The sequence below is a fragment of the Ammodytes marinus genome (genome assembly GCF_949987685.1).
Source record: "Ammodytes marinus genome assembly, chromosome: 15".
In the NCBI taxonomy this organism is placed as follows: Eukaryota; Metazoa; Chordata; class Actinopteri; order Uranoscopiformes; family Ammodytidae; genus Ammodytes; species Ammodytes marinus.
Genome location: NC_137219.1, coordinates 7,562,165 through 7,793,187, shown reverse-complemented (window position 1 = coordinate 7,793,187; position 231,023 = coordinate 7,562,165). Strand labels below are relative to the sequence as shown.

General features: G+C 41.6%; 9 protein-coding genes across 13 annotated transcripts; 3 read left to right on the top strand and 6 right to left on the bottom strand.

The window, feature by feature from the left end:
- The first annotated feature begins 9,707 nt into the window (after positions 1-9,707).
- On the top strand, positions 9,708-24,544 carry snap23.1 (synaptosome associated protein 23.1). Of its 2 annotated transcripts, none has more exons than XM_080041908.1 (8): positions 9,708-9,837; positions 15,343-15,457; positions 19,491-19,532; positions 20,025-20,073; positions 21,110-21,227; positions 22,730-22,903; positions 23,313-23,457; positions 24,344-24,544. In XM_080041908.1, exons 2-8 carry the CDS (start codon positions 15,401-15,403, stop codon positions 24,404-24,406), a joined length of 648 nt encoding a protein of 215 aa, XP_079898034.1. In that variant the 5' UTR covers positions 9,708-9,837; positions 15,343-15,400; the 3' UTR covers positions 24,407-24,544. The 2 variants fall into 2 exon arrangements, with proteins under 2 accessions (XP_079898034.1, XP_079898033.1); XM_080041907.1 differs by lacking the exon at positions 9,708-9,837 and adding an exon at positions 9,898-10,042.
- A 5,702-nt stretch (positions 24,545-30,246) lies between these two features.
- On the bottom strand, positions 30,247-66,796 carry sptb (spectrin, beta, erythrocytic; the record flags this gene model as incomplete). The annotated part of the gene is made up of 36 exons (XM_080042883.1): positions 30,247-30,435; positions 30,829-30,871; positions 31,313-31,486; positions 32,466-32,728; positions 32,943-33,006; positions 33,754-33,836; positions 34,417-34,613; positions 35,254-35,338; positions 35,715-35,853; positions 36,601-36,845; positions 37,282-37,432; positions 37,738-37,961; positions 38,917-39,117; positions 39,675-39,809; positions 40,453-40,743; positions 43,492-43,581; positions 44,433-44,657; positions 45,096-45,362; positions 45,897-46,043; positions 46,463-46,553; positions 47,411-47,613; positions 49,153-49,912; positions 50,513-50,650; positions 51,063-51,933; positions 52,049-52,199; positions 52,284-52,586; positions 53,156-53,314; positions 54,622-54,739; positions 55,191-55,378; positions 55,465-55,577; positions 55,709-55,824; positions 55,998-56,078; positions 56,699-56,796; positions 58,122-58,295; positions 58,731-58,882; positions 66,202-66,796. The coding sequence occupies 36 exons, from the start codon at positions 66,794-66,796 to the stop codon at positions 30,247-30,249; spliced, it is 7,524 nt and encodes a 2,507-aa protein (XP_079899009.1).
- An 8,733-nt stretch (positions 66,797-75,529) lies between these two features.
- Positions 75,530-116,146, bottom strand: stard9 (StAR-related lipid transfer (START) domain containing 9). 3 transcript variants are annotated; one of them, XM_080042620.1, is made up of 32 exons: positions 116,043-116,146; positions 112,895-112,964; positions 110,024-110,140; positions 99,959-100,075; positions 99,683-99,715; positions 99,522-99,583; positions 98,836-98,948; positions 96,742-96,884; positions 96,453-96,520; positions 96,139-96,236; positions 95,760-95,975; positions 95,451-95,548; positions 95,281-95,358; positions 94,926-95,003; positions 94,337-94,516; positions 93,101-93,152; positions 92,671-92,796; positions 92,035-92,117; positions 91,779-91,840; positions 90,864-91,057; positions 90,228-90,711; positions 83,116-89,898; positions 82,401-82,577; positions 82,119-82,302; positions 81,675-81,821; positions 81,399-81,498; positions 81,098-81,264; positions 80,859-80,923; positions 80,542-80,747; positions 78,979-79,058; positions 77,324-77,482; positions 75,530-76,983 (listed from the first exon to the last, which is right to left on the bottom strand). In XM_080042620.1, exons 1-32 carry the CDS (start codon positions 116,087-116,089, stop codon positions 76,882-76,884), a joined length of 10,689 nt encoding a protein of 3,562 aa, XP_079898746.1. In that variant the 5' UTR covers positions 116,090-116,146; the 3' UTR covers positions 75,530-76,881. The 3 variants fall into 3 exon arrangements, 2 of the variants coding, with proteins under 2 accessions (XP_079898746.1, XP_079898747.1); XM_080042621.1 differs by having other exon boundaries at positions 94,926-95,000; XR_013845230.1 differs by lacking the exons at positions 75,530-76,983; positions 77,324-77,482 and having other exon boundaries at positions 79,011-79,058; positions 80,542-80,740.
- A 738-nt stretch (positions 116,147-116,884) lies between these two features.
- Positions 116,885-128,331, bottom strand: cdan1 (codanin 1; the record flags this gene model as incomplete). Its single annotated transcript, XM_080042096.1, has 28 exons — positions 116,885-117,827; positions 117,954-118,061; positions 118,562-118,767; positions 118,958-119,021; positions 119,246-119,353; positions 119,802-120,016; positions 120,581-120,659; positions 120,794-120,857; positions 120,951-121,100; positions 121,454-121,557; positions 121,652-121,788; positions 122,263-122,317; positions 122,413-122,502; positions 122,634-122,715; positions 122,904-123,070; positions 123,200-123,343; positions 123,519-123,657; positions 123,899-124,104; positions 124,250-124,325; positions 124,433-124,522; positions 124,713-124,822; positions 125,027-125,147; positions 125,258-125,336; positions 125,440-125,556; positions 125,791-125,981; positions 126,553-126,756; positions 127,042-127,781; positions 128,254-128,331. 28 exons carry the CDS (start codon positions 128,329-128,331, stop codon positions 117,705-117,707), a joined length of 4,047 nt encoding a protein of 1,348 aa, XP_079898222.1. The 3' UTR covers positions 116,885-117,704.
- Positions 128,332-133,076: 4,745 nt separating this feature from the next.
- ttbk2a (tau tubulin kinase 2a) lies at positions 133,077-145,561 on the bottom strand (the record flags this gene model as incomplete). The annotated part of the gene is made up of 15 exons (XM_080042978.1): positions 145,441-145,561; positions 144,089-144,236; positions 142,480-142,553; positions 141,284-141,424; positions 140,759-140,863; positions 140,011-140,076; positions 139,424-139,516; positions 139,169-139,294; positions 138,813-138,970; positions 138,456-138,669; positions 137,874-138,094; positions 137,228-137,777; positions 136,026-136,337; positions 134,241-135,199; positions 133,077-133,578 (listed from the first exon to the last, which is right to left on the bottom strand). Exons 1-15 carry the CDS (start codon positions 145,507-145,509, stop codon positions 133,077-133,079), a joined length of 3,738 nt encoding a protein of 1,245 aa, XP_079899104.1. The 5' UTR covers positions 145,510-145,561.
- A 6,620-nt stretch (positions 145,562-152,181) lies between these two features.
- On the top strand, positions 152,182-161,595 carry tmem62 (transmembrane protein 62; the record flags this gene model as incomplete). The annotated part of the gene is made up of 14 exons (XM_080042231.1): positions 152,182-152,222; positions 152,385-152,589; positions 153,793-153,904; positions 154,028-154,165; positions 154,638-154,683; positions 155,428-155,569; positions 155,962-156,086; positions 156,550-156,672; positions 157,524-157,679; positions 158,309-158,468; positions 159,084-159,282; positions 159,817-159,912; positions 160,147-160,265; positions 161,269-161,595. 14 exons carry the CDS (start codon positions 152,182-152,184, stop codon positions 161,593-161,595), a joined length of 1,989 nt encoding a protein of 662 aa, XP_079898357.1.
- A 3,502-nt stretch (positions 161,596-165,097) lies between these two features.
- On the bottom strand, positions 165,098-168,061 carry ptgr2 (prostaglandin reductase 2). Its single transcript, XM_080042785.1, has 8 exons — positions 167,816-168,061; positions 167,568-167,686; positions 167,037-167,228; positions 166,719-166,889; positions 166,257-166,466; positions 165,590-165,799; positions 165,421-165,460; positions 165,098-165,319 (listed from the first exon to the last, which is right to left on the bottom strand). The coding sequence occupies exons 1-8, from the start codon at positions 167,850-167,852 to the stop codon at positions 165,255-165,257; spliced, it is 1,044 nt and encodes a 347-aa protein (XP_079898911.1). The 5' UTR covers positions 167,853-168,061; the 3' UTR covers positions 165,098-165,254.
- A 1,026-nt stretch (positions 168,062-169,087) lies between these two features.
- On the top strand, positions 169,088-194,484 carry mideasb (mitotic deacetylase associated SANT domain protein b). Of its 2 annotated transcripts, none has more exons than XM_080042419.1 (13): positions 169,088-169,119; positions 173,597-175,414; positions 177,270-177,542; positions 177,997-178,336; positions 179,120-179,186; positions 181,316-181,458; positions 182,029-182,132; positions 184,386-184,461; positions 185,177-185,265; positions 185,838-185,981; positions 186,562-186,684; positions 188,470-188,672; positions 190,966-194,484. In XM_080042419.1, exons 2-13 carry the CDS (start codon positions 173,864-173,866, stop codon positions 191,204-191,206), a joined length of 3,354 nt encoding a protein of 1,117 aa, XP_079898545.1. In that variant the 5' UTR covers positions 169,088-169,119; positions 173,597-173,863; the 3' UTR covers positions 191,207-194,484. The 2 variants fall into 2 exon arrangements, with proteins under 2 accessions (XP_079898545.1, XP_079898544.1); XM_080042418.1 differs by lacking the exon at positions 169,088-169,119 and adding an exon at positions 171,044-171,385.
- Positions 194,485-203,262: 8,778 nt separating this feature from the next.
- Positions 203,263-209,181, bottom strand: crip1 (cysteine-rich protein 1). The gene is made up of 5 exons (XM_080042314.1): positions 209,005-209,181; positions 205,296-205,390; positions 204,391-204,448; positions 203,672-203,720; positions 203,263-203,521 (listed from the first exon to the last, which is right to left on the bottom strand). The coding sequence occupies exons 1-4, from the start codon at positions 209,042-209,044 to the stop codon at positions 203,680-203,682; spliced, it is 234 nt and encodes a 77-aa protein (XP_079898440.1). The 5' UTR covers positions 209,045-209,181; the 3' UTR covers positions 203,263-203,521; positions 203,672-203,679.
- Positions 209,182-231,023: the final 21,842 nt, after the last annotated feature.

Sequence of the window (231,023 nt, the reverse complement as noted above, 5' to 3'; positions counted from 1 at the left end):
AACAAAATGTGCGAAAAATAAGAATAAGTCAAATTTACATCAAATATTTATGCACGGTTTATGAGAACAGTTGATGTCTAGTTAAAAGGAAAATGCAACAATGTGCGACTTACATGAAGCATGTGATTTTAGAGTATATGTCCCTTCTGTTCGACTGAAGAGATGAAAATTGGCAACAGACGAAAATGATGATGAGACGCTAACATTGCTCAAATGAATATGTAATGGGAAAATTAAGCAACAGTGATACGTTAATAGTAGCAATAGGTTTTATTCAATCATACAGCAAGGATCTCCGCGGAGAGGTCACAAACACAGGTTAGTATGCTTGTGAGAGTGACGCCTTCTTCCTTAAAACGCCATGCATTTAAGGAACATTTGCCCCCCCAGGGGGGAGGCGTCTAACAATGGTTCCAAGGGGAGACAGGTAGAGAGGCAGACAGTTCTAATGTACCTACTTAACCATGGGAGGAGTTTGGGCATAGGACAATAGGAGTAATTGTGAATAAGTTAAACATAGGCGTGGCTGTCCGAGTGGTCGTTGGGCAATCTACATCTCAGTTTCAGTCACAAACAAACATGCAGTATATCCAATTACACTTATAAGTCTATATAAAACAATGGCTAAGTAAGCATTCCAATATCTGAGTCCAGATATATATTATATGCAAAATCTCCCACTACACTCCACTCTTTTTATCATACATGATAACATAAAAGATAGCAAACCAGTAAGGCAAAACATACACAAGGGGAGAAAAAAATAAACCCCAAAACAGTCGAAAGGTAAGGCAAAAGGAATAACAGGGAATAATAAAAAAAAAAAAAACCTCGCAAGGAAAAAATATAAAACCCAGGTCAGGCCAAAATTAACACAAAATGAGAAAATTTGAGCAATGGGAAAAAACCTCAATAGGCGTTATAGAGGAAAACATTAAACCAAATCTCTCTGTAAAAGAAACAAAACAAAAGTGTAAGGCCAAAGAAACAATGAAAGGCAAAATAGTCCTAGAATGCCAGTAAAGTTCAAAGAGCCCCAAGGGCAGCAGACAGGCATGGACATGCAGCAAAAGCCACCACTGGAGGCGAAAATCAAGTTCATCGCCATCCGACAAAGGATAAACCTTTGCATAAGGTCATCAAATCACGGGCAGCCCAAACTGCCAGGTTGTAGGGAATAGGGGAGCTGTGGAGGAAGTGGGGAGCTGATGGGAAATCCAGCCATCAGGGTGATGGCTGCATAGTCGGAGGAGTGGGAGGGGTTGGGGATGTTGGTAGGGAGGGGGGGGTTGTGGAGCGGGGAGGAGGAGGGGGGGGGGGGGGGCAGACATTTCCATCAGGTCTGAAAGCATGGAGGGCGCACACAAGTGTGAGTGAAACCGGGGAGGGGGGCATCTGTGGTGCAGGTTAGGCGGCCATTGCTGGGGGAGGTGGGGGTCGTCTGGCTCTCCTTGCGTCATCTTCCTCGTCGCTGCTGGTGTAGGTCCAGCTGATGTCATCTGGTCCATGCTGGTGGGCTGTAGTCCTGTAGGTGTCTCTCGATCCGTTCGCTGTGACTGGCATGGATCCAGGTGGTCCGATTCTGCAACCTTCACGGCCGTCATGGAGGAGAGGAGGAGTTGAAAAGGTCCTGCCATCGCTTGCTTCGCCAGAATCTCCGTCTGGGAGCCATGACCACAAACCGATCCTCGGGTGGTGGCTGGTCGTGGTAGTGCATCCTTCACCAGTCTGTGGAGAGCAGAAAGAGAAGACAGGGGAATGACACAGTGATAGAAATGAACACATATAGGAGAAAGTCAAAGCCATAAAAAAACAACAATGTTGACTTGTTAAATAAACAAAGTGATCTTACCTTTTGGATGCAGTCATCAAGCAAAATGTAACCATAATAAACTTACCGATAGGACCTGCAAGGCCAACAATGTAAACTGTGGTGAAACATCAACAAGTTTGCAGCAAAATGTTAGTTATATTAGTTGTGTTAGGACTTAGGAAAACCACAGAATGTGAGAAACAGTAAAACGAAACATAAAAGAAAACAGGTATGGGAATAGAATGAGATAAGCATATTTCCAGGGAAATATCCAGCACCTAAAAGAGTCTGGAAGCAAAGATGAAGTTAGTAGCAAAACAAGAAACAAGTTTAAGTAAAACTTAAACGATCGCTGCGCGCAATGAATCAACTGAAATGCACAGCCAAGTGCACAGAGTTAAATCCAAACAAAATCAAAAATCAAGCATTCAAAAATGCTGGCAACAAGGTGACCAAGTGGTCAAGCAGATGCCAGAGATTCCACACAAAGCACAGAGAGAGAAAAACAAGCCAACTGACTGATTTTGGCAAAACCAGAGATCAGAACTCTGTGCTCTGACACATAAAACACACCTCAAACTCAACCAAACTATAACAACAACAACCCTCTCACTGTCTCACATGTGCTGTGAAGCACACAACATCCTGCAACAAAGAAAACTAAAATCTCTCTCTCTCTCTCTTTTTTTTTTTTTTTTTTTTAAACACAGAACTCCCCACAGTCAACAAAAACAACCAAAATAGAGGGCCAACTCTGCCCTGGTGCTTTGTTCACAAGAAAGGAAAAGTTTTAGAGGAGTTAAACCTGCTGGAGAAAAGAAAAATTAGTACAATAGAATGCAATGTAGGAAAAGCTTGGAGGGAATTTGCTATAGTAAGTGGGCGATCAGTGGGCAATAGCTTGAGTGCTATGCTAAAGGTGTCGATGCATCTGGGAAACAAAGCCAAAGCCAAAGAGGTGCCTGGAGGGAGGGAGGGAGGGGGGGGGGCACTTACATCAAACTGTGGCTGAAATGGTCAGTAGGCTAAGAAATGTAAAAACATAGGTGACTGTGCTTTTGAGAAGGAAAAGGGGCATGGTGGCTGAGCCTAGAAAAGGTGGATTCAAAAAGAAATTAGCAATCAAGAAAACAATGCAACATCTTTAAGAGTGGCTGTGCATGTCAAGGTTGGGACACTCGCGCTGCCAGTGGCCGGGCATGTGACAATGGAAACAAAGATCGCGGTCGACATTGTTATAACGAGATCTGTAGTTGTTCGAATTATAATTCTTACTGTGATAATTTTGCCTGAAACGGTCATTTTGTACCCGCCCTCTCTCGTTCTGCGTGCCCTGAAACATCGCGAGGGACAAAGTTTGTTTTTGTTGTTCCCCTGCTATCACCGCGAGGGTTGAAGTCATCTCGAGGTTAGCTTTGTGCTGTGCTGTTGCTTTCTCTTCCAACGCCTCCTGATCCTGCTGTTCTAGCAGCTTTTCCACATGGGCTGCATGGTCCTCGATCAGCTGCATCTTGGCAGAATCCCATGAAACACACAACTTTTTAATCATATCAGCATTTCTTTTGTGCATACCGTTATAATATGCGTTACGTAGGTGAGCTTCATACGCTGTAACCGGTCCTTCATTTAGATTTTTTGGGGTCGGCAGTCCACTATAATCATTGTGAACGATCGTAAGGCGAGCGAGATAAGAAGCAGTAGACTCGAAACCGGTCTGTTTACATAGGGAAATCTTCCCCATGTCAATTTTGGGAGGAAAAGCAGAATTGCAACGCTCGGCTAATGTGATAATAACGTTTCTGTATAGCGCGTTGGAATCGTGCTCGAAATTAAAGTGTGTCAGTCTGATCTCATGCTCAGGGTATGTGTTGGAGAGCTTGGCCCAATCACTACCAATTTTCTTCATCATTAGACGCCGTAGCTCGGTGGTAGTGGGCTTAAATTCTTGGCAGAATTCCAAAATTGCATCAGCGAAACGTTTTCCTCCCGCGTCTTTTAAGACGGGGAGGTGGACCATCGCGTTTTCAATATCAGCCATATGCCATGTCCTGTGAACTAACATCGGACCCTCAGGTCCTGCGACCTCGACCATAGGCAAAGCATATTCAGTGTTATTGGTGCGAGTATGAAAATGTGGCTCTAAAGGTAATCCAGACAAGGGACCCTGTGTGTCTGGTTGAGCTAAAGCAGTGAAATTTGCGGAAGAATGATCGCTACTTACCTGTTTGCGCGGTGGATGGAAAGACAAACCTGAGCGTGTTGTGTGTTCCTCTGCCGCGGTCTCAGCATCGTCCAAGTTGTGTTTCTGGGCCCGTGGGTACAGGGGCAGGGCGTTTTCGTAAGGCGGGGGTCTTTGGTTGGTAAGGCTGAATGTAGCGGTCGGCTCTGCGATTTCTGCTGAGGGAAGCACTGTGACCGGGGCCGCCACTTGGATGGCGGGGGCAGTGGCTGTGGGAGAAGTGTGGACCGGCGCCACAATGCTTGCTACAGACGGCTCCGCGGTCACAGGAATGGAGCCAGTGGGTCTAGCCTCCGCTGTCCGCCGGAGCGGACCAGGGCTCCTGACATCGTTTAAGTCGTCCTGTAATTTCAAACACTGGGAGACACAGTTAATCTTATCCTCCACGGCTGGCTGACATTTTGCCCGACGGTGTGTCTCTTCCGACCAATGGGTAAAAGCAAACCAGTCCGCACGGAACCGTTTTGATTTCTTTTTTGTTAGCAGTCCGTTGTTCTTCCGCCTGCAACTGTGCCTTAAGTTTGCTAAGTTGAACGATACTAAAACTGCCCCCATGAGGAAACCCAAGCTCATGCCAAGCACGCATCTGTGTAACAGCCGAAGGCCCATAATTTGTTATCATGAATTGTATGCTTGGCGAAGTTGGAGCGACAAAATCGGCCTGTCTACTGGAAAAACTTCCCATTTTTGTAACGTTGACAAAACACAACAATAACCCACACAATTATCACTTACCTTTTCTCGCGTCTTTCCGACTCGGTGCCTAGTGACCACAAAGCACAGCAAAATGAAAAAGGATAGTTGCAACAAAGACAAAACAATAAAAGACAAGACAAATAAATACTTATGAGATCTCAAAGTCCTTGCCTTATGATTAAAATGAAAAACCCCGCTAAAATCAACAGTATCTTGGTCTGTCAAAGATAAACAATTCTGAAGGTCCTCCCACGGCGATATCTATATAACTGAAAGCCCCCTCTGGCCGAATTCTTGTCCCAAAATCCGTCGATTTAGACCCTTACAAGAAACATTATACGACAGCCTACCTTACCGATGGGCTCTGTTTGTCCGTCAAACTTTAAGACTGCTTCGTCAAAACAGTCGCGTGCCACTTAACAATCGAAAGGAATCTCAAATGTGTTAAACCCGTCCCCCACACAACATACAGAATCAAAACAAACTAGTCAATGTTAACTCTGGAAAGAAACACAACGGAGTGCTTCACCCTGGCATGCTGTATGTGACTTTTCCCACAGAGAAAACTTCAGAATTCAAATCTTTTAACCCAATCGTTTTTGCTTTTTAAATAAAATCAAACCCTTACTTACTGGTTCTTTTCAGGAGGAGACGGCAGAGTGTTCACGGGACGAGCAACAGAATTCCTCTCTTTCCCGAGTTTTAAAAGGGAAGTTTTGTGCGAGATGAGTTCAAAGAATCAGGTGATCAACCAAGAAAACTGTTGTCGGCCCCGTGTTGCTCCGGTCGTCTCTCCGTCCAACTAGCTCGCCAACTGTAATGGGAAAATTAAGCAACAGTGATACGTTAATAGTAGCAATAGGTTTTATTCAATCATACAGCAAGGATCTCCGCGGAGAGGTCACAAACACAGACACAGGTTAGTATGCTTGTGAGAGTGACGCCTTCTTCCTTAAAACGCCATGCATTTAAGGAACATTTGCCCCCCCAGGGGGGAGGCGTCTAACAATGGTTCCAAGGGGAGACAGGTAGAGAGGCAGACAGTTCTAATGTACCTACTTAACCATGGGAGGAGTTTGGGCATAGGACAATAGGAGTAATTGTGAATAAGTTAAACATAGGCGTGGCTGTCCGAGTGGTCGTTGGGCAATCTACATCTCAGTTTCAGTCACAAACAAACATGCAGTATATCCAATTACACTTATAAGTCTATATAAAACAATGGCTAAGTAAGCATTCCAATATCTGAGTCCAGATATATATTATATGCAAAATCTCCCACTACAAATACATAAGACAAAATGTTTCTATTATGTTTTTCAAACCATTTTCCACAAAAAAGAGATATTTTCAATTACATAAACTTATCACATTGTCTCTCTCCGCAGGGGTTTAATGGCACCCGGCTGGATATCTACTGACACCAGCTGTTTATCTTGATAACCCCAACTCTGAATATTTACCCAACGGCAGTGAATGGAATTGTGCATTTATACATATTTTCTTTGGCTGTTTGTTCTTCTTTTGACATTTTTGCTACATTTGGATGACAACTTGGTTTATGATTATGCTTTTAAGATTTCCAACAAATAGTGATTTCCCTTCTAAACTTTTTTGGTAAAAACTAAGGTAAAATGATGCATTAGATCATTTTTCAACAACCAAAAAAGATTTCTGAAAAGTCCTAAACAATCATACAATTTAATGTTGCATAACCTCGTTTTTTTTCTCTTTCTTCCCTCATTTGTCATCTCACGACTACACAAATTTATCTTGTGACCCTTTGGAGTGGGTCCGACCCACGTTTTTGACCCAATGGTCTGTAAACAATGAAATTCATGTTAAGTTTATTCATTTTTACATAGTAAAGGAGCTGAATGGGTCTTCCACCATTGTGGCCTATTGGTTAAAATTTGGCTCTAAACCAAAATAACTCATATTTCTATTACACCAAGTGTCCTTGAGCAAAACATGAAGTCATGACATGCTGATGATGCCTAAGTGGTACATGTCTTAAAAGTGAATATGATAGTTTTCCTCTCCTCTTTAAGCTGAATAGGTTTTCTCCACATGCGTCATGTATAAACAGACCATGGCAATTCCGCCCACTGGGGCTTGTAAGGGTCAGTGCTAGCTTGAAACATTTATCACCCCTGTTTCAAAAGCGTCATATGAAACCCACGGATTAGTCTCTTTTGGCAGCGAGAAGCCAAAAGAATATCAGAAACCTTGTTTTCAGGGGAAAACTGAAATCCATGTATAATAGATGAGACTTGGCTCACCATGTTTGGCCTCCTGCACAAAAAAAAACGGTTTAATGGCCGCCGATGTCTCTGGTTTCCATCAAATTGCTTCACATGAGAGCTCAATACGAACGGAGGAAGAGTATATTCCATGCAGTGGAAAGGGGGCGAGGGAATAAAATTATCGCTGAATATTGAGACGCACGCTCGGTCAGCCATTTATTTTGTCCCAACAAGTATCCGGTACCAGCGGAAATGGCCTGACGTAAAAAAAGAAAAAAAAATGAAGCCCGATCGAGCAAGTCCTGGAAAACCTTCCCATGCCTCAATCCTTGGGAGAGGGAAAGATGGATTGTGTTGATACGACTGGAACGGTGCCAGCAACGAACAGATGTGTGCTCCTTTAGAATTCATGAGAAAAACTAGTGATCTGGGCTTTGTCGCTGACACGCCTGTGAAGTGCATGTATACGCACAAACTATTATATCCATTTTGTATTCTCCTCCGGATTTAATTAATCACTCGATTATTGGGGATATTTTCATTGGCTGCCGTTCATGTGGGGACAGTAATTGGCGGGGAGAAAATCTTGGCCTATAGCTAGGCCTATGTGATGTTGATTTTGCCGACGATCGAAAAAGAAGAATGGCCAGAAAAAAGCAGATGGCAACCCCTCTCTCCAGTCTGTTCATCTTTTCCTCTGTGGATTTCATGCTCTTACAGACACATTATTAGGCTATAGGCTAATCCATTCTATTCTCACCCCTTACACTTCTGTCTCCTCGTATTCAACTAACCGGCGTGAATTAGGAATTATGGAATTAGGGCAGCGCTTCCCATCTCTATTAATGAGGAAGGGCATGATGAAAGAGCTTGATCCTGAACGTGCCATATAGTCACTATTACACATTCACTTAATATACCTCTTTTTCTTTCACTACTTTCTCTTGAACAGCCTTTTTTCCCCACTTGCTCTCTCTCACTCACACACACACACACACACACACACACACACACACACACACACACACCCTCCGTCACATTAAACCTAAGTTGTAATTACAGAGGAAATACTAATTCTTAGCTCTTCAAGCACTGTTGGATGTGGCGTGAAATGGTGAAATGGCACGGCAGGAAACTTAACTAAGGACCACACATCACACCACACCACACTACACACACACACACACACTAAGGAGCCCAGATGGGCCGTGTGTTATTGCTGAATAATGCATACTATGTAGACTCCATGAAAGATACATGGGGCAGAGGGAGCTGGCCAGGCACCATTCAGGGCACTGTAGGCAGTTTGGTTAGGGGGCATCATCCCTCATGCACATTTTTGGAGCTGTCACAAAAAGTTCAGTGTGTAGGTATTTAGCTGTAGGTGACCCAAAAGGGACGGATATTTAGCTGCAGTTAGGGAGAGAGAAAAAACCACATGCCTTTTAGACATTGTCAGTTGATATGTTTGTTGGCTCCAAGCCCGGTGTCTTTGCAGTCACCTTGAACTGGCTTTTGTGGTTTAAACCATAAAGACCGGGGAATTACACAGCAGATTCAGTGCTAGAGGCTCACATTTCAGAGCATCTCTACAAAAACACTGAAAAATACCCAGCAGTCTGACTCACTTGATGTAAAATACCCATGAGTGAGTGTGTGAGTGGGGGGGAGGTGGGGGCGATAGGGGGAGGTCCGGGTGAAGGGTAAATGCTGCACTCATGTGGGGGAAACGAGCAGCGCCTCTCCTTCCTCTGGAGTCATATGACAGGACATGCGCGCCGTCATGTGCTGCGTTCAAGTGCTCTTCGAAAGATTCTTCCTCGGAGGATAACATACTGAAATGTTATGTAGGCTTCTGTTCACACAAGATCTCAAGTTTAATTAAATAAAACGTTTGGTATAGCCTAATGGCCCCTTTACTGTAGCAGATTAGGAGGAGGCAGAGTCATTTAAGGTTTTCCTAATTATGAATTTTACTAAAAAATTAAGAAAAAGTTATTATCATGACAATTGTTGACTCAAAGAAAAATAATGACATTTTCCTTCACCTGCATCATGGGTCCCACTCTTTCTGCAAAGATGGAAAGTAATACGGTACATTTAATAGCCTACTATAGTCGTATAGCCTACCTATAGCCTAATTATAATAATTATAATAATAACTTTGACGTAGGCTATACTTTACTTGTTTATTTCCTTTCCCCCCTGGTAGGCCTAATTATTCTTCACTCTACTGTATGTCAGATTGAACTATTATAGCCTAGCCTACTTATCTGCATTTATCTGTCACTTGTTATCTTACAGGTAAAGATTTTACATAGGCTACATATGTGAAAATTTTATAAAAATAATAATAATAAACAGGATATCTATCTATCTATCTATCTATCTATCTATCTATCTATCTATCTATCTATCTATCTATCTATCTATCTATCTATCTATCTATCTATCTATCTATCTATCTATCTAGCCTATCTATCTATCTATCTAATCAGCCTATAATTGACAATCTTAAAGGGGCCACAGATGGTTACATGACTTTAACTCAATACATTTTGAATGCAGGACTTTTACCTGTAAGAGGATATTTCGCCATCGTTAAAGTAGTGTGAAGCATCTATTACAGTATTGCATCTGAGCGAGGGCCACTTCCGCATTCATAAAACTAGCTCCGCTTTGGAGTCATCATATTTCCGACATCACGTAAAGGCACCAGCCGACACACTTCTCTTCGGACGGTGAACTGAAGGAATCCAGAAGTTACTAGTTGTGCCAAGTTCAAACAAAGTGAAGAAGGAGGAGTAACGAGGTCTCTTTCTTCAACACAAGGAGGGTGTACTGTAAGTATTGACTCCCTTACATAAATACCTGTCCAGCCTTTGCGTCTGGACATAGTTTAGTTGTTTTCAGTGGTGGCGTTGAGTTGGTGACAGGAAAGCGGAACTGGCTAACCACTAGCGAGCTAGCTTTACATTTAGCTGGGTTTACGAGTTGCCCCCGGATCCTGAGCCCTGTTTACGAGCCTCCAGAAACTTTTCAGACAATGTAAGAAAACTTTAATATGCTCCGACAGACTTTTCGACACTTTCCCCTGTCTTTCCCTACTCTATAATTCAGTTTAAAAGTGTTATTGTGGGGACTTAACTGCCACAACGTTGGTGTCATGGGCGTGGGTGACAGTTTTTTTTTTCCTCCTCTCATTTCAGCATAACGTCACCTGTTTGTCAAGTGACCCTCGTAATGTATTTGCTCAGCCTTCACTTTTTTCCCCTTATTTAAGATAACGTAGGTCAGGTGTGTGGGTAGGCTACAGCATTGCAGCTATGTACAGTAACAGACATTTTTAACAATATGTCGCATTATTTCTTATGTTTTGGATTTTAATTGGCATCTGTGAAGATAACATCCTCGTGTCTATATCTAGAACTCCTGCAGTGAAAGAAACAGCAGGTCTCGGTTCATGTTACAGCTCTATTAGGATTCCTGATTGTCTCTTAATCAATCACTCAAAAAGTCTTTAAAAATGCTAAGCAAAGGGATGTAGGATTTCATATGAATTGCTTTAATCTGCAATTTAAATGAAAAATAATCAAAGTAATTGGTAGCATCCATTTTTGAAATAATTTACAAATGCATGGGGAATGATGTGTTTACGTTGAGACATGTGACATTATTATTTGTATTGGCTTTTTAGTTGTGTATTTTGAATCACCGGAAAGCAAAAGCAAATTTAAAAACAAACTATTTTTGCAACATATGTTCACTAGTCAACAACATGTTTATGTTACAATAACAATTTTGACTAAATTGACCCCAACTGTGAATTTTTTTTAAAAAAAAAGTTTTCAAAGTGGCATTAAAAAAAATCTTAAAAAGTCTTAAATTTAACTTTCCTTAGGCTATGAACTCTGACCATGTCACTTGCGCTTCTTGTTGTGTTATTTTTGCTCTACAGATCACCATTAACAGTCAACCACCCCACCCAACACAGCTTTATAGTCAACTAAAACAAACATGCTCTGAATATTGAGGACAGATATAAAATCTTTGTTTGAATGTGAAAGAGATGAAGTAGGAGGATACGAAGGCGATGTGATAAGAGGAAAAAGACAAGACGTCACTTTGTGCTGGACTCGGATGTGGAGGAACAGGTTTGGGGAGGAGAACCAGAAATGTGTTTCCTTGTAGACAGCTATATCACGTGACAGTCACTTTGCTGCTGCTGCTGTGACAAACATATAACATGAGCGTGTATGGCTTTAATGCTTTTTACGTCAGTGTGAACATGTGTCTCTGTCATAGTTAGTTTTATCGCGTTATTGAGTGTGTGAGGCGTGAAAATTAAGTCCTTACTCGCTGTTATGTGATGATAGGCTCAAATTGTACAGTAGAATACAACTGCATCTAGTTTTTTACCCATGTTTGCCTTAAGTGCAACTTTCTCATCACAGGATAAATGAATTGCCCAGCTGCTGGCATAACTGGCACATGTAATTGATCTTAAGAGTGTTGACATGTTCATCTGTTCTTGTTATGGCTTGGTATTTCCAGAGAGTGTGATACTGTAGTGTGTGTGTGTGTGTGTGTGTGTGTGTGTGTGTGTGTGTGTGTGTGTGTGTGTGTGTGTGTGTGTGTGTGTGTGTGTGTGTGTGTGTGTGTGTGTGTGTGTGTGTGTGTGTGTGTGTGTGTGTGTGTGTGTGTGTGTGTGTGTGTGTGTGTGTGTGTGTGTGTGTGTGTGTGTGTGTGTGTGTGTGTGTGTGTGTGTGTGTGTGTGTGTGTGTGTGTGTGTGTGCGCTAAAGTCTTGAGCGCTCCTTCTGCGTTACAGTTGTTAACCCACGTCAGTATCTTGCCAAGTCCAATAATCGGTTGGAAAAAGCAGTCAAGCCTATGTGAACTAAATGCCCTCTGTCAAGAAACAAAACATGCAGAGTCAACAACATTAAACCCTCTGAGCTGAACCGTCTGCCAAGTAGACTATCCATTTTCCCTGTCTCTCTCTCTTTCCTCTCAGGATGTTTGGCTGCTGCCAGTTTTAAAGGGGAGCTCGAAGTTCACGGGTTATGTGGACAGAAATATGTAAACAATAAAAGTCACCTGAACTCCAAAGGTAAAGGCCATTACAGGAGAGGAGGAAAGGGAATAAAGCTGTTTCCTGTGTCCATAGCGAACAGACTGTCATGTGCAGTGTTACTGTATTACAGAAACACAAGCTTAAAGGTGCAGTCAGCGATTCTGGAGAATGCTTGTTTTCAGAATGACTTTCTGTCAAAATGAGTGAATATTTCCAAACGATCCGCTACCTGTCCGTACTGTATGTGTGTTGAAAATAAATGCAGTGTTGTTACACAGCCTAGGCTCTGTATACGCCCGCCGGGCATGTTGCTAGTTACGGTGGGCCCCCTTTGTTTACATATCCTTTACTTACATGTTTACAGGGCCTAAGCTGTGTACAAACACTGGATTTGTTTTCAGAACACACACACACACACACACACACACACACACACACACACAGTATGGACCGGTAGCGGATCGTAAGGAGATTTTCTTCTGATCTTGATAAAAATATATATATATTTTGACCACAAGCTTTCTCTAGAATCGCTGACGTCTTTGCTTTATGATGATCTTGATCTCATCTTACCTTTTGCACCAAAGGCCTTCGCTCGATGCAGAAATCAGTCTTAGTCGAGTTTGGATTTGTTTCTGCAAGGAAACCTATATAACGTTGTCGTCAGAGTGTATTGGCTGAATACACACAGTAAGAACCAACCACACCTATTACTCAAGTTCCCTCTGCTTCCGCCTGTCTGTGTAAAGGGTATTAATGAGAAACCGGCATCAGTTACAACAACGTCTGCTGTGGAAAGTGCTATCGAGGTTTCTCCTTTTTTGTTGTTGCTATATATCTTGTGTAGTCCTGCTGCTCTCACCTTCCTCTATCACACAGGGACATTTACATTCTGATCCACTTCTCTTTGGGCATGGTGTGTCTGAACTCTCATAAAGTCCATTTCTCCTTTTTGAAATGTTAAAAAGATAAACTGAAAGCATAGAAAAATGTCCCAATTTCTCAACGAGTGGTATACTATAGGTTCACACAATAAAATACCTCACAGCGACACAGCCTCGCCTCATTCCCTTTTCTGCTGTTATACATTGTACAACAAGATCAGGAAATCTGAATTTCAATCTCAACACACAGCTTGCATGGAGCTATAGCTATCCAATGTGTGGACGCGCCTCGGTGTGTCCTGATGTGATCAGCTGTGGGAGTTAATTTCCTGCCAGTCACATAAGATCAGTAGAGCGCAGTCCCCCGTGCCTTTAACACTGACGCTGTAAGGGTTTGTTTCTATTCAGTATATGACACAACCAAAGTTAAACTTCTATATGCTGTTTAACATTTTTTTTGTTTGGATGGCCAAAGTGTATTTGTTAACCTGCCACTGTGTTACAGTCGTTAAGTAGAGGTATAGTGTTACTCCCCACTGTAAAATGATCCTTGTTGTATTGTATCCAGTCCATAAAGACACTAGTGAGCATGCAAGCTCTATCATTGTGGTTGCATTATCACATATGGTGATATATCCTGTTGGTTACGATGGTAAATTACCCATTGTTTTAATTGTATACGATTATGATTATGGCATGAGAAGCAAAACGCTTCCAAAAACATCTTGTATCTTTGTTTAGGCCATTCAGGGTTAATGGTTTACATTTTTGCCCTTTTTATAATGAAAAAAGAACCGTATTCCTTTTTATAGATATATTGTTTGTCAGCTAGTAGCTACACTGCAGCTGAGCTTTACACCAACATGGAACTGCTCTCTAGACTCTCTAAACAATAGTTTTTGCTTCATCGTTAATATACCATTTACCTGTTTCCTTTTATCAGCAAGCAGCATGTTGTATATGCTCAGACTACTAACGCTCTTCCAGAGGCAGGAAAAGAGCCTGATTTGTTTAGGGTTTTGCATCTCCCACTTCCCTTTTCCAGACGAGTGACACATACATACGTTGATGTTCATATGCATGTAAATGTTAGGGTCTATATATAAAGTTACTTTGTATAAATGGTGTACACGACTGAGCCCTGACTGTGCCATAATAATGTGTTTGCATGGAGACACTAAACCCTAATGTACATTTCCATTGGGGAATTTGAATTAGGGCTGCTGGTTATTTTCATCGTACCAAAGCCAGTAATTGTATGTTTAATTGCTTTGTCTGATTAATATAAGAAACATTATAATTCCCTTTATCACTTATCGGAGCCTATTTGCTTATTTTGTTGGACCAGCAGCGGTCAAAGAAAAGTATTAAATGAATCATTACTCCAGACAGAAAATCAAAGAAACCTCACTGTTATGAATATGTTATCAGCAAGTGCTTGGTAGCCTCAGCTGGTAAATATAATATAAGTGTCTATAGGGTATTTGATATTTCCGATAACAATGTTGTGGTGTTTTCTGTGCAGCCATACTTTAACTGTTTGGGTTCACTCTCACTGCTCTAAAAGGAAAGTTTTTGGCTTCAGCTGTTTTGAGTTGAAAGTGAAAGCACTTAAAAACCTACTGTTGTTTACTACCTGAAGGATACGGATAGCAACAAGCTGGTGAACATATTGGAGTATTAAGCTGCTAAAATGCCAGATATTTCCCTCTTGAGTTGTCACTTGTCAGAAGAAAGAATCTTGTGAACATTAGAGTTGCGTTTGCCAGGTGGCCAGTAACTTGTCTCAAAATAATGTGCAACTGTTTGCTATCAGGCTCAATGTATAAACTATGTTTCTCTACTGCTCCTAAGAGGGCAAAACAAAATGTGTAAAAGGTATTGCAGGTTTAACAATTAATCGATTTTTAAAATATATTTCTACCCATATTATTTTCATGATACTTGTACCAGCATGCTGTTTGTCAGTGTATATCTAAGAAGAAATGGCTGTACTGACATACCAAATATAAATGAGTTTTGAGATTTAGAAACAAGTCTCTTCCAGTGTGTTGACCAGAGACACAGTGCTGACAAATTTATATAATCTGTAAAATCTCTAATTCAGTGAAAGTCTGGTTCACATCTTTTAAATAACCAAACCTTCTAGGAAGCTTGTTAATGTGTTGTTTTTATATTCATTCATTCACATTTGTGTTTTTATTGCTAATTGGAATCAATATGATGGAATGTTCCCTCAATAAATCACTTCACTTTTCATCCTACAGTCAATTTTCATTTTATAGTAGGCTACAGTAAAGCCAGGTCTCTGATTTGTTTGCATCACTGAGCTTTATGATAATTGGCGCCCTCTGAGTGACTTCAAAATATTTGACCCTTTTTTTTCCAGGCCGCAAAATATCGAGCTCGGTGCCAAGGGGGGAGCCTCTAAAAAGGACGACAGCAACATGGACAACATGACTGTGGAAGAGATGACCATGAAGGCCAACCAAGTGACCGATGAGGTAATGACTCACTCACTCACACATAAAGTCACTCACTCACTCACTCACTCACTCACTCACTCACTCACTCACTCACTCACTCACTCACTCACTCACTCACTCACTCACTCACTCACACACACAGTCAGTCACTCACTCACTCACACAGTCACTCACTCACTCACTCACTCACTCACTCACTCACTCACACAGTCACTCACTCACTCACTCACTCACTCACTCACTCACTCATACAGTCACTCACTCACTCCCTTTCCCTCACTGTCTGAATCTCTCTGAGTGAGTATTAAATGTCCTTCAAGCGATTTTCCACACAATAATGTTATAATATGAAATGCCAAAACCGTGTAAGCTACAGACGGAAGCCATGAGTGTGTTTGGAACAGAATGAGGATACAGATGGACAGTGGATAATGTAGCAGGAGAACTTTCTGGATGCTTTGATTAATTTTTTTCTTTATTTTTTTTGTTACAAACACAGCGTCATTAATGTCTGACTAATTTCCTATACATATTGTCTGACTGAATTGTGTATTTTGCTGCGAAACGATACACATCTAAGTTATCAATTCAAATGAATTGTTTGCATTAAGTAGCCTTTAATTGAACACAAAGGTGAACTGAACTCTGAACAGTATGAAATGTGTCTACGGATAAAGTAAAACGCATATTCACTGGGTTTTAGATTGAGCTTTTCTTTAAAGGAAAAAATCCTTCTTGAAACCTAATTTTGAACCACAGCTGTTCTTATTTGTGAAGGATGAAACTGCATTAAAATATAATAATAATATAATAATTAGCTTTTGCTTATTATCCACAAACTAGCAATCAGAACGATGGATTTTGTCTGCCGGTCGCTCAAACAAATGCACCAAAGTTTTAAAGAACCGTTTGAAATTTCACTTGTTTGCTTTCTTGCGGAAAAGCAAGCTGGGAGAATCAACCCACCAGCACCTCCTAAAGCTCTCTAATTAAGACGTCATAATTAATTGTTTACTAAAACAGAAGCCAAGCTAAGCTAGCCGCCTGCTGCTTTTAATTTGATGTATTATACAAATACAAGAGTTGTATGAATGTAATCTAACTCTCAGCAAGAACGCAAACGAGCTTAGTTCCCAAAATGTCAATTTATTCCTTGACTGTCCAAAGTGCAAACACTCAGATGCAAAAACCTACAAAGCTGCAACAGTGCAGATAATCAAATGTATGTTCAGTTTCACCATGGAACTTTTGCATTAGAATGATTGAAATATTTAATTTAATAATTCCCACAGACACTTTATGTAATCCAGATTTATCATCGCTGTGTGGAAATAATCATTTTAGCCATGATGACCATGTTGAGGAAAGCACATTTTGGCTTAGTTGGACAACCATCTGTAGGGGAGAAGAAATAACACAGCCTGGGGCCGCTTCAATCCAGCATTGAAAGGACAGAATGTGGGTAATTATATTCATTGCATTCACAGCTGATTATTAAGTATAAATAGGAGGTGTGAGGCTTCACGCCTAATTTAGCCCGATGGCTCCCTTACCCCTCTGTCACTTTGACGGTGTGGATGTTGTCAACTTTGTCTCAGCGTTTTATTATTGGGGAGATAATTGTTTAATTAGTGCACTCCAGGGCATCGTATGATCAGCCATCTGATTCAAATAGAGGCAAATTAACTTACTCTAGCTGTGCACTTCACCTTCCTGTAATTTTGACTGTGCTAATTGTCCGTGTGTGGGTGTGGGGGGGGGGGGGGGCAACTTTCTCTCTCTTCTGTTCGCTGCTGCTTGGCTGACTTAGCAGATCAAAGACGGTGCAATATCCTTCAACTAAGGCTACTTACGTGTCATACCTGAAACACTCAGAGCATGGATGATAATGACTCATCGGAATTTGCTAGCTATGATAAGAAAAGATTGTTTTTAAAGAACAGAGGTTGTCTTTTTCAAGGCCATCTCCAATGTCCAATGTTTAGGGTCCAGTAGTAAAATGTGACTTCCACACACACTTCAGCATTGTTGGTATATCATGGTTATTGTGCTAATACCTAATCCTCCTGGTTCATTGTAGCCAATGAATACCTGTACTGCCTAACTCTATTTTGTTTAAAAGCCTTACATTTATTTTTGTTGGAACCAGTGCGTTCGTTGCATATCTATCCCTTCCATTGAAGCCATCCCAAACAAATGATAATAATAACGCCATTGTCTATATCTCAAAGATTTGTCACACCACCGCCAATCTGGAAAATTTGGCGACGAGGACGATTTTGTGCTTAATTAGACCAAGTTCAAGGATTTTTCAGGAGGCATAATGTAATGATTGTCCACCCAAGTAATGTTCTGGCTAAGCCAACAGAAACCTGGCTGAGCTCAACACATCCCTATTGCCAATTCCATGTTTGTCTGTTTCTCTACTCGCTAATGAATTTATTCAGAGCAAATGTAACACAGAGGGGAAAAATTGAGGCATGGTTTCCAGTCTCCCTTGTTAACAGTTCATTAGCGACAGTAACAATGGTGTCATGCCCCGAGTCGCTTCCCGTGCTTCACTTGTGTAGATGCTCTGTTCTCTGCACAGCACCTGCTATTAATAGAGACAGTGAGGCGTAACTCACCTGAACTGACTGCATTTCACTCCACCGTCAACTGTGTGTGTGTGTGTGTGTGTGTGCGTGTGTGCGTGTGTGCGTGTGTGCGTGTGCGTGTGTGTGTGTGTGTGTGTGTGTGTGTGTGTGTGTGTGTGTGTGTGTGTGTGTGTGTGTGTGTGTGTGTGTGTGTGTGTGTGTGTGTGTGTGTGTGTGTGTGTGTGTGTGTGTGTGTGTGTGTGTGTGTGTGTGTGTGGGGCCTGTGTCTTGCTCTAGATTGTTAACTTGTGTGTCTGCCCTAACGATGTCTCATGATAGGGAAGCTGTGTCACAGATACACAGCACATATTAAAACCTCTTTAAAAGTAGTGTGTTCACACTGGAGAAGTGACTAAATGAAGTTTTGCAAACTTAACACTTAAACAAAGGGTTATGTCAGAAAATGACAACTGAAAAATATCCAGTTTATTTTCACATAAAGCAAGGAAATTCCTTAAATGAGTCAGCATGAACTGGGAATACTTTTCTGTTATAAAATATAAAGATTATCTGAATAGTTGACGATTCATCTTTGGTCGATCTTTTAGGTGACGTAATAGATTCAGCTTTAGCAGTAAAATGGTGTAAAGTTGGGCCATCAAAATTCTTTATTTTTAATCAGTTGTTGAAGTATGTCAATATGATTTTAATAATTTATAAAAGCCTCAACAATCATAGAAGTAGAACGTCCGAAAACGTATTTTAAAATGTTTTATCATATATCTAGGAAAATGCCAAGAGTTATCTATCTACCAAAAAGCCAATGAAAATAATTGGTAGATTGATCGTAAAAAAAAAAATCTCAGAAATGTTTATTGCTTCACTGTACTGCAACCTCCAAGACCAGGAAAACAAGGTTAACCTGAATTAATATTTTAAAATAATATAAATATGTAATCTGGGATGATATGTAGTGTGCTGTTGCAGTATGCATGTTGTTTTGATGTATCATCCCTGCTCTAAAAGAACGGGCAGAGGGAGCAGGGAAAGTATAATTCAGACACTCAATCAAATGCCGGAGAAGATATTGTATATTAGATACATTTTTTAAGCCAAGTGTAGAAATGCAGTGACAGGATCTTGTATAGCTTCACACTCGCATAGAACTGGTTATAGATTTGCCGCCATCTACTTTCATGGCTTTATAAATATTAATGGTGTGGCTTCCTCCATGCTTTTCTTATCATGTGTATCTTTCCATTTGCCTTATCCCTCCCTTGTGTTGTTCTGTTCCTCCCTGCTCTGTCCCTTAAGGCCACATTCACACCTATCTGTTAAATGACCTAGAAACAGATACTAGATGTAAAGGAAAAAAATAATAATTCTCAAAAATATTCCCTCAGAATATGAATTACTAATATTCTTATAATAAAATGTAAAAGAAATTGACTGACACCCCCTGTTTTCCTCCACAGTCACTGGAAAGCACACGGAGGATGCTGCAGATGGCAGAGGAGGTGAGACTTTTTAACCATTCCCTGCTCTTGCTGTAACAAAAACACAGCATTGTGTTACATGTAGCTGTGTTTTGATCATCAAAGTGGGTCCATGTTGGTTTATAATTTGGGCTCCTACTAGGATCACATGAGACAAGATTCTTACTTTAATGGAATTAAAAAAAAAAAAAAAATCTTAAGTGAAATGCAAAGTGTATTTCCCCCTTTAACGATGTTGTTTGGTTTTAAGGCCACTGATAAAAAATTATGACTTCTTGTTTTTCAGAATATATATCCATTTTAGTATAGTATCATGAGAAACACATTGCTTCAATTATGAATTATTTAACATTTTTCTTATTACTTGTATTAGCCTTTCTGAACAAAGCATATATCCTAATTAAATCTTAATTGTGTCCAGCACTGATTATTTCCTATTTCTATAACCCATACACGTCTCTCGTGTGTTTGTTTTTTTATTGCTTCTGAATTTGTGTGACATGTGTTTTTCAGAGCAAACAGACCGGCATCAACACCATGGTGATGTTGGACGAGCAAGGAGGTAAATGATACAACATGAACAATGCTGATATGATTAAAATATGTTGTAGTAATACCATTCTATGCTAATGCTATTAAAATGTTAAATATTTTTACACTATATTTTATTTTATACACTTATGCATCCGATTGCTTTTATTTATTTCTCAGTTTTTCTTGCAGTTCAAATCAAGTGTCATTGTGCTACTATACAAACTGTAATGCAAATATCATTATTTCAATACCTTTGCATTTTTAGAGAAGTTTTGAGCTGATTCAAAGGGTCCTTTGCTGTTTTATTTTATGAACGTTTTCACATGAGTGCACAGGAATTTGCTCAAGGAGGATGTGTCTGCTATAGAAACATGGCAAAGACAAAGATGTGTGACATTGTTATGCCTAAAGAAATTAACATATTTTCTAACTCACAATTTGGTTAATGTGCGCTAACCTCCCTGTGTGACTGTAAGCACATATGAAGTTAATATAATGTTAATTTATACAACAATACAGGTCCTAATAAGGTTTTTTTTTTAACCATCACAGTCGCAGTATAACAGCGACACATACCGGAAGGAGGTGGTATTTAAATGTAATAAGAATATATGTATTAATATTTGGGTATGGTTCAGTATTGGCTACACATTGATCAAGACACTCATTTGTTATTGTCAGTTATTTCTGTTTGTGCATCTCGTAATATTGTTCCTCCAAACCAGAGTTATTTCATGAATGTTTTGTTTTACAGTTTGTTAAAAAGACAAGTAAATTGTCTATTTGTTTTGGCTGTAACTTTTTTTGAGAAAGTGCTGTCCCTTGTGTGTTAATTTTAAAAAATATATACATTTTTTTTTTGCTGCTTCTGTGACCCAGTTTATCACTAAATTTAGGAATCCTCACAGGGATCATTAAAGTTGAATTTAGTCCAATCCCAACTTGAAAAAAAAAAAAAAAAGTGGTAAACCTAAATTAATAGTAAAACCGATTTCTAGGGATAAAATGTAGCTCTATACAGGAAAGCAGAGTGTGACATGGTGTGCCGCCTGTCTGTGTCTCAGAGCAGCTGAAGCGTGTGGACGTGGGCATGGACCAGATCAACCAGGACATGAAGCTGGCAGAGAAGAACCTGACCGACCTCTCCAAGTGCTGCGGCCTGTGTGTCTGCCCCTGTGACAGGTACACTGCACACACCGAGATGCTCAAGCCTCAAAATCACTGCTGTGTTGTCTGGCTTTGTCCTACTTATTTGAGTGCTGTGCTTGTATCTATTATGATCCTTTTTGCAGAAGGTTTTATATATATATATAGAGAGAGAGAGGTCCACAGTAGTATGAATATATTTTCAGGCAAGTAAAGATTCACCTTAGTTTTCTCCATAGGCAATATTAGGTGACTGACAGTTTGATTGGCATACAATGTGTCTTTGGTAACATGTCTCCTGAGCAGCTTCTTGCTTAAAAGTCACACAAAAATGCTGCTTAATGCTATTGCAAGTTAAAAATGATGGTGCTGGTGAAATTTCTCTGTATCTTAAATGAATTCCCTTCTCGATTGTGGTTCCATTTTGGTTGAATTCTGCAACAATGGCGAACAGGCTTGTTCCCAGCTGTGCTACAGCTTTTTATAAAGTCTACCGCTCTGATTTGCTCCCCTGCCTGGCTCCTTCTCCATGGCAACAGCAGCCGAATATTTTGGAGATTGTGGCATTTAGAGCCTTCTGCCACGCCAAACTCACGGGCAAAGCAGGATTTCTAAATCATTTAAATTGGTAGCCTTTCCTCAAAGCTATGAAAGGGAGGACTGGGAGGGTCCTGTATTTCTACGTTAAGTAAAATTGAGGATATGATTAAGAGAACACTGTGAAATGGGAATTCAGAGCTGGGAAAACGTTTCTAGATACCTTTGCCCCTCTCCCTTTTTACAACTCTATGAAAATGGGATTGACTGCCTCCATAGCACCATTTGATACCAAATATGCACCAGGCCTGTGTGATTTCACATTCACTCAGCATGCACTGCAGCCACATTCACAAATGTGGGCCGTGTGCCATGAAGAGGAGTAAATCCAAATCTGCATGTCAAATGTGCATTTTATGGTCAAAAGATTGCGGATACAATTTTGTGAGCATTCCCTGCTGGTTTATGAATGGTAATCAAATGCGTCAGAGTTCCAACCCAGTTCTTTAACCCGATGGGGCACTGCTGTGTGCAGAGCAAACCTCAAAGTCTCTCCTCCAAAACCGTGTGTGTGTGTGTGTGTGTGTGTGTGTGTGTGTGTGTGTGTGTGTGTGTGTGTGTGTGTGTGTGTGTGTGTGTGTGTGTGTGTGTGTGTGTGTGTGTGTGTGTGTGTGTGTGTGTGTGTGTGTGTGTGTGTGTGTGTGTGTGTGTGTGTGTGTGTGTGTGTGTGTGTGTGTGTGTGTGTGTGTGTGTGTGTGTGTGTGTGTGTGGAAATCATATCCCGTTCTAAACATGTAACAAAATCTCTCCAAAATGCTTTCACTTTGGAGAAGAGGATTCTTTGATGAGTACACTAAGATAAGGTAGGGAATCTTATGAACTTCATAACGATTGTGTGACTTAAGAGGTACTTGTAGCTTTATAAATCTGCTTCTGTATAGAGGGTCATAAGTTAACCTTTTTTTAAATTTTAAACACCTCTGAATTTTTTTCCCCTCCAGGGTGTCGTCGATCGAGCACGACAACAAATACAAGCGTACCTGGGGTATTCGAGGAGCGGAGGGAGAGAGTGAAGGCGGTGATTCCAACGTGGTCTCAAGGCAGCCCTCTGGGGTCCGCAATGGCCAGGCTGGGCAGACCAGCAACTCTGCACCCTCAGGCCCGTACATCAAGAGGTAGGGGTCATGCTCATTTTGCTTCCTTAAAGGTGCTATGAGGAACTTTTTTAAATATTTCTGAAACAGTCACATTTTTCCTCTGATGATCATAAATGTAACAGCAAACTAGACCATCAGTGCAGAGAAAATGTTTGTCTCTATGACTTTGTTTGGGTACGTTCACCCAGGAACTACAGCTGTCATCATAAAAACACTACCGCTTTTGTCCTAAGGGGCCGCTAGAATGAACACAAACTGAAAGTTCCTCATAGCCACTTTAAGAATCGTTCACCATAAAGTTGTATGTATTATGTATTCAATTTAGAAATGACACATAGTCTTCAACTATACTCCACACAAATGACCTACTGAGATGTATTTGAAAGTGCCTGAGAGAAACTCGACTCATTTTTTATCTTTGGTACAGGGTCACTAACGACGCACGCGAGGATGAGATGGAGGAGAATCTGGACGCAGTGGGCGGCATCATCGGCAACCTGAAAACAATGGCTATGGACATGGGCAACGAGATAGACAGTCAGAACAAACAGATCGACAACATCACTTCCAAGGTAAAAGAGTCCCACATGAATAATGATTCAGTTGTTTTACACTTCTTCAGCCGGCTTCTGTCACCTTAACTTAGTGATCCCCTCCAAAATGGCACGTCCTAAAATTGTTAGGAAATATCCGCTTTCCTATTTTGTTCTTTTTTGGACTGAGTTGTCAAATTTTATTTTATTTTGAAGTATTTTTTGCTTTTCATCATATTAAGCTTGATGGGTAAATTAAGTGCACACAGTACTTTGCAAAAAAAATAAAAAAATCTGCGTTTTGAGGAAGGAAATGCATTAAATATGTTTTGTCAGGCCTTAAAGATAACATTGCTTTACTGTGAAAAGTAATGAAAGTAAACACAGCTGTTTCAAAGAATTAGGTATTGAGTTAGAGCACAATAGGTGGTTCTGCATATTTTGTGACTTCCACTTCCACTTTTACTTAGTAAATGCAATCAGGTGCATACAAGACCTGTGGAGTTCTCCTGTAGACAAACCAAAGTTGCTCAACTCGGTGTTATTTACCAAAACTCCCTGAGGTCCAAAAAAACTGAACATTTGCTAATCCAATTTTTCTATTCCTTTCCAGCATTGTTTATATTCATTTGTTTATTTAATAGCGGTCGTCTTCTTCCTCCGTGCCTTTTGTTGATACATAGCTGCACATCTTGGCGCATTACTGACACCTGTGTATAAGTGGAATAGTGTGAAACCATTGATTGTGTATTCCATCAACTAAAGACAAAGAAAACAGTACCCTCTCGTTAAAAAAACTGCTCTAAAGGACGAGAATTTAAAACCTCTACAGGGTTGTTTTTTATGCATTTGTAGTCTGTGCATAGGAAAAGGAGTGAATATTGAAACCCCTTTTAACCTACCGTATTTGTTTTCTTTCTTTCAGGCGGAAATGAACAAAGTTCGTATTGATGAAGCAAACATGAGAGCCAACAAGCTCATCAAATAGACAAGGACCCCTGCTTCTGCCGCTATTATCCATCAACCTTGAGCCTCTGTCGCCACACACACACACACACACACACACACACACACACACACACACACACACACACACACACACACACACACACACACACACACACAATGCATACTTATGCACATCCACAAACACACTCTTTGATAAAAAAAAATATATATTTTTAATTCAGTCTGGAAAAATATTTTTGTGTGCTAGTCTTTACTGCACTAAGTGCACTAATCGAAGTATACAGTGATACAATGTATACATTTTATATATTGACCACCAATATACACATTTTCCTCACATACTCATAGTCTGTACTGTGAGATGAAGCATGGGCATCAGAAACTGCACCGAAGAGGAAGTGACTGAGTGCCTATCACTGCCGTGCCTTTTGAAAACCAAATATGCACCTGGCCTGTTGTATCATATCTTTACATTCACAGGAAGGGAAGTAGCACAGGTCAGCTGCCTTTCTTTCTTATATTTTCTTCTCTGTTTTGCCTTTCTCTTAAAGTCAAGAACTATCTCTTTTTCGTCTGTGTGTTTCTGGTTTTGTGGATGGGGTCGCAGATCCAAACTCATGAGCTGTCTTTTAGCAGAGCCTTTTTTTCAGTCCTATAAGGTTACACTCACATTTAGTTTAATTCATAATTTAATTTGGTCTAAAACTATTTTTTCTCTTTCAAATCCTTCTTGGTTGAATGTGTAATTATGTGTAATGTATCATGTATTGTTTAGAGATGACATGCTTATTTAATTCTTCATCCAGCAGAAATGACTTGTGAATAAAGTTGTTTGTTTGTAAACACTTTGTTCTCATGTCATTTATGCCATTTCAAAAGCTATTTCAAAAAAGTATCAAATGTTGTGTTTTAGAGTGAGTCTCTGCATATCCTCATGCTGGAATTCAAAGTACCTACCCCTGAATGAAAGCAATGGTATGTGTTTTTTTTTTTCCTTTTTTTTTTTCTCACGACCTTTGAGAAGTCAAGGTTGATGTAACTATTTGCAATAAAAAAATTATAGGCGCTGACCTGGGGGTTAGAAATATTTTAATATATAGCAATCACTTGTCCTTCAGTGTGAAGGAGGGTCAGTAAACATCATGAGGAATGCTCATCATTACCTCATCCAAGGAATCTAGTTTACTTTATACTAAAAGTGAACATGTGAAACCTGTAAAACAGCGGTTGACTAACAGTAGATGTGTCACCAGTGTGGATGGACTGCTGTACTTCCTACTTCTCAAAGTCTTTCCAGCGTTGATGTACATTTTTGTAACCGAGTCGACTATAGCAATTACAAAGCTAATCTAATTCTATTCTTTTTTTCGTTTCATCCTAGTTAACAGAGATGTATAGAACCCACGAGGAGGTTTAACAGCCCCGTGCAGGGTTCCTAACAGTAGTCTGGTAATGTGCTGAAAATGAATCCCCTCAGCTTCGAAAATTGCCTGTCTTTTTAAAAGTACAAAAACAAATGTTCAGTTCTGTAAAACACAGGGCTGAACATATTTGAATCCCCTAACATTTCTCATATTAGCTCACTGGGTCATTGTCATTATGCCATATACAGCAGTTTCTTTTTCATTATGAATACGAGATAGAATCTTGAATGAATGAAAAGACTTGAGTTTAGAAAATGTTGGATAATATGCAGGAACCCCCATCGATGCCTTAATAGATGGTCTGTGTGGTTGTGTTGTAACAGCCATTGTATCACTTACTGCTCTCTCTCCCCTCTTTGCATCTCCTCTGTAAATAGCCCGTTTCCACAGCAGAGCTTCAGTAAGATGATAGTGTCTGATGATGGAAAGCATAATTTGTTTTTGTTGTAGCCCATTGCCAGGCTGGGAAATTACCGCTGGCAGCGAGATGCAAACGTATACATGTAAATGAATGATGTTAAAGGGGTAAAATGTAGAAGCGGAGCATGTCCCGGCGGGGCCCGGTTAAGGCCCTCGCTGTGGAAAATTGGCTAATGATAAAGTAATACAATATGCTGAAAGTATCTCTGCTATGCATCTTCTGGCTTATTTGTTTGGAAGAAAAATGATATATGCTCCGCTTCGGGCAAACGCACCTATTGAGTTTGTAAAGATTGAAAATGAACTGTTATTCAGGGCTTTGTGTTTGCTATAAAATGATCATCCTCAGACTGTGACTTGTCAGCTGAGATCTAATTAGTCTAGCCTAAGGCGGTCTCACTTTCTTCTGGCTGTTTATTCATTGTTGCACCATCAACCACTGGAATGTAAAATCCAACCTTTCTTTTTGTCTATTTTGAATATGTTCATATGCAGCTTGGTCTTATCTGAAATTAGCTCGGTGAACGGAAGACTGTTCAACACGGAGAAGAAGAAAAAATGCCTTTTGTTTAACGCCTGCCTTTGTATAATTGTTTGTACTCAATAAACCTTTTCGGAAATTCATTTAATTGCATTTATTTATTTATTTATTTATTTATTTTGAATCAGTACTCCTTAAAGCTTGGCAGTGGGACCGCTGTGTAGATGTTGTCAATAAACCAAACATTCTAGTTTCAGGAGTTTATTTTTAAAGTTTATTCTCTCAAAATGTATTTGATATTTCTGGTCAACATTGTTTTGGATATTTTACATAGCTAGGAGAGTACAAAATGCAGATTTTAAAAACCACTGAACAGAAAAGGCAGTTAGGGTGGAGTGGAGGCATAGACAAAGTGGATGGAGGTGGCAGAGAAGGAAGTGTCCAAATCATGAGTTACTGTAGATATAGTGAGTGACCAATACAAAACAAGACTGGATACATGTCTTCCATTCTAAAAACCTTGGACTACCTGTACTTGTAGCACATGCATGATGTTCTTCATAACACAGAGACATCTGTATTCCTTCCATTGTAGATGTAATATCTTTAGTGCCTTTTGTAAATGTACTAAACGCTCTCGTTTTATCTTTCCACATCCGGCTTCCATCCCTTTCAATGAGGTCACTTGAGTTGGGTTGTAGTTCAGGGACAAAGCCCACAGTACAAGGCAAGACGGCAGTCAGGGGGTGTAGGTGTATTTGTGTGTGTGAGAATAACATCTATAAGTGCAGTTCCATACTCTGTACATACTTTATAATTCCCTGTATGCGTATATTGATTAGACTGTATTATTTTATAATGGCTTCGATGTTAAAACTCTCAATTTCTCATTTCCCTTACATTCATATTAAAGACCCATTCCCCCTCAGCTCCATACAGCTACTGTATCTGATCCTTTGCCTTTACATAAAGAGCATGCCTGGTCCTCTTGTGTGGTTTTGGAAAAGCAGTCAAGATTCATCCGACCCACAGCTTGTCCTAGACTTTGGCTGGTACCATAAAACGTCTATTTGGCTTTCATTTTGACACTCAACACTTTAGTAAGTAAATAAAAAACTAGTTCATGAGAAGTGAGGGGTGTTTTATTAAAACAAATGACCAGTTAAACGGTCTTATTATTTAAGTCATATTTTGAGTATGAATACAACTTTTAACACATTTTATTGTGGTCTGCAAGTTTTTGCCAACTTAACATTTTTTATCCAACTTTTTTCAGACTTTATTCCAGTCCATATATATATATATATATTAGGGCTGTCAAATTAACGCATTCATTTCGATTAATTAATCACAGAAAAATTAACGCGATTAAAAAAATTAACGCAGATTAATCGCACTTCTATAATGCCCTTTGACCCGGTGCAAAAGTGGTGCGCAGCTGCACCTGAAGCTTGCATACACAGCCCGCACGGGTGAAAGGGAGAAAAGTAAAGAGAGAAGCAGGGGAAAGGGGCTGAGGGCTCTATGGATGGTTTATGGGATGCTTCGGGAAAATAAGCATGAAGGTAGGAAGACATCTTACTTTATTCTCCTCAGTGTCTGTGATTTAGTGGGTGCAACAATGTATAGGTTCAAAACAGTATCTCTCAATCTTCCTCCGTGTGTCTCAATTTTGTTTGCTAGCTGTCTTGTCTCCCGCGTAAACGGACACCCGCCCCGTGTGTGTGTGTGTGTGTCAATATTTTTGCCTATGAGTACGACGATGGTGAATGAATCGGCATAGGCATCTGTGGCAGTGCAGCGCTGTCTGTTGTGGAGACAGAAGTTACGAGAGAGAGAGAGAGAGAGAAACAAACTGTAGCAGGCTATACAGCCGTTTATAAACGGGTATAAAAGTGTCATAAAAGTATGCGATTAATTTAGATTAATTAATCACAGAGCCTGTAATTAATTAGATAAAAAAATGTAATCGCTTGACAGCCCTAATATATATCCTTTTTTTAATTGTACTGCAATTAAAATAAAGACAAAAAACAACTTTGACCCTTGGACCCGTTGCCTGTGGCCACATATGCCCAGAAATCTTTCCATTAAAAATATAAAAACCAGGCTGCAAATTTAAAACGATGAACACAGTATTCTCACCATATGGTGGCTGTTATTTCACTTGTCCAAGTTCCAAAGAAAAATCATGATGGAGAAGGAAACTTTCTAAAAATGCTAATTATCCAACTGTCGTGCTATAACATAAATAACCTGGCTTGGATCCAATGTATACTACTATTTTAAATTTGTCAAAATTTGTCAACATTTTAGACTGTCTATTATGTTTAATATGTGCCACAGTTCTGTCTTTAAATATATTTTTTTCTTCAGTATTTGAATACATTTGATCAGTGCTTCATGGCTCTAGGTCTCTGTTTCAAAATAAACCGACTTAACTTTAGGAAAGCGATCAATCCTGATTTGTTTTTTTGGGACTTTTTCACAATAAGAGCTGTTTTTTCTGAGCCACCTTTTATAAAAACACCCCTCTGTGTACGCTAACACTACCAGGATACCTTTTCACCCGTGTGTCACTACAAGCCAAAGTTGAAGACAAATAAGGCAGGTCAAGTTGGTCTTGCTTGAAGGTTCAAGAATATCACAATAGCACCATATCAAACTAAAATAAAACATACCTCATGCATCTCTAGATATATAAACTGTATATGTATATATGTTAATGAATGGATATGAAATTCTAGGGGTCCAATACACAAGTGCTGAATATATTTCAAGATTCACAGAAATAACTAATGCCACAGTTCAGCTGAAGATGCAGCGTGAACTGGTGTCCCATGACTGCTAGTATGTCATCGGGTACCCATTTTAAAATCTCAACAGTCAAACCCTTCACAGTGCATAGAGCATTTAGTTTGCAACATCACTTTACACTGCATTTACAAAGCCTTTTTTCTTTCTTTTAAAGCCTGTTAAATTCACCCTGGTGCTATAAAGTAGCATGTAGCGCTCCAAATTCAAACAGCACAGTATTACAGTTCACAACCATTGTATAAGGCAGGTTAATAAAAGTACTCCTCGGTACTCTTTGAGTCACCCTATATGTTCATTACAGGCCTTCATATTGTACATAGCTATATCAAAGCATGCCATAATTTACTCAAGGGAGGGGGGGGGGGAAACTGCAGCAAAAGTAACAAAAGAAAAGTTTTACGAACATTCTTTGGTTGAGTGTGAAAGGAGCATTCCTGTGCTTTTAATTTAATGCTTTTGAATTTGGCATTTGTTAAAAAGAAGAAAAACAAAAGTGGAACTTTGCATTGATACACTGGCTTTAAATACAGGCAAAAGAGTGATGGCTTTAAACCTAGTCTACAATATATTTATTTTTAAATTCTCGCAAAATAATATAAAAAAATCTAGTGATAAAAAGCCCCGACTGATTGTACACAAATACTACTTTCTCTTCCCAGGTTGTCAAGGCAACCCCCCCCCCCCCCCCCTCCTCCCGATGGCCTCCACTGTCCCCTTTCACTTCTTCTTGGTAAAGACACTGAACTTCTTCTCCTTGTCTTTCTTGGCCGGCTCCGGGGGGGCAGTGGAGGAGGAGGAGGGAGCAGGCAGAGTGTGTGCTTTGGCCCCTGAGGGCCCCGAAACCTCCTCTGCTGCCAGGGGCTGAACGGCCTTCACCATGGCCTGGCTCCAACGCTGAAGCTCCTCCTGCAATCACACACACACACACACACACACACACACACACACACAGCGGCTTACAAAGGGATGTCGGCATGCATTAAATAAGGCTAAATCAGGGCAATATAGTTGAATATAACCCCGCTGTGAATTATTTTACTTTATAAAATTTAATGATCCCTGTAGGGTAAATCCTTTGCCGGCTGGTGGTGAAATGGAAGGAAATATGAATAACAGCTTGATGTCAGCTGCTTACATAAATAAACCTTGCCAGATAACTTAGACATGGGCAGCAGACATGTCAGACTGAAACAGCTCATGAAATAAGATATATGTAAAGTAGGCCTATGTAGTGTAATACATTCAGTCTCATATGATTCACGTTAGTCAGTGTTTATTTTTCTGCGCTTAAAAACTCACCTCGTCTTTACATTGGAACAAAAATTCACTGCCGTCTGCAAGACTGTTAGATGGAAAAGGAAAAGGATGTTAGAATGTATTGTGTGGAGAAACACAAGAGGAACAAGCGGTTGTTTTATGCTTATAAAATCAATAACAAAAAAAGTGTTATATTTCATTTATTTTATCTATACAAAAAACCAACAGGTTTTGGTTTTACAGGGGATGTTATGTGCGGGACTATTTCTTGGCAGGGAGCAGTGACTTCCTTGAGTCTCCGCTGGATTCTTGGAAATCTTCCCAGCGATGACAACATTTCAGGAATCAACTGCACCCACTAATAAGGATGACCAAGCAATAAATATTCCGGCACATAATCCACCATAAAATCAAACCTAATATCTTATCAAACTCTTAGCAACAAATCCATAGGCATGTATCCCTAAAAAGCTGAACATTTACTTTAATAGTGAAAAAGTTATAAACATATGAATAGGATTCTCACTGTAGTTTGAAGACGTGCTTCTTCTTCTTGTAGTTGGTGAGGATCTCCCAGCTGGCGTTAACGAGGGACGAGGGGTCCTCTCCGTTATTTGTCGTCCCACGTCCAAAGCTCTTGGCATCTTTATAGACCGAGAGCTGACCGGGTTTTAGCACGCAGTACAAGTTGTTCCAAGACCTGAGGGAAACAGGAAGGGTTTAATATCGATCATTTTAGGTAAGATCAATTCTGGCAATGATGTAGAATCAATTCAATTTAATCCCAATTACAAGAGCAACATCACCACTCCATTACGACTTAATTCAGTTCATTGGACATAAGGAGTGCAGCTGGCACAGCTCACTGCTGTGTGACTGACAAGTATAAATAGTTTTTTGAACCCAGCCAGATCCTCTGAGAGACAGACTTTTTATGCTGCTTGCGTATCAAAAAACTGAAATGATATCAGCTGCATAATCATTTTAAAATCCCAAAGGTGGCTTTATTCATGCTTAAGAATCCCTTTTTACTCATATTCTTATTTTCTGTGTGTGTATCTCCTTATAAATCATATTATTCTGTAACCTATGTCGTTTTGATTGAAAAAAAATTAATTGGAAACTCGTCGTTTCATCCACTACAAAGATAATGTACTCAGGAAATATTTTTTTTTTAAGAAAAGCTTTGAAAAGATGCAGACTCGAGTTCCACTGTGAAGGATGGAATTTGTTAAAGGTGTTTTGATAGATTGTCCGAACAAACAGAAATGAATAGAAGCAAATGAATGTCTAGATGGGGCAGTGGGGTAATGCAAAGACTACATTACATGGGTTAAATGGGCTCAAGGGTGGAGTAAGCCATACAAGAGATCTCTTGTTGATATTTGAACTGACCACCAAAAACGAATACACCCACAGACGTGCCTCGCCTTGGCAACAGCAGTCAGCACTAAACTACCTGTCCAATAGGCTTGTTGTTACTAAGGTCAAAACACGCTTGCCTTCAGCTGATTGGTTGGAGAAGTGTTGACAGGCTCGGAACAACTCTCTTTGTATACATACACACATACACACACAGTTCTGACTAGTAGTGAGGAAATATTCACTGATTTTGACGAAAAGGGGTTTGGATTAGAATTGGCTGAGTCCACTCTTAGATAGGCAAAGACAACAGTTACCTATTTGAGGTCTTCTTTCCCACGCCAGCCACGTCGTGTTTGCGACTCAGCATGCCCTCCTGCAGCACGGTCTGGGCCCTGGCGGCCTCAGTGGGCATGGTGGCAGCCCGCTCTGGTTCTTTGGGGGTCACCACCGCTACTGACACAGAGGGCTCCAAGTCCAGAGAAGCACTCTCTCTCATCTCTGACACTATGGGCACCGTGGAGTCTCCGGCTGTCCCATCCAGCATACTTGAACTGGGCTCAATTGCACCAGAACCAGACTGCAAGAAAAAAAAATGAATGGAGATAGAAACAGATTGAGAAAAGCAATAAATCCAACCATCAACCCGCACCTTTCAGAGGGGACAACAGAGCACAGTGTGTCCTTCCATATGCATCCGTGATTATTTCTATAATTGCTCAAAGAAGTATTTCAACAGTCAGATTTAGTTTTTAGGAGTGAGAGATGTGTGGTGTGTGAGTGTAGCTACTGACCAGAGTCTGTTCCTCAATAGTGTAGAGTTGTGAAGATTCCTCTACAAAGCCGGTGTCTTCTCTCCTGCGGGAAAGAGGGGCAGCATGGGGTCTGCATGAGACACTTTCAAGAGCAGCGGGTGAAAGACAATGTGTTTGTGTGTGTGTGTGTGTGTGTGTGTGTGTGTGTGTGTGTGTGTGTGTGTGTGTGTGTGTGTGTGTGTGTGTGTGTGTGTGTGTGTGTGTGTGTGTGTGTGTGTGTGTGTGTGTGTGTGTGTGTGTGTGTGTGTGTGTGTGTGTGTGTGTGTGTGTGTAGAGAGAGAGAGAGAGGGAGAGACTGTGTCCACATTGGAATTTAAATGATAAGGCTCACAGGGTTTATTTTAAAAATCATTGCAGTTCTCCATCTTTCAATACTTTCTGTTATTAAATTGGCTAGATAAATTCCGAAAAACAGCTGGGCGCCATAGTATTTAGCCAACTTAACCCAAAAAGGAGAGAATAGTGTTACATTGTTTGTGCTAATGAGTATTTCTGACAGCGGGAAGCGTTATGTGGGATTGACTGTGAGTAAACTACTGTGCATGTGCATTGTAATGAAGGAACGTGTCGCCAAATGCAACAGTGTGTATCCTTTAGGTCTTGAGCCATGTGGCATAAAGGAAGCCACATCAGGCTTTAAATACAAAGACAATACATTACATTTCATTTAGCCTTACTGCTTATTGCCTAGGATCAATTCATGGTTGGACAGTGAGAAATTGTCACCAGACTTCTGTGTATTATGACCTTCTAATGGTGCATGTGGTACTGTATATGTCTGCCTGCTTACCTGCTTTGTTTGTCTGAGAGTTGCTCTTCTTTAATGAACTGCTCCATCTCCTGTTGCTGCTTCCTCAGCTCCAACAACTCCAGCTGCAACACAGCAGTGAATTGGAAAATCAGTGACTTCATATTGTTGCTCAAGAGAAGAGAAGATGTGAAAGATTTTTCACACTTTTTATTGTTATGAGTCCGCATTGTTTTATTCCCTGTTTTTCAGCAGTTATAATGATTTGTTTTTTTGTTTTTCTGATAATTTACCCATTCATTCCTGAGTCGGTTAGTCGACCTAAAAAAACTTCCTCTGAAATCCAAGCATTGTTATTAAACAACCTCCCCAAAACCTGAGGGTTTGCACAGACAACGTTTACACAATTTTTTATATCTCAGCCTTTGTAGCAGATGGAGAAATTAAAAAAATAAATACATTTAAAGGTTAAACCCTTGGCTTTACCGGCACATAATTGCCTTTGTCTATTAGCATTAACATTAACATTAACATTAACATTAACATTAACATACATTTTTATTTTATTTTTTAAATCATGAAAAATGCCTTCTACACTTTTGCCTATCATCGGTCATGATGACATCATCCAAAATGTACAAACGTTGCATCCAGTCATGCATGGGTTAAATGACTGTGTACACCATCTTTCAGACGTGTGCGTACCGTAGTGAGGCGCTCCAGTGCACAGAAGCGCTCCTCCCAGGTGGCGGTGGACTTCTCAAAGGCCTCGTGCCTCTTGAGGAGTTTCTCCACCTCGTCCACAGTCAGGCCCACGTCTCTGCTGGTCACATAGGGCTCCTGAGCAATCAGCCACGCCTCCGCCACAGAGGCATCCCGCGCAAACTGACACACCTCCAGCACTGCAGGCGCATTGACAGGCAAGACAGAGGTCATTATGAGAGGTTATATAATGTAGCTTCCCTATCTTTACAATAACACCATATAACAGAACCTTCAATTGCATTAAGATTAATGCTGGATATTATGTTCGCTAGCGAATAAATGTTAAGAGTCAAACTTGGTCTTATTGTTACAATGAGCTTTAGGTTATTTTAAAATGTGGATAACATTTTGGAAAATCAAGAAATTTTTACAAAAAAATCTAAAAATTTGAAATGGAAGAATGGAAGAATGGACTTTTTTAGTTTTGCAAAGTAATGACATTATAAATAATGTGTGGTTGTCCTTCTTCTACCAGGAGGTCCTGTAGACCTAAATCGGAATAGGCCGAAAACATTTAAAAGAGAATATTTAATTTGAAAATTAGTTGGAGAAGCTTTTTGTTTTGCTGTTGTACAGAAACGTTATCATAGAACATCGCTGCTTTTGTCTGAGACTCATTTGAAAACTTATGATAAAAAGATTTGTGGTGCGGTGCTCTTTCATGTGAAACATTTTGTATACATAACCTTTTACATCAGGTAGCCACAACAAGTCCTTTATGAAAGAAATCCTATATGAACAGTATTTGACTTGGAGATCAGTGTGGGTTTCACTCACATAGTCTGAGCCAGTCCCATCGGTCGTCCCACTTGAACATCATCTCCTTCCTTTTCTCCGTCAGCTGCACCAGCTTCTCCTTGATCTGACACGGGCAGTCACACAATCCCACGGTTACATTTCAGCAATATTAAACATCTCAGCACCGAGACTGGCTATTATCTGGCTAAGAATTAGTATTGTGGAGTAATTAACCGCATATTAAATTCAGGCCAGGGTCAATTGCTCATATAAATTTGTTTGGCTTTTCCATTTCTAATTAGTGCTTGCTTTATAAGTCTCCCCCCGATGAGTGTAAGATGAGTGAAGTGGATTTTTTTTTTTTTTGCGATCCAATCGGCTCTATTGTGCCAGACAAGAACAATCGCTCCCAGAAAAGTAATTAAATCTAATGAAAGCAGCGTTTTAAAGCCCATCTGAGGATTTAAAAAAAGAAGCCTAGTCTGCCACTGAGGCCTTACCTCAGCAGAGTCTCTGTGTTTGCGTGTCAGCAGGGCCTTTCCCAGTTCCACGCAGTCAGTGAATTTGGCTCCCCTGGTCTCGATCTCCGAGCGGATCCCCTGGTGGTACTTCTGCAGCAGCTCCACAGATGAGACATCCCTATTATAGAAGAGGGAGGGAGAAGTGAAGACAGGTAATGTCTGACATTAATCTACCCTCTGTTGGTAGGGACTGGAACTGCAGTAGTATGGCAAAAGGCTCTGGCACCCTCAACAATATCCTTTATCCAATAAAAATACACTGTAGGGTACTTTATAGATTGATGATTAATAAAAATGTCCTGAACACATTCTGTATTGGAACTCAAAATATAGTGTGTAATTATAGTCACTATTTTGGAATGGGTCAATTAAAAAATCTTTTACAGCCTTAAATTAACTGAATGTTCCTTATTGAGGTTATTATGAGCCTCATGTCACATTGAAGTACTGTTTAACACAAGCAAGCCAATTTGGGCCCCGCTGGGAGCAGCAGTAATGTGAAAGCTAGTTTTGTATTAATTCATTTGTGCTCACATCTGCACAAGACTTTCTGTTTTACAACTATCATCAACGCATTTAAAATATTGTATAGTGTCTAAACATACAAAAGTACTCCTTGTAAAAATAATGATCTATGCTCCGTCTTCACCAACGATAGAAAAATAATATCCACATTTTTGTTGCCAACTGAAATGGAATGAAAAATGAAACTCAAAAAATCAAGGAGCACAGTTAGTTTTTCAGCTGTCTGAATCAGATGCCCCTTTTAGGTAAAAAATAAATGCATCAGTAATCTTTTCATTAAGTTGAATTTTACATTATAAACCATTCAATCTTGTGTCAGATGTGTGCCCTGCTCACTCACTTGGGTTTCTCCTGTGTCTCTATCTGTTGGATGATGCTCTCCATCCAGGCCAGCAGGTCTCTCACCATGGTGAAGAATCTGAACTTCTCCGCTGTCTCCTCCAGTCTGGCTCTGCGGCCGTCGCAGGCGTCCAGCAGACCCTTCCAGGCCTCCAGCACCTCTCGCTCTGAGGCCTGGATGCTGTCCGCTTTGCTGCCCGCGTACTGGGCATGAAGACGGGCTGCCATCTCCTGGTACTGTTGAACCTGGGAGGCGGGAGAGTAGACAGTCAAATCATTAAAGGAAATTATTTAAAAAATCAAGGTCGCCCTCCATTCCAAAATTTGTTTTGATTACCTTCACTTTTAAATGGGTATTTGAACTTTACTATGTCTGTGGGGGATCTTAAATGGTCATGTCATGAGATCATAAGATCAACTTTATTAAGAGGGGGAAAACATTGTTTATTTTGAGCATTTCTTTCACTTACAAGTCATTTTTATGACAAGGGAATGTTGATGTTTTTACCACTAGGGGTTAGCAGATCAAGCTGTAAACACAATTTAAAGGGATAGGGTCCATCGTTCCCTATGATTTTAGCTCTACTTTGGTCTCCACCAACTCACGGAAGAAACATCTAGCTGGTAAATGATCAAATTGGTGCTGGGCAGAATCAGATATTTACAATAGAGTTCTTCCTACCTGTTTGCCCAGAGCGGTGATGTCTCTCTCGTAGGCGGCGTGCATTCTGTGGAAGGACTCGGCTTTGCTGAAGTCTTCTCCCACATCATCAGGAAGCTCCTTCTGCTTCTCATGGATCTGAGTCACCAGCTCCTTCCCGTCATCAAAGTACCTGAAGAAGAAGAAGAAGAAGAAGAAGAAGAAGAAGAAGAAGAAGAAGAAGAAGAAGAAGAAGAAGAAGAAGAAGAAGAAGAAGAAGAAGAAGAAAAATCAGTCTGTCTTTCTCTTTCGCTGTGTGTGTATTATCTCACGTCTATCATCCTACCAAAAAGCTATCAATATCATTCTCATTATCTCATTACATCCTCCGAATCAAAGAACATTTTAAATAATAAAAAAAAAAAGTCTTTTAATTGAAAAAAAACAAGAATAGGAAAGAAAAAAAATAATAGTAAAAAAGAAATATATTTTCCTTACTTGAGCAGTTCATAAGATGCGGTGAGGAGCTGAGCGCGAGTGTCGATGAGCTCCAGAAGATCAGCCCAGCTGTCGTTGATGGTGTCCTTCCACTCTGCCATGGCTGCTGCCTCTGTGTGTCCGGCCTCAATCAGCTCGTCTATAGTCTCGTTCACCATGTCCACTCTCTCCTGACCCACCATACCAGTGTCCCGAGCAAACTCTCGGAACTTGTCCCTCAGAAGCTGTCGGGAAAAGATAAATGTGTAGGGTTCTCTTTATACGAGACAACATTGAACATCTAAATTTCCTTTTGATTTAAAGCTGCACTGGGCAATGTGTAAGATAAAAGCCCATATGCTGTGAGAAAAATTTTATTCTTAGGGAGATTGCTCATGAAGGCTCAGGTGTTTATTAAGACAGATGGTCTATGATCACGTTACACCAAAAGAAGCAAAAGCATATTATAGGCAAAGTATCATATGGTTATCTTCTTCTTTTTTTATGAAACTCTTTAATTTGAAGACTTCAGACAGTGTTCATACCTATCTCATCTTATCTTCAATGAGATAAGCCTCTCTCAGTATTGAGGAAGGAGTTTTGATTGAATTTCTTCTTTATAATGTTTTTGCATTTTCTGAATATGTCTCTAAAGCCTGGGAAAGGTGGAGAAAAGTAACTCCTGAGCAAAAAGGTCCTCAGACTCTTGAGGATATATGGAATATATCCTGGAGTGTGTTACTGTTGGATAGTCTCTGTTCTTGTTTAGATGATGCATCTGTTTTATATGTATTTGTGGTTGATGTGGATGTATTGTGTTGTCGGATGAGGATGAGAGGACACACCGGACGGAATGTTAAGGTTTTCTTGTTAGTTAATGTGTCTGTACAATTCCATGTGGGACGTAAATAAAAAATTATTTCGTTCCTTCTCTATAATGTAATTTTTATTTGATTTAAATGTTTTATTTCTATTCCTGTTTGGTAAATACAGTGGGTTAGAGCCCCACGGAAATAGAAAGTCCTGTTTCATATTTTTCATTCGCTTTTCTAATGTCTATTCCATACTATTTTAATCTTTATGTTTGATATCATAAACTTGCCTTGCCTTGCCTATACTGGCTATTACAGTATAATGCGTTTTTATTATAAGGCATGATGGCAGTGAGTGTGTGCATGTTTTTTGGTGTGTCTATATTACCGTGACTTGGTCCAGGTCTTGTCCCATCTCCTGTGAGGAGGCCACCACGTCTCTCTCAGCGATCCAGTGCTCCAGGTACTCCACCTCTCGGCTCAGCAGGAAGTGATGGAAGGTGTGATCCAGCTTCTTCCTGCGCTCCTCGGCCAGCTCCCTCAGCCCCGCGTACTGTTTGTCCACCTGGCCCTGACGCCGGAGGATCTCCTCACTGACAGACAAATATATAAAGGAGGAAAGGCAATGAGATGTGGGGAGGATGGAGAAAGTTTGAAAAAGGTGGCAGAGAGATTGGATTTAGATTTAGATGAAGAAGTGTGCGATTAGGATACAAGAATGATCAAACTTAAAGATGGCGTCAGCGATTGTTGTCAAAAATGATTTTTTTTTTTTGGTCAAAATCAGTGAATATCTTCTCATGTTCTGCTACCTTCCCGTAGTGTGTGTGTTGTGTGCTGGAAAAAAAACAGCGTCAAAACACAGCCTATGCTCCATAAACAGGCCCCCTTTGTTTACATAACCGTTTTTACAGGGCCTAGGCTGTGTATTAACACCAGATATTTTTTCAGCGCACACAGGTAGTGGATTGTGAGGAGAAATTCACTGATTTTGAACAAGCATTCTCCGGAAACGCTGACTCCACTTTTAACATCCTTGTCTCTCTTAATACTCTATACCACAACTGGGACTATGTGAGTGAATCAGCATCCGAAAAAGTTTGGATGTACGTTTTTGTCAGTGAGTGCATTGAATTATTAAAGCACAGACCCATCAGGATGGTCCTCGGCAAACATGTTTTGGGCGCGGTCAGACAGCCTCTGAATGGAGTCGGCGTAATCGTCCACAGCTTGCTTGAGGATCGTGTGACGCTTGAACGCCAGCATGGCACTCTGCTCATCCTGGAGAGACGGGAGAAAAAGACAATGGGGAAGAGGCCAGATGAAGAACAGCTCCGAAAATAATGCAAAGAGGGGAGAGTAGACTACACATCAAAGCCAAACAAAATGCTCCAAATGAGCTCTCAGAAGAGGGCGCCACTTATAAAAAAGCGTGTCCACTTAATAGAAGAACAACCCCTCACCATGTCATCATGTTAATGCATGCAGTGCCACTTGTTATTTGCACAACACGATACGCCTTGTATCGAGATAATCAGATCAGTGTTTCAGACATCTGCGGCCACTGAAGTTACAGTTTATACATGGAGACACATGAAGTGAAATTAATCTAGAATAAACATTTTCAGAAGGTGGACATTTCTGTATTATAAATACTCATTTTGACTGGATTTATGTAATATTCTAATAATATTCTTTTGAGATGCTGGATTTTTTTGATTCCATGAGATGTTCACCCTAATCATCAAAATTAAAACACATTTCACTTTGTGTAAATATAGAATATATGAAAGTTTCACATTTTGAATGAACTTTTCAATGATATTCAAAAAAAATTGAGACGCAAGTATGAATAAGCACTTCAAAAATAAAACACACATCTGCGTCCACTTCCCCAAGCTAATCAGCCTGCACAGCTCCTCACCTTGGCCTTTTCATCAGCGATCATGTACAGCTCCTGCTCTCCTATCCATGCCTCTGCCTCGTCTGCGTCGTTGTAGTACTGCTGTGCCAGGTGTGATCCGTTGAGCCTGTCCCTGCGTTTGGCCTGTTCGTCCTGTAGCTTGGCCCAGGCCTCCTCCAGCTCCTTCACCTGCTCCCCTATCCTCTCTGCCTCCGCTGGGCTCTCTGAGCTGGCCGCACCCGCCATCCTCCGCCCGCGCTCCAACACTTCATCCACACGCGGCTGGTGGCCCTCAACCTCCCTCTGTAGAGTCTGGGGGACGGAGTAAAAGACAGTGTAAGTGTGGAGTGTCAACCTGAGATAACATGATGTGGCTTTGCTATTTAAGTTTAACCTCATATACAGTAATACAGTATATACTCACACCACTTTGATTGTTTAGTAACAGATTTAAAGGTGCTCCGAGGACCTTTCAGTTTGTGTTCATTCTTGCGCCCCCCTTTGGACAAAAGCAGTAGTGTTTTTCCTACACCAGCTTTTGTTCCTGGGTGAGCGTACCCATGACAAAGGCATTAAGAAAAACTATATAAAAATAGCATTCTTTGCACTGATGGTGCCCTTTGCTTTGACATGTAATTTAGAAATATTTCAAAGTGTCACCTTTAAACAGATTTATTTAACTGTTTTGTATTTCTTTGTTGATTGTTCTGCATTGCTTTTCTGTTTATATACTGCATTTATTCTATTTATTGTGTTGAAATCTCATATTCAAATATTTATGTTTTATCACTGTGTTTTTTCTATTGTTTGTATGTGAAATCAAACTAAACTAAACTCAAAGTAAGCCGTGAACTCCCTTTGCTACGGCTATTTGTAAAAACAAGATCATGTTGTTTCTAAAGACAAACTTGTATGAATGATTTATTTGTTAATTTTTCAAGGGAATTCAAGTTTCCTCCACCATTCGCACATATTTTAATTTGTAAAACACTGGAACATTTAGTGTCCAAACAAAATGTTCTTTTCTTTGCTTTTACAAACACATGGAAATCAGTTTGCTGCACAGTGTACGACTTTCTCCACTGAGACAAAGAAGTAACTACATCTGAATAAGTCCATCAATTGACAAGGGAAATCTGCAACTTTTCAAATATTCATAATTTTTTCAAGCAAGATGGTGGAAAAATACCAAACACTCTCTTGCCAGATATGTGGTTTTTTGTTGTTATAAATAATTCTAAACTGAATCTCATTGGGGTTTTGGACTGTTGCTGGCACAAAATCAACAATGTTAAGAAGACACCTCGGGCTGAGGGCTCTAGGAAATCGTGAGGGGAATTTTTCCACTATTTTCTGTTATTTTGTAGTCCTTTAGCAGAACTAAATAAAAAAAAAATTAAGTGTTAGAGGCAGCTAGGGTTGCAAAATTCCGGGAATTTTCAAAGTTGGAAACTTTCCATGGGAATTAACGGGAATTTATGGGAATTAATGGGAATTTTGGGAATTAACGGGAATAAACGGGAATTTACTAAATTTAAAGCAACCCAATGCACTAAATTCACCCAACTATGTTATTTCAGTCCAGACAAACGTTCTAGACTGTAAAAACAGTTTTTTACACAAAGTTTTAATATATTTATGAACATTTCATTTCAAATCAGATTGTTTTTAAAGTTTATTGAGACACCCAACTTGATATCATAAATTTGTTTTTGCTAGACCAGGTTTACAGAGGCTTAAACTGTGATTTTAAATATAGTTGGGGATAATATATTTTAGCATTATCTTGACTAAAACAACCAGATGTTATGCAAGTACACTAGGCAAATTGCACATAGCACACATCCTACTGCAGGGGTACTGAGGCCACGCCCCTTACATGCACTGTGCATTCCTCCATCACATGGGGGGCATTTGACTTTATTCATTGAATGGGTGGAGTCAGACCCCATGGGTCAGACAGATGAGTAAAATTTTACTCAACATGCATCTTTTTGTTGTTCAGGGAAATTATTGATTGTTCATAAAATAATCAAAACTTGATAAAGCTCTTCTTACAAATAGAGGAGAGTGGTCTAAGTTGTGCCAGTGGGCAACTTGTGCCACCCATTGTTTCTAGATAACCATAGAAGACTCATCCTGTAAAGAAGGGAGAAACATGGAATAAGCACATTTAAGCTCAAAAAACTGTGTTTTTCCTTTCAAAGTAAAATTTCCATGATCAATGTTTTTTGATTATTGTGTCTGAACAATTATAGAGAAGTTTGAAAACATTTGACACATGTTTTAGTGCTTTAGTATGCTACACTTTGTGTCTATATAATTAGGACGATGTCAGCCCTAAACTGCTGCATCATGCTTATTATCCAAAATTCTGGGGTTGAGGTGATTTGTGCCAAAGAGCCTAGGTGAGTTTTAAGTAAGTGGAGTAAGTAATGGATTTGTCTTGCAATACAGTTTATGAGATATATATCAATGGCACAATTTACCCCATGGTATTTTCTCCAATGGCACAACTTACACCACACCGGGGGCAAGTTGTGCCACAAGACAACTTTTTTCCGAAAGCTATATTTCGTCAACAGTTTATTCCAGATCCAAAGTTTTTATTGTCGGGGATACACAACACCCTGAAATATATGTATATATTTGAGTTGGAGACTTTACTGTCAAGGCCTCACTTTAAAGTCACTTTGAGTAAAAAGTGGCACAACTTAGGCCACTCTCCCCTAAATTTGTTCAAATGTAATGTTTTTTAATTGTATTATTTTGCATGGATGTCTGCCTATGACCAAACATAGTGTTTAAATGTTTAGATTTATGTTTGTATGAAAAAAAAAATCATTTAAGTTACCGCCATTTAGTTAATTCCTATAATTTCCAATTTTGAATATTCCCAAAATTCCCGAGCGAAAGTTCCCGTGGAAAGTTTCCGGAAACTTTCCGGTAATTTACCGGAAACTTTCCACCCCTTTGCAACCCTAGAGGCAGCCCTAACACTACATTTAAAGTACATTGACAGTTTTTATAGTACTCTTTTTCTAGACACAAATCCCTCACCTGGTTCTTTTTCTGCAGCATTTGCACGGTTTGTAGATTGTGTCCGTGCTCTTGTGACGTTGCCAGGGGCATCCTCTCCTCGATCCAGAGCTGAGACACAAGATGAAGAATTATGACAATTAAAAAAGTTAAAACAGACTGGGCTGGTTTCTGTTATATCTTTACTGATCTCAGATACACACAAAGAATAATAAAAAAAATGTTAAGACCAATTTCACCCCTTTACAAAATGTCTCCAACTGTAAAAATACTTCTTTAAGCTGTCTCCTCCGCCTGATTAAAGTGAATTTAGGCCGTGAAACCAATAAGGGATTAAAGCTTTTTTACTCAGATTCACCTCGAGAGTCAATTTCATGGAGAGAGCTGGTGTGCACACACGGTAACTGAAGGCTTCATTTCCATATTAATAAGTTATCCTTTTGGGTAATAAAATAAATAAAAATCCTCGAGTTCAGACTTCAGTATTTCTTAAACTATAATTCCCAAAAGGTGCTATCATGCTGTCAAAAAAAAGGCAGTAAAAAAAAAAAAAAAACATTCATCTTGCTCCTTTAAAAATCACATTACTTTCTTTCATTCTAATTTTGTGCTGGGGATCATTTTGAGAGAGCAGGGAGTTAAGTTCATTTTAGTCAATTGTACACAGGGCACATTGAAATGTGTCTTTTCACACATCCCCTCTCAAGTTTTCCACTTCGGAGGGGGTCAGAGCACAGGTACAGCCATACTACAGCACCCCTGTAGCGGTTTGGGGTTAAGTGCCTTGCTAAAGTAGATGTTATCAGCCTTCACTAATGTTACAAATAACACCCTTCTGTCCGGTGCCAGGGATCGAACCAGCGATCCCCATGGTTACTGGTCGGCCACCTTTCCTCTGGGCCACACTAACACCCACATTCAACACTTTCCTTTTTTGCTGTCTAATGGGATCTTTTGCTTACAAGCTCATCGGCCAGGTCTCTGTAGAACTGATGGACAGCCTTGGCGGCCTCCAGCTTGCCCTTGCGTTGGGCCAGTGGTGTGAGGAGCTGTTGGAAGGAGCCCTGTAGAGCCTGCTGCTCTGCCTCTAGCTCAGGCTCCTCCTCCCTGCCTCCTCCATGTCTCCTGGCTGCCTCCTGGAGCTCCTCAAGCTCCCGCGCACGGTCACGCACCTGGTTCTCTGTCATCTGGAGAGAGAGAGAGAGAGAGAGAGAAGGCGGGGGAGATACAATTAAGAAAGAAAGATGAATATCCTTTCAAGAGCCCTAATCAGGATGTAGTGGAGGGTGAACTCACCAACAAAAGTTTGTTTTGCGGTTGTGTGTGAAAGTGAACTTTTACTAACGCAACACCAACTGTCATTTAATTTAAACGGACTTATGTCGCTTTTTGTATTCTTTCCCAAAAATATAATAGCTTTCATGAGATTTCTGTTTGTTTTATTCAAATGCCAAACAGTGAACACAAATACACATCCGACACAGATGCTCACTCAATCAAAGTTAATCCTAAAAAAGCACATAATCTAAAATCGTAATGTAATCATTCCCATGGCGAGGTTTAACAATCCAAAGATGCACACTATGCATACAAATAGAATGAGAATGCTAGAAATAGACACATGCCTGGTGCTTCTTGAGCAGGATGTTGGCGTTGGTGAGGTCTTTGACGTCCTCGTCTCCGCTCTGCAGCTGCTGCTGAAGCTCTCCCAGCCACTTCTTCATGTCGGTCAGGCTCTGGTCGAACAGCTCGGAGCGGTTAGCGTCAAACAGCAGCCGCTCTTTCACCTGGGCCGTGGACTCCAGCTTGTCCCACAGCTCGTGGAGTTTGGCCAGACGCTCCGTCACGATGGGCTCGAACTCAGGCTTGGAATCCATGAGCTCCTGACCCTCCTTTAATAACAGACAACAAAAACACAAATAGAGAAAATGTTTCCAAAAAGGTATTATTGACAAAGGACAAAATAAATACAGTAGATACTGTAGCTCTTCAGATATGATGCATTGTAATTGTTATACAGACACTCCTATACCCCTCTGAAACATAATACCACTTTCATTTCCAATGTTGGCTTGGCATTTCATTGTAAATGTAAAATGTCATGTTAGTTAACACTGGTGCTCAATCATGAGCAGTGAGACAATGATGGAATAGTTGTGAGCCTTACTGCATTATATTTCATTATATACTGTATGTCACCGGGTACCTGAATGTTGTCTTTTCCTTTACATAGATAAAGACATTTCCACCATAAATTGATGCAGAAAAGGCACAAATAGGTGTGAATAAATTCACCAGAATGCAGGGATTTAAGTGTTTGATGCTTCAAATGTTATAGGGGGAGGACCCCCACACTTCCCACTAGATGTGTCCATCACAATGTTGAAACAAAACCTACTCCCAGAGGGGTATATACAGTAGCCCACCTGGTCCACTTTGTTGAGCCAGTCCTTGTTGGAGGCCAGCTCAGCCATGAAGGCCTGGTGCTTCAGCCACTTGCTGTGGAGGTTCCTGGCCTCATCGTACGACGTGTCCTGAGCCGTCAGCATCTTCTCGTTGATCCACACAGTCAGCTGAAGCGTGCAGAGGAGCAGTGAGTGTTAGGGATTAGCAAAACAAACAAGAAATAAATAAACAACTAAGGCTGAATGCACACAGTTACAAAACTTTGGAAAGTCACAGAAACATCAGCATTTTAAATTTGGGCAGAGGTGACTTTCTCAGAGCAGGAATTATTTCTTTATCTTTTCAGAGCAGAGCATTCACCAATTAGCCAAATGGGACCCCTATTCCAAAATAGCATGATATAAATTAATTCCAAAAGAAGTGTGCCACTGTGTTATAGTAAACAAAGCAAAGTGTGTATGTGTGGCAAATTGATGACAATCATCAAGAAATACAAAGAAGTAAAGACATTGTGAAGTCTCAGGGAATAATTGTACTAAATGAAGCTAGAAAAGCGATTACAGTGAACAGTGAAATGACAACTCACATCCTGAGTGTTTTGCAGGAAGTGCTGCAGGTCACGGTTGTCCCGGAGCTTTTCTGACACCTCCTCGGCTCTCCTTTTATTCTTGTTATGCCTGTTGTGCAAAAAAAAAAGAAAAAAAAGAAAAATACATTCAAAACATAACATCCCTGCACCTTTTCTTTGCACACCTCCAAAAGTGACATAACAGGATGCGTCACTGAACGGCCAAGAGAGAGTTTTTTGATACAAGTGCTTCCTCCACACACACAACAAAAAGGCCTGACACAGTAACCCAAAACAGTCATCTGTTTCTCTGCTATGCCGGGGAAGAAAGGCCCTTGCTTAAAGATCAATATCCATTATAGCGAGCGCCTGTCTAACGAGCTGAATGGTGGGAGCTAACGGGAAATGCTCCCTTGCCCTCTCTACTGCCTCTTGTTGACACTAATGATACAGTGATAGGAAAGCTGTTTCTCCTTGCTGAGGCGATGAAACTCTGGAGAAGAATGAAAAATATCTATTTTTCTATATCAGATCAGATCAGGGCCTGTGCAGTATTTATTGCGTAAAAGTCAGTTTTTGGACTCAAGTGATGTTAGAGGTGTCTCTTAAGATCAACTCATTTAAGCAGTTGAGAGTTGCTCTTAAATGTTGCTGTTAAATGTAGTAGCTGGATGAATGGGTTAGCTAACACTCAGCAAGAAATATTTAACTCCTATGTTTGCTCTTTGGAGTGTAATTCTGAATTGCAGATTCTCAGAATAGAAGTTTTCCCCTGACTTATATTTTAATAAACTAGTTTGAAAAATTATTGTGATTGTGGGAAAGAAAACGCTCTAACCTCTAGACCTCCCTAAAAATGTGTTCATAATCGATGCCAAATATGGTTGAAATTGTTTCCAAGAAGATTTCTCAGAAGAACTACAACATCCCTTTTGACAACACTTCATTGAACTCATTATGACCCACCTGTCTTTGATTGAGTCCATTTTGTCCTGAACCTTCCCAGCGTACAGGTTGTTGCCGTCCACCAGCCGCTGTCCGCCCTGCAGAGCGCCGGCGATCTTGTCCTCGTTGGCCTCCATGGTGCTCACAAAGTCCTCATGCTTCTTCAAAGCTTTCTCTGCCCCGGCCAAGTTGTCGGGCTTGTCTATGTGGGCCAGAGTGTATTCCTGTGACAGAGAAGTAAAGCAAACAATTACCAAAGAGAAGAAGGAACATTCTCAAGACACACAATCAGCTGACCTCACAACCAGCTGACCTCAATATATGTCAAACATGCAGTGTGGTAACTGCATTCTTACATACCACATTCTTCTACCTGGAGTATCTCTAAGCCACTCATTAAAAACCTTTATAACCTTTATGGAAGCTTAAGCCTCTTCTGTGTGTAATAAATGTGTATGTTGGTGTCATGGTATCATCCACTAATCATATTATATCCCATATCTACCAAGTATGTTCTGCAAAAATTCCCTTTACACTCTGCACCTTTAACATAGGCTTACTCAACATAGGGTAGAACGGGGGAATGTGAGCCATCGGGTAATGTGAGACACCCCCTGTATCTAGGCAATGGAACACATTTTTGGTCACGTGAGATAAATGTTTTCAAGCCCCTCTCATTTCCCCTTGGCCATGAAAGAGAGGACCTCATGGTGTAAGCATGTTTTTTTCACAAAAATGTCTTTTTTGCATGTAAAAGTAAATTTTCTTGCTGTCAACTTAATCGATTGTTGTGCCAAAGCAAATTGATTCAGGTAGAAGAACTTCTATCATACATGTTTATGTCATGTCATGTCATGTTGATGAACTACCAACATATGAAACCATGTGATGATGATAACTGAAGATTAGCCTGATTTGCTGAGAGAGGTAGTTTTATCTCAAATTGTGGCAGTGGGGTAAAGTGAGACAAATACAGTGGGGTAAAGTGAGACAGTGTCTGTGCCCTCTTTTAATGAATCCATTATATTTGAGGTAGCAAGGAGACTAGTTTGAATAAGACAAAAGACAATTTGGCCTGTAGGTGGGGGTTGATGGTTGAAGGGGTGTCATCAAGGGCATGGTTTGGCACGTATGTATGTGGGGGGGCAGGAGGGTGACCTTTAACATCAATAGACTCTAAGTAATATGTCTTTATTCAATGAATGATCCCAATAAAACAAATGCAGAAAAATATTAATCAAAGACTCAAAAGATGAAAAATGACAGCTGGGTCTAGTCTTGTGTTCTGAGTCCCAGGCTGTTCTAGCTGGTTCTGATTGTTCTTTGCTCTGACCCCCAGACACTAGCTGGCTATAAGGGTCCTGTGTTCTGACCCCCAGACTGTGTTTTAATCTAACTGGTTCTATCTGTCATTTGAATGTTAATTATTGAATATGAATTATATGGTGTATTTGATCAGAGTTACTTTCAAGTGTTTAGAAAATGTTTTTCTTAATTGACCAAACCCCATGATTCTGTTACTAGTCCGACATTAGTTTTGGAATATTTGGTTTTCAATCTAGTTGTCAGGATTCTAACTGTTACAACATAGTTGTTATGGTAGTTTCAGAGTGGAAAAAGTAAGTGGATCAGTTTACCCCATTGATTTCTCTGGTCCGTCTCAGTTTACCCCACAGCTGGGGTAAACTGAGACACAAGACAACTTTTTTTTAAAACAATCATATTTTCACTGCCCTTTGTCATGAATAAATTGCCAACAGTACCTGGTTGTTGAGGATGGCCTCTACTGCCTTGCAGTCCCTCATGAACTGCTGGAAGCCCAGACCCTGGTCCAGGAAGTTCTTGCGGCTGTCCCACATCTTCTGCAGCTCATGCCAGCCGCGGTCCAGCCCGTTCAGCCTCTGCTCCAGCTGCTGGTACTGGGGATCGTGCTCTTGACCCTGGGTGACCTGAGCCCCGGTGTCCCTCACGCGGATAAAGTCTTCCTCGTGGTTCTTTATATCTTCTCTGACTGCGTCGTGAAGGCTGAGCTGCTCCTCGGCCTCTGGCAGTGTGGCGGGCACTTCCTCTGACGCCACGGCCTTCTGGGTCTTGAAAAGCCAGGACTGGAAGTCATCCATGTCCTGGAGGAAGGTCTGCAGCTTACTGACCTCACCCAAAGAGTCCTCTCTGTCCTTCAGGGTCCTTCTCAGAGTGTCCCAGGCCTCCTCCAGCTCCCCTCTGCGGGCTAAGATGTCATCCGCGTTCTCCGGGTGATCTATAGCCAACTGGTCGGCTTCAGATCTCAGGAAGGTGAGCTTGGTTTCGATGGCGGCCAGATCTCTCTCCATGCCAAAGAGTTTCCTCTGGATGGTGATGACAGCTGCCAGGTCATTGCCCAGGTCCTGTGTGGACTCGATCACCCGTGTCTTGTCTTTGATCCACGTCCCCGTCTCGTCACACTCCAGCCCGTAGCTGTGCAGACTGACGGCAGAATCCACTTTCCTCTTCTTGTCCTCAACCATGGCCTTAAAGGCCTCCCATCTGAAACACAAGTTTAAATCACTTATGGTCATCTTAGCGTGTGTTTTATATCCTACCATGAGCAAACTAAATATACTTTTCAGACTGTGGTCACACTTTATTTTACAGGTTTGTTACTTCCTAAGAACCATATTACTTCATTCTAATTATAGGTGAAATTATCATATCCATGGAATAACTGCTTTATTTACTGTAAACTCAAGAACTTTGTTATGATTTATTTATTATTCTATCATAATTGGAAACATTATTCTCCACATAGTATGCTTCCCAGCAGACATATTTCACATTCCTACATGTCCAGCTGACCTGCTGTGCGCTGACTCAAAGAGCTTGCTAGCAATTCACTGAACAAAATGTCTACACCAAATGAACACTGTCTCTATTCTATTCTATTCTACTCTATTCTATTCTATTCTATTCTATTCTAAGTGCTAAATTACTTATTTAAGGAAATTAAAGACCTGTAAAAGAAAGTGTTGTGTAATATTTGCCATGTATCTCAGGTGCAACAATGAAGGATGTGTTAGAAATATTGATGCACTAATAAACATTAACATTTATGACAGGTACAATGAACAGATAATAAAGTTAAAGCACCTCTTATTCAGTCGCGCCTGACATTCTTTGACCTCCTTGGTGCGAGGGTGTCTGCTGTCCTCCAGCTGTTTCACGGCTTTGTTGACGTCATCCACCCTCGACTGCATATTCGCCATATCTTGAGCCAGAATGCTCAACCTAAAAGACGAGTGCGGGTTAAAATTAAAACTGTTCATGAGGCATAAATACACGGAAACTACACCTGGAACGAAATAAAAGCTACAGAGACCCAGAGAGCTATGACCAAACAAAGTCATAAATAATCCAAGTCCAGACACTCAATGTTTGTTACATAAATACGTATAAAAAGGCTTTTTATTCATATGGCTAGACACATTAAAAGTATGCCAACGTGTGGAGGCTTGAGCCTTCTTCAGGATGTAATAAAATTAAAGATAATTCCGGGAGAATCAAGTTAGTTTTTTGTAACTTAACATCGATTTGTTAGAAGTATCATTTCCAGATCTTGGTGAAATACAAATACAATATTAAATCTAGACATGCACAATATCAATTCAGAGTGCATGATATCATCATTTGTTCTGCGTACCTATTCTGTACCACTTCCAGATCCTCCAGCTTCTCAGGCACCTCCAAGCCTACCAACCACGTCTCCTTCTGGCCCATCCACAGCTCGCAGGCGTCCGTCTCGCTGAAGATGGTGTACAGGGCCATGGCGTCATCCAGCTTCTTCTGCCTCAGGTCGGCCAGAGCCATGAGCTCCATGTACAGGTCCTTGATGTCCTTCAGACGTCTCTGGATATCCGGGGTGTTCTGCAGCTCCTCCGGCAGTGCATTGGCCTGTTTGGACAGAGCGTCTATGGTGACTCCGTTCTTGATTGTCTCGTTCCTCAGGTTTCCATGCTTTTTACATAGCCTCTGTGTGGTGTACTCGTCATGGCCCACATCATCGCTGCTCATCTGCCTCTTGGCCTCCAACAGCCAGGCCTTGAGGTCATCGGCGTCTCCCTGGAACTGGAAGAACCTCTGGGTGTCCTGGAGGTTCTGCTTCCTAAACGCGGCCAGCTCCTCCAGCTGCTGCCACTGTCGCCTGATGTCGTCCATGCGTTCCTGGACCTTCGGGGAGCCAAAGTGCCCGGCTTGGATCATATTGTCTCCTTCAGTCAGGATCTGTTCAAGGTTGGCGCGTCGTGCCCCGAGTTCGTCCTCGAAGGCACTGTGTTTTGTTTGGAGCACCAGCACCGAGGTCAGGTCCTTGCCGTAGTCCAGCGAGGAGAAGATGTGTTCCTTCTCCCGGACCCAGCTCTCCAGCTCCGCCGTCTCCCACAGGAAGTACCAGAAACGACGCGACTGCTCCAGGCGAGCTCTCCGCTGGGCCGCCAGGGCACACAGCTCCTTGTAGCACATGTCCAGGTGCTGCACCCGGTCACGGATCACCTGGGGATCGCATGGCTTGTAGTCTAGGGGGGGGGGGAATGGGAGAATTTTATCATTAAAAATATAAAATCGATCTATTTAGAGTTGTCATCCCTAATAAAATCAGGAGCAAAGGGCCTGAAAAGCCACTGCACTTACTATCTCCATTGGCAAACTTGAGAGCAGCTGCACTTGCGTTCTGTACTCTGTCTGCCTGCAGAGCGATGTCGTTCTCTAACAGAGCGTGTTTCTGCAACAAGTCTTCCACTTCCAACAGGTGTTTCCCAAAGTCAGGAGACAGAAGGCGAGCCTAAAGAAAGGATACAAACAATCTGATTAGTTTAGCGTCTAGAAAAAGTATCCTAACAGTTGATGACCATTGCCCGTGCTGTACCTTCATTTCGTCCATCCAGCCGATGATGTACAGCATCTCCTGGAAGATCCTCTGCAGAGTGAGGTTCTTGTCCAGACGTCCTCTACGAGCCTTCAGCAGCTCCTGCAGGTAATCCCACAGACGCAGCACGTTGTCTTTCCGCACGTCGATGCGTTTGGCGTCGTGGTAACGCTCAGATTCCAGCTCCTTGGAGATGTCCACCAAGGCCTGGACGCGCTCCTCGTACGCAGCGATGTCCGTCTCTATGGCGTCGTGCTTCTTCTTCGCCGCCTCCACCGCCGACAGGTCGTAGCCAAAGTTATCCTAAGGAGAGGAGAGGGGATTAAATAGATTTTTATTTTTTATTTTTTTCACCTTTATTCTTCTAGGCTAGTCAGTCATTACGAACAAGGTCTTATTTAAAATGGCAGCCTGACAAAGATAAATGAAGTGGCAAAATTCAAGTGAGCACTTTTACTTTTTTATAATTGAATAAAATAGGAACATTTCGATACTAATACTTCTGGTCTTTTTCGATGCACTTTGACTTTCACTTGAAGGTGAAATAACAATAATTGCTCTGAATTTTAAAATCTACCTTGTTTTTCCCCTTCTTACTTTCTGAGCAAAGAAATGTGCTATTTTTGTTCTTGCATCTGACACCTTTCAGTGAGTGTCATCTCTCCCCTTTTTCATCTCTCATCATGACTAATTGGGTGTGTGCAAACCACCTGCCGTGTCAATTAATTCATGAAAATACTGTAACAATCTGCTATGTTAAACAGCGCTTGTCATTGGAGTGACATTTTGTAGTCTAATTGAGGCCGAGACACTTAATCAAATATCCTAAAATAACATCCTATAATGTGTATAATAGTTTATTCGTTTTTTACCTGAGCCACTAGTCTCTGGTTCTCCAGTAGCCAGGTCTCCCTCATGGCAGCCTTCCTGTCAAACCTCCTGGCCATCTGCTCCAGCTTCTCCTGTCTGATCAGCTCGTCTCTGAGGACACGCTCCCGCTCGTGCTCCGCCCGCTCCAGACGCTCCCAGCCCTGCACACACACACATACACACACACACGCACACGCACACACACACACACACACACACACACACACACACACACACACACACATAATGAGACGCATCATGAGGGGGGTTGGTTAGTTTTCACATGGGGGGGTTAATAATAGCCATGTGATACTTCTCTCAATTTACAATTTACAAAGCTCTTTGCTTGAACGCGTCAACAAATACAGGTCAAAGTCAGCTAGAGAACAAGTAAAATTGCCAGGTATGAAGTGGTGTGTTGAAAGACGCGGCAAGTTTTTAGTTAAAAATGATGGGATGCTGTATTCACTCACTGCATTGCCTTTATCTGAAGGACTGTACAATGAGGGTTGAACTAGCACTTATTTTCGTTATCAAGTCATGTGTCAAAATTTAAAATGAAAAAAATTGTCGAAAATGCATCACATCTTCAGAAAGCCCAATATGACTCAAATGACTTTTTGTGTCCAACTCATTGTGCAAAACTCCCAGGTAATACATTTTATTTCAAAGATTTTGAAACATCAAAATTGTTGCAGGTTTACCCACTAAATGATTGATTACATTTTTTTTCTTAGAGAGACTTACAATACCGGTGAATATAATTCTTATTTTGACATCCCACTCCTCTCTTGAGCTGATAATGACGTGTAATTATTGGCATTTTTATTTTCTTGCCCCAGCAGTAACTGTCAGACCTTAATTTTCCTCAAGGGATGGCTGTTATCGTACAATTTACTGAATTGCACTAAAGTGTCTCCAGTAATAGTTCAATTTATTTGTGGTTTAACTGTTGCCTCTGGATTGTGCTCTGCAAATGAATGCAATTTGTCTATCTAACTGAACTGAAAGCCTGGGCTTAAATAGGATTAAATAAGTGTATACTTCTTCCTGCTCCTTTTCAGGCATATCTCAGAAATACAGATAATTTGTTTTCTTTTTTTTTTTTTTTTTTTTTTTTTGTGAAAACATAATTTGTTTATTGTATTTCCATGCTTTTCATTTTGTTTTGTATGTTTGATATGTCTGAAATAAATTGAATCAAATCAAATCAAATCAAATCAAAACCACAGTCTGTTAGCATGCTGGTCAAAAAGAGTGAAAATCTTTATATGGAAAGCCAAAAAATGTTCTATGGCTGAAGTAGTTGATTGTTCAGGTGTTGATTATTTTGCAAAAATACCAAACACTCCTTAGTAACAAGCTAACAGTTGAGATTGCTTTTTTTTAGCTTTTGTTTGTCTTATGACTTAATAATTCATCAATCAATCGAGGAAATATTTGGCATAAACATGATTTCCCATCTCACCCTGTTGATGTCTGCGACCAGGGCTCCCTCTTTAGGCGTAAAGACCCTCTGGTTGTTGGCCCTCATTCGACTCTGGATGGTGAAGAGCAGTACCTCCAAGTTTCCCTTCTCCCCAAACCTGAAATAAAACACATACAAAGTCACATAAAAAGGTTTTACTTTAACATAGTAGCTTAAGTAAATCACTTATAGGGATGGGCGGACATAAGATTTTAGCGAAATCTTGAGGAAAAAACAAACAAAAAAACAGTAATAACCTGTTGATTGTGGTGAATTTCCATTGTTGGGATAACCATAAATATTGACATGAGTGGCTTTAAAAAGCTGTCTAGCTCACTTATATACAGCCTTACAGTACATTAATATTCAGATTTATTTTGAATAGCCTCAGGAGGGCGCTGCATTTAATGAAATTTCCTTTGTATCAATCACTGAAAAGGTTGTGTCACGAGTTTTCTTTCTCTCTTGAAGATAAAAAAAACACAGAACTAAGACAAACTAATCTGAACAGCAATAGGCACAGTGTAGTTTCAGCATAATGGGGGAGGGTGTGTCTTGGCTCCACTCACTTGGGCGGCTTCTCTACAGTGCGGTAGGTGTTGAAGGCCTGAAGCTGCTGCTGTACTCCACTCAGCGAGTTGGCGAGTTTCCGGTTGTTCAGCACAATGATGGTCTGCTCAATCCACGTCAGCAGATCTGAGGCCAGCGTCTCGTACTTATCGATCATCTTCTCCGTCTCAATGGCATGATCCAGAACCTGTAGGACAGTTTACAAAGACAATGTGGCTCAACAAACCCAATACACAATAGTGACATATGTGTGGCGCCATCTCTCCACCTCACCTTTCCAACTCTCTTGCCCTCGACAGCGAGTTGCTTCATCTTCGAGAAGTAGTGGTAGAATGCAACAACGTATGTGATGATGGACTTCTCATCGGGGTTCTCTGTGAACACATCTATACAAAAGAGAACAGCAGACACAAGTCAGCCACGGCCAAAAAGCCAGACACAAACACAATGCTTTTAAAGGCTCATAAACATTTATATTTTCTAAATGAAGAGGCACAGTCTCCATCAGTCCACTCGCCTTCGGGGTCTAACAGTTTGGTGACGCCAAGCTTTTGCTCTGCTACGTTGAAGGCATTCTGGAGGTTGTGGGTCGGGTTGGACTTTTTCAGTGTGCCATAGTCCAACAAATCTGGCCTAACAGAGAAAAAAAGATGGAGAGGGTAAAAATTAAAAAAGAAAGAAGCAACAAGACAGCGATATATAGTGAAAGAGATAGAGGAGGAGAGACACTGTGCAGACGGGTTTTCCTGTGTTGTTTACATTTCGGAGCCCGGTGAGAGTGGATTTGGCCATTCATCTTTCCTTACCGGTGTTTGTGTATGAGAGCGTTGAAGGCCATGCCGTCCTTCCAGCAGGTGGTGAAGTTTGTGATGTTGACATTGGGATACCTGCAAAACAAAGCAGCCAAGGTGACGTCAATGACTGAACATGAGAACAAGAGAGACAACGCTGCTGAGGAGCTTCTGGTTTAAATCACTGTCTCGGTTCTGTTCTGCTTCTGGACTGCGTGTAATGAAGAGCCACTTACAGCGTTTCTGCAGCTTAAAAGCTTGCATTGATCTTCTCATCCAACCCTCAGCCAGATAGCAAATAACCGTGTTTTCCAAAAATATCAAACTATCTACGAACTACGCTCTAACCTACCCGATTACATTTCTTATTGATTTGTATGGAAAAATGGTCTCGCTTTTAGTTCAATGAAACATTTTAAATGAATCACTATGATGAAATGAAAAACAATGGTGATCGTGATCATAAAAAATAAAGAACTCAAAACATCAAATTGAACATGTAAAGAATGAATAAATCACAGCACAGAGTAGCATTGGACAATATATCAAAAAATGTACGCAGTTTTTAAGCGGTGTGTTCTTAAATCAGACACGAAATAAAATGCATTATTAAAGAATAAAAGCTGTGCACAATAGTTAATTCTCACACTACAGCCATTCCCAACGGAAGTATTCACAACAGCTTGGTGATGCTAAAGGTCGCGCCTCCCACTTACCCTGCCGTTTTCATCTGACACCACAGAAGGAGAGCGTCTTTGGCTGAGCGTGTCTGCTTCTGGTCTGCCTGGCCTGTTTCCACAATGATGTCCTGGATCTGATGAAGATGATGAAAAAAAAACACACATCAACAACAACAACAACAACAACACACACAGCTGGATGGTTAATAATGCAACTTGACTAATGACTGTGAGGTTCGCAATCAAACACGGACAATTCACAGAAGAGAACAAATAGCAACGTGTCGCTAACAAGAAGTGGCACAAATGCATCATTGATTACAGCTAACAGAAATAATTTGGGGGGGGGGGGGGGGGTTGTGATGTGGACAACAAAACGGATCACAAGTGATATAGCATCAGTCTCATTAGCCTTAGTGGATTATAACAAATCTAAACCTAGTGTCCAGCTGATAGAGAAGGAGGGCTGGTAATCATTGAAGTTCTTATTCTCCCACACGGTGAGCCAGTAATTAGAGCAGTGATGAGATCTGAGAGACAGGCCCAGAGAGAGAGAGAGAGCTAAATTTAGCCAGCTTTGGTTCTCCTTGCTTTATGCAGAGTGAAAGGATACAGACACGACCAAGTCAACTCCTTTCTTTCCTGCTTCCTTTTATTTTTATTTTTTTTCTTAAAGGCTGAATAATGCAGGAGGCCATATTGTTTGAACAAACGTGTCTAAAAATAACAGTGTGGCTGTCAAATTAAAAATAAATATGTGCCCCCTCCAAGAAAGATGAAAAAGTCATACAGACATGTTCTGATGTTCACGATGTGATTCTAACAGCAGATAATAATGTCTGAAACCTGGAGGCGTCTCGTTCGAGGAAAAAAGAAGGGGGAAAAAAGTCAAAAACAGCCCCAAGGCTGCGAGTTGAGACTGTTTCTGTGAGACTAGCACTGAATAATCCCAGATTCGTCTGTCAATCACAGCATTTTGTTGACTTTGCAATGTAGTCACGTTGTACTAATATACTAGCAAGTGGTAGAATAATCATATAGACATGTACTAAAAGTCATTGCACTTCCATATTTGAGCTTTGGTCGGGCTGCACCTATGACCATTATCAAATCATTATCACGTGTTTCTAATCATAGCATTAGAAAATAACTGCAAACATGACTCTTCTCGGCTTCCGTACTTAAGAATGTAATTTACCTTTCGTTCTTTTAGGTATACAGTATATATTTATTTTTAAATATCTCAGAATAATTTCCTTCTCTGTTTGTATTGTTCGTTGAAGTGCTTTAACATGTAAAATTCCTCTCAAGGGATCAATACATCAAGTCCTACCGTACTTTGATGTATATTGGAAAATAAAATATTTTTGTAGGACGAGAGAACAGAGTGAAGTCCAACGTATTGTATTGAGGCAGTCATTAAAGTGTGCAGCAAATAGAAAAGGTGGTCTAAGTTTACCTGGAAGCGAAGGATGATGGTCCAGATGAGGCCGAGGATGAGGCGATGGTTGCCGTCAACGATGTCGTGGGAGCCCATGTTCTCCAGGTGAACCCTCTGCTCTTTGAGGAACTGCAGAGCCTTGTCCACGTTCTCCAGACAGTGGATACGCATTCGGCCCTTTGTGGGTTTTGGCTAAAGACGCAAATTAGAAAAACATAAAAATGGAGAATAAGATTAAATCAAAGGTGACCACAGTAAGACAGAGGGATAACACTAAGCTTATTAAAGGAGAAGTAGGTGATATTTCTTTGTTAATATACGTGTTAAATCACTCTATATTCATACAGCAATCCTTTAGACAGTATGCACAGTTCATAACTAGTTCAGAATAACTAGTTCATAGCTTTGCAGTAATTGCCAGATACAATTTTGAGTATCCATCGATGACTGGCTGCTCGCCATCGCAGCACTATCTGATTAAGACGGCTGCACGTTCATGTTGCGGTGAAGTAGGGACGAGGGAGGGGACTGCTAACTGCAGTCACTGACAGGAAGTTAGCTAAAGGGACCGTAACACTTACTTCTCCTTTAAAAAGAATAGAAAAATAAAAACGTGGAGCCCCTTACCAGTCTTTCACCGGACAGCACCTCCAGCAGTTTGATGAGCATGCGTCCGTCCCGTAGGTCCAGGTAGAGGTCGGAGATGCGGCAGCCGACCCGGGACAGGATGGAGTTGACCCATTTTGTGAAAGTCTTCTTCTGAACAGCCTCGCGCTCATCTGATGGGAGGACAACGTTGAGAAAGAGCAATTGAGTTTGGTGAGTAATGAAAGAACTAACAATGAAAGAAAGGCATGACTGGAGCTGGTGGGGATTAAATGTCCTGCTAAAGGGCACTTGGAAGAATCTGATCAGTAGAGGAATAGGTTTATTGGTTAAGTAGGATTTCACATAACAAGTAATCTGCCGTGGTACTTGCAAAGCCATGAGTAAGAGAAAGAAAAAAGAGAGTGCAACAGTCAAGAATTATAACGACATGGAAATTTCCATATCGTACCATGAGCAAACAAATCAAAACTAAATTTACCAGGATATCTGCCATTGTTACTGAGCTCAGTTTTCCAAGAAGACATGTTAACTTCAAACAGTTGCTCTGGCCTATGGTCATCCATGTAATCCATCCATGTCCAGAACTAAAACTTCAATCCACTAAATCTAATGGTCAACCACATCCCTTTGTGACAGTGGTATGGAATAGGGACACGTTAAAATGACAAAAGCAGGAGGGAGCCATTATTTGTCACTCCTGCGTTGACACACTTGACGATAACTCAAATGGACAGACTTTGAGCTGACAGGCCTGCTTGCAAGTTTGTTACACACACCAAAGAAAAAAGACTCCCTAAAGAAAAGCTCCACTATAACTATCTGTCACCCTCCTAGCAGAGTAGATAGAGAAGTGGTGCTGCATTATACACAAACATGGTCCCTGCATAGTTTGACACTCTGAATGTAGACAGTGTATACAGAAATTCTTCGACTGCAATTTTTCCTGAAAAACTCAGAAGTGACGGGGCAGAGAGATGCACAGAGTGTGAGCGTCGGGCTTGGAGGATTTGTTTTTTAGGGAGAGGGAGGCTGAGCGCTGCCTACGTGGTGACACATCTTATTTAAAATCATCTCTCAATGCGTGGCTGATGTGCCTCCCACTCAGCAGTGAAAAATAAAGCCTATTTTAATGGGACCATATGTCAGCATGACCCAATGTTCTGTACAGCCAATGTTTGTTTTGTTTGTGAAAGGTAGGAAAGAGGGAGGTCGGAGTGGGTGTGTGTTTGTGACCAAGGGGTTGTTGTATGTGCATTTAGTATTACCTGCTCACAATCTACCTGAATAAGAATTGATACGTGCTGAGCAGGACACTTTGCAGTTATTCCAACTCATCAGTGCTTCCTTATGAACACACTATTTTGCAGCATCACTCCTTATAAATGATCTCAGACATATTGCTGGCATTTCTCTACTCCATGCACACTCCTAACGATATATAGAGCGGTCGATTTAATGATCTAGGCTCCAGAGGCAACAACATCCCAGAGGAGGGAATGGAAAAAACATCACGGAAAAGTGCCAATTTAGCTCATACGCTAAAAAGATGTTTTAAAAATATTTCTACTAAAGACTAAATCCCCCATCACTATATTGAGAAGCTTATATGTTTTATTTACAGAGTATTCAGATGCTTAAGTATCATTAAAATCAATGTCAAAATTGGAAAAACAAATAATAGTAATGTAAGGTAATTTTTTCATAAACATGGCAACATTTCACTGGTTCCAGCTTTTAAAATGTGAATATTTTGGGGATTTCTGATTTCTATTTGTAAAAAAAAAAATATTTCCAATATTTGCTTACATTTTGTAGACCAAACTATTAATCTGATTGATCCGATCTGAAATAATAAAATTAAATAGTTTAAACATGTAATTTTTAATTGAAGCTTTAAGTCCTACTAAGAGTGTATTAGCATAATCTGGAGAAAAGGATGAGAGAAGGTCAATGCAAGTTGGCCACAGTTAAAGCTGGGGTATATGATTTCTGATTGGTCGAAGTTAACATGAGCTGTACACTTGACCAATCAGAGCGAGGCTCCGATTCTCTGTTCTTATTGGCTGTTGGGACTGTCCATTCACTTTGGCATAACTTTGTTGATGTAGAGCGTGTCAGGGAGGGACCATAGGGGAGGGACCAAAGAGAGCAAGTGGAGCGGTTGAGGTATCTGGATTCGAATCTCTATCCCAACTGCCATTTTCTCCCCAAATCCTCCACCCCAGCTTTAACTTGAATGCACCTTCAACTCTCAGTACACACACACACACACACACACACACACACACACACACAGCTACTACTTAAAGTTTATCAGGTCAGCCTCGGGTGATAAGACATATGAGACATTTCCCCCTCAGTCAACCCATCTTGGGATAAACGTGACTTCCCCTTGGTCCGCCGGCTCTGTTTATTTCTGAACCCAAAATGTGACTGCAAACTATGGAGTGCAAAGGACTGCATCCTTAATGACTGGTGTAATAAATGATTCAGGCCCAGAGGCTGTGTGGGAAAACAAGCAGGGAACAGCTAGAGAGAAGGAACAGAGGAAAAAGAGGGAAGACAGAAGAGAGAGTATGTTAAAGATATTGCCTTAGAGGTTAAGAAGGACACAATAAAAACGACGGCAAGTTACAGAGGGAGACAGAGAGACTGGAGCAAAGGTGAACCTGGGTAAGAAGAGAAGTTGAAAAAGAGGGCAGGTGAATGGAGAGTGACTGGGATGGTTCATTCTACAGGGAACATAGAACAAGATACATTCCCTTACAGTTTCTCCCTGACTGCTTAAAAAAAAAAGAGCCAGTAAGCACCAGCAGCTCCATGTTTGAGCATCATCACTGAGAAAGGAATCAGGATTCTATTGTGTGTAAAACACATGGCGCAGAATACAGTAAATAAATCATGCCTCACTCTTGATGCTCTCAGCAGAACAGCAGCACGCTCCGTCGACGTGGATGAAACCGCCGCATGAAAAAGTAATGGCCAATTAAAGACATGCAAATAAACTCAGAGCTCCAACAGGAATGTCAGCGCACATCTCATCACACCAAAACATTTTTTTTAAAAAGACGTCAACAAGGTGCGATGAAACTATTTGGGCAGCTGTCTCCAGAGGGGTTTTTAACAGTGACAGGTACAATTACAGAACATCCCTAAAATGTGTGCACGATTTCCTCCCGTATCACCACACTTATCACAAGACTTGGAGAGGAGACAGAGTGCACATACATGTATATGCTCCTGGGCCATTTACTTGGGAAGGAGGAGCGGGGAATGTTTCTCACAATGCACCACCGTCTCCAGATGAGTAGTTCGACAAACTTGATATGACACACAGCCCTCAGCGCCAGACTGGAGACTAAGTTCTGTTTTAGTTTTCAGTTCAGGTCCTTTAGAAAGAAATGTTGCACAGCTGAGCAGACAATCTATATAATATATTCACATTACACATCTCCTAAAGCCATCCCCAACATTATACCCTCTCATATTGTCTGCTGCCAAACAGTGGCAACAAGCAGCAAATACAGGACTATGACCCATTTTCCATTCACATATGAAGATTCTATTTTCTTTTCTTTAGAGACATTGAAAATATAGCAACCTGGTTTCTACATCTCTTGGCTGCTAAAATGTTGTGGACCACTAACCCAGCTAACTATCTTAAGCCACCATAGGCAAGTAAAACTGTAGCGAAAAGCTACATTTGTAATTTATTTACTGACTGATAGTGATAACACTACAATCATTTAGCTAAAAGAGAGGTTTGGCTTTTTTTCAACACAACACATTGAGGTACAGTTCATAAATAGGAAAGTAGCCGTGGTAGTTCATACGACAGGCTGACCATACTGTATGGGGAATGTTTGGTTGTACTCAGTGATCCATTGTCATACTGTCTTTCCACATGAATTAAATATCTCCGAGCAAGTGCAGCAGTCAGATACAGCATTCAACTTTTTTTTTCTCTTTGTGACACAGTCTTGTCACTACTTTTTATTTTTTCCCAACTTCCCCGGCTTCTTCCTCCTGCATATCAGTACAAGCTTTACTAAACATTCCTCTGTTTCACATGCTTTCACTCTGTACTGTCTCATCCACTCCAGTGAAAGCCCCATGACTTATTCATGCTGATGGATTTTCCCTGTTTACAGCCCAGGGGCCTCATTTATCAACAGTGCGTAGAAAAGGTTCTAAATTCACTCTTACGAATGAAATTTAGTATGTGCTTAAGTACAAAAAAATCGGTATTTATCAAACGTGCGCTGGCCTATCGTACGCACACCAGTAAGTCATCAATCTTGATAAATCCCACTTGTTCTTAAGTGTCATGCTCGTTCACGCTCAGCCCATTTGCATTCAGAAACGCCTCCAATTAACCATATATGGTCACAACACATCCCTTTATCAACCATCTGAATGTGTTTTACCCCTCTCCGCCACAATGGTAAAGAGCCGAGGGTAACGAAAAGAAACTTCTCCAACACAGAAATGGAAACCCTTGTAAACGAGGTTGAATCGAAGCAAAACATATTTTGTTGGCGCACTTAGCAGGCATTAAAACAAAAGAAAGCTTGCTGCATGGGAAAATGTGATATTTTCGAGCAAGTTGTAAGGCAACGGCATTGTTTGCCGCGATCTGACAACTTTACGTGCAGTCATTCATAAACTCTTTCAATAAAAAAGAGATGAAGATAAGCTCCTAACAACAATAGAGTTAGCCTACTAAGTGAAATGAGTGATTGGCGAGTCTGGCGAGTCACTGCGGCTCGTCCAGCTCACAGCTGAGTGCTGAGACGCACAGAGAGCATCGGAGGGATCCTCCGCTTCAAAACATGTAAACGTGACACATTTAATGAATAATCAATTAGAGCTTACCTAAAAATAAGTGTGCCATATAACTATTTATTGCATTTAGGATGTTAGCTCATTTGGACGCTGTTTTGACCGTCTGTTTTCATTGATGTATTGGCGATATTATATCTACTTCAGTTTCATTACTGAGTCGTGATCAGTGTTCTTAAAGAAACTTAGATTATAAAACAAGAGGTCCAAAACACAGATGATGATTAAACAAACAAATGTATGACTTTATATTACCCTAGAAATGCACGGGTGGATTTGACGCGTGGCGATTATAGATATAAAGAGAACGCTGGCGGTTCTAGTGTTAATGCAGACGTTGAAACTCTTAAATGCTTTGCTTTGTGCTTGTAATATCGCTATTCTACCACTAGATTATGTTCGTAAGCATGGTCAGAGTTGTGCTTACATTTACACAGATTCATAAGTCTAAGTACATTTTGGTAAATGCCATACTTTGCGTGGCAATCTTCTTACGCCCTACTTACGCACAGATTTGTGCGTAAGTACGGTTGATAAATGAGGCCCCTGGTTTGTCTTTTTATCCCAGAGTCAGCTCTCACTGGATGTGACCCGGTGTTGGTCATACATGCCTGAGTCATGGCATCTCCACGGCTACCTGTCCTGAAGGCATGAGAACCATGTTGTCATAAAACAGGACAGAGTTTGGACAAAACATCTGCCCTGTCTGCTTTGTTTACACGCTACATGTTTTCAGCTTTTGCTAAATGGACTCACATTCTGCAAGAGCTAAATATCAGATTATTGCACATTAGAAGGTTGTCAAGGTTTATTGATGCTGGGAAGAGCGAGACATGCAGTAGCCTACCAGTATTTTGACTTGAAGGATTAAAGGGGAACTGTAAAAAAGTTTTATAGTCAGAGAGAGCTGGGCAAAAATCCAATAATCCATCTCTTGAGTCAATATCGTTTAGGACAGAAGACTACAAGTTTGAAAATTACAAAAATCCTGGTTTGTTTTGTTAATGTTCGGTTTGAAAGCTTCTCACCTCTGTTGATGCTAGCGACTCAAGGCTACATTAGCTGCTACTAGCATAGCTCTCTTATATCTCTCACCAAACTGTTGGTGGTTGAGTTGAATTTTGGGTATTGTAGGGGGCACATTTTGAGGCGAATGCATGGAATAAAAAAGGGAGCTCTTTGCTTCTGCTATTGATTTTGATACCTTGCCAACAATGCTACATTAGTGGAGCAGTGGAGAAGGCTTTTATAGGAAGATGCATAAGGATATGGGAACTGCAAAACATGACAAGGCCCAAGCATGAATTCACAAATTTGAGGGTCAAAACTGGAGGGCAATTTTACAAAAAAAGAAAACAGGAGAAGAAGAAGGAATCAAAGACTTGAAGGGAAAGGTGTGCAGACTGAGCAACAGCTAAAAAGGTTAAAGGTCACGGTGTCACAAAAGACAAATAGACAATGTGGGAAAAGCACTTTCTAGGCCACCAGGGCAGCAGAAATACTCCACACCTAATGATTGTATCAAATTCCAAGAAAGAGAAAAAAGAAAACAGTTAAAATCGATAAATGCCAAACACAAGTTTTTCCCTCTCTTGCTCTATTAATAACTTTGTGTTATTGTTTGGCCGTCCAACTTGATTCTACTGCAGTCTTCACTGGATCTTCCTAACACCGGGTGCATAAGAAAAGTTAATAAAATATCCTGAAATGCAATTGGTGGATCAATAATACACTTGGCTCAGAACAACCGCTCTGATTTAGGGAAAGCTTCAGAGGTTGAGTTTAGTATCAGTTGCCTTTTGCAGTCTTCAGGATCCGTCGATACTTGACATCTAAGCAGAGGCAAGGAGAAGAAATAAAAGCACGTTTCCCTCTGTGTTCCTACATGGTTTCCTCCATTTTCTTCCTCTCACTAATGCACTCCTGTCATCAGGGAGTTGGATAGCATAGTGCAAGCTAACAAAAATCCACAGTGACGGCAAACCTCCCTCTTAAAACCTTAGTAGCCTGAGTTTTTTTCTTTTCTTTTTTTTTTAAAGAACGCCAACGCAATCATTCAGGAAAATGAGGTTGGAATCAAAACACACAAACATTTTGTCATTTGGAACAGTTTGCCAAGGGTAAGGGTCATTTGGGGAAGAGGTGAAGAGGTATCATTATGAATATGTTTGTCATCTTAAAGAAAATGATGCCCATAGGCGTGCATAACACTAGCCTAGCAATGAATGCCTTTGGAGGGAAGAAAACATTCCAACCTTTTTAAGGGTTCGTCTTTTGAATTATTCAGAGGCAAGTCAGTGAACAATTGGGGCAGAGCCACGGCTTCCTGAAAATAAATAAATTACATCACTATACGTTTAATAAAGGGCCCACCACGGCTATAGAACGCTTAGACTTTAGTTTTTGACGCCGGCAACTCACACTTGCTCCCATCATCGCGATCCCGTCCGGGGCCCGAACACACACTGTTGTTTGTGAAGGGAGGGGGCAAGTAGATTGGAAAAGTGCTCAAAGTGCTACCTCTCTTATCTGTGAGGCAGGAGAGGATGGACAAACACGCAAACACAAACACACACACACACACACACACACACACACACACACACACACACACACACACTGCTCTGCCCATCAGGACCCTCTGTACCTTGCAGCTGCCTGAAGCGTCCGTCCAGGATGGAGTTGAAACAGATGTTGGAGGTGCTGAAACTGAGCCAGCGTGCCCGCTTCATACTTTTGGAGGAAGAGGTGGTGGAGGAGGAAGAGGAGAGGACTTTGGCGGGGGGAGGGGGGTGGTGGGGAGGAGGGTGAGGGGCCCGCTGACGTCTGGGGGTAACGGAGGAGGACGAGGAGGAGGACGAAGAGGGGAAGGTGGAGACTCCCTGGGGTGACACAGCCAGCGGGACGTGCAGGAGGGTACCATTCCTTTCTGGTTCTTGCTGCTGCTTCCCTCCACCACCACTGCTGCTACTTCCTCTTGTCTTCTTCCTGCTTTCTTGTCTGTGGGCCCGGTGAACCGGCGGCGTGCTCCTACTCCGGCTACTGCTCATGCTGACCCTAACCGGGGCTTCTTTGTCTTTTTCCACATTTGCCCGGCTGGCGGCCTCCTTGGTTCCTCCAGTGCTGCTGCTGCCCCGGATGGCTGTGGCTGTCTCCCTGTTGCTGGCCTTCACGCTGAGCTTGACCTCTCTGAGCCGGGGTTGACTCATAGGGGCGGCGCGGAGCAGGCAGGGGCTGCTCATCTTCACCCCCCCACAATGACGCCGACAACAACAACAACAACAAAACGCAGCCCCGAAGCCAGGCAGAGGAGCTTGGCACTCCGCGTCTCTCCTCTCCTCCGTCTCTTGGCTCTCTGTCCTCTTTTCCAGAACCCACTTCTTGTGCTCACTCCCTCCCTACCTACCTCTCTTCCTCCCTCCCCTCCCCTCCCTCCCTTCTTTTTCTTCTTCCTCTTCCTTTCTCACTCTCTCCTCACCGCTGCCGTGACGCTGCCATGCCTCCACTCTCGGGCAGCACAAGGGCTCAGGCTCAGAGTGGTTTCTCTAGCCCCAGCCATGCATACAATATGTTTTCAATGTGTCCACGTGCTCCACTCCTCTGTATACAGCAGCACAGCAGCAGCACCCCCCCACGCAGTCGTGACATCACCCAGTGTGAAGAGCATGCATGAGCCCCACAGTTGTGATTTCCTGTGCCAATAATACGACATATTTTTTGGGTGTAATGTAAGCGGTGGGGGCAAGTGGCTGGGTATTCGAGCCGCTGTGTGCTCGCTTTCTGAAGGCACGCCGGGTGCATGTTTGGGAGTTCACAAGCTGTAAATTAAGCAGCGGGCGTCATTCAGAGCTTCTCTCATCTCTTGGCTCTCTCTTTACTTTCCTCCTCTCTCTCTCTTTCTCTTTCTCTCTCTCTTTCTCTCTCTCTCTTTCACTCTGACAGGAAGCGCTGATTGCATTACAGAAACATCAGCGCAGCAGCACTCTAACACAATATCACAAACACCCACACAGAAGCCTCCAAAAACTTAAAGAGACAGATAGAGACAGAGTCAGGAAAGTGGTGGGAGCGCTGCCTGATGAAAGATCCGGTCATGACTTTAAACATTTGGGCCAAACAGACGTACGGGTTTGATATGATGGACCGCTGGACTTTTTAGGTACAGACATTTTTGCCCCGTATACAGTGCTGAAAGCTGGCATTGAATGTTGACATTCATTTTCATTATATCAAACCCCATTTCTTTTGATACTATTCATGATCATCTTTTTCAGAAACAGCCATTCAGTGTATTTGCCTCTCTATTTCAGTCAGGCACACTTGCATAAAGGCATTGGAGTCTTTATAGCAAATGATTATGAGGAAACAAATAGAAGAACAAAATATCTTGGTAAAGTAAAGGACATTTAAAGATTAGCATGTAAGGATAAAGTTAAGCATAGGAGTTACAAAAGCTGCCTCGTACAACTGTACGATGTATGGATGGTACTGGTCACAGGAGAATATGTCATATCAGGTTTGGCTAAACAAGAGATTGTTGTTGGTGGGATCTATGCGCTGTTGTTTTTTATGATTAGTAAACAAAGGAAAAATATGGAATATAACCACCCTTATCATGTCGGTTCAAATCAGAAGCTTACCCTTTTTAATATTGGTAACATTCTTGTATAGCTGTGTGTGTTCAGACATTCAACATGTGCATTAAAAAGAGTGTGTAGAAGAAGTGAAACTCAGGCATCCTTTCCACTACCCAGAAGCCCCCTCTCCACATGGCCGTATTCATGTCATGTTACCACCTTGTGGCTGACCTCTCTTGTGTCTGCGGCTTTAACCGAAAATAATCACGGCCTGACCCTCAACTCCCCTTTTTTCTGTTGCACCTCCTTCCACCACAGAAACACTGCTATTTTAAAAAGCCCAAGCATGCGCCTCACAGGTGTGTCACAGCTTACCAACATAGCCAGAAATGTCAGAGATCTTTGCTATGGGAGACAGGCAGGGCAGCTGTCCAGATCGGTCATATGGTGGACATTCAGGGAATGTGCAAGCGATCTCAGTTACTTGCACAGGGTGCGGAGCGGTGTCAAGGCTCAGCTGCTGGGACACCACCAGAAACACACACACACACACACATACACAACAACACCGGCAGAGCTCTAGCTGAGGGGCTTTTGGAGTAAAATCGAGGATCACATGGAGGGTGATTTTGTCAATTTCCTTGACTAAATCCAAGTGAAGGTCAACTACACATTCAAGCCCATTCATACCTGCCAAGAGTTTAATATAGGCCAATTATAGCTCATCCTCTCTGCCCTTCCCACCCTCTTATAGAAGAGACTGTCATCTCAACAACCCGTCATAGACACACACACACACACACACACACACACACACACACACACACACACACACACAAGCCCCAGAGAGAGTACAAAAGCCTGTTTACTATGCGCACACTCACCTGCGAGGGCCTTGATGCGGGAGCGTTCAAACAGCCTGGCAGAGCAGTTGTCATTGTCGAGATCGTCGTCGGTGAGGTCAAAGCGTGTGTTGATGCGGCTGTACTGCTGCGTGATCTCCGCGTTGTCAAAGTCCGTGGTGGAAGTCATGGCTGCAGCCAGCGTGGCGAGCGGGGGCGAGGGGGCGGCGGCCGGCCTCCTCTGCTGGTGGTGGTCTGGGTGTGTATGGCACGAAATGGCAGGAAAGACTTCTAATACTGGAGGTAGTCTGAAAGAGAGGGGACAGAGGCAGACAGCAGAGGTGTTATCATGATTGATTAGGATGCTTAACAGGGGGTTCAGCAGATACAAAATTGAAACTGAGAAGATATTAAAGGTCCACTATGAAACATTTTCAAAACTATTTGCTTTATATATTGCATATGGGTGATTTGGTAGTCATGTGATTTTTGATATGAGACTTTCCCTGACTTACTCCGTTGCCCTTAAACATGTAGTACACTTATTTCTATGAAACGGAATCGGGTCGGATTTGTCCTGCGGAAATCCAATGGATGTGACGTCTCTGCGCCTACTCGGGCATAGCCGCATACAAACAGGCAACAAAGAAGTTCAACCAACTAGCCACAACAGCCAGAGAAGTTAAGGCAGAATCATAACGTTAGTCAAACTAAAATAAAACAAACAGTTCAACAAAACTTGCATTTTTCAAGTCTATTTATAGGTGTATTGAGGCAGTATTTAAGTATTAAAGCCAGACATTTGATTACATAACCTTGGCCTCAAGGAGTTTTCTGATCCTTTATAGACCAAACAATCAATCCAAATGATCAGCAGATTCATCTTTAATAAATAGAATCAAACATATCGGCCCTGCTGTAGGGACATAACAGGACTATATGATGCAGACTTTTGAATCCAGCTTTCTCTATAAGAATAATTGTCTCACTGCAGTCTAGTTTGTCATTTGGTGTTGAGTTTCAATGTATCCTTCCCAGTGGGGAGGGGCTGTACCTATACCTGGCATGATAATGTCATTTTGTCAATTTGAAGAAATCTATGTGACGTCCCAGATGTAGGACACTATTTTTACACGGAAATCTGGCCTATTGTAGCTTTTTCACATTGGCTCCACAGGCTCCTGCGCCCCTCATAATCTCCATTTTGTGAGTGTCACTTTGCTCAACTGTCAGCCTGCAGCGTGCCTGTGTACTCTTTGTGTGGAATGGCGGGTTGAAGGGTAACCGCTCAGATAGCTCTATCTGGGTGCAGCATAGCTGTCTTATCATGCCTCACAGGGGGAGGGCAATCCCTATGTACTGTGGAACATGACGAATAACCACCTTCCTTTGAATAATGCAGCTCACGTAGTTCGAAGTGCTGGTTTTGTTAGTGTGTTTGGGTGTTTGGGTGTGTTGTGTGTGTGTGTGTGTGTGTGTGTGTGTGTGTGTGTGTGTGTGTGTGTGTGTGTGTGTGTGTGTGTGTGTGTGTGTGTGTGTGTGTGTGGTTGTGTGTGAGAATAAGGCCATGAGGTTATGTTAGGCGCGGGAATCCAACCTGTGTGGATGCTGTAGTAGACAAAGATTACAGGAAAGGGAAATAATAATAATAATTTTCATATCATTTTAAAGTAATGACCTTGAAACTAAAATAAGAATTAAGACAAACAATCTGCATGTATTCTACTGGAAGTCTATGCTTTTCACAGTGCCTGAAAGTAACTAAGTAAATGTATTAAATGTATATTATTGTATTAATCAATATTTGAATGATATGAAACTTCATATTTCTACTCCCCTACATTTCAGAGGAGAATATAATGCAGGGGAAAATAAAAAAAACTTAAAGTGGAGGTTCCTCAAAATTGTACTTAAGTACATAATATACTTAATTACTTTCCATCTCTGACAACATGACTTCACAATGGGACCAGAGAGAGAGAGAGAGAGAGAGAGAGAGAGAGAGAGAGAGAGAGAGAGAGAGAGAGAGCATTTGTCCAGTGCATTCGGAGTCAAGGCACTTGGTGATGCACAATGATGGCATCCTACAGGTCTCCCTCAGTATCAGACCTCTGCAGACGGCTGTTATCAGCCTGGGGTTGCTCCACCCACCGCTGGGGATCCCCTTATCACCTCACACACGACCTGCACGGGCCTACTGCACCGCACAGTCAAACAGCACAAAACCCTCCTTACACACCGCACAGACCTGTATCTCTCCAAACTGTCCGCTGTATTTACAAAACCCCTAAGACTCTTGTTCGTGTTAAAGGACCAAAGTGACGGCTTGACTTAGCGGTAGGACAACAATCCGCAGCAAATTGAGCTGAGACTTGAGCCTGAGTGATAGTGTGTACCTCATCTCCATTTAGAGCTGTATAATAGACAAGCTGGCCACCTGCTTATAGACGGCCAGGCTGTGACAGGGAGTTCACTGCCAGCCTGCCACAGCAAGAGTGACTCTGTCAATAGATGAGTGTCCTCTAGTTCTGTCCTTGAGTGTCTGGCTCACTCACTGTAGGTCATCCTGTCAGCTATAAGTTCCTGCTATGCAGAATAAAAGTCTAAAGTCCCCCTCAGCAAGACTATCAAAGGGTAAAACAGTGCTTCATAGAAATGCTTGATGTTTGGGTTTTTAGTGTCACTGAATGCTTGACACAGAAAAAACTACATTGTTTTTCCAATAGAGCTGCAACTCTCAACTGTTTTCCTTATCCATACACTTTTTATTTGTGCAATTACCTTACTAATTTAATTTTTAAATTGCTAAATAATGATATACAAGACATAAAAATAAGAGTCTGCAGACATGCTAGGTCTTTGGGGCCCTACTTGGGCTTCTTAATGCTAAATCGAATGAACATGCTCACAATGGCAGTGCTAGCATGGATGTGTGAAGCAGGTGTAATGCTAAACGTGTTAATCATCTAGCATGTTAGCATGTTAACATATTCACACAAAGTGCAGTCAAGGCTGATCGTAATGTCACTACATAATATGAACCAATATGAAGTATTGGACTCATTGAAAGTGTGATCTGCTGGTGGCGCTGAATGAAAAGTCAGGAGATCACCAAAGTCAGTAGGATTCATCCTCTGTGGATCATGATTAATAGTTGTTGAGATATTTCAGGCAGGACCAAAGTAGTGGACAAACCAACCCACCAAAAGGCCAATTGAAAGTTCCCTGAGCCCAAGTTCTTGAAACTGCATCCAAATAACTGTCAGTTTACAATGATATAAAACATACACAACTTCATAAATGACTTGAGTCTGTAATCCAAATAGTTGATGATTGATTTTCAGTAATTTCAGTAGAATCGTGTTTCAGCACTCGTCTAGACATGTCTGACTTGTTTACATCACTGACACATAGGCTACATAATGCAGGTCTTTTTAATAGTGTTACCACTGTCAGGTATTTGGCATGAGTTTGATATGAGGTTGAAACAGATACCCTGTATGTTTTGCTTTTGTTGGCCTCTACTGATAAACCAAGTGATGTAATACTTTGGCACCTCCTGTGTTTCTTTCCAAAACCTTTCGTAGATTAAGTCCTCAGCACATGGTGTGGTAAGTAAAACATTTTCCGTATCTGCACATTGTTAGCCGATGAGTCAAGGGTAAGTTCTTAAAAATCGTAGAATTGTCAAATAGAGTTGATTAAAATGTCGTCTGGAATTTCTCGAGATGAATGCTGCTTGTAAAAAAAATATATAAATATATTGCATTTCTTCTTTTGTGGATGCAGTTGAGCAAAGATTATTTATTCTTAAAATTGAATATAAGCAAAACAATTCAGTTTCTGAGGTGCAGACAAACATTTCCTTTCATAACCTTTGTGATTCAAATTGACTGCACCTATTTCCCTCTTTTGCTGTTACTGCAAAACGACATTGTAAAATAAATAATGTAGGCTACAATCTCAGCAACCTGAGATGAATAATTGCTTCTGAAACCTTGCTCCCACCTGCAAGTAAACTACACACACATTGATGGCCTGCACGCCGCGGAGCAAGCAACACATTAGCTTGCCAGCACATTATTCTGAAATGGAGAGGAATGAAATAAGAGACGTGTGTGTGTGGTGTGTGTGTGTGTGTGTGTGTGTGTGTGTGTGTGTGTGTGTGTGTGTGTGTGTGTGTGTGTGTGTGTGTGTGTGTGTGTGTGTGTGTGTGTGTGTGTGTGTGTGTGTGTGTGTGGCAGAGACTGGACTGAGGAGAGGGAGGCCTGTGGTCCCGCACAGTGAGTAAATCTGAGCTCTAAAACACAGAGTGGACAGAGATCAATATGGAAGAAGTGGAAAGGAGGGGAAGTGGATGAGGGAGAGGGGGGAGGTATGGCTACTGGATTGAGTGACCACCGAAGTCTGCAACTGTAGCCCACTCCTCCAAATACTAACATCAACATGAAACGTACTGCTATACTATTCATGCACTCTAACAAGATACAATGGAAAGAAAACAAGCTGGAAATTGAGCGGATAAGAAAAAAACAGTTTTAGCATAATCCATACTGTGCATTGATTATGTATACACACGCCATGAGAAAAAAAAGTGTTTCTTTGTTGTGGTCAATGTTGTTTTGATTGTAACAATATACTAGCCTGGTCTCCAGAGAGGTTATAAAGAATCGATAGTAAACTATTCCTGAAGTGTGTTTACACAAAAAAAAAATCCCCCTTCTTGTGCCAGACACGGCGACACACTCACACACTTGTCCTTTTAAGGGGAATGAGAGGGAACATCTCAGGAAACATTCTATGTATTTTGTTATTTAAGAGGCCACCACACTGTTTTTTGCTTTAGGAAAGATGTGCAGCTGTGGAAAATGACTTGGGCTCAGGACAACCTCAATGATGATAGTCAAGTACCGTAGGCTAGTTAAGTAGCCTACACATTTTTTAGGCATGCACTTGAGTATTTCTATTTCATGTTGCTTTTCTCCTACATCTCTCTTTTGAGTCCACTACATAAAGGCTTTTTAACTATTTTCGGTTACAAGCTATTTAACAGACTAAACTTATAGATAGAAACTATTCCAAAAGTTTTTAAAAGTCCTTAACATAGGCTATATAAATAACCTCCACATTCACCCACTGCACAGTAAAATTCTACTTAGACACGACAATAATGTAATCATAAACTGCAATGCTTCCACTTGCACTTTAGGGTCTGAATGCTTTCTCCTAACACTACTAAACTTTAGATAACAACTTTTTGGACGGTGCTCCACGCGCAAACATGCGCACTGACGTCATTGTGCGCACTTTCTGCGGTCTCTTCACAGCGGATAGATCACACACACCGATAACTAAATAATGTACTTATATAGGGCTCATTTGAAAATAAAACTGACTTTTTATTAACGGATGCGCAGTCATTTAATATGAATAATTAGTCTATGGGATTTTTTTAAAACGACGTCATTAAGTAAGATGGCAGACTGCTCCAACAGGTGGTTTGGAGGACACTTGTATCTCCACCACAAACAACGGTAGTCTAAACGGAAAGAGCAGCATTAAGTGACCGGTGACAGAAACTATTTGGCCAATGATCAATAACTCCACTTAACAATGGCACGACTAGCTCTCCCTTCAATTTCCACTTACTTGCTTCTGGATGTTGTCCTGTCCGAAAGTGTTTATCTTGAGCCTTCTCCCTGCCAATAAAGCAATTATAATCCCATTGAAGCTGCGGGGTGCCTGGTCAGAGCGGACGGAGGTTTCGGGCACCGGGGACAAGGGAAAGGGGCTGTAGGCGCCGCACGCTCCACGGTCATTCCCGAAAGCCAGAGACTGACCCACCCTGCCGGGTTAAAAATAAAGTGGGCGCATCCAGTAGCCTACACGATCTTTGCGCGCAGGGGACGGACATTCCTGACTAGAGCTGGTGACTCTAAATGGCAGAGACACTTGTGATCTCCTGTGCCCCCTCCACCACTACCACCACCCCTCCACCCCGCCCCGACCGGGCTCTAATCGCACACACAACACCCACCCACCCTTCCATCGAGACCCCTTTCACAAATGTCACCTCGGCGTGCCACTTACACGCAGCACTGACAGAAGACAGGTCTGGACATGGAGACAAGTCCTGGAGACTTTCAAAGGATGTCCAACACCTGTCAATGTGACACCACCAGAGCCAGAAAGTAACTAAGAACTTCTACTTAAGTATTATTACCACTACATTTTAAAGGGACATATTGTACTTTTTAGTGCAGTAAAATGAACTGAGTAATATAGTCAGATTTAAGATTTGACATAGTGCATATGTAGGCAATGTGCATTTTTCTGATCATTATTTTGAAGTTCACTTAAGTAGGAGTTTTAATGGAGAATTATTTTACTTGTATATATACAGTAGGTAAAAGAAGTGAGAAAGACTTTGAACCTTAGACTTGTGACTGGCAATACAAGTTTGGTAAATGATAAAATTAAGGAAATTAGGACAAAAAAAACAATGAAAAACAGTGAGACTCTTTACTTAAAATATGCATTGTATTCATAAAAAAATGCCAAATAACTTCTTATTAGTGGCAGGAAACCAGGTGTTTATAATAAAATATATTTACAACACATCGTGAAAAACATAAATAATGCTTTTTAGAAAATTAAATGAGCAATTAAAAATATATAGATAAACACACACACAAACAAAGAATTCAGTACAAAAAGTTACTATGTCACTATGTTCCTTCAGCGTTTGCCTTCAGTATTTTTGTCTCCTTCTCTTTGGTTCCACTGGGAACATCTTTAGTCACAAAGTGCCAAAACAGTCCTAAACCTTCAACTAGAGTATATAATATGGCTTCATCTGGATAGAGCTGACCCAGGTCTGACTGACAACAGTCCAGCCTTTGATCAGCTTCTGCATAGTTTCAACACTTTACAAAAAAAAGCTAAATCACTTTTTAATACGTAACATCAATTAACATGTTTTGTGCAAGCAGCTGAAAACACAGCACCATGCTTTGCGCATTAAAAAATAAAAACCATCACAACTATAAAACACATTCAACAGCATCTCAAAAAAGGAACGAAATAAATAGGACAGAAAAACAGGTCGGAACAAATGGCCTTAAAACTCAGCTTATTCAGATTCGGGGTACCATTTATGTGTCCATATCTTAATAAAAAGGAAGGTCAGAGGTTGTGGGATCTTCAGTATCTTGCTCATGGACTCTTCAGCAGTGTCCACTGTTTTTCTACAAAACAGTTTTTTGGGGCATAGTGCTGCTAAGTGGTTTTAAATGTGCCTACACACACATATATATATATATAAAAACATACATTACAAAATCCTTCAATACACCACATTACTATCCAACACACAAAATAACTTAGGGACTGAACCTTATATTACACATCGCCAAGGACCGTCCAGGGTTATGTTTTCTTTACATTTAAAATGTGTATTCTGCTAGCATTAAAGACCCTTCCCCACCATCCCAAAAAACTACCCTCCCTTGAGCCAAGGACATTTGAAGTGAGTTATTATTATTTTTTTTGCAGAAATAAGGCGATTGAGTGGTTAAAATACACAGTGCCTAAAGAAGAAAATGTGTAATTTCCTTACACTTCTAATTAATCTTTGGTACAATAGGATTCGGATTGTTACAAGCATTAATGTCGCAAATATCAAAATACAGTTTCAGTATTATATAAAAAAAATACCTTCATACAAAAAAAGCTGCTTCCGACTTTGTCACAGAGGATCAATATAACAGTGCTCGTAGAATAAAAAAATAAAGTCAAGTAAAAACATCTCGGGTGCAAATAAAAATAATAATAAAAATGACTCTAATGATAGAGAGTTTTTGTTCTACTGTAAGTGCTCACTGCTAATGCATCTTCATCCGGTGGGTCTTACGAAGCGAGGAAGACGTCAAGATCAGAGATGACAGCTGCCTGTCTCCTGGCAACAGTGTTCAACAGTCGGGGAGGAAAGGACGGAGTTCCTAGGTCCACCTGGAGGAGAACAAAATGAGAAAGACAAATACACTATTCACATATACTGGAGCATTGCCTGACAACCATCATTTTATTTTACAACCACTTTTGACAAAAAATATATATTCAGGAGATCCTGTGAAGTGAGTTGCACATAAAAATACTATTAAAATATAGGTATTAATCTTCAACCTTTCAGGAAAAAAATATTAAGAGTTTTGATAGACTGCAAGACGTAATTTAACATGCAAATCTAAAAATGCTGGGTTCCGCTGTTATCTGATAGTGTAACAATAAACTTCAACTTTAGAGAAGAAACGATAGGTTGGATTAGTTTATAGCAACATGAACAACTGACCTGTAGCATGTAGATGACCCTGGTGACTTCCTCTCCACCTCGTCTAACCGGCTGGAGGAGCCAGCAGCTGGGCATCATCTCTCCTCTGACAGCATCCACACTGGGACGAGGCAGAGACTGCTCAAACACTGACTGCATTGCCAGCACGCACAGCCCACCCTGAGGCAGAGAGGAATGAATATGTATATAAAGAAAGGCATCAATAAAACAGGCAGTGCAGCGTTTTGATCAGCTAAGAGACATCTGTAAACTGACAGTGATAACTAACAGCTGACGCGGAGTCTTCTGCACCCACTGCCTCTGGCTCTGTGTTGCTCCTGTGAGCATAAGTCATATCTAAACAACTTCTCAAATTATTGATGAAAAAACTTTCTATCATATAACCACACTCTTTATCATAAATGTGTCTTAATTTCATAGACAGCACTGTCTATCCTGCCACACTAAAATGATGAGATGGAATTTTGTCATTCCCAAAAACAAAGAAAAAAAAAGTTGTTTTGATGTATAACTAAGGCCCTGTTTCCACCTGGGATTATGATGTGATTTTCGTAATCCGATCAAAGGTGGCAGGCTCTCAGTCACACTTGTCTTTTTACGTGACTTCTTTGTCTACTTGTGATCGGATTGCATTTACCAGCTCTGTATGTAAATCAACACGTACATCATTTCCGTTTGCATCTGTGTTTTTAACCGGTGGAGTTCAAACAAGTAAACATACAGGGCTGTACAGTGCCACCGTTTTAATCGCATTTGCTATTAAAATGCATTACGTGCGAAGATAATTACAAGTGTAGGTTGACGAGATAGGCTACTGTCTCATTTAGACAAGGAGGCGCGAAGCACAACACTGCTTAGAGGGCTCTACATTAACACTCGGCAAATGCGGGTAAATATCATAGATAGTAGGCTATAGAAAAGTAAAAACTCTTAGGCGAGTAAGTTATTACGCCACTTTGGCTGGTGAAAGATGTGTGCTCGCCGGGCGGCTTTTCTAACGTCTGCTACACTCTTGTCACCACCACCAGTACACGGCTTTCTGTATGCAGTTAAGTTACTGCATGTGCGAACATAATATTTCCTGTGCGCCTTCACATTAAAAGCCTCTTACTAGCCAAATGCGAGTTGACTTTTATTTTTAAGCAGATAAGAACAGGAAATTGTTGCCTTGCAGCACACCAGTCAATAGCAGCGATTTCCGTGTTTTGAGATATACGCAGTGAAAAGAAAACAGAGGACGCAGCTTATCATTTGCAATACTGGCGGATGCAACTAACGTTCATGAGGCTTCTATAAAAGCTGCATGAACGCCAGTGATGCATTTTCAACGTATTTCCGCTCAGGCAGGGGGCAGCAGTTGAGTAGGAGGTACCTAATGTGGACAAAAGTCACATTGGTGTTTCCACTACCATTTGAATGCGGACACAAGCGACGTAAACCACCCCTGAATGTGGTTTTTGTGATCCGATCTCAATGCGTCTTGAGAGTGTTTTCACCTGTAGTTAGAGCTGTATTCATGTGATCAGATCACAAAAACCAGACGTTAAAGACAAGTGGAAACGGGGTCTAAGCTTCAAATGCTCAGTGGCCCTTATAGGAGGAGGACTGACAGTAATCTTCTGGATAGGCTGGAGGATTCTTGCAGCTGTGCTTACCTGTTTAGACTCAGTGCTGATGCAGCAGAAGTCCCGCGGCTGGCTGAGGTTGCAGGTGGACGGATCTGTTAGTATGTAAACTAAATAAAAATACAGGAAAAATAAATAATAATGTTACATAGGGAAACATTTCTGATTAAAACCTAGAAATTACAGTAATTTAAAACGTAAAATAACCGGGGACTGCTAAACAACACTGGAAAGCTGTTCATTTTGCAACCTTTAGAAAAAAAGGGAAAAAGTTAGAAAAATTCATATTGAGAGATAATGAACATTAATCGCTACATGAACGTGCAAAGACAAATGAACAATGTAAAATGTCTGATAAAAGCGGCGTACATAAAGTAAAATAGGCCCAATTATGATGCAAATGTATTAGATGCGGCATAGTGCAGGTGTGAGAATGGAGTTGGTCATGCGATACAATAAAATAGTCAGTGATGAATGGAACAGTGTGCTGTGCTGTACTATACTTAACTAATGGATGCAGACGCATCACTTCAAGCGAACACACTTGCAGCAGGGACCATAAATGCCTTGCAAAAATATAAATAGTTTTGCAGCAAAGACAAATTTAAAAATACTATTTCTATATTTATATTGTTGCATAATACACACATTATTTGTAGAGTAAACTCTTCCATCACATGAAGCTTACTTTGCAAATAACTTTTTTTTTTTTTTTATCAGACTACAACTATTAGCTGGGATATCATCCAAATAGGCATCAACCCTGTATTAACAGGATGGTGGGGTCAAATTTTAAGGGGATTAATTAAATTAAGGGGATTAATTAAGTCGTAATACCACAATGATAATACCACAATACTCTTTTACAATTAACATTACATCTAAAATGTCAAGTCAAGTGTTGTCAGAAAAATGTACCAAAAGTAAAAAGGCTTAATTCAGAACTGGTATAGTTGCCAAGATGGAGCTAATTTTAACTATTGTATATACTGTTTAATTTAAAAATTTGACTAAATCCACAAACATAATTTATATATTTTATAGGAGAGTTAGATGCTTTTATGTATATTACATTTTAGTTTCTATAAGATAAATGTGTTGGAGTTCCCTTTGAATTGGCTAAAATCACTGGCATCACTCAGACCCAGCTCTCAGAAATGAACAGTCGTGCAGAAGAAAGGAAAGCAGTTAGGGTAACCCTTCAGACAGCTGCTTCAGAGTACCTTTGGCTAATAAAAGAACTTACCAGAACTCTTTCATTCCCACTGCAATATACGCTTTAAACCGGGCCAAATAGACGCTTCTTTATAATGCAGCTTTGTTTTCCACAATTTTTTTTACAAATTTGTTGAACTGTGCGATTTTAAGTGAGTCTTATGTTGTCTTTATGTTGTTTGAGCCGCAAACTGAAGGCAATTTTCTGTCACTATGTGATAGACAATAACGTTTTTATAATTTGATTGAATTCAATCAAATGGAAATACTGTACATCCAAACCAAATTTGCACTTCAGTAAAATGCAACTATTGACTATGTCTGCTTTGTTGCTTTAAACCTATGGTATTGTAATGTAAAGCAGTGACATTAGCTCACCCAGCTGAGTGCTGTCATCTAGTGGTCGTGTCCAGACAGAACGGACTGACTGGTTGTACATGTGGCTCTTGGACAGCTGGCAGATGATGTTCCACAGGCTGTCTATGGGTCTGTGCAGCTCCCCGGCCCCCAGGAAGCTATGGACAGACGGGCTGGAGGAGGAGGGCTTGTAGTAAGCCTGGATACCTCGTTCTTCTCCCTGGTACCTAAATAAACCAAAGATTAATACATTGGCAAATGGATAATATTTGGGATTTTGAGGGATTTAAGCAAGATGATTCTTAGTAGAGTGTATTAAAGAGTATAGCTGAGCTCACCTCCAGCCTGCTGTGGCCTTGCCCATTAGCAGGTTGCTCAAATCCCCAGAACAAGCAAGTCGCACCTGTAGAGAAGGACGTTTACAATTCAACTTGATACAAATATCTGAAATAGTACCACGGACAATGATTATAATGTAAATTTAAAAGGGTGGGTGTTGGCTGTTTTTACAGAAAAACAAAAGCAGTACACTGAATTTAATTATTAAATTAATTTCTAAACTTGGATCTGTATTTACCTCAGCCAGAGCTCGACTGAGGAGACCAGATGTGATGTCCTGATAGGTTGTTGATATGGAAGAGGAGGAGCCGAATGAGGTGGCGCGTTGACGTGTACGAGTTTGAGGCGACGGAGATGAAGCCATCAGCGGATCAAACCCGTTGACAGGAAGCTCAAGACGAACATCTAGCAAAATACACAGATGTGAACATGGACATTCAGTACAAACGTGTAGAGGGGGAGAAAGTGCCACACCAGGTACAGATGTGGGCAAAGCTACTTCATTTTGACTGTTCTGTGCATCACAGCGCTGTGTTTACCGTGGGCAGACAGCCAGCCTCTCTGTGTCTTCACGCTTTGAGGACCACATGTAGGAGGACGTGTCCTGACCTTCATGCCTTCATCCTGGAAGCCTGTGATCTGAACAAAGAAGTAAAAACAATACCCTCTGTTACCTTCTGTAGTGGTTGATTCAAAGACAAAAAGTCCCAAAACACAAAGACAAAAATGATCAAAATCATGGCTTTCAAATTCTTGGATTTTCAGCTTATTTTTTCCCCCAAATCTACTGTATTTTGTAAGATCAGTGTACAAACCTGTCCATTCAGAAGAGGTCTGTTGCCAGGCAGCAGCTGTGCAGTGTTGCCGCTGTTGTACCCCGACGTTGGCCCAGAGGAAAGGCTCAGGCTGGATCCTGTGCACAACGTGCTGTTACTGATTTTTGTCCGATGCCTCAGGTCGTCCTGCGCCACACACAGAGATGAAGATACCAGTGAATTATTTGCAATACTGTGGTGCTGTGGATTAAAGCTGAGTCCCTTAAAACCCACTGATACATCTAGTATTAACCAGATTTATTTATTTGGTTCTAATAAGCAAACGGGTTTGATTATTTCATTTTTTTTACAATATCAGAGGAAATATAATTATATTTGTACCCAGAGATGTATTTTTCTTCTGATGAAAAACTTAATGTTTTCAATTTTCATACTTTTTATTATAATTTTTTAATTTAATATTGCAATGGCTCGAAAACCAACCTTTACATCCTGAGACTGGGCCTGCTGCTGAAGCCTCCTCTTCTCCTGTTCAGTCCTCTCTCTCAGTCGTTCTCGTGCCTTGGCTATCTCCGTCCTGGCCTCCTCCCGAGCTCGACTGTAGTCCCTCAACAGCTGCTCAATGTCAGACGGACACTGGCCCCCTCCCCGTGGGGCCTCTGGTATTCTGTCATTTAGAGAATTCAGAGAAATCATTCAAACCTGAGAACATTTAATGTATTCAATTTAAGACTAATATTGTTTTATTATTTTGTTTGGACTTACCTTGTTCCTTGTATCTCCTCTTGGTGGAGCTGTTGCAGGTAGTCTTTGCGCCGACTGGGAGTAGCAGCAGGAGCCGATGATGGAGGGTGTTTGCTGGGACTCAGGCTACGAGCTCTCCGGTAAGTGTGGAGACGTTCTTCCCTCTCCTGCCTCAAACCCTCAATACTCCTGCGGTGGCTGAGAGGAAAGATTGACAGAAATAGAAAAATTAAGGACATGAAACTAGCCATAAAAAACAAATGAATTAAAAAGGAATTTAGGTCAGTTCGCCTCATTTAAGTTTAAGGCCCGAGCAAAGGACCTCAACACCTTTTCATTTACAACCCCCACAAGGGTCTCTAATAATGTCTGGAATGGATGATGTTCAATATTTTTTTCCTAAATGTGATAGTCTATGATCAAATATTTCATTGTCTGAATTGGGAAATTTTCCCTAAAAAAACGAAAATTGTCAAAATTCTTGTTAGGCTGCTTGCCTTAACACGCTAATGAGTGATCTAGAAGTTCAGACTTTTTTGTTAAATGAAAAAAGGTTGGTAAAAATGTAATTTTTTTTACTCATTTATTAATTATCTTTCTCAAACAGAGTTCTTGATCAACTCAAGCATTGTACTGGCATCAGTATTGACATTATTAGAACTAAACCGAGCTCTAATCAGCTAAAGACAATTCTATGATATTAAAATGAACAATGTTTTGTAATTTCTACCCTTACCTATCATACAAGTCCTGTTTGGTAGGAGCAGAGGTTGCTGGGTCTTCCCTGGACCTCGGCGACAGCATCTTCAACAGTGTGTCCGTCTCTCCGAGTCCGTAGTGCAGCTTGGCCTCTGTCAGCTCCACAGTCAGCTGCTTTGGGTTCATGTTAAGGTTGACAGTCGCCATCACCTGCTCTCTCTCCTGTCGCAGCCTCTCTATCTCTCTCGCCCTTCTGTTGGTATGTGCCACCGACTCCACATTTGAGCCGTAACTCTCCGACTCGCCCCACTCTGCACCGTTTCTGCTCTCGTCGTGGTCTTTGGTAAGAAACGTGGCCTGTTTTGATTGTTGTAGGCTAATGCCCGACCAATTGGTGAACTTATTGTGCATGGGCAGGTCCTCAGGGACTATCTCGTGATCCCGATAAGGGCGCACGCTGGTGACAGGTGTAATATTCAAGAGGATGTCCGTGTTGCACTCACTAGGTGCCAGTGACGCCAAGTCGTCTTCTTGAGGTTGATCAGTCCTGTTGCTGAACGGGGAAGGATTGTAGGAATCAACACATAAATCTACAGAATCGATTGCAGGTCTTGCGAAGCTTGATGTTTTTTTATGAGTTACTTTGGGCTGCTGGTCGCTCAGATCATTTGCTCTTTGTATAGGAGAGATTTGGTTCCGTAAAGCTAAACCTTGTAATGAAGAAGTCCTCCACTCCTTGTCTTTAGATGTGACATTTCTCCTATCAGTGTCTGTATATCTATCCAGTGATGAACTATGGCTCACGGAGCATTTATCAGATTCTTTAGGACTAGAGCTCATTTCACTCACTTTCTCAAGTGATACGGATTCTGATTGGCAAGAGGAAACTTCTGAACCCTGACAGAGCATTTGATCATACTCAGAAACAGTCGTGCATTCAGAATTTTGGGTAGAATGCACAGTAGGGGAGCCTTTCCCAGAATTACGGTCTTTGTGTCTGTCCTGTTCTTTTGGTAGACATAGTGTTGATTGGTTTACTTTATGCTTCATACGTAATCTTGTTTCCACAGTCAGTATGGGAGACGATGCACGATCTATGAATGTTGCTTTTTTCTTTGAAGAAAGTGATCTGTCGTTTCTTACAGAGGGACTGAGATTTTCTTGGTTTGGAGGGCACAGGGCTTCAGGCGTGTTTTGCTTTGAGCCTCTAGAAGGAGCAGATCTTACACGCCTTTGACATTCACCTGTCATCTTTCCAAGAGTTGTTTTAAGAGGGGGGGCAGACCTTTGTGCTGAAGCACAGGTGTTCAAACTCAGGTCAGACATGCACTGCACCTTTTCCTCTCCATTAGCCTTACTCTTCACCATGCAATGCACGGTCTTGTCTTGAGACACACCGACAACCTCAGAACCAATCACTTTGACTATCACATTGACTTCATGAGATTTGGGGCTTTCGCTGGATAATTCGTGAACAGCGAACTCCTTCTTTGCCGATGATGAAGGCCTCTCTGTTTGGATCCCAACATCTACAGCTGTTTGAGTAGAACAGTTTCTCTGTATGCAGTCACTAGACTCAGTGTTAGAGTTGCTGATATTTGACGAGTTGAAACTCCTCCTAGGACTGGACTTGCAGGATTCGCCTGCTCTCATTCCCTGGACATCCCCAAGCAGGTCTGCGGTGCTGTCGATCAGCTTAGAGAGGTGAGCAGACATGCTTTCCATACTGGCCCAAGTTGGAGATCCTTTAACGTCCACTTTGGTTTTCTGTGTTGCAGGTGAATCAGTGTTACTCCTTTTGTGTCGCTCTTTCCTCTTCGGAGCGCTACCACTGTTACAAATAATCACCGTCTGAAGGCCACCTTCGGTTTGAGTGCCGTGTTCACTGGTCCTTCTTCTTTGGTTATGTGTTTTGATTGCCTGGGACTCTTGCTCAGACGAGTAAACTAACATAATTTCATCCACCTGACCTGAATTGTCAGTAAAACTACCAGTAGCATCGTTACTTGTAGAACTGCTGTTCACTGTCAGGTTGGCAAGATGATTGTGGATATCGACAGATCCCTGTTGACGGGTTGGAGCTGTTTTGTTCACTTGTTCCTTATAATCCTCCATACTGCTAAGTGTACTGGAGAGCCGCTTGTTGTTGACATATGTGCTCAGATGGGAATTGAAAGGAGAATTCTGCCCGTTCAAACCATTGTCGACACTGCAGCATCTTGCTATAGGTTTCTCAGCGCTGTTCAACAGTGGAGATTTACAGGATAAGTCAGCAGCACTTCCGAATGCCGGGTTCTTTAAACAATGTTGGTTGGAGTCATCACCTTGCCATTGGTGAACAAAAGGGTTGATGTCACTGGAGGCAAAATGCATAGGGGAGTCTCGAGACTGGGGATCACCTTTTCTTGTACATGGCGGGGTTGTTTCTACATTTGTCTTGAGTGACAATGCTTGAGGGGATAAAGAGTGTCTTTTTTGAGCGTAGTCTCGTCTAACATCACTTTTATCTGGGGTTCCAGCAAAACAAGTTTTAGTTCTAGTTTTACACACTGGCACTGTAGTAGAAATATCAGAATCTGTACTTCTAGCTGATCTGGCTTCTGGTTTGCCACTGGTCTGAGTGGCAAGCTTTGTCCATTTGGATGAGAGGCGGCTGTACAGCACTCTGTTGGTTTGGTCGTCATCCTCGTCCTCATCTGATGACTTCAGAGAGGACTCTGAAGAAGAGGTGGGATGAGTCTGGGTCTTGGACCTTCTGAACCTCTTAGACTTGGTCTTTTTAGGCACTAGGGCAGAATTTGCTGGTTTAACACCAGATGTGTTTAACCTTAACTCTTTAGCCATCCCAGATCCATAGCAACTTGTATTTCTGATGGCATCTCCCCATGGTGTTTTGGCTTGTGGCTGCAAAGAACCAGAAATACTTGCTTCATATTTGGATTGTGTGAAGGTCTTTGGAACATGCGTTTCAAATTGTTGGGTGGATGTCCCTTTTTCCTTTTTCATTACAGAGTCTTGTTTGCTTTCAATCTTCCCATCCTTATCAAATGTGCACTTTGAATGTAATACATTTTGGCATTTGTTGTTGTAATTCATATTGACCACACTAGTCTGAGCCAAGTCATTTGAATGAGTCTGTGGACAGCTGAGGTGCTCCTGTGCTGTAATACAAGGTTTAACTCCTTCTGCGTTGGCTGCTTCTCCATTTCCATCGCAACCAGGACACACATCACACCTTATCATAGAGTCGTTCTTATCAGTGGTTTTGTTTTGGTTGCTGTGACATCCGTGCTGATTTAATTGAAGATTTCCTCCACATGATAATAATTTTAAAGATGTGTCAGGAATATTTTGGAAAACTTGGGAAATTGTCCTTGACGAGTTTTGTTTGTACACATATCTATCTTCAACACTGGAGGTGGCTTCCATACTGACGTCCATTACATGATTAGAGCCAGCGTTTTCTTTTGGATCACCCATGGTGGAAGGGGTTTCATGGGGTATTTGGCTCGTTTCTTGGAAATCAGGATTGACAACAGAGGCATCCAAACAGCTCTGGATGCCCACTTCTTTAAAACATGTAACACTGATGAAGGGATTGAGATGAGATGTTGACTCAGTCAGTTCTTTAAATAAAGCATCGTTCTCCACTGTGGTTCCTTGAGAATCAATGGATTTTCTTGCTGAAGAGGAATCACTCGTTGAGGACAATGCGACTGGTTGCAAAGTGGGGTTGCTTGAGCGCCCATATGCTCCATTGCTGTTAAGCTTCAGATTTGATTGGATGGAATTTTGGAAAGTATAATGGTCGTTTACTTGACGTTTGTTTGATGCAACGTCAGAAACATTATGAGCAAAGTCAATCTTCTGTGTTACTTCTTTGGACTTGCCCTGGTTGCTAGACCTCAATTCAGCTAGCAGATCTAATGCCATGTGCTCACTTTTGTCGCCTGTGTTTTCACTAGTCAACCTTTCTAGTGATAGGTGTTCACGATGGATTGCTCCTTTCACTTGAGCATTCATTTCATCTTTCAGCTCTCTTTCCGCCCATTTACTTTTAACACTATTACAGACAACATGATGCGCAGATGATGACAATGCAATCATGCTTTGGCTCTTGCCCGTCCCCTCACTATTGCTGCCAGTCAATGATAATTTCACATGCTCTTTCACCATCTCTGAGATTCTCAGGTCAATGGCGCTACAGATAGCGTCCGACTTGCATTTGTGCTTTCTAACTTCCTGAGGTTTGACATTATCTATTTGAGATTCAACCCATTTTGTTGCTGCAGCTTCTGTTTTCATTATTACATCCACCTTTTCAATTACTTTCTTCTCTCCTTCAGAGGAACCAATCTGAGAGTTATTGACACCACATTCGGAGATCCCAAAGATCTGGCAACTCAGGACAAGTTTCCTGCGCATGGGATCAGAAACGGCCGATGCCACTGAAACCACAGCATCTTTTCTTATAGTGCCATCAACACAAACTGAATCAAATACAGGGCTGTCAGCTTCCACAGAAGACTGTTCCCCTTTGGAGTCACTGCTGTTATTATTGTCATCAGGCCAAATATCTTCCTGGCTGCCAACTGGTTCAGAGTAGGAGGTTACCGACTCCCTGCTGTTGCTCCTTTTTGGAATTTTCAGGCTGCCAATGAAAGCATCCTGTCGGTCTTTGTTCCGCTTCCTGGAATTTTTACAAGGTGATTTAACAAGCTCTTGCTGTAGTGCAATGCACTGCTCAGTCAAACCTTTGGTTTCAACCTCATCTAAATATTTGGTATTGCCAAACTCATACTGCTGTAGTTCTTTGAACTTTTCTGTTACACCTTGCGTATTGCATAGCACTTCATTTGCGTTGGAAGGTTCAAACACACTTGCAGCATCAGACATATTGTTCGATACCTGACCTAAGTTAGCATTGCTTGTAGAGAAATGCATCACTGATTGACATCCTGAAGTACAGATTACCGTGTTAGAGGACATTGTCACGTCAGCGGCCGCCATCTCAGGTACATCTGTGAACGCTGGAAGCAGTTTTACTTGTTGTTTAGCGCTTGGGATTTCAGTAGGTGACACACAAGTGGTTTGATCTAAGGTCGGTAAGGATTCTGGACTTTTCTTGCTGCTGTAGTTTGGATTATCTACAGTTACTTTTCCCTTATTTTCCATGTGTCCCCCTGATTGCTCTACACAGCATTCTACAACATTTAAGGCTTCATCTTGTGTTAGAATCTGAGAGTCTTGACAATCTGGTTCCAATGTGTCCCATGAAATTTCACCACTGTGTCGTTGCACCGTCACATCTACGCCTTCAGTGCTGGTTGATGTTGAACTATGTCTTCTAGATGTACTCTGACATTCTGAGAGGTTCATACTGGCTAGACTGGGGCTGCTACTCTCTAAACCTCTTAAAATGTTTCTTTGGAAAGCTAGAGAATCCCTGTGAATCCTGGGACTCTCTGCTGCATCGGTGGAGGACCAGGCATCGGTGAGCGCCAGCGTGTTTTCCGACTCCCACACACTGCAGCTGCTCAGGGTGCGTGGGCTGCTGGTGGAAGCAGTCTGCATGTTCCCAAAGTCCTCAATCAATTTGTGTACAGTGTCTCTGCCACTTGGATCTCCTTCTGGCTTGAGTGAAGGAGGCTTCCTTGTTGATATTGGGGAACCCTGCTGGATCCGATTCGCCTCTTCTGGGATTACCTGAGGTTTCGGACAGCCGTTCCCGTCCGAATAGATCTCTGATGCTCTATTCTGTTGCACGGACGAATGTGAGCAATCCGTTACCAACGAATATGTCGGAACCAGTGTTCGGCTAAGCCTCTCCACCGTTGAGCTTTTGCCACTGCTCCCCACAGCCAATGAATCTTTGGACATAAGACTCTCTTCGCTCTCTGATTCGCTCTGAGCTGCTTCCTCACGTCTCAGCTGCTCCGCTAGGGCCGTCACATAAGCAGATGATAGGGAATCAAGAGAGAAGAGGCTGTCGCAGTCTGACATTCCTTCGTCGCCATCTTCTTGCTCTTCCTCCCATACCATCAATCCCTGCTGCCTCTTGACCCATCTGCTGGTTTTATTCATCAGAGCTCCTGTACTATGCCGTCGCCTCTGTCTAACGTCCTCAAACAAAGTCCTTTGGTCAAGCTCCTCACATGAGACAGCGGTTTTAACGTTACATTTACTTCGGCTCATCTTGGTTTCTTTAAGGCTTCTGTCTCTCCTTCGTCTCCAGTTGAATTTGCTCGCTATCCTCCCAAGAGGTTTGGGGCCTCGTCCTCCGTTCACACCTGACGGTTGTTTCCTGAACACTTTGGATAGCGCTGTCTTCAACTTGGGACCCACAGAATGAGAGAGCGTCTTCCTGATGGTTTCGAGTCTTTTGGTACCTGAATGAGGTTGAGTTATCTCATTAATGTCAGGAACAATCTGAGAACTGAGTTTGGTTGTTGTAGGTTCTTGTGTATTTTCTTTGCTGACTGGTTTCAAAGTCGTTCCAACTGGCGACTTAAGCATTGAGTTCTGATCAGATCTGTTCTTAAAAGACAGGTCTCGGTTTGGAAGCAGAGGTTTTCTTTCCGGTCGCACCCGACACGGCTGAGCTTGTTGCTCCTCTCTGACGGTTTGCCTGATGTTTTCAGAGGAGCTTGCTCGACTCCGGCAGGCTTGACTTTTTCCTGAGAAGAACGTACCAGAACAACTCTGGGTTCTTTCTCGAGGAAGACACTCGTCGGAAACCCACTTCCTGCTGTCAATAGACTCCGAGGTTGCCGACAAATTTGACGTCAGTTCTGTGGATCGGTTTCTCGTGAGGAAGTGTCTGTCGAGGAGAGAAGAAGACTATTTTAAGATCACATATTTGGAAAATATTACACCACAAAGGTAAAAGCAGCCACAACAAAGTTAGATAAAATAAAAATCAGCTGATGATTAATATTTTTTTATTTTTTTATTAGCCTCTGTTAATTAAAGGGATAGTTCAGTATATTTGAAGTGGGGTTGTATGAGGTACTTGTGCATAGTTCTGCTGGCCCCCTCTGCAACCAGTACAAGGCTGACTTCCACTACAGCGACCTTTCCCCCCCAAACTCCTCGCGTCCTTCCCACCATCAAATTTACTCAATGGACTAATTGTCTTAATGTGCTCACCTGAAGATAGGGGTGTTCTGTGGGTAAAGCCGGGACAGAAGATCTGCTGAGAATGAGTGTCTACGAGAAACAAAATGTCTTCCTCTGAGCTTTGAAGGTGACTCCCGCTCAGGAGACTCGGGGCTCTCTGGTCCTGGAGGCAGAGCCCTCTCCAGCCGCTGCAATTCCCTCTTAGCTTCCAAGAGATGCCGCTTGCGGGCGATTCTCTCCAGCTGGTAGTGCAACCTCTTCCGATGGATGCGGCTCTCGGCGCGGCAAAGGCTGTGATGTTTTAGTAGCTCCTCCTGCACCACCTTCTTCCTGGCCCTTATTATGTTTGACGGGAGAGCCACTGTCTGGACTTCCTGGTCATCAGGCGGTGGAGTTATCAACCGCTCCAGGGGGGGTGCAGGGTCAAGATCTGTTTGAACTCCTGACTCTTGATGGCTGATTCCCTCCTCTACAGCTGTAAGGCGCTGTTTCTCCAGCAAAATCCACTTCTGGACTGTTGGGTAAAGATTGACAGAGGACAATCAAAAGAGCGCCTACTTATCATTTATAAATGAACAAAATTTTATGTGGTGATACATTTTGCTTCGAGGCTATCAAATATTTTGGCTTAGATTTTGAATGCGAGTGTGTGAAAAGACTACTTACCGTCACTGTGCTGCTGCCGAAGGAGGGCCTGCTCCCTCTCCAGCTCTCTCTCAGCCCGTCTTTGTTCAGAATGAATATCCTGTCGCAAACTCTCCACATAGCGCTGCTGCACCTCCACCCGCTGCCTAGAGGTAGGCTCCTCACCAGGGGAGAGACAGGCACCCAGCTGTCCTTGGAGCTTCACATCTCCAACACTATAAAACAGACACAAAGAAGAAATACAGACTGAGAAACTGTGATGGAAAAGAGCCAGACAAAGTTAAATAAAATCTTTTAAGCTCACCAAGGTGCATTTTCGTGTCTAGAATGTAGTAGTTTGGCGGTGGCAGTTTTAAAGTAAAAGCTAATGTTGTTGGTTTTTCAGTTCAGCGTCTCAGCAGTAACCAAGCAACGGTTGAGGCTGTCCTGTGAACAGCTAACTGGGATTGCTCACGAGGGTGGGGGCTAATGGAACCACATGCCATCTCCACCAACTGAATTAAAAAATACATGAAGCATTGTCCTATTTCTACAGCATGAACACTGGTACAGCACATGTACCTCTATGGCTATCTAGCTATCTATTTTAACATTTAATCACCTTAACCTTTTTTGAAATCTAGAAATTATATTATTAGTTATACATTTAATTGTAGACAGACTATTTAGAATTGAATTTCAGATATCTAGAATACCATTTATGACATCTGTATTGTAAAAACCTTTTTAGTTACCGTTATCTAGGATTAACATTTTGACATGTGAGTAATAAATTGTAGATATTTGTAATTAAAATAGCTACCAGTCGAAATCACATTATGGACATGTTGACTTGGCATTCTTATGCAATTTTTTATATCTACAATAACCACAAAGATGATGAAGTGATGAATATTGTGTGTTGTTCTTGAATTTCATAGTGGATGCACTATTTACCTGTGGTCAGGGGTCGAGGGGCAAAGGTCAATATAGGTGCAGGTCATGCCACCTTCACTGGTCTGAGAACATTGAAGAAAATATATTTACATACATAATTATAAACAATCACAACTGTCACTTTTTGCATATTTTGTAGAAAATGATCAGACAGAATTTTGTGCATCACAAGTATACTTGGCATATATTTATAACATGACTGCCATCATAACAAAACCAAAAGCTTAATTTTTATTTTCAGCAGAGAAGCACCTACCCGCCTGCGTTCCCGGAGGACGGCTGCTTCCGCTGGGTGGTTGAAACGAAACTTGTGCACTCCTCCCAAGGTGATTACCATCCCTGGAGACAGAGAGACACATCTCTCATCACAAGCTGTGCTCATCATGTAGCACAGTGTTGTACAGTAGGTGTGTGTGCTGTAGTGTATGAGTGGGGCAGGCTGCGTGTGTCTATATGTTCATCCTTGAGGACAATCTATCCGTGCGTTCATATATAATACTACATTAACCCATAAATGCTATCATATCTTACCAGTGCATCTTTAAGCGGGGGTGTGTATATAATGGTACATTAACCTATATGTGATATCCAGCATAGTGCAGTACATTTTTACTTAGCAGTAACCTCTTTATCTTGTGATTTGCTTTGTCAGGAGAATCCACTATTGCCACGCAGTGACAGATAAACAAGGGACTTCATATTAAGATATTCTTAGTGTCTTCATGGATCTTTATTCTTTTTTCTAACTTTGTCTTTCTACTCTCTCACAAGTGTACCTAAGATATACTTTTAAGGGCATGACAGTGATAGTAATTGCCACTTAAATTGCCAAATAAGAAAATAAAAAATAAATCCCGTTGGAAAAATGCAGTGTGAATAAACTGTTGCTGACCTTGAGCCAGTCTGCAAGGCTCAGTGACCTGTCTGTCGTTGAGCAGGCAGACGCAGCCCGGCCGCGGTCTGAGGGTTACAACACCTTCATGGTTTTCAATCTGACAGCTGTCATTGCCCTGCAGGACTAGAAACAGTAAGCAGAAACACAATAACACATAGTGACTTAGAAATATGTGCTGATGCAACTGCTGTACTGCTGAATATATTCAGTGCTAAGCATTTTAATGAGAAGTTAACAGTCCATTTTAGGGAATTTTTTACTCATCCTCATGTAATAGTTACATTTTCTGACATGTTTCATGTTTTATGCTGCATGTTTTTTGTCTGAAAACCAGTTTTCTGTATTTCTGCTCTGTAAAATGCTGAACATTATACAGTGTAAAAAGAGTCTGATGAGGAAACATGGAGACCAAATGAATAAATAATACCTATTTGTGGTTCTTCAAGCTGATCCTGAGGTCCTATGTGGGTAACTCCGTCCTGTAAGAAAAAAAAGCATTGTGAACATGGCTGCTATATTAAGAGTCTACATTAACAAAAACAACAAATCAACCATTGTGCTAACTCTAACATTAGCTGTTTGTGGTCAAAACACAAGCAATGGACGATATAACGACAAAGTGTTTGTAAAGTTTATCTTCAGAAAACTATTGGCATTTAACTTCTAATCTCCCACCTTGCTGCCAGAGGAAATATAATTTGTTTACTATTACGTCTTATCTAATGGAATTAAAAGGTTTTCTGATATGGTGTCAAGACCACATGGGCTCCTAGGTGGCCTTGGCTCTTCACATGCTGGAAACAGTGTAATTGTCAGGCCTAAGGGTATGCTTGTCATTGTCAGAATCAGGGCAGCTTAAGCTCCTGGGAGTCCTAGCCTCAGAACTAAGAGCCTCTTATCCAACCAAGCTTTATGAAGGCACACACACACAAAGACATGCACACACACACACACACACACACACACGGATGGGAGATCGACAGGACAGTTGGAGGGGTAGAATGAAAAGAAAAGCAGTAGTTGAAACGCACCTTTTCTCAAGAGTTTTTCTAGCAGAACAGAGAGAATAAAGTGAGGAGGAGGAGGAGGAGGAAGAATCTATTCGGAAAAAGAGATGTTTCAGTTGAGAGAAAAGTTGAGGGAAAAGTAGAGCAAATGCAAAGAACATCAGTTTGTGGGAGATTGCATCATGTTGTTAGTGCAAATGTTTATTTTTAGTCGAACAGTGATGTGTCTCTGTGGTGATAAAAAGAAACATACAAAGAAAGAGGCGGAGAAAAAGTATATGCTTAAGACAGTGAGTAGTCAGTGAATATCTCCGATCTGCTACCTGTCCGTACTTCGTGAGCTGAAAACAACAATTCCTGCTTTACAGAACCTAGGTTGTGTATTAACACTGGATTTTTTTTCTCCAGTGCGCACACAGTACGGACAGGTAGCAGATCCTTAGAAGATATTCACTGATTTCAACAAAAAGGTGACTTGTACTTTGTGACAACAAAGCATTCTCCAGAATCGCTGACTCCACCTTTAACTCATACACTTAGACTAGTTAAGACTCAGAATAAAGCAAAGTAAAGAATACCTCAGCAAGTTAAATGACGCCAAAAATGCAATTCCATAACTGGACGCAACATGTCAGTTTGCCTTTTTGTCTTCATACCCTGAGGTTGTAGAAGACGACCCCGGTGCTCAGAACGTCTCTATGCAGAGTGACCAGGTGTGGTTGGAGGGAGTTGATGAGGAATCCCGCCCGGTCTTGGTTGATGTCCACACTGTATTGCTCCAGCAGCTCCTTCTTGTCTGTCCAGCCTTCAGTCCAGTCCTTTGTCAACTGCTCCACCTGGAAAGAGACAAGGAGGAAGACAATGAAAAGAGGTCATTGAGAGAGGGGAATGTAACCAGAATAGTAAATATACTGTATGTGGTAAGGGAGATAATGGTGATATAGCCACCAATAAGTGTACCTTTTCTCAATTTGTGTGATCTGCCTCAAGTGTAAAGTTTCAACAATACTTGGCTGTATAAAATGCATATTTGATGATGGACCCATTAAAAGGTTAATGAGGTTAAAGATGACAAATTGAGTGTTTTTTGCAGGGTGAGGCTTTATGTTTGGCCTAAGCCTCCTGATTATGTGTTGCCCTGTGGTTCTATGTAGTTACATATGTGGTAAACTGATGAAAACATTCAACAGAATATGTAAGCACGCTGTCTGGCAGCCGTAACCATCTGTATGGACCCAGTGTTACCTTCAGTTCGTTCTGTAGCACGATGTCAGACAGATTTCCATCCCTCTCGTCGCTCAGGGACGGACTAGGATTACGCTGCTGTCAATCAAGAGGATAAAAATGATTAGTCATACTGTGTGCAAAAAGACTATGTCACATTTCTAACAATGCTTTTCAATCTTTACCTCACTTGATTGAAAATGCCACAAAAACTCAAAGCACAGTATTAGGCATTTGCAACAAAAACCTCTGATATGGGAATTTCTGTTATTCAAGGCTCTACTTTGAGGATTTTTTTATGGGGGTAAATCCAGTGGGGATGTAACCTCGGGAGAGTAAGTGCCGGCTACGTTCCAACAATAAAAGGTCACTGTACCATTTCAAAGCTGAGCAGCATGCTCTTCAGCCTGTCAATCTCCTCTCTCAGTTCCCTGATCAGCCTCACATGGGCGTCCTGCACAGAAACCAAAGCACACATTCATCCGGTAAAAAAACATTTAGTTCAAACTATTACATCTTGTCATGCGACACTGAGCAGCCACTGACCTCATTAACACGAGGCTTGTTGACAATGTTTCTGGCATGGGCCGCGTAGCGCAGGGTGCTGAGGGTCTCGTTGTAGCTGTTGGCGGAGGGTGAGACGGCTGCAACACAAACACAACAATTAGCAGTCGCATTAAAAAACGTATGGTTTTGCCATTGTGGTCACATCACTGCAAACCATTTTCTAAAGCATAACCATCACTCTTTGAATGTCATTTCCGAAATAATATATATTACAATTTTTATTTTGACTATAAATTATTGTTTCACTTTTCCATGTGTGTCGCCAAATTGTGAAATTGAAAGACTTACTTGCAATCATGATGGTTTTGGAGTTGCCGCCGAGGCTGTCTTTCAGCAGCCAGGTCAGGACTGAGTCTCTGTAGGGGATGAAGCAGTGTCTCCTGGAACCACCACCACCTCCTCCTCCAGACAGGGAGCTGCTGTGGCTGCCCACCGTGCTGCTGTCACCCTCAGAGGCCATGCTGTTGATACTCTGACAGCTGCTCGACATCTGGGAGTTCTGGGCTGTTGGAGGCATGGAGAGAACAGGCACAAAAGTTAATGGATTAATGGAGAGTGTTACGGACCAAAGGAAATAGGCAAACATATGTAATTTGTGGAAGTCCTTGCTAGATGTATCTCCAAATAAACACTGCATTACTGAATCACACACAGTATGTTCATTTACCAAGAGCAGAGATGACGATGCCCAATGTGACCAGCGACTTGTTTATGTTAGAGCCCTCTGTCAGTCTGTCCCTGCAGTAGTGGGGGTCCGCTCGCTCACTGTCAAACACAACATAAAGAAACTAATTGAGGTAAATGTAATTCACAATCATTTAAAGATACGGATACACCACTAACAACGTTGGGATAGGGGATTAAAAAAATCTCAGGGCAGCAGCAAAGATCCACTAGGGGGCAGTTGTGTCAATGACTGACTTCAAAGCTGCTGAGGGGAAAGACACACACACACAAAACAGAATGAAATAACAGTTTCACCTTCCAGCCAAATCCACCAGGTTAATCTTGCTGACAGTTTCTGATGGAAGATTATTTTCGAGGATTGCCTACGGAGAAAAGACAAGAATAATCAGTATGGAATCTCCAGATAATGATGAATTCTGCACCTGGAAATAGATGCCAACAATTTAAAAAGAAGGTTTAATAACATATTGATGTGTGTGTGTGTGTGTGTGTGTGTGTGTGTGTGTGTGTGTGTGTGTGTGTGTGTGTGTGTGTGTGTGTGTGTGTGTGTGTAGCTGTATACAAGTTGACTGGAGATGATGACCTGTGTGTACTGGATGGTGAAGATTGCATGGGATCTGCTACTGGCATCATGGTTGTGGGTTGCTGCAGTGATGCGGTTGGCGATACCTTCCTCTAAAAGGTCCAGGGCTTGTTTGCAGTCTGAGACCACGTGCTGCGACAGGTCTGATAGGAGAGAAAAAAACAAGCAAATTACAAATGCTGGGAAAACTGAGCAAATTTTACAGAGAGAGTTAGGGCTTTGTATGACCATCAATATGTTGATTAGTTGACCTCATTCCCACAGTGGGAAGTAGTTAATGTGAGACTTGTGTTGGGGGAAACTCCCTGGAAGAGTACATTCTCTTGTTGTGTATCGAAATGCACATTACAGAATTGAAAATAATAACAGACACGTGTCATTTAAGAATACACATGTTCAAAATGTTAGATGTACAGTAGGTTTACATTTTGAGGTTAAGGTCGTGTCTGGCTGCCCTACGAACAAGTTAACTGATAAATTTAGTCAAAGTTAATTCATTTGTTCAACAGTAATAAAGCAGAGGTATTAGAAGTGTAAAAAAGCTGAAAATAGGAAATATATCAGATAAATACTTTGCTCATGCTTGATGTGTCATATATCCCTACAGGATTTAGCAACAATGAAAGCTAACAGTTCTTCAGTTCTGGGTGTGAATCACTTCATCTCTTCAGAAGCTGTGAAACACATTAACACGCACATTGCCACAAACTCTCACGGTGCTATACCACGCGGTTACCTATTCCGTGTTCTAAATATGAATATTTCACACAAATATTTAAATTATTCAAAAATAAGAATATCGAAAGACTTTTAAATGCACATGTGTTGATGGAGAAGAAGTAAGAAGCTGGCTGGGAGTCTTAAATGTGCTCTGTGTGTGTGTGTGTTGTGAAGCATTTTTTTCTGGAACCACAAGGAAATGACTTCACTTCCTCTGGTCTACTGGGACTTCTTCTCCTGATACAGACAATGAGTGGATGCGGGGCTTTAAACACAGAGAGACTGGCGGATTAAAGGGGAAGAGAGAGAGAGAGAGAGGAAAGGATGAAGAGATGGAGAGAGAAATAGAAAGAGAAAAAATAAAGTAAGACAAGCTAAAAGAGGCGTCTGGATTAGAGCCAGGACAGCCAATTCTGGAACTGATCAAAAGCTTAACGGAACAAAATTCCAGCACTGACAACAGGGACTTATAAAGTAAACATATAAGACAAGAGTATTACTCAAAACACTGCTGACCCTGTTACATATCCAAGTCCATCATTTGATAAAAAGTGTGTGTGAAGTGTGTATGAAAGTGTAGAAATACTTCTGGTATCAACTTTCATCTTCCCTCTCTTCATGCCAAGAGTTTCACACAGATTCTTTTCGGATACACTTGGTGTTTGTATACATTGTACAAATGGTCATGGGACACTTCTTACATCTCATACCTGGTGAAAACACCTGATCATTGAATGCCATAATGTAAATATTCAAAGTTCTACTGTAAGTTTGCCGCAAGTTTATATAAAAGAAGGTTTTTTTTTTTTTTACCTGTGAATAGATTTCCTAATTTCTTTTCAATCTAGTGTTTTCCTCGGGTAATGAGAATTTTTGACCTCTAAACCTTTAGTTAAATATTTAATCAGCAATACAAGCATATAGAAAAAGCTAAAAAAAAATTGGAAATTATCTGTTGATTTATGAGCTCAACATTTGGTGCAATTACACCTGGAAGGGTGGGGTCATGTTTGAATATAGTATTTCAATTATAATTAATTGAATTTGTTTTACTTTCTCTGTACTTTTAGGATACTTTCGTAATCATATGTGTGCATGTGTACAGGTTGGTAGGTGTACATACATATGTGTTTGTGCATTTATGATTGTCTTCATGTATGTATCTCTTTTCCACTGCAAACACATGAAGTAAATAAAAAGAAAAACATCAGATGCTGTTGGACGCTGAAAGATTGCAATGTTAAAAACCAGAATCTTGTGCATTCTATTTTTGCTGAAATGGAAAAGAAAATATTCTTCCCGAAAAACAGTCTTTTCTGTCCATCACTTTGGTTATACAGACAGAGTATAGATACAGGTGCTTCAAACACTCACCTTGCACATAGGGCCCTTTGTCAGGGTGTTCTCTGACTCTCAGGGAGGCTCTCTTCTTCTGCTCTCCTCCTCTCAGCAGGTCTCTCACACGCTCATTGTAGATCTCCAGGAAGCTGCAGGGACAGAGGGAGAAAAAAACATCTTAATATGAAGACACACTTGATATAGTGTCAAAGAACTGGATAATTTAATGTCTGTTTTATCCATAGTATCACTGAGAAGCTTATCAATCTAAACATTGACCTTTTAGGCATTTGGAAAATGGAAAATACAGATACAAAGTAGGGGGTTGACATGTAACAATGGCTGTATTGGAAGGGGGTCGTAGTCATGGTTACATGGGTCTGCGTTTTATACTGCTGGTCCAAACCAAATGACCCAGAAACACAGTCTACACTGTGAAAATGATCATCTTTGAATTGTAAGAAACACATTTTTTTTTTTCTTTTGAATGAATGGCAGGGAGAGACCATAAAGCATACAGTCTGATTTGTCACATTCATATTACTTTTAAGAGGTTGTTCTGAGGATTACCTCCAACACATACTGGAACATCCAGTTTTGTGATTTGCATTGTACTGCCTGCAGCTATGCAGTATAATTATTCTGTAAGTGATTTGAATTTCGACTTGAGGAGGAGGCCCCCGAATGCACCGTTTAAACAGGGAAATAGTCACACACAGTACCTGATCTCCACTCTGCTTGAGTTTTGCCCATCAGGAAAAGTGTCTTCAGACCTGAAGAGACCCTGTGTGGAAAGGAGATATGCAATTTGTTGTGATTAACACAAACTACTAGTAGTTGAATTACTAGGGTGCTCACATATCATTTAAAACAATTAACATACCTGGCAGATCCGAGGAGTCAAGCCAATGGAGTCCTGACATCATATAAAGAAGAAAAAGAAGGTGCAATAGCGTTATTTTTAGAGTTTCAATGTAGAACTGGTTCACAGCTAAATGCTTTTCTGAACATAGTGTTTGCCTTTGCTTATTTTTAGTGCAGCCTGGTTTTTGGTTTATAGTACTTTGTGTAACAATTGAATTGACTCCATTGTGCAGGAAAAACCGGGAAAAAATATATATCTATTGCCATGCAGTGATTCAAGCATCCTCCTCCTCACCGGTGCCCCCATCATGGTGTACGTCTTTCCAGATCCTGTTTGGCCATAAGCAAACAGACACACATTGTAGCCTTCGGAAGCTCCGGACAGCACAGACACACCCAGGTCCTGGAACACCTGAAAAAAACACATACACACACCTTAAATCGCAAATACAAACAGAATGGCCGACTAAGAGATGTTGATACATAACTGGGTGAAGTCAGATACCTTGAGTTATCTCCCCATTTGATCAACATTCTATTTAATTAAGCAGGGTGCTGATAAGGGATGAAAATCAGTTCAAATGTAAACCTTACGTAAGATGCTCACAAATGCATCTGAAAGCTTGTTTGACTAAAAGAAAGTAGTTGCACTTTTGGGCTGATGAAGTGTTTACAATGTAAGCCAATGTCCTTGATCTTAACTGTGTTGTGTTTTAACTCGAGAGTAGCTTAACACCAAGGTTTCACGATCACAATGCAGTGGCAGTGGGCCAGTGGTGGGGAGGTAGCGTTGCTTTCCTGCTGAAGTGTTTTGGTAAGTAGCAGGGAGGTCAGCTAATACTCTGGGTAAACAACTTTGCAGAGAGTGTATGTGAAAGAGACAAACGCGAGGCTAAAAAGGCTTGGGTCAGGAAAATAAACCCCGGCCTAGTAACAGTGCTGTGGTGAGACGGGGGGATCTGGGAGAGTCCTACTCAAAACAATCAACTGAAGACTCTTGTTTTGCTTCACTGTGTCTGCATCTGGGGGTCTGGAGATTATTAGCAGCAGGGACATCTATCAACCACTAAGTGTTGTGGACTGAAGTTTGCTTAGAAAATTACTTAAAAGATTATTTGTTTATCAAAATGTGGCACCAGTGGTTAACAGTAGCCACTGTAGCTATAGCTGCTAACATAATGCCTGTTTACAGAGCCCAGGCTGTGTATTAAGACTGGATTTTTTTTTAAGCAGGCAAACAGTGCATACAGGTGGTGGATCGTGAGGAAATATTCATTGTTTTGACATAAAGTGATTCCCCAGAATCGCTCACTCCACCTTTAATTCCTTGTTCAAAAGTGGCAGCAAACCTGTTCTTCCATGGCACCACAGAGGCACGGAAGTAGCAGATACTTATCTTTGTATGGGTGTCAAAGTCAAATATCTTACCTTTTGATAAGAACAAATAATTAATGTGTGTGCAATGTGGGTGGTTTCCCATTTGAATATGAATTATTATAGTTTAGAAATAGGGCCTATAGGGTTGCTGAAAAAGGGACAAATGATCAGCCCTCTCTATTGTTAATCTTTCTTTTGTTTATGACTGATAAGCGAAAAATGTATTTCATCCAAGCCGGTTCCTGAGGACGTGTGGCCTCGTCAGCAACCCAAGTCTAAGTCCAAAGGCAACACACCTTGGGGCCAGCAACCTGATCTAGGACCAGACCTGAGACGCAGCACATTCCCCCCCAAAGAACCATAACACAGCCCTGAGATCAGTGAGGGGTCCCCTTTCCCCTGGCCCCCGAGCTAAGGGCCTGATACTGGTGGGTAAGTACACAGAGAGGAGAGGGGAGGTATGCTCTCGACGCTACCGCAAATCGCCCAACGATCAAACACAAGGATCATTTCACCACACCTACCTCCCCATGTGTGTGAGTGTGTGAGACTTTACCAACCCCATGTCAGGAGGAGAAGTGAGAACCTGGAGCTAAGCCTGTGTATACTCTAGGCTTACAAAACGGTGGGAACAGGTTTGGCTTGGATGTGGTTGAAAGCTCTTGTGAAAGGGCCCGGGCCTTGTGAAAGGATTCAGTGGTCATCTGGTTGTTCTTAGGAGTGTGTGAATCTCTCTGTGTTAATATTCAAAAGCCTTGAGATTTCTCTGGGAAAAAGTAAAACATTTTCAACACTGTTACAGTGGAGTGACGCTCACACACGCAGAGACCAACGTCTTATCTAAACACAGCCACCGACTGATAAAGCAAAAACCCAGTAAACCGACACCCAAGGTCAGGACACAGTCTTTGCAAAATGTTAAATACAGAATACTGATTACCGACTTGAAATGTGAATTCAGCAGTTTATCTATTTTAGAGCAATGGCATAGTATATTTTAAATGATTGATTCATCTGCAGACGATTGATTGGTTGTTTAGTCTATAAAGTGTTATAGAATACTGACAAAGGCTTTTTTTTACAACTTTTGTCCATTTACAGACCATTTCTATCATTATAATTGAATATATATTTGTCTTTATTGGCTGACCAATAGACAAATCAAGACAATAGGATATGCAGTTCAGGCTTTGGAAACTTGTTGCGCTGTGCTCTGGCATTTTCACTGTTTTCTGACAGTTTACAGTCTTAACCATCCATCAAAAATAAGTATAGAGATGAATCAATGAAGAAAAAACTACTGTAAGCTGCAGACCAAAACACTAAAAACACCACTTTTCATCTTAAAAGTATTACCCTGTAACCTAGCCAACCATGTGTAGACAGCAGCCACGTGTGACTAGTAAAAGTGCAGCCACAACGGCTGTTTTACTCAATGACCTTATAAATCACCCAACAGGCCATAGGCATCTCACACATCATTATTCCTGTGCTCTGGAATCCATTTAACTTGTGAGTAAAGCAACGTTTTTGAGCAAGAGCTGAACGTTTTTCACTATGGATTATTTTCTGTTTCCATCATTTTGTTCATGATTTATCGTTTTGTTTTGCCAAAAAAAAAAGAATGAAAATATAAAATAAAAAGTGAATCAATTATCAATATAGTTGGTCCATTTCTGTAATTTTACCAATCAGTTAATATAGTAATCCCCTCAACCTTAAGACAAACTAACTGAGCTGAAAACAACTTTGCAGTAAAATAAATCAGAAAAGGTTTATTGCCAGGTTCGTTCACACATGCAAGGAATCTTTTGCTAAAAAAGAAGCTTTTTTGCGCGGTACATAAACCTGGACGGAGTAAAAAGTTTGAGAAAAAAGAAAATTTTAAATGAGTTCCTTATGTAACTGTTGCCCAACAAACAGCAATAGTAGCAGTAAGTGTGCAGTCCCCTGGTGTGCAGACCACCGAGTGTTGCCCCCTGCCTCTTGGCTGAATGGAGGCTTAAAGATGAAAACAAAAAGCAGCGCCGCCCCTGTCTTGTCTTCATCCCACAGACCCACACACACCCTCTCCTCCCTCAAACACAGAGAATCAATACGGCCCTTGTTAAAGTTTGACCCTCTTAAATTCACTCTATGGGGGCTTCACCAGGGCTGAGGGTCCCTCCAGGCGTCGCACAAAGGGGCAGGAACTTCACTTCAACTGTGCGTTCAGCCTTTGAACTTGACTCTTGCTCACTCTTTTCACTATTCCTTTAGTTTTTACTTTCGTTTCTACCTTCCACGTTATGCCTGTTTCTTATTAATAAACGCCTCAAAAATATTTAAAAAGAAACTATGATTAAAACCACAAGAGGAAACATCAACTTATTCCAAGCTCTTAAAAGAACTGAAACTAAGGTTGCGTTCCGAATCGCATACTCTTTCTTTTTTCTATTCTACATACTACATCCGACGATAAAAAGAATCTATTTAGGATGCAGTAGGCATACTATTGGGACATACTTTACTCTCTTATTTCATCATAACATTGCGCTTTTATCTTGCCTCTTGCTTTTATATCCGTCGCATCCCTGCTTGTTTTCATATGGAAGCTTTGTCGATGTGACGTCACTTCACGTGCGCACTGGATTGTGGGTCAGAATCGCCCAAATAGGATGCACTTTTCAACACTAACAATCTTGGCCGCATGAAGTAGGACATCCGGGTACTTCTAACCATCCTAAATCTAGCCACAAGAATCGGGACATCCTAAATCTTTTTTCTACATACTATATAGTAGAAAGTATGCGATTCGGAACGCAACCTAAGTATGAGTTTGTCTAGACAGGCCATGTCAGCTAACATAACAACAATCGTCACTGTCACAACAAATCAAAATCACTAGTTTGTCATGTACTCTTGCTGCTTACATTGACATAATGGCCCTGTGCCACAACCTAGTTTTCACAGTTTTCACAACACCCTGCAGCATTGGGAGGTATTTTTGGACGAACAAAGCAGTTGAGGTAAGAGGCAGGTTGCATTGTGGGAATGGAAATGTACTCCAGGATCAAATTAAGCAGGAGAAAAAAAAACAGCCTGGAGATAAAGTGACTGGACCAGAGCCATGGTAAGCGTGCAGGCCGGTTGGTCGCCGCAAAACACACAGGGGCCAGACTAAATACATCCATTAACAGGAAGACAGTTGTCATCAGCGGACTGCCGCACGTGTGTGTGTGTGTGTGTGTGTGTGTGTGTGTGTGTGTGTGTGTGTGTGTGTGTGTGTGTGTGTGTGTGTGTGCGTGCGTCAGTTTTGAGGAAACAGCATCCACAACAAAGACAAAAGCCTTAGAGTATACTTCCCTCAACGAGAAAAAAGCGTGCAAACAATCCAACAATGAAAGAGGAAAAGCAAAATATAGACGTCATTCTGGTGCAGGAAATGCAGGTCAAAATGAATTGGGTCAAAACAGAGAGTAAGGAAGGGAGATGAAAACCAGACTTTTGGGTTATACAAGGTGGAAAAAGGCTCCAGATTTAGCTGATGGTAAAGAAAAGTACGAGTCGGATTTGGCTGAGATTACATAGAATAAAGTACATAAAAAAAGTTTTCCGAAAGTAATCCCCTTCCTCCCAGTGTTGCCTTGCACCCGGACGAACAAGTCAAGTAACAAAAGGTAGGAAATCAGCCTTCAGAGAAATACAATTGTCACTTTATTGCATGTAGCAGGCATCCAATTTTAAAGCAATACCATGTCATGAGATGGAAAAAGAGGGCAGGTTAAATGTACACAGAGCTTGAGATACTGTAATAGCGCATAGCAACAAAGCACATTATACGCATTACAGCCATTCTTAAAATTGAGTGACAGTGGTGATGTATGGAGAGATGTTATCTGGTAAAATCCTCCTTTTGCAACGGATCTCACACACACGGAAAGTTGAAATGTCACATGTGATTCTAACTCAGTTGTAGCAGGACCCCTCTGAGGAAAATGAGGTCTACTGAAAGAAAGGCAAGGGACCAGCTGGGTTTGATGCCAGAGATCCAGACCATGATACAAAACTTTGTTCCATGTTGGTTTTTAAACATGGAAAACACTTTGTTATTGTAAAAAGACAGCCTAGTTGTTAGCCTAGGGGAAGGCAGCGTAGTGGATGAGAGAAGTGTTGGTAGAGAGTTCAAGAGCAATACAAAATGAGAAAGACAGGCTAATAAAAGTGAAAATGTATTAACGTAATGCCCCTGTAATGAGTTAAGACCTGTAATGACTGGCTGCGCAAAACGCCAATTGCTGGTCTGGTTTTATGTGGCTAGGCCCAGCTCTACACTAAATCCTGGAGAAGTATTTATGTGTAGTGTGGCTGTGGCTGTGTGTGTGTGTGTGTGTGTGTGTGTGTGTGTGTGTGTGTGTGTGTGTGTGTGTGTGTGTGTGTGTGTGTGTGTGTGTGTGTGTCGTCAAGGGTGATGGCAACAGGCCAGACAGGCAGAGTTAAAAGCACTGCGCCACATTTAAAATCTTCTGCTTCTCATTGCTTTTGACGCAACCATGCGTACCCACTACCCAGATGATTTTGGTTTTCTTTCTCCACAACTAGGAGGACGTTTCTGAGCCAAACACATGACTGTAAGCAGAAAAATAAGTGCAAAAGGAGATGCAACTTTCTACCAAACTCTCCATGTCTAAGACAGGGACAGCTGCAGTAGAGTCGAGGAGGGGTCCCTCGGTTCAAGTCCCACGCTTTCCAACTGGGTTACAAAAACACAACAGCTGGGCCCTGAGCTAAAGCTAAAATGCCTTTGTTTAGTTACAGGGGGAAAAAAGATGTCACTGGAGATACATGTATTGGACTTCCTGCTTGAAATGTGAGTGAGGGAATCGGAGGTGAAGAGAGAGAGACTACGGTGAGGGAGAGGGAGGACACAGACTGAGGGAGACAGAGAGGAAGCTGTTTGGCCAGAGTTCAACAACGCTCTCGTTTGTCACACTTGGACAGAATTTGTAGGTCGAATTAGCATGGAAGGGCAGGGCAGACAGGCTGTGAGAGAGAGAGAGGGAGGGAGAGAGAGAAGGGGAGGAGGGAGAGACAGAGATGTGCAGGCCAAGCAGATAGCCTGCTCTTCATTACTCGGGCCTCCCCTACACATGGTAACGAAGGACAGAGTGGAAAAAGAGGAACATGGGACAGGAAAGAGAAAAACAAAATGAAGGCAGGGGGGAGGGCACTCTGTGTGTATATACGCTACACAACGGACACCAGGGCAAAGGCTGGACCTGAAACATAAACATGAAGCCATATCTGGAGAGAGTTTGGGGATTTGCTGCTCCTCCCCTGATCCAAAGCACAACGCTGTACTGTAGAGTGGAGCTGCATGTCATGGTCTTTATTGCAGGCTGTGAAATGACTTCTCCAGCTTTAGACTGATGGGAGCCTTGTGTGATATCCAGAGGGTACAGTTGAACAGTACAGTAGGTTCCTTCACAAAACTGGTGCAATGGTGCTACTAGCCTGACATGTCACTCACTACTCTTATACATACAAAAACTGTTTCTGGATGTGCATCAAAATACACAAAAATAGGGGTTCACATACCAAATGTATTTATGTCTGTGCAGCTATGAGGGAAGACAATTCACAAATCTTTAAAATACCCCAATGATTAGAATCCATCCACTTTCAGTCTCTCTTGTAAAAGCTCATCTCTTATTTCCGCCGTAAGCTGATAGAAAGCAGTGAGTCTGGGCATAAATCACACAGGTGCTTTTGCTGTATCCATATGGCTTAGATATCATATTTCTTTGTTGACGGCATGTGGTTTAAATGGTCTCCTGTCTGTAGTTAATTCAAACCAGGCCAAACTGGACCGGACAGTGTTGAGTGGGGGAGTAAAATAGTTACGTGTGTGCGGAGGACTCTCTGTCGTACACAGAGAAGCTATTCTTTCCCTCCCCATGTCTGCAGCGCCACTGACACACAGACCTAGAAACACTGCGCGCATAATCAAATCACAAACTACATCGACAGAGGGACAGAGAGAGGAGGAGGAGGAGGAGAGGGGGAAAAACCCCGGCAAGCCGACTCCTTTTGGCAATAAAAAAACTGCATTGTGCTCTGAGACCAATCCTCCAGTCGGTAGTGACGTCCTTAGCCTGAAATTTAACTGTGAAAAGTTACTTAGCGAGGCAGCTGTGAGTTTGGCAGGCGAGAGCCGGGGGCTGCAGAAGAAAAGCCCCCCCCCCCTCCCCCCCACGTCCTCTCATAACAATGGCATTTAAATTCCCACTTTCTCTTCTACCCTCATCAGCTTCTATTACCATTCCCTGTCTGTCAGAGGCTAAATAACAACCTAGGGGGGTTTCATGTTATTAAACTATTAATTAACTCAATATGCAGGCACCAAACAAAGGCAGCATTTAGACAAATAGCCTCAGTTCTCTCCTGCATTAACTAAACAGATGGCTTCCATTATGGATTGTTTTTCTTTTTTCAAAACATCTTGTCACCTGGCAGAGCACAACTCTTTCCTTACAGCTCAATCTTCTCAGAATAAAATATATTTTGCCCAAAGATACAACTGTAAGACAAGTAAGACAACCTCAGCGACAAGAATGCAACCACGTCTGCACCCTAGCATATAGTTTAAGATACCACAGTTCTGTCTACTCTGTCCACTCCCTCCGTATGAGGGATGGAAACCTCCAGGAGGATGTGGTGTAAAGTATCAGTGATGCATGGACAGTGTGTGTGAGTGGGGCAGGGAGGTGCAGGGGGCTGGGCAGGCCTGGGTGTGGTGGGATAGCACTGCACTGGAAAAAATAAAATCAGAAGTTAAGATTCTCTTTCTCCTTGTCTCTTTCCACCACTGGCACAGATTTTTCTCAGTCTCATGGGGACTATGCATCGCTGGAGGAATTTAGAGCAAGTCCCCCCTTCCTGCTCTAAAAAAACAAACAAAAAACATGCTAAAATACATTTCCAAAAAACCATGAGAAAAATACATCGCTGGCAAAAAAAAAAAAAAAAAAGACAGGTCATTAGTTTCTTAAAAATATATGTGTGTTGGATACCAGATCAGAGAGAAAACTCGACCCATACCCTTAATAGAGAGCTATCACCTTAATGTTATGCCGCTAAGTGAAATGGGGCGACACAATAATAAGATTAACACCAAGTCCCCACTTTGTAGTAAAAATGTGGGTAACAAATCTACCGACTACAGCCAGCCACTTAAACAGGCCAATAGCCTTTTAAAATGGTTAGAATGGCTCTTGAATCATAGAGTCCACCTGCCCCTGTGCTCCATTATTCTGGCTTGCTGCAATGCAACACACACACACACAGTATTTTTTGCTTTTTACATCATGACTGATCATCTTAAGAGCCACCAGAGAATTGCCACATTCAAATACTCTAAACTGTGATGCGATCAGTAAACGGCTGACGTCGTCATCTACAAGAGTCTTTGTTAAAGGGTCAATTCTTTGGATTCTGGCGCAGGGAAATAGGGTCAGATTTAAATTCCCTTCCCTTGTGTCCCTTTCACCCACCAAAGGTCAACAGAGGAATGTCTTGTAGCGACTGGGTACACTGTGACTGGACACAATTCTGATGAGGAGAGCAGCAGCCAAGGCCAGAAGCAGAGAGAGAGACAGAGAGAGAGAGAGACACAGAGAAAAAAAGGGGGAAAAGGAGAGAGGAAGAAGTGCTGTGTTGTCTGTTGCACTGCAAAGTGTGTAGGCCGTCACTACAGCCATGTCTTTCTCAAACACACACAAAGGCAGCACTGACACGAGGAGAGGGAGTGGCAGAGGGGAGAGCCCCATGGAAAAAGGATAGAAAATTCAACTGGTAAAACTCTAAAGTCTAATCAAATCTTGTGCAAAACAATGAAAACAATACAAATTCATAACAAGACAAATGATTAAAAAATAAGAACTCTATATGTAGTGGTTTAGATTTCCTGTAATGGAATTAGGAAACAACTTCCTCTTGATCTGGAGTGCGTCTCAGGTTCCAGCACCACCCTCCAATCAAAACAACACAAAGATATCTAATCGGCCAATCAAAGACTGGGACATGAAAAGCAAGCTGACTCTAGCCACGCCATGTCTGAGGCAAAAGGGCCGACGTGTTGGCAACAGATGGAGGCGATATCGTATCCTTCGAGTGGCCATCTGTGTAACAACATACAAACCGACACAACACGCACACAAACACACACACACATACACACGCCCCTCTTGTTGTGATTTGTCTGCGAGGACAGTGTTTCCGCTAAGGTCTTTTCTTTGTGGGGAGGTTGTGTATGCATAGTGTCATGTTCTCGGTATAGACTTACACGAGGGCATTTAACATGGCACCAAAACAAAACAGAAACATTTAGGTAGCGGTGCACAAACATCAAAGCAGATCCTTTGACATAAAGAGTTGACTTATATATCACTTACTTTACAGATACAGACTAATATTCCAATATTCAACACTTGTGATGAGTAAGAAATAACCCTTTATGAAAAAGAAATTATCTGAGAGAAAAAAAAAAAAAAAGAAACAACCATTCAAACTGAAAAAATGCACTGATAATTTGTTTCCCCCAGGAGAACCCTCTTCATGCTAGCTCTTTCATAATCTACCCTTGTGTAGATCTGAGAGATACGTACATCAGTGAGAGCACTGTTTATTTTTCCATATTTCCACTAAGATAACCACGATGATGAACCACAGTAACAACATCAGAGGAAAAAATTGGGTTGGAGGCTGAATGCTGGATGTAAACTTTGATGTGGATAACATACAGTTGATGGGCCTTCAAGAGTCATTATCCGGGGTTATGCCCCAATACATGATGTAGATGAGTGAATTATGGGATTTTTTCATAGTCAGTCAGTGAGCGACCCAGTGTTAAAAAAAAGCTATCACTAGAATCCAAACCTTATTTGGAGTAAAGGTCGATAGCTGGACATTCCAGTTTATCTAAACACAGGCGTCAGGTCATTACCTCCTCCTGCGAGGCGTAGTGAGGGTCTGCAGGGTCCACCGACCAGTAGCAGTAATCAAAACAAAACTCCAGAAGCTTCTCCCTGGAATCCACAGCTCCGTCCGTACGTCCGTCCAGCTAAAGAGAAGAGAACAGAAGAGGAAAGGACAATAGGATTAGTTTTACACTCACTTTCTTTTATTTAAATGTGGAGTCAGCCATTTTCGAGAATGCTTGTTGTCAAAATCAGTTAATATCTCCTCACGATCCACCTGTCTGTACTGTGTGAGCGCTGAAAAGAAAAATCTGGTGTTATTATACAGCCTAGGCTCTGTAAACGGGCATGTTGCTAGCTACAGTGGGCCCCTTTGTTTACATACCCTTTGTTTACATACCAGTTTACAGAGCCTAGGTTGTGTATTAACACCATATGTTTTGTCAGCGCATACACAGTATGGATAGGTAGCGAATCATGAAGAGATATTCACATTTTGACAAAAAGCGATTTTGACAACAGGCGTTCTACCGAATCGCTGACTCCACCTTTAATATGAACCAATAACCAGTCAACATCATATAATAACAAGGTATAAAGGTATAAAGACATCACAACATGCGTACATTTAATAACATGAGAAGTTGGGCAAAAAGAAATAGGAGCTATACAAAAGAACCCCCCACTAATAAAAGAAAGGTACTAGATCTTTCTGTTTACGAGGCTGATGTGGTGTGGAATACCAAGGGAGCTGTTTCCATTCATTAGCAAAGCATTCTCTGCTGCTCCTCCAGTATTTTCTTTTTTTTTTTTTTATTAGTCGCCTCACTGCATTAACACTAAACACCTTTTCTGCTTACTGTGAGTGAATCCTGAACTGTGGAAAGACAGCACAGCAGCAATTGGACTTGCCAAGGCACCAACAGTCGCACTGGAAAACAATATAGCCTTTGAACCTTTCTTCTAAAATCACTGCATCAACTGAGAGCACCTGCCTTTGAGGGAAAAAAAACGCTCATTCCAATACCTACCCTGTTATCGTCAATTTAAAACATTCAATGTGTTTTATACAGGGGTAGATATCTCTCCAGGTCTAACCACTTTACCTCGCATTTTATTTTGGGTAGACAATACATTTGTGAGTGTTTATCTTGCTCAAGGGCACTTCAGTGGTAGATTCTTGCAGAGAAGAGACAGGCTGGGAAGAGGGTCCTTTGGTCACTGTTCTACTTCAAACTAAGCAGGGTCAATTATCCAAATCATTAATTAAAAGATGAATCAACTCAACAATCTATGGAAATAGCTTTCCCTATCTATCTGTAACGGCAGCAGTAGGCAACACTAAGCTCTGGGTATCAATTTTGTTCACAGCAATTGGTCAGCCTGAAAGCATGGTTGTTTAACCCTTTAGGTGTTCAACAATGGCCTTGTAGTGTAAGGGATTAACCAAGGGCAACACCAGCCACATGCAAGCTCAACAACTCAAACCATCTGATAGAGGCTCTTGTTTTAAACAGGGGGATCTGACTACTTGTAAAACATTTACCTTTATCTTTTTTTTTATTTAAGACTTTTTCATTTAGTTCAGTTGGTCTTTAAAGCTTGTTTTACTTGGTGTGGGTTAGTCAGATGTTTATTGTCCTTTAAAATCCACTCTTTTATCCTTCCTATCTTAGATCCTCAAAAAAACGTTCCATAAATAATGATTGCCATGAGACTTGAAGAGAGTCCTGGCGTCTTGGTCCTTTTCCACGGCAGAGGGAGGCCACATGTGCTTTGTTTCTGTCAGATGATTTGTAACAGATTCTCTCCTCATACTACCAAGTTTTTTATTTTCCATACGTCAGCATTTTAAAATCTAAATGTAAACAAACGTCCGAAGTACCAATTTGATCAGCAGCAGTCTTTATATACTGTGTGACTATAGATTAAATGTGATTTTTGAAATCAGTTCTAAGCTGAATTTACCTTCTGGATGATTGCATCATTTGTCCACTTTGAGGAGGACATTTTGATATTTGATCCTCAACACTGCTTTTGCATCTACAAGCTGCTACACCCTTCAAATACACAAAGTCTAATCATCTCAATAATAATAGCGCAAACATTCACTATGAAAAACACTGGTGTACCACATTCCCCATTGAAACAGTGGAAAATAGCATTAAGCTGACTGCAAGCAATGCAGCCCAACCCACCAGACCGGTCTACTCAGCCATCTCAGCCACAGCAGGTTGGTAACATTGGTGAAAGTGTCAGCTTACAAGACTGTGAACCTCACATACTACCGGTAATCATTTCCAAATGTGCAGCACCTCCTTGAAACCTAAACTAACAATTGCAAAGCACACAAACACAAAGCAAATAAAAACAAAAACCCTTTCTCTGCCAAGACACATTATAAAACAACATTGGAATCAGTACTTCTTGTCTCGCAAATAGGACTATCAAAAAAAAGGCATGGAGCCAGATTCCCTGTAAAAATAATTAACTTAACTTTTGTACAATGTATTTTGTTGACTATAGTTCATATTTAGGACGTTTTTTCAAATTTCCTTCTAAAATGATTTAAGGCGAGTCAGCCTCTTGAATTATTTGAAGTATGCAGTAGTTATGTTGCTGTTTGTTTTTGTGTCAGTCAGTGCATGTGTGCTTCACAGAAACAGGTCTCTTAATCTGTGTGCATGTGTGAGCTCAACACATATGATAAACAACAGCGACATCAAGCAGGAAAAGACTGATCCGAGGCTGTAAACATCCTGTTGCTGCCCTCTAAATGCTACTCCCAGTTCACCCAGTCATACCAACAACAACAACAGACACACACAAAGATAAGACTAACTATATTGGATAAAAGTGTGCAGCACTTTGGGACGTTTTCCAGCTAAAATACTCACCTTTACATTTCGAATCTTCACAAACTTGTCCTCCACCTGTACTGCCAGCCTCCCTCCATCCGCACTCTCCCTGTGAGCGAGAAGAGAGATAGATTGCTTTAGAGATAGAGAGATAGAATCCGTAAACATCCATATTTCAAAGTGTAAAAACTGTCAGAGAGTGTGTACAGTATAAGCAGTGAGAGAGAAACTGGTTAGAAGAATACATTAACACATGCTTCCAAAAGAGAAGAGAAGATGAGGTAAAGGGACGCCATCAGTATTGAATCGGTGTCTTCCACTCCTGATGCAAACTGGGGAGAGATTTAACAAAGGCTTCACTTTGGATTCAACGCCCTACAGGCACATTCAATAGGTTTAAAACTCTCTTTTTGCTGATGCAGATACTGGATAATTGAAAGGGTGTCCCGATACATTAAGGCTAGTTCCACATGACTCGAGGCCATCGCACGACAGTTTACACAATGAATCTATGTGTATGTGTGTGTGTGTGTGTGTGTGTGTGTGTGTGTGTGTGTGTGTGCATGTGATCCATGACAATTGCCACCATTGACCGGTTTCAGATTCAAATGAAAACATACTCTCTCAAACACTGCAGCTGACGTTCAGCTTGGGCTTTCTCCAAAAAGTTGGGAGCATGCACAAGAGAGCATGTGCATGTGCATGTGCATGTGCGTGTGCGTGTGCGTGTGTGTGTGTGTGTGTGTGTGAGAGAGAGGGAGAGAGAGAGAGATCAGGACCAATGTGCGTCCTCGCAGCTGGATCGCGCACATCTGATGCAACACATGTGAAAATAGAGGCAATCACAAACTTGGAGCTGAGAGAAGTTTGGTCTCCAGGAGCGATAATGACGGAGAAGGATTCCTTTAGAGCAAATTCTCGGTGTGTGTGTGTGTGTGTGTGTGTGTGTGTGTGTGTGTGTGTGGTGGGTAAGGGGCACACGAGGAGGCTGTTGTAATCGGCAGCTCTCTCCCTGTTCTTCACTCAACACGCTGCTGGACACATTTTGCCAACCCCAGCAGCGGCCCATCCCAAAACCACCAACACCAACCTTCAATCTCAGGCTTAAACTAGCACAGAGGCAGGGGGGGGGGTTCATCGGGGAAAATAGAACACCTCATAAAAAATGTCTTTTAAAGCTACAGTGCGTAACTATTCCATATAAATGAATGTTGCTTACATTCAAGCCATTGCCAAATGAGTTGACACAAAATTGATTAAGCATATCGTATCATAGCTCTATAAAACTCTATGCGGGATGGCAGCGTTTACCAACTGGTGCCGCTCCCTGACACTGGCACAGGAGCTCAAGAAGTGCCCATGAAATGTTTTGCTTTGTTTATTCCACTGCTAGAAAAAATCTGAATGTACAGCAGAAGGAATAAAATCCATCAGTGATCACAGAAGGCTTACCTCATGTGGATGCACCGACAGTGTTGTTGTACTTACTCAGAATTACTCATGGGGGAACAGGAGTTATGCACTATAGCTTTAATACAAAACCTAACAAGTGAGATGCTGCTTGCATTGTAAGGGAAGGAGGGGGCAATAGGATCCTGTTGGTCATCTATAACAAAGAGCAACACACTTCTATACTCTGGGCCGAATGAGGAATGTAGCTAACCAGGCTGATGTTAATGTTATCTCTTTCTCACAGCAGGCCCTCATTCAAATAGGTAATACATTATCACTATAAAAAATATAAAAAGGGAAGAGGACCGTAGGAGTGTCAGAACCAGAAATCAGGAAGCACAGATTTCCATAACACTGATCGTTACATATAAGAAACTCTTTTGTTATGCAAAATACCAGGAAGACAGGAAGAAAGAATCATTGTCCGGCCCTTCATAGCCTGAATAATGCTTTGTTATGGTACTGTAGAAGCCTTCGGATGAATCAGCACCCCCAGCAAAACCTCCTGCAGGAGTTGGATGTACCATATATCTCCAGACCCAAAAGACCTGCTATTTAACATGTTGGAGCAATTTACCAGTTAATGTAAGGGGGGGCTCCGGTGGTGCAAAGTAACTTTACAACCTCCCAGTGTTACTTTGCTGCATCAACAGCAGCACATTTAACAGCATAGTAAACCTAGGGGGGAATAAACTTTTTTCCATACATGCCTTTCACTAATGGAATGCAAGAAGTTAAATAGAAATGAGAATTGGACTGTTTTGAATATAAAACGTGTGTAGTTTTGACTTAATAGAAGTAGGGCTGACACTAAATTATTTGATCAACAAAAAGGCCAAAACACATTTAACCCCAGTTACACTTGTGAGCTAGTCATCGTTAAAAGTGTTTCTGTAATGTAGATGTGAATCGAAATTTGGTGAAAGTGCAGCCATTAATAATGGAGTCTTGGCATGAACACATGAGTAAACATATAGCTTCGGGAACAAACTAACTCAATGTGGAATAAAAGATGGCTTGTAGGGCTGTAGCTAACGTGGATTTTTAATATTGATAAACAGTTTGTTAAAGGGTGAATACTTTGGGTTTACGTCTTGAGATACAACTTTAAGCTCTGGTGAGTGTAGGTCCTAGTAGCTGTCAAACATAAAGAGACAGCAAGGGTGTTGAAACATGTATTAGTATACAAACAACGCATTATGCCAATGGTTGTAAATGGCTGCAGTTGGATACTTTAAACCAAACATAGCTCCAATATTTTGTACATTAGTCAACACTGAACACACACATACACATACACACACACACACGCATACACACACACACACGCGCACACACACACACACACACACACACGCACACACACTTGTGCTGCACAACAGAAGCTCAGTCAGCCAACACTACTGACAGCCACAGTTGTCATCATTGCCCATGTGCACCACCGCACTTTAAAACACATGTTTAAGATAGCTAACCAGCTAGCTTATGTTTTGTTGTTGCAAAGCAAAATGGCAAATGGGCATCAGAGCTATTACAAAAAAAATGTTATCATGAGAGGAATAATGTTTAGTATGAAACTAGCTTTAGACAACAGCCGAAGCCCTGTGGATGGCAACAAGTAGGTCAGATATAAAGTGAGATAATAGAAGTGGAAGAGCAAAAAAAAGTGTCTCTAATATTAATTCCTTAATAATTAGCGTTAAATTAGCCAAGATACGCTAACGTTGGAACTTACCTTGCGTTAGGAGGACGGACTCGGATGGCAACTTTGACGTTTGCCATGATGCCTTTACGATTTACACACAGCTTGGCGGTTCACTAAACTGGTGTAAAAATAGTAATAGTGTAGTCCATTGGTAGGATATTGAGTCTTCTTTCATTGTTGTTTCACTCCAGTTAAACTTCTAGCGGGAGGAGACGGCCCAGTTACCCGCTGTTCGGAGTCATCTCTAGCGGCTGGTCGCGGGTTCAACCGCCCGCCGAGTGGCTCCACAACTGCGAGCGGAGGAGCTGAAACTTCCTGCCGGACAGAGGGAGGGGAGGAGGGGGGGATGCTGCTGGATGGATGCTCCTCCTACTGACTGAGCCATATTCAAATCTTTTCTTTTTCTTTTTTGCATATCCGTTATTATTTAAATCCCAAACTGTTGTGTTAAAGTGTTCTCAATCTATTTGATATAGATCTATGTTTTTCTGATTTGGCTTGGTCACATTATTTTCCTTTTTTCCATGTAATCAATTTAATATTTCCATATCATGGGAGTGCAGCCATATAAAACATGTGAGTAAGCATATCATGAAAGAGCAGCTGGAACAAGCCGATAAAGAATATACTTTGTATGACAGACAATGTGGAGTAAGACAATATGTAGGGATGCAGCTAACTCTTTTTATTAGTATTATTGCTGAACATTTTGTCTATGTACAAATGGCTCGTGGCTTGACTGTTTCAGTGTAACTTTTCTATCCCTAAAAAAAAAACAACATTGTACAACAATGTTGACCAAAAACACAACTCAACCCTTTAAACTAGAATACATCTTTATTGTCATTACATTTAAAAAAATTTGTGGCAACATAAAAATATTTCAATATTAAAAGCAGCAGGTAATACAGCGCTTGTTCAACATGAACAAAAACAAAACAATCACAAACACAGTCTTTGCATTCATGGAATAAACATGCAATCACTAGTAGTGTCGGTCAAAGGCAGCGTGTGAAAGTGCTGTAACATTAAAATTAAGACATTTATTCTGTAGAAATACAACATTTTCAGTTCATTTTTAGTAGCTGTCTGAAGTGTTTCATGACAAACTATGGCTTGTACTGGAACATCACATCTAAAAATTCGGCACATACGTGTATGTTTAATAAACCTGGGTCCAAAGATTAACATTGTTTTTCAGTTTGACTCCCTGGCTTCAAAAACATATGACAGCTAATCTAATGGCCAACTTTCTCCATACATTTTCTTTTATGGTTTTGCCTGTTTGAAATGGTTGCCCTACTATTATTTCCCCTCTGATACCATCATCAACCAGGTTTGTCTGCAGGAAGGTTCAACAGATCTAATAAAAAAAGGTATAAAATGGTGGGGTCCCTCGCTACTTTTAACTGTCAGGGCTGTTCTGGTTCGCACAGTGGCCTTAGCAAAAAGAGCAGAGAGTTTGATGAAAGGCGGCTGACACTTCACAGGTGGAGAGAAAAAAGTTTGAAGCTTGCAAAGTGTGTGCAGAGGCTGTCTGTGGAACACTTTTGATGGGGCAGGGTTAAACTGTGGCAACTCAGAAAAGTTGTCCACCACAAGAAGAGCTGTCTTCTCTCTGACAGATATGACACAAAATCTGTGGTTATCCCAGAAAATATGCTGTGGAATCCAGTGGAAGCATTACTGTTGTCATGTAGTGCCCTCTACTGTCTGTTGAGAGACCGCCAGGATGTCCATGTGGTTTTGCAACTCCGCCAGAGGCAAGGAGGGTTTCATACTCTGTGACTGCAGCTGAAAATTTTCTATCAGCTCCTGAAAATTACACAGAAAGGGAAAAAAAACAGAATGAGAAAGAGAGAGATGAAAAGAGTGAAAAAACGGTCAAAAGAAATGATTTGCAAAGGAATATTTTATGACAAGAATGCAGTGAACCCTCACCGCTGGCAAAGCCAAGTTTGTGAGCTTCTTCCAATGAGATATGACTTCTCCCTCGCTCAGGACTCCTCTGTCAACCATGTTTCTAACCAGGAACAGGTAGTTGTTCCACTAAAACCAGACAAGGGAATGCATTACAAAAAGGACAGAGACTACAGCGACAAACTCATTTTTAAGAGATGTTCAGGTTCATTGAGGTGAAAATAACTGCTAAAAAAGCGTTATTTATGAATAATTTATAATTGCTGCAAAATAATCAATCAAATGCAACAACAACAAAAAACACTTGTAATCATAAATCAACGTAAAACATACTGGAAAATATATATAAATTAAAAAAGAAAAAAAACTGTCAGATCACTTTTCAAAGAGCGCCAAACATCTATGTAAAAGAAGTGTTCAAGATTCATACATACATTCATTGCATTTGCACACCTGTTGCTCTAAATCCTTGATCTAATAATATCTACAGTGTCCATAGAGGGTTGTGCACATACAGTATGTGAAGAGGTTCTTCAAAAGGAATATCTTATAAACATAAAAGGTAGTTTGTAGTAGTAGCATCATTAATACTTGTGTGTCAGTCTAAACAGCAGCTGTGATAGACCTACCTCGGTGTCGCTGGCCTTCAGCACAGCAGTGACAGTGAGTGGGGCGAAGAGCAGGTGGAGGGGGGCAGAGGAACAGCAGTCTGCCTCCCACAGCTCAGCAAGCTGCTCCAGCAGCGCTCTGACAGGAGGCTCCAACCCCGAACACACAACCACCCCATCACCTCCACTGCACACTGGGGGAGGCAGCACCGGCAGCTCTGCAGACACTGAACACATACACACAAAAAGGCATTACTCAGGTCTGTTACACATCCAATGGCTTCCAGTATTAAAAACAACAAATATCACTGTTTACAAAGCAGTGGCACTTGTGAGTATTAATCAGTTTACAGTTAGCTCATAGCCTGTCAGTAAAGACATAGTTTAACTGTAATTAAGCATGTTTTATTCCTTTACCTAATTTGCAGGCCAGTAGGACGGTAGAGTTTAGTAGCATCTGCTCCGACAGCACGGTAGAAAACTAAGCAAAGAGATGAGAAGAACAGAGCAAAATGAGTACTGGCAAAAATCAGCAAATCCACCAAAAAATGCAGTGTTGTTGTTTTGCACTTGTGTGTGTGTGTGTGTGTGTGTGTGTGTGTGTGTGTGTGTGTGTGTGTGTGTGTGTGTGTGTGTGTGTGTGTGTGTGTGTGTGTGTGTGTGTGTGTGTGTGTGTGTGTGTGTGTGTGTTTGTTTCTTGTGTACCTTTCTGCAGGCCAGAGTCTCTCCCACTCTCTCCAGCAGCGTTTTGATGTGTGAGCCCGTCGGCAGCTCCTCTTCAGTCCTGGGGCCCACTGCAATACTCAGCAACTCCTACAGTCAATTCAAGAAGAGGTTCAGCCATTATTTAGTTTCAGTGAAAAGTTAAGTTTACTCTCTTAAAAAGTAGAGTCAGCGATTCTGGAGAACGGTTGTTGTCAAAATCACTTATCGTCCAAATCGGTGTATATCTCCTCATGATCCACAACCTGTTTACAGAGCCTAGGTTGTGTATTAACATTGGATTTTTTCCCCCTAGTATACACACTGTACGACACAAGTAGCAGATAGTGAGGAGAAATTCGATGATTTTGACAATAAGCATTCTCCAGAATCACTGACTCCACCGCTAAGTAACAAGTTGTTATTTTTTCATTTATTTCCCCTAATATCAAGACACAGAAAACTCTGAAAAAGGCAAATCAAACCAAAAGGGATATTTTTGCATGATAAGAAAGGTTCTGCAAGTGTATGTAAATGTATATAATGTTTCCTCTTATACCTTCATCTCAATGATGATGTCAGAGGGCAGTGCAGCGCTGTGCTTGCAGAGTGGAGGGCAGCATGTCACCCTGTCACTCCCTTGTTTCCTCTTGGGAGTGGTGGACTGATCCTGGGTGACCAGCTCTATCAGATCCCCCGAGTCTGGAAGCGCTTGGCTTGCCACAGCCTTCATCACACGATCGTACCTGCTCTTCCACTCTCGTCTGATCAGAGCTGATGGTGAGAAAACGGGGGAAAAAGGGACATTTTAGATGGATGCCCTAAGGGAACCTCAAATCAGAGCACTTTTTTATCTTCTTCTACAAAAGCAATGATGTTCTTTTACACGATCCCAGCAGCACTGAGAGCTTTAAGGTTCAGTCCTTTAAAGGATCAAAGAGTTTTTTTTTTGCACGTTTTATTGCGTTCACTAGTCCCTGCTAAATTTCATTAATCCAGTGCTATAGGATTGCAAAAAATTTTACAGTTAAAAATTTGATATATAAACGTTCATATTGGGAATGAGGCATGTAACAGGGTTTTAACTTTTACTAAGTGGATGCTTTTTACTCCCTTTATAGAAGTAAATAGCCAAAATCTGTTGCTACATGAAAATCAACTTGCAGCAACATTTAAATTTAGTGATTTGATACGCCAGATGCTTATGGGCCAAAACACATACCTCAAATAACAGGCAGTACACAAAAATTGAAAATCGATTTTCTGTACTGTACATGATCTGTATTCAACACAGTGCAAAAACACAAGTGTGGTGGCGGTGCAATATCTAGCTACTACCTGTGATGTTGGCAGACAGCCAGCTGCAGGCTTTCTCTGTTGCAAGACGTTTGGTGATGTTTTCAGATGTGCTCAGGACCTGCAGATAAAGAAGTGAGTACAAACGCATTGATCTTTAGTCTTGAAAGTTATCTGTGCCAAACTGTGTATGAAGTGCTTTGGAATTTAAATTTTTTTACATAAATTCGATTTCTGTTTTTTTACAAGACTTACAGCAGGGGAAGTCTCATCAGGGAGCAGAATTCGTATGGCCTCAGGACTCTTCTCACAGCAAAATCTGCAAAACCACATGAAACGGAGATTAGAATAAAAAGAAGAGGTTACCAAAGTGCTTAGTTTTGCTGGCTGCTTGTGAGAGAAGCTGTTGTACCTAGTGGCTCTTGCCAGCGCGTCCAATCCTGCGACACACAGCTGAGCACAGATGGTGTCATTCAGTTTGGAAGGATTTGAGTTTGGCGCCTCCATTCCATCTTTCAGCATCTTCTCCCCTCGCTGCACCAACTCACTCACTAATGTGGCCCTGTGGAGGATCCCCGGAAGAGATGTGAGCGCACAAACACATTCAAACAATCCCATAAATAAATGTAGCGTTCTGTTTTAAATACATTTAAAATAGATTTGTTTTAATAAAGTCCATCTACGTCCATGCAGGAGGTGAATTCACACTAGCAACCACGTAAATGCCGTTGAACACTCACTTAGGTAGGCAACCAACCAAAGCTACAGGCTGATTAACCGCTGTTCTGAAAGTCCTTTTCAATACTAAAACGTAATTTAGTGGAGAGTAAAATAAATGTATGTGAATGGGTTGATTTAAAAACGTATGCGCAGCTCACAGACCCTAACAACCACCCTAAGCTCTGTGATACTTACTTCATATGCTTGACCGCGTTGGATCCAACTCTCTCGGCAACAAACTCCACAGTGCGCCGCATCGACGGAGGCTGGTTGTGAAAGAAGGCTTGCTCCAGGTCCACCTGTCACAGTTAAGAGATTGCTTTGAATACTTTCGCACACAGATGGCAATTCAGTGATGTCATTATATTTCAACTGCTTCTCCTGCTGACTCACATGTAGTTTCTGCTGCAACCTGTTGGCTGTCGGTGTATCCTTGAGCTCGGCAGAAGTGGGAGTGATCTTGCGGATGATTCCTCCGCTCTTGGCCGTGCTACCGGACACAAAGGCAGCCAGGAGCTTACGGAACTCACCTGGAACCCATAAGAAACCAAGGCTTAATATCAATCCATTAGTGCAGGTTACTTTCTGGACCATTTTTGGTTAACATGTACAGGTGCATCTCAAAACATTTGAATATCAATGAGAAGTTAATTTTTTTCCGTAATTTAATTCAAAAAGTTAAACTTTCATATGTTCTAGATTCATAACATGAAGTGAATGAATGATCTATAATTAACATACTTTTTCAGAAGTAATATCGATCCTTTTTTAAGATACTGGATTTATCATCAAAATTAAAACAAAAGATAGAACGGACATATTTCACTTTGTGTAATGAATCTAGAATATATAAAAGTTTCCCTTCTGGAATGAACTTTTCGATGACATTCAAAAAATAGAGAAGAGTGTAACTAAACTACTACAAAATATACACAGAAGACAATTCAATATGTGGCCTTTATTCAAGACAGGACATAAAATATGTTTTTCAATGTTCTACTCACCAAGAAATGGACAACATGTATAGAGAAGTGGCTGATCCACCAGGGGAATGCAGTCCTACAAAATAACAAGAGAAACCTCAGCATAAATGAAAAATCACCCGACGACATTTTATGGACAAAAAGCTTAATGTGTGTCAAAATCTCACTCACAAGCCCTGAAGCACTGGTGATGCTGTTATCCAGCTTGGCCGCATCAGTGAACTCATTAGTGAAGAAAATGTCCTCAGGGATCACCGGGATCTACGCAAGTTAAACAGAGCAAATAAAATAACGAACAACTGTTAGGTCAAAATGACACAAGACAAAACACAAAAGGGATAGCTCTTTAGCTTTCTCTATACACAAATAAAACCCAGAAGTCTGTGTCTCACCTGGAAAAGCCAGCCCAACACAGACACCATCAGCAGCTTGTTCAGGTAGCAAATTTCTCCAGATCTGCCAAGAATGATTCTCCTACAAGCAAAGAGAGATAAATTACATTTAACCCAAACTCTGAAAAAAATAACAAAATTCACACATTAATTATTATAAAAACAAGGGAATATTAACTATCAGGGAATCTTTATTCTTACAATTCCGTATGTTTGACAATTTACAATGTACATTTTTTATGGAATAGATACGAAAACATTGTGACAGACCTGTATAGGAGAAGCAGTGTGCCTAGTACAGTCCTATAGCAGAGCAGCAGAGGACTGACAAAGTCCAGCATGGAGAGGAACTCCACCAGCCAGGGCACGGTCAGGATGGTGCGCCTCCGTCTCATACTGTTCCTCAGCACAGCACACACATCCAGCACCGGAACACTCTGAGGGCACCAAGAGATATTTATTTATGATATTAAATATGTAGTTTTATCTGTAACCACTGCTGGCCTGCACTAAAAACAGGAACATTTTAGAGTTTAGTTCAGAAGCATTATTTATTCCCCCCTCACCTTACTGCGCAGGACTAAAGAGGTCTCCTGTATCTCCCTGGACGGTCTGTCAGATGTTTGGTAAGGCAGAAAGGCAATGAATCCCAGGAACTTGGCCAGAAGACGAGCGTGGAGCAGCACTGATGTGAACCGCTGCTTCTCATCCTGACGGAGAGACAGAAGTATTTTAAAATCAATATTATGAATCTAGGATGTTTTATAGACTATCCATGCTGAGGTCTCTTGCCTACTGTATAAAAAAACAGGAAAAGTAAACAGGAAAAAAAATAAAAAGTTCAACAACCCCAAACCAATCTGACAGGACTTTCATAGTATATACCTGCTGTTCCATGTCCCCATCTCCCTCTTCCTCCTCCTCTAACTCCCCGACAGAAGCAGGAGGGCTCAGGATAGACACCTCGTCTAGCTGCAGGAGCTGCTGACACAGGCTGTCCTGCAAGTGCTGGTTCAGCTGGCAGCTGGAACACAATATGTAACATGTGAGATCACTGGAAAAACACTTCAATAAAATTAAAACATTTTCCTTTCAAAGTAAAGTAGGGAACACAACTTTCTGAGCAACATCAATGCTGTTATGAAAATGCCATAATGGTATTGGACACTAACTGACTTGTCAGATTAGGTAGCTCTGAAATATTTGTAATGTTTTTGATATGATAAAGTGTAATTGGTGATATGTGCTTGGACTGATATTCTCACCAGCTAGCTGTCTGCAGGAAGTCCCTGAAGAACTCCTGATGTCCAGGGAAGGACGGGGGAGGACAGGGCCCAACCACTCCCTGAGGCTGAATGAGACGCTCCTCCAGACGCTTCAGACGGCCCAGGCTGTCAGCTCCCAGCATGCCGAGCAGGTCGGCATCAGGAGTGTCTCCAGGAGAGCTGTTCACACGGGGGCCTTTACACATCTGAGGGAGGGAGGGGTGGGAGACAAAGTCAGGAAGCTGATGAGGTAATCTTCTTTGACTAAATATTTTACTAATGTAGGTAAAAGTGCAGTTTGGATTAATTAAAAAGTATTTGTTTAGATGTGAGTGAGGTGCCACAGTTCACCTGAACAAGCTGCTTCAAGAACAGACGGGAAAAATGGGAATGGTTTCCTGCAGCGGTCAGTTGACTCATCATTCCTCTATAAGAAGACAATAGGATTAGATTAGAGTTTTTTTTTTCTATATTCTTAAATTTCATCTGGTCCATATAAATAAAAAATCAAACAAGACTTAAAACTGGACTTGCCTTATTCGACTCCCGAGAGCAGCGTCAAAGTTCCAACCCGGTTCCTTGTGATAGTCCTCCCATTCTCGTAGCACCTCGTAAAAAATATCTCTGAGGAAAGGAACAAAAATGTCAGATGCAGAAGTGTAACTGATGATAAAAGTCGAACTCAGCAGTTTCTTGAAGTGCGCAGCCTGAAGTTTTACTTTGCACATCTCGACTGTACTTTCTACTGTACTTTCTACTGTACAAGTTACAAGCGGACAGCTTTTCAAAGAGAACAAAAGAAAATGTGCTGTACCTCTGTTTCTTAAAGGTGTGGAAAGCCTTGTCACTGCAAAAGTTGGACCGGTTGTCAGTAGCCGGCTGGAACGAGACTGAGTGGATGAAAGTGGAAGCCGAAGGAGAGAGCTGGAACAGATGAGGAGGAAGAAAATTATATCAGATGAAAACAACTGTAGAGACGACCAGTTTAAGACTGATTAAGGATGATCAATTGTGGCTGTCGTAAAAATGAATGATATTCTAATAAAATATATAAACTTATTTTGTTTTGTTTTTACATGTCTTAATAATAAGCATTTACAGCTGTACACTACAGTCTGAGTGTGTTACCTTGGCTGAGCTTCTGTCCTGAGCCTGAGTCAGACGGTCCCTGAGAAGTGGAGAGAAAGAAGCCATCCGTTCGTTCTCTGCCAGCATACGCAGGGTGCACTTATCCAAATGAGCGACCAGCCTGGCAGGAATACATGGTTAGGGGGATTCAACACAGATGGATTGGAGTAGGAGGATAACTTGGGGAAAAGTGTAGTGTGCAGATGCATTGTAAAGCGATTAAAAACTCACTGAAACTGATTCTCCAGAACCTTCACTGCAAAATACACACAGTTGTGTACTTGTCTCAGGTAACATCTCTCCAGAACATCTAAAAATATGAAAAAAAAAGAGGTTCAATCTCAATTTCAAATAAAATCGGAATATTTTGATATTTTAGGACTAAGGTGGCACTTCAAAAAATAATAACACACCTGTATTCACTGCACACAAACTATCCTGTTCCTCGTCATCATGACTGTGAGGAGAACGAGACGTAAGCAACTGCATCACAAAGAAAAGCTCCAGGAAAATGTTTGGCACTAGGTTTTCTGGAAGACATGAAAACACAAACATACTCATAATGTTTCATATTCAGAGATGTTAAAAGTCACTTATTAAAATGATTCTGTTGCCAGGTATTTACATAGATTTAAATATTTTGTTTCATTTCTGTAAAAGATCTTTAGAATTATCTTAAGAAATTACATAAAATTCATAATAAAGACATTTCTTCTCTCCACTTTGTTTACTTGGCACAATATCGCCACCTTGTGGTCATTTACCAGAGATGCAGGTACAGTACAGCTCTGCCAGGAGATCCAGTTCCAAAGAGAAGGTGACTTTGGATGGTTCGGGACAGGCTGTCTGCAGATCCGGTGTAACTTTAGATCCCGCCCTGAGGCACAACTTGGTCGGGGTGCACGGGTCCAGAGAGGAGGGCAGAGGAGAGCAGACCTGCTGGGCACGCTTCGTCCTGAAAAAAGAAAAACATTTCAGAATGTGAAACAGCAGACACTTCATAATAATGAGAAAATTAAAGAAATGAGAAAGTGTGACATATTTAAAAAACATAGTATTATCAAGTCTAATCTAAATGTATACAAAATCATTTGGAACACAGTAAACGCACCCCTCTATCTATACTACATGTGCAATGGCAGAAGATATAAAGCACTAGTCGGAACAAAATGTAAAAACCAATGCATTTGTGTCACTTAATCTTCCAGTGAAAGGTTTAAGGTGGAGTCAGCGATTCTGCAGAACGCTTGTCATTAATATCAGTGAATATGCGTGCGCTGAAAAAAGTCCTGTGTTGTTACTCAGCCAAGGCTTTGTAAACAGGTATGTTGCTATAGCTATGGTGGGCCCCCTTTGTTTACATACCAGTTTAGAGAGCCTAGGCTGTGTATTCACACCTGACTTATTTCATCGTACACACAGTACGGAGTAACAACTCGTGAAGAGATGTTAACTGATTTTAACACAAAATTATTTTGACAAGCGTTCTCCAGAAGTGCTGACTCCGCCTTTAAGTGTGCACTTACTTTTCCCTCTTCAGTAGCTCCCTCTCTTCCTGCAGGCTCAGTGGACTGCCCACCATCACTGACCCCTCCAGCGTCTCACCAGCTGACGGGGGAGTAGTAGAAGGTTCACTGAATGGGGTGGAGGTAAAGCAGGTCTTTGGTTTGGAGTGTGGACGCTCTGCGCTGACTGGTGTTGGGTTTATCCTTCTGGATGGTTTGGATGCCCTGCAGGATAACAGAAATTGTAATTAATATTAATAATTATAATATTAATAAAAAACTATTTGCATAGCACCGTCCATAAAAGAAATGCAGCTCAAAGTACTTTACAGTCATAAAATGACATGCATTACAAGCCTCACATTAAAATAGACAGAAAATCAAGTCAACAAACATGAAAACAATAGTCATGTTTGTTTTAATAAGATAAAATAGAATAAGACTAATCTGAACATGAATGAACAAGTTAGTGTTGACATTTGTTTAACTTAAAGAGTTGCGTGGACTCACACAGGGGTTATGGGCGACGACCCAACGGGCGGGAAGTCTTCCAAGTTGCTGAAGTTGAGCTGCTCCACAGTCAGAGGTGAAACCTGCTCGTTCTTCCTACTGTACCCTCCTCCTCCTCCTCCTCCTCCTCCTCCTCCTCCTCTACCTTGCCTCCTCCCTCCACTCTCATCCCCCTGATATCCTCCACGACCCCCTCGTCCCACCGAGGCCGCGCTGCCACCGCTCCTCCTTCGGCCCTTCTGTGACTGGAAGTTTGGGCTGTTCTGTTCAGGAGGAGAAACCACGTAATCCCCCAGACTGATCCTCTGGCTGGACCGCCGATCGTTCCCCGAAGGCCTGGATGCCGGGCTCCATGCTGTATTGAAGGAAGGGCTGTTGAAGGCGTTGACCCCACTCAAGCTGTGGAGACCAGACTTACCAACAGCAGCAGCATCCCACTCAGTTCCAGGGGACACAGAGGAGGCGGGAGAAAACAGCTGGACCCGGCTGGCACTCCGAGAAGAACCAGTTCCACCACCGCCACCACCACCACCAGCAGACCGGCAACCCCTGGTCTTGTCGGTGAAGCTCCCCTGTGTCTGTGCTGGAGGTCTGGGGCGGCTTGGGGTCTTGGCTGGTGTAGCAGGGCCATGGGTTAGAGCTTGCCTGCTTTGGTCTCTTAGGAAGTTTAGAAGAAATGGGACAAATTCGTGTTTGTGAACTGTCACCCCAGGTTCCCTAAATGCAAGGCTATCACTCTCCTGTTGAAAAACAAAGATAGACAGATAGTAAGAATTGGGCAATAGACAAAAACAACGTTTATAAAAGGTGAGATGATCAACGCTATTTAATCCACAATGAACCCAAGATGGAGAGGTAAATAAATGTGTTGCTGCACACAGCTTCAGGACATTTCTGTAGTAAATAGCCAGTTAACATAGCTAACAACGCGCCGTCTCACACCTGCTCAAATGCACAGCACATTTCAGATAATTATATTAATAACAGCAATCGCTATGGTAAGTTATGGTCCGTTTTTAACGCTAATTTCCCTCTTGACTGGCAGGGAAGTTGACATCGCAGCGTCTCGTCTGCTAACCTAGCTCGCTAGCTCCAGCTAAAAGTTTTGTTTACAATCAGTTGTGAGCTATGTCATCTCCCAAAATAGGCCACGCAAGGGCTGGCGCGTGTAAGACGTCTCGCTCAGGTGTCTCTCAATCATTCTGTACCAACCTTGTCACTCTTTAGCCAGACCAACACCGTTTTAATGTCCGCTTTCTTCAGCAGGAGAGATTCCAAAAGAGCCGCCATTCTTGTCCGAGCGTAGAGCGGCTAAAGCGCGGAGGGGAGGGGGCGGGGTCAGCGTGTACGCAGCAGACGTGCGTAATGACGTAGGTCGTATCCTGCCAATCACAGTGTGCATGGGTGACAGTGGCATACTATAAGAAGTTATTAATGCCTTATGTGATGTTTACATTTTGTATTAAAATATGTAAGTAGCCTATATTCTCTTAATACATCTTATGTACTTAGTTTGTATTATCCTTTAATGAAGGAAGGGAATTTAGTGTATAGCACTGCATGCACTATAATGATTATACATATTTTCTGCTTGCAACTGAAAATTACATACTGTTCCACTGCATACTAATCCCTTTCTGAACAATAACCATCTAACGGTAAAATGAGCTCTGACATTTATTTTATCTAGTTCAAATGTTTGTTAATTTTTGAATTATTTCATAGGTATCCAAAAGCAGAAACAAGAAAGGTCAAACACATACTAAAAATTATAGTAACAAAATAGTATCTGTAGAATTTTGTTTTAATTTACGCAGTGATTTATTTGCCATGGTTCTTGGTATCTTACCACATCCTATTTATATCTTGTACTTTAATTTAATTCCCTTCCTTATGTTCAGTCTGTGATGTCTGATTGTTACAGAGCTGCGTTTCTTAACACAGATGTTAAAAAATAACAGGCTGACAGTCGAGTGAAAACATTTCTTAACCACACAATTGCCTATTTTAACCTGTGTCCAACATTTCAGTATAAAAAAAACCAGAAGCCTTTCACCAGATTATGTCTGCATGCGGAATGAGTATTTTATTTATAACCAGTTTATAAAAATAAAATACAAAATAATTTTAAAACAAAAAAAAGAAAAGAAACACTGTACAAGGCATTGATATATGATACAAATGATAGAATCAACATAAATAATTACAGTTATATACAATGCAAACCTCCCATGTGTTACATTCTTTCCTTTGAGACTGTACATTTACATTTCTGAAAAACCATGACGTACATTACAACACAAAAATATCAACCATTAAGAAATCCCAACAATTGAAGTCAAAACGATGAATGGACAAATTAGCAAATGTCACAATAAATAATTTCCTGTCAAGTATTTATAAGTTATTAACAAGTAATCTGATGTTATGACATGATGAGTGTACCAGTGTACAAAAAAAAAAGATTTCATTAGTTTCCCTCTGACCTTTCAAAATAAAACACAAAACCGCTGGGTTTGCTCCGTTGGTCTATGCATATCTGTATCTACTATAAATATGACACCTTTTTTCTATGAGCAGGCCACTTTAAAAAGTGACAAAGACAATCTCATCTACAACTACACACCACTTATGTGCAATAATAATAATTTAAAAAATAATTAAAAAAGAAACATGAGAAAAGATCTGATTATCTTTTGAAACCAGCAGCACTGTTTAAAGAGTCTGTTCCTCCCGTTCACTGAAGCCTGTTTAGCACATTATAAGTTATGGTTTGTTTACAATAATAATTATTTTGATTTAAATAATTACTTTGAATATTTTACAGGTGTGTATAATAAAAGTCTGCACAATAGCGTTCTGAACTTTGAAAGCTTGAAATAGAGAGAGTTGAAATAGGGGGAATTCAGGGTTCGATTGCTGGCTGGGAAGGGGGGCGCACGCTGTCTGTTCCAGAGCCCACAGTTATGACACTCACAAGCACACCTTCAATACTGCACCCGGAAACATTAACACCTGTCCGATCAATAAAGGGTCCACTATGCATCCTCACGGAAAAAATAACACAGGGAGCACCCTCCCTTTGTAAGCACATAAGAGTCTGTCACACAGCACTGATTGTGAGTGGCCATATATATTTCGACCACACTGACAGGTATGGCATTCACGGACAGGAGATGAGTGACCAGGGGGAAGGCTTGGCTTGGCTTGGCTAGGACCCTAACAGTGGAATGATCTCCAACACAGACAAGGCTCAGTCATCCCTCGCTACACACAGAGGGGGCAGAGAAGAAGACATTAAGGCGGCTGACTGACTGAACGCTGTCTGCCTTTCAGGATGAGTCATCATAGCTGCTCTGTGCGGCAAGCAAGAGCTGCAACCCAATCAGCACAATTTTACATCAACAAAGCAATATCTATCTCATTCCATAGTCATCACATCTCAAGACGAACCACATTTATCAAAGTATTTGGCAACGTGATTTTTTTCGAGTGCAGCCGTGATTTAAAGAGGCTTCGGCCGCTGCTAATCTTCAACTCGTTGTGTATTTTCCCTTTTTCCTACAATAACGATTCCTAAGTGCTTAAAACACTGCAAAGTCTTTTTTCCTTTTTTCCAATTTTCGGGAAGTTATTTGTGCATCGTGTCAGCTATAGTCAGCGCTGATTTAAAAAACACAGTCCGTCACATTCCAGCAGCACAATTATATAATCCTAAATCAGTGCAGGAAGTGCTGAAAACTAGTCACACATCAGATGGGAAGAGGAAAGAGGGAAAAAATATTGAGATGTGGGTCAGAAGGAAAATATGCAGATTCACAGAAATGAAAATGGCTCAAGCCAGCAGTGAGTGAAGTCACCACTGGGGGTATTTAGATCTTCACAAGATCTTCTGGTGTGTAAAGTGTTATGCAGCTATTTTGTTTCCTAGTACCTATGTCTGATTTATTTTCTCTGTGTATAGCATGCAAAGTGTAGCGCTGGTAGGGTAAGCTTGAGTTAATTTTTATTTTATTTTATTTATTTATTTTAACAGTATCTTACAAGCAGAGGATTGGGAGGAGGTTTTGCAGGAGAGATTCAGTGAGGAATCCTAACTAAAATGAAAAGACAAACAAATACTCTTGAGTCCTTTGCCTTGCACACAAACACACTGTGTGTTGTTATATAAAAAGGACATTCTCCGCAGGCGCAGGAGGAACAACAAAAAAAAAGTATAATATTAGATTCTTGCACATGGAAGCAAGGAACATCATTTTGGTGTGAGTATTATATATGTACATATGGCCTCGGTTTTCAATAACATTTGATAAAAAGGTGGTTTGAGGTCGGAAATTCACATTGTTTCAAAGTGTTGTCTGCTAAACTGACCTGGTATACATATTTATAAATATGTATATACATATACACAGGTCGAGTTCCACTTGAAATATTTAATTTTTGTCGTTACAAACAATAACTACTCGGACCTCAAGTAAAATGCTGCTCAAATTCTGTTTGATTTACAAACAGTTGTGTTGCTACCTTTTCTACATATAAGAATACTGGTGAAAAGGGTTGTCTTATATCCTCTGGCACAAGTCTGTTTTTTGGCTCCATTTTTTTGTGTTTTTCAATACACAAACAAACCAAAAGAGAATCCTCTAGCTGCCCAAAGTGCCAAGGCACACGCTGAGACAAACAGCTGTGTCTGAACATTACTCATCAGTAATGGACCTTGTGTTGTTTAAGCCTACTCCTAATGCTACTGCTAATACAGCTACCTCTACTGGAAACGCACGTTCCCCTTGATGCCTTCGGATCTTACAAAAAAAGTAGTCTCACAAATTCTAACTTGTAGTCCCTTCAATCAGTGTGACACTTTGATTCCCTCTTAGCAACACGGTAGGCACAAAAAGGTGTGTGTGTCCTCACGCACGTCACATGATTGATTGTATGAAAGGGGGTCGCTTTCGGCGCGGTCCCCCTTTCGATTAGACATTGAAAACTAATGTGAGTGACACGAAACCACACATCAACCATCACACAGAAGAGGGCTAGAGTCGCTAAGCATCAAAATAAATATCTCAATAAATACAACTGTACACAAATTCTGGCTTTATGCGTTCCCATGTAGCATAAAGTAAATATATCATTACCCTGCCTGCAATCTCCAAAAACAAAAGGAGATAAATGTGTCATCCCCAGGCCAATATTTAATTAAGTAGTGATAAGCTATACTGATATTCCATCAGTATAATCCAAGTGCATTAATACTGGGGATAAATAAGTTACATTGTGGTGCAGGGTGGATCGGGATGAATAAACAGGAAGCTGATTTATTTATGTGCCCACCGGCCTAACTAAGTATTGGTTAATGTATCCTAGTACTGCATTGGGAAGTCACTGTTTAACTGTGCAACTATATCTACTACATGATAATACAAATAAAGTGAGGGCCGTGACGTGTCAAAATCACTTGTCTGACAAGTTATTATGAAGGGGCACTCCACCGATTTTACACATGAAGCTCAGGTTACAAGTCATGAGGAGAAATATTCAGTCTGTGACTGTGGAGGGAGCTTTTCAAAGTTCGGAAAATAACTGATGGTCTCAGATTGGGCTTGAGACTTTTTAACATTCATTTAAAAAAAAAAAATAGGAAGCAGGATTCGAAAGAAGGTGGTTATGGGAAATTAATTAAACCAGCATTTCCAGCACTAAGAGCCAGAAAACCTTGGTTTCTGCCACACAGATTCATTTTCAAACCTGTCTCTCATGCCGCTAACAACTTTATGGAAGTGCAATACTTAATCGCCGGAGTGCTCCTTTGAAGCTGGGCACATAAATGAATGACAGACCCTGTGGTGTGCAAATAGAAGTGAAAAAGAACAGCGGGAGGGGGGAAGACGATACAAGTGCAAGGTTCAGACTAGACAGCGAAAAAGGGAAAGAAGATTTTCTAATTATAGAGGAAGAATCAGGCTTTTATCCTGTCTGCCGTCTACCCTTTCATAATTTGTAGTCTCCCCATCCTCTACAACCTGGTGGGCAAACTATCTGCTCAGCTTGCCGGAGGAGCACTTGTCTCGGCTACAGCCTTTTGCCTTGGACAGGTGGAAGGGTGTGGTGCGAGCCTGGCGGCTGCAGCAGGTCTCCTGGTGGTGGGGGTAGAAGCGTCGTGCGGGCGGGGAGCCAGAGAAGCTGGGTGGCGAGCGGCTTCGGCCCAGGCAACCCCCACCTCCTCCTCCTCCCCCTCCACCCCCTCCACCCCCACTGCCTCCACGGTGCTCGTGGCGGGAGGGCGAGGAACTGACCGAGCGCTGCAGGGAGGAGGCGCTCCGGGGGGAGGCGCTGGAGCTGCGGTGGTGGTGATGGTGTGGGGAGCTGGTCAGGCTGCACATGCCCCCCGCCCTGGAGCCCCCGTGGTGGTGGTGCTGAGCCGAGGAGCGGTGGTGGTGGAGCGGGGAGCCTCGGGAGCCGTGCATCAGCTGAGCCAGGCACGACAGCAGGTCAGAGTCGCTGGTGCTGCCGGCTCGGATGCGGTAACGCCTCAGCCTGGAGTGGATAGAAAAGCAGGGCTAGGTTAGGAATAGGAGATTTTCATTTTCATTTAACTTTTATTTATCCTCGAGAGACCAATTGAGGGGTAGATAAGATAGATAGGGTAGATAGGATAAAGGGTGAAGGAAACGTGTTAAAGATGGTCTCAGCAAATCTAGAGAATGCTTGTTATCAAAAATGTTTTTTTGTCAAAATCAGTGAATATCTCTTCAGCATTGGCTCTGTTAACAGGTTTGTAAACAAAGGTTATTTAAACAAAAAAGGAACACACCACAACATCCCTGTTTTTGACAACAAGCGTTGAGTTGCTGACTCCACCTTTAATTACTCAATTGAAGAGGTGCTGGTGGAAGGACATATTTTAGCTTTGTACAGAGTTGGTGTAGAGTATCACATACACATTTGGTGTAGAGTATCACATACACATTTTCTGGCTTTGAGACACAAGCATGGTACCAATCCTCTCATCTTGCTATTGTCAAAAGAGCGAATGTGCAAGTTTCCCAAAATGTCCCAAACACTCCTATAATCATACGAATCAATCGGCAAAGCCGTTTATGTATTTTGTTACTTTTTTCATACTTCTATCACGCTAAAATGCTTTTGAAATCAAAAATGATTTCGTTAAGCAATAAAGGTGCACGTCAACAAATTACCTGCCCTCCGCTGTGGTGCGGCCCGGAGGCTTCCCGGGGGGCGGACGGGGTGTGTACTGGGCAGCCAGCTGCTCGGCCGAGGAAGAGGAAGCCGAGTGGACGGGCCGAGGGATCCTGCTCTTGCGGGACAGAGGGCTGGAGGAAGAGGAGAGGGAAGCACCGTCGTCCCCTTGCCGGTCCGAGCGCGAGCCCATGAGAGAGTCCTCGTCCTGGGAGCGGTCGGAGGCGGAGGACAGCGGGTCCCGGCCGGCCAGGGAGGCCACCATGTGCCCACGCCGGTCGGACAGGGACGGTGAGGCGGTAGGGGAGGGCACCGGGCCGTGCTGGTGGTGGCTGGCTCTCTTCTGCAGCAGTTTCTCCTTGGCAGAGCCCGGAGGAGGGAGCTCCAGGAGGCTGGAGGGCTCCGGGACCGGGATGCGACTTTGCCTCCGTCGAGGGGCAGGGGCGGCGGGGGAGGAGGTGGTCTGATGATTTGCCTGGTTCACTTCTATGCTCTCCTGAAGCTCTGTGGCACAGGGTAGAGGGCCGTCAAGATCACTTTCGGGGTCGTTCAGCTTGGGGAACGCTCCGTCGCTAAAATCCCTTTGGCTGTTGACGGGAGGGGAGAGGTGGCCGTTGGCGAACACAGTTGGGCTGCGAGGGGAGTGAGGGGAGCGCGGGGAGGAAGGCGAGTGCGGGGAACGGGGGGAGTGGTGCGGGGATGACACGCGGCTCGGTAATGGGCTTTTGGCTTTGGTGTGGTGGTGGTTCCCGTTGAGCGGCCCGTCGGCCAGGGGGTCTGTGGGAGTCTCTGGCTGGGTGGGCGCCTGGTCCTGGGGGGAGCTGAGCTCCGCCGTGCGCTCCTGGCCCTGCTGCTGAGTTTCGCCTTCAGCATCTCCGCGCCTCTCCAGCAGGAGGCACTGCGGCGCACTGTCCGATCCCGACTGGGAGGACAGCCCAGAGGGACGCTGAGCCGTCAACTGTAGGGGTAAGAGGGGGAGGTGGAGACATGGGAAGGGAAATAAGCACACACATGTGTTATTTCAAACAATAAAACACTAGAAATGGGAATAATATTCTAATAGTTCAAAGGCCTGTTGCTGATAGACTACAACATGTCGAGTTGTGCTGTAGTTCTGTAGCAAGAGCCTGATGCAGATTGTGTGAAAAAAAGGGGGAGAATTTTTAGAATATGGGGTAAATAAATGTTGATTAGTTTTGGCAACGGGCATGCAAAAATACCATAGCTACCATTTATGATCAGACCGAAACACAGAAAGTGCTATGGCAGTGTAAGTCAAGCTGTGAGTACTAAACCAGCAAGTAGGACAGGAAAGGTTCACGCAACTTCGCAGGGGGCTTCAGCGAAGAGAGGGTGAGGAACAAATACAGGGAGAGAGAGAGAAAGAGAAAGATAGAGAGGACAAAGACGATCTGAAACAAAAGAGACCATGCAAGCTGTGGTCATGAGTCGACATTCCAAACACACATGCCACAATCAGACAAACACATACACAACCCCCTATTCAGATCACAAGAACACATGTCCAGGAGACAAGGACACATCTGATCTGATCAGACCCATGCTCTCTGCCTGGCCTGCACAATGCCCCCATCATGGTTTCTGGAGAGAGCTGCCTGATTGACAACACCAACACAAAAGAAAGCAAGCCAACTGAACAAAAGGAGCCAAAAATAAGCAACGTAAACAAAAAAACTAAAGAAAGAACAAAAAAGTGATGAGGAAGCTGAATGGAGTGCTGTTTTTTTTTTTTACGAGACCGTTCGTGATGGGCTCATCGTCACCTGCTGAAGCTGGGCGCGGGTGATGCGAATGACAGAGGGGAACTTGGCGTTGGCAGCGCCCGCCGGGATGGCCGGCAGTTTCCTGCGAGCCGGCGAGCGGGGGTTGGCGGGGGCAGGGTTTGGTGGCAGTGGTAGGGAGGAGGGCTGGTCCGCGGACTGGCTGCGCCTCATGCTGGCTGGCTGCCGCAGCTGGTGCAGCAGCGGGTCCGAATAGGTGGCCAGGAGGGTGTGAGGGCTGGGAGAGCGCAGGGGGACGGGGCTGGACGTCCGCATGGCAACCTCCTCGGGCAGGGACGGAGGAGAGGTGGGGAGCTATAGAGAAGAGGAAGAGGAGGAGAAGTGGGGGAGGTGGGGAATGAGGGAAGTGGTGAGATCGGTGAGGGAGTGAGGCAGGAGGAGATGGAGAGGAGGAGGACGTAATGGTAGACGGACTGCACTGTGTGAGGTGGGACAAGCAGGCTGCAGCGGTGGAGGTTGCGTTAAAGCGACGAGAGGGTTTTTTTTAAAGATAAGGAGGAGCGGTGGTCTTAGGCTAGGGAAGGAAGAAAGAGGCAAAATAGGTAGATTTTGGGAAGGCAGCGTACATTTTCAACTTGGAGGCAGTTGTTCTGGTTGTAGAGAGAGAGTGAAGAGACAGTTATTCCTCTTGTCCTGCTACTACTATTTGAGTAAAAAGTGGTTCATGTTGAACTCGCAGATCGAGCAGTAATTTTGGAATTTAACTCAGTGAGCTGGTTGAAGGTTATGAATAGCAAAGGAGCAAAAAAGTAATTTAAATTAAACTAAGCAAAGCAAAGCATATATTAGAAATTAACAATTAAAAATGTAAACTAAATAAAAACCAACCAAACACATTGAAAATGTCTGCAAATAAGATAAAAGTATGCGTTATATCTCACGCAAATCAAAGTGCATTTCAAAGCCATGAACTGTCTTTTTCCCCATGCTGTGATCTGACAAAAAGCTCTGCAGTTGTGACACATATATAACTATTTCTAACAAATAAACACAAGCAATGAAGCCAGAAAACACAAAGCAGTAACATTTAGCTTCACACTAAAGCAAGATGCGGCTGGTGGAAATCTGACTGTTGTATGACATTAGCATTGAGGTTCTATAGCTAGAACTCTGTAAAATGCTGACTAACAGTCAGTATCATGTTTGCTATGTTGTACGATGGCCTTCAAATGAAAGGGGCTTACCTGGGTGAGGACTCCTTCAGCTAGAGCTCCAGGGCTGGTTGGTGTGATGGGGGGCAGAGCCCCTGCAGGGCCCATACTGAGCTCCAACTTGTCTGCTTTTGCACTTCCCTTGGAGGAGGCCGTGCTTTCTTGTTTGGCTTTGCCAGAGCAAGGGCTTGGGTTTCCCCTTCCCCATCCAGGAGACTGCTCCCCTGGCTGGAGCACCTCTGGCTCCTCATCCTCCTCTGAGGGGCTGGTGGTAGCCTTGGCCCCTGGAGAGGCCCCAGGCCGCTCCACTATCACCCAATCCCTAGAGTCAATGTCCTGCCTCCCAGAACTCAGATTGAGGGCCACAAAGCCCCCGCTGCTGACTGCCCCCTCCCCCTGCTCCACAGAACCACAGGATGCTGGCTTAGGAGAACCAGCACCAGACCGGAACTCCTCATCATAGTGCCAGACCCTGTCTGGACGCTCCCCGGATGCTACAGCTTGACCCTGAGTCACTGGGATGATTGCAGCGCCATCAACCTCCGTCTCCTGGTGCTGGGGGCCAAGCTGCTGCTTCCCTGAGCTGAGAAGACACAAGACAGATGCAACAACAATTAAATCTCTACTCTATGTCTATCCCAAGGAAATATTTGAAACAAACTGATGTAGATAGACATACCAAGCCTCCAGGAAGCGATCTGGACTGGGCTTGGACTCCAGGCCGAGCATCCTGTCCAGCTCAAAACTGTGAATGTTGCGGAGCTTCCTGAGCAGGAGGCCATCACGGTCTGAAGCCACCATGTCAGAGCTCAGTTTGACTGGAGAGCCCAGGCTGGGCCCGGCATAGGGGCTCTGGTGTCCTTGGTTACCCTGGTTGTTGCTTTGTTCCTCGTCCGCTGCCTATGGAAACCAGTAAAAAACATTGTGCTTTGAACCACCTGACCATGGCATTAATAATCTGAAAGGGCTTAAAGGTGCAGTTAGTGATTCTGTAGAACGCATGTTATCAAAATAACTTTGTCAAAATCAATCTCCTCATGATCCAGTGTTAATGCACAGCATAGGCTCTGTTAATAGGAATTGTGCTGGCTTGGGTGGGCTCCATTTGTTTACATACCAGTTTCAGCGCACACGCGGTGCGGACAGGTAGTGCGGTCGTAAGGAGACAGTCACTGATTTTGACAACAATGTTTCTCCAGAATCGCTGACTGCACCTTTAGGGGGGGGGGGGGGGGGGGGTATAAACTGCATTAGAGTCTACCTTCCAGACTGCTGTCCTGATGCTGATGCGGTTGCGGTTGCGGTCCAGCTCCTCCCAGACGTCGGCCTCCTGGTTGCGGTGTTGGTGGAGGGGAGAACCAGGCAGACGCTCCGGGCCCGGGTTATTCTCCCCGTCACTCAGCTGCTCATCCTGCAGAACCTCCTCCGTGTTTTCCCTCATCAGGTCTCCAGGGATCAGGGAGGCATTCGCCATACTGGGTCAACAAAAAGGCACAAACATTTATTTCATGTTGGAAGCCATAAAAAGACAGGTGCAGATTTTTTAACCACAGCTGCAGTCTAGTCATTACATATATAAGCTATAAAAACAATCATGGTGTGTTTCAATCAAACCTACCCCATGTGGGCCGGAGTGAGGCGGGTGTGATGTTGCGGCGTCGTAGCAGTGGCGCTGATCGTCAAGGTGCCATCTGTTCCGGTGCGCTCCCAGTCGTAAGGGTCATTCTCTACGACGTTGTAGGTTTTCATACTGTTGTCAAACACCGACATCAGCAGCTGTCGCAGCAACACAAAAATGAATTATTAAATCTTTTTGTGAGTTTTTATTCGGTGAGATTCCACATAACACATTTTTAAGTCTGGTGTTTTTGAACAGGAAAAGTAAGTCATTTAATGTTGCTGAAACCAGTGCTTCCAATGCAGTCAGAACAACCTTCACTCTTTATTAATTCCTTATTATATCCCATTTCTCACCTCATAGTCTGGCTTGGTGAAGTAGTCGAGGGTGGCGACGTGCTCCAAGAACACACCGAACTCTGCCGGCAGGTGTTTGAGCATCAGACGATGGTCGTACGTGTCCTTCAGCTTCCCCACGTGTTCCTGGAATGAACAAAGACACACACACACACACACATACATGCCTGTCACAACTCATCATTTTACAACCACCATGACAGGGCCCGTTGAGTTTCCCCCGGGAAGGACAAAAAGTCATTGGTTCCTCCTTACTTTGTCCTTGATCTTCCTCCAAGGCAACTGACCCACCAGAAACTCAACAAGCATGTAGAAGAGAGACCACAGGTCATCATGACGACCCATTTCCTGAAGAAATACACCAGGGTTGAGTTAACATTAAAGCACTATGTCACTTTGGGTGTGTCAGAGAAGTGCATTTTTTTTTAAAGGGATGTTCTCATAACTGAATAATCAAACTTTACAAACGGGGAAATTGGATCCCTGGAACACTGTTTGAAGTTAAAAGCTACCTGAAAAGTTACTGTTTCACTGTAGTTGTTTACAGCAGCAGGGCTCACAGTTTGGTGCACATACATATGTTAGTCATATGTTTGGTTCCAGGTGCCTCAAAATAATTTTCAATTATTATTATTATAATTCAATACTAAGAATTACATGTAGAGAATACGTTTTCTGTAAACTAACCGCAGGGTCTGCATGTTAAACCAAATCCCCCTACCCCGAAACTGCATAGCGCACATTTAAATAAATAATATCTGATAAACGACAAATTATGACAACAACAAAAAGAGCATCACAGATTACACAAGAGCTGTCGCACAGGGTCAATGGATACTGACCTTGTTCTTGTGTGCATTGACGGATGCGTAGCGGACAGTTCCCCTGAACCCTGCCACTGGACGGGGCTGACAAACACACACAGAAGCAGACATTATAATGCCAATATAAATTCAAAATCAGATTTGTTTGCCAAAAATAACACAAGGCAATGAATTTATCCAATTATATTGTCACTATTTTCATCCTACTAATCTTTTAATCGAAGCTCTAACCCTTTCCCATTATTGCCATTTCTAAAATTGGATCACATTAAACATGTATTAATTCCTTCTTTGGCAACAATTTTGACGTATTATCACATTACACAGTTGTTACGATGACGTACGTGTTGAGCAATCATTTGCCTTTGTACACATCAAGAACAAACAAGGAGTGAAAAACAGGGTTATGTAAGCAGTGAGACTCAAATCAAAACAGCAACGTTCTGGGCTGTAAAACCAAAAACAATGAGCTGAAAGACTTTGAGTTAGGTTAGACTTATTTTTGAATTCATCATCTCTCAAATGCAATTTTTTCTTATGTCTTATTTGTTCATGTATTAATACGCCCCAGTAAAGCACTTTGTAATGCCTTGTGTCTGAATTGTGCTATATAAATAAACGTGCCTTGCCTTGCCTTGCCTTGCCTTACCTACGATTGACACTATTTACTATACACATATTCATTTGATCCATTGTTAGTATAAAAATACTTAAAAGGGCAGCTTTAAGCTCAGTATATACTCAGTAACAGAGGAGGGGCACTTACGGGTCGGACCTCCTGGCAAGAGTTGGTGAACTGGCGAGCTAAACCAAAGTCCAGCATGTAGCAGGTTCGACAGGTACTCGGGAAACGGCCCATCGCGAAATTAGACTAAAGTAGAAACACAGGAGGAAATGGTTAAAATAATAATAAAATAATAAAATCCCTTTTGTGTGAATGATATGAGATTTTATGTCTATTAAAATGAACGACGCCCTTGGGGGATGTATGTGTTCCTATGGTGGGATATGATTTAATACAGCAGCAGCTCAGAAGACACAGAATATAAAGTGACATCATGCTACATTTTGGGCATTTAGCCAAGATGTGCAACAGTAAAAAAAAAATAAAATACTGAATCAGCAACAATACTAATAGCCGATAATAAATGATGCAAGAGTCAGAAACACAACCGATATATAATAAAAAAAATCCCTTTAGTCAGTAATGTATAGGAGGAACAGAAGTGCGAGGTAATGAACAGCCAAGCAGAAAACATCCCTCTGCTGCACCCATCCCTCTGTGACTCACCGGCTTGATGTCACGATGCAGGAAGCCCACAGAGTGGATGCTCTCGATGGCTTCCAGGATCTGACGGCCCAGACGCAGCGTGGTGCTGATGCTGAAGGTTCCCCGCGTCATGCTCCTCCTCAGGTCGGCAAGGTTACGGCCCTGAGAGAACACACAAGTACCAGTTCAGTCGGCAAATAGGGAAAGTAACTAAAATGCCTACTTCAAGACAACACAGCATGGCCTCATGTCTGTATTAATAAACATGTTGAAAAATACCAGAAATACAAACATTTGCCTTAATATCACTATTTAAGGTTGTACTGCATCAAGTGTTTTACAGGGATGAAAGCTAAATATGTCGAGTGGATGGGAATAAGCAGATGATGTGGGAGAATACAGTATAGAAATTCAGCTGTGACGACTTGATGTTGAACACATGTTGCGGTCAGGAGTTGGTGTGGTGCATGGGGATGTACCATTCCTCTAGGTGTGCTTGTATAAATCTTAACCAGAGTACACATTTCACAAGCATTCATCTATCATCAAACTCAGAGAATGTATTTATTTGTAAAAAGTGATGATCCTGATTTAGGTATGACAACCTTTAATGTGCTCGATACAGTACATTGATCAAAAACTAATTAGATTCCTCTGTAGATACACAGCAGGTGACACAACAGTATGTGTCCACAACGCCACTGGCGAGTATTGTGTTATGAATACTGTAAATCATTGATAGCAGCATGGTAGTGCCATGTTAGTTCACCACTTTAGGCCAGGCTGAAATATCTCAACAACAGTTATGGTCGCGAGGTAATGAATCCTATTGACATTTCCTCTAACACCACAATGAGGATGACATTTGCGGTTTTAGGTGAACTATCTGAAAACAGCTATTCGATTGGAGTTACATGACATTTGGATCAGAAATTCATGTTTGCCTTTATTGCCATCATCAGGTCAAATCATTATTTGGTTGTTCAGTAACACCAACAGTGTAAACCTGAAAAATATTCATTTCCAATTGTCTAAAACAGAGAAAAAGCAGGAAATCTTAATTATACAAAGTGGAAACAGAACATTTTGGCATTGTTGCTTAACAAATGACTATCTTTCATTCCAATCAGCATGTTTTAACTGTGACAATGGGGCAGAAAACACAGCTTAAAATGTGTGCATGTGAGCCATTAAATCTTCTGCATATTTGGACCAACCTGGAGCTCCATCACCACGTAGTTAAAGCGGTCATTGCGGCCGCATCCCACAAAGCGACACACGTGGTCTTTACCTGAGGAAAAAAAAGATAAAAAGGAGGACAAGAGAGTTTCAGGTTCCTTTCCAAGGAGAAGCCGAGGTCACTTCACAGTCACCACCTGACGTCAGCTGTGTGGTTTCACCGTGAGATGTCGCATGCTGTGTGGATCATAATGATGTGTGTGTCTGTGTATTCCCTGCCCCGCAACAACCCGCTGCCCTGCCGTCCCCAGCTTCCACCATGCTGATTTATAGGCTACGGTGCACTACACAGAGTCTACACATGTGCATGAAGGCCTTGTGTGTGTGTGTGTGCATTTGTGCATGTGTGAGTGCGTGCTCCGGTCTCAAAGGACATTGCTGCACCGGCAGCCTGACTACGGACACACCCTAAGCCCCTGAGCATGCTGTGAATACAAAAAAATGCTCTATTGACAAAACCTCCACATTAAAAACAATACTTTTGTCTGATAGCTGTTATAGTAAGAAATGTTCACATATTTTTTCTTATTATTATATTTTATTATAATATATTATTTTATTATTTTTCTTCTTTCTAAAAAAAAAGAAATGTATGTTTATCCTACATGTTGAGCTGATATTTTGATCCCAATAAAACATTTTAAAATCCCAAAAAATAAACAATATTTATTTTTTCTTTTGCCTACTTTTACACGACAAATACAAATTATCTCATTAAAAAGGACATGATTCAAAACCCAAAACAAGCTATTAGCTAAGTATGAGCCATTGGTCTTCTAATAAGGCAGCAGGGTCGATGTTTACTCTTTTACAGCCGGGCTGGTCAGCATTTGTTTTAGAGGGGGGAGCTGTTCAGTTCAGCCCATCTCAAGTTACATACTGGTTCCCTCAGGAAGCAAAAGACCTATGATGCCCAAGGCCACAGCCATTAGACAAGCAAACATGATCCCAGACCATTGATTTTCCTCTCAGAAAGGACCACGGAGAAAAAAAAGGCATAGTGGTTAAAAAGGTAGGAAGGAGGACAGGAGGGAAAAGACACGGTTAAAATCTCACTTATGTTGGTCCTGGGATTCTGCGTTGAGTGTCCCGCCACGCAAACATATACTTCGTCTTGTACTAGTACTCACTGTCACTGTCATTTCAAACTTTTGACATTGAACGTCCCAAAGATGTTCTTGCTCAACCCTGGGTCAAATTGTGTTTTTCAGAATGATTTTTATCTGGTCTCAGAGGGAGAGATTATTACTCCTTCCTTGATATCGATGCATTTCCTGGATTTGTCTGCTTCTTTCAATGATTTTGACAATGATTCCAAGAAAAAAGTATTGACCAAAAAGATTTCACAAAAACAAACAAAAGACAGATGCTTGTGATTGACACAGTATCATCTATAAAAAAAAAATGTTTGAGGCGACTCAATAGGTCAGGGTAGAGAGAGGATCAATCAATGTTTCCAGAGTTGTAACCGAACCCACTGGAGCCATTTTCCCACTCACTCACTCACTCACTCACTCACTCACTCACTCACTCACTCACTCACTCACTCACTCACTCACTCACTCACTCACTCACTCACTCACTCACCCTGGAGCTTCTTGAGCACGGCCACCTCCATCTTGAGCACCTGTTTGGGCTGCTGGGCCGACTCCACCTTCAGAGCCACGCTGACCCGCGTCAGCAGGTCCAGCGCCTCGTAGATCTCCCCGAACCCTCCACCCCCGATCTTCTTTGCCTGGAGGATAGAGGGCCAAACGTTGCATAAGAGATTTGTATGGAAAAATACAACATATACAGCCTGTACAGTTAAATGTAAAAGAAAAGAAAAAATGTAAAGGGGGAGAATGACAAAAGGTCTGCAACAGAACATCCTCCATAATGTGTGCTTGCTCAAAGGCACTTAAGCAGGGGAGAAAAGCATGTCAAGTAAAAGATTGGATCTGTCCTTAAGCCACAGTTAGGTTGAAAGATGACTTAAAAGATAAATGATTAAATAAATGAAGCGAAGTGCATGTGAAAATGTAGTAGTAGTGGTTTTATTTAGTAAAATAAATAAAAACACATATACACATTCAAGAACAAATAGTGACAAAAAAAGCGTATTAGTGCCGATCCTAAAATGGATGAACGGACTGATTACTTCATTTCTACCTGACAGGAATAAAGGTGATGAGTTCACCTGCAAATAATAGTTCCTGCACGTGGCAAGACACAAATAGCTGTACACTTTTTTCCTCAATTACATGACACCAAGAAGTGTGTGTGATTCCTTCTACCTCTAAGTAAGAGCAGAGCTTTTAAGTTCCCACGTGTGTCCCTCACTGTCCTCCATGCATGCACGCACACACACACACACACACACACACACACACACACACACACACACACACACACACACACACACACACACACACACACACACACACACACACACACACACACACACACACACACACACACAGACAGAGATCCTCGTGTCGCACTAGGAGCTCAAGTCGTGGGATTAGCTGCAGCGTTCTTATGTAACTCCTGAGAAGACAGGAGGATGTGCCAGGATAGCACAGTGAGGAATAACCGCCTCACATGGCACCCAGCCTGGCACAGCAGTGTGAGAGACAAGGGCCCTCAGGGATCGCTGCTATCACCGCCTATAGCACGCTGCACTGCCACTAATAGCTGCACGGGGCTATTTTGGGATCTCCCTGTACGGCAGCCCGCCCTACTGTACCTGGACAGGGGGAGAGACACAACCCCAAACTGTACAAGCCACAGGTGAAATGCTATTGAGGAACGCAGACGGGCTCGTAGGCAGAGGGAAAAAAGCACTGATTGATGAACAAAGAGGTGTTGTTTATAGGGGGACAGAGCCGGGGACAGTCAGCGATGGGGTCTGGACACACAAGTTGACTATTGTGGCGGTAGAGTAACACGTCACCTACCACTTTCCATCGTTCCTTGACCAGGGAGAGCACGCTTAGGATGTCAGCTTGCTCCACTCCCCCGCTCATATCCCGTCTGTGTGTGGACCCGGGACGCTGTCCTCCTCACTGCTTCCCCCCAAGACAGGTGGACTCAGACTGGGCCGGGCATTTGGGTTAGATATACCTACGAAAGACCAAGAGACACAAAACTATCAGAAACAGAGGGATATTATATGAAGGAAATTTTTTTCGAAATTCTGGTTATTCAGGTTGTCATGGTCGCCATCTGATAACATTATTACAGTGTTTTATGTTAAAGGTGGAGTTAACGATTTTGGAGAACGATTGTTATCAAAATCACTTTTTGTCAAAATCAGTGAATAACTCCTCACGATCAGCTATCTGTCCGTACCGTGTACGCTGAAAAAAATCTGGTGTTAACTTACAGTGATGCTCTGTAAATTGGTACGGTTTGTAAAGAAAGGGGGGCCACCGTAGCTAGCACCATGCCCGTTTACTGAGACTAGGCTGCTCATTAACTCTGGATTTTTGTTCAGCACACACTCCCAGTACAGTAGACGATCGTGAGGAGATATTCATTGACTTTGACAAAAAGTGATTTTGACAACAAGCGTTCTCCAGAATCGCTGACTCCGCCTTTAAAGATTGACATGCATGTGAAAGGTTGACAGTTGAGAGACAGAGTTAAACCCCTGGCTTAATGGCTGGAGCGTTCTGATACACGACCACCACTGCAGCTGCCAGCAACTGCTGCCAGCAGCTGTCCTTCCAGACAAACTCTCCCCAACAACGAGCAAGGCAAAAGTCTACCGTCTTAAATTGCAAACAGCATTAATCTTAGGCTCATTTATCTTCTGTGTGTGTGTGACAGCAAAGGAAAAGTACCACAAGTCTTGTCAGACATAATGAGAATGTTTAATCTGCCTAATTTTGCATTAAGAACATCAGCTCTGGTTGTGTAACATGGCAGATACACTTTGCATCACGATAATCCTAAGTACATCCTCCTAAGAACAATCTTAAAATAAAATGTAACAAAAATTATATTGAATGTTCCAGATAGATAGATAGATAGATAGATAGATAGATAGATAGATAGATAGATAGATAGATAGATAGATAGATAGATAGATAGATAGATAGATAGATAGATAGATAGATAGATAGATAGATAGATAGATAGATAGATAGATAGATAGATAGATAGATAGATAGATAGATAGATAGATAGATAGATAGATAGATAGATAGATAGATAGATAGATAGATAGATAGATAGATAGATAGATAGATAGATAGATAGATAGATGGATGGCCCTATGTATAGGTAGTGCAGTTTGGAATGTAACACCATTGCCCGAAAATCATTTGGGTCTAGTTTCTCAGCAGGTTTATTTCTACAAGGTGAATGAATTAAAGAGGTATTGGAGGATTGTTTGTGCTACCTGGCAACCCAGGTAGCAGCGCTATTCTTGTTTATGTCTTATGCAGTAACTGATTTACAAAATATTGGTAAAGTACCATAGTTTCCATGTAGAACAAGCTTCCTGTACATTAAGAACTGTCTGTCCATACAGTAAGCATCAAATGGTACAAATATTCTGTGGGAAACACTGTATTTCCCCTTGACAAAACCTGTGTTTACCCTCGTGTGTTATACAACATCCTTGTCACAGATAAGCATTCCTCTGGAGAGGAGACGCTGGTAACTTCCTTTAGTCTGACTTCAAACACTCATAGCAAACCCAAGCAAAAAAATACGACTTTGATTCATCATTCTGCACATGGTGTGCAGGCAGGCAGGCATCTGCGCTTATGCAACGAACCTTCAAAAAACACTATTTAGTTACAGAGCATGATCCAGACATCAAGGGGGGAAATCAATCCCATCATGCACCAGGCTGGGGTTGGAGGAGGTGGAGGAGGGCAGAAGCGTGGTTAGACTAGATAACAGTGAAACTACAGGAAGGTAATGTGACCCGAGGTTAAGACTCCAGACTCAAAGGTGGAGCAGCATAAGATGACACGAGCAGACGAGACGTCTCAGGATCATAAATGTCTCCTTAAGACAGACCCTACCTCAAACAGCCTTTGAACTACATCGTTTAAGGATGTGGTTACTATTTACTACCATTGCCAACCCTAATGTCAGTCAACACGGCTTGCTCGACATAATTACATTTTAGCACAATTTTAATATATTTACAGAGTAGTAACAACAGTATCTATTTATAGTTTCCGATGAGACTTGAGAGCAGTAGTACACTTTATTAACCAGTTATTCCTTATCTAATGAAGATTTGTATGCTTAAAAAAGGAACAATGCTAAGGGTCTACACAGCCATGCAACATGATTAGTAGATAACATTTTATCAGGATTGGACACCGTTACGTGTTTTAGCATGCTCGCATTTGCATTTCCTCCTGGGGATCACGAATGACTGTAGAAGAAAAACCATTGTCACAGCAAACCATCACATTAGTTGTTGTGATACAGCTTTTCTATCTGGAACAAAGTGGTGGACTGGTCAAGTATTTATAAACGTCTCTTTTTTCGGGTTAGTAGTAGTAGTAGAACATCAGAATTGGTGGAATTCTTGAGTTTTTTGTCAAAATCTGTGATGATTCAAACACAGATCTCACCGTCAAAAGCCACAGAGGGACACATGCTCTACAAAAACCCTTTCTAACTCTGGGGGGGGGGGGGGGGGGGGGTGCGAGGAGCTCACTGTAAACTCTGATTAAAACCCCTCGGCTGTGAGCGCTGTGCCACAACTTCAAGGTCACCCCATGCCTTCATTCTAGTCTTTTCTTTCTTTGATGGGAAAGAAATACTTTTTTTTCCCCTACTTTCACATCTGAGCCATCGCGCACCCCAAAAGATATCCTTTCTAGAGCCAGTCATCTCAGAAACAACACACAAGCTTCTGATAGAATACTGCCAGGTTATAATGAAAAGGAATGGGTGTTCTACGACGGTATGTGTTAACCTGACTTAAGCTGCAGGTTTTGGGTCAAGAGTCTGTAGGAACATGGGCCATCTTGCAGCTTTTTTTAATGCCTCGAAAACAGCCAGAGTTAGTCAGAACCAGAACAGCCGGAAAGATGATATTGGGTTACTACCAGCCAGCAAAGCCAACAGACAATGTACAACACTTCTCCAGCACACGTGCACTCAAACGCAACCTTGTCCACATATTATAAATGCACACTCCTATGCAGGAGTCTGCCGACCACACACTGTGACTAATCTCACACCTCCCAGAGAGGCACAGCACACTAGCACACATTCTATTCTTTTCTCTGTATAGGAACCAGCATCAATGAAGGAAAAAAAACTTGGAGCAAAACAAATATTACACCAATCTATGACAGACAGCTCCCATTTCTCATCATGAATCAAGCTGACCCCCCTCCCCCCCCCCCCCATTCCCTGTGCATCTCCATAGCGACGATGGTGCAGTGCCATTTTTTTCATTTGCTGCGGCTTGTCATCTCCTCTGCCCTTTCGGTCTGCTGGCTGGAAGTTTAAGAGCTATACGCAAAGCTGCTCATGAAGCGTCAATGAGTTATGCCACCCCGGAGGAATTCCTCCTGCATCTCAATCCATGACACTTAACTCTGATGGCAGATGTTTTGGTCAAGTAAATATTGACCAAAAACACAAAACACTTAAGCTCTGAGAACTTTAAAGCTATCTATGTAATGCATGCACATGGCTCAAGGGAAAATGACTAAGATTTGTGTAGCTTTTCAAGACTCAACAATTGCTGGGTATATAAACCAGGGCTGCATGATCAAGAAATAATTTCTATTTTCGATTATTGTGACTGATATCGCAATTGCGATATGATTTGCGATATTAGACAGAATGATCACTTTAACATCGTTATTCTCACTTTCATTGAATCACATAATAAAAAGACTATGGAGTAAGTGTGTGGGCATCTGCCAAAACAAAGATGCTTTTTCAAGTCTGCAGAATATGATGTGTAAGTTGGAAAATCGCTGCAGCGTGCCAATTATTTAATCAACATTTATCTTTGAACACACAAATAATGCACCTTCCTATTGTGCTTTTGATTACATTTTAATTAATTGTGCAGCCCTAATGTCAACATTAATTGTCTGTATAATCTGAGTGGGGCCTGCCTCTGCTGCTGAGGAATGTAGCATAAGGATTGACAACTTAGTTTGCCGGACAGGGCAGGACAGGAAGGGAAGGGAGGCCCTCTAGTCCCAGCATGGATGCCCAGTCTGAAACTGTAAAGGATGAGGCACAAGATAGTGTGATATTGTGTTTGTATGTGGCTCAACTGAAGCCTTTAACATCAAGGATGCAATCACATAGAAATAGAATGCAATACTAAGTTTGGGAGATAACTTTAAAATAAATGTGTCCATAATCCTTCCATTTTAAGAGTCATTTGTATAAAAGAAGACAAACATAAATACCACTAGATTGTTTTCAGTGGGATGTGACAGGCTGGAAGCAGCTGCAATGTCACAATGCATTTCTCCCAAGCTATCATGCTGGTCTGCAGGATTGAGGGAGCTATAGCTCTCCTCCCTTCCCTTCCTGCAGTGCCTTTGCTGTGGTGGAGAACTGTTGCATAGCGAGTTTGGTTGCCACAGCAGATTTACTCAGGCGCGTCCACGCACACTGGCCGTCCACACAGGCCACACACGCAACCTCATCTCTGCCTGGCATGTAGGGGGTTATTAAGCCCTGACAACATGCAGGATGACAGAGAGAGTGAATGCGTGCAGTTTGCATGGTTACAAAGACGAGGGGAATTAAAAAAGCGGATGGGGGGGCGACACCAAACCGAAACGGACCGGGGTTGACACATAGCATTACACGGCCTTTCGGCTTGTGAATCCTTACCTCGGGTCTTTGCTGCCGATCCTTGATCCAATGAAGAGCCGGGTGTGGTTACGAAAGATCCTCTACCTTTAGAGGCGGTGGGGACGACATGGAAATAAATCCCATAGCGAGTGGACTATCCATAGGAAGCGTAAGCGATGGTTAGAAAATAAACGAGCGGAGGTGAAAATATGTCCGAGTGTGGTCGTCCCTTTTCTCCTTCTGCCTGTCACCTCAGCATCTCTCTATCGCTCGCTGCGGATCCGTGACGCGAGGACTCTGTTGATGATCGCCAGCCTTCGTGCCGCCTGCGCGCGCGGCCCCGCTTCCATCGCCCCTCGCAACAGCAGCTCGGGAGCGAGCAGCAGGGTCCTTTAAAAAGCTCGTTCATTCGACGCGCGTGCTCCGTACACAATCACCTAATCAATGTTTTTCTTTCTGTCAGAATACTGTAATTTAAACTAGTAGTGTAGCGGAAAACGAAAATTGTTAGATGTCAAATTAAGTTGATAATTGAATAATCTCAGAATAGAGTTTGAAGACACAGTTTGATTCGTTTGGAAAGCGGCCACTGAAAAGAAATCTCGCTAAGGCCACTGGGAGGCGACATTTAGCCATAGATGGTGTATGAGACTGATGGCGCACACGACCATAAAACAATAATCTATTTTCTAGTTTTCAGTTTATATAAAATGTACCAAATATTAATCTTGTTTATGATATTGGATTGTAAATGTACCATAGTATTTCCTTGACATGCTTTTACTTATGTTCTCTATGTGAATGTTTAGTGTGTGCTTGCACCAACTGACCAAAGCAAATTCCTTGTGTGTTTGTACCTGGCAATAAACCTGATTCTGATTTTGTTAACAAAACATTTTGAAAGTTGCCTTAAAAATAGTTTTACAAAAAATAGGATATTTTATCTTTGTGTTCACATGTTTGTTTTATTCTTATTTGTTGTTGTGCTTTTGAAAACTTTAAGAGTAGAAAGTAATATCCACCCAGTCTCAAAAGTTTCCAATCAATGGAAGCATTTATACATTGATGTTTATAAAATATACATTTATTTATTTAACAAGTCAGTGGTTTACTTAATGTCCATGAGCTAAACTACATTATGGTTATCATGTTCATTGTCAGAAATTGGTTAAAAAAGATGCAGAATGATAACAAAATGTATCCCACATTAAATGGAATGTTTGTTTTAGTTGGTTTATTAAACAAACACAGTGCATATTACTACAAACTTTTTTTTAAATCTGTAGTCCCTGGACAAGGAACAAGACCAACAACGTACAATGTCTTTACAAATCAAGTGGTCTGTAGTTTGTAAACAATTACAAATAGTGCAGAGAAACAATTGTTGAATTACTAGATTACTTCACATGAATGAAAAAAACACATAAATTAATATATAAATAAATATATAAGAAACAATATGTTGTAATATCAGAGCAATTAATCAAAAAAGAGAAGAAAAAAAATCTAATTATAAAAATTAATTACTGAGATTACTTCCTGTTTCGTTATTCCCGAAACCTCTCGCGATAGCAAGTGCGGCGTGATTGCATTGCGGTAACAGCAAAACGCAGTCAGAGTGGGACCTCTTCTTCCACCTGACATACACAGTAGGATACTCACAGACCTATGACAGAGACTCACACAATCTCTCTTTTTTTTCAGACTCACACACACACCCACACACACACCACACTCTCTCACTTCCTCTCATCTGGCGATGGTGACGTTTCCCGATCCAGCCGGTCTGTGTGTCTCTCCCTGCTGGAAGCTAGCTGCTATGTAGCCCGCTGCTCAGCTAACCCTCCTCCGCCTCCTCCGGGCAGCTGAACCGGAGACACCGCTCTTCGATGCACCGCAACCTGTGGCCGCGATGGCAGCGACAGAAATGGTCTGAGTGTGACATCTTAAAGCCATGTAGCGAAATGGTTCTTTGTACCTGTAGTTTAATGTTAGTGTGATTCGTGCCGTTAGCTATTTCTTCCAACAGTAGCTAGCCTTTTTTTTTTTTTTTTTTTTTTTTTTGATCTGTCCGGGACACTCGCCACTACAGGAGGATGCTGAAGCTGTTTGGAGCGCTGGTTCTCCTCGGGCTGGCTCTGGCGTGCATCACCTCCTGGGTGCTTGACAGCTATGACACGGCTTGGCACCCTAAACGGAGCGTCCAGCATCCCACAGCCGGCGATGGAGACGAATCTACCGGGGCTTCTCCACCATTTCCCGGCGGCGACTTGAGCAATATATTCTGGTTTATACAGGTGGGCACTCATTCATACATTCATGACATTTTTTTTAATATCTTGCCAGTCATTTAACAGAATAATCCTGACTAAATGTATCCATCATTTCCATTTCTATAATCGTATCCTCTTACTTGAATAGACGATCTACCTTTGACTTTGCAGTGCTGTCAAAAGAAGGTAGCTAGATTAGTTCACCCTCTCAATGATTGACAGAAAGGGGTCATTGTCAGGTATTAAAGGTGGTTCAGCAACACAGTAAGTTGTAGTTAGACTTTGCATCTTTTTTGTTTGAACAACCCTTATACATCTGTGTATAAAAAGCCACATCTAAGACCAGTTTCAATAATATTTTTCTTTAGGCTATAATCCTGCAGATCCTTTAAAACCCCAAAGTCTAAACCTTAAAATATCTTAAAAGATCATTAAATAGGATTTTGGTTAATGACGTTAAAGGTGCTGTAAGCGGAATGGTTCTTTTAGCTATAACTTCCTGTCAGTTACTGCAGTTAGCAGTCCCCTCGCTCGTCCCTACGTTACACCACATTAATGCACTGCGGTCTTCAAGCAGCAAGTTATCTAGCATAATCTCAGATCCATAAGTGTGATAAAACATGATAAAAACCATCAAAACAGACATTGGGAAGGATTTTTACCTGCTCCGCCATTGTAGGCGCATACACAGTCACCCATCTGTTGCTCTGGCGTGCACAGGCAGTGTGAGACCATGAAGTGTATACTATGAGTGAGACGAGTTTCTGTTTGTAGCATTCTCTCTTCTGATTGTATAAACATTTCGGGACACTCCAATAAGTTTATTTGCCGATTACATGCAAAGCAGCTGACTGAGAGATCGGCTTTATGAAACGTGCACATTATGTAAGTGATCACTGTATGAATAAAGAGCGATATTACACTTATATTAACATAAATAAACCGCTTACTTCACCTTTAATGCTACTTTTATAACATTGCTTTATATTCATTCAGGCTTTTTGGGGAAATCACGCTGAATAAATTCATTAACTATGCAAAGTAGCTCAGGGACTGCAATTTTCTAACATATCCGTACACATTTTGCCAGTATATGAGTGAAATACGTCTTTAATTTGATTCATAATAATGGGATTAAAAAGTATTTCACCTTTAATTTGTTGAAACCTGCAGAAACCCCATATATGAATACATCGCTAATTGTGCTCTTTCTGTCCGGTTTTCAAGGTGTCTGACATTCACATTAGCCGATTTCACGATCCGAGACGCATCCCGGATTTTGAAAAGTTCTGCACCGACACAATTGAAGTGATCAAGCCGGATCTAGTGCTAGCAACAGGTACAGTCAGTAACCCCCTGAAGTCTGTGATGTGATTTGGATGTGGACCTCATGGTTATACGATGCAAAAATATCAACAATAAAAAAAGTAATATTTCTTGGATGCATCCCTCTGCTCCACAGGGGATCTTACGGATGCTAAGACTGAGAGTAAAGTGGGCTCCCTCCAGCACGAGGTGGAGTGGCAGGCCTACCACAACATCCTGAAGAGGTCCCGCGTCATGGAGCGCACTAAATGGATAGACATCCGTGGAAATCATGGTGACTGACCGCAGCGCTTTTTTTTCCGCCATTGTAAATGTTCTCTCTCTGAAATCACTGATAATTGTAGGAGGGAGTGCGCAATTAAGAATTTCTCCAGAATCCATTAACTGTATGTGGCATCGCCCAGGAAGCCTTGCCCATCTCCTCTCCCTCTCTTTCGTTATTGGATCGCAAAGCTATTAGGTGTGAAACCAGATATGCCCACTTTGTAGCAGTCAAATGCAAATCAAAAGCCAGTTACTGGATCTTGAGTCTCTCTTGACAGCTCAGTCTGCTGTTTGTGTGTGTTTGTGTATCCTTGACGGTAACAACCGATTTTGTTCGATTTCTTCATATTATCTTGCTGTAACATGAGGAAATCCGATTGATTGTGTCTCACTGATTCTAGTCCTTTGTCATAAATCTGAAATTGTATCTTTTATTTTGAAATTTTGCTGAATCTCACCATCATTTCATTTTTTTCTGACAGATGCCTTCAATATTATGTCATTGGAAAGCACCAACAATTACTACCGGTCAGTATGAAAATGGTCAATACTACAATACAGTGCATGCCTGATTTGCATTCAGTCAGTGAGAGTGTACTCCTCCTGCATGTCACGCTGTGTGTGTGTGTGTGAAGTGGATCTGGAGCACGCAGTCACTTCAGCGCCCTTTGAAACACGAGTAGCTGCAGACCTATTTATTGACAATAATCCAAGCTGTGTGTGTGTGTGTGTGTGTGTGTGTGTGTGTGTGTGTGTGTGTGTGTGTGTGTGTGTGTGTGTGTGTGTGTGTGTGTGTGTGTGTGTGTGTGTGTGTGTGTGTGTGTGTGTGTGTGTGTGTGTGTGTGTGTGTGTGTGTGTGTGTGTGTGTGTGTGTGTGTGTGTGTGTGTGTGTGTGTGTGTGTGTGTGTGTGTGTGTGTGTGTGTGTGTGTGTGTGTGTGTGTGTGTGTGTGTGTGTGAACTTCCTGAGGACCAAAATAGAAGCAGAATCTAACACCCATCAGACCGACTCTCTTGTCTTTAGACTATTATTATTTTATGGAAGGTGACATATCGCTGCTTCTGTTTAATGCTGATTGATTTTTGTCCTTCTCCCTATAATATCTTTAACATCACGGTACTCGTTCTCCGTTAGAGCGTGTCTTGTCTTCTGCGCAAGATTGATTTATGGATTTAAAATGCATTAAATCATCTCATGGCTGTATTAGGATTGGAGTGGCTGGCTCCATCCCAGACCACAGCACAATGACCTTTTATTTTTTTTCCTTTCCTAGTAAATACTCTGCTAATCAGAAAGTGGGCTCCTTCCACTACGTTCACAATACTCCCTTCGGCAACTACTCCTTTGTGTGCGCCGATGCCACTCTGACTCCAGGACCCAAGAGGCCGTACAACTTCTTTGGTATTCTCAACCAGGTACGGGGCTGCCTTCAAGCACCTTCTCAACACAAACATTCACTTAATGAGAAATGTTGAAAAGTAGTTATTTTATTACACTTGGATTTGTTAAAAATGTAATTATAGAAGACCATAGTTCTCTATGAAGAAATATAGCCACTGAATACAAAAAAAAATAAAAGAAAAAAAGGTTTTGTTTAAAGAATAAGCAAATCAAAGAACACTTATGCGACGAATACATCCCAAAATGTTTGGATTTCTCACATTTAAAATGGAAAATTAATTTGTATGATTTGTCCTCAAAGGAATAAAAGAAGCTCTTATACACTGTATATAATAATGAACATGATGAAATGTGTAGTTATTACAATGCATTCATTATTATTGTTTTTTTTTTCAATGTTTGATAGACTCAAATGGACCTGCTGGACACGTTCAGAGCTGAGAGTCTGAGAAGTAACCAGTCCATCTGGTTTGGCCACTACACCACATCCACCGTCGTCTCCCCTTCTCCGGGAGTCCGGGACGTGATGAGGTAACACACACATACACTGGGTGGCTGACTGTTAGAAGCTAAACCAGTTTTAAAACTGGGTGTGTAAATGCCATAGACTGTATATAAAAAATAAGGTAAATGCCTTTTTCTTCCATCAAGTCCTAGCACAAACATTCAATACATTGTGCCTTTTGAACTGCTCCCCCTGACACTGGAGCGGGAGCTCAAGACGCACCCCACAAAATGTTTCAGTTGTTGATTCTACTGCTAAGAAAAAACCTTGACGTACAGCGAAAGGAATTGAATTAATGTGCGATCACCGAAGGCTTACCTCATGCAGATGCACCGACAGTATTGTTGTAATACTTCAGAATTCCTCATGGTTACACACTATAGCTTTAAATGTAGGAATATCGTACATATTTCCAAGCTAGTTATTGGCATATTTTTAAGATAAAGAAGACATTTTAGACATGTTATTTGGAAATTTCTTGTGCCTTAGATCTGCAGTTGTGTATCTGTGTGGCCACCTGCACACACTGGGCGGCCTCATGCCCGTCCTTCACAGCAGACATCCCCAAGGCACCCTGGAGCTGGAGCTGGGAGACTGGATGGACAACCGCAGGTAGGGAAAACAACACAATGACATACAATAGACTGAAAAAGCATTCAATTCACTTTCCTCAATATAGGGGATTAAAAGGCTGTTCATTTAATTGATGCCCGCTGTAGGCTTTTGGGGAGACGTTTTATACCTTTTAAACTCAACGTTGGATTGTTTCAAGATGGTATTATGCATGCAAAAGGCTGTTTAGTCCATTCTGGAGGAGTTTCACTCAGCATCATCAGGGCTGTAGCAAACACTTGTCCCTTGTATCAGCTCCAGTAACTATGCATCTCATTGACTCACAATGGATACATGTCAATTTTAGCAAAAATGCATACTCACTTAAATTAATTGATTGTTTTTTATTGTGTCACCCACAAGGATTTTACCCATCTTGTTATTACTTGGGTTTAACCCCCCCACCTCCCCCATTAGAAATATACACAGCTGTCCAGTAATCTACTAGAGTATCGGCAGGACTTAATAATAAAAAGGGTATTAAAAGGTCTTGAATTTGATTGACTCAAATATTTTCTCTTGCCTGTCGTAGGAAGGTAATGCTAGTCATAGACATCCCGTTGCAGGCTGTCAGGAGACATTATACAGCTTTTAAACTAAAAGTTTTTTGACTGTGGGTTATGCATGCAGAAGGCTTTTTTCATCCTTTTCTGAGGAGTTTCAGTCAGCCCCTTCCACGTTGTAGCAAACACTGTCACTTGTTCCAGCTACAGAAGCTATTCAGAATCTTATTGACTCTAGAAAAAGTCCACATGCATACTTGTGTCACCTATCCTTGTGTTATTGTAATAATGAATCATTCTAGCCCATATCGTCCCCATTCAAATGTTGTTGAATCACCTTGTCTCTAGGTACAGAGTTCTGGCCATTGACCATGACCTTCTGAGTTTCTCTGACCTGAGGTTTGAACAATGGCCTGCTGTGCTCATCACCAACCCCAAGGACGCCCAGTACCTTCACCCAGGAGTGGAGCCTCTTGGTCGGATACGGAAATCCACACACATCAGGTGTGTGTTGTTGAGTGTTTGTATGAAATATAAACACACTGGCTTTACTGTACTAGCTTCACCAGCAGAGCCTGGTTTGAATCTGACCCAGATCATTTATTACACCTCTGTTCAGTAAACTGTAGTTACCGCTGCATTTTTAATGACTTGTTAATATTGGATGACAAGGGATCTCTAAACATGTTGGCCATATAGCACGCGCTAGTGAACTTATTGAAATGTAAATAACAAGCATTATGTATCATGATGCAAATCTGGAGCCAGAATTTTTAAACATTTTCATTTGAGGTGAGAAAATGCAGTTGAATAGGGTAATAGTTTTAACTCCTATATATCATTATGAAACTTATAGGAGACATATACAGACGCAAACAGACAAGGTTCAGAAATGTAAACACCTAAATGTACATTTTGGACAGTTTATTTATACTAGTATGAAAGAAGACATGTTATGGAAGCAAAACAGCCCAAAAAATCCCTATAATGACCAGTGGTTGAAAAAAAACAATGTTTTTGCCCGCAGCATCTCGCCTTACATAACAGATGCTTGCAACCTTGGCAGATGTCAGCGCTGCCTTTGTCTTAGTTTTTCAGCATTAAAAGGAACACATTTTCTTGTGTCTGGACAGGGTCTTGGCCTTCTCGGAGGCTCCGATCACAGCGGTGCACGTGAGCGTAGACGGGGAGCCACTGGGGAAATGCCGCCCGGCTGGAGGTCCTTTATACGTTCTGCTGTGGGATCCCACTCTCTACCTCACAGGACTGCACATCATCACAGTTAAAGTGGAGGTCAGTGTGCAGATTCATTCATCTCCCACTTAAAGGGAAAAGACTGGTGAATATTTCAATGGGCTTGATACATTTGGTAGGTATCTATGATGTTGGATTTGCTAGTCTAGTGCACCGTGGCTTTAATACACTTTCTTAGGTATATTTTTTTTTAAATTGACCAAATCCTTTGAACTATGGAGTTTGGGGAGTTAGTTGCATGATAGTAAGCATCTGAAAAGAGTTAGGCATATTTGTCAAGAAAATGAAAGATATTGTGAATTTTTGTTTGATAAACTGTACAGAAATTCGGTTTAGATAAGACGGGCTATGCTCTTATGACACAATAGGTATTTTGAACCAATCACGTCTATAAAAACAATGAATGTTGCCATGGAGACAGTTTGATACGGCTACGCCCACATAGTCCTGTCAAACGACAGTAAAAAAAGCTTCTTTCTTTTTTTTTTACCAAGTTATAAAATATTTATAAGCATTTCTTTTCAATCAGATTTTTGTATAAGCTTATTAAGAGACCCAAGTTTTATATCATATATTCATAATTTTTTCTATTTTAGACCAGGTTTCCAGAGGCTTTAACATGTTTTCTCTCTCTCTCTCTCTCTGTGCGGTCAGGACGCGTCAGGACGATCGTCTGTGCGGGAGCAGCACTTTACCCTGGAGGGAGACCTGACTCCCAGCTTTGGCTTCTTTCAGTCCTTCATCCTCCTGACAGATCACTACATCCTGGCCCGGGCCGCCTTCATACTCGCCATCCTGCTGAACGTGGGTCTGCTGCTGGCCTTCAGGTTCATACGTGTTCCCTCGGGCAGAGGTGAGCCGCCACTGGACCGCCCTTCACATCGATACATGGTCGTCATTTCATTTGGTTTACAAGTGCAATTAACTGAGATCGCTGATGTACTATCTGCAGAACTTTTAAATGTTTATGAAACAGTAAAAATGTTCCTCTGATAATCATAAATGACCCACAACAGCAGACGAGACAATCAGTGAAAACAATGTCATTTTTATAAGGTTATTGCTTAGGTCTATACATTGGTCCGATCTCGTTCGGGAAATTAAACAAAATGATTTATGGCAGGCAGACCGGAACGTTCTTTATTTTTCTGAACGATACCGATCAAAGTTTACCTTACCATAGTCACAAAAAAAATACATTACCTTGACGCGTTGCATCTTGCGGTCTCTTTCTCACACGCTTACTAAACAAATGCAGGTAGCCCCCGGCATGAGCTTGGGTGCCTGAGTCATTGATACACTACCGCTTTTGTCTAACGGTGCGGTAACAGTCTTTGTTCCTTTTTTCTTCAAATGTACAATTTCTCCTTCTGTCCGTCACCTACAGGATTGACCTCTCAGGCGTGTATGTCGCTGCACCACGTCAGTACAATGGACACCTTCTTCTACTCCCTGCTGCTGTTCAACCTGTGTACAGCCTTTGGTGGGTCAACTACTGCTGTCCTTGTTTTCCTCTCTAGTCTTGTGGTACAGGCTATACAAAAAAATGCCCTTGCTTTAAAACAAACAAAAAAACATTAACAGTAAAATAAACACAGATCAAAAAATAAGATCTCTTCTTCTCTCTGCGCTAGAGGATGCTAGTAATCTGGCATCTGTTCCCTTCTTTATAAATAACTCCTCTCGTCTGTGTTGTTTCCGCCTCTCCTCTCTTCAGGGCCGTGGTTCGTGGGAGAGCTGATCGATGGACACATGGGCGCCTGCTTCTCCTTCGGGGTGTTCATAGACGGACACTTCCTGGAGGGCAGCCTCACTTACGTTGTCGGAGTGGTTCAAGTGAGGAAAAATTGAATTTGTTCAACAACATCTCATAATGTCTATACATGACCTTCTGCAGATATGCTGTGTGTGTGTGTGTGTGTGTGTGTGTGTGTGTTTCAAAGGGGTAGTGACACAGACAGTTATTACCTAACTCAGTTGCCCCCTTCTTGGCTCTTTCAGCTACAGCTCTTAGCAAATTTTATGCTCATAGTTTTCCTGTTTTTTTAGGTTCATTCTCACTGCTCTAATAGCTGTATTTGGCCACAGCAGGCAGCTGTTTTCATCACATAAAAAGCACAATGCACACACTACCTGCTCAGCACCAAATGGCAGACTAACAGGGTTGGGGTAGAGGAGGTGAACATAATGGAGCATTTGAGCAGCTGAAGAGACGGATATTTCCCTCAGGAGCTGGAAGAGACAAATATATCAGGCAGCCAGAAGCACAAAATGAGTGATAATATCTCCATATCTGTAATTATTAGGAAACTGTTTGCTTACAAGAGTATATCACATTTAAGTTGTTAATATTCAAGTGTTGTGTTTGAACAGGTCAGGTCTTCCTCTCGAGCTTGTTTCCACTAGTGGGCAAAAATAGTTTTCACTTTTTTCAGTTTTTGGCCTATTTAATATAGTTTATTTCGCCTATTTTCCACTGACTGCACAACATCTATACCTTTGATTATAGCCTATATACCTTATAGCATATTAAAAAATCCTTCAAAATAAACTACCTGACAAGGAAAGATAATGTTCAGTTTGAGCTGCTCACAAGTCATGTTCACTCTAATCGGTGATGGCGGGTGATAAGTATTCATGTAAACACGAGCCAATACAGTTTACGAACCACCGCACTGCCTTATATTTCCATTGACAGATTTGCTCTATAACCCTTTTAACTATACTTTGATGTTCCATTACCCTCTAGCTATGTTTTTTTCCACCATTATTAAGGCTTCATCTTAATTGACGGGACTAATCCCATTGAACCATTTGACTCATTGTCTCCTCTTTCCAGCTGCTGTTCTTCAACATGCCTCTCACCGCGTACCTCTGCTGGAGCCTGCACCACCGTTGCCGCGGCAACACCTTCCGCTCCCACCTGGTGCGTCCGGGCTGCCGCTGGCGGGCTCTGGGGCTGCACGTGCTCATGCTGCTGCTGCTCACCTGGCAGGCCCACTCCTGCTACTTCCTCCTGGAGACCTACGGCCTCGTGGCCTTCTTCCTGTCCCCCGTCCGACTGTGGGCACTGGGGCTCAGCCTGCTATTGGTCTACCGCGCCTGGACTGGTCCCGCCCCTCCGGTCGTCCACCACAACAATAGCAAGAGAGTCTCGTCCTCTTGACAGTGCTCGCACCACGGTACCACCACCAACAGGGACGTCCCCCCCTCCCACCCCCCCTGCCCCCTCTCGAGCCTGACTCAGAGATATTTTGCTGTCTCTCTCTCTCTCTCTACAACTTCTCATTCTTTCTTTCTTTCTTTCTTTCTTTCTTTCTTTCTTTCTTTCTTTCTTTCTTTCTTTCTTTCTTTCTTTCTTTCTTTCTTTCTTTCTTTCTTTTCTCCTTCCAAAGCCAGTTCACAGTACAACACTCACTATCCTGTTTCTTGATAGTATTGTTTCCTTAATATGCATGTTATTGTAAATCACCGGTGAGCGCATTTTCTGGCCATACTCATAGGAATGTGTACAGTCACAGTGTAAAAAGAAATTGTACATTGAAGGTAAAAAGGACTATTTGAAGACAGGTGCCACAGTTACAGTTGACACTGAATAAGGTGTCGGTTTAGAGCTGACTCATTTACTTGAGCTTTAGTACTTTTCGTTGTTGGGAGTGTTGCCTTGGCCGGGGACGCCACTTCACCTCTGCCAAAGGATGAACATGAAAAGATCTCCTCCTTTTTATTTTCTTCCCTCGAGACGATCATTGTCATACACTAGCTAAGGCTGGAACGTGCCAAACCCACCTTGTGTTTACCTCCCGACTCTTAAATCATGTGGATGACAAAAGGTGCACGCTTAATTTTGTAAACCGTAAGTTTTATTTCCTTACTTCCCATTAGGTGGACGGGGCACATTAGCATTTATTGTACCTTTTTGGTTGAAGGTAAATCTTAAACTTAAACTTTTTAGTCAATCACGTTTTCGAGTTTATTCCACATGTGATTACAGGAAATCAAAGGAATGATACGGTAGTTGATCTGTGAACAAGTAGACAATGATTTGAAAGTGTTTCTTTTTTAATATATTAAAAATAATTCCATTGCACAGGACTGCCACTTTAGAGAAAAAACGTCTCTACTGAGAAGTCGCATCGTAAAAACCTCAATGCCAGTTTTTACCGAAACACAGACACACACAAAAACACACACAAAAACAAAGCCGGCCCGACTCTTAGTTTGTGCTCCTTCAAACGTGACTCCAGAAAGCAGCTGTTTTGATTCTCAGGAATGTGAGCACTTGAACAATAGACTGGTCCCAGTAGTGTTTCAGGACAACGTTTTTTATACTCTATCGTAGCTCAGTGACCTAAAAAAAAAAAAGAATATGTCGAACAGTCCAGAAGTGTGGTGGCTTTAAAAAACAACAAGAACGAATAACAAAATGAATGTGTTTATAGATGTGGTGAAATGAGATGAAACAGTACTATGATGTTTTTATTTATTTATTATTCCTTCTGATTGTATTGAGTGATTTTTCTTTTTTCCTTCATGTTATACAGTATATCTGCACTGGTAAAAAAAATGGGCCTTTCTTCGCCTTCACTCAAGGGCGGTGGGGTTAAAAGTGCTCCGAGGAACTTTCAGTTTTTGTTCATTCTTGCGCCCCCCTTTGGACAAAAGCGGTAGTGTTTTTACTACGCCGTCCCCATGACAAAGGTATTAAGAAAAACGATATGAAAATAGGATTCTTTGCACGGATGGTCTCGTTTGCTCTTACATGTCTTTTATGATCATCGGAGGAAAAATTTGACTATTTCAGAAATATTTTTAAAAGAAGTTCCTCATAGCACCTTTTTAGGAAGACAAAAGAAGCAGGAGTTAATTGAAAGCTTGGTGTATTTTGTCTGTAATGTTGAGAATGTTAATTTCTTATATTCTGTGAAGGTGTGAGAGCAGCTACCTGTGTGTCTGTTGCACCCTATAATTCAACCCCTCGAAGCAGGTGCTGGATCCCGAAGGAGATAACTAATCAAAAAAGAAAGAAAGAAGTGAAGACCACATTTATCAAGTATTTTAATAGAAGCAATGATCCAGCTGAGTTTTTTTAATTTATTTATTTTTTCCCAAACTTCACCCAGCGTGAGCGCAGAATAATTGCTCAGCGCTGTTTAATATTGGAACAGCTGCTAGCCACTGAGAGAATGTAATTATGTGCACTCTTAATTTAATAACTACCCCCCCTCTCTCTCTGCATAGACAAGTCTTTTCCATTTGCACAGGAGCATAATCAAGTATTATAATTCCACTATATACTATATTTAAAACATGGATTTTTTTTTCTACTGGAGATGCTCTCACAAGCTGTGTGATCTGTCCACAAGGAGGCAGTGTTGAATAGATTGAAAGGATGACGGCATTTTAACTTCCACTTTCCAAATAATGCATGGGACTGTTTTTTTGGTTTTGTTATGTAAGTCATTATGACTCAGTTCATTCTTGCTCACTGATCATGTTAAACTATGAATCTGGTTGTGATTGTTCTTGTACTGTAGCTACACTGATTTGACCATCCACAAGAAAAGAAAAACCAAGACTTTACCACCACCCAGAAATATAGTATGTAAGTGATGTACTATATTCTGCATCCCCCCCCCCATCCTATGTTCAAACACTGAAGTATATGAATGAATTGATGATGATTTTACACATATGCCACATATTTTTCTTGTGACAACTGAAAATGAGAGCCAATCACTATTTTATTTTATAAATGGTTTATAGTGCTGTGGAATAAAAATGTTCATTACAGTAAATCATGTACTTTGTGTTTATCTTCACCTCATTGTTATTGCCAGGTGAGTAATATATATATATATAATGGATCATGCTTATTAAATTAAATGACTTAAGTTGAGTGTAAAAAGGAATGTGAAGCTTATAAACTCCAATCTACGGAGGCCCAAAAGTGCCAAAAGGTGATCTTTTTCTATCTTGTGCACTCAAGATTACTATCTTGTTTGCAAAATATATTATCTTTTGGTATTCCAACTGACGACAATCCCATTATTACGTGCAAGATCGACAATAATTTCTTTGTATGATATTCAAAGGTGAAAATAAAACTTGATTAACTTAGTATGGTGGCTGTATGTTTTTAAAGTTGTGAAAGACACATATACATCTGTATTACATTATCTTGTGTGATAAGATAAGCTAATTGTCTAGTGGGAAGTCTGTAGTTGTCTTATTTGTTTGGGGTACTTTATACAAACAGTATTTTGTACGCATACGCCCTTTTTGGTAAACTTGTATTGCCTTTTGTAAATTTTGGGGTTCCATTAAAAAATAATAGATATCTTAATAAAATGCTAAATAAAGTGTGAAAGTAAAATCATAAGGGTATTAATACAAAGGTAACACATACATGTCCCTTTCATAATTTATTCAACTGTTATTTTTGGTGCGTTTAATTCATTTATTGAGTCATTTATTTATTTTTAAAAATGTCAGTTACAGTGTTAACGTGTTAAAATGAGTCACTACTGCAATACCCTACATTTGTTTCACTGCTGAACCAAAGTCAAAATCATTAAGAATTAACATTCCAGACTTTAAGATGTCATTTTATTTTTCTAAAGATCACAATTTCAAACAACATTGTATTATTTTCTTCATTTGTCACTTGATAGCTGTAATCAACTTGGATCAGCATAACAATGCAATATCTTAATAGAATTTGTTAAGTTAGTGTTAATGGCAGAGATAAAAAGGCAACTGTAGGTTAATTTCCCAAGACGTCTGGTGGAGATTGGTCTCCAATGGCAGCCACGCCGATTTTCTTCACTCTGATACCTTTATAACCTGCTTGCCGATGTTTCCCCCTTTCATCATAGAGCAAAATGCATCTGCAAGAATATTAAAGAATTATTCACCTCCTGCCAAGTTAACCGGGGGGGAAAAAAGTTGTACAATAAATAGAAAATGCTAGAATTAAAAATCCACATACCTCCCATATGCTCGATGCCGTTCACCACAGTTTCCAGCACCTGCAGAGTCAAGAGTGGAAGAGGCTAAATTACATCAAAACTATGCAAAGATACAGACCAGGAAAGACGCATGCATTCTGCAAATGAACAACCACAGTTCAACCACACATTGCACCATTTCCTCCTCACCTTGATTTGGCCTGATTTAACCCATTGGCTGAGCTCAACGAGGCCCGCTTCTACTTGACTCATGTAGTTGAGCACCATAAATCGGTCCCGGGTGATGTTCTTACTGCGCATGGCTTCCTGTATGTCCTCGCTCAGGGGCGGAGGATACGGCACGTCTTTGTTGTACTGTGAGATCTGACCACACAGGATCACATGGCCTCCGTTGTTCATCTAGACGGGTTAGTAGAGGGTTGGAGGTCAATGCGTGAGATCAAGCTTATAAGACAATAAACACTCAAACTGTATAAAAACTGTGTGTAAACTTAAGAGCAATACTTTATCGTTGTTCTTAAAGTTGGACTGTATTCTCCTTGCCCAGCCCTTGTGTGATGTCTCTTGACATACTCCTGTCTGCTATGTGTATATGTTTGTATGGTCTGTACTCTTTAGACAGTTGAAACTGAATTGCCCTTTGGAAATAAATAAAGTTGTGTGAAATTGAACTCACTGTTGAAGATCAGGATAAAACACAACCTCTGCGGAAATGCTAACTAACACATCAGGATTCAAATATTTGCTAGCCAAATAACAAACTGACTAAAGTAAAACGTGCACTGGGTTATGCCCCCCCCCCCCACACACACACAGACACACACACAAACACAATAACACACAAATCAAACAGTACCTGTGTAATTACAGCGTCACTGATGGCACCTCCAACGTTGTCAAAGTAAACATCGATCCCCTCAGGGCAGCACTCCTTGAGCTTCTCAGGGACGTCTTCTTGGCGATAGTTGATGGCTGCAGTAAAGCCCAGGTCTTCCACTACAGATCTGCACTTCTCATCAGAACCGCAGATCCCAACCACTCTCACACAACCATCCAGCCGGCCGATCTGGAAAAATAATTCAATCAGGTTTTCACTTTGTTTTCTTTGCAAATCTAATCTGATGTATCTAAATTATCTTATGTCAGCGCCTGTGGTTAGCTAGATCATATCTGCTGAGTGTGGTTTCTGAAACATGACAGTTAGAATCTCTGACAACCATCTTCCTTTTTTGTAATTTTTTGTACATTTTGCCATTTTCTTTGATACATAAGAAACCAAAGTATTTTAGGACACAACTCTGAAATGTGCTGTATTTACCTGTCCAGCTATGGAGCCACAGGCTCCAGCAGCGCCACTCACCACCATGGTCTGATTGGCCCCTTTGGTCACATTACCCTTCTCTCTTATGCCAAACAGTGCAGTGAGGCCTGTCATGCCAATTGCACCCAAAAAGTAGGATAAGTGCCCTTCAGACAACTGTTGAACAACCTGTAATAGACAAAAGGTAATATCACAACTTTTGAAAATGTTTGAAAACAATTTTAAAGTCGTTCTCCTATCTGCAAGAGGAAATACAACTTAATCCACCTATCACCATGGACTACGTCCCAATGTCAACACAGTAATATGCTGTACCTTCTGTAAGACGCTTCCTGCCATAACAGCCTTGGTCTGCCAAGGCCACAAGAAGCTTGTGACCACGTCTCCCACGGCGAATGTGCTGCAGCAGCTGGACTCAACCACTCCTACACCTCCGCCATCCACAGACTCAGACAGCTGCCATGGAGTCAGGTAATCAGCACCGGTGATTTCATTCATTCTGCACCGCTGTGAAGCAAAGACAGACAGATAAGCAGCAGGAGTGATTGAGTTTTTACATGTTGCTGCATCAGCCTAACCTCTCTATAAATAACAATGGTGGACTAGTTGGCTTGGCTGTATATGATACAACTTTGGTTATCTAATGTCATGGAGACAAAGCAGCTGGAGTTTGTTCACTGAACTAAAACTTGAAGGCATATTATGAACTGAAATAATCTGTTTTGTACAATGGTATGTTGCAAAACACTTTACTTATGCAAGAATAGGCTGGAATCGTCATAAGATGATAAATAAGCACATGAAATAACTTTAAATGTATGTCCATAATAACAACTATATCAGAACCATGTAGGGGTCGACGGAGAGATAAAGCGTCCGAACAAGGACTTCCCCATCTTTCAGGTCAGGTGTTAGAGTTGTGTCCTCCAAACGGAAATTTTCAGGAACTGGCGTCCCGTTTTTGCCTTTAAATAAAAAAGTAGTCGCAATAAATGATAGCCACACCAGTGTAGCAATGTTACAGCACAGCACGCAAGGAAATATAAAAACAATGAATATGTTATATACTGTTACAAAATAAATCAGTTTCATACCTGGTCGCGAGTTAAGAACGACTCTTTGCACCTGCATCCTTGCAAAGTAAAGTTAGCCTTGATTAGGTTGTACCTGCAGTGATGACCAGACCTGGCAACAAACGTCAGCCTTTCACGTGCGCTAAGGTCACTGTGTTAAAAGTCCTGAGTGCTTTGACTTAAGTAGCAACACAAGAAAACGGCCAAACTATGTACATAACCTATTGTAAACAGTATGTTTACATAGCCTAGCAGCACTAACAGAAATTCAACAGACTGCTGGCAAAGTCGCATTCAGCGCAGGTAGAGATGCCTAACTGTCACCAACTTCCGTGTTCGGTTAAATCGCGTGAGGGTCAGGACCTTTTATATACAATCTATGGTCAGGACCGGTCTTTGCTCCAATTTAAGAATATAAACTAATATAATAAAATATAAATATGTTAAAATAATATGTACCTTATAATACGATATGAAACCTAACAAATAAAAAGTATAATTAGTAATATAAGAATAATAAAGGTTAATTAAGTGTATTAATAGCCTATAGGCCTAAATTGTACTGCAATATTTACACAATACAAGCACTAGACGTAACAAAAAGAGTTGCAATAATACAATAACAGCAATGTAATTTGTCAACAGTAATGTAGGCCTAATACTGTTGAACATAGATAGTAACTCTTGAACTATTTTCTAAAGTTTAGCAGATACATTTTAAAGTATGCTTGACATGATATAAATCTAATTTACCTAAACGTTAACGTTAGACAACTATGTGACTCTTTTGATAATGTTATAAATGCTAAAGTAAAGTAGTCATACCAAAGTCCAATATTAAATCCCGAACATTCCGGTGTTGCAGCAGATTACTATCTTGCCTGTCATCACTGATCTTTTTTCCCTAGATGCCGTTAGCCGTTGAGGCTGCTACTGCAAATATGAAACGGTACGCGCCCCCCTTAAACAAATTGAATAATTCCAGTTCATTAGAATTGCAACTATTCATATCATATACAGCAGTGAATTAAACTACATTATGATCGATGTTGCCAATGCAATCCGTTTATCATCTTAAGGGTAGGTCCCTTACATAGAAAGGCAGTATGTAACGCTAGCTAGCTAAAAGTGCTTCAAAGTGGAACTGGGAAGTGACGCCTTGTGAAGGAATTTTGAAAGAATAAAAGAAAAAAGTTGATTTATTTTTTCGCTGCCGTTACATAAGCTTACCGTCTAGTTTAAACTTTTTGGCAACTGCAGCAAGTGGGTGCCGTCAACGCAGGGAAATGAAGACTTATATGTGCCATGGAGGGACAGAGTTTTATGTAAGTACTGCAAGGCTTGTGCATGTCAGCTCGTGCTAGGTGTTTTGTGAAAGGGGAAAACTGATGGTGTAGTGTGGTGGAAACATAAAGCTAGCTAGCAGATGTCAATGAGGGTTGGCTAGCTTTACCTCACCTGGTGCCCCCCTTCCCGTCACACACACAAGATGTCAAAGCCCCCCAAATTCCAAGAGGGAGAGACACCAGCGTGCCCCTTTTAGCTCATCACCTGTAGCTTAAGTTTTCATAACGTTACTCTGGTTTTGCTGTGTCATCCCATGGACCTATTATAAAGTGTCATCCACAGGACCAGTAACATGTTTGACAATGGCGGTCCTAAAAGTTTATATCTTTGATCAAGTGTTATTTCACTGCTATGCATTAGTAACAGTGACATTTAATCCCTTTATAATTGGAGAAAAACTTCAGTTTTGCACAGAAAGTTTTTTTTTTTAATGCATTTAAATATGGGTGGGGATGTTGTTCTTAAAATTGATTGGTCGGTTTAGGGGTTTGGTCCAAAGAAAGAATTCAACATTTTATTTTTAATATCTCGGTCACCATCAGTTAAAGGAATACTTCACCCATACGGAACCAGCGTTCTATCATTATAAAATCACTATTATAATATAATGAATGAGGTTTTTCTTCCCTCAGTCTTCCCTTAGTCTTCCCTTGGCCCAGCTGTCCTGTTAATCCTGTGATGTCACAAGAAGGAAACTGTAGGGTTAGACACTCTTTCTGCCTTTTCTCAGGCTAGGATGAACCGATTTAATTTTTTTTTTTTTGCACATTTATACTAAATAGGATCTCCGATTTGCATTTCTTGATAAATTAACTTTAATCTATTAAAATGCTGATTAGTTTTCTGCCAAATGACTAATCAGTTAATCATTTTAGCATAATTCCAGCCTCAAGGAACCTCGTACTGGTGCCACCAAGAGCACACACACACACACACACACACACACACACACACACACACACACACACACACACACACACACACACACACACACACACACACACACACACACACACACACTCACACACTATCTCTCTCTCTCTCTCTCTACAGTTCCCAGTGCAGTGACAGTGTCAATAGCTGGCTGGCTGATTTGACTTCTTGTCAACTGCATCAGTGAATGTTTTCAGGCTTTGCAAGTTATTTTAAGGGTAGATTTTATCCAGGTAACACACTGGAATTATACCGCTTGTAACTATCATGAATGACACTTTTACTTGTTATTTAAGTTTCCTGCATTTTGCTCTTCATTTAAACCATTTTCAAGCTAAAAAAAGACTGAAATTCACTAGTTCAATGTGACGATTTGCTCATCAATCACATTTTTTTCTGCTGGCAGAAAACATTTTACTTTTAATTCAGAATCTGTTCATGTGTGGTGGTGTGGATATAGTTGTATTTCACAGTTTTAGACTTTTCCGCTATTACTTGGAAATGTGATTTCACACTGAACCTCTTATCAGCAGTTCTATAACAAACATATTTCATCTCCCACACATTCTGGGGCCTTTCTGCAGCCTCCACAAATAAGACTTAGCCTGCTGTGTCATGGGCATACACACCACCACACATGCCTTTCAAGAGGAAATGAAAAAAGAAAAAGTGTGTGACTTGGAAAGAAAAGTGAATCTGTACCCGGGGTGTGCCCTTCCCCTCCGTCCCCGCGGTCCTCCCATGTGTGTTGGAATTTCCCGCATGGACTGAGAGAGGGATCTTGCTCCGTAAATTACAGCGCCTTGCGTTTCAGAGGAAGACCTTTTATGGGCAGGGAAGTGGGTGTGGCCAACTGAGCTGGTGGCAGCAGTGGAGGGGGGAATCACAAGACAAGCAGAGAGAGGCAACGACAACGAGAGAGTCGATGCACAGCAAAAAGGCCGCATTGCCAGCGTGAGGGTTTTCGTCGTGTGCAATCCCAGTGCAATAATGTGCAACGGACAGCAGTGGCATTGCGCACGCGCTTCTGCAGATTAATAACAGGGAAGGACTCGTGTTTACGCAACCACGTCGACCCCCTTTTCCTCTTGACTTTAGATCGAGGGGGTGAGGTGTGGGGGGGAAAAAAGTACCAGGGAGTGAGTGAGGTCAGCAACATTGCATGAGTCAACCTTGGGGATGTATGCAGTCATCACCGCACGTCTGAGTTGTGCGGGTCTGTCGCCGCCGCCGCCGCCACTGCTGCTACTGGCCACGCAGAGCTGCGAGTGTGCGATCCTGCAGTCTGTAGCAGCTTTCATGACAAACACAGTAAGTATCGAGGCAGACAGCGGGCTGGAGCTGCGCTGTCCATGACTGTGGTGTTTCTGTTGTTGTTGTTGTGGCCCGACAGTGCATGTTTTTGTGGCCCACAAAGTTTTGTTTACCTCGCCGAGAAGAGCTGACGTACGCGCGCTGTGCTGTCGGTCCTCTGCTCCTCGTCTGTTCTCCTGATGTTTATGAGGTCTCAGATTGACTGCACGGACAAGAGACATGTGACGTACTAACCCATGTTGTCAAGTTGTATCGATCCGTGTTGTTTGTTTGTTAGCTAATATGCCGCCACACTCCTGTCACACAGGCTGCATTGTTGGCTCGGACATCATGGCTTTATTGAGTGGATAATCCGTTTCCTGCAACAAAGGGGTTTGCTCGTAAATAGCGCTGAGCTGGGAAGCGCAGAAAGTGATGTAGGGTGGGTATCCATGGACAGACTTGTCGTGAAAGGAGTGTGCATGTGTATTTCTTTCTTATATTTTCTTTACATGTCGTCTGGTGCACGCTGCAGGCCTCGCATGCCCGCTGATGCGCTAGCCGTGGCCGTGACACGCTGATTTTAAATAGGGAAAGGATGGATTAGTGCGGCTAATGGCGCTTGACATTTATGTTAAGCCAATTTGACGTGTTGCTTTTGTTTATTGGGCTAAACCCCAGGCTTGTGTAAGGTTGCACTTGTGATGCGTCACGATGATTCCTCACCTCGCATGCACAGAGGCTGCACACACACACTCACACACACACACACACACACACACACACACACACACACACACACACACACACACACACACACACACACACACACACAGCATGGTCGCTCTCCGATCAGCAAATATGTTTCTGCTGCACAGCGGACACATTCTGCAAGGAAGATGTGATTTATTTATGCACAGCATTTTCTATTGTCATAGAGGATTTTTAATTGGATTTGACAACATACAGCATATGCATGAGTAGCATCACATGGCATTGCTGAAACACACAAAAACACACACTGTTTGTTTTAGCGACATAGTGTGGGCATACAGTTTCCTGGGTCTGTGCTGCCCCCTGAGCCAGTGCAGGATCTGAACAGCTGCAGCTGTCTATTTTAAGAAGCTTGTGTTTTACTAGGCCATCGGAGCAAAGGGTGACAATTGTCCATCACTTCCTAGATTGTCAGAGATGGCCTTTGCCAAGTCCATGCTGTGGAAATTGTATTATCAATTTAAGTAATAAGCCTGCCATATTATTTTTGTAATATGCAGCAGGAAAGAGCTTTGATAAAATTGATTCTTGCAGCAATAAAAAGGTCTTGTTGGTCGACTGCTGCACAAGGCTGACAAGATTATTTGACACAGATGGAGCAGGGGTTCCATTTTTAACAGAAACAGTGTGGATCTGTGTGCATCTTGAAATTTGGCAGACTGCACTGTATAAGAAATCTGCTCCAAAACCTTGCCATCAGTTTATATTTTTTAGGTTGTTACCATGGCAATTGTCAAGATCCCCTACTACAGGCTATCAAAGCCTGAAAAGCCGTTTTGACTTTTTCCTCTGCTCCCCCACCTTCTACAGATCATGTCATGGTGACTCATGCTTGCTCACTTTCAGTTCAGTTACCCTTCCTTTTTTGAGTGAGCAGCCACGGTTCAAAGGGCTCTCAGTTGGTAAATGAGAAGGTTTCTATCACGTTTAACCTGCCGCCTGTTCTGGCAGATGTGTGGGAGAGAGAGCTTCCTTTGCAGGGCAGACCTCCAGCCATGAGGGGTTTGTGTTTTAAGTTATCGGGAGCTTTAGTGATTAATATTTTTTCCAGTGCATGACAGTATGTCCTTCAGTGCTGATGTCATCGCCCATCATTAAGCGTGGTGCAGTAATATCGTGTAATGACATTTCCAGGAACCAATTGATTCAGCTGTCTCTATCAACTACCTTCCGAAATGTTCCAATAGTATATGCAGGTCAGGTATGCGTGTCTGCCTGCATGCAGGACCTTATCCTTGTGTCATGTGAGCTCAGTGAATAATGACACAGTTTAGACCTACCCCTCCCCTCCTCTATTCCCACAGCAGATACCTTTCAGTGGCGGTCTATTGTTGAAAAAGCAAACAGCAGGTTTTTACATGGCTGAGGCGGGGATGATAATGAGACCCCCCCCTGTGGGGACCCCTTTAGTCCTATGGCTCAATGCTTGACCTCTCTCTCATTCTCTCTATACAGGGTGTTGCCCATGAATGAGGAAACCAGGCAGACTTCTTCAGATCTGCTAGTCCCAGGCCAGCGACCTCTGAGTGGGTCACAAAGAGCTTCAGAGGGGACCAGAAGATTACCCTGGTTGACTTTGCTACTGCTCACACTGATGTCAATGTAGTTTTTACAGATTTACATTGTTTACCTTTTGACTTTTGGAGTAATATCTTCAAGTGACATCCAGTGGAACTCCCATAGCTGGTTTGCTTGAACGTGTTCACCTTGCTCGGCGTATTCATGCCCGTCATGAGTGTGCCAGCCCAGCAGAAACCCAGCGCCAAAAGAACAGGCAAACGCATCACGTTTTTCAACGAACAAATCGGAGCAATGAAGGAGACATCTCAGCACCCAGATGGGTCTTACTATGTCCCAGGTGGCCCTGCCTCTGACCCCGGACAGAGCGAGGCTGCAAGTACTGTGACCTCCAATCCAGAGGGTCCCCACATGTACCTCAACTCTGTCATCTTCAGCCCAGATAAGGGTGACCAGAACCGGGGTCACTATCAGCAGACTGTACCTATGAAGTGGGCCAGCCCAGAGCCCAGTCAGCAGCATCCATCTCTATCCCAGCAGCAGAGAGCTGCCTCCTGGAATACCATGACCAACTGGGGACAAAACCTTGCTAACTACATTGGAGGAGCTAATGTAACGGACTCAAGGACCCAGAATACATTTGTGAAGTCCATTCATGACCCTTCTGGCTTACAGCCACATCAACAAGCCCCCAACAGAGCTGGAGAAAAGCAGCCTCTGGGGCCTACCCCTGCAGTCGAAACATACAGGGATGCTGTCAAGGCTCAAGGACTGGATTGGGAGCAGCAACAGCAGCAGCAACAGTCGCAGGCCTTTCAAGAGACCTTAAAACCTGGGGCGCTGAACGCTCAGCAGCACAGCACATCTCAACAAGGAGGAAGCTCGGTCTTGCAGCCTTTCCAGCTAGCCTTCGGTCAGCCCAAGCAGCACCTGCCAGCCTACTACCAGAACTTTCAAGGCAATAGGACAACCCTACCAAACCCACCTATCTACTCGACACAAGCCAAACCCCCGCACCCGTTGCAACAGTTGCAGAAGCAAGAACAAATGCAACGGCAGCAACATCAACAACAACATATAATCCAGCAGCAACTTCAACAGCAGCAGCAGCACCATCAACAAATGCAGCAGCAACAAATCATTCAGCATCAACAGCATGTTCAGCTACAGCAGCAGCAACATCAACAAATCCAGCACGGGCAGCAGCAACAAAAGATGCAACAACAGCAGCAGCAACAGCTCCAAATTCAGCAGCAAATGCAACATCAGCAGTTGCAACAACAAAACCCTCATGTGCTTGACTATTACAGTGCAGCACACAATGCACACCCTCTTCACCCCCATCCGCAGCCCGTGGTGGTGCACTCCCAGGAATCCTCCGCTTCGGTTCACCCAAAGGTCCAGGAACCGATCATCCAGGACATAACCCCAGAACCCGAGCAGCCCCCTCATCTCCAGTCACAACAACAACTACCCCAGACACAACTCCAATCCCAAACACAGCTTCGCAGATCACGCCGGCTCTCCAAGGAAGGGGGGGCGCCGTCCGACAACCCTTTTCTCTCCGCACCTTCAGATCAGGCCGCCCCTGGGCCGCCGCAGGGCTCCCAGAACGGGGCCCGTGACGTCCAGGCAGCACCCACGGGCGTCATCCAGAGCACGCGCAGAAAACGCAGGGTGTCCCAGGAGGTCAACCTGGAGACCCTTGCCCAGAAGGCCTCTGAAATGGAGTCTCTACCATCACATGCTCTAAAGGTAAGTGCTCCGTTTTTAATTCTGCCATTCTTCTTTCTTTATCTACTTTTGCATGCATTTCCGTTTTCCCTGCCTCACTGTTTTCCTTGTTATTTTGCTCACTCATCTGTTTCTCAGCTGTTTCCTCTCAAGCAAAAAGGGCCGCAGAAATAACCTTAAAACAGAAAAAGGACTGAGTGTTCTGAATCTCAGTGATTGCCTTGCGGTTGATATCTAAACTCTTCGCGAGCTGGAAGCCTTAATGGGGATTGGCTTACCTTGAGCTAAAAATCAAATTTTCTAGCGTTATCCCAGGGTATAATTGCAGTGGGACTTTAGGTCCCCGAACAAGAGCGGGAACTTGAACAAACGGTCTAACGCAACTGCCAGGAAAACTGTGCCAAAGCCTGTGTTGTTTGTGATTAACGTGTTGCTGGAAGAGATGCTTGATGTAATCAACGCCCAAAGAACTGAGCAGCTCAGCTCTGCCTTGTGAGAAAAATGAGTTGCTAAAACAAGACTTGTGAATATTTTCAGAGGGTAAATATATACTTAACAAACGGCTTGGTATGGGACTGTTCAGTGTCTCAAAACCTGATACTTCTCGGACTGGAACATGTGAAGTCATACACTTATCTCTGCTTTGCTTTTGTTCTGAAAGTCTTGATTGTGCAACAAGTTCAGTTGCCAAACAGCACTGAGTCAGTGTGTCTGTAGTTCAGTGCCTTGGATTTGCCTCACGGGTAGCTGATCATACTGACACACACTGTGTTTGGTTTCATGCCTGCACACCTCCCCCCCATCCCATCAAAGGAAAAAGAAACTCCAGCCTGGCCTGGCCTCGCCTACCCCCCCTTCCCTCTATACAGGGAGGGGTGCAGGGTTTGCCCGACCTGCAGTGCTCAGCAGAATATCTCTCCACCGCTCTGGTGTAGGGGCTGGAGTTTTCCACCAGCAATAATGAGCTCAGATCCAGCGAAGCCACACTGCTGCGTGCCTTTCTGCACACCAAGATGCAGCGTGCAGTGACAGAATGCATCTGTCTTCAACCGGCATGTGATGTGGTGGTTCAGATGGCTTTGTAGTTGCCCGTAGGAATTATTTGTTGCTCTAAAGCACACAAGCTGCTCATGCCCACTCATTATGGTCTCTAAGAAAAAAAATGTGAAGAATTCTTGTTTGGATGGTTCAGTCTTTGTCATGCACTCAAGGTCTGTCACTTAAGTGCCGCTCCTAACAGCACTGTATCAAGGAGGTGCAGACGTGCAAAATGCTTTCACTGAACATTAGTTCAACATTCTGTTTAATACTGAGATTTACCAGAGGTTTATTGTTTATGTTTAGATATTGTCTCTTGAGTACACGTCAGGCTCAGGTTCAATGCTGTATCGACCCATCTGTTAACACTCCATTTAAGGATATTGACCTAATTTTCTCTTCTTATTGGGTCTTCATGTTAAGTCAGTCACAAGGTTTTAGGGTTCCCCATTAAACATATTGATTATAATTACGCAACCTGACCAAGTAAAGGAGCAGCTGATTAGACCAGTTCATAACTTTGAATATGTCTCCTGAAAGTCTTGATGTGTTGAGTTTGTGAGCTGTAATATCACGTTTTGCCCAAATGGCCCCTATAACAAGCAACAAACGGATGAAGCTCTCTTTGATTTTTCCTTCAAATCAATCTTCTAACTATCACAGTTGTCCAGCTTGAGGAGTGACCCCGTCGAGGCGTTTCATCAATATTGATTACTGGAAAATGATTGTTTAAATGTTCAGCAGGCAATGCATTTGTTTATGTTCTTCATGTCTTGCATTAAGGAGAAAACGATTCTATAAGTAGCATTGTAACACCTTATCGACCTTTTTTCGTTAGGAGCCCCACAGGCCGTGGAGTCCCACGGAGCCTGAGGCTCTGAACACGAAGCGGCATCGAGACGACAGCCTCCTTCCACTGGTCATCCCTGTGTCTGTCCCAGTGCGAAGGCAGCAAGCCTCTTCTCCTGACAGAGATGAAGCAGCCCTGGCCTCCAGCTGGCCCCTCAGGCCTTCAAGCCTCCAGGACCACTGCCGCGCCGACCACAAGCCCTCGGTCATCGTCACCCGGAGACGCTCACTCAGGAACTCCTTGTCGGAGAGCTCAGAGCAGGTATGTAAAGATTTAGTATTACTTTGTTTCCGTTTGTTCTAAAGTTTTTCTACATTTTTTAAACTCTTAATTGATTAAGTTACAAAGTGTGTAGAGGTATTAGGGTGGAGATCCACTGTCATCCTCGGTCTGTCTAAACTCCAGCTATTAAATCCTCCCCGCCAACACACACACTCCCTTCCCCCACCGAGCTTCTTGTCTCCCCTGCCCCCATTTCAGTCAACCACACTTTTTTCCCTTTCCCTGTTTCATTTGGGGGGGGGGGGGGGGGGGGGTTCGTGAACTGGTCGCCCTGTCCCAGATCAACCAGATTATCAGGGTTTAGCGCTGCCATACTGTACATTGTGTACCATACAGTTGAGGGTTGGGGTGCCAGCTTTATAAGCATGCATAACTGTCGATGTGTGTGTTGGTTCTTATGTTTGTTCTACATTAACCTTCTTTTCCTAACCAGAATGGAGGACCTGACGGGGAGAAAGACGACGACGGCAAAAAGTCCAAACGCCGGCCCCGGCCCGAGCCTCTTTTCATCCCGCCGCCTAAACCGGGTTTATTCGTGGTCCCTCCCATCTACTCCAGCCTCACGCCTTACCAAAGCCACCTGCGTTCCCCTGTCCGCCTCGCAGACAACCCGCTCGCCATACCCCCCTACACGCCTCCGCCAATCCTCAGCCCTGTGCGCGAGGGCTCCGGACTCTACTTCTCCACTTTCCTGTCCTCCGCTGCAGCCAGCGCTCAGGGCCTGCCACCTCCCGCCACACCCAAGTCGGCAACACGCAGCCTATTGCGTTCGAGTGAGTGAAAAAATGCAATAAAGATAAGCTCATAAGACCTCTCTGAATTATCCATAGGATACTTAAGCTGTATTAGTTTTAAAGCATCTGATAATCTAGTATACAATCTGATTGAAAATAGATCTTCATAAATATTATCAAACTTAGTTTCAAAAACAGCTTTTTTTTCTGTCTAGAGGAAACCGTTTGACAGGACTGTGTGTGGGCGTGGCCGTATCAAACGGTCTCCCTGGCAACAGTCATTGTTTTTATAGAAAATTCAGGGAGAGAACTGCCATGATTGGTTCAAAATACTTACTGTGCTATAAGAACCACAGCATAGCCCGCCTCATCTAAAGCGAATTTCTGTAAAGTTTATCAAACTTAAATGACATTATCATTGATAAATATGCCTATCTCTTTTCAGATGCTTACTATCATGCAACTTCACCTTACTTAGGTTACCCCAAATTACATATACGTGGTTAGAAGGATTTTGTGGACTTGTGTTTACAGGGGCTTTAGGATGAAGTTGTGTTGTTATAAGCATTTTGCACAACATGGCCCATAAATAACTTTATAATAGACCACATGTATGATTCGTAAGTGAATTATCATAGTCCCTGTATAAATATTAGCACTGAATCTGACTGAATGACCCTTTTATGCATAAAATATTCTTGTGTTACCGTACAAGTTAGCTCTTGTTAAATATAGCTAAGTATAAGTCCTGCGGTCGTGACAGAAACCTTTTTGATAAATGTCACTGAGTGAGCTTCTTTTCTGTTGCTGCTCCCTTTTTAGACAGCTGCGACATCACACCACCCGTTCTGTCTGCTATAGGCGAGGCCACTCCAGTCAGCATCGAGCCGTGAGTATTCCTCCTCCCAACATCCCCAAATCATCATCTTATTCCATTATAGAAAGGGAGGACTTTCGTGTGTCATTTTCACTGAAATGATATGGGTTCTCAAAGGCACGCATTATCATGGAGTAGTAGTTCTGCAATCAATTATTCAGACCATAACATTGGGCTGAGTCACAAAATGATCTCCAAAGAGAACGTGGACTTCGTGAAACTCTAAACCCTCCTCTCCGCCACTGTTACCACTGGAATCTTCTGCTGTGTCATGCGCAGCCAGCAATAGGGCCTGCGTTCACTTTCTGATCTAACTTTGCAGTCTTAATGTTTCTCAGTGAAAGTGCATCCTGTCATAACAGCTCCATGTTAACTGACAAATAAAGTTCTTAAAGCACTTTGGACATCAGAGGCCTGTGTCTGTGCTCTTTTTAATATACAATATCTGGCTTTTGTTGACATTGAAGTGTTAATCCTTAAGATTTCAGTGCTGGTTCGTTTGGGTACCTTTGTTGTCACCTTGGCAACAGTAAGTGCAGTTTAACAATACAGCAAACAGCCGTTGAGCCGCTAATTTAGTCAGAAACTCAGCAGAAGAGCAATGGAGGTATTTGTTTACAGTGCAACCAAACAGACTGATATTGTTTTAGTAAAGAAGACGGTCAGTCATAACTGCACCTGCAATCTGATACATGTGGCCTGGTCCAAAAGGCTGCTTTTCCTGTGGCTGCTTCACAATAAAAGCCAGCCTGTGTTTCTCAAGTTAAACACTTCTTTAACGTTTAACAGCAGGATGCACTTTTGGCATGATCAGTAACTTAGTACAGCTCTGACACAGTCTAAAAGAGAGTAAACAGCGAGGCTGATATCGATGAGATAAAATTACATTGGATTACATGCTGTACTGTATCGTCTGCTGCGTTTGGTCCCTCATATTAAGGATAGGGAGGTAATCTTAAACTAGGGCTGGAATGTGGACTACGCCACTAAGTAAAAAAACAGAGCGGTAATAAGTGAAGGTAAATACATTGAATGGCTATTACAGAAGAAAAGCCCCCCGGACCGAAAACCTTAAGGATTATAACTTCAAACCTATTTTCAGGAAATCAAAATCAAACCAAATACGACTTCAGTAGAATATGGCCAACAGCCATGTTACTCCATAAATGTAAATAAAGCCAATAAAAGCTTAGGATGTTTTATGGAAGTTAGAAATGGAACAAAGAAGTCAGAGCTCTAAGGGGCAACGGGACTCTGTTCAGTTTAACCTGAAACCCCTTTGAACTATTAGTTAAGCCTTTTTTTTTTTTTGAGTTGTATGGACAGGAGGTGCGGTCCATGGGGACGCGTTGTGCAAGCTGTCGAGCAGTTAGTCAGGGTCGAGCCAGTGAGCCGTCCCATAAATCATGCTTTCAGCTGGGCATGATGATATTCCAAACACACCAGAGCCATCGCAGCTGAACTTGTAGCAGCCCACCTTTCCCTGGGGGGGAGGCTGCTAGAATACCCACACTCAGCTGGAAATACTGCAGGCCCACTGGAAATGCAGGGTAGGGCAGGGGAGGGGGCATGCATGCACAGGATTTGCCTGTTAATGTGACGCGGCATTATTTTTCACAACTCTTGGCACCGAGTTGTCTGGTTTCAGTTTACATGTAAGCCTATAGAGTTGCATGTATTTATGGGGTCAATGTGCATTTCCTCTGACTTTGAACGTGACTGTTGTCCCACAGCAGAATGAGGATCCACTTACTTTCAGTTCTTTAAATTGAAGAAGTGCACTCTTTGTTTCGAAAATACAAATTCTGAAAGGGATTTGCATTTTACTCATTATGCTGAGAGCACAAGAGAGCTGTGTAACGAGCTTGAATTTAAAAACAGTCCAACAAATTGCTTCGCTAAGAGCCTTAACAATCCTCTCGTGACTATTTTAAAGAGCACGTCAGAAAGAAATTAAAACGTGATCTCAGAAATAAAATAAAAAGAGCTTAAGTCGATAAAAGGAATCTGATATTGATACATGTCTTGACTGAAATATTTCAAGTACCAATGAAAACCTTCCTAATGTCGAAAGGCACTTGATGGTGACAAGAGATGGAATTCAAAGCCTTGTAACTCACGCCCATGTCTTGTTTTCGCAGGCGGATAAACATTGGGTCGCGGTACCAGGCGGAGGTGCCAGAGTTGAGGCAGCGGTCGGCTGTGGTGCTGGATCATCACAGAGCCGAGCTGCTCTGGGTTCCACTGCATCACCTGGAGGAGAAACCCGACTACCAGGGAAAAGGTTCAAACCAAATATTGTTTACATCACTTGAAAACCGAAAGCATCAATGCTGGCAAACGGGCTATTTGTGTGCCATTTGTTGGTATGTAAGGTAGATTCTCTTCATGTATTGTAATACTAACCTTATGTTCCTCAAATTAATCATTTTTTTTGTATAGAAAAGCACTGACTTTAAAAAAAAAAAAAATTTGCCAGTAGTCATTTGCCATTTCCTAAAAGCACAGATGTGACATTCTGCTATCACTTTAATTAGAGTCTCTTCAATAATTGCCCATCAAGCTGTTGCAATTTTGGATGTGCCGAGCAGAAAATGATCTTATTTTGTCCTGTATTACAAAAAGGTACTTGCGGTTTCAGCTCTCCAGATAGCACTGTTTATGATGAAATTAAATATGTTATAATAAACTTAATAGCCACTCAGGGGAAACTGTTGATCCTGCATAATTGGAAAAACAACAACACCATAAAACTACACACATGAGTTTTTTAATCAACTACCGTCGTCTATCTATAAAAGGGACTATGTTTTTTTCTCTGATGCTCACTGTCACTTTCTCTCGTCCCTTTCAGTGAAAGACCTCATGCACATGGCCTGCTCCAGTGTTTTGTGTGGAGGAGGCACCAACCAGGAGTTGGCCCACCATTGTCTGTACGAGTGCAAAGGGGACATAATGGTGAGCACAACACAACAGAACAATCTATGTTGACTGACAACGCAGGGAATTTAAACGCCGAGTTTCGATGTCGTCTTATATTATAGACCAGACTATAGTGGGATTCTTTTTATTTTTTTTTCCAAACTTTAAATCATTTAGAACAAAAAAAAATTCTTTCTTTCAAAAGCATAAGCATTCCTCCTTTGTATGCAAGAAAATGTAAAGCCTCAGGCGCACTCTGCACATAATTATACTCATTATCTCCATGGTAGCATTGATAGATTTCATGGTCTAGTGTCTTTTTACTGCACAGGAGCAGATTACAGCAATTGGCCTCTCATATCTTTTACACACACTTAAGTTATTATTATTATTATTATTATTATTATTATTATTATTATTATTATTATTATTATTATTATTATTATTATTATTATTATTATTATTATTATTATTATTATAACTTTTGTTTATTGTGGCTTTTTGCACCAAGCTAATTTCATGTAATATAAAAGGCATACATATAAACTAACAGCTTTTTTCTGCTGCTAGAAATTGACTTCTTGGTCTTTTGAACCCTAGACCTTGTTCTAACATGGTTTTCGCAAACATACAAAGGCATGAAAAAAGTCTCCCAGAATTGATAACTGTAAAGAGGTAGGATTAAAACTGAAAGTATGCCAGGCCTTGATAAGTAGTATGCAAAGGTGTCAAAATGTGATGACTGGCCTGCTCACATGAGGTGTAAACTAATCAGGTTGTTGAGATGCACGTAAACGTGTCCGTCCACTTCCTGCCTTAACTTGACGTGCTCTTGAATGCTCTTCATCTGAGCTCTCGATGATTATTGAACGGAAGTGACTGATCTGAAGACTTTCACTATGCTGTGCATTGAAACTCTGTGGTGGCCTGAGATGACTTGAGATAGTAAAAGGGGGAAAGTGGTGCCAACGTGCAGAGCAGATGAGCTGCACACGCTTGCCAGTGAGGTTTGATGGACAGGGTTATCTGTAGAGCTGAAACAAGAAGTGGATTGACATAAAAGTGATCATTTTTCAGACAAAAATTGCCAGCTTCTCAATTGTGAGGATTTGCTGCATTTTTCAGTGTTATGTGATAATAAACTGAATATCAATGAGTTATGGGCAGATTGTGGTTATACTGCAGTTTTTGTGATTTTATTTTTATTTTACACGCACATGGTCAAGGTTTCATAAATATGACTGAGGAAGGTCAGAAAATGTCATGTGTGTTTACAAGCTCGGCGAGTGTCACGGAGAAATCTGATTGGTCAGACATGGAGCTCCAACTTTTACTGCATTACAGCAAAACCACTAATAACACCTGGGCTCATCGTCAGGGACAGTTCAGCATGCAGTGCGGGTTATTCAAGGATGCAGCCCTTCAAACAAAACAAGCTCCTCCTTGACCAGTGTATTAAACTGTGCTTTTCAAGCATGTTGCTCTGGCTCAATTAAAACATGATAGTAATCTGGCGTCAAAGATGATTTATATTAAACACACAAAAAGTGTTTAATAAAAAGCTTTTTGAGCACATTTTAAACCTCATGTTCTACTTGTGTAAAGAAGACCTATTTGTTTTATAACAATAAATTGCAGTAGATCTAATTAAAGGATGAATTATTGGACGATGTGCACAGAGAAAGCAATCTCAAACTGTGATCCAAAACTTCCATCATTGGAGATGTTCAAGCTGGTGTTGACTCTTGGAAGTAAAAGGCAGAGCGGTGGGAGCGCTTTGTGGTGGGTGCTGGTGGAGATTTCAGGCCCCAGCGACCAGCACTGGTCCAACGTTGTCAAGGAAACTCTACAAGGGGGAAGGAGGGTAGAGGGGGGGGGGGGGCGTCGTCGTCAAAGGCTTCCACTCTCTGCAGCTCAAATCGCCGTCTTTCAACATGCACTCGCTTTCTTTCTCAAAGAGCACAAAGTTAATTCTTACTTTGACAGTGCCAGGGAGCGCATCATGATCATTATAAAGCACTCGGGTACTTGGTACATACCAGAGAGACGAGAACAATGGTTATCTCATGCGCTGCCCTGGTTACCTGCAAGCAACTTTGTTTCATTGTTGGGGGTGTATTTTACGGCTTTATAAAACACAACTGCAGCGCCTAATGGAGCCAGAGTCCTCTTGCTCGCCAGGAGCGACATGCTTGTATAAAGGTTCATAACAGTCACAGCTGTGCAGCTCAAATGTGCCGTGCGTCTTCACTTTTCAAACAGGGATGAAATTGTTGTTTGTTTTTTCAGGCTGCTCTGTCCTTCCTGTTGCTGAGGAATCCACTTTTCCCCAAGTCGCATCATCTTTCAAACTACCACTACTCAGGTAAGTCTCATCAAAAAAGGATTTTTTTTCTTCATGTTTACGTACCTACATATGAATCACGTGATTAATCTAGCTCAATTAGTAATGAACACGATCACTAATTGCAGCCATAGATGTACTGCACCAACATGCCTATGTAACCCAAAGTTGACTATATTTATTCTTAGTTAATTGTCATAATTGTCTTGCATACATTTTTTCTTTTTTTTCACCTAGCCCACTATGCAGACACTCAAAAGAAAACACTCACAATTAATAGAATTTTACCATCTCAACAGAGACTTTGTAAGGCCCCTGGTCTTGTCTCCAAGCAGTGGCAGCTGCAGTAGTGAGAGTGTCAGGGTGGAGGCAGTGGGTGACTGTGGAGGATTGTCAGGGTCAACGTGATGAGGGAAGGAGGGGAATAGGGAGGGGGGTTTTTACAGCATGTGGTTAATCCCAAGCAGTAGACAGGCGAGCCATTGTTTATCTAGGGATTTGTGTGTGTGTGTGTGTGTGTGTGTGTGTGTGTGTGTGTGTGTGTGTGTTGTGAAGGGTGGGGGGTGGTATTGCACTTGTCAGGGGGGGTCTCCACACGTTAAGAGTATAGTCTGGAAGCAGTTCCTTGCTGAATGCTGCAAAGTGGCCATTAACATGCTTTTTAAAGGTCTCCCTCTCTCTCTTTCTACCTTTCTTCCTCTGTCTCTCTCTCTCTCTCTGCTTCCCCCCACTTCAGGATCAGACAGCTGGAGCCCAGCTGAGAGACGCCAGTTCAACAAAGGCATCAGTGCATACAAGAAAGACTTCTTCATGGTGCAGAAACAGGTATGTTGTGGTTTCTAGACACAAGAACAGGATAACACAACAAAAATCTCTTTCTTCTAATCTCAGCTTCATAGCGGCTCTGTGCTTTCTTGGATCAGTTTCCTCTATCAACGGTTTGCAGAAAGAAAAAAAAAGAAGAAAAATTTGCAAACAATATTTTCCCTGACTATGGGTGGGCGGGGAAGAGGGGTAGCACAGTCACTCTGGAACAATGCCTCCTCCTTGTTTAATTATTTGCAGTGTCGCAGTCAATTATTGCTTTTCCACCAGACTGGGAAACTATTTCATTTTCTCGTCCCAACCACTTCAGTATTAAAGGGCATGCGAATGAGAGGCCAAATGAACGGTTTTAGAGTTTTAACAGTGTTCATTGTCCAAAACACCAGAGTAAAGGCTTTTCTTAATTCGATTTATGAACGTGCTTTAGACCCTGAAGCAATGACGCTCCTCAAAACAAATGAGGTTTTATATTATTATTTAAAGTAGGGCATTTATTAGTTTTTTTTAAATACAGAAAAAAATATGTACAAAAAACCTAATTGATGGGGAATGTGTGTGTGTGTGGTTCACAGGTGACCACTAAGACAGTGGCTCAGTGTGTGGAGTTTTACTACACATACAAGAAACACGTGAAGATCGGCCGCAGCGGGACGCTGATGTACGGAGAGGCCGAGCCGCTAGAGAACAAACCAACCGAGGAGGAGATGGACCACAAGGTCAGTCACATGTCACATATACCATCTGTACTGCAGAAACAACATGTGTGTTGGGTTGCCGATTGTACAGACGTAAAGTAAATAAATTGTAATTTCATAGGGAGAATGGAGACTCTGAGAATAAGCAGAATGAACGGGCTGCAAATGACCATGCCCCACAAACAACCACATGACACAAACACATGAGTATTTAGAATGATTTTACGAAAAACAGTTTACAGGCTTCTGCAAACACGCTTCAGCAGCATTGTCTGAAGTAATCGGAGACTATTGGAGCCGGTGTCTTGAGTCTATCTAGTTAAAGATCAGCAGGAGGAATGCGATTGTTTGGCTACAGGGTGATATGATCAAACATGAAACGGCAGGGTTTTATATGGACGTTAAGATGCAAAAGGTCACTTCAGAAATGACGCCGCTCAGAATGTCTTTTTAAATATGTACAACTAATGGCTAATAACCTAGAAACACCTTAAAACCAATCTTCAAGTTCGTCTGATCCAGCTCCAAGCTGTAAACATCCCTGTTGGAAGTTTGGGTCTTCACATGTACTCACTTTTTTTTCTTCTTCTTCTTGGCTCAGAAGGGCTCTAGCAGACTGGAGCCACAGCAGGAGGAGGACAGCAGGAAGTGGGAAGGGTCAGCTGACAGGAAACAGGATGTCGGCCCCACCAGGGGGACACATACGCTGCAGTCCACAGAGAACGTGAGTGTGGAATTGATTGTCAGCGCTGTGTGGGGGGGGGGGGGAGGAAGCCAGTAACTGAATGACTATGTACAATAAGAAGATAAAGGGATGAATGGCACAACGGTGTGTTTATGTTTCTCCATGTAGTCTGAGTCACTGTATTGTCCCAAATATGAGATGACTGGGAGAGTTACTGATAAGACGCCTTCTCTCTTGAATCATACAAGACATGATGAGAATGATTTTTCTCGTGCTGTAAGATCTTTTGAGCCCTTCGTGGTGGCATTCACTTTCAACTTTACAGTTATTCACATTTTCTACATTTGACGGATAAAAAGCAAATACACAAAGAGCCATCCCATATGAAGTAAAGGGATGATCATTAAACCAGGCAAATTTGACTATAAAAATTTCTCTACATATAGTAATCATAAAAAAACAATCCCAACCCTTTATTCTGCCGTAAAGATGTCGAAAGTTGCTTTTTCATCAATAGGGTTGGACAAAACTTGCTAGCCTAGCATCATTATGGCTACAAACTAACACAAAGGAGCCAGTACACGCCATTTAAAGACACCATCTCTATATTATTAATACAAACTAATTTGTGGTCGTTGTTGTATCATTAGTAAGGACAACAAAGCAAAATAATGCTACAGAAGTGCAGAAGTACATAAGTAGGTCAGTGCTTCATCTTTACTGGCAATGTTGTGTTAATGAATACTGTGGTGGCTATATTCTAATTACCATACAGTATGTATGTTCGTTGTTCCCTAATTTATGCAGAACTGGGTATCCTCAAAGCAACTTTGATCGTAGGGTTAATTCTTTTGTTTTCAATATTCTTAATGATGTGTTTGTTTGCACGTACAGACCCGCATATATACATTCATTTAAATTCAAACAAAAGCCTGTGTACGTGACTTAATTACAGAGACCTCTCCTCACAACTGGATGACTTTAGATATAAATGGAACAAACCTTCCTAGTTAGAAAACCCCCAGTTGGCCTCATCAGACTTGACACATTTGTCCTTTTGAACTCAGCCAGACTCTGTGTACTGGTGAGTGGGTGTTGAATTTGCTGCCACCTGCTGGACGTTTTAGAGGAAATAAACTTGGCTCATGTCCACTTCCCCTCTGGATTGTGTAACCCCCATTGTGTCTGTCAGTAAACAATGACTCTGCAAGAAACCTTTTTATCCTTCGCATTGCATTTCACTGGACAGCACACTTAATAATAAGTTGTTTGTTAAGCGGCCAGGCTGTGCTTGTTTCTCTTTTCTTAAACTGTGTTAAAGATGGATCATCATGGTCAGTGATTCGGGAAAATGCTTGTTGTCCATATCGCTCTTAGTCAAAATCAGTGAATATCTCCTCAGGATCTGCTACCTGTCCGCACTGTATTGAACTGAAAAAGAAATCTGATGCTGAACTAAACTGTCATGTAAACATAAGGGTATGTTAACAAAGGGGGCCCACAGTTAGCTAGCAACTTGCCCTTTACGCATAGGCTGTGTGTTAGCGCACGCACACAGACACACAGTACGAAGAGGAGATGTTCACTCAATTTGACACAAAGTGATTTTGACAACAAGCGATCTCCTGTATCACTGACTCCACCTTTAACAAGCACATGTGTGCACACCGTTGTAACACTATCCAACATAAAAGGTTCTCATAAAGTAACTTCGCCCTCATTACTTTCTTTCCTAATTACTCTCGGTGACTGTCTTAAAACGCCTCTGGAGCTTTCATGTTAACTCACAAGTCTCCCCCCCTTTTTTTTTTACTGTGGGTGCAGCCAGGGACCGTCCTGATCATGAAAGGCCAGGAGGACCAGCCACTGTCCAGGGTCATCCATCCCCCCCACCCGCCCCTTCCCTCCGCCAAACCACGCCACGAAGCCGGCAACGCACGCAACAAGACTATCCCCGCTGCTGCAGCCGCCGACAACAACTTCCCACCCGCTAAGGAGGGCGAGTTCCCCTGCAAGAAATGTGGCAGGTGAGCGATCGGAAAACAATCTATCTCCTGCTGTTGTGTTGGGAGACGTTGGCATGGCTCTGTTTACTTGTGCACAGCTGACAGCCAGGCGTTACATAAGTGCCCTTAAGGCTTGCTGAATGGAAGGTACCGACATTTCAGCGGGGAAATATTTCTTCCGCTGTGTACGCCCACTTGAAATATTTATTGGTAAATAAGAGTCGGTAGTAAACAGTGTCTCATGTAGTTTTGAAAGGACCCCGACTCATCCTGCCGTGGGGTTGAGATTAAATAACAGCTCGTCCACCCGGGGCTTGTTATTGCCAACTGTGTCCTAGCAACTGAGAGACAAGAGTGGATACTGCACATCACGCCTCTCTCTCCTCAGTGACTTGACAAGAGCTTCTCTCACCTCTTTTCCTTTTTTCTTTTTTTTTGTTTCCTTTTTGAAATACTAAACCTGCTCATTATAGATTTACCCAACGCTACAGAGGCTGATAAAGTAATGTTACAGGAAGTCCAACCGGGCATATCTGATGTTTGCAGTCATTAAAAAGGTTTGGAGAATTGTATGTTTGTGGAAAAAAGCTTCACATGTGCACTGTCACATGCTGTGGTATTTGTTGATCAATACCCAGCCCCTTATTTCCATGCATCACACTGAACTTTGAACACAGCCTTTAGGTGGAGAGAGCAAGACAGTAATGACTGACTTTAGCTACAGAACTCTGCATGCAGTGTCGAACAATGAGCACATTTTGTCTGTTTTCGCAACCAATTAAGCCCTGAGTTTCTATTTCCAAAATGTTCATTATCCTTTATATAAACATGGGAGACCCACTGAGCCAAGACTCTTATTCAGGGGTTCCCTGCGACACATAACAATTTATACATTTAATTTACAATAAGACATAAAGCATAACGACAAACATGGGAACATGTTGGCAACAAAAACAAAGGACACATCATGAAATAGACATGATGACTGAGGCTGGCAGTTAGTATCCTCTAGTCTTTTATGTTTGTGCATTCTATTCGTACCAAACTCTAATCTCCCGCTCAAGAGGTTCATGTCAGACCTTTGCTCGTGATGAAGCTCGGCGTCGGTATACTGGGAATTTAGAGAAGGTCACCAAACTCCAGGAACTATTAAAAAATCAGATTAAGAAGTGCCTCTCCCTGCACTGCTCTTTTCCCCTTTGAGACATTCTCCTCTTAACATGAGAGTTTAGAGGTGTTTACATCAATCAACACTTGCAACATGGCACAAGTCTGAATGCTGTCTGAGTAAGATTTTACTTACTTATGCCTCTTCTTCCCCTGTCAGAGTAACATAAAGTCCATTTATTTATACATTTGAATAAATATAAGTATATTTTTTCTCTCATGCAAAAGACATGAAACTCATACGACTCCAATTATAATCAAACCAGCTGTCCTCCTCCTTATATTTCCCATTTCTTCCGATACAGTTTGTGAGCAAATAAGAATCACGTGATGGCCCAAGGTTAACACCTTTTTTATTTTTGTGCTTGTGCGTTGTTAAAATAGGCCGCAGAATTCTTCATCTAGGAAAGTCCACGGGGGGAATAATCAGTGTGAAGCCATGGCAGGCATCCCAGTGGTCGTTAATTCATTATTAATAATTTCCTTTTAAGATAAACTTTAAAATCCATCATTGATGCCGCCTTTTTAATCCTCAATGTTGTTCATTCCCCAGGCGGCGTGGCACAGCTTCCTCTGTTACACCAGGAGATATTACAGTGTGAACATTGTGGTTGTTGTTGGTTAAAGCCCCTGTAAACCCAAATCCACAAAATCCTTTTAATGATGTCATTTGAGGAGTTAGTTGCATGTGTAGTAAGCATCTGACATGCATGTCTGGCATATTTGTCAATCAAAATAAAAGATATTGTCTATTAAGTTTGATAAACTTTACAGAAATTCGGTTTAGATGAGGCGGGGGGCGGAGGCTGTTTAATTACAGCCACGCCCACACAGTCCTGTCAAACAGTCTACACAGTAAAGAAGCAGTTTTTTTTAACGAAGTTTCATATTATCTATGAAAATAAATATTTTAATAAGATAAATTTTAATGCTTATTGAGACACTTAACTTTACTATTTTAGAGCAGGTTTCCAAAAGCCTCAAAGTTCCTGTCCTGTGCGCATAAGGAACAACATTGTTACTCACACTGTTGAGTGTATTAACGACATAAAGCCGATGTAATGACGTTAGCCTCACGTGTTGTTAACGTATTCCGTGTGTGAAAAGCCCTTCTGCATTAAGCCCCTCCCCCTTTTGTGTCCTGCAGGGTTTTCTACAAGGTGAAGAGCCGCAGCGCCCACATGAAGAGCCACGCCGAGCAGGAGAAGAAGGCGGCCGCTCTGCGCCTGAGGGAGGAGGAGCAGGAGCGAGCGGCGGCTCAAGCTCAAGCCCAGGCCGCCGCCATCTTGGCCGCGCGGCAACAGAACGGCACGTGGCAGGCTGCAGGGGACAGCACCAACGACAGCTCCACGGGCGGAGAGGACGAGGATGATGAAGACTGGCAGTAAGAGAGACAAGAGACAAGGCCGCGCACACTGACTGCTTTCACGCAGCGCGGCCTGCTCTTAATGATGGGAGGAGGACATTTTTAAAAAAGAAGAAAAAGATGAAGAATCCCTCCTGTGAACTTTGTGTATAGTTTGTGGAACAAGGAGACTTCCTTCGGTTGCTTGGCACATTTCAGGGACAGATTTACTCCTGTGTATGTGTTGGTGAATGTGTGGATTGACTGAGAGTGTGTGTGTGTGTGTGTGTGTGTGTGTGTGTGTGTGTGTGTGTGTGTGTGTGTGTGTGTGTGTGTGTGTGTGTGTGTGTGTGTGTGTGTGTGTGTGTGTGTGTGTGTGTGTGTGTGTGTGTGTGTGTGTGTGTGTGTGTGTGTGTGTGTGTGTGTGTGTGTGTGTGTGTGTGTGTGTGTAACATTAGGTGTGTATGTGCTTTCTTAAGACGCCCCTTTACTCAGCTTGAAAAGCTTTTTCAGGAGTTTTACCTCTCTTGGTCACAGGGCTCGGTCAAACAAAGCCATGCCGCCTCTGGGCGCTGTCCTGCCCGCCGCCCCAGGCCTTCCTCAGCACTTCAGAGTCTCGCCACGTTTCGGTTTTTTACCGGCGTGGTACTTGTTGGACCCCATTTTTATTTAATTTTTCCTCTCTATCTTTGAGCCGTGAACACAAGCGTGCTCAAGCTTCATCCCAACTGGATGAAGTTTCGGTGATATGAACACTGTAATCTGACAGTTAGATGGATGGATGGCATGTGCAAATTGTTGCCTTTTGTTTCGCCGCTCTTCTGCACTCAAGGCTGCCAAAAGCTTTCTCAGATGCATGGTTCGCACCGAATGGGTTCCCCCCTTCTCTCTCTCCGTGAGCGTTGTTCATTCGGGCTTTAGTTCTGTGAATCCCACCCTCCAGCCCTCGTCACTTTTTTTATAGTTCTCCAGTTTTGTTGCTCACTGTTGATGCCTTGGATGTTTTGATGCTTTTTATCTTGAACTGACAATCAATTTTACACTGTTGTTGTTGTTTTTTTATATAAATATACAGGTAAACGTTACTTTTTCTGCCTGTGTAGCTATATATGGTTATTGTTGTTGTTTTTTTGTGAATATTCTTGTTGATGATTATTAATATTATTATTATTATTATTATTATTATTATTATTATTATTATATCCTGGTTTTTGGCTGCAATTTAATTGAGCGCTTTTCTGTACTTGTCCATATCTTCTTCTTTTTTTTATTTAAACGAAAAAAACGAAAATAATGCTATTTGCTGCCTGTTTATAACTGTGAGATTTCTTTTTTGGAAGCCAAGAAATGAAGAATAAGGCAGAAATGTATGTGCAATAGAACAAATTGATCCCCCCTGCTACCAGAGCCCCCACCCCACCCGTTCTGTGTAATGCTTAGGACTGGCTGCTCCGGATGCCTCGCTGTCAACCCTGTAACTGATAGGGGGGGGCACTGACTGGGACTGTTTCAACACATAACAAAAAGTGGGACAAGGCAACAAACGGCACAAACAAATTCAGGATATCAATGTTTATATACATGTCAGAGGTTCACTTCTTTTATTTTTTTTTATTTTTTTAAATTGTCCACATCCTCCTGATAAAAAGCCAATGAACTGCTGATCCAAACTGCCCACCAAACTCAACCCAGATTCTGCAGGCTTTAACAGGAGAATTTAAATGTTGACGTGAGACGTGCATTTACTTTTCTTTATACACAGACTGTTTTTTTTATTGTAAATCATTTTCACTAAATTATTTACTAACCATATGAGAAACACATTATTTAATGTAATCCAGACTTACCCAGGATTTTGCAGGTTTTTCATATTTTAAGAAACGCATATCAAAGCATATTAGAAATTTTTTAAGACTATTTATTAGACTAGTATCCAAAAGTTTACTCCTCCTCGCTTTCCCACTGACTGTAAACATGTCAATAAATGATTTACTGTCGGCAACACAGCAACAGCAGATCTCTGCTCAGCCAGAGTTTACTTTTTATTTTAACACTTCCCAAATACATTGTCTTTTTGTAAACAAACAGGCCTTAAAATAAGTGAAAGCTATACTATTTTGTGTAAACCATGCCTAGATCAAATTTGGAAGATTGCAGGGGATTCTGAATGCTGTTGTGACACTTGTCCAAAATGGCCACAACCAGAAAAACACAATATAGAAGAATGGATTCTATGGTTGCCCTATGGATCTTATCCAGTCTCAGACAGCGTTCAGATCGTTGTGACACAAACACACTGTTGATAGCTTGTCTATGTAGGTCAGCAGTAACTGAAGGGCAGCTCGACACAGCTTACAAAAGCAGTGAGACAAACTATTGAAGAATTTCATGAAGCTGATTTGAGCATTTGACAGTTTTTTTCCTAAATACAGCATAACATCTGAGGTGGGCAAGCTGCCTTGCTGTGATTGAAGGCTTAATATTAAACATATAATATAGTATGACGCTAAATGTGTTTGTTTGTTGCTGACAGTAGGCACTGAATTGGACTGTTGAAACGGCATGTTTTGATCTCTCTATCCATCTCAACGTATCTCTATGTTAAGCCCTTGGGCCCCGAGCCAGCTTCTGTTGCCATAGCAACAAATGGGTTAAAGGGTTATTATTCCTTCTAAAGGACAAACTGCAGTGGGCAGTTGAGGGGGGCAGCGGGAGGAAAAAACAGCTCCAATTACAAGTTACTCCACAAGTTAAACCTTGGTCTATGCACAGACTGTTGTGTGTGTGAGTGAGTGAGTGTGTGTACGTATGTCAACTTACTGTTGAAAGTGTGTATGCAAGTGCTTTGAGGTCAAATGTTAAAACTGTACGCCAGTCAGTGGGGGGTGGGACGTTTTGAAGACTGTTCACGTGTTTGGTATGTTAATTTATATTTTTATTTTTATTTGGACTTGAGGTTCTGTAGTGGGAGGGGAAGGGGGTGTCATCACCTTAAGGTTTTTTCAAGCTGTTTAAAAAAATTAATAATACAAGATTAAATCGAGGCCACGAAACAAACGCACAGCTGTGAACTATTTTCCTCATTTCATCCATTTGGTCAAGGGGATTTCGAGGGGACAAAAGAAAAGGTTTATTTAGCTAAAGATTAGAAAATATATGACTGAAAAATCTATGTTTGCGTTCTTTCTATGCTATTTTCATAATGGGGTTCACACTAATGATGAAAACCCGTAAAGGAATCTCAAGTGCTTTTTACTACAGTGTAACTTATTTGTTTCGATTTTTGATTTTTACCACCTGTGTTTTTAGTAATGATTTATGAAGCACTGTATATTAAAGTTTTAAAATATTCATGAAGCATTTTCAGTGTGTCAGTTTTTTTTTAAATATCTTTCCATTCTCTTGCCGTTCTGTCTATAAATCTGAAGTGGAGGTTGTGTTGATGGGAAGCGCTGCAGATGATAAAGCTGCACAAGGGGGCAGCATTGTTGCAGCAGTTCTCTTACCTTAAGTACCTTCATAGAGCAGAAGAGGGCGCTGTTGTAACACCAGCTGAGGGCCAAACTGTGCTGTGTGCTGCATAAGGTTTGGATTATTTTCTTTGGCAGAGACTTCAACTCTTTTTTGGGGTCTCATATTATGGTTTGATGGGTTGAAAGTGTCAAGCCTAATACTCCTTATACTACTTATAAAGGCTCATCTGGGGTTATAGTTTTATGTATCTTCAATGGTTCAGGTTTCACTCACAATGGTCATGCAACCATTTTATTAAGTTTCGGCAAAACAAACATTTATAGTAATGTGCCAGTTTTGTTTACCCAGTTTATTCATGTTTTTGATATCCATGTCTTCGTTGTATCTATGCTGTGGCCCAGTTTTATCATCCACATTGTCAAGGCTGTTCTCTGCAAGATTTTACCTTAAATTACACCCATAATACCGGCTTGAATTGCAAAAATCTGCAGATTGAAGGAGAGAAAGAGCATCCCGGATGCCCTGCTGAGACATAATAAATGACCTTCTACCAGTTAATAATTGGAAATTCTGTTAGAAGTTTTTCTTCCAAATGCTGAGTTTTTTTTGCCTGATGTAAATTTCAACACACATATGCCTCAAGCTTTCTGAAAAAGGCGAGATACAGTATGTTGACTTCAGTCTCCTTAAGTGGTGTCACATATTCGTCCACTATTTAAGCAAAATGAGCTATCATGCTTGTAAATCCTTGTTGTGTGTAATCATGGTGATCCAATACACATGTGAGCAAATTGAAGGTGCGTCCCACTCTTTCTAACCAGGCTGTAAAGAGTTTTGAGAAATTGATTTTGGCTGTTAGAAAAGCCCTAACGTCCTATTCATACTAATTTTGACGTCAATTTGAGTAGGCTATGTTGTGGTTGTGCATGCAAATTTGAGTAGGCGAGAAATGCCCGGATGAGTACTTACTTCCGGGAAGATTTTGTGTATGGATCGATAGGTTACTTTTCCTACTCAACCGCCCCACAATGCATTGCGTCTTTTCAAACGACACAGATTTTTTATTTTTTTATTCTTTATTGCTTCTGTATACTTCAGTGTAAACGGTCGTCGAACTTTGCATTAAACAATCAATCGTTAAGTAGACAGTATGTAGTACAGTATATACATGTTGAGTATGTAGGAGGGAGGACGTTAGTAATGCTCAAGTGAACTATTGACATACTAGGTGTTGACGTTTGGCCCCAGTGAAGTCGTTCGAAGTATTTGTAAGATCATAGTGCCTATCAGTTTTCAACAAAATTCCCACAGATTTCGACCTAATAAGTATTCACGTTCACATAGTCCTGGTTCGTCTGAAAAAGGGGAAAAATCCATGTTTGAAGGCTGGAAGTCAGCGAGAGACTTCGAGAGCCTGATAAATGGAAGTCAAAATGGACATGCATGGTGACATTTTTTTAATGTCAAATAGCAAAGTCAGTCCTGAAGTTAAAATTGTAGCTGCCTCATGCAAAGTTTATTTTAAATTTAAAATAAGGATCAAATGTGTTCATCGCAGTATTATAGAGAAGTAATTAATGTAAACGTCCACTCCCATGCTGCATGCACTATGTTGTGCATATCAAGTGTAACAGTGTATTGCTTCTGTTTTCTTTGACTTAGACCTGTTATAGTCCTCCCTTGTGTGCAAGAAGAAAAAAGTTACAACGTGGAAAATGCAAAACAGAAAAGAAAAATTGTGGCTTCTATAAGTGCCGTGTCTGTGTTATATGCTATATGTCTGGGAGCATGTGGGATGGTTAAGAGATAGCTGTGGTGCTGTAGGAACTGACAGTGGAGATGAAATATTGGGAACTGCCAACTCCCACTAGCACCAGGGCGAGCAGCAGGGCAATCTGGGAAAGGCAAACAAGAACAGCATGCGGCTCTGATGCAAAAAAAAAACTCTTTTTGCTTGTTCCAAACCCGTGGGAGGATGAGGAGTGGAGTGGAGTGGAGGAGGAAGACAAATGAAGGGAGGGGATGGGAGTCACGGACGGGCGGAGAGGAATCGTGAGTGCATGAACACAACTTTATCTGACTATCTCACAGCTGGAGGAAATTAGACATCAGAGAGAGGTCTTTGTCTAGGAGGAATTCAATTGGAAACACTGAATCAAAAGAAGTGCACGAAAAGCTCCTTCGCTTCCATCTTCTCTCCGTGTCACTTGGGGTTGAAGAATTGCACTCATCTTTTAGAATCCAAAAAAAAACCACACTTCTTAAGAAAATCCTTTTCAACTTAATTGCAACGTACGTTTGCACAAGTATTTCACGGCATCCATCACGAGGACACAAGAGTGACCACTTGGTTATTTATCACCACCCTCGTGCAATTAAACCGTCTCCAATATCCCTTCGGGGCTGAGACGAAAAGGTGTCGATAGAAACCCCTGCCGGCTAGGCCAGGTGCTCTCCCTGTGTGTGCCAAAAGGAGTGTGTGTAGTTGGGGGGGGGGAAAGGGAAATGAATGTGGAGAATTTCTTTGTGCCATCACTCTTTTTTAACACGTAGAAAGAAATGCTCATCACCTCCATCTTTATGCCCAACCTTGATAGTATACTGTATGTGTCTCAGCTGGAGGCCAAGATCCTGCCGAATCCTGGAGGGTCCCTGCTTTAAAATACAGAATATAATGGAAAAAAAACAATTGCATTCGTTATTTTGCAGCTAACTGCTAACAAGCTAACAGTGTGTCAATCAGTGTATCCGCCTCTTTGGTCCAGACAAGCCTAAAAAAACAACTGCTCAGCCAAGGATTTCGCTGCCCACTTCAGATGACTTCACGATGGGGTCCAATCGCCAAAGACTCTTCTAATATCTTCAGCGCATTTCAATCAATGAACTGTTCATTATTTAAACCTTTGGTTAATGAAATCTCTCCTGATTGAAGGAAGGAGATTATTGTTATTGAAGCTGCTTGAAGCCTACTTGGTGGAGGAGAGGGTTTGTCTGACTCTTCCCTGTTGGCTTAAACCACTGGGGAGGGACATGATCGATGCAACAAAATATTTTCCGGAGTTCCAGGCCCTGGCTCGGACAGGCCTGGCTGCCTCATTATCTATCCCAGAGCAGAGGCTTCCTCCTGGGCTTGGAGAAGCTGATGAATCCCCCCTCTGTGTGCGATTACGAGGGGTTAGCTGGCTGCCATTCAATTGCATATGGCAGCCAGGTCAGCTTTTCTGCACACACAAACACACACACACACACACACACACACACACACACACACACACACACTGGATCCTTATTAGCAATTACAGCGCCTCTGGGCCTGCTTATACACATCTGCTGAGACGGGTTGCTGCAGTGGGAACAGATACATCGGGCATCGCTAATCAACTGCAGCCCAGTCTTGGTAAATGAGATGGAGGGGAGGATGGAAGGAGGGAATATAAAACAAAAGGAGGTGAAGCAATGATGCAATGGAAAAGGGGGGATTGTGGTTAAAAGGGAAGGAATCAAGGAGTGAAAGAGGAAAGGGGGATAACGGGAGGGATTAAGGACATAGTGCATATTCAAATACAGAAATGAGGACCAGAATCTGTTCAGTAACCTCCACACATGGACTGGTCATCTGCTGCAAATGAACCTCTGCTGGGGCCTCTGGATTGATACGTTCGGCCAGACTCAAACAGTACGCTGGGGGGCGCTTTACAAGCCTCAAGGCCCTAAATTACCATTTCTCAAGAGAAGAAAGAGGTTGTGCAGGGCATGTTTCTGAATTTCACACATTGAATTTATTTGGCCGGAGCGGGTCCAGGGACGAATGTGTTACGGCAGAGTAGAACACATGGAGATTTGTTTCCAATAATAGAATTCATTCTAACAAAATGAATTATTGTTGCAATGTTTGATAAATGACCTTCTTTTTAAAGGTATAGATTTGCCATTTAAGGAAATAGGACTACACTTATTCTCTTTTTGGCCAGGAGCTAGATGAGAACAATTGATGTCACTCTCATGTTTGTGCGCTAAACATGAAGCTACAGTCAGGAGTTCATAAGCTTAGCTTAGATTTTGTTTGCCTTTGGACTGAGCCAGGCTACCCTTTTCCCTTGTTTTTATGCTAAACTAAATTAACTGACTGCTGGCTCTGGGTGAAGCCTTATATTTACTGGACAGATCTGAGAGTGGTATCAGTCTTTTAACCTTATGATTGTCAGAAAAGCAAATAAGTGTATTTTTCCCAAAATGGTCTAACTTATCCCTTTAAAGCAGTATTTCCCTATATAATATCTACTTGCACGATCAATATGAATACGAAGTAACCAAAAGTGTTATTCTCACAAATAAACGTTATTATTTTAAGTGGTGCTACTTAGAAAAAAAGTTCAATCATATAGGAAAGACAGATGTTTCAGGTAATAATTGCATGTTGGAAGAGGCATTAATGTGCCTTCACTGGTCCGGATTAAAACCGGCACGCCTGATTTTATGGATTCCATGGTTTCACACATCTGATACAGTTTAATGTCGTCATTATTGCGCTTAGGGATATAAAGCATTGTTCCTATTATCCACTCGTGTTGTATTCTCACACTTACTTACTATTCTCTCACAAAAGCTGGAAGAGCAGACATGCTGTGGTAAACTGGTAATTGTTACGATTTACAGCTTTTCCTGGTCTTATTACAGTAAATTGAATCATTTTGAGGTTTCAACCGTTGATCGGACAAATTCAGACATTTTAAAGTAGTCAGTTAAGCTTCTGGATAGTTGTTCGAACATTTCTCACTTTTATCTAAAATTTTGTAAATCAGACCAACAAAAATACCAAATGAATAGACTTTCACCTTTGATAAATGATAATTGAAGTGTTTTCCCTGATACTCATGTTCTTTTACTTAAAAGTAAAATAAGTAGTTGGAGTGAATATACTATATCAAGTAAATGGGAACTAAAAAGCACAATAATTCCTAATGGAACGTACTTGAGTAGAAATATGAAAACATAAGATGAAAACAGTCACACAAACAACCTCAAAATTGTACTGAAGTACATTACTTGAGTAAATGTACTGTATTAACTTTCCACCAATGGTTTTAGTTATTCTTGTTTATCCTAACTGATGTCATTTCTCTCATAATTATAATAATTATATAGTTCTTTCGGTTGATATTACCTATTGCGTAGCCGCTCCCTTTATATCAAATCCCATAACAAATGGTCGACCACCCAGTTCTGCATATTTGCACGGGTTATTAAGGACTGGAAAATAAGTTTGGAAGTGTCTCATGGCTTTAATGGGTTTATAGGTCTAATTTTACAGCTTCGTGACTGAGGGCCTCTGATTCATGCTGACACAGCAGGTCTTTTGTTGGCTAATTACTCCGGCTTCCTTCTCCTACTGCTCGACAGAAGAAAAAAACAGACAAAAATGCTGCGAATACTTCACTTTAAGTGTGGCGTAAGTCAACGCACATGCTTTATAAATGCGCCTTACTGCCTGCATGATGCTCTATAAGGAGCCAGAATATTTTTGGTACATGAACTTAATCACCGTCAAGCTGTGAATTTGACTAATGTGGGGTTTCACACAAACATCCGGATACACGGCCGTGACAACCGAAGAGTTGGTATTTCCTGTGCAAAAAAAAAAAGTTGAGAGATGTCTGCTCTATTAATATCAGTGGAGGAATCTATACACTCCACAATACAAGCATCAGCCCATACTTCATACAGGTCCTGGATCAGAAAACAGACTAAACAAACACATTCATCACTGCAGTGGTTTTGATACGAATGATTGAGAGTCAATCTACCCTCAGACTGGACCAATCAGAGCAGAGCTGGAAAACCCCGTCTGATTCTCCATCATAGGGGCCAAAGCCTCAGTGCAAAAGGACAAAGACATAAAACACATCAAGATAAATATTATGCAGGAATCTAACGCATCAAAGATTCAGGCAGATATAAAGCACAACCACATAAATAATCCAGGCAACACAATCACCATAGAAACTACTACATATAAACATACAAGGGAACTAGAAAATACTGCTTAGAGGGGTTCTATGCCTCCGTCAAGCATACAATTGCCGAACATTGAAAGTACAGTGGTGGTAGGTGGGCAATGCTTTAAAGAAAGTAAGGCTCCTAAGAAGATTCAGTATGGTAAGGTCACTGCGACCTGACCATATGATAGGTCGTGGTAATCTTTGACCTCAAAAATCTATTCAGTTCATCTTTGAGTCAATATTTGTGCAAACTTTGAAGAAAATCCAGCAAAGCTTTCTTGAGATATTGCGTTCACATTACGCGAAATCAGTGACCTTGACCTCTGACCTTCAAAATGTAATCAATTATCCTCTACTCAAAGTGTGAGCATGTGCCAAATACAGACGGTACAGTATGTACATACAGACCATAGATAGTAAATAATGGGTACAGACATACTTACAGACGGATGGACGGACAACCTGTATGACTGCATTTAAGTTGAAACTGAAAAAAAGATAGTTAAATAATTTACATTTAAAATGCATATACAGGCCACATAATGTCTTCATTCCACAGCTTTTAAAAGTGAAATCACTGCCAAACATCCTCTGCGTGTTTTCATCAGTTGCCTCAGTGTTTGGCTTTGGCCGAGATTTTTCCTGTGACAGCGAGCGTCTTTGTTGCAGGGTGAAAAAAAGGGTGGGTGACATCCAGACAGACGGACGGGCACAGTGGCTGTCTGTTGGGTCTTGTTTTTGTCTATTGCCATAGCAACTCTCGGGGTGCGATGGCAGAGGCATGGTAGAGCTGGAAGTGGCTGCTGCTGTGATTCATGAACCACACAGAGCAAAGATTTTGGCAAATGAGCCCCAAAAAAAACCCTAAAGAGGAAGCATCTGGTGGATCTGCAAAGACTCAGGCCCCACCTCAAGCTGCTGCTACCCACAATGCACCAGCCAAGATTGACCTTTTGATTTCTTTAGACCCTTTGCTCCCGGCACGTTAAGATTACTACTGTGATTGAGTCTTTATTACTGGCCGTGTTGGCAAAACATTTTTAACACAAGGTCCATTAACTAGCTGTTCTGGAGCTTTCAATCAAGATGGAGAATTAAAAATGTAATTTTTTCATCATTTTCTAAGGTCAATCATTTATTCTCAACCGCCCTACTGTAAAGTGACTATAACACCAGGGCCTGTCCGATATGTCACATTGGACTGAACGGCAATTGTCTGGCAGTCTTTTATCCCCCCAAAACACACTCTTTGGAGTGTTTTTTTAACCTTTAGTGTTTTGGCATCAGACAATGTGGAAATACCACTATAACGGATTTTTTGGAAATTTGAACATTACAATAACATGACAAACTAGTGCTGGATAAGATGATCATTTGGACCATGTGGAGTTCACACTGTTGTTTTGCCAATTATAAATACATAGTGTGCATTATGAGAATTGAAAATGACTTTCATCGTCCAATACATTAAAATAGCAGTTTTCCTAGTACTAAACAAAGTATTCTCTGTAAATACCTCAATAGTCTACCTCTAAAGAGATCCTATTATACTACTTTTCTGGTCTTAATTTCTTGTTAAAAACTGCTATAGAGCAACCTGACACGAATCACATCACAAAAAACTATGTAGATTTTCAGGACACTCTTCCTCTTACCCTAGCCAGCACAGCAGTCTCTCTCTACACACTGCTGCAAACCCCACTCCGTTGTGATTGGTTACCTTCCTTCCAGTAGCGGGAAATTTCAGGAAATTTCCAGGAAGGTGGGGGCATGCAGCCGGAGCTTGCCTGAGCGGTAGCATTACCATACATGGAAACATGACAGAAACGACCCGAGCGTGACAGAGAAAACCCGGAAATTTGAACAAGTTCGGCTCGACCGGCTGCCATAGTTTTTAGTGCTCTGCATAGCCACCCCAGACGGTCAGCAGGGAATACGTCGAAATGCATGTACGTAATTATTTGATACTCTAGTATGGTTAAACATGACTATAAATCATTATAACAACGTTTATAGGTCATAAAAGTCGAAAAGTATCATAGGTCCTCTTTAATGGTTAAAGGGTGAACTTGGAGCAGTCCTATTGATGTTAAAGGCCGACTTCACCGGTTTGAATATGAAGGTGTATTGAATTCTGAGATCCTATGTAGTATAAATGTGCGAAAAAAATTGAAATCGGTTCATCCTAGCCTGAGAAAAGGCAGAAAGAGTGTTTTTTTTAACCCTATATTTCTCCTTCTCGTGACATCACAGAAAGAGAAATATAGGGTTAAAAAAAAACTTTCTTTGTAAATATTACTGTGATGTCTTTTACTGTGACATCACAGTAATATTTACAAAGTACGTTTTTTTTAACCCTATATTTCTCTTTCTGTGATGTCACGAGAAAGAGAAATATAGGGTTAAAAAAAACACTCTTTCTGCCTTTTCTCAGGCTAGGATGAACCGATTTCAATTTTTTTCACACATTTATACTACATAGGATCTCAGAATTCAATACACCTTCATATTCAAACCGGTGAAGTCGGCCTTTAATAGAGGGAACCATTCATAAAGTATGTTAATAGCTAATAGCTATAGTGACTTAAAAGTTGTTTCATACAGACTCTGAAAATGAAGAATGACGCACATTTTAAATGTGTTTAATCAGAATGTCCCCTTTAATGATGGGAAAATACAAGAGGACAACCATTTCATTATCTTATCATTGGAATACACTCTTCGCTCTTCAGAAAACGGAGATTAAAAACAGAAAAAGTAAAAACACATGCACGCAAAAATGTTCTTCTGAATGTCAACACAGGTTGTTTGCTGGTTTTTTATTGGGAAGGGATGGCGTCTTCTATCTAGTTACCAGGCAACAGTTTGACTGTGGGTCCCTGCACCTGATGATGAAGCAGAGAAAACACACATCAGGCGGTGCAAAGTACAAGGATGGATTTGCTTAAGTGGAGGTCCTGTGTTTGTCTTAACAAATGGCATGAACATTTATGAGATTAGCAAATGAATTGGGCGAATGATTGATTCATGCGTACCAGTTTATTTATTTATAAACATGGCTCTCAGCTCCACCACGTCCAAATCCTAAGAGAGGAGAGAAGGATAAAATCAGTTAACCAACATAAATGCAGTGTGAAAATCTCTTGGCCTCAACATAGGGAGACTTTTGCTTTGAAAATCTGAGAGAGAATGTTAGCTTCTTCATTAACTCAAGATAAGGGTTTAACTAAATGGTACAAATGATGTAATGACTGGTTTGTCGAGTGTGTGACACTATCAGGTGACAGCTTTGATAGCCTCAACACAATCAGATACCAAAACATTATTCTGACATAGGGCGTTTCCTGGCCAAGAGCCTTATGAGCAAAGCTGACTACACACTTTGCTATCATGGCTTACAGGGGCAGTCAAGGCGTCTCGTAATTTGACTTTAAGTTATAAATTTAGATATTGTCATAGAAATCACTTATTCAGAAGGTCAAATGCCCCTTTCCCACCAACGGGAATAATCCAGGGTAATCCCTCCCCTGGCCCCTGATTTAGGCGTTTCGAATTTCCAGACCAGTTTAAACCTGGGGCTGCTCTAGCACCAGTTATTCCAGCCCAGAGCCGGCTCTCTGGAGGTGGGAAACCAAAAAACTGGTTCGAACTGGGCGCTAGCTCCGAACCAGCCCCGATTTTGTGGCGGTGGGAAAGGGGTAAAAGTGAGCTCATTCATTATGTAAAAAATATTATTTGAGTACAGCATGCTTACCTCCAGGCCCAAACAATGCGGCATAGCAGGGTTTGTTACAGTAAGGCTTGCCTTCATGCTGAAAGAGAAAAAGGTCTATTAGTATTGAACAATTTAATAATATATGAACATTGTTGTCTTTTATGAGGAATTGGTGGTCAAAAAACATTCATTCTTTGTCAAAAAATGTGTTCATTATGTTAAATATACAGTAGGCTTTGTCCAAATAAAAAGTGTTTGTATATTTGATGATTCTTGTTGAATTCAGGGGGTGTATACATTAATGTATCAATACAAATATGATAAGGTGCTACAAGCTAACCATTCCATTCCACAAAACTCTAATACTCTACTATAACAGGTCCATGATGAAACTGCACGTGACAGTTAACTTGTGAGTTGTAGTGACTAGCATAGGTATATAGTTGAGGGTACTTTAAAATGTTCTAATACTTTTGATGAATCCTCTTGAACTTAGGGGTTATGTATGTGTGAATTAATCTATATGAATATTATTTGGGATACTAGCTTACCCCTCCCATTATCTTAAACTGCACCGTTAGCTTGCGGGTGGTAGTAGCTACCAAAGGGATATAGCGACTGGTGTGTGAGTGGTTGGTATATTCAATAATTGGCTCTGTTTTCTGTGCATTTCTAAATTCATAAAATATCCGCAGCCTAACAAATCTGGTGTAAAGTGCCCTGTTGTATATATATTTTTTAAACAATATATATGCTAAGCCTATAGCGTAACTCTTTTTCTGTTTTAAAATCAAATAAATCTTTCTTCACTAGTAGGCCTGAATATCAAATCATGTGTAAGCATTGACACATATGTAAACTTCTAGTAAATCCTTGAGTTTCAATTCTTTGAATATCAATCTTTTTTAAATTGTATTGCAGTCTATGTATTTAAGGTGTCTCACCTCTGCGTGTCCGCCTGATGACAGCGTCTTTTGGCACTTCTCACACCTGAGACATGGCCTGTGCCAGTCCTTTCCCAGTGAAGTAACCTTCTCAGCTGCCAAACACACAAATAGGACACAATTAACAACCACAGCCCACGAACTTCCACCACAAAAACATCTACTGTAGTCCGCAGAGTGTCACAAGGTCACACATAGATCAAATCTGCACTTCAGTTTGTCTTGAGAAATAAAGTGTAAGCTCATATGGTGCTGTGACCCTAAGGCAGTTTTAAACTAACAAGATCCTGTCTTTGGAGATAACTTCTGGAACATTGTTTGGGTGTGGCAGCCAAGGGGAAGCGAGGACTGATTGTCCCTGAGGAATCTGTCCTCCTCCTGCCTCATAAACTCTGATAAAGGCTGTCTTTATCTGCAGGGCCAATCGGCACAAACACCCATCAGGAGGGACTATAAAAGTGGGGAGGAACACCATCTGAATAGCTTTAGAGTTTCACATCTTTAATGGAGATGGACACGAGTTTAGATGAATTTTAAGACTCGTCACATGATTATAAATGAGTCTATGGCCCTAAATCTACCAGCGAAGGTGAAAAAAAGAGGCTTGCTTGCTAGGACGTTAGGTCAGAGAGAGTGTGCACAGGAAATGCTGAAAATAGAGAAGCGATATTACGAACTGAGGCTGTTGCAACCGAAACATGTCGTAACCCAGGAGCACACAACTTGATTAACATCTGCATTTGTTTTTGAAAACATCAAAGAAAGACAGGAAGGAAAGCAGATGTATGAACAAAGGCAAATAACAGTGGATTCAGGTAATGCCACTAGCCTCCAAACCTTCCCACAATATAAGGATATGACATATTTGCCAGCCTAAAAATAGCCCGATGTGGCATGAGATTACGTAATGGGCAGCGGAAACAGGGAAAGTGCTCCAGGGCGAGGTCAGCATCTCAGTCCATTGGCATGAAAACATTTCAGCAAAATGTGGCAGGGCTTGGCATGGATGTCTTACCCAAAATAATGACTGTGCTTAACCTCAAAATAGCAAACTGGTGGACTGAGCAGAGCAGTATGTTGGGGAGTTTTACAATTAGAATCCATGCTGATATTCTGCGAGGGCGACTCCCATGCATGTTTACTCTTCATCTGATAAAGCATACTTTCGTTGCATGGGTTATTTATTTTACCTGCCCTGACAAGAGTGTTGCAGACAAAAGAATATTCCAATCTGTTCTCTAAATCAGCGCGCACTAAACTTTAGGGACTCAGTCCAAAACACACAAACAGACAAAATCTGAATGGAAAGACATAGGCCTACAGAGGGGGGAGCCTGTTCAACTATTCACATCATTCCATCACCAAATAGAGATTCATGTAGACGTTGTATAACAAAAAAGCAAAGTCTGTGAAAACAGTCTGAATCTTTTATAGATTAGCAAATTACTTAGATATACTTTTATTGGCACAAAGACTTTAAAGGGAATAGTTGGGCTACATATTTGTTTCTGGGTAAGAGTAAAATGAGTAAGTTGATACAATTGAAGCTAACGAAAGTAGAAAATGACCTTAGCTTAGAGAAAAGACTGCAAACGGGGAAACAGCGAGCCTTACTTTGTCCAAAGAATAAAGGATATTTGCCTAGAAAGTTTTGTAATAATTCACTATAGTGCTGGTAGCCTATAAAGATTGTGTTGCCCTTAGACGGACTAGCTAGCACTTACAGGGCTAGCTACCTCCCCAACAGCTTAGCTGAGACCTTACATTTAAAGGAATATTTTAATTTTCGGGAAAAGGCTTATTACTGAAAGGAGATTGATATCACTTTCTCATCAGGTTTGTTGGTAAATACGTTAACATGTAGCAAACAAAGGCAACTTATTAGCATAAACAGAGGCCCGCCAACATTGCTAAAGCTCATTAATTGAAGGAATAATTCAAAATGTTGGGAAATTAGCTACTAACTAGCTTTTTTTTAGCTAGTTAGACAAGAAGACTGATACACTCTGAAGTCTGTATGCTAAATATGAAGCAACAGCCGTAAAATGATTAACTTAGCCTATACAGCTAGCCTGGCTCTGGACAAAAGGTAAGCCTGACTGAATTCGTCTCCAAGAGCCTCCAAAGCTCACTGATTTACATGTAATATCCATAGACTTAAGCGTGGGCGGCTTAAGTCTATGTATTCAAATGTTTTTTTTGTGTATCTGCCGAACCACGTTCCCCGGCATTATTCAATGCAGTAACGGTAGCCTGATTGTTTCCATATTGTAGAGCTTAGAAACATTAAGACGGATGAGCAGCAAAATGGATTAAGGGGTTGAGACATGGAGTGAGTTTTTAGAGGACGTATTGGTGGGGTAAATTGATGCAGACAGTTCAGGCCAATTATAAAGAACCAAAAGCTTTGTTGCTGGCTTCCCTTCCACTCCCCTCCACCATATTTTTCATTCTCTTGATGCATGGAAAAAGGAAATGTTGGGTCGCTTGTTCTGGCCCGAAACCAATGGGTTTGCTTGTTTTGGCCAGAAGGTGGAAAGTTTATCCATGAAAAGGAAGAAAGGGAAACATGGCTTCGTGATCTCAAAGTAAATCCATCTGACTGATAGACCAAAGACTTGGCTGTGTATTTTGCATTGGCCCTCAGCCTCCGTGCGTATACTTTGCAGAGAAGATTGACTGTTGAACTACTGAGCTGCAATGTGGTAAATGGTTTAAGACACAGATCAAATGGAGCTGTCCCTCTCCTCCCTGGATGGAGTAAGTTCTCCCTTTTGTTGATGCTATCCTCATGAGACAGACCTACAATATCGCTCAGGAAAGATGTAGCCCTATTTCACAACAGAAAAAAGTGCAGTATCTTTTTCAAGTCATTATTGATGTAGCTCCTTTCATCGAGGAAAACAACTCAACTCCTAAAGGGACCAACTCTAAAGTGACTTGATAAAAAGAGAGCTTACAGAGGGCAGTGACATTTTGAGGGGCCTTAATCTGCAGAATTATAAACATACAAATAAATAAATAAATATGAAATATGATTGAGTACTAATATTCTCAGTGGTGAAAGGAACAACCATGCAGGTACAGTTACTCCAGTAGCCTATTACTTCAGCTCAATGATTTACCTGCAACTTTCTACCTATGCTACTATACCATAGGCTACCTATATTATACATTATGGGAATATTGTACAGTTACTCCACTGCATTTCTGTCAAAACTAGAATTACTGATAACATTGCAAACTATGATTCTACATGAAATGTAAGCATGCAACATCATGATGTAGCCTATTATGTATGCAAACTATGCAAAATAAAACGCAGTTCGAATTTGCTCCACCCCGTCAATTGCAACATAAAGTAGGCTACATGATGTTACTGCATTATCAGTGATAATGATCCAATAAAATAACAAAGAGTCATTTTACTTTGATACTGTTACATTCTAAAACTTCTGTAACTAGGCCCTATTTCATTTATTATTTATTTACTAACGTCCCAGTTGTTATGCATGATATATATTTAAATAGAATTGTGCCTGACATGTGCTTGTCAGCTTGTCAATCAGTTTCCTGTTTCCTCGTTTATGCTGAAAAGCCGCCACATTTCATAAACCAGGAAATGTCCTCGTGAAAAAAACACACAAATATTCCAGCAAATAACAACAACAAAAACGTGACTAAATAAAATAAAAATTAAAAATCTTACCGAAGTAAACTTCCTTGTCGCACTTCGGGCACTTAGGCATTTTGTCGCAGCTGTGTGTGTAAATCTACCGGAGAATTTTTTTTTTTTAATATAGTTATCCTGTGAGAGTGCAGTTACACTGACCGGCCCACCTGTTTGCTCTGACTGACCACGCCTCGCTCTGTAGTGCAGATGTGCGCTCCTCTTGTATTTATACCATCGAGGAAATAGTGCAACTCAAACTTTTTTTGGGGGGGTGGGAGTGGGAGAGGCTTGTGTTTAGAGTCTGTGTGTGAGTGCACATTCGTTATGCATCACATGGTGCTCCGAAGTGCTTATCTTAATCATATTATAATGAACATCATAACCATTACAATACAAGCACATTGTTTACAAGGACGTAATAACATTTTGAAAGTACCCTTCAAAGAATTTGTTGTAATTAACCAACATGTCAGTTTGTTTATCTTTACTGTCAAATATTAACATATGTGCTGGCAGGACCATTCATACTTGCTTGTTTAAGAGGTGTCCGTTTCACTGTTTCTTATTAAAGCCCCATCTCCACTTGGAAAATGTGTGTTTATTTAGGCTATATTTCAATATGTTAAACAGTGCAGAATGATGTATGTGCAGAGTACGACATTTTCACATGCATCTGCTAAAAAGGGAACGTTTTTCTGTGCTTACCTTCAATATGAGTTTACGCTACATGAGATGACTTTGTGAGATGAAGCCAATCGTGGTCCAACATGCAAACAACACAGGTGGGGTGAGGAAACTTGGACTTGGGACTAGTTTATTGACAAATTGTTTAAGTAGAGTGATTCATTATATCTAAGATACCTTGAGTGGACCTTTATTATAAGTATAATAAAATTAAAATACAATCATGTTTGGAATTTACAAGTCATGTTTTATCACTGTGACTAAAGTGCAGAGCCTGCATGTCGCCAGCTGAAAGTATTCAGGTCAACACTAGGATTGCATATCAGACTAGTCCACTAAACTCCTGCAGGATTCCTCTGTGGAACAACCGCTTAATTATTATTACACTGTACAAAAGCACAACATACACCTGCAGGTTATTTGGTCCATGTCAAGGGGTTTATTTACTTTCTCTGTGTGGCTTTGTATGACATGAGTAAATGGACCTCCCTGTTGCTCTATAACAATCCAGTCTGCATGATATGCGACTACACAGAGTTATTCATCCTTGAATAGCAAGATAACACGCCTAATGAATAATTCAAGTCAAGGTGATTCAACATTACTAGCAGTGACTAAACACAAACACACACACACCTTTAGCCTGCTCTTCATTTCTTCTTTTTATGTTAAAGAAGAAATAGCAAGCTTGTGGGAGTGCATGAAAAACGAGACAAAGAGGTAAAATGAGTTTGAGTCTATTTACTACCACCTTCGATCAACAGCTTCAGGTTACACAGGTTGACCGCGCGGTAAAGCCAACAGGCTCAACTAGTTTCCCATAAACCCCCTCTCTCCCTGGTGAGAGGAGCCACAGTCTTTAGTGAACCATACGCTTAAAGTAAAATAAATAAATAGTGGAAAAAGCTCAAAGTAATGGATAATTTACAGTGATTGGATCTACTGGTTTGTCCAGGATTGTCTCAGTGTTTCAAGCTTGGAGTTCTGACCAATAGCTGTAAAACACTAGGCTACTATTAACCCATGTTTTCACCACAATTCAAATTATAACTACTAAATGAATGCATATTGAACATGGGGTGTTTGCAGACTAGTTGTTTTTTTGTAACAGCGCAGTAGATTGGCTTATGATTGCACCATGTATATGACGTCAATTATAATGATGATGTCAGCGATCCCTGGCTTGGACTCTGTTTTGACTTTGAGCCTACAGAGTGTTGGCTGTAATCATTACAACACAAACTGATCACACCCTGTTTCGGGGGCGACTTTTGACCTGATAGGTTGAGGTGAAAAGTTATTTTATAACCAGTATCTCTATATGGGTTTGTTATGTTGTCATGCTTACTTTTATGTGGTGTTTACTCACGCAGCTGACACAGACACACCTGCAGAGTGAAGCGTGTTTCAGCCCGGTTGAGTGACTTCTAAAAGATAACCAACCCCTTTGAGGATCTCTGTAATGAAATTGCTATGACAACCAAACAAAAAGCTGTCCGTGTCTTTGACAGACCTTTGGTACTTTGAGCTTTGTTGGAGCTTTCTGAAGTTGATTTATTGAGCTATTCAGGATGACTTTCTTAATTTTAATCTCCAAATAATCTTGAAATTAGGTTAAGGTTAAACCACAATGAAGTTACACCTTTATGGTTAACATTAACTGCAAGCATGTTTTTCCTGTCTTGTCCTTATGCAATGGAAACTTTTGGGCTGGCACATTGTGGGAAAACTTCAATGACAATGACTGACTAAAATAATACAGATTCATTGTAATGATATTCATCCACAAATCCTTTTCACATTGGGTAATACAGCGACTATACCTGCTGGTTTTGCTGATTGGGAAAAAAGTCCAAAAAGTTCTTGGGATGCAAAGATAGAGGACCGCCTTGCAATTTTCTTTTGTGGGATGATTTCCATTAAATCAGGGATGCCAGGCAGAAGCCCTGCTGCAGAATAATCAAAAAGCTAATCTCTCCCAGCCACCCATGACGCTGAGGGTCACGCCTCAGTGGCCCGCACTCTGCTCCAGGGTTGTATGGGCCCACGTCCAGACAGTGTAGTCGACCCCTGATGTGTCTCTGTTACTGCCTTGTAATTAGATACAGCAGTGATAAGCCCACCTCCCTTAAAGTAGACCAGATTAACATGGTGACTTCATGTTCCACATCACCAGTCAGGTACAGTGAATACACTCAAACTGCTTCCACATGAAGACATTATAATGTGCACAGTCTTGAGTACATGCACATTATTTATGGTGGCATAAGTGGTGGGTCAAACCAGGGCACCTCATACCAGTGAGGAGAGTAAAGGAATAACAATTAAGAATGGTACATTTAATAAGTACTAAGAAGACATGTTTTTTTTAGGCTTGGGCTAGTGAAAAAGTTAAGCATCTTGGCCAATAAATTAATCAATAAAGCATCCAAAGTAGCCTTCTTTTTTAAAAACTTGATTTATTCCAGACTGCATGGGTAATTAGATTAAAAAAATAAGTTGAAGCGGCTATAAGCAATATTTCAGTATGACCTTGGATTGCATGACTATGAGTAATATCAAAGGCATCACTTGTAGATATGAACGAAGGCACAGTGATTTATCACAGTCGGCCGTTCTCCTCGGTACAAATCAGTGTCTGCTGGATGTGTAACATACAGTAAATAATAGTTTGCTCACAACTTCACCATATCATGATACATCAGTGCTGTTTTTACAGCTTAGGTAGGTTTGAATAAAATATTACTATTATAGACTTATCTCGAAATTCTAAAGCTGGTTGGATTTTTTTTTCTGCTTTTTGTTTTGCAGTGCATTGAAACTTCACAGCCATGATCAGCATCTACCTAAATAAACTGCACATTGAAATCTCAAAAAGCACTTCATTTGAAACATTGAATTGTATGACTGAAAACAAGGGACTGGATCTGGTGCCCAAAACCTTTCAACAATGAATTCATATGATCCAAAAGCTCAGTGCTGCTTAACGTGACCCAGGAAATTCATTAAAAGAAAACAGAGGATCTACTGTGAGCACAGCTTCTGTGTGTGAGCTTCTGTCAGAGAAATGATGTCTTACGCTTTAGGAGCAGTAAGTACTGTAGCGTAAATTATAGCCTGCTACATCCATATTTGTTTGGTGAAAAATCTACTCTCTTGATGTGAAAGTAGTCCATCATCGAAGAATCCAGGGGAAAAAATAATAATTAATTTGACCATTAAATTGCTGGGACATCAATCAGAAAATAAGGAGAAATCGGAGAGGCCTCTCAATTTGCTGGATGATTTATGGGAGAAAGTTCTAAACTACTTGCAGAGTATACCAGCTAAATGAGCCCAATACATTTCTGGTCGTGGCTCTAAACATGACCCCTCTGCTCTGCTTGTATTAATACTACAAATATTTTCTTGGTTTTGTTGAATTTATGTGAGCAGCACTGTAATTATGCACCGTGGTGACAAGGAGTCCATCCATGCACAAGCAAACATGGTCTGTTTTGTTAGGAAATCAGGGAGTGAAGTAAAACAAGTCGTGGTGGGGTGAGGGCCATTGCTCCTTACGATCTGTCAGACAGTGACCCACAGGAGGGAGGTGAAGCTGGGAAGCACCAGGGCCTGTTGGAGGAGGACACTGTGTCCATTCAGAGAAGCACATGCTGCTGAGTCATCTAGGGAAGTGCTTAAGTGCTTCAGTTTCACAGTAAAATTCAATTACATATAGGTCAATTGAAGAGATATTCACATTTTAGCATATGACACATCCATGTTGGGCTACTGTACATTCAGATACGTTAGCATGAAGAACGTGAGGTCCGCAGGTGCTTATACAGCCACAGTAAACCAATTACATTTACTCACAAACTATAAAGCATACATAAAATCAACATTTCTACAAAAATATAGGCTCACGCGACTACCTGTACGTGTTAAGAGGCATCGCTCATATAGTGACAGACCAAGAGAGAATTATCACCTGATTCTGCAGATTCAGCTCAGAGCATTTACTCGTCTGTAAAGTAGTGTTTTTTTTTTTTTTGGTTGACTCACACCTTTCAATCACCTATTTTCCCAGACATAGTGACTATACCTATAGGTGCTAGAAAAGCTATTATATATAATTGCCAAATATTTCCCTCAGGCGTTGGTGGAGACGAAACCAAAGCTGAACGGAGAGTGGACGTGTGAGTTCAACAGAAACCTGTTGCTCCATATCTCCGGCTCTGGATGTGTCAATAGGGCATTATTTCTGAACAACTTTTATCAACTTAAATTAAAAAAAAATTCCTTTCCCTTAATTTTTTTAAGGGAAAGGAATTTTTTCTGAGCAGAATTTGCACTTTTACAAACAAAGCATTAAAATTCACTAATTAAAATGGCTAACATTGAGGTTCAAAGTTCATTTTTGATATTGAAAATGTTAATTGAAGATTGAATGACAACATTTTCCAATGTGGTTATTATATATTTCTGATTGGTAAAAGCAGCAATACCACAGTTGAATCCTATAAACAAAGGATTTGACTGCTTTGTCAAGGTATTAATAGCAAAGTCGGATCTTTTGATAAAAGTATTTTCCCAGCCCGATCACACAGATTCTCACACTACTTCTCACAGACAAACTCTAGGGGTGTTTCCACAGTCACTGTCTGCACTGTTATCTGCTCGTCTTTGATGCTCCCATTACCTCAAGCTCAACCAAAGTTTCCCTGTGATTAGAGTTGAACAGGGAAACACAGGGAGCATCTGCGCTTTGTTGGAGGTTGCTGTGGTGACCATCCCTGGATTGATCCCCACATCAGAAGATACACATAATTCATAATCAGAATAACTCTCTCTTGAAAGGCTTGATTATCTATGCCAGGATGTTGACTGTATGCCTTATATTCTAACCTAAAATGAGATACTGCAAAGATGACATGTAACCAGAAATAATCAATTTAAAGTGAATTAAAGAGTTGTTTCCCCATCTGACTCCCATGATAAATGCATTACATATTGCATGTGAAATATTAATACCATCTTTACCACAGAACTGTACACTGTCAAAAACCTTTTCTTCAATGGCTCTAAACATCACCCTAGCTCATCTCGCAGTCATTAATCTTGCATCACATCATCTCTGAGGAATCCTTTTTCTTTGATCATGCTGTTCACCATTTGCTTGGTTATACTTAGCTTGTTCACACATGCTAACCATCTAACTGCTACGTCAGGAATTGCAGACAGATTCCCTTAAGCCTCTTACATTATTTTCTACTGGTTTGACAAGATGGCCGCCCACAGGGTAGATTTGCTATATAATTACTTCATAAGGGGCCAAAATATCCTGCTTTTCTGCATATCTGTGTTGTTAGACCAGTAAGTTGGGCTACTTAAACTACCATTAAGGTAGTTGGATGGAGTCTTTTCAGGTAGGGCTAAAAAGCTGCAGCGAATTTAGAAAGATGATCGCATCACTCCAATCGTCATATCTACAAGATTAGGCCTATCTACTGTATATCCTGTGTTGAGCCAAATTATCGCTTACTGAATGTAATTACATTGCATGGCTATTGCTGAAGAAATAAACACAAATAATGTAAAAAACAAAGTTGGATTTCATGAAAATCTTTAATGCGGTGTGTGTGTGTGTGTGTGTGTGTGTGTGTGTGTGTGTGTGTGTGTGTCAATGCTTTGAATTGTCTTGCTGGGAAAGGTGCAATATCAAATAAACCTGTCTTTATTTTGTCTTTTATCTTGAAGATAGGGGCGAAAACATGTCCCAGATCTGAACCAGCAACCCTTCATTCCTGAGTTAGTGCCCAGGTTTTGTGTACTTTGAGTTTACTTTTTTTTCCCATGGTTGCAATGTGTCACCTTAATATTCCAGAGCCTCCGTGCAAGAAGTCAGAGATGGTAGACAAGTTTGAGCCATGTTTGACTTGGATGCCTTGCAGTTGTGGCCCCTCAATCAAAACAAGTACTCCACATGTACATGCACACATACACACACACACACACACACACACACACACACACACACACACACACACACACACACAAACTAACACAGACGCATGCACAAACACTGTCGGTCGGCATAAAAAAAGGTCAAGCATTTGAATCTTCATGGGAAGGGAGTCAAGGGAGGAAAGTTTAAATTGGGCACCATTAAGAGAAAAAAACATTTCTGCAGACGCTATTGATAAAAGATAGGTTCCCATGGAAACCAGTCAGATTGTGCAAACTCAAAACAGCCTTTTTAACCCACTGTGCTACGTTAAGCCTTTGTCATTAAAGCTCATTTAACACTGGCATGAGCTCAACTATTTAGAAAGGAAAGGAAAGGTCAAATAAATAAACACTGCGGTAAGCCGCAATTTCCTTGGCAACTGGTAATTGTTTGTCAGGGAGGTTGTGTCCGCTGCTATGGAAACTGTGAGTTCCTCAATAACAGGAAATGAGGAGGCTGAATTGTTTCTAAGGATGCGATTCGATAATTTCCTTTTAAAGACATGGGGAAAAAAACTCCCCGTCGAGACACATCAAGTCAAAAGTACATGTCATTTCTCTTCTATCATTGTATATAAACCTGTACTAAAACAAGAAAGAATATAATCTAATGATTACAATTTTTGTAGGCCTAATTGTTTTTATGAAGTGACCATTTGCTGATCCCCTCTCTGACAATTGGCAAATCACAGCTCAGCAACCGTAGAAGGGCACAGCATTATTTTATTTTTTTTAGGACTTAAAAGCACTACAGTGCCAAACAAGAACAATGCTATCTTTAGGTATGTGACTAACATATTTCTTATTATGTATTGTGGTATATTTGAATAGCTTCTATTCACCAGAGTTGCTGAGCAGATAGTCTTAAAGGTTAAGGTCCCGGGGAAGGAGTAGAGAACCTCCCTAGAAGGACGAGTATCTGTCTATTTGTAGATATAATACACTTGATACCCCCCACACATGAGAATATAAGACACTGTTCTGTAACTAATCAGTAGTGCCATTGCGGCCTCCAGCCCGCTGCTTCGATGCTCCATGACATCCTCTGTAAATGTCCTGATGAATTTCCTGAAATAAAACTCTCTGAAACACAATGATGATTGTCCAGGCCTCACCCTTTGTCTTGGTCGCCATGGGAGATTCGGCCACCACAGTATGCTGCAGGCAAATTAGCCACAACTTTATTATTCTTATTATTTTTTGTTGGTTTGTCATTTTAAAACAAGTCAGCTCAAGACAAATAAAGGTTGGTTGAAGTCAGTCCAACAAACTCATGAAACTAACTTCAGCTTTATTTTTCTAGTTAGCTACAGCTGATAAATGAATGCTCGCAGTTTTCATTTAGGAAGGTAAAGCTTCTGTCTTAAGGGCCAATTATTTAAAAAATGTATACATATTTCGAGTGGTAAATCTGTGTTAACTGCTCTGTTAGGAAGTTGAAATATTAACAGGCGTAGCAACAGTAAGGGGCGGGCTGGTCTGAGCTAACGATCAATTTCTAAACAACAATTCTAAACTAAATCCAGACGCTGATGGAAATACAAGTAAAAATGCTGAGTAATTACACACTGGAAATAAAAAATAGGATTTGTGCTCAAATAAAACAAGTAGCCGGCTGCTTGGATGCGTTTAGATAATATATTTTACCCAGGAGTGCCTGTATGTCATCAACATCTGGTTTTGCCACTGCAGCATTTTAGCCTCCCAGTTTCCCCCCCGAGCCTCATTTTGTACTTTGAGATTTGTTGAACATGCTTGCCTATTCACAGCACTGTAACCGGCTTCATATAATTTGTTTTCTGACTTAAAGAAACATTATATTTCACTCCTAACTATGAATGTCTGTTTTCTGGATCATAGCTGCAGCTCCACGTTCGGGTTTTGTTTATTGACATAGAGTGCCTGGTGATGAGCTGCCTTCATGCTCCTTGTCAACCTCATCCAAGGCTGTTTCTCTGCCCGTTTTAGACCACCATTTTTACATTACATTACCAACCCTTTATGTTATTTAAAAGTGGCTTTGATGGAACTCATTAGCTGAATGGTAACCAGCAGAAAAAAAGAGAGCTGGATCAAATTTAGGGGAGTTTTATTCTACAAAGCATGACTCCAATTTTCCACAATCAGAGAATTGCTTTACATAAATTGCATTGGAACTAGGGTTGCAAAGGGGTGGAAAGTTTCCGGTAAATTACCGGAAACTTTCCGGAAACTTTCCACGGGAACTTTCGCTCGGGAATTTTGGGAATATTAAAAATTGGAAATTATAGGAATTAACTAAATGTTGGTAATTTAAATGATTTTTTTTTCATAACCAAACATAAATCTAAACATCTAAACACTATGTTTGGTCATAGACAGACATCCATGCAAAATAATACAATTAAAAATCATTACATTTGAACAGATTTATTTGTAAGTAGAACTTTATCAAGTTTTGATTATTTTATGAACAATCAATAATTTCACTGAACAACAAAAAGATGAATGTTGAGTAAATTATTACTCATCTGTCTGACCCTCCATTCAATAAATAAAGTCAAATGTCCCCCCACCATGTGATGGAGGAATGCACAGAGCATATAGGGGACGTGGCCTCAGTACCCCTGCAGTAAGATGTGCTATGTGCAATTTGCCAAGTGTACTTGTATAAAATCTGGTTGTTTTAGTCAAGATTATGCTAAAATATATTGTCCCCAACTATATTTAAAATCACAGTTTAAGCCTCTGTAAACCTGGTCTAGTAAACATCAATATATGATATCAAGTTGGGTATCTCAATAAACTTAAAAAAAAATCTGATTTGAAATTAAATGTTCATAAATATTTTAATACTTAGTTGAAAAAACTGCTTTTTACAGTCTAGAACGTTTGCCTGGACTGAAATAACATAGTTAGAAGGATTTAGTGCATTTGGGTTGCTTTATATTTAGTAAATTCCCGTTTATTCCCGTTAATTCCCAAAATTCCCGTTAATTCCCATAAATTCCCGTTAATTCCCATGGAAAGTTTCCAACTTTGAAAATTCCCGGAATTTTGCAACCCTAATTGGAACTGAAATTATTTTGAATGAAAGCACAGCAGAGATTAGTTCAAGCAGAGTTAAGACTGTGGCATATACCACACGCTTTAAAGGCTTGTTTTCGCAGCACTGATTCAAAGTGTTTCCTGATGAATTCTGCAAACTGGCCTCTAATAAATTATTTCTGCTCCTTTTCTGTTTTTTAAAAAATAGACAGCAAAAATATGTCCAACACTGTTGGTTAAATATTTACACATTGTTTAGTTTGGAATGGTTTCCTCCCCAACGCCATCCAGTGACCATAAGACACAATCCCCTCATTGTTCCTTGGCCTCCATAACTTCTGCTGCATTCTGTCAGTAAATCAAGTTTCTCTTCTCTGCAGCCTCCAAGGCGTCTCCTTATTCACTGAAAACCAGCAAAACAGCCTTCCTCCATGAGTCCTCCATCTTCACCATAATAGATCATACCACTTTTCACTGAAAGGTGTCAAATAACTCTTGACCACGGCCCCTATAGCTTAGCACCTGCTGACAGTCTCCTGGTGCGTGTATTTTCCCTCCTCTGAATGTGTTAAGTTGTTCTTCTTCTCATTATAGCCTCATTTTGACTGTGAAGCCAACTTACGGTGCTTTACTTCAGCACCATTGGGCCAATTAAAGGTAAGAGAGAAATCCACTGAGAGAGTTTAATATTTTTTTTTTAAATAAATGGTGACACATTAATGCAAACAGGGGATTTGCTGTCGCTAGACCGAGACTCATTTGTCAGTTTTTAGGAACTCAGGAGGTCTTGTCTCACCTCATTGTACACTTGGCAGTGGCACGCAGTCAGAACAATAACAAGTCCAATAGCATTTCCCACTGAGCAGCCACAGGGCTGCTTTCTCTTCCTTCTTGGCCGTTTTAAGGTTTACACATGGTTACCTTACCAGGCTTTAAATCAGACAAAAGATGGCTCATAAATCTGGTTTATACAACACTGGGCGACAGTTTCTGTGTCCAAGATCTGTTATGGTGCCAAGTTTGGCTTTCAGGTCGGACTTCAGGACCACACTTTGTGGAAAGTACTATTTTTGCATTCTTCGACATATTCGACATACATCATTAATGACAAACGGTTTTGTGAGAACTAGACAGTAGCCTATGTCACCCATCAACCCCATAGCGGCTAACCGTCCTCCTGCTGCCTAATGTGGGTAAAACTAAGAAAGAAGTCCTCGCTTATGAATGTCTGTTGAATATCCAACTTAAAACTAACTTACTATTATGGGCAGTCAACGAAATGGCTAGCCTGGCTATGGAAGAAATTAATGAATAAAAGCCTTGTTTGCCGAATCCTAAACTTTTTTGGTAAAAATATTTTTGATTAGCATCTACAGCCAAACTTCACCATTAACTTCATATTCAGTTGTAGTTTGCTCATGTTGAGATATCGTTTAAAAGTCACTTAAATTGTTGCTCCTTTAGGGAGGTCCCCCGCTTTAGTTATATTCCTGGTCATCGTCAACTGACATTCTCCAAGAAAATTGTTCCATCATGTAGCTCTGTAATAAACTGGTGTTTACATTTCTGTTTGTGTACAGATTGAGTAAATGAGATACGCTTTAGAAGTGCGGGCAGGTGGGGTTATTTTTTTAAACCTTTGGCCAGCTGTTTATTCCTGGTTCCAGTGTTTATGCTAAGCTAAGCTAATTACCTCTTGATTTCCCCAGTTCCAGTAATGCAATGTACAGACATGTGCTATCAATCTTCTCATCAAACTCTTGCCAAAATGGTGAGCTACTCTTCTAAGTAGCTAAGTTTCTTCAAATACAGGTGGCTACCAGGGAAAATAATAATTTTAATTGAGAATCAAAGTTATTTCATCAATGGTTTCCTCTACATTTAAGCAGTGAACGCAACACATGCTCTCAGAGGGTTAGCAGGTCTCCACGGCAGGTCTGGAAAAATTGCTCCTGCAGGAAATCCCACCAAATCAGAGCGGCTTGCCTCAACCAACGCTCCTAACAGGCAATTTCCATCACACAGCGGTTTTTCTTTTGATTCTTTTAAAAGCTTCACGGTTGGTTTCCATCTTAGCCTAAACTGCACAGCACTCGTCAACCAAAGTGCTTTAAATAGCTGCATTTTTTAGCCCGTAAACGCCACATAAATCCCACTCCTGATCAATCACCGGACTAACGATTCACAAAAGTGCACGTGATTACATGCTTGTGGTCTCCTTCTCTTCATAAGTCACGTTAAGGAGAGGCAGCAGGAACAGTGACCAGTGACAGACGGTATATTTGTGAACTATTTCACAGCACATTTAATAGCTCAGATAGTTTACGGGGATGGTAAAAAAGAACGTTATGCTTTCTTAACCTCATAATGTTACAGACATATATCAGAGAGATGCTGGAGAATACTCAGAAGACTGAAGTATTTATAACCATTTACATAAACATACGAGGTCAGGTCATGCACCCTTTTTATTTTGATCTGATTATCAGTGAACAAAATTGAAGCGGCATGGATGTATTCACAACCTAATGAACCAGCTGTGTATGCAGTAACACCCACAATTATAGCCATTAATGGTACTTAAAATCAATCAAAATCAACCCTGAAAGGAATGCTTATATCTATAAGATCTTCTAAATTATTTTGCTCGCTTGAAGTAGGCTATCTAAGGGAGTCACTGTCCTCCCTCCCACAATTTCCCACATGCCTTTCTAAGAATATTAGTCGGCTAAACTGTCTGAAAGCTGTTTTGTTTGGAAAAATAACCGTACATTACGCTGTGTGCAACTGGAGAGTTCGGGTGAATGGAAAGAAAGAAATAGATCTCATGATATTTATGTCTAAACGCTTCAGGAAAATACCAATCGGCCGTTCCCTCGGACAGAATCTGAGAATGCCAGCGAATGTCAAAATTGCAGAGACCCATTAACCATCCGGTGCGCATGTCTGTGTTTCCATAAACCTCTCAAAGTTGCTTCAACTACTGAGAAATACTATACTGTAGAGCGCTGGGGCCAAATGCAAGTTAAAAGTTGCATTATACAGTATGAAAGCGCAATGGAAAAAAATGGGAACTTAAATTAGTTTTATTTCTGTGAGGACACGGAATCTTTCGGCTCCGTGAGAGTGGTGACTGATTCACTCACTGCAATCAGGTGTGTGTGGCACTGATTGGCTGATTGAGCCCAGGTGTGAAGAGGTTATATATGCCGTGAGACCCCCCAGTGCTCTGTTCTGCTCATTGTCTCGCCCTTTAGTGCTCTCTGTGTTTAGAGTTCCCAAGCTAACTGTTGAGTTATTTGTCTATTCTTTCAGTTGCTTGGCAGTGGTGGTTTAGTTTGTTGTTAAGTGTGTTATAATAAAGGTAGCCTGTGTGGCCCTTTAAAGCTCTGTGTGTTTTTGTTTTCTCCCCTTCCCCGTATTCGCTTTTGTGATTTAGTGGTTATCCTTTCAGACACCCCTGGGTCCGCACCTGTGTCCCAAACCCCTCCCCAGTCATTACAATTTCTTCGTCCCCTTTGTGCATCATCTCATTTCACATCCATAAACAATGATTGTATTGCTTGCATTGCTCATTCTATGTAATCCTTATTAAGTAAAATGTTTCAAACCATGTATTGAAACTCGACTCCGACTTTTTTATTTTGTTTGCTGTTGCCACTTCCAGATTTATTTGAATAACTACGGCGGGTGGCCTCCGTTGTGTTTATATGACTGCTGTTGTTCTCTTCAGCCCATTAAGAGACCAGTAAATCAAGGGAGGCTATGAAATGTGTGATTTAGGGCGGTTATTCAGAACATACACTAGAGGATCATAGTTTTGCATGACACAACAAGAGGGGAAAAAAAATGTCTGTGAGTCCTGGAGTGTGTTTACTATGTGGCCAAGGCTCAAGCTGTTTAGCCATCCGTCTGACAGTCCGCAGACCGTTAAAAAGACTCACCTCCAGAGGGCCGCTCCCCTCCCCGGACTCCGTTCGTTCAGCTCCATCTGGATAAAGAGAGCTCCCTTTCCAAATGGGCGCTGTAGATTTAGTAATTACTGTGTGTGATGTGGTCCACTTCTGGGAGCTGAGCAGGGCCCTTTGTGAGAGCTGAAACTGGGCGAGGGATTTGGATGTTGCACTGAACAGATCACCAGACTCCGAGATGTGCTTTTGAAGTGGCTGTAGATGTAAATGGGTTCTGACAAAGCCTAACGTTCAAATCGATCCATCGTGGTGGTTTTTCTGTTCTTTTTTTCTTTGCCCTAGCATTAAATTATCCAGGAGAGTTTGACTGTTAGACTGTGCATGTGTGTGCTTTTTCCATTTATGACTAAATCATAAACACATTTCCATCTGGGAGCTTTCTTTTTGAATCAATGTTTTCGGGGGAATTGGTGAAACAATGCCTTGCTTTAAGGCACATTGCGGACTATTGTTGAGTGACAAGAATTATGCTTTCCTGTCCAAGAGTTTTTCCTCTTCTGCCTTGCAAATGTCAAGTTTCGTTCTGCTCTGGGCAAAATTGCAAATGCTATTTACAAAGATAATGGAGGCAGATTTTCCACTTTACATTCTTAGTGATTTCTGAAACAATGGGTCATTGATTTCAGACAAAGGTAGACAAAAGCAGGCTTCTCAATTCTTACCGCAAACAACCATACTACTTTTTTCAGCTAGATCTGTATCTGTATAAAGGCCTTGAATACGTAGGACTACTTGATGGCTAAATTCATGATATTGTGCTTGAAAAAAGTTGCTTGAGTGTAGCCTATACGCTAAATCTCATAAAGAGAAACCAAGCTGTTGACGTTAGCTTAACTGTGGTAACAAATCAGGATTGGTTTCCGCCATAGACTGTGGGAAATTCTGGTTGCACACGGATCCCTTTTAACCTAATCTTTGACCCCACAAACCAATGAATAGTTATTTATGAGATGCTCGTTGACTTTGGAAAAATTGCAATGATGATAATGTAGAGTAGACCACAGTAGCTACTAGTGAGCACATGTTTGGATAGGCTACAAAAAGATCCTCTAAACTATTTTACTAAAGCCCCACGCAACATGGCTTCCAAGCTCTAACACACAGTAAAACGGCATATAAAACTCACATGTGTAACTTGACAGTAATATAGGAACTGATCAGCCACGCTCAGTCATTACTAAACCTCTAAAGGACATATTCCTTTACAGTGCAGAGTGTAATTTGTTTTAGCGAAAACCACTTTCTTTCCTGTTGGAGGGAACCATCAAAATCTTGTGGGTTTTCCTTGATCAATTTCTACTTGGATCAAATCAAATAAAGGCTCTTGTGGCGATGGGGATTTTCAGGCCACATTTCTGGCAACACTATGGAGCCTGTCCCCGCCACAAACCAGTGAAAAATCAGGCACTAATAACATGTTATTTCTTTTTTAAGGAGGCTGACATTTTTGTATCTGGAGTAGTGGATACATTTGTGTCTCATCCATCCTTCATTTTCTGCATCCACCACTGAGAATATGAAGAAAAAAAAAATCCTGCTGAACAAAATGTTTCAACAGTGCAGAGAGGCTGTCTAAAATCATACTGAAAAGTGAGAGATGTTAGAAATAACTTGGAATGCTGCTCGTCTGAGAAACCCGGGTGTCCCTGGCAACCGCCTCCCCATAACACAAACAGGCCTCGATTCCCTCGCCAGGCAAAAGAGCAGGCGAAGGCAGAGAAAATGTTTTCCCAAGTGATAGGACTCTGGAGGGTCCCTGTGGTGGGCTTTCACTATGTGGGAACGCTGTGTGACCACTGGAGAAGTCTGTGAAATAGAATCAGAGCAACAGCTGGGGTCTTTGCTGGCTAATGTGTGCAGAATTGAGATCCTGTCAGTCCTCCCTCCTCCAACCCCCCCCCCCCCCTCCCCCACTCACACACACACACACACACACACACACACACACACACACACACACACACACACACACACACACACACACACACACACACACACACACACACACACACACACACACACACACACACACACAAACTTTTTGGGAGATTTGCTGCTCTGGTTTACTTTCCATCTGGTGTCTCGTGTGTTTGTAGTTAGACTGGCATGAAGTGCAGATGTAAAACAACAACAGACTTTTAAGTTCAAATACAATCAAAAACTCCTGGGGCTGAACTGGAATTTCAATTCAACACACTTGTTTTGCAAGGAAACATTAATCTTACATGTTAGTGCAACTGTTCATAGTTTTACAGTTTGCAAAAGAGGATAAAAGTGTTTCTAGACATATTTGTGGAAGCAGTGTCTAAAGTTCAAGCCTCTGAAAGGGCTATATATGAAATATACAGAAATATATCAAAGCCAGCCCCACATTCAACAGCTGCAACATAAAAGTGATAATCACAATCATGCATGAGTAATCCTTATCCATTAAAATGATATGTATTATTTTAAAATAGACCATTCAGCAAAATTATCATTGGCACTTTCAACATACTTGGATACTAATACTTTTACTTACTGTTTGAATGCATGACCTTTAGTTTTGAGATTGTATTTCTACACTGTGGTTTTGCTATGATATTTACGTCATGCTGATTTAATTTGAAAAAAAAAAAATATTTAATTGAAATTCAGCCTTAAGTAACATCCTGTGTTGACAGAAGGGCGGCTCATGTGTCCTGTCATATTGTTCTCTTGTCCTCTCCATCGGTGTCGTCACGCCGACCTATCATCTCCTCTCATTGACATTCCAGTCATCTCTCATCCTCCTCCACAAGCGAATACAAGCTTTAGCACTTTAGCTCAGCGCCCCTCCTCACTAGTTTTCCATCCCAGTCTGGCATCGTGCACACTGGCTCCATTGTCCACACAGAGGGCATTGCCCCGTTTGGCGGATACTCCACAATGAGTGAAGCCGCTGTGACGTCAGCGGGTGTGGCCTTGGATGCAGAAGACAGACACCCTACCCTTGATCCAAAAATATCAAAATGAACACTACTCAAAGCAAACAGGCGAACCAGAAGGAGATTCAACACGTTATTGACAGCTACATTTTTGACTACTTGTTCTTCTTGTGCGACATTTTCTAAGTGTGTGTGTGTGTGTGTGTGTGTGTGTGTGTGTGTGTGTGTGTGTGTGTGTGTGTGTGTGTGTGCGTGTGTGTGTGTGCGTGCGTGTGTGTGTGTGCACAGTGGCTCCAGGCTCGGTGATTAGGTCATTGCTTTTATATCTGAGATCAATTACAGATAGGAATTAGGTGGAGTTACTCATGACTGATGCTGCATTCACAGACATTCAATCATACTTACTTCAGGATTACTAAATGGACTACTTTCTCACACTCAAAAGACAGTTTTCAACAGTTTATAGCAACCACATCATATTATGGCTGCATTAGTCCTTAAGATGTCTACACAATTTTGACATATTATCACCTCGCACCATTAACCTACATATAGAGATGATATGTGCATTTTTAATCTGTATCCATTCTCAGACCAGTAACATAGAAACATATGCAACATTATGATTATCAACCTATTTGTCTATGTCAAATCGTCTTTTAAAACGACAACATTTCATATTGATGAAAATCTGATTTGGGATAGTAGTAGAACATTCGTACTAAGATGTAAATGGACTTTTGACCCGACAAACATTTGATATGAGGCATTTCCAGCCTGTTGCTCAACCCCTGTCCTTTCAATGTATACAGGTTTCATATGAGGATGATGCATCTAGGTGCAGCGGCCCACCTACAGTTAACTTTCTGGGCTGTTCTCTCCACTGCTCTTGCACCCGCTCAGCCTTCCAACTGGCTTAACAGAATTAGACAAAATGCTAAAAGTTGCTTTCCGTCTGGGTTAACAGAATCTGACAAAATGCTAAAAAGGTGCATGTTCTGCCAACTTTCCTTTCGGGAAAACATTGCAAACCAGGGCAAAAACCTTTTCCCAAAATGATTTTAATGTATTCTTTGAACTGAATAACCCTCATCCTGCATGTATCCAATACTCAATTAAAAATGCACAGTGGAAAACCTGCAGTAACGAGCAGAAAAACAGGAAAGGGTGACAAAAGAGGGAAAAGACGTGATGATGAGGAACCCACAGTTCTGTGGGATCAGTTTAGCAGCTGCTTCCTGCCCGTCTGAAGGGTGTGGCTGCACATTATGTAACTGATCTGACATCAGTAAACACACAAAAAGCTCATTTTCCAAAGTGAGACTGATCTGACTTTAGAGCCTACACTTGCCTTAGATATACTGCAGAAAAGGTCTTTTGACGAACTGTTGCAAAGATATTCCAGGTAAAACATATAAGTGCATATTGTTTGCATATCAGAACTATACTTAAATCTCCAGATTCTTTTGTTTTTTATTTGTATCTATCTTTTAGTTTAATCATTGGTCCTCTTCAACAGACCAGATAATTGACAGCAGAAAACCCCTTAGAATTACAATCAAAGTGGCCGTCTATGCCATGTCAGCTTATCCATGGTACAGTATGTTTTGGCTGCCTCTCCTAAAAACGGTGAGCCAAAACAAAGCTACTGTTTTTGCCACCGGCCTTCCATCATTCCCGTCATGTAGTAACACATGTCTGACACAAGATACTAGGTGTGAGGTAACCTGGAAAGGCAGCAGCTGGCGTCTTTGAGTTACCGCTATCTGTGCAAAGAAGAAAAAAAGGGAGAGAGCTCAGTTTACAGAAAGCATGATAACAATCCCTTCATCGTGGGCTGGGCTTTAAGGCCTTAAGGGACCAGTGGGAGAGAGAGGGATACAGAGGATTCTAGAGTGTAGGAGACAAAAGAGGGGAGGGGAAGGTCCTGGCTCCCGGCCCGGACGGTGGCAGCTTGCCATGGTTTCACGTCTCTCGTCAAATGTGAAACAGCAGACGGGCCACCTGTGTCGAGCGATTGTTCAAGTGGGGGTAGATATAGGGAGAGAGAGTCGGGGCTGTCTGGGTAGCAAGGAGGTCCTGGGGTTCAGCATTCCGGCCTTTTTTCTTTCTCTTTTCACTGCTGCAACATTGCCCGAATCGCAATCTAAACGCAAGTCCATCTGGACGTGTTTCGGAGCGCAGGGAGGATGTCACGAGCAGAAGGAGCGAGAGGCTGTTTCTGTGATTGAACTCACACATCTGCTTTTCTCTGATAACATCATTGACTGTACGTGCAAAAAGCTGCTTCTTAAAACTGTGTAATGAAAAAAAGAAATGTAGTTTCTGGAGACTTCATCTGTAGGTTTGGGACAATGGACGGATGTGGATACAGATGGCACTGTCACTATGACGATGAGGACAATGCTCATAAAGCCCCTGACACATTTTTGAACTAAGTCGCGGGGATCTGATGTAACTGTACTGTTAAACCAGACTGAGACCTTATGCGAGAGGAAATCTTTAATCTAATAAACCAGGAGGCGCCTCAATAATTTATTCAGCCTGGTTAACTAGATGAGAATCTGGACAGTGATTCCCTGAGATTTCCGTCATCACCCACCTGACTGGGGGCTGAAGTTAAGCTAACATGGGCGCGATCCAGAGGATGAAGAGCTACAGTATGTACAGCTGCTTTACAGTGTCAGGGTCAAGCTGACACCTGACCTCTATGAACTGAGTGTTATGATTGTTGAAGCGCGGTTGCAGAGTTTATTTGAAAGCCCTGAAAACCGCATTTCTCCATCAGCTTCTTATTATGAGAGATGGGATCCAGAACAGTTCTGTTTAGCTGTGTTGAGAGATGTCTGTGCTCCTTTAATTGGTTTAAACTGGGCAGAGGTACTTCCGAATTAAGGTGATGTCATCGGCCTATGTCTATGCAACCAATCAGGATCTAGTAATATTTGGATCAAAATCGGATGTTAGTTGAGCCAAATCTGATTAATCACAAAACACATGCACGCACACATACACACTCTTTCACACACACACACACACACACACACACACACACACACACACACACACACACACACACACACACACACACACAGAACATAGTTTTTGTGCTTCATTTGTGTCAAAAAGGAATTATCGTAATTACAATTTCACAAATTTTGGAAACTCTATTAAGAAAGTTCCAGAAAACAAAATGAATAGCCAAAGATTGTCTTTCAATAAAAATGCACCCACATTTAATTGATATGGTGTAACATTGTCTGTGCATTTTAATCCTCACAAGGCCGACTCTGTAATCATGCAACCATCCTGATGACATGAATTCTTACATGCGTCACTGCAGGAGTCTTTCCATTCATTCCAAATGACTTGAATGCGACATAGCTCTAACCTTAATTGTCGTATATTTAGTCATGGATATTTAAGGAATATTTTAATGTTTTCAGGGGCTTAAGCACCTCAACTTTGACAAATGAACCCATAAATGTCCCTCCGCACTTTGCTCTGAATTGCATCATTATATGTTTAATTTACAAGCAAACCACGTCAGGACATGGGAAGCTGCTGTTTAATGTTTGCGAGACTGTCGGGCCAATTAAAGTGACAAAGAGTGACCCCTAAACTCCTTCTCTTCCATTGCGACTGCTTTGGTCATTTCACCAAAGCTTTTCAGACATCTGGTATATGGGTTGAGTCCGTGGAACGTTCACAGACCCTTGTATGCAACTTCTATTTAGGGAATATGGAAATGTTGTTTTATGATGTGACACAAAGTCTCGCTCCTCTCAATGAAGACAGTATGGTCCAAAGGAAAAGAAAAAAGACACAGGGAGGCATTGATAGCCTCTTATTGGAAAAGCGATTATGAAACACATTACAATAGGAAAAGCAGACATTTTCATATCTGACATGTCCATTGCAGGATCACTTTATTTGCTGAGTCTCTCCTCATCTGCAAGCTGGACTGTGCTCCCCTAGAGATGCTAAAACATGTTTGTATCTCAACCTTTTTGGCTTTAGCCCCTAAGTAAGCAATTCCTACTTGTAATGTAACACAAGAAACATGACCTACTGTGGTCCACTGCTGCTTTGAGCAAAATGTCTTAGTCTTAGTTGTATTAGCATGCTAAAATTAGCCAATTAACACTTTAATAAATTATAGGTGTGTGTCATTATTTAATACTTGGATACTTCGGCCACAAAGTATTAGACAAACTGGAATTTGTATTTGATAATGGTGTTAGCCTTCATCAAATTGCTGATCCGGGCATTCCCAAAGTTACAAACATTTATGCTTTGGGGGACATGAATATCTGGTAGGGCAAAATGTCAGTTTGGACCAAAGCCATGGTCATTCCAGATAAACTGGAGGAGAAGGCTCGGTCGCATAATACATCAGTGTTGAGTCAAAGTAAGAAAAAGTCTACAACTATTTCCCTTTCCTTAGAATTGGCAGCTCCTGATACTAAAAATATAAATTGGTTTGGTCTGACCAAATATACAACATATTTGGTCATTTGGTCCGCCTATATTTGTGCACTGTGAAACCAAACTAGACTAAACAAACATCAATTTCCTCTTACTATCCAAACGGACTTTGTTCAGGAAACGCGCCCTTAGTGGCAATGGTCCAAAGCTGTGTATTAAAAACTAAATCTGTCCAAATTTAACAAAGAAAGGAAATACATGTAGGTCATGTATGTCTTTTTCATATGATACAATGTAGGATACAATCTTTCAACATTCAGGCAGGAAGCTAAAACCTAATTGGACTCGAGTGAAGCTGTTGCATCTTCAACAACACATCCTACAGGTGGTGACAGCTGTACTTTCTGTTAAGTCCCTGTGTGTCTAATTTTGCTTACAACAAATGTTTTCAATTCATTCGGACGGACTCTTGAGACCACAGTCAGTCCAAGGTGTGTGTGGGTCTGACGTGACTGATTTTAAAACAGCAAAGAGTTCATGATGTAGGCGGGCCATGTGACGCCTAATATACAGACATCTGTTTGGTATCCAGGCAACATTCTGTTACCCGGGTGCGGTCCAGTAGCCTAGGCCTGCAACGGATCCTACAGTGAATTAGAAATGACCAAATGTGGGAACATTTCACTAGAATGATGACATAGTGTGTAACTTTGATGCAGGCAATGCTACTGTACCTGTAATACAGTGAAACTTTCACAAGTTAAAAAAATAAATAAAAAAGTGATATAAGACTGAAACCGTGCGGTAGGGCGAAGCCATTCTTCCTGCTGTCAATCAGTATGTTTAGATAAGTGTCTGAAGGGAGAAAAACAGTGAGGTAATGTTACCTCATTGACCTTTCTAAGCAAACACTCTTCCGTCATTTCAAACTCCATTGTTATTCTTCCTCAAGGTTTTTGAAGTTTAACTGTCAACCTCAGACAAAAAGACCTGTCACTGCTGAATGCTACAAGCTTAATCCTCTCCTCCCTGCAGTGCATGAGGTCAT

Bases quoted from the DNA above. Each gene is read 5' to 3' on its own strand.
- snap23.1 (XM_080041907.1), top strand. The intron at 19,533-20,024 runs GTGAGACTTTTT...TGTGTTTTTCAG, and splicing joins TGCTGCAGATGGCAGAGGAG to AGCAAACAGACCGGCATCAA. The intron at 20,074-21,109 runs GTAAATGATACA...TCTGTGTCTCAG, and splicing joins GATGTTGGACGAGCAAGGAG to AGCAGCTGAAGCGTGTGGAC.
- stard9 (XM_080042620.1), bottom strand. From the start codon at position 116,089: ATGGCAAACGTCAAAGTTGCCATCCGAGTCCGTCCTCCTAACGCAAG. The intron at 95,976-96,138 runs GTAAATGAACAT...TGCCTCCAACAG, and splicing joins CATCGTCATCTCTGCTCTTG to CCCAGAACTCCCAGATGTCG. The intron at 93,153-94,336 runs GTATGAAGACAA...TTTTTCTTACAG, and splicing joins TCGTCTTCTACAACCTCAGG to GACGGAGTTACCCACATAGG.
- ptgr2 (XM_080042785.1), bottom strand. From the start codon at position 167,852: ATGCAGGTGCAAAGAGTCGTTCTTAACTCGCGACCAG. The intron at 167,229-167,567 runs GTTCTGATATAG...TTTGCTTCACAG, and splicing joins TCTCCGTCGACCCCTACATG to CGGTGCAGAATGAATGAAAT. The intron at 165,461-165,589 runs GTGAGGAGGAAA...TTGACTCTGCAG, and splicing joins TTAAATCAGGCCAAATCAAG to GTGCTGGAAACTGTGGTGAA.
- mideasb (XM_080042419.1), top strand. From the start codon at position 173,864: ATGCCCGTCATGAGTGTGCCAGCCCAGCAGAAACCCAGCGCCAAAAGA. The intron at 177,543-177,996 runs GTATGTAAAGAT...TTTCCTAACCAG, and splicing joins TGTCGGAGAGCTCAGAGCAG to AATGGAGGACCTGACGGGGA. The intron at 188,673-190,965 runs GTGAGCGATCGG...TGTGTCCTGCAG, and splicing joins CCCTGCAAGAAATGTGGCAG to GGTTTTCTACAAGGTGAAGA.
- crip1 (XM_080042314.1), bottom strand. From the start codon at position 209,044: ATGCCTAAGTGCCCGAAGTGCGACAAGGAAGTTTACTTCG. The intron at 205,391-209,004 runs GTAAGATTTTTA...TGTGTTTGGCAG, and splicing joins CGACAAGGAAGTTTACTTCG to CTGAGAAGGTTACTTCACTG. The intron at 204,449-205,295 runs GTGAGACACCTT...TTTCTCTTTCAG, and splicing joins CATCAGGCGGACACGCAGAG to CATGAAGGCAAGCCTTACTG.